At 47.2% G+C, this 288,358-nt stretch overlaps 1 protein-coding gene across 2 annotated transcripts; it reads right to left on the reverse strand.

Annotated features, from left to right (window-relative positions):
* Positions 1–1,132: 1,132 nt before the first annotated feature.
* On the reverse strand, positions 1,133–233,259 carry LOC138569574 (myeloblastin-like). 2 transcript variants are annotated; one of them, XM_069647663.1, is made up of 6 exons: positions 233,171–233,259; positions 100,537–100,642; positions 62,516–62,669; positions 30,169–30,310; positions 14,937–15,170; positions 1,133–3,002 (listed from the first exon to the last, which is right to left on the reverse strand). In XM_069647663.1, exons 1-6 carry the CDS (start codon positions 233,201–233,203, stop codon positions 2,853–2,855), a joined length of 819 nt encoding a protein of 272 aa, XP_069503764.1. In that variant the 5' UTR covers positions 233,204–233,259; the 3' UTR covers positions 1,133–2,852. The 2 variants fall into 2 exon arrangements, with proteins under 2 accessions (XP_069503764.1, XP_069503772.1); XM_069647671.1 differs by lacking the exons at positions 100,537–100,642; positions 233,171–233,259 and adding an exon at positions 65,919–66,039.
* Positions 233,260–288,358: the final 55,099 nt, after the last annotated feature.

Here is a 288,358-nt window from a genome sequence, read left to right on the forward strand (position 1 = left end):
ACCCTGGTGTGCCATTGTTTGATTTTATAATGGCAATAACTGCACCATCTTGTATTATAGGACTTCTGATGGTTAAAATCTATCAGTGTTGTACTTATGTTGCATGAAAGAGAGGGCAGGCTTGGTTCAGGAATTTAGGAGTCAGGTTGGCAGTTTACAGCTCACACTGTGGGTCTGACTGTTCCTGGGGATGAGTGATTGAGTAAAAAAAAATGTCCATGTGTTTAAAGGTGTACTTTTGATGTATTGCTCTATATTAACTGTACCCTGTGTGATACATCACCTTGTAATGTCATGAAAACTTTGAATTATTTGTGTTAAGGGACCGAAATCATGCAGTAAAATAAAAACATAACATTGCAGGTATCGGGATGCAAAGATAAAAATCATAAAACTCATGAACCTTGCAGTGATATAAACAATGTCCCAAAGGATCGCATGTAGCCCACAGGCCGTATGGTGTACACCACTGCACTAGGGGGGCATTCAGAAGACGCTATGATGTAATATCAATTAAGTATAACGTTCGCCTACCTGGGGGCTCCTCCCATTAAGAGGGTCTCAAGACTCTATAATGCAATATCAATTAAGTATAACGCTTGCATACCTGGTACCCCCCACTAGGAGGGTATCAGGGCTTCATGATATGACATTACACATGACACTCATACACTTGGCATAACCCCACTAAAAGGCTTGTAATTTAGACCTCAAAATGCAGGATTACTCAGAAGATAGACATATTTTGCCATTTCATTAATACAGACTGTATTTACTGTCATTGCTGACATGCCCAGTGTTCCATCCATCATTCAGTTCATGTCACTCATGTCTGCATTCACTCAGGATACAGCCATTATGTGCACATGGCTTTTTCTGAAGGTTTGGTTGATGCTTTGGCTGGTAGAGCTAGGCTAGGCTCCGGTCTGGCTGGCACTCGACACTCCCACTGTCTGCAGTGACTTCCTCACCTGTAGCTGATGCCTATTGGTTACGGCCAATATCTTCTGTTACATGCCTCAGATGAAGATGGATCATAAGTTACTCATTAAAAATGGTCCCACGAATGAAGGTGATCACCCCACCTTATTAATGAGGACGCGTCGCAGAAAGAAGCAATGATACACCTTGGTATACTTCCAAGTATTTATTTTGAAGCATGGACCGTACAAAAATAAGTGAGCAGGACACAGTCCTATATATAGCAAAGCAGCATATACCAGAGCGTTGCAGGCAGAGAGGGATCTCTGCACCGCCATTTACCACCCCCCGTTTTGGGAATAAGAAACCTTGAGGTACTAATGTACCAAACTCTCGTGAATATTGACGGATTGAGCATTGCAATAGTAATGGATGTCAACGGGTGAAGGAATCGTTGCTGGCGTAAGGTACTCGAACCATAGAAATCAGTTGCTGCGGCTATCGGCCTGGATGCACAATATCAGAAATATACAAAATAAGTGCTAAGAGATTGCAAATTGAAGCAGGCATGGTGCTTGTCACTAATGTATCCAAAATGGTAGAGAGGCGGTTCCTTCTGACGTTTGGCACTTAGGGTTCAAGGTTTCATGACCAACTTCATCCAGTTCATCAAGATGGCGGCTATGGACCGAAAACTGAGGAAACGTGGATTAAAAACTAGGTCAACCACACCCTTTTTACTCTATATTTCTGTCCACAGAATTAGAATCGAAACACAGTTGTTAAATTGAAACAGAATTGTCGTGTTTAGCCTCGATGAAGCAAACTTACTGCGCGAAAAATGTGTTACCACTTTTTTCACATTCTCAAAATTAACAATAAATTAGACACCTTTGAGGTTTTTTTATCATAATTATTTGCATTTGATTAAGTGAATAATCAAACGTGGTGAGAGGACGCGCAGCTTGCCTTCTAATGTATGAGAACGCCCTGGATACCTGTGTCCAGCTCCTGGCTGCAATTCAGGACCTCACGCAATACTAGTGCAAGAGGACGCCACTGATCAGAAGGTTAAAGTAACTTGTGTGGTGACGGAACCATCAGAGTACAAATGTCCTAGGACTCGCCGACCATTACTTCCAGGACGCAGCAGGCAAGCAATCGCCATTGCATATTATTGTGAAATTGGACTAGGACCACCCAGATCATCATGTCCAGCTCCCTGTTGTGGTGATGAAAGACTTACTATAGTTATTCATTAGAACACCCTACACCGCATGCGTTTGTGTGTGGCCTACCACTATAGTAAGAAATTCGACAATGGTACTTTGCCATTATTTTGGTGTTCTTGGGGCAGAAATCCTGCTTCTGGAGGATTGGAAGCTTGATGACGAAACAATGCAGAAATAGATACATTTGCACTGGGAAAATGGGACAGGCTCTGCCCCGTTTTACGCTCACTAAAAAATCTCTTTACAAAGGCTGCTGTGTCCTAAGAGTCTAAGACTGCCATCTTGGCCCCTAAAGACCCACCTGGCCTCTACCATCTCTCCCCTAGGCTAGACTATAAAGAACTAATGCAGCCTCTACAAATGATTTTTGATTGTGATGCTCAGAAAAATACATAAAGGCAAAATCAAAATTAGAACTCTGAAGGACTGAACATTTCAGATGATTAAAATGGGAAGGCCACAGTGGTCCATTGCAATACACTGAAATGCGTGGCTTTTTCAAAATGAGCTAAGTTAGCAGCTGTGGGCTATGAGGTTATGTCGATCCCTCTGTAAGACACAGATTTTGGGCAATGTTCTTAATGCTTGGGATCATTTAACGCCACCTCGGGAGCAGGTGCTGGTCGTATCTCCCCCTCTTTCTTTTGTACTACTCAGCGGGGGTCTTGCTCTCTCCCTTCACATATAGACTCAGTTACATCAGCTGGACAGGGCAGAGTCAATGAATCTGCGGAACAGGGAAACACGGGCAAAGAAGTCTGGTGCCACGCCACTGCCACACGTGCGGATTATGAAGGACGAGATTCCTTGTATGACGCCATTGCAGACCAGCGGCCCGCCGGAATCCCCCTGCAAGAAAGAGAAAGAAGGTGAGTGTCTCCTGACCATTGCACAGTGCATCATCTATCAGTCTCTGGAATGCTAAGCCGGTGAAACCGGAACTGGGATCCGTACAGCGCTTGGCTAATTCCCCGCTATCCACAGCCACAGTATCTCTGCCGGGTATATCTCAATCATGACATGCAGCACCTCTGCCATTCCAGTGCTGGGACACAGCAGCTGCTGTATGCATGTCCCTCAGTCCTGGCTAGTAAAATTCATTGCTGTGCTGCTGCTGAAAACTACAACAGTTCTAACCAGTATTCCCAATTTCTATTGCAGGAGGTCCACACACAGCTCTGAGAATAGCGCTCATCCATCGACAGTATTACCCCCAACAGTTCCAGAGTGGGATCCATTTGGTAACGCAAGTCAGTTCTGATATTTAACACCTCTCACTACTTCAGTACTGGGAACCAAGGGAGTCTCTTTACTCTACCTCTAGAGCTCGCATTGTTATTCCATTAATGATAAATCACACATAGACGTCCCAATCAGAGGCGTTGCTAGGGGGGATGAGGGGACTATAGCCTTGGGTCTTTTGGTTGTAGCCCCGGATAGAAGGTCAGGGGCAAGAGCCAAAAGGCTGTCTAGCCCCAAGTCCCGACAGTCCCGACATTAGCGTAGCCCCAGATCTTTTCCAGACCTAGCAACACCTCTGGTTCTAATGCACTGTATGTCTAACATGCTCCACGGCAGCACTACATAAAGCTGTAATGCCCTGCACAACCCAGCAGCAACAGCCAATCCCATTCCCGTCTCTCTTGTTTACGGTCTGGATATATATATATATATATATATATATATATATATATATATATATATATATATATATATATATATATATATATATATATATATATATATATATATAAAATGAAAAGACTTTGTGAAAGGGACGTTATGGTTACAGGTAAAACCGAAATAACCCCGAAATTCGCCAGCTAAGCAACCATAATTCGCACCACCACCGTGCGCTGCTAGGACTCTAGCACTCACGACATGAAAGATGATGTCTCAAATGTCATTGATGACATCACTGATGACATCACATATCTGGGCCACTTGTTTTTGTTTACTGCCATCATTGGGCTTGTTTTTTGTTTTTACTGGCAATGAGAATTTCCAAAAATTAAAAGGTGCTTTATATCTCCACATTAACCTTCTTATATGTTCTTAAATTACATTCCTTAGAGTTTAATCTGGGCTCACAGTCCACATACATGGGACAATAAACACGTCTCAAACACACAATTAATTTGTGTACATGATGATTAACTCTAATGTTATTGTCATTTTTTGGTGCTGTTCTTTCTTTCTTCCTTATTTTAGTTTATGTAAGATGTAAGAATCCTGAGGGTATTCTTCCAAGTAGACCTCAATAATCCCTTCCTCAGGTGGCCACGGAAGAGCCGGCACTCTCAGATCCCAACCCTGGGGGCAGACGAGCGAGAGAGGATCACCTGGGTAGGGGAGCCCAGGGTTATGCTTGGAGGAATACCCCAGGAGAGACGCAGTATTCTATCAGGGACAAAGTCCTTGAAGCTTTCCTTGGTTATTCCACATCCACCTCCCTCCCAAACAAAGAACCTCCCTTGATAAAAATCTGACCACCCCGTTACACTCAAAAACCACAAGAATCCTTGTTTTCCCGTTACCTTCCCGAATACTCCCGGTCATTCCTTTTCAGGTCGCTCTGATTGTTCTCTCCCGAAACCCCAGTATACGACATTGACAACACACTATCATTCCCACAATCCTCCCTGTTCAGGTGACGATAAAAACTTTGGTCATTTTTATTCATTCCACAACCCCTACCACTCTCACTCTAACGAACTTACCCAAAACCCTAGTACAAGGACTTTACTCGCCTTTACAACACCTTTTCTCCATCCATCCCATAGGATACTCAAAAATCCTACCATCCTATTTTTCCAACACGAACACTCGCTTGCACGGTGACCGACAATGGGCTAATGTTAAAACTGTTTACCTGACCTGTCCGGACACAAGAGTCAGGCAATTAACCAGAATCACACACACCTGACGGCCCTTTCCTTTCCCAACATGGATAAAAGGAGGAGCACAAGAGCACACTACAAGCAAGGCAGACCGCATGACCTGAAAGCTAACTCAGCATGGTAGTTCAAGAGCAGAAGAAAGATGGCGCATACAGAGAGGGTGACAAGGAGAGAAGCAACGTTGCCCTTTCTGACCAAGGCACGTGAAACCTCTGCAGACAGAATCATAAGACTGTGAACGATAGCCAGCGTGTGTTGTGGCAGATGTCAATGGTACAAAAGACCCCCCCCCCCCGCTGATTGCCAAGCTGGGGAGAGACGCTTGTCTCTGTGGTACCAACTTTGACTCCAAAGAGAAAGCAAGCCAGGCCGTTCATCACAGCCGATGAGTCAAGGGGAGAGTCGATAAGAAACCGAACTGTGTTGAACGAAAAGTAGTATACAGCTCAATTGAACTGTCAAAAGCTTAAAGAACTATTGATAAAAAGGGGGTAAACCAGCAACAGAGAAGTCTGGCACCACGTGGGTGCTCACTCAGGAAACTGGCAATTACCCGAGTGTTGAAACTGCGATAACCAGAAGGCCTTGGAAGAAGGCGAAAAGGGGGTCAAAGTGGTCATATAGGGGTGTTGTAAAATCCTCTCTTCATTCGAAAGACTTTGACCGGCAGATGATTATGAAGCGAAGGGAAATTAATCCCCATGGGGAAATTAGCGAATGAACAGTGTGTTGCAAAGGTGGCAAGACTGAACCCGGCAGAGGGATGGTAACAAAAAGGGGCAAAGTCTAAAGTCCCAAAATACAGTAAACAGTTTTGCAAAAGGTGGCCAGAGTAAGCCCGGCAGAGGGAGGCCGACAAAGAGGGGTGAACCCTGAAGAATTAACATTAGGCTTCATCACGAGCTTGCCGGTCCGGATACAACAGTACCGGTAAGCTTGCCGGTACCATTTTATCGGGACCGGTAAAGTCTGAGTTGTGCTCGCGGGTGCCTTTCATTCCACAAGGTCTGACCTGTCGGAATGAAAGGCACCCGCAAGCACAGCATGCCTGTTATGGACTGTGCCAGTGCTACAGACATCCCCTATGGGGCTCAAATGGGAATGGGGATCTCCCGATTCCGGCACCTGCGAAATGGCATTTACTGGGTCCGGCGGGGCAGGAATAACCCGGTAATTGCCCATTCGCGTGTGCCGGACTTTCTTGCAAGTTTCCTCCAACCTTGTAATGAGGCCCCTTGTGATTCCTGAATGCAAGAAAAGCCATAGTGAACCCGAAGGAGGGAGGCTGACGTTTGAAAAGGGTCTGAGCCCGAAAGAGGGAGATCCCAGGGTGGAAAGTCATCACCCAAAGTTCATTGAGAAAGGAACTGTTTATTTGATCAGCTGCATACGTTCTGTGAGGGGTCTGCGCCTGGAAGAGGGGGACCAAGGGATGAAGCCATCATCCAAAGTATATGTGGAACACAACTTTGTGTTTGTTTGTTGAATACATCAGGCTCTCAAAGGAAGGAGACTTTTATTGAAAAGAGACTTAACCATCGAAGAACCTGATAGCTGGTACGGAACTGTCATCTCGTGCTGGGAAAGCTTGAGTGTGTGCTGTGCTCAGGAGATCCACTTTGTTTCGTGCTCAAAACGTGGGGCAGGCAGACCCCTGGAAATCACATCCTGACAATAGTTGTTTTTTAGTATAGGCCTTTTAATTTGACCAGACGCCACAAGGAAGGCCTTATTTTTTCATTTGATGGTCGAAGCTTGCTCCCTTCTTAGATTTAGATTTAGGTTTAGGTGAGGCATTTTTCCACCCTGCATTCAATTGTTACCTATATATTCCATGTTAAGCATTACTCAAAACTCTTATAAAGTAGCATTCATCATTTTACGATCGGAATTACCAGATTATAAATATTGTACTTCTATGGTGCATGCTGCAGCCATTGCCTATATGTATGTATTATTAGGGTCCTTTACTAACAAATCTAGAATATCATGGTTTGTTTACAAAAGGACATTCTTTAATACATTAAGTAGCTCATGGTAGTACTCCCAAACAGCCCTAACATCTTGTTTCCAAAACCTTGTAGGGACTGTTTATTAAAATTAATTTCATATGTGATGTCAGCAATGACATTTGTGATGTCATCTTTCATGTCCTGGATGTTAGTCTTAGCAGTGCACGGTGGTGGCATGAGTTATGGTTGCTTAGCTTACCATAACTGGGGAATTTCTGGGGGGTTTCGGTTTTACTTGTAGACATAACGTCCCTTTAGCAAAGTTTTTTCAGTGTATTTCATAGGTTTTTATTAGTGCAACTTAACCAGTTTTTTCAGTGAATTTCATGGGTTTTTACTAGTGTACGCTATTTACCTACAACTTACTAATATTATGCTTAACCCAATATAGCAACATTTCCCCACCTTATAGCATCATTTTAACACTTCTATACACGTTTAGCAACTTTGTCCAGTGTGTTTGAGTTCGTCAACGTCTGCAAACGTCTGAAGGCATAGCAGATTTTCCAGACAGTGTCATGGGACCACGCGCTAGCGTGAGGCATGATGATGTGTCTGCGAACGCGTCCGCACTTCGCGAACCGGTCCGTGCTTCGAACAGCTCGGAACTGCATTGTCTGCTAATCTAGGAATTTCTATCTCAAAATGATATAACCTTGCACTGCTCCTACACCTATTCTTACTCATTATTCATTTACAATCTAGCACAGAGCACATATTTGGAAGAATATTAGCAAAACTGCTATTTATCTTAAAAATGTCATCAGCTATTGCCATCCCTCCTCACCAAGAGCCGCCACCACCACCACCAGCTGGAGGGCCTACACAACAAAAAAAGCGCAGTACTTCCAAAGACAATGAAGAGGACCAAGAAAATGAGGTAGAGGAAGTGCCTACCTCTAGCACCCAGGGAGAATCATGGGTGTGGCAGTTCTTTACCACTTTTGGGAATGTACCAAAGGCTAAAGCTACCCAGTGAAATGCACTGAGTGCAACGGTGTACTCAGTGGCGGACTACCTGGTCAGTACTCCTATGGGACCGCCTTGATGCGCCGTCACAGCAAATCCAAGCACTGAAATGCTCTCAGAAAGGCTGTTCCTTTCTTAGCAAGTAGTAGGCTGCATTCCTCAACCTCATCTCCCTCAACCAATACTGTAACCACACAGCCTACTTCTGTGGGACACAAAATCCCACCAGCTACCTTGCAAGCGATAAAAGAGGCTGTTGCTCCATATCGTTCGAAGACAACAGTACTCTGTATATACTGCAACACACCACTCTGGAGCGGGGGGCAATTTCAAAGTGCTTTTGAAACTGTAATCAAGGAGCATGAGAAACACTGCCCCAACTGTATGTGTAACTCACATGCAATATCTTCCCATGTCCCTCCATATTAGTGGTTGGTGTCTGTTCTCTCATTTCCCTACCCACCTTACTTTCTGACCTCTTCTGCAATAAAAAATAAAAATCTTTTTTTAAAAAGGTTCTATTAGGAACCACCTCTCACAGTAAAAAAAAAAATAGAACTAAAAGAATTACTGTTATAGATTCCATCTACTTTACATTTCTCAATAAAGTAGAAAGACTCAATAAGATTCTCCAACATTATCATTAGCATTTTGTGTTATGCTAATTGAAATAATGTGGCGTTCATCCCTCATTGGAATGGGAGATAATGGCCCGGCAGCCCAAGTTATCGGTCCTCCAACATGGCGACCATTTAAAAAAATCGAATGCACCTCACATTTTTTATTGACCAATCAGCGGGCGCATCCGATGTCGGCAGACATGACATCGTCCTCTGGGCCAATCGGAGGCCCGAACGTGGATCGAACAGGGTAATTAGTCTGCGGACCGAACCCAGATATCAAAAGAAAAATTCACCTACATTTTGGTAATTTTAAAGAAAACTTCTGGACGGATTTACATCAAATTTACAAAAATATGCTTTTGGGACCAAGCCGCCACTCCTGCCGCAAATTTGGTGAAAATACATCCAGCGGGTTGGACTGTAGGTGTGAGCAAAATCTTTTTCCATTGCGCTATGGGAAAAACCATACATTTTGGGACCTCCCCATAATTTTGACCGCCGCTGCACAAAACCTCACCAAACTTCGGAAAATCAACCTAACGGGCCATATACTTTTATGCACAGTTTTGTGAGGATTTGTTCAGGGGGGTCAAAGTTATAAGCCGCCCACAAAAGTGCTCTTCCTATTGGTTGAGCAACTTAACCATAACTACAGGGCTGCTACCATAGGCCCTGAAATAAATATATATATATATATATATACACATATTCATCAACAGTGACTCTGCCAACGAACACCTTAACTCTGCCACTCGTGCTCTTGAATTCTCTTTCCGACATAGGCATTCGGCATCTTCACGTTCGTGCTTCTCCTCATGTGTCTCTAATTGTTTGTAGTCTGTCTGTGGCTCAGATAGTTCTCATCTATTACCTGGAGATCCCCGAGGCTCAGTCCGAAGCCCAATTCTCTTTTTCCAGCTGCTGCTCTGGTCTTGCCTTTATTTTTGCCTCTTATGGACTATCTTGTCACCTCTCTGTTGACAATTCCCAAAATCTTTATCTCGTACACATGCTTACTATGCCACTACTCATGGCCAAAGTCCTTCATGTCTATCTGTGGCAACTTTTGAAGGTACTCACACTCGCTTGACGGGACTTTAAAAAAGCCGAGTTCTTTATCTCTGATCTGTCCTATGCTGACCAGCATTCATCAACCATCCTGTTGCCTCCGTGTCCTGCACTCTTTCTGCAACTATACGTCTGCCTTGATCCTCCCTTCTGTTTCTACCCACATTTCATATGTACCTCTATCCGTCACTTCCACCTACACAACACAGGAATATATAAGGGGGCACTAACAGCAGTTTGTGGGTACAGAACATAACCGATCAGGCAGGAGCTCCTTTTCAGGAGCAAGATCTAGGTGGGTGAGTGGGTGTGCTTGTTTCTGTGTGGTGTGGGGCACATTATGTTTAGGAGTACATTCTTGAGGACCCATAATGCAGCACAGTAAAAATGAATGGAAACCTTTCTAATCCAGTTCTAAAAAGTAAGCAAAATTAAGTAATTTGCACAGTTTCTGCATAGGTTAAACAAAATAACGATAGGAAATGATAAGATGCATATTTATAGGCAACCCGAATAGCCAAAAAAGGTGTCCTACAACATGGGTATATTTGTATAGCACGAGTTGCCTTGTAGTCCAATGTTGCACCAGGAATTAGTCTATATTAATCTTAGCAGGCTCCTGTAAAACACAAGCAGGAGCAGGTATCTTCCAGCCCTACTAAACCTTGTGTCATTACCCTTATTCTTTCCCACCTTGATAATTGTGTCTCTGTTGTAGCTGTAGTGTCCAGATCTGCCTTTGCACCCTCCTGCTTTATCTTCAATAGTGTAATCCGCCTGCTTTCCAAATGTCCTTTTGCCGCTCCACTCACTGCAGGTCCTATGTACATGTGTTTACTGCCTCTCCCTGAGTGCCTTGCCTTTATTGTAGCCAGGGCCTTGGCTCCTCCCTCTCTCTCTAACTTTGTTTGTTTCTCTTTTTTCATGTATTAATCCCATGGTACCAGACAGGAGACCCTGTATCTGGGTGCAGATGTTAAAAACACTGAAACTAGACGGAACGACCCAGTCAATTAACAAAAAAGAAACGTTTTAGTTTTTTTCTGAAAAGTAGTTAGCATATCAACCATGCGTAGCTGCACGGGAAGCTTGCTCTATTGTTGAAGCCAACTACTGCAAAGCGGCTATCACCCCTGCAACGACAGCGCGTACAAGGGATAACCACGAGGTTGCTATGTGTAGATCTTAGATACCTTACTGGTTGATACAAGATCTGCAGCACGATCAGGCAAGCTTGCACTTTTAAACCCACCAGAGGATTTTAAAAATGTATCCACTGCTGAACCGGAAGCCAATGTAGTTGTTGCTGAAAAGACGTTATTGGGCATAGCTTCAGGAAGTTGAGAAATTAGGCGTACTGCCACATTTTGAATCTTTTGAAGCCTAGAAATGTTATAATTCCAAAGACCAGCATGTAAAGCGTTCCCATAATACTTTGGAGTACTGGTAAATTGGTGCTGGTTTTCTTTGTGGATAAAAGGCAAGCACTTTCCAATAGCTGAAGGCAAAAAAAAGCAGCTCTGGAAACTTTGTTTATCTGTGTTGAGAAAAATAGGTCCCACTCCCATATAAGCCCCACATTTCTCATTTTTGATACATATGAAGTGGGAAGCCCAAAGAGGAGAGAAGGATTAGGAATAGAGTGAGGGTTATTAAGCAGCAATATCGGACCCAGCAATAAGTCCTCAGTTTTATTTGGATTAAGATGTAAGCCATTGTTAGTCAGCCACTCATGGACCTAGGCTAGACCTTCTACCAAGGGTGGAAATGTGTCAGAGGAGCACCAAACATTGACAAACATCTGTGTATCGTCTGCATATGAGTGATCTTTTAATTGAAGCCTTTGCAGAATCTTCATCAAAGGTTGCAGATACATATTGAACATTATAGGTGATAGGGGTGAACCATGGGGAACACCACGACCTAGCTTAATAGGTTCCAACATATAGAAAGAAATGTGGACCATTTGTTCTTGATTTGAGAGAAAACACTTGAACAAATTAAGGGTAAAAACGTTCATCTCTGTTAAACTATGAAGCCCAGACAAAGGAATGTCATGATACGCTGTGTCTAAGGCCACACTGAGGTCCAACATGATTAACAGTGACATGTGACCATTGTCAGCCTTGGCTAATATTCCATCCCAGTCTGCAAGGAGAGCAGACCCTGTAACATGCTTGGGGAAAAAGCCACATTGAGAGAGGTCATGAATAAAAATAACTCTGTAGCTTTGCAATTGCACAGTAACAGTTTTCTACAGGACCTTTGCCCTCCATGATGAATTAGCAATTGGGCTGAAGTTGTTCAGAGTAGAGAGATCCAAGGAGGGTTTTTTCAGTAATGGTGAGATTAAAACTTTCTTCAGTGTGACAGGTACGTTGCCTTGAGAGAAGGAAAGATTGATAACATGAGAGACCATTTACGCCATTTGGTTGCCTTGGTTTTCCGCCACAATGATCAGTATGTTATCTATCTTAAACTGAGTGGGTTTTAAAAGCTGAATTAACGATAAGACAAGCTCAGTCGAGCTTAATTGTAATGCAAAGGGAGAATGACCCGGGAATGTATCGTCCATATCCCTTGCACACAGAGTTAGAATTGCATTGGTTTGGGGGAGACTATTCTTAATGTCTAGGTCTTCTACAACTGGTAAATGACTGCCACTTGTATTCAGAATAGGACCTATGATAAGTTTAACCTGAAGGGCTTCCATTTTAGAGACAAAAAATATATAAAGGTCTTCAACCAGCTTATCTGAGGGGATAAGGCCAGAGGGCAAGCAGGCAGGCTGAATAAAGTTCTTGATGGTCCTAAAATGTTCCTTTGATTTAGAACTTGCTGCCAAAGTTTGCTTCTGAGTGTAGGAGGCTTTGGCAGCAATGATCCATTTCCTGTAGGCTTAATGTGCTTTGAAAGCTATCTCCAGATAGCTAGAACTATGATAACGGCACCCATTTTTCTCAGCTTTCCTAGCTGCCTTTTTAAGGAGCAATAGATGTGGTGAATATCATTATTTAGAGGCCTTGGGAGCAGGCTGTTACAACTCTCCAACAAAAATGAGCCACAGTCAAGGTTAATGTCCGAACGAGATATTTTATCAACCAAACTTGAAGAAGGGATTTTCAATATGGCAGCTTTAGATCTGTAACTTAAAGGGGCATTTCTATGTGAAGTCTTTGTCAAATCAACCGGAGGTAAGATCACATGTGGCTTATAATGATCACTCCGACTAACTGGGAGTGTATCGAAGGATTCAAAAGTCAAATGCCTGGCAAAGATCAAAAGTAGACAATACATGCTTGCCGGTCTGGAAACAATGGTGCCGGTAAGCTTACCAGCGCCGTTGATTCCGGGCCGACAAACTATGAGTCTGCGGCCGGGTGCCGTACCAACCGCCAGGGCAGACCTAGCGGGTGGAACGGCACCCGGCTGCAGACTTTCACAGAAGAACCAGAACCGTTATTAACGGTGACGGACGGTGCTTCCGTGGACCCCATTCCCATTTAAGTCCTATGGGACTGAAATGGGAATGGTGATTTACATTTACCGGACTGCCGGGGTTGTAATGCCCCAGTGTTTCTGGCAATTCAGGTGCCAGTAAATCATTACGGGTCCGGCGGCTACCTGCCAGTTTTACCGGCACGGTTACCGCCGGACTCATAATGAGGGCATTCTGGCTAAATGAGAGAGGCAATTAGTTGCAGACAAAAGTGAATGAACAGACATGATGTCTGATAAATTCCTGAAGGCTCATTGTGAATATTAAAATCTCTTAAAATCACAAGTTGTTTGGTGTCCAGGACAGTTGAAGATAAACACTACCCTAAACTATCAAGGATCGGGCCAGGAGGTCCAGGAGGGCCATAGCACAGTATGATTTTTAACGTGTCTTTGGATGACCTCCCTATGCCCCATGTTATTCCCTCCTCACAACTTCTCCATTTCTCTGCAGTCCCAACCCCCCCACCCCGCCTGCACCTAATCAAGGCACTGTTCTTTTTCTCTAAATGCTCAGAGAGCTTGGATTACCACTCCCTGCCTCTACCCCATTCTGCTCTTTGCTTTTCCATCTTTCCAGCCATTCTCAAGACCTTCCTCCTGTCTCCTGATTTTCCTGATCACTTGGGCTTTGTAAGAATCATTGACACCGTGTTGTTGCATGTTGCACCATCTTTGTACTGTTTTGTTAATCACATGTGGCACATTGTTAAAAGTGCTAAATCAATGAGGATACATTAAAACCACACACAGCTCCTGTATGGCCAGTAAAACATCCCATCCATCCACACCTTCCTGATTCTGCAAAATTAGGACCCACAAACAACTTGGGGAAGTCACAAATCGTGTTTGTTTTATTGGGCTGAAGTGATAAGATGCGGTAGTGTTTCTAATGACTTTCAACAATGAAATGTCACCAACTTGAAATGCTTTTTTCACCCACTTTGCACAAACCACTGGGTGTTCTTCACAGTGCATCCAATATTCACAGACAGGATATCCTTTAAAATGTGCCGAAAACACCAAAAAACATTACCCTGCGACTGTGGATGCGATTTACTTGACAGGGTATGTATTTGTTAAGTGGAACAGCTGTACATCTACGCTTTCTAATTCTATCCCCCAAGCATGGATAGAAATGCTTTATTATTATTACTAGTGCACCATTTGCGCTTCTGCCCAGCGCCCCTCAAATGTGCTCCTCACCTTTGTGAATATGGTGACCTGCGCATTTCTCAAACTAACACAAATAAAAGAAATGTCATTTGGGATCGATTTTGAAAATTTGCCCCATTGCCTTTAACTAACTTTACTTCAAGGGGCACAAAGTACAGCTATTATGTTGAATTAGCAGCTCTTCATTCATTCAAGATGGAGACCGGGCACTCCGCCCAGTAGAGAACAAGAAGACGCCAAATTCACTGTAGTGAATGTGCAACCACGGTAGACATGATGGAATGGGCATCTCGGCTAAGAAACCTAGTATTCACAAGCCAGTTAAGCCATGTTGAAGCAGGGGACACCACTACCTCTTGAACGTTGATGGATCTGGGAAGCTGTTGTTCAGTTCACATTTCTACAATTTCTTCTCTGGTACCCTACAAGAGCTGTGTGTGCCGGAGAATTCAGACTCACAAGGACTTCCCCAGATGTTATGAATCTGTTTGAACGGGAGGGTTCTGGATTAGGATTCACGGCCGGGCAGATACTCACAAAACAGATGCCAGCCTGGCGCATGAACACTCCGGTGCAGATGTTGTTTGGCCGGCAGAGGTTCCTTTCAGTCACAGTCACGTTCAGTTCCTGTAGGAGGTTGGGGGCACGCCCCTCGGTCCCCAGCCTCCCCCAGCCTGCCGCCACACATTGGGTGCCCGCTGCAACATTCTCATCTTGGCTCGGGAGCCGCACCACCTGTACAGACCTATTGAGTGTGGCAGCCCGGTCCAGCTGGAGAAAAATAAGAAGCAAAGGATTTGTTATGAAGCCAACAGGAAGCAGAACAATCAGGGTTAGACTTAGATTGAGAAAATCATGATAGAAGAAGGCAGACAGCAAAAAGACTGAGGGGTTCACATTGGCCAACCTTGATCTTCTTTCTTACAACAGTGCATTATGGGAGCTGTGTATAGATTTCAGGGGCCCTCTTACCATATCATTGTTTAGCTGGGGGGGGAGCAGGACCGGCAAACTCACAGGCGGCATGCGGCCGCTTCTGTATTCATGCGCAATCAATGAGGAGGCCCATGCGGGATGACCGGTCTCAACTCCTTCCTTTATTAAACTAACTCCCCTCCCCAACTCCCCGTCACTTCCCTTACTCTGGGTCCCGCCCACACCCTAATCTGACCTTCCACAGAACTATGTGGAGGGAACTTTAACCCCACTTGTAACAATATGACAACCACTTCGTCCGAACAATGAAAATGCAGCCTCTAGGCTACGTTCTGCAAGCACCAGATTGGAATGTCCCTATTAAAACACTGAGGCATTGTTTTGTGTGTTTTGCACTAAATCAGGAGTTCATTGTCAGGTAGCCAAGGAATGGATTATAGGGACATTAGGAGATTTTCAGACAGCTGGTGTTTTTTATTTTTTTAGGTCTGGGGGAAGAATTGGTCCCCTATAAGCAATCCTGAATGACGAATAGTCAAAGAACAATACGTATATATATGTAGTTTATATTTTCCAACATTTATTAAGGCAATATATGTCACAGGTGCCATGCACTGCTGGGTGCGATGGGAGATATAAGGCATTGTACACAGTAGAAAAGGATGCACGAGAGTGGAATGTAGGTTGCAGAAACAGGCTATACATTGAGGTTCAAGGACAGACCCATCAATAGTGATGTTATGGACCCCTCCTGCTCCATTAGAAGGCTTGGTAGCAAGGAATCCTAAAAGGAATGAGGAAGGGCGCACGACAGACAAGCCATATAATCGGCATCAGTGGGCCATCTGCTATGTTTATACATGGGCGGTGCCTCTTTTTCCTCCCTCACTCTCCCTTCTTGCCTCCTCGCACCCTCGATGGTGCTCTCAATCTCTCCCATCTTCCCAAACTGCTACTCCATCTCCTAACATATCGCTCTCACTAAGTCTCAAAGGAAAAGGTTCAAGAGAAATATCCTGGTCTCCAACCCAGGTCTCTCTATCGCTCATACCCACATCTGCGCTTCCTCCAGACAGACTCTCTCCAACATCCTCTTTGTTGTTCTCTCTCCAGACCTATGTACCCCTCATACGATCACTGTTCTCTCTCCTTTCCTTTCCTCTCACATTAATGGTGGCATCCAGTGGGATGTCTGTGTGGCCCCTTCCATTCCTCCAAGACCACCATCAATGTTTATCTAAATGGTACTCTCATTGGCTCTCAGCCTAATCTCCCCTTTATTGATAGACATCTCCCTTTTCCTGCTGCTCCATCTAACAACTCTCTCCCCTCTGCCACCATCTTCCTCCTTTGTTGTCTCTCTGGCACCCACCTCCTTGTAAGCTTTGTTCTCTATGCCACCTCCATATATTTCCTCTGCCCACTCTCATGCCTGTCTACCCACTCTTCTGTGTGTACCTCACTCCTGCCCCCCACCCTGGAAGTCTTTGAAATGTGAAAACCTGCTCCACGTAGATACTCTCAACTGAGCTGTCACACATTCCTCTGACATCTCCCACCTCCTCGAAAACCTTGACCTGGATGTCCTTGCTCTCACTGAGACATGGTTCATGTCCAGCTCTGTCACAGGTTTTGACACTCTCCTCCCTGAGGGCTAAGATCCTCTTCGAGCCCAGAACCAACCGGCCAGAAGGTGGAGTGGCCCTGAACCTTCTGGAATGGGCTTCTGTAATTCCTACGCAGGCCTACTCCTCCTTTGAATGCTCCTAGGCTCTATATCTCTCCTGGCCTCTCTCTGATTGTGGCCACCATCTACAGGCCACCTGGCCAGGCCACCCTCTTCCTCTTAGAATGGGCAGACCTCTTTTCTTCCCTCCTTGCCTCAAACTCTTAACTTCTCCTCAGAGACCTTACCATCCACCTGGATGCTTCTAATCCATCCTCTGGGCTCTTCCGCAACCTATGCGACACTCTCTCTTTTCCATTCTACCCTCTGGTCTGACACACTTGGCTGGACACACCTTGGATGTTCTCATCTCCTCAGACATCCCCCTCTCTAACCCTCTCTCTGGACTGACCACTTTCTGCTCTCTTCTCAAATGAAACTTCTTACCACTTAAGCAAAGCCTACCCCGGCACTGCCACCTTCCTTCTCTGTCATTCGGGCCATGAAGCGAGTGTCAGTGGACGCCTTTGTCTCTACATTCTTAGCTTCTTCTACTCCTGTGGCTGACTCGCACTCTGACACAGCCCTCTCTAACCTGCATCTTTTTTATCTCCAACACTTTGGACATCCTTGCACCTGTCATGAGAATCCGTCTTAAGCCTACCTCCTTGCAAACGCAAGTGCAGGGTGGCTGAGAGAAAGTGCAGGGCTTCGGGCCCATCCTCTGACAAACTGGCCTGCCACCTGCTCCAAAGGCATTACAGACTCTCTGTCCTCTCCAAGAAGAAGGTCCATATCCAAACCTGTGTCTCTGCAGCCTCTAACAACACAGACAAACACTTTAGAATCGGCAAGGAGCTGGCCAATCCCACTGCCGTCTCCACCTCTCCTGTCCACTCCCAGGCCCTTTGTATGGCTCTGGGAGTGGACACCACTAAAACTCAGGACATAATTTCCTTGCTTTCCTCTTCCTCTCCCTCTACCTCTCTCATGCCCCCTTTGGCCACCTCTTCCCTTCTGCATCCTTTTTTCTCCTTTTCTCTGACAACCCCTGACAATGTCTCTAGAGAAATCTGATCTATGAAAGTGTGATCCAAACAGGTGCTCCCCTGCTCCTCCAGAATGATCAACGACCACATTGCCAACCTCACTCCAGCCTTGGCCGATTTCTGCAATAACTCTTTCACCACTGGATCTTATCCCTTTCTCCTCAAGCACTCCCTTCTGAACTTAGTCCTAAAAAAGCCTTCTGCCGATCCTTCATGTCCGGCAAACTATCACCCAATTTCTATCACTCCTTTCCTGGGCAAACTCCTGAAAAAGCTGGCCTTCTCTCAACGTACTCTCCACACTGAATATGTTGGCTGCGTCCATGACCATCAGTCTGACTTCAGAACAGAGGTATGGAAACTGCTCACCTGAACACCCGTGAAGATCTGCTCTCTAACCTTGAATCCAGCTCTCCCTCTGTCCCTATCCCGCTTGACCTTTCCTCTGCTTTCAACATGGTCAATCACGCCACCCCAATCAACAGATTGTGTGAACCTGGGCATCACGGATCAGGCACTGGCGTACTGACCTCCTTCCCACTGGACCGTCCCTCCCTGGTCCAACTTGGGTCCTTTCTCTCCACCACGTCTCTCTCCACATTTGGTGTTCCCCAGGGTGCTATCCTCTCCCCCTTACTCTTCAATATCTATCAGGCCCCTTTGGCCCACCTGATCTCCACCTTCTCTTCTAACTTTCAGTGTTAAGCAGATAACATTCAGTTCTCTTTCAGGCTTCCCTCAGCCTCCTCTCATCCCTCGCTCATTCCTGACTGTCTATCCGCGATTGGTGCACGTCCAACGATCTTTGCTGTAATGCCAGTAGGACAGAGATCCTTCTCCCACTTCCCATCTCTCACTCTGACTGCCCTCCTTCGGCCCTCTACCTTCACCTTCGTGTGAGGCAAAACACCTTATTGTCATCTTCAACTCCACTCGCTCCTTCTTTCCTCATATCACAGACCTTGCCAAATAGGCCCACTCCAGCTGCACCTCTTCAGAGGTATTCTTCCTTTTCTCACTTTCCCCAAGAAGCTCACTGTCTCCAGAGCCCTGGTTCTCTCCAAGCTGGACTACTGCAACAGCCTCTTTCGCAATCTGCCTACCTCTACTCATCCCCCATGCAGGTAATCCAGAACAGGACTGAAAGACTTATCCCTGGCCTCAAGCCCAGGGACCGTATCTCTCCAGCCTGAAATCTCTCCACTGGCTTCCGGTGGCTGCAAGGATCAAGTTCAAGACCCTCTCCATTGTCCACAAGGCTTTCTGGGGACAGGGCCCGTACTACATCATACTCTGTGTTCTAAAATACCTTCCTTCTAGAGCCCTTCGCTCAGCTACCCCCAACTCTCTGAGGGTCGGACGCTTCTCCAGGCAGAGAGTTGGGGGTAGATCTCTCTCCTATGCAGGTGCCTCCCTCTGGAACAGCCTCCCTGCCCCTCTCAGACTTGAGCCGGAACACCTGAAGGTCTAGAAGCAGCTCAAGACCCTCCTTTTCTCCTCTGCCTTCTCTCTCTCGCTCAATTGCTAACTTACCTGCACCGAATGGCAGCCTGGTTCCCTCATAGTTTCATTGGGTACCATGCTCCATCCATGACGAGTCTTCCTTTGCACTTCCTCCTGGCCTACCATGTACTTAGGAGCTGTAACTGTAACCCCTACATCTCCCCCAGCCTCTTTGCACTTACCTAGAGCTGTGCTTCCCTGGCTGCATTTACTTAGAGCCATGCTGCCCTGATTGCACTTCCCCCTTCCACTCCCTTGCAATTCCCCCTCTCCTTCCCCTTGCACTTCTATTGTTGCACTTGCATGATCCGAATGACACAAGGCCTCGTAGGATCATTTGTCTTGTCTTCATTATGTCTTTCTTCCTTTGTCTTGTGGCGCCTAGAAAAACTAGTGTACAGCCGTGTTATAAATGCCATATCATATCATATCATAACATACATTTGCAAGCAAGTGGTGGTTCTTGAGCTTCTGACCAGTCAGCCCTGTCAGTTATGAGATATACAACATGTTCATTTATGTTGCTTTGGGAGGATTCCAGGTTGAAAGCTTTGTGGAAGAGGGGAGTTTTCAAAGCTCTGCAGAATTCCAAGAAACCAGCTTCAAGGCTGAGGTAGTTTGGCAAAGCAGCTATCCACAGGGTTGAACCTTGGACCTGTAGAGTTTGGTCTCCAAAGTGTCTGTAACTTGTCAATCTGATGGCCTGAAGATTGAGGGTGGTTGAACTCAGGTGACCGGTTAGGTGGTACGGTTGGACTGCTCGGCAGAGGTTAGATGGTGCCCAGATTTCCAGGCACTTCAGTGTGTATCTAAGAACTGTACGCCATCAGGAACTGTGCTGCGTTGATTTTGCATTTTTGGTATTTGGTGAGTGCATTATGGGTTAACCCTATGTAGATGATGTCACAGTAGTATACGTATGGAGCAACATGATTCTGTGGGAAGACTGTAGTAGTGTATCACCACACATAGAAGTCAGCCTCAAAGGAACATTTTTAGGTCCCTGTATTAACTTATGATACAATGAGAGGTCATGATAAAACACCTTACGGACCTTTCATACTGGCTTGGGATAGGTTGCTAATGGGACTACTGCTAGATGCAAGAAGGTGTCATGGGTGCTATCGGGCCCATCAATAGAATATCAGCCTTTGCTCCAGCCTTAGATCCATTCAGGCAGAGCATGTGCTGATGCATCCGATCTTGCATAATCATCAGGCATTGGTACACTACCGATTAGACTGTACACTCTAATGAATGAGAATGAAGTGATGATCATTGATCATATCATTGGTTTAATAAGATCTTTGAATTTGATGTCTTAACCGGTTGAATTATATGAGCTGTTAACAACTATATAATGTGACCTTATGGGAGGGAAATGTTAAATGCTATTTGGTACCCCAGTATTGAGTGAACTAATTGCCTTGTGCAACCAGTGCATCTGATACTGACAGACTATAAACCACTGACATGGACTATACAGATAAAATATGTCTTTTTTTTTTAAAAAAACATTTTTTTATATCTCAGAAATATTAAATTCCTTCTTGACTCTTTTGTTGGCCAGCCCTAAGATTGGTAAAACCGAGCTTTCATTTTTAGTCTAGGCGGATGACGTCTCGGTTTTGGATGATACGCAAATAGGCCTACAGAGGCTAATGAAGGCACTGGGAGACTATGCATTAGCTAATGATCTGAAAATCAACCCAGATAAATCCAAAGTGATGATTTCTAAGCGCCCGTTGATGAAAACGAAGCGATTTTCTTGGAAAATCAATGGCACGGTTGTACCAGTGGTGGGGGAACTCATTTATCTTGGTTCGAAGATCACCCCATGCTCCAATAAATTAGATCTGATAAGCATAATAGACCTGAAAGCAGCAAAATTGGGTTCTCACATGATAAAGATACACCTAAAATATTGTAAATTAACACTTATCCCCTTGATAAAGTACTATGTGGGTAAGGTCATACCAATGCTGCTCTTTGGTCTTGAGTGCAATATTCAAGGTTTCTTTATTAACTGGGAATGTGTTGACGCGAAGTTATGTAAAAGAGTTCTCAGCCTCCCAAACTCTGTCCAATGGCTTTGGTTCAATATGAGTTGGGTCTCCTTTCCCTCTTATTCTCTATGGAATTAAGATGGGTTTCATTGTTTAGACTGATAAAGGATCCCCAACGTAACACTCTGTATGAGGACGTTCACTGCCAAATGATTAAGGGGGATAATACTTTTTTGGAAATGCTTAAAATAAAATGTCTTGATATCATCACTGCAGCAGATTCGGATGTCGATACCCTGAGTTCCAACCCCCTAAGATCGAAGGAATTTATTAAGAGAAGGGACTGGTCTAGGACTATTGAGGGGGTCCGGACAGCTAAACTATCTACTAACTTCTCCATATATGATAGACTTAGAGCTACCCCTCCTACTTACCTAAAACAGTTTCCGGACCCCAAGGCTAGGATGAATTATCTTCAATTTAAATTAAATATTTTACCAATGTTGGAAATACTACACATTCGTGACACGCATGTCTATCCATCTGATGTCTGGCAAGAATGTAATGGAAACGTCAAACAGACTATGAAACATTTAATCCTATCCTGTTCAGGAACAAGGGCACTGATTCAAGGGAGATTTCAGAGGTTTTTTGATAGAGGGAGATGGCCTGACCCTGATGACTTTTGGGAAAGAATAATTGCTGGCAATGAAGTTTTTTTGTCAATGGAAGTAGTGAAACTACTTAAAGTTTTAAAATTGGTTGATTATTTGATTGTATAATTTTGTAATGTAAATGTTTTATTCTCTTTTGATATACTGTGTAAAAAGCTGAAATTGTTTTTGGCTAATATGCACAATAAAATCTCTCTCTCTCTATATCTATATATATATATATATATATATATATATATATATATATATATATATATATATATATATATATATATATATATATATATATATATATATATATTTCTTAACCAGTTAAATGATATGAGCTATTGACAACAATAGAATGTGACCTAATGGGAGGGAAATGTTACATTTTATTTGGTACCCCAGTATTGAGTGACTTAACTGCCTTGTGCAACCAGTACATCTGATACTGACAGACTATAAACCACTGACATGGACTATACATATACAATATGGCAGCATTTCAGGGGGATAATGTTTGTCAACAATGGGCTGATACAGCATTGGACAAAGGTTTCAATTACTCGTACATATGGACTATGCAACATACAATGTTCCTTTCTTTGCCATTTTTAATTAGAGGGGCACATCAAACAACACTTTTTGATCACCATCACTCCAACATGTTAATATTGCATTTGAGCTTTCACCACACAAGGTGATTAATTTACTTCACTCAATGGAAATAGCAGTTTCTGCATCCTCAGTGGCACGAACCATACTCATGGCATAGACAGTTACTAGACAATTGGTTGTTTTCTTGGATATGCTATAGCAATAGAGGTCAGTTTAATTTGAGACATATTGTCACTTTAGAGGATTTCAAGGGCACTTGAGATGCATAATAGTTTTATCAAAATTTGATCAGCTACTGCACATATGTGTTTGACACAATAGATAGACGACTTGTTTACTAACATGACATCATCGCTGCCACTACGCGATGACGTCAGCAAGACATTCCAACACGCAAGTAGAAATGGCTGCCATTTTGGGGGCCATAGCTTATTGTTTTCCACACACACGGACGCAATGAGATGATCTTTAATCCTTTTGGGAGATCAGCGTGAGTAGAAGTGAATTAGGGGAATTGTTGTACTGGTCCTAACTTTAGGGCTGGACCACCATTATTAAATAATTAGCAATTTGTTTCCTTAAATAGGTGGGATAAAAATATCAACATTGAATAAACCTCAGATACCATCCACCAATACTGAGGTGAGTGGAGATTTTATTGCTTTACCAGTAGGATACTTTACACAATATTACAAGATAAAGATCCCAGCAATGTTTTAATGGTTTATGTCCATATATTTCAAAGAATAGAAGTGGATCCCTGTTTGTTTGTTTCTTGGGGGCAAATCTCTAATACATTGGTCTCTGCCATTAGTGCGCAGAGTGAGCTGCAAGAGAGGTGAGTTAATACTTTAGCTGTCAGATTTAACACTTTATATGTTTAACTCACAGAAACATGGTACGTTTATGCATTTTCTAGGAGATATCTTCTTATATGGTTATCTGCTTTCACAGGCCAGGTGACTGTCACATTGACAGGCATCACAATCATGAACACAAGGTTTCCGATTTACAAGAGACGGAGGTGAGATGTACGTACATGGTGGAGCTATCCCTACATGCTAGGCATTTTATTTCAAGATACCAATAGCTTCTATTATTTAATTTGATTTTCATTAGGAACAGCACCTTACTTTCCCCATACTGGACATTTAAGAATGGTGGCTTACTTGAATAGATGGGTACAATCAGATCCATGGAAGCTATGAGGTACATATTTCAGATTTATAACTACCATACATTGAGCGAATTATATAGTTTTGTATGAGGTCAGATAAGATGATATGAATACCCACTCATGAATCTTTCTGGATTATTTTTAGAAACTTGATTGAATCACACCCCTGATGAAGAGAGGAACTCTCGAAATGCGTTGAGTCTTTTTTTGTTATATCAAACTATTAAAATGTGCCTTTTTGTTAAACAAATATTAATTAACCATTATATAATTTATCTAATAACATGCTCTCAAAATGACTACACGCTACTTGAAAAGACAATCTATGACTATACATATGGAATTGTTTGACTTCAGCCCTAAGATAGTGTGCAGGGGACGAGAGTTGCCAACATTTGGTACTTACTTAGCTTGATATGTTTGTAATTGGCGTCCGGACAGAATTGGGAATCATCCTCATAGATGTGGAAACCAATATTGTATAATATGATGAGTGGGGCCAATACAGCCATGTAGATGTTAAAGAGCGAGGGGCAATCCTTAGGGTACTCTGCGCAAGATGTTACCGATTATTGATGTACCTCGGTCTAATTTAACTTGGTGGGTATGGTCATCTAGGAAGGATGAATACTGAGTTAGAGCTTTGTGATTGACTCGTACAACCTTGCTTAGACGGTCGGATGATCGTGGTCAACAATATCGAATGTGGCTTATAGCTTCAAAAGGATCAGTGCATAGGCATGGCCTTTATCTCGAGCTCTTTTTGGATGTTAAGTACAGTTCTTTTAGTTCAACGTCAAGACTGGAAGCCAGATTGGTGATAGTTTATTGCATGCTACTCTTTGATGTGCTCTAAATGTTCTTAGGTGACTACTGATTCCAGAGCATAAACAATACGTTGGGCAATAGATGTTGGCAGGTAAAAGAATAGATTCTCTGGGTCAGCATTTGCTTTCTTTCATAAGCAATGTGATAATGGGGTGTTTTAGTTAAGGAGGATCCATACGGGTTCAAAGAGAGTCGTTGATGAAGTCTATGATAGGGAAGTCAGTGGTGGAAAGCCTAGATCATGGAACTTTGACCTTTAGATTGCAAATATCAGATTGACCAGGTAGTTTCTTGAAGGAGGAGATCATTTTATAGATTTTGCACACTTCAACTAAGGAAAATGTGTGTTAGAGAAATATAGCGGATGAAGGAGATGGATACATTGTCAGTAGATTGACGATCTTGTGGTCCTGATATTTTCCCAATATGGGTGTTTGGAAGGGACTGGGACCAGCTGCTAGTGTGCTGTGCAGTGGTCAGTTCTCAAGTGTTCCTTTGCTTCATTGATGTAATCCTCAAAATTAGACATTTTGGTTCTGAGCAGACATGTTTATAACTCCAGTTTGGATCAAATCTTTTCTGTGATGTTCAGGGAAGTGTGTTTTGTTCCGGGTTCGCTCACAAGCTCTACCTTCGGGGGTTAGTTGACTGAGTTTATCTGTGAACCAGATGTCTGAAGGCCAGTTGGATGATTTGAGATTAGGAACTTTGAGTGGGTCAGTTATGTGCTGGGCATTAGTTACTATTTTTTCAAAATGTTATAAAATCCCATTAGGCATTGCCAAATCCCAGGGGTCTGCAAACTGAGGCTCTCCAGGAGTTTGGACATCAACTCCAATGATCCATCATCAATGACAGAGCCTCCTAGGGATGATGGTTGTTGTAGTTCAAAACATATGTACATTAAAAGTGTGCAAACCCTTGCCATACGTCTATGCTCAGGGATCTAAAGAGCTTGAGCAAAAAAGACAGGATATGGAGGGTTCTAATCTAGTATCAGGTACCCTGATCCATGAGAAAACATCAGTTTTCACAGACTGCTGGTGCTCTTTGCAAAAGCAGCGACAACACCCTTTTTATGATTAGCAAATCCCCCTCAACTCCCTTCTTTCATTTTTTCCATCCATACCTTCTTTTTTTCTGTTTCGTTTTGTAATGATTTTGATAAAGTCCCATTACTGCGGATACAAAGACATACAGCTTTGCACCGGAATCTTCATGTGGCACAAGTTAACCACTTGGATAGTACGCCGGCAAAAATGTGTAAAACAGAAGGTAGGCCTGGGAAGATGCAATTCATCCAGGCCTGCTATTGATTCAGACTGGCGACAGAGAGGAATTTAACATGACACCATCAGGGGCAGCCTGGCAACCTCCCTTCCAGACTGCGGACATCTTTTACACTTTGTAAGTTTCACCTAAGGAAACATTTTAAATGTACTTGTTTATGGATTGCATAGTTTCAAAGAACTTGAATAACCTCTATTTAAAAAAAAGGTGTTTGTCTTATGTTTTCTGTGCAAGTTAATGCTGAACTGTGGTTATTTTATATAGTGAGCAGTTATTGCTCTAGAGAACTATGTGGGATATTTCTTTCCATGCCGATGCACCCCACTGTACCCCTGTACAAATGGGGAAAGAATCAGCCAAAAATGGATGCACTAATCCCTGTTCGCACAAAAATCTGCAAAACTGTGCATGGGTCGCACTCACCAAAGGCTGCACACCCCTGCCACACAGTCAAAGTGGGGGTGACAACCGGATTCTCACTGCAGGAGAATGCCAGTGGGTGCTCCTACAGTTAACATGAAGCAAGGCCACAGAATTGGGCTAAAAACCGAAAATGCCTTTTAAAATGCAGCTTTTGCAACCTTCACAGTGCTGTTTTGGCGCTAGATCCATTCATTTTTCAGTGAATCATTGAGAGTAAAAGAATTACAGATCATCCTGCGTGGCCAGAGAAGCCGGGCCTCATTGACTGACAGCAGCTAAGGAATGTATCTCATGAAAAAGGCAGACCAGCAAAATTTCTTTCAGTTCCACAGGAAAAATGTGGCTAAAAATGGCAAAAGATGTAACAATTCAGCGGTGCAGAGAAAGCTCCAAGCAAAGGCTGGATACTTCCAGACTGCAAACAAATCTCAGCATTTAGGAGAAGAACTGGTACTGAATAAAATATTTCTGCACAGGAAACTCTGATGTAATGGATTCAGTTTAAACGTGCTGTTTCCATGAAGAAGTGCACAATCGCATGTTTAAAAGCATGTTTTTGTGAAAGCCCGAATTCTTTAAATTTCCAAATCTCTTATAAACTGTGTTCATTTTTATATGTTTTAAATGAAAGACCTTAAAGTGAATCTTAAAGTCAAAACCCAGTCTAGAGTTAACTAATTAATTCTGAGTTGACAGTGCCCAGCCTGGGAAAGATGACACTTCAGGTTGACACTCCCCTGTTAGCAGGAAGGCTTAATTGATGCTGGAGGTTCTCGCATATTTAGAACAAAGACCTCATCAGACTTTCGTCTCTGGCCCAGCCAAGGACAATGGCAGGCTGAGCACTGATCCCTGCAGAAGAGGGGCAGGAACCTTCCCTCTGGACCCCCACCCTGATTAAAGGGATTTGACAGCTGTTGCCAGTTGAAAGTTACAAAGAAAAAAACTGCTAAAAGACATTTGTTGTTTAAAATGCCTATTTGTGATTAAGTTTTGAAAACCTTTAACTTTGCAACATGAAGGAGGACAAATCTAAAAATTGGTAGTTGTAAATCTAATGTTATGCTCTTTCTGTGAAGACATGAGTGAACCCTGTACTACATAAGAAACCAAAGTTACACAAAAAGAATCATTGTGGCAGAACTATTGATGCTGCAAATATTATATTGCATACCCGTGTTCTAGGGGTAATTGCCCAGATATGTACTGAATTAGGAATTGTTAGGCCAAACCGTTATGATTAAAATTGACAAAACTCCACAGAACGACAAAGACAGCTCTCACTGAGATGGGAGTTAGGTGTCAGGATAACCCACAAAATATGTAATGTATGTGTCTGATTTTATTAGAGGGCATACTTATAGAAATGTGCATTGTAGGAAAGTTAAACTGTGGTTCAAATCAATGTGGGATTTCCCAAATCACATCATAAAAAATGACAGAGCTTTCTGACTTCCAACCAGAAAAAGGCAAGTGACTATGACCTATCACAGCCGTGGGGGGTGTGGTTTGAAATCCTGCCCCTACCATAAACTTTGTGATGTCACTTGGCATAATACATATAGGAACTTCACCACACACAGACACACTGATTCCTGACTCCATCCTGATTGCCACATGATGCCCTGTTCCAGAATTCATCATCTTGTCCTGATCCAGACTACTTTGCAAAACCCAAGTCCAGCAATTGCTGAACTCTTCTTCAGCTAGGCCCAATTCCGGAACCATCCCACTTAAGGGAAACAATTCTGTTCCAGTCTGACTGGCTACCATTCAAGCTTGCCCGCTGAAACTCGCCATCATGCTAATCTACAGTGTCCAGTGACCAGAAGAGCCAATCCAATCCAATCTGAGGTGCAGTCCAATTGACCAGAACCGCCCCAGCGGATCCAATTCCGCCAGAAGTGCCTTGCTGCCTGTAGACCAATCCGTGAAGAACAGAACTTGACGGTCCAATCTTAATTTATGATGGACTGTAAGTATCAATAGGAATCCTACTGACCCATAGTATATTTGCATTGTCCTATCCCAATCTCAACCTATCCCATCTTTAACTTCAGAACCTCTAATATTGTCAGAACCATTCGTGCAAATCTGTTGTAATCCATAGTGTAAGCGCTGATTTTTTCTCATTTGTTTCATTAAACCATAAGCCATTAATGATTTGGATTAAATAAAGTAATTCCCATACAGAAAACGTAGTATCCGCCACGTGAAGAGTTACAAGTGGCTGTGCGTAACTGTGGAGATTCCCGGGCGATATTCTATTTTTCTTAGTCATTAATATAGTTTAAATAAAACCAATCTGTCATTTTAAAACCAAATTTCTATTTTTTCAAAAACACCTCTCAATAAAACTTACATAACTTCTTCAATTTTATAGCTAGAGACCTAATTTGAACTCTCAGTTAAACCTAACACCTGTAGCTACATCCACAACCATTACAAAACAGTGTATTTGACCCATTTTTATTAAAAATCGCATAGTGAAATGTAGGCGCGAATTTGCATTTTGCTAAAGTTTTACACGTGTAAATTCCCATTCAAAGTGTTTATTAACTTCCATTCTGATTTAAAGTCGTTTCTGTTGCTCATCTTGTAGCTCATGTTTGTTAGGACCTGTTCAGTGTTGCTCTCATAAGAATTTCTATCAATTTAAGGATTTTTGCACACTTTTCATTGTTTCACAAAGCCATTTTCAACTGCCAGTTTAAAAAGTGTACATTTCCAAAAGCGTTTTTCTCTCTTGTTTGGGGAGGGAAGATTATATTAAAACACTGTAATCTGTTCTTTTATTCCTGAATACCTGCTACTTACTTACATCTGTGTAGAATTGCTCATTTTTTAATTGAGAACTTTGTTGGGGGAATCTTAACTTAAACGCTAACTTTCACCAACCAAAACTGTTTTCTTTCCTGTGTTTTATCTTCTGTATTACTATAAGTGAATTCAATTGCTTTACTTCCTTTCTGAATTGTTTTGTCACCAGATTGGTGATTGCTGCCCCATATATATATATCTATATATTAATTTGTGTTGATTTGAATCTTAAACAAATAAATAAATATTTACGTTTACCAACCAGCCTGATTCTTGGTCCACTGTGACCTGGGGGGTATTTTGAGACGGGTGTGATATGAGTGGTATATCACTCGGAATATTAAACCTATAGACATAATAAATAAGTATTTCACCTGTGCTTTACATGCTAGGCGAGACCCGGTTGTATTGCCTGATTGAAATCCTTAACAACTAATAACTGCTCTCTCTACCAAGATGTTGCATCTTTCTAATTAAATGTATATCCACAACGGTGGGTTGGTCTCTTTCTCTGGGAGACCCTGGTAGCAGCTTGAATATGATATGATAAGTAATTTATGAAGCGCCTGTACACAAGTGTTTCTAGGCGTGACAGAACAAGGAAGGGGAGACAAAGGGGGACAAAACATATGATCTTACTAGGCCTTGTGTCATTCAGATCGTGCAGGTGCAGGGGGAAGGGAGAGGAGAAGTGCCAGGGGAAGGGAGGCAGGAGAGTGCAATAGGTAAAGCTCAAGTAAATGCCACCGGGGTGGACCTGAGGAGAGATTGGACACTGTTGAAGCAGACAAACTTACCTTCAGCACCAAAATATCATTCTGCAGACTCTGAGGGTTGAACCCATTCTCGAAGACGCGGGCGATACGGAACCTCTGCTTGGTGGCCTCGTTGGCAGAGACCGAATGTGCCCCAAGCACAATTGTCACGCGCATCGGACTCCTGCAGAAGGGACAAAATAACAGGGTGTTAGATGGATGAGGTTGAGTCCTGAATCACCAGACTGATGCAGCTTACTGTAAAATTGAACATACAGCATTCTGCACAAGGGCCTCGCATGGAACCTGACTGAGCTGGGTAATATTGATACAAATGTTTCTTAGTTGGGCAGGATCATGCAGCCCTGTTTGCTGGCATGCAGGTGTGAGTTACTTGCCCATGCGCTAAGTGTGCATACTACCACAGTGCCAAACCACTAAGCCGCAGACAGAGGCAGTGTCAGGCAATAGATTGAGGCAGAAGAGAGCAGAGACATCCGTAGCCTCAGCTGTGCCAACATCAACTCATCCTCGAGTTGAAATAAATACGTCCCAAATTCACAACTCCATAATGCACTGCCTGAGCCAGTCGTCCCTCCCATTTTAATTGTTCTTTTAACACTGGGTAAGTATTCAGGGAAAACGATGGGACAAATTAATGGGGCTTCTCATGAGACCATTTTCTTCTCTGCAATTTGATTTTGTTTGTTCTCACTTCTCACGTGTTTCTCCCGGTGGTTCTCCCGACTCCCATGGCTAGTATACTACTCACAACCATGGTAAGAGTTCAGCTCATAAAGCAAGACTGTTAGGGCCTAGCAACGGCAACACCATAAGCTAACTGCTAAGCCAGCTTGGACCGGATAAGTGCATGATACTGATGCTGATGGATCATGGAAGGTGGTGGCATCAAGCAGAGCAGGGACAACATCGAAGAGAGCTAACGGGATGCAGGGAGTTCTCCCACATATGGGAATACAAAAGGATATTTGAGGAAACAGAGTGTGCATCTCGCCTTTGGATGGGATCTCCCCAGTGAGAGGACAGAGATTGAATGGGCATGAAAACAAAAAGTGTCATCTCTAGAGGAGTGTTTGCAGTAACAGGCCAGGTGCTGCATTGGTCCAATGCCCCAAATCACTCTGAGATGTCACTCTTTTAGAGAGAAAGCCAAAGTATGGATGGTCGGTTAAATTCCACCACCTCAATGCACGGCCTCCAGAAAGATACCAAGAAGAACATGGCTGGTCAATCCCCGTAGTGAACCTGTCAAATGGCCGGCTTTGAGTTAAGCGTCCCATGGCATTCCCACACGTGCATCCATTATTAATAAAGCGTGATGTTGATATTGATGATGATCCCTGACCAATTTTCCAAACTCCTCGGTCCTGGGAACAGATCTGAATACATCAAGTCTGAGGGATAGGCAGTTGTTTATTTGCTAAATCCTTTGCCCCATTCCAGTCTTTTTGTACCTATCTACGATAGGGGGTGAACGGCTTTGTGTACCTGGTCTGATCGACTTAGCTCATCCTGCACTACAGGTGAAAGGCTATACGTCCCTGTGATAAGCACTTCAGCCCACCCTGTCTTGGGGGCGGGGCTTCCTGTGACAGTCCTCTGGACCATCCAGCATGACAGATGGAAGGCTCTGTACCCATGTGCTGATTACACATTCCTATACTGTTTTGTCAGGTTCTCGGCCACTAGATTCAAAATAATGCTTTTCTATCACTTTCTTCTGGTTTCCTCATACATCCAAGCCCAGTAATAACAGGTGCTGTTATTAGCCACTGTAATCATGCTCACTGTATAGACCACAGTCAGGAGAAGAGCTCAGTTGACCTTTCCAGGCTTTGAACCTGTGCACTCTAGACTAGGAATACAAATGTCTGAGGCAAGTGCTTTACTTGTGAAGCTATATTGTAGGCTTAATCACCATGAAATCTAATTTCTGGACCAGTTTTATTTTGCCTGACTGAATCATCAGACACTCATCCTTCCTATGAGCAAAGTTTCCAGTCTCCAAAGAGGAAGCCCAGGCCCATTATATTTGTAGATTGCAGATTCTACTTCCTGGAATTAACCAATTCTTTCTAGTCTTAATAATGTCTCTATATGAATGAACCCAAAACCCCACCATTGCTACATTCGACCTGTTTTATATCCATGGGTCACTCACAAGGAAACTGACCCTACTATAGGTCACATGGTGCCTGTCCTTAGTTGAAGACACAGCTCTTCTGAGTGAGATGTTTTACATCCCTGGGTGATTGAATCCAATTATCCATTCATTTTACAGAATAGAATGTATTCTATGTATTAATCTCATTAATTAATAATTGATGCATTTTGTTTTCATTTCTTAATTGCATTATGATTGTGGGTCATTAACCCCCAGCACATCTGGCAGCAATAGGTCTTAAGGACGGCCTAGGCTACCTATGTGTAAGTTAGGGGTACTTTGTGGTGGAACTTCGCCGGTCTCTGACTATAGCTGGTTGAGTATGGCATTGTGAGAGCACAGCTTGCGTCATTAAGCTTACAGCCTCAGAGGTTGCTAATCGCTGTCTAAATTTGCAGAACCCATCCTTCCTTTAGGCGACACAATTCTCTGTCTCTGGTGAATCCCCAAATCCCATTTTTCCCATAAGTAGGTGATTATCGTGGGACACTCTACAGAAGCAATCCTTGCTATAGGTGACTGGGTGATGGCTCATCACCTCTTTGCTAATCATCAGAGCCCATTCATCTAACATAACAATAACTTGTATTTGTATAGCACTTCATAACAGGCGAGGGAAGAAAGGGTTGTAATTCTTCACTCACCACCTAAAAGAGGAGGGGAGTGAAAGCTCTGTGTCCCCGGGAGAGCGACGCCTCCCATTCTGGGCTGGGTGGGTGAGGGCAGAGGCTTGCAGGCTGCACCCCAAAGCTCCCATGCCGGGGGACCCGGCAAAGGGAAACATATTGCTGACAAAAGCAGTGCGCATTCAATGCAGCCGCGTCGTTAGGGCAACCCAACAAGCATCCCCGTAATAATACCTTTCACTTCAAAGGCTTTTTCTTTCAGCCATCACTCTTTTGCGTGCCCCTCCTCTAACACCCCCTTTCCCAGTCGTTCAATGGATGGACAGAATACACCCATGGAAACGTGTCCCTGTGGGGTCACTGCATTGATCGATGTTGGTTCTGAACACATGGCAGAGTTATGTTTTACCTACGTTTAGGTGTGCTTAAACATTTTCTCAGAGCTGTTGTAGGTAGGGGTGTAACTTCGGCTTCGAGGAAGCATTCCATTAGGTATTCTGCCAAAGCTGAATACCTAATTTTCAGCTTAATTCGGCCGAATACTTACTCGAAGCCGAATTTCGGTACACCCCTACTGCAGGCAATCATTCTATCATGCAGAGCCCTCATGAAATGGAGCCCTGTGCATGACAGAATTTGTGGTGGCATATGCTTAACAGGGGGGCAATGCCCCAAGTCCATAATGCAACAGTCACCACTGGCTAGGGTAACCAGACATCCTGGTTTTCCTGGGACCATACCAGTATTTTGCTCATGGGGTCCCAAGACTTTTTTAAGTTGTGAAACCCCGTCCTGGGATTTGAGGGATGGTTGCCTATTGCCTGGTTTTTGCAGGGTACCCTCAAATAAATCCCGAAATCGGCCTGGGCACATCTCTTCATGCTAGCGTTTCAGACCCTCCCCCTTCCTCGATGGCTTCTCTCCTCCAATGAGAGTTCTGAACTTTCAATAAACACGTAATTTGTGTGGAAAAGGCAGCCGACGTAGAAGTACGCCTACCATTTCATTGAAGTCCTATGTGTGTTTTACTCCTTCTTTTGTGTTTAACTCTGCTGAAACTGTAGTCCTACTTCTATGTCGGTGGCCCATTCTGTTTTTTTATTTTAAAACACTGGCAGAAATGGACCAGTGGACATAAAGTGAATGACGCGTTACTGCTTAGTCCCAGTTATCACCCTGGTAGTTTTCTCTTTGTATCATGCATACTAAAATCCTAGCCTTCAAAAGGTGCGATGGGTGGCACAAAACATGTGTCAGGCTAAAAAAAGACCACACATAAAATCAACTATTGAGTGCTAAACACCATCAACTGTGAAAAGAGATATTTGTTTAACTATTGTTACCAGCGTTAGCAAACACTGCTAATCCACGCAGGACAGACAACTGACTATTACATGTGAAGCTGCGCTATGCTCTGCTGCGCGAAGAAGGTTTCTGCTGCACCTCTGGGGTCACAAAACTCTTAGATTAAACTTATTTTCAAACCCCAACTTTTACTCTGAAACTAACAACATGTAATAACAGAACATGTACAATGACGATGGCATGCCACCCTATAGTACAATTGTCAAACTGAACCAGCGTCCTAAATAGTGGTAGCACAATCCATGCATTGAAAATGACACTATGCACTGTGATAAGACCATCAATGGACTGGACGTCACGCGTAAAATAGTGATTATGCAATATGTATGCTAAATCCACCCGCTCATAGAGCGATAACACATCTGCCTTCAATCTCAAACCATTGATATTTATTTATTTATTTGCATTTTTAAAGCACTCACATAACCCGCGGGCTGTTACAGGAATAATTTTTTTTTAGTTGCGTAATTGTTTTTTTTTTGTCTTAGTTACGTATTTATAAGGCACTTAAATACCCAGAGGTTTCTAAGTGTGGGCCCGGGGATCCCGGGACAGTCACATAAATTAGGTAACATATGGCCCTTAGACTATGGTACTTTAATATATACGTTACACCCAACTCTTTTTACAGTAATAGTGCAACATGCACCCGCAAAATGACATCTGCACAGTGAAATCACAACGTAAATGCTAAAACTGAAACAGTAAACAACGTTATAATCTACTCACTTGTGATTTATCTACCGATCATTTAGCCCATGTCTGTAAAAAACACCAATTAGTGTGACACTGCAACAGGCTTACTAAAACGGAACCTTTATACAGTGACACCAGAAGCAGTATCCTGGCACTGGCATCTTATATCCTGATACTGCACCCGCTATTAAGAAAATTGGGCATTCTAGGGAGATGCTGAGCAGAGGGCACCCTCGCCTTAGGAGGAGAAAGCAGAGCCCACACATTAACACTGACTCCCTGTACAATGATGCAGCGATGTGTGACCTGAAACTGACATCTTAGTTTGAGTCATGCATGTGTTTATTGGGAATGTGTTACTTTGGGGTCATATGTAAGCGCTTGCCAGCCTTGTAGGCAGTGTCAAAGTTTGACTGTTGTGATAATTAGCTGTGGTGGGTGTCTGATCAGTCAAAGGGTTATCATTTCATCCAGAGTATAACCAGCAGTGTTTCCACTGGTGGGGACCACTAGAAGCATTGCCAACTCTGGGTGATGTGGAGATGCAGGTCACCTGCGTACTCAACCTGGGTTGGCACACACACTCCGGCGGGAGTGCCAGTTAACAGGAAGGAGTAGAGTAATCACACCCAGATAAGTGATCATGGTCTCTCATTATGTAGCCCCCCTGATGTTTTGGACTACAACTTCCTCCTTCGTCACTTAGTGTACTAGCGAGGGTTAATGTGTAGCCATGAACTAGATGGACCGAAGCCATACTCAAATGGTGGAGGGTGTTGGTCTGTGGTGCCTCTGGCATCAATACCCTTCCCCTGCAGTGATGCCAGGCTGACACTTGATACAGTAACAGAATCGATGCAGTAAGCACCATGATATTACCTCTGCAGCAGACTGCCAGCCATCCTGTGATCGAGAGTTAAGCTGTGACCTCACAGGACCAATGAACATTGCTGTTTCGGGCCTGTTAACTGTCTGTTGGCTACCTATAGCCCCATTCTAGCCCAACTCAGAACTTACACCTGCTTGTCCTCAGCCAATCATCCACCTTTTCCCTTTTCGCTCACCCAGCTACCCTCTCTGGCTGCACTCTTTCTTCATTCTCTCCTCTTGTCTATTTCTTCTACCCTTTTAAACAAAAAAGGGTTGGCCCCTAAATTCTTTGTTCATGGGGGGCTTTCACTTATAAATGGGGAGAGTACATCTCTCAAAAAAGGAACAAAGTGAAAAGCAACCCCTCCCTCAGATCTCCAGTTCTAGTCTCAACTCTATTTCTGGTGCAGATATATCATTACAAATGCACCACGCCTTGGTGTTCTTTTTTGTGCCTACAAGGCACCTTTATTTCTGCTTGTTAGGCAATCTCCATAGTGAGTCATCGTATTCATTTCATATATTTCATGACAAACGAAAAAAAAACTTTGCGACATTTCTCTCATACAAAATAAACTTGACTTATTCTCCAGTGTACCTCTTATGTGGGGTTAGTAGTTCAAAGTGCTTTCATTACAATAAAAATAATTATTAGGCGTTTATATAACGCTAAGAACACTCGTGCATCTGAGTGCTGCTTATTATTACCCACGGTGTATGGTGCTCATTTATCGACCTCGGAAGGATGAAAGGTTGAGTTTGGTCCTGCCGGGATTCGAAGCTGCGTCGGAAGGCTCTGCACGGATGTCAAAGCGAGCGCTCTACTCACTGTGCTATCAAACCATGTCATTTACAATGTTTTTTCAATTTGTTTCTGGGTGACCGTTAACAACCAAAAAAAAGACATGTCTTTTTACTCACCGTCTCGTTCCCTTCGGTCCTCCTTTGCACTCTACCCACTGTCCCATGCATAGCCTTTTGCCTCTTTTCACTCCCTACTCGCTCTACTCCACTGGAACCCACTGCCCATAACAATCAAAGCCAGCCATAATGTGGATCTCTTCAGAGCTCAGCTTAAACGTCACTTACTTGCTAACGAGGACGCTCCAGCCATTCTCTCCCCCATTCTCCCTACCTGGCCTAATCATTCCCTCCAGTGATGTTTAATAGTGTTATCGTGTATATTTAAACCTGCCCCTTTATGTTGCCTTTGTAAGATAAATGTCTTCTAATAAATATTTTTTCTATTTATTTTGTACCTGTCATATGTCTCACTTTTTGCACCGTCTCATAAACTGGCTCACAATGTGCTCTCATCTTTTTTAAAACTCTTTATTGGTTTTTATAGTAACAGTATTTGTGCTATTGTACAGGCACCCTTCGTGGGAATGCCTCTTTCATCTGTAAATGTGTTACTGTATGTAATTTCTGATTGAAAGTGACATCCCTGTGCCTCAAATAAATACAGACATGTAGAGATACCCCACTATGGTCTCCAAATGCAAATAATGGTAGTGTTCGAGATTAGAGACATTGCATACTCTAAATAATGCTATATCACGTTCTAGCCACAAGAAAGCGCCATTGTATAAGAAAAACAAGGGTACGTGCAAAGAGACGAGAAGGCCAAGAACAGCTCTGCCACATGCTCGGACAACTACCAGAATTAGCAGAGATAACTGCAAAATATGACCATGCATGTCACCAAAGTGTATAAAGAAATATGCACTTTCAAGGGGAAAAAAGCTGAAAACAAAAATGATCACTGCTGAAAAGAATGACCTCCTTGGGCCTCATTACGAGGTCAGCGGTAACCCGTCGCCGCGGACCTTGTAACACCATTTCCACCGCCTGATATTCTGGTGCTACCGGGATATTACAAGTCTCGGCGGCCCGGATGTCAGGCGGCGGGAATTGTAAGTCCTCATTCCCGTGGGGTCTGATAGGCTCCAAGGGAATGGGGACAGAGAAGCATCGGAACCGTTACGTGACAACCATGCCTGCAGGGGCCGGTGCTCCCGGCAAGTCAGCCCTGCTGGGAGCACCGGACCCTGTAGGCATTCCCGTAGTCTGGCGGGCCGGAAAGGGAGCCGGTACGTTGCTACTAGCACCCTTATTTTGAACTACCAGACGTGTAATGAGGCCCCTTGGATTTATTTACCTGGGCAATATTTGTCTAACTTGCCCTGTTGATAATGTAGATTTTATTGTAAAGCCCTTCAGTACGCATGCAGTAGGACAAACCCTACTAGGATAAGAAATGTATAGCTGTCACCTGACCCGTGACTCCTTTTAAGCCGGTTCTATGTGATAATGGCGCCTGGAAAAAGTCGCCAAGTAGGTGACTTTTTTTTCCTGACCACTCAAAAACTATCCCCAAATATTCTACGAGGGGTATAATTTAATATTATAAACTCCAAGCGCAGAATATTTGGGGAAAGTGTTTGATTTTACTGAGGGTGTATTTTTTAGGAAATGTCGCCCTCTGGCGGCCTTTTCCCAGGCTACTTTATCACTGGACACCTTTAAGCCTACATGCCATGAATTGTCTGGTTGATGCCAGTCCTCCCATTGGGCCAGTTGTTGTTACAGGTGCGAAGAACTCATTAATATTAACGCTACGTGCAGCTGGCAACAACGCTGACACTGCAGAACACATAGAGCAGACGGCATGGAATACCAGCCCAGGCGAGCCACTCTCAGCTTCACTGGAAACTGCAGGCCGCAGCATCTATCACTGGCCAGCGATTCTGCTTCCATACCCCGAGCAACTCGCTCTGCCTCTGGATTTATTTTTGTTCTCAAATATTTTTTAAAAAGACAGAAATCGTGCATTACAAGTTGGAAAGAAACGTCAACAGTAACCTGTGACGTGTAGATCTCTCAAGCCGCCCCTCTCCTAATTCAGGTCTGGGTGTCCTCAAAACGCTGTAGTGTATAAGGACTGGAAATGGCCTCACAATTTCAAAGAAACTCTCTCCATAATATTGCCACTAGTTCAATCAATTATAATAAGAAAAATCCACAGTGCCAATCAGTGGCAGCGGGTGATTGTGTGAATTGGAGGTGCGAGCGTCATGGCGAGGGAGCTCAAACTAACCAAGGGGGGTTTCGGTGATGTTCTTTGAGTTAAAAGCGTGCATCTGACCTTTGATGCCCAGTAAAAATGCCATGCCACAGTGAAGGTTTGTCCAGACTGGAACCGCCAATGTAGGCCAGTACTACGCAAGAAGATTCATGATGCCTTCCCCATTGATGCCCAGTAAAGAAATGCCCAGACTGGCCCCACCACTGTTGCCCATCAACCTTAGGAAAACGTGTTATGATGCCACTACCTTTGATACCCAGTAAAAAAAAAAGGTCATGAAACTGTAAGAGCTGTTGTCCCTCCCCCATTCTGTTGCCACTCCCTACTCCCCCTAATCACAGGCATGTTCCCTTGGCCCACCAAAGACGGATCAAAATTCACATAGCATTCTTCATTTTTCATTCACTCTCACATTCACACACCTAATAGCATTTAAATGGCATTCATTCTTCATTCACTCTCACATTCACACACCTAATAGCATTTAAATGGCATTCATTCTTAATTCACTCTCACATTCACACACCTAATAGCATTTAAATGGCATTCATTCTTAATTCACTCTCACATTCACAAACACGCATCATGATTTGCGCAGTATTTATTCTTTATTCACTCACACATTCACACACGCTGTGCACCCAGAAAGCATTCACATGTGCACCAAAACAACATACCCCCTCTCATTCCAAAATGCACATTCAAACACAAACCCGTCCATACATGTGCACATAAATACATTTTTACTCTCTGGTTTCCAGTCCTCTTGGCCTCGTGTTGCCTGCTGCAATGCACAGGAGTGCCCTCTTGCACAGTCAGCCAAGCAGTACAACATAGGAACACTCCTGATGCTACCTTCACTGTTGATGCCCAGTGCAAAATACCATGCCACAGTGAAGGTTTGTCCGGACTGGAACCACCAATGTGAGGCAGCACAATGCAAAAACATTCATGATGCCTTCTCTGTTGATGCCCAGTGATGAAATGCCATGCCACAGTAAAGACATGTCCAGTCTGGACCCACCACTGTTGGCCAACATGACATAGAAACAAAGGTTACAAAGACAAATCCCGAGTCTGCCCACATTCAGTTGCACAGCTCCCGATATGAATTCGGGAAGGAACTACTTGGCGTCTGCCATTTTTCAACATTCATGAGAAAGGACATGGTATAAAGGCAAAAGGTGCGCGCTTTCCGAGCAAGGGCTTTCCGTAAGGGCTGATTGTGCTGAGGAACCCCTGTTCACCTGTGTGACACTTCGTGACTTGGATTTGGTGTTTTTCTGTCTCCTGCTACAACCACAGGAATCACGTGACTGCTGAGTCCCGCTTCCGCATCCCAGCATTCCCTATATCAGCCCGGTGCACGCGCTTTCCGCACGCGCGCTTTCCGAGCAAGGGCTTTCCGTAAGCGCTGATTGTGCTGAGGAACCCCTGTTCACCTGTGTGACACTTCGTGACTTGGATTTGGCGTTTTTCTGTCTCCTGCTACAACCACAGGAATCACGTGACTGCTGAGTCCCGCTTCCGCATCCCAGCATTCCCTATATCAGCCCGGTGCACGCGCTTTCCGCACGCGCGCTTTCCGAGCAAGGGCTTTCCGTAAGGGCTGATTGTGCTGAGGAACCCCTGTTAACCTGTGTGACACTTCGTGACTTGGATTTGGCGTTTTTCTGTCTCCTGCTACAACCACAGGAATCACGTGACTGCTGAGTCCTGCTTCCGCATCCCAGCATTCCCTATATCAGCCCGGTGCACGTGCTTTCCGCACGCGCGCTTTCCGAGCAAGGGCTTTCCGTAAGGGCTGATTGGGCTGAGGAACCCCTGTTCACCTGTGTGACGCTTCGTGACTTGGATTGGGCGTTTTTCTGTCTCCTGCTACAACCACAGGAATCACGTGACTGCTGAGTCCCGCTTCCGCATCCCAGCATTCCCTATATCTGCCCGGTGCACGCGCTTTCCGCACGCGCGCTTTCCGAGCAAGGGCTTTCCGTAAGGGCTGATTGTGCTGAGGAACCCCTGTTAACCTGTGTGACACTTCGTGACTTGGATTTGGCGTTTTTCTGTCTCCTGCTACAACCACAGGAATCACGTGACTGCTGAGTCCCGCCTCCGCATCCCAGCATTCCCTATATCAGCCCGGTGCACGCGCTTTCCGCACGCGCGCTTTCCGAGCAAGGGCTTTCCGTAAGGGCTGATTGTGCTGAGGAACCCCTGTTAACCTGTGTGACACTTCGTGACTTGGATTTGGCGTTTTTCTGTCTCCTGCTACAACCACAGGAATCACGTGACTGCTGAGTCCCGCCTCCGCATCCCAGCATTCCCTATATCTTATTTCCGCATGCACGCTTTCCGAGCAATGGCTTTCCGTAAGGGCTGATTGTGCTGATCGTGGGGAGGGTGGCGAGGGTAAGCTACAATATTGTGTGTTCAGATAAGCTACTGATTTATACGTTCGCGAAATAACACTGAAATAATTGTAAGTGTATTATTGAGAAAACAACACCCATGGTTACACTATACACCTTGCGCACCAATATGCCCTCGGTTGAACCTTTAATTGATCGACCTTATGATTTTCACACAACACCGAATCGAATCGTGCAAGGTGCTCCCCCACGCTTTCCCGCTCGTGGCAGATCATTATCGCACACTAGCGATAGTAGAAAGTTCTACTCTGATGGTCTGCCCATAACGGATCGTGAATTCACGAGGGAGAAGGAAAAACACATGGAAATAGTATGCGACGAGTTGCAAGCGCCTGCAGTGATCCCTGTTAATACCAAATCAGGCACATCTGCAGTCGATCTATGCACACCGTCTGTTTCATTATTATCCGCTTTCACCGAATCCAATCTGTTAGGTGATTATGCTTTGCCTGTAAACTCCAAATCAACAGCTCATGGTGTCGTACACTCTGAACCCACGCAACCTTCTAATGATACGGGTCCTTTAATAAGTGATGACTCAGAAAAGAACGATGCTGCTCCCCCTATAATACGTGACATTCCTCCACCGGTGAGAAGCATCATAATTGAAACTCCAAATGAATCAGCGGATACTGAACACTTGTCGCAATCGCCAGTTATGTTTCCAGAGTGCAAACAAAGGGGGGTCTGGGAATCTCTCTACCAGCACGAACACAGCCCAATGACCTGTTCTTGGGTGAATAACCCCTGGGAGAGACTCTACCAAGTCTTTAGCTCACTGTCCTTTTCACAGAGAAGAAATTTCCCCGCATATCAGCCTTTGTCCTGCCCAGGGGCAGTCCAGCGCCGAAATGCTAGGCAATTCTCCTCTGAACAAGAGTACCATCAGTAAACCCATACACGTGTTTCAGCCTTGTTGGGCATCATCAGTGAGGTGAAACTGTTGCTTCTCTAAGAACAGTGAGCAAGGGGTCCACGTCTGGATTGCCCTGTTAACTTAGGGTGAAACCCAAAGTTAATGTATGGAAACAAAGGGGGGGTCTGGGAATCTCTCTCCCAGCACGAACACAGCCCAATGACCTGTTCTTGGGTGAATAACCCCTGGGAGAGACTCTACCAAGTCTTTAGCTCACTGTCCTTTTCACAGAGAAGAAATTTCCCCGCATATCAGCCTTTGTCCTGCCCAGGGGCAGTCCAGCGCCGAAATGCTAGGCAATTCTCCTCTGAACAAGAGTACCATCAGTAAACCCATACACGTGTTTCAGTCTTGTTGGGCATCATCAGTGAGGTGAAACTGTTGCCTCTCTAAGAACAGTGAGCAAGGGGTCCACGTCTGGATTGCCCTGTTAACTTAGGGTGAAACCCAAAGTTAATGTATGCAAACAAAGGGGGGTCTGGGAATCTCTCTACCAGCACGAACACATCCCAATGACCTGTTCTTGGGTGAATAACCCCTGGGAGAGACTCTACCAAGTCTTTAGCTCACTGTCCTTTTCACAGAGAAGAAATTTCCCCGCATATCAGCCTTTGTCCTGCCCAGGGGCAGTCCAGCGCCGAAATGCTAGGCAATTCTCCTCTGAACAAGAGTACCATCAGTAACCCCATACACGTGTTTCAGCCTTGTTGGGCATCATCAGTGAGGTGAAACTGTTGCTTCTCTAAGAACAGTGAGCAAGGGGTCCACGTCTGGATTGCCCTGTTAACTTAGGGTGAAACCCAAAGTTAATGTATGCAAACAAAGGGGGGTCTGGGAATCTCTCTACCAGCACGAACACAGCCCAATGACCTGTTCTTGGGTGAATAACCCCTGGGAGAGACTCTACCAAGTCTTTAGCTCACTGTCCTTTTCACAGAGAAGAAATTTCCCCGCATATCAGCCTTTGTCCTGCCCAGGGGCAGTCCAGCGCCGAAATGCTAGGCAATTCTCCTCTGAACAAGAGTACCATCAGTAACCCCATACACGTGTTTCAGCCTTGTTGGGCATCATCAGTGAGGTGAAACTGTTTTCTCTCTAAGAACAGTGAGCAAGGGGTCCACGTCTGGATTGCCCTGTTAACTTAGGGTGAAACCCAAAGTTAATGTATGCAAACAAAGGGGGGTCTGGGAATCTCTCTACCAGCACGAACACAGCCCAGAGTGTTCGCTAGAATCATCTGTATTATCCATATCTTTTACACAGCACTCCCCAAAGACAACCGAGGCATGGTAATCTCAAACCTCTAAATTCGCAAAACATACAATCCATGATTCCTACAGATATAACGTTACAGGCCATGAATACGGCTCTATTTTCTTGATGAATGATATGAAACATTGGACGCACGTATAACAGATCAAAATTTTCTATTAAGAGAACTGTTGGAAAGCAAAACTCTATTTGCACCCATAAAAGAAAACTTGCCATCAGCAGCTTATGTGCTAATGATGTGAAGTCAGACAAATTAAAAGGAACAAAAAATGTTGACAATGACATGGCTGCTGATAGGAATGGCCAACATGAAAAAGGGGCAAAAACGCTGTGTGAGAATGAAAAGAAAGCTAATTCAGGATGTGTGATGCATGATGATGATGTAATTGAAGTAATGGAACAAGAGAGAACGGGGAAAACAGTAGAGGAACTGACAAAAGAAGAAACGAGTGCAGCTCCACTGTCTAATAACACGACATAAAAAATGTTTAGTGTTACAAACAGAGGTAAAAAATCTACTGCCGAACCCCCGTTGACGAAAAACACTAAAAACCAGAAAATCACGAAAATGCAAAAGAATAAAAACTCCAGGCAATTTGTTAAATTGCTGTCTTTACCTGATAAAAGAAGTCAAGGGAAGAGCGCAGCTATTGTATGCAAATATACTGCCATTAACAGAAATAAAACTGTCACTGCAATGGAAAAGTTGGACAACAAACGAAAACAAAATTTCACCAGACAAGAATCTTAGGTATGATCCATTAGACAACCTGGTGGAAGAAGCAGCTAAGAGTGAACAAGTTGATGCTGCCCTAAGAACATATCCTCCCCCACAGGTGGCACAGAATAGTGAGTTAGAGGGGTTTATAGAGAAAAAGACTCAAGATTTTTCTTTTTTGACTCTGGAAAATAGGCGGGAAGAAATCATGAAATCAATGGGCATTTTCTTTTCGCGACAACAACAGTGTGGTAACTCAAATGTCGCTGGTTTTTCGGAGATTAAGAGTAATCATGCAGGGAAAAATAACCCTAATACTAATCACCTGAAGACAAGTCAAAATAACAACTTTTGTGGTACTAGAAATACCCCTACAGGTAATAATTCTAATGCACAATTTAAGAAAAATGAAATGAAAATTCCCTTGAAGAATAGACATGATAAATGTAATGACTCTACACATGTGAGCTTGATTTTACAATGTCGGGGTGGAGATTTCAGCCTGTATGATTTAAATCGTTTGTCAGTGCTGAACATACTACAAAATATCCCAAACTTACAGGGTACGTAATCGGATGACATATCACAAATTGAGTTCATACACGACTATGATAGATCAGTCGTAAAGATTTGGATGATGTCGGCCTTAGTTAAATACACAATCTGGCAAGCAAAGGACGAAATATATCAACTAGGCTTTCTTCTAAATCCAGCTGTTACATCGAAGGTAGCCAACTCCTAGCCATCGAATGTAGCTAATACCTATCCAAATATATATCAAAGAAAGGTACAGGGAACTACAGGACTTAACAATCCCTTGACTGTAAAATGCTTTTCTGGCAGTGATAACCAAACAAGAATGGTAACATGCTCTTCTGAAGGAAATGTGATAGAGAGGTGTTAGCTTACTAACATTGAGAGCTTTAAGTCTATACGCATAGCTTCCTGGAATACCCGAGGCCATGCTCACCTAACTCCGACCTGAACCTCTATTCTGGCTCAGTATGACATCATCATGCTGCAAGAAGTGTGGCTTACATCTACTCCTGTATGGGAAAACCATCATGTCATACTGGAACCAGCGATTAAACAAGCGAGAGGTCGCCCTGTGGGTGGTCTGTTAATCGCTGTTAAATCATCAAGCGGTCTGAAAACTGTTACCTAATAGCTATATGCAGTTGGTGCAGGTATTTTCGAATAATAACACCATTGCTTGTCTCAATTTGTACTGGAATCATCTGAGCATCAAGGATAATAGTTTTTTTAGAGATCTAACCCTCTGTTTAAACTTGATTGACAAAGATGCTAATGTAAAATACACTGTTATAGCTGGCGATTTAAACATGAATTGTATGAATGGAAAAAGTGGGAAGTTGAAGGAGACTATGGAAAACTGGAAGTGTATAATGAGTGAGAGAGGGTTTTACATAGCAAATGGTGCAGTGTTTGGAGATGTACCAGCTCATGTAACTTGGCGTCAAGGTAATCATACTTCTATAATAGATTATGTATATGCTAACTCCGAGTTATTCAGTAATGTCGTCTCATTTAAAGTGCTGGAGCAGTCTAAGAGTGATCATAATATTCTGCATCTAACGTGGACATGGTCCAATAATGTTGAAAAAGATAACCAGCAAAAATACACGACGGGTTTGGCACTCTCCGCCAAGGGCAACCGATTTAGATGGACTCCTCATACCTTAACTGATCTTCTTGTAGCGGTATCGTACCCGAAAGACATCTTGGATCCTAATATTCAATATTTAGACGGGATTATGTGGGTATCTTACAGATATTTAAGAAACCAGGTCAATCCTCAATTAGGAAACAGGAACAACACGAACATGTGTATGATGAAGAGATTCGAAACAGAAAAGTCAAATTTAGGAAGGATGTGCGGTTCATAATGCAGCAAAACGTTCAGAATAAAGCATTTTTGATATCCAAGCATAAAAACACTTATAACAATTGGATAAAACGACAAAAAGCAACTATGATGCTAAAAGATGCTCAAACTATGCAACACACTCCAGCCTCGAAGAACTCTGCGTTAGTATGGGGCTTAATAAAGACTATATATGGAGGGAAACAATCGATAAAACAAATTAATGCAGTAACAGAAGAAGTATGGATTCAGTATTATAATTAATTGTATGCTGAAATCCATATACCGACCCTTATGTGAATACAAAACACAAAGAACACGATCAGCTAGTTCGATGAATTGGACATTACAATCTTTATTAAAAAACTAAGCAAATCGAGAACTCCGGGACCAGATGGCTTATGCAACATCATGCTGAGAAATAATCCTGATGAATCAATAAAGGGAGCAACGCAACCCTAATCTTCACTATCTCTACCTATAGGGGATATAAAGGTATATTTAAACAAAGAGATAGGACAAACGAATAATAAACTCAAAGTGTAATACTAAGACCCTACACGTATTCCTAGCTCAAAGACGTGTACTCATATCTTGAAAAAATAAAGTACAAAAAAATGCAAAAATACGTCAATTTATTGTACAAAAATATATATATAATTCATAATAGAAACATTAAGATCAGACCCACAATATAGCACAACAACTGATTATATGGAATACAATACAATTATCTAATTCACATAAAAACCATTATACACAAAACATTCATACCACATTACAAAAACATAGTCATAGCAGCAAATCACAAAGTCCCAAAACAAATGTGTTACAAACAATGCATGCATTCCCATGCATATATTCCGGACACGTAACATGTTTCAGTTCTTGGTGCCCTAAATGGCTGTACTCTCTTCAGGGGAAACAAACACTTCTTTTCTGTAGTTTCAAAGTTCTTCCAGTATTGTGCGTTAGGGGTCCTAGGCACATCTACCAACAGATGTAGTTAAAACCAACTGAAAGTGATACAGCATATTTTAATATTCACAATCCAACAAGATGGTCATGTAGTAAACCAGTTCAGGTATGCACTTGCGCTAAGTAACAGCAACATAATTCACTGACACCTTGTGTCCAAATATATTGGATAATTTTCACATCGGCACCGTGAAGGCACGCTCACTTCAGACCGGCCAACACAGCTCGATCCACATACTTCCGTGTAGTCTGACAGGAAACAAAGAAGCATGGGCCGCCATACTATATGCAATATTCAACCAGGTCATTCACACTAAAAAAATACCTCATTCCTGGCAGAAGTCCATTATAGTCCCCATTTACAAGAAAGGGGACAGACTGGATCCAAGAAATTATAGGCCAATCGCGCTACTGGATGCCCCAGGGAGGATTTTTGCGCGATTGGTCCTAAAGGACTCCAATAAATGGACCAGAGAAGCTGGTATTAATGATCCCTTGCAAACGGGATTTGTAGTGGGCATAGGCACCATGGTTAATTTACAGGTCTTGCATGCGATTAAAATGCATGAGCTGCAAGTCAGACAATCGGTCTTCATGGCCTTCATCGATTTCGAAACTGCTTTCGATTCGGTATCGAGGAGACTCCTTTTTAATAAACTAGCTGAAAATTCATGCACAGAGTATTTACAACATTGGATAATTGAATTCCACTCCAAAACTCTTTACAAATACGGTTGGCAATGGACGGAACCTTGTCTAAATCCATCAATACTTATAAAGGCCTAAAACAGGGTTGTCTCCTGGCTTCCACCCTATTCAACTATTTTATAGCTGATGTGGTGAAGGATTTTAGAGCAGTAATATCGGAGGCTCTGCGTCTAGGAGCGCATGTAGTCCCTTGGTTGTTTTATGCCGATGACTTGGTGCTTTTGGCTAAAACACCTAGGGGCTTGCAAACCTTACTTGACCAGCTAGGAAAATATGTAGAAAGAAACGAATTAATCATAAATGTTTCAAAAACCAAAACTATGAAGATTGTACCCAATAATAAGCCCATGACATCGCATTATGTATGGTCTCTCATGTATCAGTCAATAGAAAATGTAACGCAGTATAAATACCTCGGACTGAATGTTAATGTATCTACTTCTGACATTCCCTATCTCAAGGAACTGAAACAAAAAATTAGAACCGCCATCTCACAAGCTTCTATACTCAATCGGAAATACGGTACCTTCTCTCTGAAACCAATAATTATGTATTATTGTCAAAAGGTAGTAGTACCTACGGTGCCCTATGGTGCCGAGTCTAGATCATGGAAAAATGAGATGTCCTGGGCCAGATTGGAAGGACAGTTTTGGAAAAATATATTACATGTCCCTAAAGCAGTACAAATGTGCCTAAAATGATAAGAGATGGGTTTATCTTCTTTATATTGCATGTACATGTGGAGATTATGCAGTCTGTATCGTAAATGTATTTTGAGTCAACAACAAAATACACTTCTGCATATCTTATCAATGTATATGAAAACAACTGATCATAAGGCCATGGTTTGGTGGCGACAAAGTGTAGTGTGTTTCCTACAAGATGCCGAGGTTTCGGAGGAATTACTACTAACAAATCCTGATAGAGCTAAGTAGAAAATATTGCTATGGGACTGGATTAACACATATGAGCAATGTCAAAAAACCAATCATGCCAAAACACATAAAATAAGGGTGAAAAAAATAAGAACTCCAGAAAGTTATGTGTTAAAATTTCCCGGCAAGAGTGCCAGAGATTCTTTCTACAGATTCAGAATGAATCTGTGGCATACGAGAAATTTCCTAGCTAAACGGAGAATCATTGCAAGGAAAGATGATTTTTGTCGTTTTTGCAAAGATTGTGCAACTCCTGAGACCATGGTTCATCTAATTGGGGAATGTTCGATGCTGTTAGACAAAAGAGTTGAATATTTCAAAACTCATTTTGAAGTTTTTACTGCATTATCGATTGAAAAGGTTTGGTACCTCGTGTATAATACACAGATAACAAAAGTAAGACTAGCAGTTGTTAATTTTCTGTCAATGCTAAATCTAAACGAAAGCCAGGGAGCGAGCCTGTAACAACTATTTTAAGTGCAGTCACTAAAAATGAGACACATTAATGTGTCTCTTCTTTTTTTCTTTTTTTTCTTTGTTTGTTTTTTCGTTTTCTCTTCTTTTTTCCTTTCTTTTTTAACTCAGAATGTGATAAATATAAAATGTAACAATTTTCTTTCTAAGCCAGTAATTTGTGCTGTAATTTGATTGGATTTAATAGATTTGACTTGTCTCGATAAGAATATTAACTTTTTTTGTCTTATATCTTATAACTTTTTACCTTGTATTAATGTATTGAAAAGTTGATTTTTCAACTACATCATTAAAAAAAACACATAGGAACACTCATTATGCTTCCTTCACCCTAGCTGCACTGTACAAAAATACCATTTCACAGTAAGGGAACATGTCTGGTCTAGGCCCACCAAGGTTAGGAACACTTTTTATGCTGCGCCCACCCTTCATACCCTGTATAAAATGTCATGCCACAGAGAGATGTCGTCCCTGCCCCAATCCTGCTGCCACCCTTACTCCCCCCCAATTACAGGCTTGCTCCCAGGGCCCAGCAAATAGAACATTCACACAGCATCATTCATTCTTCGTTCACTCTCACAATCACAATCACGCATCGGTATTCGCACAGCATTTGTTCTTTATTCACTCTCACATTCACCCGTGCTGTGCACCCATACAGCATTCATATGCGCCTTCAAACACCATGCACTCTCTAATTACCACATGCACGTACAAACACAACCCCTTCCATACATGTGCACACAAATACTTTTTTTTCTTCTTAGCTTCAGTCCTGCTCTGGTTTCCAGTCCTCGTGATGCCTGCTACAATCAACGCCCGTTGGCCCTCAAACTGCACACTACAGGTACTAGGAAGCAGAGTGTGCTACCTGGCTACTGCACATGCGCAGTGGGGCAGGTGTGCCTCCATCACACCGCCCTTTGTGCCCTGGATGTTCAGGGATGCACAGGAGTGCCCCTTTTCACAAGCAGGCCAGCAATACCTCTGCCTCATCCCCAATCACCCATGCAAGACTGGGGAAGCAAAACGCCTCCAGCCTTGCATGGCTCATTGGGCATGCGCACTGGGCTACTACTGAACTGTCAAAGAGAAACCAAGTTTCCCTTTGAGAGTTTAAGCCAATCCAGGAGTGCTTAAGCAGATGCAAAAATCAGCTGAGATAGAGCTCCGTGTTTACAATGGCGTGGCTCGCCTCCTCCATAGTGAGCGAGGGTACTGGGCTGGCAGGTCGGTGCCCCCTTGCCCATTATGGACGACCCACCTCTAGTGATAATATCTGTAGCCTTAGTCACTTCCCATGGTAACAGTATCTACTGGCACTCAACCTTTGAGAGTTGGAATCAGGGACATCAGCCACGGGAATGCTTCTCCGAGAGGTGCCTTGATGGGAGCATCCTTGTGAAAGTCATTCATTGGCTTGGATGAATATTTAGGTCAGACGCAGCGGGTCACATCATCCATTGACTAAATGTGTAAATCAAATGTAGGTCGGAAGCGGAGACTCAAATTGAGTGTCACTTTAGAGTTATGAAGACAGCCTGTATGTTGTGGGCTCTACAAGGGTTGGAAATGGGCACTACTCTTCCTAGTGCCAGACTACACGGGCACTGGAGGTGGACAGTCAGAAGGTAATAAAATGAACCATAAGTTGGCATCACTCAGATATTAGTGGGTGAGGCGTCAATGCATCTTCATTCAAGGAGTGGGGTACTCTGCAAAGAATCAAAGAATTGTGATAAGCAACCTTTTTGGGGGTGACATGGCATGATGGTCAAGGGTGGATGGGTGCACAAGGCTTCCAGGAAGAGACGCCTCGAACCACTTGTAAAAACTCAATCTGTGTCTCTAATAACCCAACCTAATGATCTTGGGAGGATAGCTCAGCGGCAACGTGCTCGCCTTGGAAAGAAGATGACATGGAGCAACACTGGTTCTATCCCTGGGTCCGCGCTTAGAAACCTCTGGGTATTAAGCGCGTTATATATAACATATCATATCATGATGTCCTTAAAACGCTATCTTGGGTTATGATAAACTGCCCTTTTGATGTATGTGCGACCCCACCTGAGTCTATATGAGTGAGCCCTCATCATGTGTATGAGAACCCATTTGAGACTACAACACCCCACCCTCATTACGTACATAAGACTATCTTGTGTTGTAACACACTGCACTACTGATGTACACGAGATCCCATCTGAGTTTGCGTGAACCCTCATGATTTAAATGAACCTCTATCTGAACCATCATAATATAATGATATACATGTCTTGAATCTACACCTGTACCGTAACACAAGATGTCCCCAGCCTCTTATAAATGTGGCAGGGAGCCACTGATATTTCTTTTACCAACCATGGAGGAATGAAGACCTTAGGCAGAGTGGATGATACCTAAATAGTGAGTCCCTTGTAGGGGTCAACAGTACATGCCACACTACAACACCGTACTCTCATGATATTCATGAGGCTCCAATACCAAACCCTCATGATGTAAATGAGGTTTCATCAACCAACCCCCATGAAGTAGCAACGACTCCAACACCCAACCCTCATGATGGAGATGAGACTCCAATGCCCAACCCTCAAGATGTGAACGAGGCTCCATTAACCAACCCACATGATGTAGCAAAGACTTCAACACCCAACCTCATGATGTAAATATGGCTCCATCAACTAACCCCCATGATGTAGCAAAGACTTCTACACCCAACCTCATGATGTAAACAAGGCTCCATCAACTAACCCCCATGATGTAGCAAAGACTTCAACACCCAACCTCATGATGTAAATAAGGCTCCATCAACTAACCCCCATGATGTAGCAAATACTTCAACACCCAACCTCATGATGTAAATAAGGCTCTATCAACTAACTCCCCTGATTTAGCAAATATTTCAACACCCAACCTCATGAGGTAAATAAGGCTCCATCAGCCAACTCCCATGATGTAGCTAAGACTTCAACACCCAACCTCATGATGTAAATATGGCTCCATCAACTAACCCCCATGATGTAGCAAAGACTTCAACACCCAACCTCATGATGTAAATAAGGCTCCATCAACTAACCCCCATGATGTAGCAAATACTTCAACATCCAACCTGATGATGTAAAGGAGGCTCCATCAACCAAACCCCATGATGTACCCAAAACTCCAACACCCAACCTCATGATGTAAATGAGGTTTCATCAACCAACCCCCATGAAGTAGCAACGACTCCAACACCCAACCCTCATGATGGAGATGAGACTCCAATGCCCAACCCTCAAGATGTGAACGAGGCTCCATTAACCAACCCACATGATGTAGCAAAGACTTCAACACCCAACCTCATGATGTAAATATGGCTCCATCAACTAACCCCCATGATGTAGCAAAGACTTCTACACCCAACCTCATGATGTAAATAAGGCTCCATCAACTAACCCCCATGATGTAGCAAAGACTTCAACACCCAACCTCATGATGTAAATAAGGCTCCATCAACTAACCCCCATGATGTAGCAAATACTTCAACACCCAACCTCATGATGTAAATAAGGCTCTATCAACTAACTCCCCTGATTTAGCAAATATTTCAACACCCAACCTCATGAGGTAAATAAGGCTCCATCAGCCAACTCCCATGATGTAGCTAAGACTTCAACACCCAACCTCATGATGTAAATATGGCTCCATCAACTAACCCCCATGATGTAGCAAAGACTTCAACACCCAACCTCATGATGTAAATAAGGCTCCATCAACTAACCCCCATGATGTAGCAAATACTTCAACATCCAACCTGATGATGTAAATAAGGCTCCATCAACTAACTCCTATGATGTAGCAAATATTTCAACACCCACCCTCATGAAGTAAAGGAGGCTCCATCAACCAAACCCCATGATGTACCCAAAACTCCAACACCCAACCTCATGATGTAAATGAGACTCCATCAACCAACCGCATGATGTACCTTTGACTCCATCTGAGGCTACAATATATATATCCTTGGTGTACACGTGGCTCCTCCAGAACTACACCACTCCACCCCTGTAATGTATATGAGATCAACTTGTGGATACTGCACCCTTTTGATTGATGTGAAAGTACACGCTATGCTATAACAGTGCACGCTTATAATGTACATGATATTCCAATAGAGGGAGCAACAGTTCCCTTGAGCCCCCCGCCAAAATGAAACTGATGCCGCCTCTGAACCCAACCTCCTGAGGTATATTGGTCCCCTTTTGAGGCTACGGCTCTGCACTCTAATGATGTTAAGAGACTCCACCCTGGTTAAAACAATGTTAATGTTAATGTTAAAGGACATTTGTACCTCTCACTGTAACCACTGGAGTGGTCCCCTGGTGCTCTGGCGGCTCTGAAAGATGAAGGGAGGGGAGTTAGTGGGAGGAAGCTGGAAAAAGTGCAAGAGAGCAGTGATGTGCTGTTGGCGGCCTCAGCCCGGTGGGTCCGTTGGCTGGGCCTGGGGTGTTTGCGGACGGTAGTCTTCGTGTACTGTTGTGCGAGTCAATGTGTGTTTTAGTTTTGTTGTTGCAATGTAATGAAGTTTGTGCGGTTTGTTGGGTTGTACGTTTGTGGTTGTGTTCGGAGTTTGAGAGATGTATGCGGAGGGCGGAAATTGTTAGTGCAAATTGATTAGTTGACATTTCTATACTCGCTTGAGGCGGTGGGCTTCGGCTTCTGTAGTCTCCCCCGATGGGTTTCAGGAGCACCCGAGCGCCTCTGTCCTGATCTGGGTCCGTCTAGCCTTGAAGGTCCCTTTCAAATCTGGCCCCCTCGTTCTTGTCTCCCTCGCAGCCCTACCTGCCTTCCCTTCCCACTCATACTGCCAGTGCACCTGTCAATGTCCATAGCTCCGTTATTGTGATGTTTGATAATATCCCGACAATTTCACAACACTGTGGTACCTGGTGGGAACTAAGGGCGAGTGCAGGTGTTGGTTGGGGTTAGGTGGGTTTGTTGACTCAGTCTGCATGGGTGTCGCCTGAGTTCCCCTCTATACTCGGTGTCACTCGTCCGGGTGCCGTGGGAGCTACCCTGTCGGGTCTGGGAGTTGTTCGTGTCCACTCTAGTTTAGTCATCCCTATTCCTTTCTGCTTCGGTTTTCAGTTTGAAGAGCCAGGTTTTTAGTGATTTCCTAAATTTTAGGTGATCTTTGGTATTTCTTGCTTCTTTTGGGATGTTGTTCCAGCTTTTTGCGACTAAGTGGTAGAATGAGGTGCCTCCAAGTTTTTTCTTGAGGTATGGTTTAGGTTCCAGGCGGATGTCGTTGCTTGACCTGAGGGGTCTTGTTGGCTTGTAGATTGTTATTTTCTTTTGTAGGAATTCTGCTCCTTGTCCACTGATTGCCCTGTGAGTTATGCAATTTGTTTTGAAGGTGATGCAATGTTTTACTTGGAGCCAGTGTAGTGTTTTAGAGCAGGAGTGATGTGTTCTCTTCTTGATAGTTTAAGGAGTAGTCTGGCTGCTGCATTTTGTATCCGTTGTAGTTTCTTCAGGAGGTATTCTGGTATTCAGAGGTAGAGGCTGTTTGCATAGTCGATTCTTGACATGATGAGGGCAACGATAGTGAGTGTTTTGTGCGTGAAGGAGGGGAAAGGTAGGATTCTTCTTGCCATGTGGAGGAGGAAAAAGCATTTCTTGAATGTTGCATTTATTTGTGGTTCTAAGGTTAGGGCGTTGTCCATCATGGCTCCCAGATTTTTTACTACCTTAGATGGTGATGGTGTGGTTCCCATTTCCATTGGCCATGGGATGGCGGTTTCGTTCTCTTGGTCTTTGGATATGATCGTGATTTCTGTCTTTCCTGGGTTGATTTTTAGGTTGTTGCCAGTCATCCAGTTGAAGACTTCTTTTAGACACTCGATTAGGGTTGAATGATCAGCCTGGGTGTCTTTGATTTTGTAGATGATTTGAGTATCATCTGAGTAGTTGTAGCATTTAATGTTGTACTTTTTGAAGATTCTGATAACCGTGTCTGATAGATGTTGAAATACAGTGGTGATAGTGAGGATCCTTGTAGCACTCCAAAGTCGTTAGCTCTTGGAGTGGATTTGAAGGGTTTAATCCATACGGATTCTGTTCTGTCTGCTAGGAATGATTTAGTCCAGAGAAGTGATGTATCTGTTATGCCTATGTCTTCTAGTCTTTTGGTTAGGGTGTCATGACTAACTGTGTCAAAGGCTGCGGAGAGGACGAGTAGGATAAGGGCTGAGGTTGTGTTTGAGTCTGCGTTAGTTTTTAGGTCGTCTCAGATAGATAATAGTACTGTTTCCGTTCCTCTTGCGCGTCTGAAACGGACTTGAGCTTGGTCTAGCAGGTGGTGTTTTTCTATGTGTTGTTGGATTAGTTTGTATATGTAGGTTTCCAGGAGTTTTGCCGGGTAGGGAATGTTTGAGATCGGCCTGTAGTTGGAAAGGTCTTCTACGTCGCCACTTGTGTTTTTTAGAAGTGGTTTGATATATGCTGATTTGAAGGTCCTCGGTACAGTTCCTATTGCTAGTGATAGGTTCAGAAGGTTTCTGTAGTATTCTGTTAGCGTTCCTTGTGCGAGGATTGATTTGTAGATATCTGGGGGCAGCGGTCCATGGGTGATCCAGCTTTCTTGCTGTGTTTTACCAGCATTGCGAATGCCTCTGCTGATATTTCAGGAACGTTTTTGAGTTTGTGCTGAGGTTCTGTGATAGGTTCGCTTTGCAGTATGTTGTGGTCGGTTGGTATGTTTTGTATGGTTTGACTGATGTCATTGATTTCTTTTTAAAGTGGTCTGCCAGGTCGTTGCATAGTTTCTCTGAGGGGGCTGGGGTGTTGTCACAGCCTGGTGGGTTTCTCATCTCTTTGATTATGTTAAACATTTCTTTTTGAGTGTTGGTGGCATTGGTGATTCTGTCATCATAATGCCTTCTCTTTGCCTTTTGAATTTCGTTTTTGTATGCGCGGATTTGTCTCTGGAACACTGTTTTTTTGTCTGGGTTGTATTCTTTCCTCCATTATAGTTCCATCTTTAATTTTTCTTTCATGGTGCTTAATAGTGGGGTGAACCATTTTGGCGTTGCACTTTTTTTTGATGGGGTGAATGGTTTTTCTGGGGTGATCATGTCAATTGTGTCTGCAATCCATTTGTATAGTAGCTCTTCTTCCCCGTCTAGGTCAGTTTGCTCTAGTTCTGTAGTTGAAGGTTTGGTTACCTCCAGTTGTTCATATAGGTTGCTTTCTTTGACTTGTTTCCAGTTTCTTTTGGTGGTGGTAGTGAGTTTAGGAGGTTGGATGCAGATTTGCGTAGGCAGAGTGATCACAAATGGGAAGATGAGATGGCCGCTCCACAGTTTTTGTATTGGCGGTGCCGGTCCATGGGTGATCCAGCTTTCTTTCTTGGGTGATGAGTTCTTTCTTGGTGAAAATTGCGTTGAGGGTGTGTCCTGCTGAGTGTGTTGGCCCTTTGACTAGTTGTTGTAGTTTCATGGTAGTGAGTTGTTCAATCAGTGTGTTTTGAGAGTTGGCATGACTGTCTTCAAACCAGATGTTGAAGTCCCCCAGGATGATTAGGTGTTCATGGTTGATGGCGATGTTGGTGATGGCTTCGATTAAGTTATCGACGAAGGTTGCATCATATGTCGGTGGTCTGTACACCAAGATGAAAGTGATGTTGGTTTTTGGGCTTGCTGTTAGTTGTATTACCATGGTTTCGCAGTTGAGGATGTTAAGCGATTCATCTGTTTTTATTTTCAGGTGTTGTCTGAAAGCTATTGCGATGCCTCCTCCTTTTTTGTTTTTTTGTTTATTTGAAGGCATTTGAAGTCCGTTGGAAGGCAGCTTTGGAGTGTGATTTTGTAGTTCTTGTCCAGCCATGTTTCTGTGATGAACAGGATGTCAATGCCGTTGTCATCGAGTAGGTCGAAGATTTCTGTTGAGTGTTTTGACATGGATCTTGCGTTTATAAGATTGCAGTGGAGTTTGGAGGTGTCGTTTGGTTTGGACTGTCTTGTTGAGGTCGTCTTCTGATTGGAGTTGGGGTTTTCTTCCTGGTCGATCACTTGTTGAGGTGTAGGGTTTAAGTTGTCAGTGCCATCGAAGAGTTCTTCTCGGTTCTGCCTTGGGTTTTTGTTTTCATCTGGTTTGTCTTCCATGAGTTGTGGTTGTCGATTGGAAGTTCTTCTTGCTTTGGTGATGAAAGGTGTTATCGTATCAGTCTTGTGTTTGTTGTTTCTTGTGTTGTTCATCCTTCTTCTGCGCGTTTGTGTTGGGTAGTTTGATGTTGCTGCTTCTAGTGTTGGGTTGGTTTGCTCTGGTGAGCCGTTGTCAGTGAGGTAAGGAGTTAAGTAGAGGTATTTGTCTCTTCTCTCTGTGTTGTTTCGATTCTTGTTCCTGACTGTGCGGGTTCCTTCTGTAGTTGTGGTTCTTTGTTGCTGTTTCCGGGGTGTTTGTTCTTTCTTCTCTTTTCCTTTCCCTCGGAATGGGTTGTTTGCGTGGCATTATAAGATAGAGAATTGGTTAGTCTTTATTTATTTGCTGGCGTCCAGTTGGTTCTGCTCTGGTCTGGCTGTCTTGTGATGTAGTAATGGGTGTGGAGGCTGTCCGCTAGCAGTTAGGGTTCTGTGTGTAGGTGGTATTTCTGGCTCATATAGCCGACTCGATCAGTCGCTGTCTTGCAGGGGGTAGGGTTGGTGGTTAGGGGTTATATAGTTGGGTTTTATCGGTGGCTCTCTTTAGTATCTGTCTCCCTATACCCAGAACCCCTATTAAATTTGAGAGACTTGTACGGTGGGAGAGAGGACTATCAATACAATCTGAATATCACCCAATGGAGCCTGGAAATAGAACCCCAGTTTAAATACCACACAATACGGTATGTACCTAGAACCCCTATTAAATTTGGGAGACCTGTAAAGTCAGGGAGAGGCCTATCAGTGAAGTCTGAATCTCATACAATGCAGCCTGGAAGTACAATCCATATTAAATTTGAGAAACCTATCAATGCAATCTAAATATCACACAATGCAATATGTACCCAGAACACCTATTACATTTGAGAGACCTGTATAGTGAGAGAGAGGCCTATCAATGAAATCTGAAAGTCACACAATGCATCCTGGAATAGAACCCCTATTAAAATTGTAGAGACCTATATGGTGGGAGAGAGACCTATCAATGCAATCTGAATGTCACACAGTGCAGTCTGGAAATAGAATCCCTACCAAGTTTGAGAGACTTGTATATTGGGAGAGAGGCCTTGCAAGGCAATCTGAATAACACACAATGCAGCCTGGAAATAGAACCCCTATTAAATTTGAGAGACCTGTATAGTGGGAGAGAGGCCTATCAATGCAATCTAAATATCACACAATGTAATATGTACCCAAAACCCCTATTAAATTTGTATAGTGGGAGAGGGGCCTATCAATGCAATCTGAATGTAACACAATGCAGCCTGGAATTAAACTCTTATTAAAATTATGGAGACCTATATAGTGGGATAGAGGCCTATCAATGCAATCGAATGTCACACAATTCAGTCCGGAAATAGAACGCCTACCGAATTTGAGAGACCTCTATAGTGGGAGAGAGGCCTAGCAATGCAATCTCAATAACACACAATGCAACCTGGAAATAGAACCCCTATTAAATTTGAGAGACCTGTATAGTGGGAGAGAGGCCTATCAATGCCATCTAAATATCACACAATGTAGTATGTACCCAGAACCCCTTTTAAAATTTGAGAGACCTGTATAGTGGGAGAGAGGCTTATCAATGCAATCTAGATATCACACAATGCAATATGTACCGAGAACCCGTATTAACTTTGAGAGACTTGTATAGTGGGAGAGAGACCTATCAATGCAATCTGAATGTCACGCAATGCAGCCTGGAAACAGAACCCCTATTAGACTTAAAAGCCCTGTAGATTGTGAGAGAAGCCCATCACCGCAACCCGAATCACACAATGCAGCCTGGAAATAGAACCCCTTGTTAAATTTGAGAGACCAGTACAGTGGGAGAGAGGCCCATCAATGCAATCTGAATATCACACAATGCAACAAGTAGCCAGAACCCCTATTAAATTTAGAGACCTGTATAGTAGAGGGGGGCCTAAACACCCTGTTTAATGTTGTTTTGCTAAATGGCTAGGATTCTGGGTGGAGTTGTAGCTCTCCCCTGAGCCAGGTCACTCCTACCTTACTGGTCCTTGTAGTTGATGGTTGACGGCTGCTCACTGACTTCCCCTGTAGACACCCGCCGACACTTCCGGGAACCACCTCTGTTGGAGCGTCCCTTGGCTCCGGGGTCCCTAGCCGCAGGGCTGCCAGGCAGTGGGCTGCGTGGGAGGGTCCGCTGATATCTGGCTCGTTGGCCAAATAGCGTGGAGGGAGGCGAGCAAAAGTCCGGGTGAGCAGTAGGGGAGGCGCCTACAGCGTGGGTCTCTAGGCCCAGCTGGCGAGGTCCCAGCCAGTCAGGGCCGGTATTGTGGGCCTCAGATGGCCACTCAGGGATGCAGGGAGGCGGGCTGAGCAGGAGCGGGGAAGAGAGGGAGGGTTGGGCTACAGAGGTCAATAGATCACAGAAGTCCCGGAGGGTCTTCAGAGAGGCCTCTACTCACCTGCCTTGCACGATGGAAAGTGCAGGCAGGGGGGGCAGGGCGGCGTAGGGCCTATGATGCTCTGGAAAGCAGAGCCAATCACCGGAGGGGGAGGGCTAGGGAGACGGGAATAGGGACGGAAGCTGTGGGGAAGGGGAGCGCAGTACATGGGCCGGTACACAACCCACCTTCATCATGTCCCACCAACACTTCCAGTCCATATTCAAGGTATTATGCAGAACTTTGTAACTCCCAATAACTGGGTAAAGGGTGCTTTGTTTCATAATATACCTATCTCTTTTCAAGTTGTACAGTGCTGTAACAGTTGTTGGTAATAATAATATTGTAAATAAATGAGTGCAAACAAAGTTACACATTTAATTTGGCTTTCTTAAAATAATGTGTGAAAAATGTGGTACTGTAGTTTTAGGCTCTAGCAAGGAGCCATTATGGAGTAGAGTGAGAAAGTTCCAGTGGGCAAATTAAAATATCATACCTTTCCACAAATGAATGGACAAACTGTACGAGTGTGCTGTCTCCAGCATCAATTAAAAATGATTTCCTTTATTTGTAACACAACCAGGTTGTATGTATGCAACTATAAACATTTCTCTATCTGTTTTCCCATTGCGGTAATGGCAAAGAAAAGTGCTTGATTGATTTTGAAATCATTGGTATGTAATATTTCTGTAGATAACATCTATTGGTGAGAAAACAGAATGTGACAGCAGACTACTGAAAAATGGGAATATTTTCCAAGTCCTGATGAAGACTATTTTGGACTAGCAATGTACTGAAACATGTTGACACATTTATACCATTGGCATTTATAATTAAGTAGATGGTGAACATATTACTGTCTTATCTCTTTATTTTAAATATATCCTATTCTATTTGCCTGCCCTGTATGTAATAACTAATGTAATATATAGCGCTTCCTGAAATATTGTTGTGACTTTGCAACTCTGTAAAAATGGGTGCTATTAACTCCTTGTCTCTCCCCCTTCAGGCTGTAACTTGGGGTCAGTCCCTATATGTTTTCAAGACTAGGAACTGCAAGTTACAAACAAATCTGTGGAGCATATGCATTAACTGATGCATTAACTGACTGAGCTATTTGACAGATATTCAACTTTGTGATGGTTTTCTTTTACATGTAATGAACTATGGCTTCACTTTTTGAATCAATTTTTTGAGTGTGTGTTTGTAAACATACATCATAGACTTCTTGTGATATCAACCTGATTTCATTGTTGATTGAAAGGGGAAGTACAACATTGTTATATTTAGGGGGCGTTTACATTGCTAGCAAATATTACGTTAAGCAGCGAGAGAAGTGGATAACATATATTAATATTAGATGCTGCTGTGTTTCATGAAGAGTGGGTATTATAAGGAGACATACCTATCAGAGTTTAGGCAACTTTAAGTAGCGGTTCATTAATGCAAATAAAGGCCACATACATGGCCTCCTGTAAATGTGGTAAAATTCTATTTGAAAAGTGGATTCAATGAAGAGCAGTCTTCTTTGGGGATACAAATTGAAAGTATATTTTTGTGATCCCAGGAATTTCTCAGTGTGTGAGCAGGGGGCCTGAAGTCAGATGAGAGGCAGGAGGCCGGCTCCTACAAAGGGCTGAATATGGCTCACTAGACTCTACCTGGCACGTGACTGACTCGGACCCAGCTCTACTGTCTGCCAGGGGCAATTTGCTAGTAGGCCAGCCTGACTCTGCACCTTGCTCTTACAGGCCTGTCTGTGGACCAGACAGAAAGCTCAGGAACTAAACGACTGACTCGCTTATCATTCACTCTCCCACCCATCTCACTTTCACATACTTAAGCGCTCACTCTTTGCCTCTTATTTGCGGCACGCTGTGTACCAGCCCATCCTTCCTTTCAGGGAGTGGCCTGTTATAGGGGGGATTCCGAGACCCTGGAGCTGCTTCCAGCTCATGCTCATCAAATCTTTATTGCGATCTCACTCACTCACTCACTCACTCACTCACTCACTCACTCACTCACTCACTCACGATCACCATCTCATGCACTCTGACTCACTCACAGGCTCGGAATGGCCTATAGGGCAATAGGCCCATGGCCGAACCAAAAATGCAAAATGCTAGTGTGGGCCAGTTGTTTGGGTCAAAGTGGGCCCATTTTTTGGCCAATGTGGGCCAGTTTGATAACTTACTTCACTATGCGGCTAATAGTTTTGACCAGTGTTGCTGAATAAATATTCTTTAAAATGTACAATTTGCATCACATTTTATCGAAAACCTCCCCCTTGGGTACTATTCAAACAGCGTCACAAAAGGAATGAATCCCCATGGAATTAATCCCCATTTGCAACCGTGGGCCACTTTTTCTTTGATGCCTGAGACAATGTTAATCCCCAGTCCGACCCTGCTCACTCACGCATTATCACTCGAAATCACACTCCCACTCCGTCATTTACTCATGCACACTCAACTCGTGCGCACGCATTGTTTCCAACTCCCTCTCCTATCGTTCACTTTCTCACTCACACTACATCATTCACTAACTCAGCTTCTCGATCACACTCACCCACCTGCTCTAGTATTCTCACTCAGTCCCCGCATTAATTCACTCACTCATTCATTCAATCTGCCACTCACTTATTCCCGCTACTCACATTCCATCCAAGCAGTGAGCAGCCGTCATCAAGAACTGGGGCGCGATGAGGGAACCCCCGCAGAAGTGTTGGCCTCTGAACTGTAGGGAGGCGATGTAGGGGTGCGAGCCGGGGGCCGCCGTCTGTCCCCCCACGATCCATGACCGGGGCAACTCTGGGGAAAGAAAGAGCAGGGTTATTAGGGGGCCAATAGAAGCAGGTGGGGGGTGGACATGCCATTTATTTCATTACACTTACCTCGGTCACACTCAAATTAGAGGGGGGTAACATCTATAACAGTACTAAAAATATAATTGTAAAACTATTAATACAATGACACATCGAAAAGCACACAGTGGCAAAGGTAGGCTGGCATATTAGGAAGCTGGGAGTAGTGTTGATAGGCTGGTGCCACAGAAAGGTTTGCTTTGCCTGGCATGTGACTGACTCTACCCCAGCCACACCATCTTTGGATGCACTTTGGCCTAACAGGAAATCTTCTCATCCCCTTATCAGCCAGGCTGCTCTCTGCGGGGAAGGGAATGCCAGGCAGACGTGTGTGGGTGGGCAGCGGGAATGCTGCGGGTGGCACAAAAGAAAACCCTAAAGTGCATAAAGCCCCGAAACAATGTCCGAGGCGTGAGATTTAAAGTATGTGGTCTGTCTGAAGAGGACTACGGTCAAAGCGGACCCCGTGGGTGTGCGGCTCTCTCGCAAGAAGCGGGCGAAGTGTGCAACGCACCTGCCTCGTGCCTACCGTCATCACCCGAGTTTCTGGGCCTGGCTCCACCGGCCCCCTCCATGTTCCAGCCCGCTGGGGTCGTGCCATTGACCGTCATTACCAGAGTACCTGGGCCCTGGCTCCACCCGGCCCCCTCCATGTTCCAGCCTGCCCGGGTCATGCTGTTGGCCGTCATCACCCGAGTAACTGGGCCTGGCTCCACCCGACCCCCTCCATGTTCCAGCCCGCTGGGGTCGTGCCATTGACCGTCATCACCAGAGTACCTGGGCCCTGGCTCCACCCGGCCCCCTCCATGTTCCAGCCTGCCTGGGTCATGCTGTTGGCCGTCATCACCCGAGTATTTAGGCCTGGGTCCACCCGGCCCCCTCCATGTTCCAGCCTGCTGGGGTCGTGCCATTGACCGTCATCACCAGGGTACTTGGGCCCTGGCTCCACCCGGCCCCCTCCATGTTCCAGCCTGCCTGGGTCATGCTGTTGGCCGTCATCACCCGAGTAACTGGGCCTGGCTCCACCGGCCCCCCTCCATGTTCCAGCCTGCCCGGATCATGCCGTTGGTCGTCATCACCCGAGTAACTGGGCCTGGCTCCACCGGCCCCCCTCCATGTTCCAGCCTGCCCTGATCATGCCGTTGGTCGTCATCACCCGAGTAACTGGGCCTGACTCCACCCGGCCCCCTCAATGTTACAGCCTGCCCGGGTCGTGCCATTGACCGTCATCACCAGAGTACCTGGGCCCTGGCTCCACCCGGTCCCCTCCATGTTCCAGCCTGCCCGGGTCATGCTGTTGGCCGTCATCACCCGAGTAACTGGGCCTGGCTCCACCCGACCCCCTCCATGTTCCAGCCCGCTGGGGTCGTGCCATTGACCGTCATCACCAGAGTACCTGGGCCCTGGCTCCACCCGGCCCCCTCCATGTTCCAGCCTGCCTGGGTCATGCTGTTGGCCGTCATCACCCGAGTATTTAGGCCTGGGTCCACCCGGCCCCCTCCATGTTCCAGCCTGCCTGGGTCATGCTGTTGGCCGTCATCACCCGAGTAACTGGGCCTGGCTCCACCCGGCCCCCCTCCATGTTGCAGCCTGCCCGGGTCCTGCTATTGAAGGATGTGTGGTGTGTTGCTATACCGCACACACGGCTACCCGCTTAAATGGATCATCTTTAAAAGGGCCTGCCAAGTGGGGATGGCGTCACAAACCCCAAAAAGACCTCACCCGATTAAGTGGCATTGTGGACGTCATACTGCGAGGGATTGCTAGTGATGCAGGGGTGAATAAAGACAGCTGGGATTCTCTCCTGCAACTATGGCAACGGCAGAGCACTGACTCATTGCTGCTGTCAGTGTTGGAATGTGTCTATGCATGCGTGTAGGGGTCAGCTCCATATAGACGCCCGTCTAAAATCTATAACTACCCGAACTACAGATTACGTAAAAAGGGGGCAGCTGTGAACCCTAGGGCACCACAAACGTGGCAAGGCTGACCATTAATTAGTGAATCTTTTATTACGCGCTTAATACCGGAGACCAGACTCTGAGCGCTGGACCAGGATTCACACCTGTGCTGCTCTGTGTTGTCTTGCTTCCAAAACAAAGGTGTTTCCCCTGAGCTATCCTCACGGCCCAACATCAGCACACAGTGGTGGGGCAACTCCTGTAGGAAAATAAATCCCCACAGGGTGCGTCCAGGCCCTGAACAGGCCCATCAGGCATGATAGCAGCACAGTCCGGTTAAAAAGGTCCAGTGACCCGGGACCCATGTTTAGGAGCAGAGTCCCAGTCCACTTCCGGAACGGGTGGCGTGGAAGCTCACTCCATGGACCATTATACCAGAATGAGGGGGTGATGGATACCCAGCCCACGTTTCTTTAGGCCAGATTTCCCACCTCTTCTGGACGGGACCAACCTCTGGACCACGTCGGCCACCCTTTGCGGCCTCTGACGTGTCCTGAAGGAGCCGTCAGACGCCAGGGTTTGCGAGGCGCTTCGTTTGGTGGCATGAGCGATAAGACAGGGCGGTCCTGAGGGCGCCGAGGATCCAGTCCTTCACTGGCTGCAGCTTCTGCCCAAGCACGCCGGGTGCAGGCGTGGACTGGCCTATAGGGGAGCAGGAAAATGCCCAAGTACCGGTTCAACATGCGAGTTTGGGACAGTATTTTTAGTCAAAGTGAGGCTGCTTATTTGGCCAAAGTGGGTCAGTGTGATGACTTACTTAACTGTGCAGCTTGCAGTTTTGACCAGCGTTACAGGACACATATTACAAAAACTCCCTCTTGAGTAGTACTCAAACAGTCTGTCACAAAAGGAACACATTGCCATTTGGGACCGTGGGACACTTCCATTGGTTTCCAAGCTAACTTTATTCCCTGGGCCAACCCTGCCTGGATATAGCCCCTGTTGCCCTAAAATGGGTACTCCCCCACGCCCCCCACTTCCTCCCAGGGCGACGGTTCATGCTGTGGCCTCCTGTCCAAACACGCGATTTCCAGGGGGAAAGGGCAGGGGCTCACCCCATCCCACAGAGGCTCTGTGCGGGTGGGTTCCAGTCCAGCCCTGGTTTCTCTCTGGGTTGGGTAGGGTGTGGTACTCACTGCCTCTCAAGGGAGGATCTCCCTGTGACACGGATCCACGGATATGATCCTGGGTTCTCATGGTCTAAAGGGGCATTAGGGTGAGGGGCCGCTACTCACCTCCTTTCCAGAATGTTTTGCTGTAGGGCTGCCTACCACATGCGATGCAGCACAGTGCACAGAGCGTCCCTAGTGGCAGAAGAAGGGAGTTCATGGTGACGCCACGCCGGGAGCTGGTGACAGTAATGAGCCAGCCTGGTTCAGTGACCCTCCTTATATAACCCACAATATGTCGTTATTGTTGCCCCACAAACCACAAAGGGGCCTTTCTCAAAGTGCACTTCCTCACATTTCAACAGCCAGCCGGTTTCCAAGAACGATGCTTGCAACGAGGGCCATCCCTGCTGCAGGACGAGCTCCCCGGAGAGCTCCTGCTCCTAGACCACTCCATCACTGCAAAGCCCAAGACCATCCCTGCAGGCTCAGCTCCCAGGAGAACTCCTGCTCCTAGACCACTCCACTGCTGCTAGCACCTATGAGGCCATACTCTGAGACCACTCCACTGCTGCTAGCACCTATGAGGCCATACTCTGAGACCATTCCAGCAATGCAAAGCACAAGACCATCCCTGCAGGGTCAACTCCCAGGAGAGCTTCTGCTCCTAGACGACTCCACCGCTGCTAGCACCCATGAGGCCATAATCTGAGACCCCTACAGCACTGCAAAGCACAAGCCCATCCCTGCAGACTCAGCTCCATGGAGAGCTCCTGCTCCTAAAACCACTCCGGCACTGCAAAGTACAAGACCATCTGTGAAGGCTCAGCTCCCTGGAGAGTGCCTGCTCCTAGACCACTCCACCACTGCTAGCCCCTATGAGGCCATACTCTGAGAGCACTCCAGCACTGCAAAGCACAAGACCATCCCTGCAGGATCATCTCCCTGGGGAATTCCTGCCCAGAGACCACTCCACCACCCCCAGGACATATGAGGCCATACATACTCTGAGACCACTCCACCAGTGCTAGCACCTATGAGGCCATACTCTGAGACGACTCCAGCAATGCAAAGCACAACACCATCACTGCAGGCTCAGCTCCCAGGAGAACTCCTGCTCCTAGACCACTCCACCACTGCTAGCACCTATGAGGCCATACTCAGACCACTCCAGCACTGCGAAGCACAAGACCATCCCTGCAGGCTGAGCTCCCAGGAGAATTCCTGCTCCTAGACCACTCCACTACTGCTAGCACTTATGAGGCCATACTGTGAGACCGTTCCATCACTGCAAAGCACAAGACCATCCCTGCAGGCTCAGCTCCCAGGAGAACTCCTGCTCCTAGACCACTCCAGCACTGCTAGCACTTATGAGGCCATACTCTGAGACCACTCCAGCATTTCAAAGCACAAGACCATCCCAGCAGGCTCAGCTTCCTGGAGAGCTCCTGCTCCTAGACCACTCCACCGCTGCTAACACTTATGAGGCCATACTCTGAGACCACTCCAGCATTGCAAAGCACAAGACCATCCCAGCAGGCTCAGCTCCCTGGAGAGCTCCTGCATCTAGACCACTTCACCCCTGCTAGCACTTATGAGGCCATACTCAGAGACCACTCCATCACTGCAAAGCACAAGACCATCCCTGAAGGCTCAGCTCCCAGGAGAGCTCCTGCTCCTAGACCACTCCACCGCTGCTAGCACTTATGAGGCCATACTCTGAGACCACTCCATCACTTCAAAGCACAAGAACATCCCTGCAGGCTCAGCTCCCTGGAGAGCTCCTGCTCCTAGACCACTCCACCGCTGCTAGCACTTTTGAGGCCATACTCTGAGACCGCTCCATCACTGCGAAGCACAAGCCCATTCCTGCAGGCTCCGCTCCCTGGAGAGCTCCTGCTCCTAGACCACTCCACCGCTGCTAGCACCTATGAGGCCATACTCTGAGACCACTCCAGCACTGCGAAGCACAAGAGCATTCCTGCAGGCTCCGCTCCCTGGAGAGCTCCTGCTCCTAGACCACTCCACCGCTGCTAGCACCTATGAGGCCATACTCTGAGACCACTCCAGCACTGCGAAGCACAAGAGCATCCCTGCAGGCTCAGCTCCCTGGAGAGCTCCTGCTCCTAGAATACTTCACCGCTGCTAGCACCTATGAGGCCTTTCTCTGAGGCCACCCCAGCACTGCAACGCACAAAAGCATCCCTGCAGGCTCCGCTCCCTGGAGAGCTCCTGCTCCTAGGTCACTCCACCACTGCTAGCACCTATGAGGCCATACTCTGAGACCGCTCCATCACTGCGAAGCACAAGCCCATTCCTGCAGGCTCCGCTCCCTGGAGAGCTCCTGCTCCTAGACCACTCCACCGCTGCTAGCATCTATGAGGCCATACTCTGAGACCACTCCAGCACTGCGAAGCACAAGAGCATCCCTGCAGGCTCAGCTCCCTGGAGAGCTCCTGCTCCTAGACCACTCCACCGCTGCTAGCACCTATGAGGCCTTTCTCTGAGGCCACCCCAGCACTGCAACACACAAAAGCATCCCTGCAGGCTCAACTCCCTGGAGAGCTCCTGCTCCTAGGTCACTCCACCACTGCTATCACCTATGAGGCCATACACTGAGACCACTCCAGCACTGCGAAGCTCAAGAGCATCCCTGCAGACTCAGCTCCCTAGAGAGCTCCTGCTCCTAGAATGCTCCACAGCTGCTAATACCTATGAGGCCATACTCTGAGGCCACCCCAGCACTGCAAAGCACAAAAGCATCCCTGCAGGCTCCGCTCCCTGGAGAGCTCCTGCTCCTAGACCACTCCATTGCTGCTAGCACCTAAGAGGCCATCCTCTGATACCACTCCAGCACTGCAAAGCACAAGACCATCCCTGCAGGCTCAGATCCCTGGAGAGCTCCTGCTCCTAGGTCACTCCACCACTGCTATCACCTATGAGGCCATACACTGAGACCACTCCAGCACTGCAAAGCTCAAGACCATCCCTGCAGGCCCAGCTCCAAGGAGAACTCCTGCTCCTAGACCACTCCACCGCTGCTAGCACCTATGAGGCCATACTCTGGGACCACTCCAGCACTGTACCATCCTGGCAGGTGCCATTCCCTGGGGAACTCATGCCCCTAGAACACCCCACCACTGCTAGCATCTATGAGGCTATACTCTGAGACCACTCCAGCACTGCAAAGCACAAGACATCCCTGCAGGGCGAGCTCCCTGGAGACCTCCTGCTCGGGGAACAGCCCACCACCGCCAGCACCTATGAGGCCATACTCTGGGATCACCCCAGCACTGCAAACAAGATCATCCCTGCAGGCTCAGCTCCCTGGAAAGCTCCTGCTCTGACAACATCCCACCACCGCCAGCACCTATGAGGCCATGCTCTGGGACTACTCCAGCACTGTGAAGCCCAAGACTATCCCTGCAGGCTCAGCTCCCAGGAGAACTGCTGCTCCTAGACCACTCCACTGCTGCTAGCACCTATGAGGCCATACACTGAGACCACTCCACTGCTGCTAGCACCTATGAGGCCATACTCTGAGACTATTCCAGCAATGCAAAGCACAAGACCATCCCTGCAGGCTCAACTCCCAGGAGAGCTCCTGCTCCTAGACGACTCCACCGCTGCTAGCACCTATGAGGCGATAATCTGAGACCCCTACAGCACTGCAAAGCACAAGCCCATCCCTGCAGACTCAGCTCCCTGGAGAGCTCCTGCTCCTAAACCACTGCACCACTGCTAGCACATATGAGGCCCTACTCTAAGACCACTCCGGCACTGCAAAGCACAAGACCATCTGTGAAGGCTCAGCTCCCTGGAGAGTGCCTGCTCCTAGACCACTCCACCACTGCTAGCCCGTATGAGGCCATACTCTGAGAGCACTCCATCACTGCAAAGCACAAGACCATCCCTGCAGGCTCATCTCCCTGGGGAATTCCTGCCCAGAGACCACTCCACCACCCCCAGGGCATATGAGGCCATACATACTCTGAGACTACTCCACCAGTGCTAGCACCTATGAGGCCATACTCTGAGACCACTCCAGCAATGCAAAGCACAACACCATCACTGCAGGCTCAGCTCCCAGGAGAACTCCTGCTCCTAGACCACTCCACCACTGCTAGCACCTATGAGGCCATACTCAGACCACTCCAGCACTGCGAAGCACAAGACCATCCCTGCAGGCTGAGCTCTCAGGAGAACTCCTGCTCCTAGACCACTCCACTACTGCATGCACCTATGACGCTATACTCAGACCACTCCAGCACTGCAAAGCACAAGACCATACCTGCAGGTCCAGCTCCCTGGAGAGCTCCTGCTCCTAGACCACTCCACCGCTGCTAGCACAAGACCATCCCTGCAGACTCAGCTCCCAAGAGTTCCCCTGCTCCTAGACCACTCCAATGCTGCTAGCACTTATGAGGCCATACTCTGAGACCACTCCATCACTGCAAATCACAAGACCATCCCTGCAGGCTCGGCTCCCAGGAGAGCTCCTGCTCCTAGACCACTCCACCACTGCTAGCACTTATGAGGCCATAGTCTGAGACCACTCCAGCATTGCAAAGCACAAGACCATCCCAGCAGGTCCAGCTCCCTGGAGAGCTCCTGCATCTAGACCATTCCACCGCTGCTAGCACCTATGAGGCCATACTCTGAGATCACTCCAGCAATGCAAAGCACAAGACCATCCCTGCAGGCTCAGCTCCCAGGAGAGCTCCTGCTCCTAGACCACTCCACCGCTGCTAGCACCTATGAGGCCATTCTCTGATACCACTCCAGCACTGCAAAGCACAAGACCATCCCTGCAGGCTCAGCTCCCTGGAGAGCTCCTGCTCCTAGACCACTCCACCGCTGCTAACACTTATGAGGCCATACTCTGAGCCCACTCCAGCATTGCAAAGCACAAGACCATCCCTGCAGGCTCAGCTCCCTGGAGAGCTCCTGCTCCTAGACCACTCCACCGCTGCTAGCACTTATGAGGCCATACTCGGAGACCACTCCATCACTGCGAAGCACAAGACCATCCCTGCAGGCTCAGCTCCCTGGAGAGCTCCTGCTCCTAGACCACTCCACCGCTGCTAGCACTTATGAGGCCATACTCTGAGACCACTCATTCACTGCGAAGCACAAGCCCATCCCTGCAGGCTCAGCTCCCTGGAGAGCTCCTGCTCATAGACCACTCCACCGCTGCTAGCACCTATGAGGCCATACTCTGAGACCACTCCAGCACTGTACCATCCTTGCAGGTGCCGCTCCCTGGGGAACTCCTGCCCCTAGACCACCCCACCACTGCTAGCACCTATGAGGCCATACTCTGAGACCACTCCAGCACTTCAAAGCACAAGACATCCCTGCAGGGCGAGCTCCCTGGAGACCTCCTGCTCTGGGAACAGCCCACCACCGCCAGCACCTATGAGGCCATACTCTGAGACCACCCCAGCACCGCAAAGAAAAAGATCCCTGCAGGCTCAGCTCCCTGGAAAGCTCCTGCTCTGACAACACCCCACCACCGCCAGCACCTATGAGGCCATGCTCTGGGACTACTCCAGCACTGTGAAGCCCAAGACCATCCCTGCAGGCTCAGCTCCCAGGAGAACTCCTGCTCCTAGACCACTCCACTGCTGATGGCACCTATGAGCCCATACTCTGAGACAACGCCACTGCTGCTAGCACCTATGAGGCCATACTCTGAGACCATTCCAGCAATGCAAAGCACAAGACCATCCCTGCAGGCTCAGCTCCCTGGGGAATTCCTGCCCAGAGACCACTCCACCACCCCCAGGACATATGAGGCCATACATACTTTGAATCCATTCCACCAGTGCTAGCACCTACCAGGCCATACTCTGAGACCATTCCAGCAATGCAAAGCACAAGACCATTCCTGCAGGCCCAGCTCCCTGGAGAGCTGCTGCTCCTAGACCACTCCACCACTGCTAGCACTTATGAGGCCATACTCTGAGACCACTCCAGCACTGCAAAGCACAAGACCATCCCTGCAGGCTCAGCTCCCAGGAGTACCCCTGCTCCTAGACCACTCCACCGCTGCTAGCACTTATGAGGCCATACTCTGAGACCACTTCATCACTGCAAATCACAAGACCATCCCTGCAGGCTCAGCTCCCAGGAGAGCTCCTGCTCCTAGACCACTCCACCACTGCTAGCACTTATGAGGCCATACTCTGAGACCACTCCAGCATTGCAAAGCACAAGACCATCCCAGCAGGCCCAGCTCCCTGGAGAGCTCCTGCATCTAGACCATTCCACCGCTGCTAGCACCTATGAGGCCATACTCACACCACTCCATCACTGCAAAGCACAAGACCATCACGGCAGGCTCAGCTCCCTGGAGAGCTCCTCCTCTGACAACATCCCACCACCGCCAGCAACTGTGAGGCCATGCTCTGGGACTACTCCAGCACTGTGAAGCCCAAGACCATCCCTGCAGGCTCAGCTCCCAGGGGAACTCCTGCTCCTTGACCACTCCACTGCTGCTAGCACCTGTGAGCCCATAATCTGAGACAACTCCACTGCTGCTAGCACCTATGAGGCCATACTCAGACCACTCCAGCACTGCGAAGCACAAGACCATCCCTGCAGGCTGAGCTCCCAGGATGACTCCTGCTCCTAGACCACTCCACTACTGCTAGCACTATGACGCTATACTCAGACCACTCCAGCACTGCGAAGCACAAGACCATCCCTGCAGGCCCATCTCCCAGGAGAGCTGCTGCTCCTAGACCACTCCATCACTGCTAGCACTAATGAGGCCATACTCTGAGACCACTCCAGCACTGCAAAGCACAAGACCATCCCTGCAGGCTCAGCTCCCAGGAGTACCCCTGCTCCTAGACCACTCCACCGCTGCTAGCACTTATGAGGCCATACTCTGAGACCACTCCATCACTGCAAATCACAAGACCATCCCTGCAGGCTCAGCTCCCAGGAGAGCTCCTGCTCCTAGACCACTCCACCACTGCTAGCACTTATGAGGCCATACTCTGAGACCACCCCAGCATTGCAAAGCACAAGACCATCCCAGCAGGCCCAGCTCGTGGAGAGCTCCTGCATCTAGACCATTCCACCACTGCTAGCACCTATGAGGCCATACTCACACCACTCCATCACTGTAGAGCACGAGACCATCCCGGCAGGCTCAGCTCCCTGGAGAGCTCCTGCTCTGACAACATCCCACCACCGCCAGCACCTATGAGGCCATGCTCTGGGACTAATCCAGCACTGTGAAGCCCAAGACCATCCCTGCAGGCTTAGCTCCCAGGAGAACTCCTGCTCCTAGACCACTCCACCACTGCTAGCACTTATGAGGCCATACTCTGAGACCACTCCATCACTGCAAATCACAAGACCATCCCTGCAGGCTCAGCTCCCAGGAGAGCTCCTGCTCCTAGACCACTCCACCACTGCTAGCACTTATGAGGCCATACTCTGAGACCACTCCAGCATTGCAAAGCACAAGACCATCCCAGCAGGCCCAGCTCCCTGGAGAGCTCCTGCATCTAGACCATTCCACCGCTGCTAGCACCTATGAGGCCATACTCACACCACTCCATCACTGCAAAGCACAAGACCATCCCGGCAGGCTCAGCTCCCTGGAGAGCTCCTGCTCTGACTACATCCCACCACCGCCAGCACCTATGAGGCCATGCTCTGGGACTACTCCAGCACTGTGAAGCCCAAGACCATCCCTGCAGGCTTAGCTCCCAGGAGAACTCCTGCTCCTAGTCCACTCCACCACTGCTAGCACTTATGAGGCCATACTCTGAGACCACTCCAGAACTGCAAAGCACAAGACCATCCCTGCAGGCTCAGCTCTCAGGAGTACCCCTGTTCCTAGACCACTCCACCGCTGCTAGCACTTATGAGGCCATACTCTGAGACCACTCCATCACTGCAAATCACAAGACCATCCCTGCAGGCTCAGCTCCCAGGAGAGCTCCTGCTCCTAGACCACTCCACCACTGCTAGCACTTATGAGGCCATACTCTGAGACCACTCCAGCATTGCAAAGCACAAGACCATCCCAGCAAACCCAGCTCCCTGGAGAGCTCCTGCATCTAGACCATTCCACCGCTGCTAGCACCTATGAGGCCATACTCACACCACTCCATCACTGCAAAGCACAAGACCATCCCGGCAGGCTCAGCTCCCTGGAGAGCTCCTGCTCTGACAACATCCCACCACCGCCAGCACCTATGAGGCCATGCTCTGGGACTACTCCAGCACTGTGAAGCCCAAGACCATCCCTGCAGGCTCAGCTCCCAGGAGAGCTCCTGCTCCTAGACGACTCCACCGCTGCTAGAACCTATGAGCCCATACTCTGAGACAACTCCACTGCTGCTAGCACCTATGAGGCCATACTCTGAGACCATTCCAGCAATGCAAAGCACAAGACCATCCCTGCAGGCTCAGCTCCCAGGAGAGCTCCTGCTCCTAGACGACTCCACCGCTGCTAGCACCTATGAGGCCATAATCTGAGACCCCTACAGCACTGCAAAGCACAAGCCCATCCCTGCAGACTCAGCTCCCTGGAGAGCTCCTGCTCCTAAACCACTCCATCACTGCTAGCACCTATGATGCCATACTCTGAGAGCACTCCAGCACTGCAAAGCACAAGACCAATCCTGCAGGCTCAGCTCCCAGACCACTCCACTACTGCTATCACTTATGAGGCCATACTCTGAGACCACTCCAGCATTGCAAAGCACAAGACCATCCCAGCAGGCTCAGCTCCCTGGAGAGCTCCTGCTCCTAGACCACTCCACCGCTGCTAGCACCTATGAGGCCATACTCACACCACTCCATCACTGCAAAGCACAAGACCATCCCTGCAGGCTCAGCTACCTGGAGAGCTCCTGCTCCTAGACCACTCCACCGCTGCTAGCACTTATGAGGCCGTACTCTGAGACCACTCAAGCACTTCAAAGCACAAGACCATCCCTGCAGGCTCAGCTCCCAGGAGAGCACCTGCGCCTAGACCACTCCACCGCTGCTAGCACCCATGAGGCCATCCTCTGATACCACTCCAGCACTGCAAAGCACAAGACCATCCCTGCAGGCTCAGCTCCCTGGAGAGCTCCTGCTCCTAGACCACTCCACCGCTGCTAACACTTATGAGGCCATACTCTGAGACCACTCCATCACTGCAAAGCACAAGACCATCCCTGCAGGCACAGCTCCCTGGAGAGCTCTTGCTCCTGGACCACTCCACCGCTGCTAGCACTTATGAGGCCATACTCTGAGACCACTCAATCACTGCAAAGCACAAGACCATCCCTGCAGGCTCAGATCCCTGGAGAGCTCCTGCTCCTAGACCACTCCACCGCTGCTAGCACTTATGAGGCCATACTCTGAGACCACTCCAGCACTGCAAAGCACAAGACCATCCCAGCAGGCTCAGCTCCCTAGAGAGCTCCTGCTCCTAGACCACTCCACCGCTGCTAGCACCTATGAGGCCATACTCTGAGACCACTCATTCACTGCAAAGCACAAGACCATCCCTGCAGGCTCAGCTCCCTGGAGAGCTCCTGCTCCTAGATCACTCCACCGCTGCTAGCACCTATGAGGCCATACTTTGAGACCACTCCAGTACTGCAAAGCACAAGAGAATCCCTGCAGGCTCAGCTCCCTGGAGTACGTCTGCTCCTAGACCACTCCACCGCTGCTAGCACTTACGAGGCCATACTCTGAGACCACTCCATCACTGCAAATCACAAGACCATCCCTGCAGGCTCAGGTCCCAGGAGAGCTCCTGCTCCTAGACCACTCCACCACTGCTAGCACTTATGAGGCCATACTCTGAGACCACTCCAGCATTGAAAAGCACAAGACCATCCCAGCAGGCTCAGCTCCCTGGAGAGCTCCTGCATCTAGACCATTCCACCGCTGCTAGCCCCTATGATGCCATACTCACACCACTCCATCACTGTAAAGCACAAGACCATCCCTGCAGGCTCAGCTCCCTGGAGAGCTCCTGCATCTACACCATTCCACCGCTGCTAGCCCCTATGATGCCATACTCACACCACTCCATCACTGTAAAGCACAAGACCATCCCTGCAGGCTCAGCTCCCTGGAGAGCTCCTGCTCCTAGAACACTCCACCGCTGCTAACACTTATGAGGCCATACTCTGAGACCACTCCATCACTGCAAAGCACAAGACCATCCCTGCAGGCTCAGCTCCCTGGAGAGCTCCTGCTCCTAGACCACTCCACCGCTGCTAGCACTTATGAGGCCATACTCTGAGACCACTCCATCACTGCAAAGCACAAGACCATCCCTGCAGGCTCAGCTCCCTGGAGAGCTCCTGCTCCTAGACCACTCCACCGCTGCTAGCACTTATGAGGCCATACTCTGAGACCACTCCATCACTGCAAAGCACAAGACCATACCTGCAGGTCCAGCTCCCTGGAGAGCTCCTGCTCCTAGACCACTCCACCGCTGCTAGCACCTATGAGGCCATACTTTGAGACCACTCCAGTACTGCAAAGCACAAGACCATCCCTGCAGGCTCAGTTCCCAGGAGTACGCCTGCTCCTAGACCACTCCACCGCTGCTAGCACTTATGAGGCCAAACTCTGAGACCACTCCATCACTGCAAATCACAAGACCATCCCTGCAGGCTCAGGTCCCAGGAGAGCTCCTGCTCCTAGACCACTCCACCACTGCTAGCACTTATGAGGCCATACTCTGAGACCACTCCAGCATTGCAAAGCACAAGACCATCCCAGCAGGCTCAGCTCCCTGGAGAGCTCCTGCATCTAGACCATTCCACCGCTGCTAGCCCCTATGAGGCCATACTCACACCACTCCATCACTGTAAAGCACAAGACTATCCCTGCAGGCTCAGCTCCCTGGAGAGCTCTTGCTCCTAGAACACTCCACCGCTGCTAGCACTTATGAGGCCGTACTCTGAGACCACTCCAGCACTTCAAAGCACAAGACCATCCCTGCAGGCTCAGCTCCCAGGAGAGCTCCTGCTCCTAGACCACTCCACCGCTGCTAGCACCTATGAGGCCATCCTCTGATACCACTCCAGCACTGCAAAGCACAAGACCATCCCTGCAGGCTCAGCTCCCTGGAGAGCTCCTGCTCCTTGACCACTCCACCGCTGCTAACACTTATGAGGCCATACTCTGAGACCACTCCATCACTGCAAAGCACAAGACCATCCCTGCAGGATCAGCTCCCTGGAGAGCTCCTGCTCCTAGACCACTCCACCGCTGCTAGCACTTATGAGGCCATACTGTGAGACCGTTCCATCACTGCAAAGCACAAGACCATCCCTGCAGACTCAGCTCCCAGGAGAACTCCTGCTCCTAGACCACTCCAGCACTGCTAGCACTTATGAGGCCATACTCTGAGACCACTCCAGCATTTCAAGCACAAGACCATCCCAGCAGGCTCAGCTTCCTGGAGAGCTCCTGCTCCTAGACCACTCCACCGCTGCTAACACTTATGAGGCCATACTCTGAGACCACTCCAGCATTGCAAAGCACAAGACCATCCCAGCAGGCTCAGCTCCCTGGAGAGCTCCTGCATCTAGACCACTTCACCGCTGCTAGCACTTATGAGGCCATACTCAGAGACCACTCCATCACTGCAAAGCACAAGACCATCCCTGAAGGCTCAGCTCCCAGGAGAGCTCCTGCTCCTAGACCACTCCACCGCTGCTAGCACTTATGAGGCCATACTCTGAGACCACTCCATCACTTCAAAGCACAAGAACATCCCTGCAGGCTCAGCTCCCTGGAGAGCTCCTGCTCCTAGACCACTCCACCGCTGCTAACACTTTTGAGGCCATACTCTGAGACCGCTCCATCACTGCGAAGCACAAGCCCATTCCTGCAGGCTCCGCTCCCTGGAGAGCTCCTGCTCCTAGACCACTCCACCGCTGCTAGCACCTATGAGGCCATACTCTGAGACCACTCCAGCACTGCGAAGCACAAGAGCATCCCTGCAGGCTCAGCTCCCTGGAGAGCTCCTGCTCCTAGAATACTTCACCGCTGCTAGCACCTATGAGGCCTTTCTCTGAGGCCACCCCAGCACTGCAACGCACAAAAGCATCCCTGCAGGCTCCGCTCCCTGGAGAGCTCCTGCTCCTAGGTCACTCCACCACTGCTAGCACCTATGAGGCCATACTCTGAGACCGCTCCATCACTGCGAAGCACAAGCCCATTCCTGCAGGCTCCGCTCCCTGGAGAGCTCCTGCTCCTAGACCACTCCACCGCTGCTAGCACCTATGAGGCCATACTCTGAGACCACTCCAGCACTGCGAAGCACAAGAGCATCCCTGCAGGCTCAGCTCCCTGGAGAGCTCCTGCTCCTAGACCACTCCACCGCTGCTAGCACCTATGAGGCCTTTCTCTGAGGCCACCCCAGCACTGCAACGCACAAAAGCATCCCTGCAGGCTCAACTCCCTGGAGAGCTCCTGCTCCTAGGTCACTCCACCACTGCTATCACCTATGAGGCCATACACTGAGACCACTCCAGCACTGCGAAGCTCAAGAGCATCCCTGCAGACTCAGCTCCCTAGAGAGCTCCTGCTCCTAGAATGCTCCACAGCTGCTAATACCTATGAGGCCATACTCTGAGGCCACCCCAGCACTGCAAAGCACAAAAGCATCCCTGCAGGCTCCGCTCCCTGGAGAGCTCCTGCTCCTAGACCACTCCACTGCTGCTAGAACCTAAGAGGCCATCCTCTGATACCACTCCAGCACTGCAAAGCACAAGACCATCCCTGCAGGCTCAGATCCCTGGAGAGCTCCTGCTCCTAGGTCACTCCACCACTGCTATCACCTATGAGGCCATACACTGAGACCACTCCAGCACTGCAAAGCTCAAGACCATCCCTGCAGGCCCAGCTCCAAGGAGAACTCCTGCTCCTAGACCACTCCACCGCTGCTAGCACCTATGAGGCCATACTCTGGGACCACTCCAGCACTGTACCATCCTGGCAGGTGCCATTCCCTGGGGAACTCATGCCCCTAGAACACCCCACCACTGCTAGCATCTATGAGGCTATACTCTGAGACCACTCCAGCACTGCAAAGCACAAGACATCCCTGCAGGGCGAGCTCCCTGGAGACCTCCTGCTCGGGGAACAGCCCACCACCGCCAGCACCTATGAGGCCATACTCTGGGATCACCCCAGCACTGCAAACAAGATCATCCCTGCAGGCTCAGCTCCCTGGAAAGCTCCTGCTCTGACAACATCCCACCACCGCCAGCACCTATGAGGCCATGCTCTGGGACTACTCCAGCACTGTGAAGCCCAAGACTATCCCTGCAGGCTCAGCTCCCAGGAGAACTGCTGCTCCTAGACCACTCCACTGCTGCTAGCACCTATGAGGCCATACACTGAGACCACTCCACTGCTGCTAGCACCTATGAGGCCATACTCTGAGACTATTCCAGCAATGCAAAGCACAAGACCATCCCTGCAGGCTCAACTCCCAGGAGAGCTCCTGCTCCTAGACGACTCCACCGCTGCTAGCACCTATGAGGCGATAATCTGAGACCCCTACAGCACTGCAAAGCACAAGCCCATCCCTGCAGACTCAGCTCCCTGGAGAGCTCCTGCTCCTAAACCACTTCACCACTGCTAGCACATATGAGGCCCTACTCTAAGACCACTCCGGCACTGCAAAGCACAAGACCATCTGTGAAGGCTCAGCTCCCTGGAGAGTGCCTGCTCCTAGACCACTCCACCACTGCTAGCCCGTATGAGGCCATACTCTGAGAGCACTCCATCACTGCAAAGCACAAGACCATCCCTGCAGGCTCATCTCCCTGGGGAATTCCTGCCCAGAGACCACTCCACCACCCCCAGGGCATATGAGGCCATACATACTCTGAGACTACTCCACCAGTGCTAGCACCTATGAGGCCATACTCTGAGACCACTCCAGCAATGCAAAGCACAACACCATCACTGCAGGCTCAGCTCCCAGGAGAACTCCTGCTCCTAGACCACTCCACCACTGCTAGCACCTATGAGGCCATACTCAGACCACTCCAGCACTGCGAAGCACAAGACCATCCCTGCAGGCTGAGCTCTCAGGAGAACTCCTGCTCCTAGACCACTCCACTACTGCATGCACCTATGACGCTATACTCAGACCACTCCAGCACTGCAAAGCACAAGACCATACCTGCAGGTCCAGCTCCCTGGAGAGCTCCTGCTCCTAGACCACTCCACCACTGCTAGCACAAGACCATCCCTGCAGGCTCAGCTCCCAAGAGTTCCCCTGCTCCTAGACCACTCCAATGCTGCTAGCACTTATGAGGCCATACTCTGAGACCACTCCATCACTGCAAAGCACAAGACCATCCCTGCAGGCTCACCTCCCAGGAGAGCTCCTGCTCCTAGACCACTCCACCACTGCTAGCACTTATGAGGCCATAGTCTGAGACCACTCCAGCATTGCAAAGCACAAGACCATCCCAGCAGGTCCAGCTCCCTGGAGAGCTCCTGCATCTAGACCATTCCACCGCTGCTAGCACCTATGAGGCCATACTCTGAGATCACTCCAGCAATGCAAAGCACAAGACCATCCCTGCAGGCTCAGCTCCCAGGAGAGCTCCTGCTCCTAGACCACTCCACCACTGCTAGCACTTATGAGGCCATACTCTGAGACCACCCCAGCATTGCAAAGCACAAGACCATCCCAGCAGGCCCAGCTCGTGGAGAGCTCCTGCATCTAGACCATTCCACCACTGCTAGCACCTATGAGGCCATACTCACACCACTCCATCACTGTAGAGCACGAGACCATCCCGGCAGGCTCAGCTCCCTGGAGAGCTCCTGCTCTGACAACATCCCACCACCGCCAGCACCTATGAGGCCATGCTCTGGGACTAATCCAGCACTGTGAAGCCCAAGACCATCCCTGCAGGCTTAGCTCCCAGGAGAACTCCTGCTCCTAGACCACTCCACCACTGCTAGCACTTATGAGGCCATACTCTGAGACCACTCCATCACTGCAAATCACAAGACCATCCCTGCAGGCTCAGCTCCCAGGAGAGCTCCTGCTCCTAGACCACTCCACCACTGCTAGCACTTATGAGGCCATACTCTGAGACCACTCCAGCATTGCAAAGCACAAGACCATCCCAGCAGGCCCAGCTCCCTGGAGAGCTCCTGCATCTAGACCATTCCACCGCTGCTAGCACCTATGAGGCCATACTCACACCACTCCATCACTGCAAAGCACAAGACCATCCCGGCAGGCTCAGCTCCCTGGAGAGCTCCTGCTCTGACTACATCCCACCACCGCCAGCACCTATGAGGCCATGCTCTGGGACTACTCCAGCACTGTGAAGCCCAAGACCATCCCTGCAGGCTTAGCTCCCAGGAGAACTCCTGCTCCTAGACCACTCCACCACTGCTAGCACTTATGAGGCCATACTCTGAGACCACTCCAGAACTGCAAAGCACAAGACCATCCCTGCAGGCTCAGCTCTCAGGAGTACCCCTGTTCCTAGACCACTCCACCGCTGCTAGCACTTATGAGGCCATACTCTGAGACCACTCCATCACTGCAAATCACAAGACCATCCCTGCAGGCTCAGCTCCCAGGAGAGCTCCTGCTCCTAGACCACTCCACCACTGCTAGCACTTATGAGGCCATACTCTGAGACCACTCCAGCATTGCAAAGCACAAGACCATCCCAGCAGGCCCAGCTCCCTGGAGAGCTCCTGCATCTAGACCATTCCACCGCTGCTAGCACCTATGAGGCCATACTCACACCACTCCATCACTGCAAAGCACAAGACCATCCCGGCAGGCTCAGTTCCCTGGAGAGCTCCTGCTCTGACAACATCCCACCACCGCCAGCACCTATGAGGCCATGCTCTGGGACTACTCCAGCACTGTGAAGCCCAAGACCATCCCTGCAGGCTCAGCTCCCAGGAGAGCTCCTGCTCCTAGACGACTCCACCGCTGCTAGCACCTATGAGCCCATACTCTGAGACAACTCCACTGCTGCTAGCACCTATGAGGCCATACTCTGAGACCATTCCAGCAATGCAAAGCACAAGACCATCCCTGCAGGCTCAGCTCCCAGGAGAGCTCCTGCTCCTAGACGACTCCACCGCTGCTAGCACCTATGAGGCCATAATCTGAGACCCCTACAGCACTGCAAAGCACAAGCCCATCCCTGCAGACTCAGCTCCCTGGAGAGCTCCTGCTCCTAAACCACTCCACCACTGCTAGCACCTATGAGGCCATCCTCTGATACCACTCCAGCACTGCAAAGCACAAGACTATCCCTGCAGGCTCAGCTCCCTGGAGAGCTCCTGCTCCTAGACCACTCCACCGCTGCTAACACTTATGAGGCCATACTCTGAGACCACTCCATCACTGCAAAGCACAAGACCATCCCTGCAGGCACAGCTCCCTGGAGAGCTCTTGCTCCTGGACCACTCCACCGCTGCTAGCACTTATGAGGCCATACTCTGAGACCACTCAATCACTGCAAAGCACAAGACCATCCCTGCAGGCTCAGATCCCTGGAGAGCTCCTGCTCCTAGACCACTCCACCGCTGCTAGCACTTATGAGGCCATACTCTGAGACCACTCCAGCACTGCAAAGCACAAGACCATCCCAGCAGGCTCAGCTCCCTGGAGAGCTCCTGCTCCTAGACCACTCCACCGCTGCTAGCACCTATGAGGCCATACTCTGAGACCACTCATTCACTGCAAAGCACAAGACCATCCCTGCAGGCTCAGCTCCCTGGAGAGCTCCTGCTCCTAGATCACTCCACCGCTGCTAGCACCTATGAGGCCATACTTTGAGACCACTCCAGTACTGCAAAGCACAAGAGAATCCCTGCAGGCTCAGCTCCCAGGAGTACGTCTGCTCCTAGACCACTCCACCGCTGCTAGCACTTACGAGGCCATACTCTGAGACCACTCCATCACTGCAAATCACAAGACCATCCCTGCAGGCTCAGGTCCCAGGAGAGCTCCTGCTCCTAGACCACTCCACCACTGCTAGCACTTATGAGGCCATACTCTGAGACCACTCCAGCATTGCAAAGCACAAGACCATCCCAGCAGGCTCAGCTCCCTGGAGAACTCCTGCATCTAGACCATTCCACCGCTGCTAGCCCCTATGATGCCATACTCACACCACTCCATCACTGTAAAGCACAAGACCATCCCTGCAGGCTCAGCTCCCTGGAGAGCTCCTGCATCTAGACCATTCCACCGCTGCTAGCCCCTATGATGCCATACTCACACCACTCCATCACTGTAAAGCACAAGACCATCCCTGCAGGCTCAGCTCCCTGGAGAGCTCCTGCTCCTAGAACACTCCACCGCTGCTAACACTTATGAGGCCATACTCTGAGACCACTCCATCACTGCAAAGCACAAGACCATCCCTGCAGGCTCAGCTCCCTGGAGAGCTCCTGCTCCTAGACCACTCCACCGCTGCTAGCACTTATGAGGCCATACTCTGAGACCACTCCATCACTGCAAAGCACAAGACCATCCCTGCAGGCTCAGCTCCCTGGAGAGCTCCTGCTCCTAGACCACTCCACCGCTGCTAGCACTTATGAGGCCATACTCTGAGACCACTCCATCACTGCAAAGCACAAGACCATACCTGCAGGTCCAGCTCCCTGGAGAGCTCCTGCTCCTAGACCACTCCACCGCTGCTAGCACCTATGAGGCCATACTTTGAGACCACTCCAGTACTGCAAAGCACAAGACCATCCCTGCAGGCTCAGCTCCCAGGAGTACGCCTGCTCCTAGACCACTCCACCGCTGCTAGCACTTATGAGGCCAAACTCTGAGACCACTCCATCACTGCAAATCACAAGACCATCCCTGCAGGCTCAGGTCCCAGGAGAGCTCCTGCTCCTAGACCACTCCACCACTGCTAGCACTTATGAGGCCATACTCTGAGACCACTCCAGCATTGCAAAGCACAAGACCATCCCAGCAGGCTCAGCTCCCTGGAGAGCTCCTGCATCTAGACCATTCCACCGCTGCTAGCCCCTATGAGGCCATACTCACACCACTCCATCACTGTAAAGCACAAGACCATCCCTGCAGGCTCAGCTCCCTGGAGAGCTCTTGCTCCTAGAACACTCCACCGCTGCTAGCACTTATGAGGCCGTACTCTGAGACCACTCCAGCACTTCAAAGCACAAGACCATCCCTGCAGGCCCAGCTCCCAGGAGAGCTCCTGCTCCTAGACCACTCCACCGCTGCTAGCACCTATGAGGCCATCCTCTGATACCACTCCAGCACTGCAAAGCACAAGACCATCCCTGCAGGCTCAGCTCCCTGGAGAGCTCCTGCTCCTTGACCACTCCACCGCTGCTAACACTTATGAGGCCATACTCTGAGACCACTCCATCACTGCAAAGCACAAGACCATCCCTGCAGGATCAGCTCCCTGGAGAGCTCCTGCTCCTAGACCACTCCACCGCTGCTAGCACTTATGAGGCCATACTGTGAGACCGTTCCATCACTGCAAAGCACAAGACCATCCCTGCAGGCTCAGCTCCCAGGAGAACTCCTGCTCCTAGACCACTCCAGCACTGCTAGCACTTATGAGGCCATACTCTGAGACCACTCCAGCATTTCAAAGCACAAGACCATCCCAGCAGGCTCAGCTTCCTGGAGAGCTCCTGCTCCTAGACCACTCCACCGCTGCTAACACTTATGAGGCCATACTCTGAGACCACTCCAGCATTGCAAAGCACAAGACCATCCCAGCAGGCTCAGCTCCCTGGAGAGCTCCTGCATCTAGACCACTTCACCGCTGCTAGCACTTATGAGGCCATACTCAGAGACCACTCCATCACTGCAAAGCACAAGACCATCCCTGAAGGCTCAGCTCCCAGGAGAGCTCCTGCTCCTAGACCACTCCACCGCTGCTAGCACTTATGAGGCCATACTCTGAGACCACTCCATCACTTCAAAGCACAAGAACATCCCTGCAGGCTCAGCTCCCTGGAGAGCTCCTGCTCCTAGACCACTCCACCGCTGCTAGCACTTTTGAGGCCATACTCTGAGACCGCTCCATCACTGCGAAGCACAAGCCCATTCCTGCAGGCTCCGCTCCCTGGAGAGCTCCTGCTCCTAGACCACTCCACCGCTGCTAGCACCTATGAGGCCATACTCTGAGACCACTCCAGCACTGCGAAGCACAAGAGCATTCCTGCAGGCTCCGCTCCCTGGAGAGCTCCTGCTCCTAGACCACTCCACCGCTGCTAGCACCTATGAGGCCATACTCTGAGACCACTCCAGCACTGCGAAGCACAAGAGCATCCCTGCAGGCTCAGCTCCCTGGAGAGCTCCTGCTCCTAGAATACTTCACCGCTGCTAGCACCTATGAGGCCTTTCTCTGAGGCCACCCCAGCACTGCAACGCACAAAAGCATCCCTGCAGGCTCCGCTCCCTGGAGAGCTCCTGCTCCTAGGTCACTCCACCACTGCTAGCACCTATGAGGCCATACTCTGAGACCGCTCCATCACTGCGAAGCACAAGCCCATTCCTGCAGGCTCCGCTCCCTGGAGAGCTCCTGCTCCTAGACCACTCCACCGCTGCTAGCACCTATGAGGCCATACTCTGAGACCACTCCAGCACTGCGAAGCACAAGAGCATCCCTGCAGGCTCAGCTCCCTGGAGAGCTCCTGCTCCTAGACCACTCCACCGCTGCTAGCACCTATGAGGCCTTTCTCTGAGGCCACCCCAGCACTGCAACGCACAAAAGCATCCCTGCAGGCTCAACTCCCTGGAGAGCTCCTGCTCCTAGGTCACTCCACCACTGCTATCACCTATGAGGCCATACACTGAGACCACTCCAGCACTGCGAAGCTCAAGAGCATCCCTGCAGACTCAGCTCCCTAGAGAGCTCCTGCTCCTAGAATGCTCCACAGCTGCTAATACCTATGAGGCCATACTCTGAGGCCACCCCAGCACTGCAAAGCACAAAAGCATCCCTGCAGGCTCCGCTCCCTGGAGAGCTCCTGCTCCTAGACCACTCCACTGCTGCTAGCACCTAAGAGGCCATCCTCTGATACCACTCCAGCACTGCAAAGCACAAGACCATCCCTGCAGGCTCAGATCCCTGGAGAGCTCCTGCTCCTAGGTCACTCCACCACTGCTATCACCTATGAGGCCATACACTGAGACCACTCCAGCACTGCAAAGCTCAAGACCATCCCTGCAGGCCCAGCTCCAAGGAGAACTCCTGCTCCTAGACCACTCCACCGCTGCTAGCACCTATGAGGCCATACTCTGGGACCACTCCAGCACTGTACCATCCTGGCAGGTGCCATTCCCTGGGGAACCCATGCCCCTAGAACACCCCACCACTGCTAGCATCTATGAGGCTATACTCTGAGACCACTCCAGCACTGCAAAGCACAAGACATCCCTGCAGGGCGAGCTCCCTGGAGACCTCCTGCTCGGGGAACAGCCCACCACCGCCAGCACCTATGAGGCCATACTCTGGGATCACCCCAGCACTGCAAACAAGATCATCCCTGCAGGCTCAGCTCCCTGGAAAGCTCCTGCTCTGACAACATCCCACCACCGCCAGCACCTATGAGGCCATGCTCTGGGACTACTCCAGCACTGTGAAGCCCAAGACTATCCCTGCAGGCTCAGCTCCCAGGAGAACTGCTGCTCCTAGACCACTCCACTGCTGCTAGCACCTATGAGGCCATACACTGAGACCACTCCACTGCTGCTAGCACCTATGAGGCCATACTCTGAGACTATTCCAGCAATGCAAAGCACAAGACCATCCCTGCAGGCTCAACTCCCAGGAGAGCTCCTGCTCCTAGACGACTCCACCGCTGCTAGCACCTATGAGGCGATAATCTGAGACCCCTACAGCACTGCAAAGCACAAGCCCATCCCTGCAGACTCAGCTCCCTGGAGAGCTCCTGCTCCTAAACCACTTCACCACTGCTAGCACATATGAGGCCCTACTCTAAGACCACTCCGGCACTGCAAAGCACAAGACCATCTGTGAAGGCTCAGCTCCCTGGAGAGTGCCTGCTCCTAGACCACTCCACCACTGCTAGCCCGTATGAGGCCATACTCTGAGAGCACTCCATCACTGCAAAGCACAAGACCATCCCTGCAGGCTCATCTCCCTGGGGAATTCCTGCCCAGAGACCACTCCACCACCCCCAGGGCATATGAGGCCATACATACTCTGAGACTACTCCACCAGTGCTAGCACCTATGAGGCCATACTCTGAGACCACTCCAGCAATGCAAAGCACAACACCATCACTGCAGGCTCAGCTCCCAGGAGAACTCCTGCTCCTAGACCACTCCACCACTGCTAGCACCTATGAGGCCATACTCAGACCACTCCAGCACTGCAAAGCACAAGACCATCCCTGCAGGCTGAGCTCTCAGGAGAACTCCTGCTCCTAGACCACTCCACTACTGCATGCACCTATGACGCTATACTCAGACCACTCCAGCACTGCAAAGCACAAGACCATACCTGCAGGTCCAGCTCCCTGGAGAGCTCCTGCTCCTAGACCACTCCACCGCTGCTAGCACAAGACCATCCCTGCAGGCTCAGCTCCCAAGAGTTCCCCTGCTCCTAGACCACTCCAATGCTGCTAGCACTTATGAGGCCATACTCTGAGACCACTCCATCACTGCAAATCACAAGACCATCCCTGCAGGCTCGGCTCCCAGGAGAGCTCCTGCTCCTAGACCACTCCACCACTGCTAGCACTTATGAGGCCATAGTCTGAGACCACTCCAGCATTGCAAAGCACAAGACCATCCCAGCAGGTCCAGCTCCCTGGAGAGCTCCTGCATCTAGACCATTCCACCGCTGCTAGCACCTATGAGGCCATACTCTGAGATCACTCCAGCAATGCAAAGCACAAGACCATCCCTGCAGGCTCAGCTCCCAGGAGAGCTCCTGCTCCTAGACCACTCCACCGCTGCTAGCACCTATGAGGCCATTCTCTGATACCACTCCAGCACTGCAAAGCACAAGACCATCCCTGCAGGCTCAGCTCCCTGGAGAGCTCCTGCTCCTAGACCACTCCACCGCTGCTAACACTTATGAGGCCATACTCTGAGACCACTCCAGCACTGCAAAGCACAAGACCATCCCTGCAGGCTCAGCTCCCTGGAGAGCTCCTGCTCCTAGACCACTCCACCGCTGCTAGCACTTATGAGGCCATACTCGGAGACCACTCCATCACTGCGAAGCACAAGACCATCCCTGCAGGCTCAGCTCCCTGGAGAGCTCCTGCTCCTAGACCACTCCACCGCTGCTAGCACTTATGAGGCCATACTCTGAGACCACTCATTCACTGCGAAGCACAAGCCCATCCCTGCAGGCTCAGCTCCCTGGAGAGCTCCTGCTCATAGACCACTCCACCGCTGCTAGCACCTATGAGGCCATACTCTGAGACCACTCCAGCACTGTACCATCCTTGCAGGTGCCGCTCCCTGGGGAACTCCTGCCCCTAGACCACCCCACCACTGCTAGCACCTATGAGGCCATACTCTGAGACCACTCCAGCACTTCAAAGCACAAGACATCCCTGCAGGGCGAGCTCCCTGGAGACCTCCTGCTCTGGGAACAGCCCACCACCGCCAGCACCTATGAGGCCATACTCTGAGACCACCCCAGCACCGCAAAGAAAAAGATCCCTGCAGGCTCAGCTCCCTGGAAAGCTCCTGCTCTGACAACACCCCACCACCGCCAGCACCTATGAGGTCATGCTCTGGGACTACTCCAGCACTGTGAAGCCCAAGACCATCCCTGCAGGCTCAGCTCCCAGGAGAACTCCTGCTCCTAGACCACTCCACTGCTGATGGCACCTATGAGCCCATACTCTGAGACAACGCCACTGCTGCTAGCACCTATGAGGCCATACTCTGAGACCATTCCAGCAATGCAAAGCACAAGACCATCCCTGCAGGCTCAGCTCCCTGGGGAATTCCTGCCCAGAGACCACTCCACCACCCCCAGGACATATGAGGCCATACATACTTTGAATCCACTCCACCAGTGCTAGCACCTACCAGGCCATACTCTGAGACCATTCCAGCAATGCAAAGCACAAGACCATTCCTGCAGGCCCAGCTCCCTGGAGAGCTGCTGCTCCTAGACCACTCCACCACTGCTAGCACTTATGAGGCCATACTCTGAGACCACTCCAGCACTGCAAAGCACAAGACCATCCCTGCAGGCTCAGCTCCCAGGAGTACCCCTGCTCCTAGACCACTCCACCGCTGCTAGCACTTATGAGGCCATACTCTGAGACCACTCCATCACTGCAAATCACAAGACCATCCCTGCAGGCTCAGCTCCCAGGAGAGCTCCTGCTCCTAGACCACTCCACCACTGCTAGCACTTATGAGGCCATACTCTGAGACCACTCCAGCATTGCAAAGCACAAGACCATCCCAGCAGGCCCAGCTCCCTGGAGAGCTCCTGCATCTAGACCATTCCACCGCTGCTAGCACCTATGAGGCCATACTCACACCACTCCATCACTGCAAAGCACAAGACCATCACGGCAGGCTCAGCTCCCTGGAGAGCTCCTCCTCTGACAACATCCCACCACCGCCAGCAACTGTGAGGCCATGCTCTGGGACTACTCCAGCACTGTGAAGCCCAAGACCATCCCTGCAGGCTCAGCTCCCAGGGGAACTCCTGCTCCTTGACCACTCCACTGCTGCTAGCACCTGTGAGCCCATACTCTGAGACAACTCCACTGCTGCTAGCACCTATGAGGCCATACTCAGACCACTCCAGCACTGCGAAGCACAAGACCATCCCTGCAGGCTGAGCTCCCAGGATGACTCCTGCTCCTAGACCACTCCACTACTGCTAGCACTATGACGCTATACTCAGACCACTCCAGCACTGCGAAGCACAAGACCATCCCTGCAGGCCCATCTCCCAGGAGAGCTGCTGCTCCTAGACCACTCCATCACTGCTAGCACTAATGAGGCCATACTCTGAGACCACTCCAGCACTGCAAAGCACAAGACCATCCCTGCAGGCTCAGCTCCCAGGAGTACCCCTGCTCCTAGACCACTCCACCGCTGCTAGCACTTATGAGGCCATACTCTGAGACCACTCCATCACTGCAAATCACAAGACCATCCCTGCAGGCTCAGCTCCCAGGAAAGCTCCTGCTCCTAGACCACTCCACCACTGCTAGCACTTATGAGGCCATACTCTGAGACCACCCCAGCATTGCAAAGTACAAGACCATCCCAGCAGGCCCAGCTCGTGGAGAGCTCCTGCATCTAGACCATTCCACCACTGCTAGCACCTATGAGGCCATACTCACACCACTCCATCACTGTAGAGCACGAGACCATCCCGGCAGGCTCAGCTCCCTGGAGAGCTCCTGCTCTGAAAACATCCCACCACCGCCAGCACCTATGAGGCCATGCTCTGGGACTTATCCACCACTGTGAAGCCCAAGACCATCCCTGCAGGCTTAGCTCCCAGGAGAACTCCTGCTCCTAGACCACTCCACCACTGCTAGCACTTATGAGGCCATACTCTGAGACCACTCCATCACTGCAAATCACAAGACCATCCCTGCAGGCTCAGCTCCCAGGAGAGCTCCTGCTCCTAGACCACTCCACCACTGCTAGCACTTATGAGGCCATACTCTGAGACCACTCCAGCATTGCAAAGCACAAGACCATCCCAGCAGGCCCAGCTCCCTGGAGAGCTCCTGCATCTAGACCATTCCACCGCTGCTAGCACCTATGAGGCCATACTCAAACCACTCCATCACTGCAAAGCACAAGACCATCCCGGCAGGCTCAGCTCCCTGGAGAGCTCCTGCTCTGACTACATCCCACCACCGCCAGCACCTATGAGGCCATGCTCTGGGACTACTCCAGCACTGTGAAGCCCAAGACCATCCCTGCAGGCTTAGCTCCCAGGAGAACTCCTGCTCCTAGACCACTCCACCACTGCTAGCACTTATGAGGCCATACTCTGAGACCACTCCAGAACTGCAAAGCACAAGACCATCCCTGCAGGCTCAGCTCTCAGGAGTACCCCTGTTCCTAGACCACTCCACCGCTGCTAGCACTTATGAGGCCATACTCTGAGACCACTCCATCACTGCAAATCACAAGACCATCCCTGCAGGCTCAGCTCCCAGGAGAGCTCCTGCTCCTAGACCACTCCACCACTGCTAGCACTTATGAGGCCATACTCTGAGACCACTCCAGCATTGCAAAGCACAAGACCATCCCAGCAGGCCCAGCTCCCTGGAGAGCTCCTGCATCTAGACCATTCCACCGCTGCTAGCACCTATGAGGCCATACTCACACCACTCCATCACTGCAAAGCACAAGACCATCCCGGCAGGCTCAGCTCCCTGGAGAGCTCCTGCTCTGACAACATCCCACCACCGCCAGCACCTATGAGGCCATGCTCTGGGACTACTCCAGCACTGTGAAGCCCAAGACCATCCCTGCAGGCTCAGCTCCCAGGAGAGCTCCTGCTCCTAGACGACTCCACCGCTGCTAGCACCTATGAGCCCATACTCTGAGACAACTCCACTGCTGCTAGCACCTATGAGGCCATACTCTGAGACCATTCCAGCAATGCAAAGCACAAGACCATCCCTGCAGGCTCAGCTCCCAGGAGAGCTCCTGCTCCTAGACGACTCCACCGCTGCTAGCACCTATGAGGCCATAATCTGAGACCCCTACAGCACTGCAAAGCACAAGCCCATCCCTGCAGACTCAGCTCCCTGGAGAGCTCCTGCTCCTAAACCACTCCACCACTGCTAGCACCTATGATGCCATACTCTGAGAGCACTCCAGCACTGCAAAGCACAAGACCAATCCTGCAGGCTCAGCTCCCAGACCACTCCACTACTGCTAGCACTTATGAGGCCATACTCTGAGACCACTCCAGCATTGCAAAGTACAAGACCATCCCAGCAGGCTCAGCTCCCTGGAGAGCTCCTGCTCCTAGACCACTCCACCGCTGCTAGCACCTATGAGGCCATACTCACACCACTCCATCACTGCAAAGCACAAGACCATCCCTGCAGGCTCAGCTCCCTGGAGAGCTCCTGCGCCTAGACCACTCCACCGCTGCTAGCACCTATGAGGCCATCCTCTGATACCACTCCAGCACTGCAAAGCACAAGACCATCCCTGCAGGCTCAGCTCCCTGTAGAGCTCCTGCTCCTAGACCACTCCACCGCTGCTAACACTTATGAGGCCATACTCTGAGACCACTCCATCACTGCAAAGCACAAGACCATCCCTGCAGGCACAGCTCCCTGGAGAGCTCTTGCTCCTGGACCACTCCACCGCTGCTAGCACTTATGAGGCCATACTCTGAGACCACTCAATCACTGCAAAGCACAAGACCATCCCTGCAGGCTCAGATCCCTGGAGAGCTCCTGCTCCTAGACCACTCCACCGCTGCTAGCACTTATGAGGCCATACTCTGAGACCACTCCAGCACTGCAAAGCACAAGACCATCCCTGCAGGCTCAGCTCCCAGGAGAGCTCCTGCGCCTAGACCACTCCACCGCTGCTAGCACCTATGAGGCCATCCTCTGATACCACTCCAGCACTGCAAAGCACAAGACCATCCCTGCAGGCTCAGCTCCCTGGAGAGCTCCTGCTCCTAGACCACTCCACCGCTGCTAACACTTATGAGGCCATACTCTGAGACCACTCCATCACTGCAAAGCACAAGACCATCCCTGCAGGCACAGCTCCCTGGAGAGCTCTTGCTCCTGGACCACTCCACCGCTGCTAGCACTTATGAGGCCATACTCTGAGACCACTCAATCACTGCAAAGCACAAGACCATCCCTGCAGGCTCAGATCCCTGGAGAGCTCCTGCTCCTAGACCACTCCACCGCTGCTAGCACTTATGAGGCCATACTCTGAGACCACTCCAGCACTGCAAAGCACAAGACCATCCCAGCTGGCTCAGCTCCCTGGAGAGCTCCTGCTCCTAGACCACTCCACCGCTGCTAGCACCTATGAGGCCATACTCTGAGACCACTCATTCACTGCAAAGCACAAGACCATCCCTGCAGGCTCAGCTCCCTGGAGAGCTCCTGCTCCTAGATCACTCCACCGCTGCTAGCACCTATGCGGCCATACTTTGAGACCACTCCAGTACTGCAAAGCACAAGAGAATCCCTGCAGGCTCAGCTCCCAGGAGTACGTCTGCTCCTAGACCACTCCACCGCTGCTAGCACTTACGAGGCCATACTCTGAGACCACTCCATCACTGCAAATCACAAGACCATCCCTGCAGGCTCAGGTCCCAGGAGAGCTCCTGCTCCTAGACCACTCCACCACTGCTAGCACTTATGAGGCCATACTCTGAGACCACTCCAGCATTGCAAAGCACAAGACCATCCCAGCAGGCTCAGCTCCCTGGAGAGCTCCTGCATCTAGACCATTCCACCGCTGCTAGCCCCTATGATGCCATACTCACACCACTCCATCACTGTAAAGCACAAGACCATCCCTGCAGGCTCAGCTCCCTGGAGAGCTCCTGCATCTAGACCATTCCACCGCTGCTAGCCCCTATGATGCCATACTCACACCACTCCATCACTGTAAAGCACAAGACCATCCCTGCAGGCTCAGCTCCCTGGAGAGCTCCTGCTCCTAGAACACTCCACCGCTGCTAACACTTATGAGGCCATACTCTGAGACCACTCCATCACTGCAAAGCACAAGACCATCCCTGCAGGCTCAGCTCCCTGGAGAGCTCCTGCTCCTAGACCACTCCACCGCTGCTAGCACTTATGAGGCCATACTCTGAGACCACTCCATCACTGCAAAGCACAAGACCATCCCTGCAGGCTCAGCTCCCTGGAGAGCTCCTGCTCCTAGACCACTCCACCGCTGCTAGCACTTATGAGGCCAAACTCTGAGACCACTCCATCACTGCAAATCACAAGACCATCCCTGCAGGCTCAGGTCCCAGGAGAGCTCCTGCTCCTAGACCACTCCACCACTGCTAGCACTTATGAGGCCATACTCTGAGACCACTCCAGCATTGCAAAGCACAAGACCATCCCAGCAGGCTCAGCTACCTGGAGAGCTCCTGCATCTAGACCATTCCACCGCTGCTAGCCCCTATGAGGCCATACTCACACCACTCCATCACTGTAAAGCACAAGACCATCCCTGCAGGCTCAGCTCCCTGGAGAGCTCTTGCTCCTAGAACACTCCACCGCTGCTAGCACTTATGAGGCCGTACTCTGAGACCACTCCAGCACTTCAAAGCACAAGACCATCCCTGCAGGCTCAGCTCCCAGGAGAGCTCCTGCTCCTAGACCACTCCACCGCTGCTAGCACCTATGAGGCCATCCTCTGATACCACTCCAGCACTGCAAAGCACAAGACCATCCCTGCAGGCTCAGCTCCCTGGAGAGCTCCTGCTCCTTGACCACTCCACCGCTGCTAACACTTATGAGGCCATACTCTGAGACCACTCCATCACTGCAAAGCACAAGACCATCCCTGCAGGATCAGCTCCCTGGAGAGCTCCTGCTCCTAGACCACTCCACCGCTGCTAGCACTTATGAGGCCATACTCTGAGACCACTCCATCACTGCAAAGCACAAGACCATCCCTGCAGGCTCAGCTCCCTGGAGAGCTCCTGCTCGTAGACCACTCCACCGCTGCTAACACTTGTGAGGCCATCCTCTGATACCACTCCAGCACTGCAAAGCACAAGACCATCCCTGCAGGCTCAGCTCCCTGGAGAGCTCCTGCTCCTAGACCACTCCACCGCTGCTAACACTTATGAGGCCATACTCTGAGACCACTCCATCACTGCAAAGCACAAGACCATGCCTGCAGGCTCAGCTCCCTGGAAAGCTCCTGCTCCTAGACAACTCCACCGCTGCTAGCACTTATGAGGCCATACTCTGAGACCACTCCATCACTGCAAAGCACAAGACCAGCCCTGCAGGCTCAGCTCCCTGGAGAGCTCCTGCTCCTAGACCACTCCACCACTGCTAGCACTTATGAGGCCATACTCTGAGACCACTCCATCACTGCGAAGCTCAAGACCATCCCTGCAGGCTCAGCTCCCTGGAGAGCTCCTGCTCCTAGACCACTCCACCGCTGCTAGCACCTATGAGGCATACTCTGAGACCACTCCAGCACTGTGAAGCACAAGAGCATCCCTGCAGGCTCAGCTCCCTGGAGAGCTCCTGCTCCTAGACCACTCCACCGCTGCTAATACCTATGAGGCCATTCTCTGAAGCACCCCAGCACTGCAAAGCACAAAAGCATCCCTGCAGGCTCAGCTCCCTGGAGAGCTCCTGCTCCTAGATCACTCCACCGCTGCTAGCACTTATGAGGCCATACACTGAGACCACTCCAGCACTGCGAAGCTCAAGACCATCCCTGCAGGCCCAGCTCCAAGGAGAACTCCTGCTCCTAGACCACTCCACCGCTGCTAGCACCTATGAGGCCATACTCTGAGACCACTCCAGCACTCTACCATCCCTGCAGGTGCCGCTCCCTTGGGAACTCCTGCCCCTATACCACCCCACCACTGCTAGCACCTATGAGGCCATACTCTGAGACCACTCCAGCACTGCAAAACACAAGACATCCCTGCAAGGTGATCTCCCTGGATACCTCCTGCTCTGGGAACAGCCCACCACCGCCAGCACCTATGAGGCCATACTCTGAGACCACCCCAGCACTGCAAAGAATAAGATCATCTCTGCAGGGTCAGCTCCCTGGAAAGCTCCTGCTCTGACAACATCCCACCACCGCCAGCACCTATGAGGCCATACTCTGGGACTACTCCAGCACTGTGAAGCCCAAGACCATCCCTGCAGGCTCAGCTCCCAGGAGAACTCCTGCTCCTAGACCACTCCACTGCTGCTAGCACCTATGAGGCCATACTCTGAGACCACTCCACTGCTGCTAGCACCTATGAGGCCATACTCTGAGACCCCTTCAGCACTGCAAAGCACAAGCCCATCCCTGCAGACTCAGCTCCCTGGAGAGCTCCTGCTCCTAAACCACTCCACCACTGCCAGCACATATGAGGCCATACTCTAAGACCACTCCAGCACTGCAAAGCACAAGACCATCCGTGAAGGCTCAGCTCTCTGGAGAGCGCCTGCTCCTAGACCACTCCACCGCTGCTAGCACCTATGAGGCCATACCCTGAGAGCACTCCAGCGCTGCAAAGCACAAGACCATCCCTGCAGGCTCATCTCCCTGGGGAATTCCTGGTCCGAGACCACTCCACCACCCCCAGGACATTTGAGGCCATACATACTCTGAGACCCCTCCACCAGTGCTAGCACCTATGAGGCCATACTCTGAGACCACTCCAGCAATGCAAAGCACAACACCATCACTGCAGGCTCAGCTCCCAGGGGAACTCCTGCTCCTAGACCACTCCACTACTGCTAGCTCCTATGATGCTATACTCAGACCACTGCAGCACTGCAAAGCACAAGACCATCCCTGCAGGCCCAGCTCCCTGGAGAGCTCCTGCTCCTAGACCACTTCACCACTGCTAGCTCTTATGAGGCCATACTCTGAGACCACTCCATCACTGCAAAGCACAAGACCATACCTGCAGGTCCAGCTCCCTGGAGAACTTCTGCTCCTAGACCACTCCACCGCTGCTAGCACCTATGAGGCCAATCTTTGAGACCACTCCAGCACTTCAAAGCACAAGACCATACCTGCAGGCTCAGCTCACAGAAGAACTCCTGCTCATAGACCACCCCACGGCTGCTAGCACCTATGAGGCCATACTCTGAGACCACTCCAGCACTGCAAAGCACAAGACCATCCCTGCAGGAATAGCTCCCTGAAGAGCTCTTGCTCCTAGACCACTCTGTCACCGCTAGCACCTATGAGGCCATACTCGGAGTCCTCTCCATCACTGCAAACTACAAGAGCATCCCTGCAGGCCCTGCTCCCAGAAGAACTCCTGTTCTGAGAACTTTCTACCACCGCCAGCACCTATGAGGCCATACAATGAGTCCTCTCCATCACTGCAAAGTACAAGAGCATCCCTGTGGGCCCAGCTTCCAGGAGTACTCCTGCTCCTAGACCACTCACCGCTGGTAGCACCTATGAGGCCATACTCTGAAGCCACCCCAGCACTGCAAAGCACAAAAGCATCCCTGTAGGCTCAGCTCCCTGGAGAGCTCCTGCTCCTAGGTCACTCCACCACTGCTAGCACCTATGAGGCCATACTCTGAGACCACTCCAGCACTGCTCCACCACTGCTAGCACATATGAGGCCATACTCTGAGACCACCCCAGCACTGCAAAGCACAAGACCATCCCTGCACAATAGCATCCCTGCAGGCTCGGCTCCCTGGATAGCTCATGTGAACATCCCACCACCGTCAGCACCTATGTGGCCATACTCTGAGGCCACTCCAGCACTGTGAAGCCCAAGACCATCCCTGCAGGCCGAGCTCCCTGAAAAACTAGTGCTCTCGGAACAGACTACCACCCATGAAGCCATACTCTGAGTACACTCCACCACTGCAAATCCCCAATTCCAAGGCCATCCCTGCAGGCCCAGCTCCCTGCAGACCTCCTGCTCCTAGACCACTCTGCCTCTCTGCTCCTAGACCACTCCGCCTCCACCAGCATCTATGAGACAACACTCTGAGACCACTCCAACACTGCAAAGCCCAAGACATCCCTGCAGGCCCACCTCCCAGGAGAATTCCTGTTCCCAGAACACTCCGTCACTGCCAGAGTCTATGAGGCCATACTCTGGGACTACTCCAGCACTGCAAAGCACAAGAGTATCCCTGCAGGCCCAGCTCCCTGGAGAGCCCTTGCTCCAAAACCACTCCACCACCGCCACCACCTATGAGGCCATGCTCTGGGACTACTCCAGCACTGTAAAGCCCAAGACATCCCTGCAGGACCAGCTGCCCGAAGAGCTCCTGCTCTGAGAACATCCCACCACCGCCAGAACCTATGAAGACATACTCTGAGTCCACTCCACCACTGCAAAGCCCCCATTCAAAGACCATCCCTGCCGTCCTAGCTTCCTGGGGAACTCCTGCTCCTAGACCACTCTGCCTCCGCCAGCATCTATGAGGCCATACTCTGAGACCACTCCAACACTGCAAAGCCCAAGACCATCCCTGCAGGCCCAGCTCCCAGGAGAACTCCTGTCCCCAGACCACTCTGTCACTGGCAGAATCTATGAGGCCATACTCTGAATCCACTCCAACGCTAAAGCCCCCATGCCAAGACCATCCATGCAGCCCAGTTCCTTGGGGACCTCCTGCTCCTAGACCACCCCACCACTGACAACACCTAACAGGCATACTCTGGGACTACTCCAGCACTGTAAAGACCAAGACATCCCTGCAGGCCGAGCTCCCTGGAGAGCTCCTGCTCTGGGAACAGCCCACCACCCCCAGCCCATATGAGGCCATACTCTGGGAATACTCCAGCACTGCAAATTCCCCATTCAATGACCATCCCTAAAGAGCCAGCTCTATTTAGAGCTCCTGCTCCTAGACCACTCCGCCATTGCCAGCATCTATGAGGTCACACTTTGAGAATACTCCAGCACTGCAATGCACACGAAACCCCTGCAGCCGAGTTCCCTAGAGAACCCTTCTCCTAAACCACTCCACCACTGCCACCACTATGAAGCCATACTCCGAGTCCACTGCACCACTGCAAAGCCACCATTACAAGAGCATCCCTGCAAGCCCAGTTTTCTCAGAAGCTCCTGCTCCTATACCACTTCACCTCCAGCGCATCTATGAGGCCAGACTCTGAGAACACGCCAACACTGCAAAGCCCAGACATCCCTGCAGGCCCAGCTCCCAGGAGAAATCCTGCTCCCAGACCACTTCGTCACTGCCAGAGTCTATGAGGCCACACTCTGGGACTACTGCAGCACTGCAAAGCACAAGAGCATCCCTGCAGGCCCAGCTCCCTGGAGAGCCCTTGCTCTAAAACCACTCCACCACTGCCACCACCTATGAGGCCATACTCTGGGACTACTCCAGCCCTGTAAAGCACAAGACCATCCCTGCAGGCTCAGCTCCCTGGAGAGCTCCTGCGCCTAGACCACCCCAACAATGCCAGCACCTATGAGGCCATACTCTGGGACTACTCCAGCACTCTAAAGCCCAAGACATCCCTGCAGACCCAGCTCCCAGGATAACTCCTGCTCCTAGATCACTCCATCACTGCCAGAATCTATGAGGCCATACTATGAGTCCACTCCAACACTGAATCTTTAGTAGACATGGGTACCTCAAAAGAAAGTACTGTGATGAGGAAGAGCAGGACAAAGAGTAATGAAGATCACCAGTAAGTAATCGAAACATACCTAATGTGACTGCATGTTACAAGGATCTAAAGGCAGGGATTGGCTGTGGGCCAGATGGGGCAAAGTGCTCTTGCTGCAGGATAGTGCATCGTAACAAAGCCTATTTACCGGAAAGGTGCTGAGGCAGTCAGAGTAAGTCTTTCTGCAGGTCTTCAAATGTCAGCAATAGGTGCCAAGTCCAGAAATAAAGTGTGGGGATCATTAACATGCGCACAGGGACTGATTGTAAGTGAAATACGCACATTTAATTAAAGTGGCCTTTCCTAATATTAGAAAATTCAAAATAGAAATGAACATTGTTTTTCACAAAATGAATCATCAATACCTGGGAAAAAAACCCAGCTAGAGGAGATCTTCCCAGCACACTGCTGGCAAATATAAAAGGTGTGCATCTTTTAACCCAAAAATCAATATTGAAATATTCTATGGAATGCAAAATACCAATACAGGATGTATGCTTTGAAGAGACTTTTATGTGGTTTTGTGGGTTAGTGGGTTCAAATCCTGGTGGGCGAGAATTTGAGCAAAGAAGCTTTTTTTGCATACTGGTTTCAGAAAACACCTAAGGGTGATGGAGTCAGCACTGTGAAATAAGTATGTAATCGCAACTTGTACCCTGAAAATCAGCACAGGGCCAGGTAGAAAATCTCCAGTCCAGCAACCTCTCTTCCCTCATCCATGGACCTGGTAATTCATCACAACAAATTTCCCCCTGATCCGTTCTCCTCTTCCCCACAATGTTTCGCTTTCAACAATACTCTGTTTTGAAAATTGGACTTGAAAAATACACGCATCATAATCAAAGTACTCCATGAATGTAAGCAACCTTATAGAAATATGTTAAACAAAAAGAGTACAAATGTAGCGTTATTTTCACCCCATCTTGAAGATGACAAATACCAGAATGCAATTCCACAAAATTATTTAAAACATGCCTTGTAGGCTGTATTTGAAGACTTAATCATAAGAAAAGATAATGTGAAATGGTAACCTTTTGCATTGTTTGACAAAGGTATGCTTTATATGATGCAAACATACGAATGCTATCGAACTGTTTTTTGTCAACATATTTTAATTGTCTTCAAAGAAGACAGATTTGGGCGGCAACTCGTTTTTCTGTATGTGCTTTCAGAATAAAATGCCCTTTTCAACCCCTTAGCCAAAACAAAGTTTCTTTAAGTGGACCATTACTTTAAACAAAGAGTGGGACAAGCCCTAACAGGTCTGATGGGCTGCTGAGCGGGAGGTATTTGTCTCTAGAAGCAGTCACAGGGGGTTGGGAGCTGACAAACAGCGTCGCTAAAACAGGCATAAAGAAAAGCCCTGAGGCTGCAAGCAGCCCAGCCCTCGTTACTTCTTGTACTCACGGCAGCAGGTAGATGTGGGGTGCCGGGACGATGGGCAGGCTCCGTGATAATGTTCACATTGCTTTAATAGATCCTGCTTAGAGTCTGCAGCCTCTTGGCGCAGGTCCTGTAAAATAGAGGGATGGTTACAGTTAATGGGGGGAAAAGGGAGAAGCAGCATAAGAACATGACATGTTGCTGTGTGCAGAAGCATCCGCTCTCTGTTTGCATGTAAGAATGGAAGTGAGGTTTGTTGTTTGCTGAGGTGTATTGCCAGCAGGAGCATTCGGCTGTCGTCATCCGGCTCGATGACTCGCTAATGCTTCCATGCTGAGAGTGCAGGTGGGCCAGGGTTGTGTTCTTGAGTGGGCTGTGTTGTGGTGGGTTGGTGAGCGAAGAGTATGGTTTACTCAGTCTCAGTGTTAGATGCGTGGAGGGGTCGCTGCATGTAAAGTGTCTGAGGGTGGCGTGGCTATCTGTGAAATGTAATGTGGAGAGAGTAGTGGACAATGAGTAAGCAAGAGGGAGCTGGGTAAATGAATACCACGTCTGCGGCTGCTTGCACAGCTGGTAAGTCCTTGTTGCCATTGTCTCCCGTTGCTGGGCTGTCTAGTGTTCGTCAGTGATAAAGTCGCAGAGTAAAAGGTAGCAAGGGGTGACATTTTCCCAAATTTGTACTCCCAAGAAAATCAAGCACTTTCCCCAAATTTTCTAGGACTGGAGGTTATAATAGTAAATAATACCAGTCCTAAAACATGTTGAGGAAGGCTTTTACGAATGCAGGAAAAAAATGGCCGCCCTGGTGATTTTTTCCCAGGCGAGATTATCACACAGAACGTGTTCGAGTTAATTTATCCTGAACTAGTGACAATGCATGTTGTTCGTATGATCTTTGTGAGTTTGTGGCAGCCGTGGGCAAAGCGTGTTAGCACTGTTTCGTTTCCAGCAAATAGGACATGTTGACAGTTCTTTCTTTCTTTCTTTCTTTCTTTCTTTCTTTCTTTCCTTCTTTCTTTCTTTCTTTCTTTCTTTCTTTCTTTCTTTCTTTCTTTCTTTCTTTCTTTCTTTCTTCCTTCCTAATGGACTGATGTGCTTTTGGAAATTCCTGGAAGGTCAGGCTGCCGAGAGGCTCCTCCAGTGTTCAAAGTCACCTTGCTATAGAGATCCAGGGATTAGTGGCCAGGACTGCAATGAATAATCCAGGATACCGGGTTACAGAATAATGCTAATTGTCATTTTTATAAAGATTTCACCAAATCACTGCACAGAGAACTGCTTTCATACAACTATTATTATCCAACCAAAATGGCTACTCATTGAAAGACTTTGAAGGACAGAAATAATAATGTCTAGTCTTACATAGCACTACAAGCCTGCAGGAATCTGAGCGAAGAGTTAACAGTTGAGATTATTATCCCACAGCGTGGTACTCAATTTATTGGCCCTTGCGGGATTTGAACCTGCATCAGAAGGCTGCACACAGATGTCAGAAACAGGCACTCAGCTCATTGTGCTATCTGACCAGCTCCATGATGGAAGGCTGAGTTGGTCTTGCCAAAATTGGAACCTTTGACCTACAGATCAACCACAGATCCCAGCAGCCAGCACTTGACTTGACTCATTGAGTTGTTTTACGAGGATCTACATTCTTATCTTTGAAACGTCATCAGTAGGCTGGCTGCTGCATTTTGCATTGTTTTGTGGGTAGTTCAGGAGGTGGTCTGGTGGCTCTATGTAGACGCTGTTGGCGTATATCAATCGTTAGCTTGCCATGCAAACCTGGCCCTCAGTACAAGTTTCCTGGTATCTCGCTGGTAATTTCGGCAGGGTACCGGGAAACTGGCCTACCGTTTCCGCCACCTGATATCCTGTATTACAGAGATATTGCAAGCGACGGAAAGGGCGGTAATTCCCCATTCCAAGGAGTCCAATAGGACTCAATGGGGGGATTTCCGCAATTACTGCCACTGATAATACCAGTACTGGTAACTGCAGCATTTATTTGCAGAAGGGCCTGATTTACCCCCAGCTCTTAGCTCTTAGCCGGAGGTAAATCAGTGCCCCCACTGCCAAAGTTGTAGTTTGCCGGTGCAGGCAAAGTGCCTGAATTACCAACAATTTTACCAGCATGTTTCCCACACCGGTAAACTTGTAATGAGGGCAATATCACTTTAAAGCAAAGCTGTCCTCACCTATTGGTATAACAGATCAGATTCGGGAGACACCGTTGGAATCAGATACTGGGGGTTCTCCCACAAAACATATATATATATAAAAAAAGCTAGGGTACAAATTGGATCCACTTTGAGCATAAACAGGTCAAATTGGATTTTCGCTGTGCTGCCGTGTTATTCACATAGGGAGTTCTGAATTTGCTGCAAAATATTTTATTTCAGAATGAAAAAGAAAATAGCACAATTTAAGAATTGCTTTCTGAACTAATTGAATGCTTAAATGTAAATGTTTTTGGTCAGCTTTTATGAATACCTTTGAGTTAACTTATCTCCTAAATAACTGAGGACACTGGTACAATTTTAGGAACAGTTAATTTGTCAAAGAGATTAGAGTTAAGCTAGAAAATACTATTTAAAAAAAGCAAAAAGGCGCGCTTTAAAATCACCTTGGTTTGGCAAATGTCTAAAACCCTGCAGGAGAACCAATAAAAAAAAATATTCCATCACAACAGCTTAAGCATGAAATTGCACCAATGCATATATGTGCGTCGAATATTAATAAAACACTAACAGGACCCATTTATAGTAGGGCACATGGAAAAACTAAAGTATATTTTGCCACCCCCACTCAATACCATCCTGGCAAGGGTGAAATGCAGAGGCAACCCTGCCTGGGATTTAAATCACCAATATATACATTAGACACAAATCCCCAGATTAGGTACTCAACCCACTGGACCGTATTGGGAGCAGTCAATAGTTACTGCACGCAAAAGAACACCAAATGTCCATACTAAGCATTGCAATCCAAGAAAATGCTTAGTCTTGGGAGAGAGGTTTTTGGGCACTGGTGCCACAAACGTCCAACGAAACAGGATATTAGTCAACAATGCTTCAATGTAATCGGTATCATGAGTGACTTTGTATTATTAATAGCCCAGGACCATCAGTATCTTAGAATAATCACAAATTCAAAATTAGCAATGGCTCAGTATCATCAAGGTTATCACTGGCTCAATATCGCCCATGGCTGAGTGCACCAATAGCTTACTATCCTTTGTGGGTTACCAGTGACTTAATATCGCCCCCAGCTGGCTGTCTTTAATGGCTCAGTATCATCATGGGTTATGCTAGCTCAATATCGCCCATGGTTGATTATATCAATGCCTCAGTATCATCATGGGTTATCACTGGCTTAATATCGCCCGTGGCTCATTAGCAGCCTCTGCGGGGGAGCAAGCCAATCAGGAGGCACGGAACAAGGGCTGACACTGCTAGTGTCAGCCTGCGTTCCAAGCCCCCTGATCGACGGTTCCCCCACCTGCCCTCTTCCCCCCACCGACCAGGTATTTTTGTACACCTCCTCAAAAACTCTACTTACTTGATTGTTGCAGTGGCGGCCCCCACACACCCTGTGGGGGGTCCCCTTGGACTTCATTTAATTATACAGCGTAACAGAAATCATTTTTTTATGAAGGCAGAGTGACTACAAAAAAAACAATGTATTTTTTAAGTCCGAGGGCTCACCCCACTGACATGGAAGCCTCTAGGCTGGAGGCCTCCATGTCATGGGGTGGAGGGAGCACTATGATGTAAAAAATAAATCGTTTCTTTTTGAAGTCACTCTGACTTCCTAAAAAAAAAATCCATTATGGTTTGGTCCTTAATGGAAATAATTTCTTTATAAAGTCGGAGTGACTTAAAAAAGAAAGCATGTCTTTTTGAAGAAATAGGGCTCCCCTCAACCTCATGACGTGTGCGAGTGTATGGTGAAAGGGTGAGCACTTAAATGTATAAGTGGCTGCCCGTGTGAGTGTATGGTGAAAGGGTGCACAAATTAATGAATGGGTGGCTGGTTGTGCTTGTGCGTATGGTGAATGGTGTGTGTGCTTGCGTTCAGTGGTGCATCAAAACCTTCATTTTGGGGGGTTGGGGAGGTGCTAACTGTACGGGCGGCGGGTGAGGAGCAACCCTATTTGTGTGGGGGCATCCAACATCTTTATGCATTCTAATTTGACTATTCTAGTGCAGCTTCATTGTTACACGCAGTTAACTCTCTCCTTTAAGTCTGAAAGCAACCACTTATGGACTCCTGTGAGAATAAGCGGTCCCCTGACCCCTCTCTACCCATCCAATCACTTCCCTGGGATGCAAGTACTAAACCCACATCAAGATTTCAATTTCCTAAAGAATAATGCAGGTACTCGCAGTGAAATGCTTTACGTTAGTAATTGCCGGGCCGTTGTTATCTGCGAAACCCAGGTGCTGTTTAACATTGTGTCCTGTTCTGTCCAGCATCGGTTCTATAGGTCAGCCAGGTTGAGTCAACATAGCCCAAAATTTCAGGGGGATTTTGGGGGAGGGCTGAAGCCGAGTCAGCTCAATGGTGTTGCACCACTACTTGTGTATCGTCCCTGGGTTACTTATTGGTAATCTTCATTATTCATAGCCCTATTCTTCCTTCTCCCAGTACTTGTGTATGAGGCACTCTGCCTCATACACAAGTACTGCGACAAGGTAGAGGGACATGGAGGTAATGCCTGGCTTAGCTACCTGTAATCTTCATTATTCATAGTCACACTCTTCCTTATCCCAGTACTTAACTATGAGGCAAGGAGCCTCATATGTAAGCACTGGGACAAGGAACAGGGACGTGGAGGTAATTCTGGGCCGAGAAGCTGATTTTGGGAGTTGGGGCTGGGGGTGGGAGGGAGAGGGGATGTGCAGGATTGGGGTAGGAACTGGGTATTGTGCAATAAATAGTAATGGCCACCCATATTCAGCCTAAGAAGGTCATTTCTTAGTTTGGCTTGACTTTTTTTTAACTGGGCATCTCTAATAAAGCAGTCCTGCTAAGTGTAATTACCTGGCTAGACTTCCTACTAAGTGTAATTACCTGTCTAGACTAGCATTTGGGTGCTGCCAGTGTAGCCGTTTCTTACTGCGGCATTGTATATTTTTCTGGGCATCTGTGATAAAATAACCATGATCATTGTTATTGCTTCGACTGACATTTTGGTGCAACCAGTCTAGGTATCTCTAAATGTGGCCTGGCATGCTTTACTGTAAAATGTTACTATGTGTTTAGACTGGTCTTCATTGTGCAGCCAGTTGGTCAAGTTTTCATTATGGCATTTTTAATAGCAAAGCATTATATTAATTAAAGCATTAATGTTCCTGTGCACTGTTACTGTTGGTGACTTACATGTATTGGATTTTTTGATTGGTATTACCCTACAAAACAATTGCAAACGCTCTGGCCTTTTAGCCAATTTTTCTCAGAAAGTGTGCTGTATAATGCATTAAAACACATATTGATATGATATGGCATTTATAACGCGCCTGGTATGGTATGGTAATGTTTATTTGTGAAGTGCCTATACACAAGGCAAGTGTTTCAAGGCGCTCAAGGAGGGAGGGAACAGGGTGAAAAACCCCAATCGTTCAGAGCCCTTGAAATTCTGAAACGATACTAGTCTGTACAGGCAGAGAAAGTGCATAAAATACAATTAATAGTGGATATAGCAGCAAATAGGTCTGACAACTATTCTGCAGTTTTTCCAAGTGCATTAAGGCGCCACCATGCAGGGAGTGAAAACAAGAGGGGACATACAGATGATCTTCAGGCATGGTGAAATCGGATTGCACAAGTGCACAGTTGGTTAAAGGGGAGGGGTGGAGCAGGTGGGACCACGTCATGGGGCAGAGGTGGGGGGGTCCAAGTGCACCCAGTTGGTGGGGGCTGGGGTAAGTGCAGAGAGATGCCACTCTCTTGGAGCATTGACAAGTGCAATGATGATGACGTGAGTGCAGGGCCTGGAGGCAAGTGCCAGAGGACTGGCGGGGTGCCAGGGACCGATGAGACTCTGAGATACACCATGCGGCAAGTCAGCAAGCTGTGCCGAAGAAGGAGGGAGAGAGAGATAGAAAAGAGGGATGGGTTAGCAGGGTCGTGGAAGAGAGAAGGAAGAGGAGGAAGGTCTTGAGGATTTTCCGGAACTTAAGGAGATCAGGCTCAAGACGGAAGGTGGCAGGGAGGCTATTCCAGAGGGAGGCGCCTGCTGAGGATAAAGATCTTCCTCCAAATCTCTGCTTGGAGAACCGGCTCACTCGGAGAAGGTTGGAGGTAGATGAGCGGGGGACTCGGGAGGGACAGTATTCACGCAGGCATCATTGCAGATAGGTAGGTCCCAGGCCCCAGAAGGCCTTGTGGACACTGCAATGGGTTTTGAACTTGATCCTTGCAGCCACGGGGAGCCAGTGGAGGGATTTCAGCGCCGGAGAGATGCAGTCCCGGGGCTTGAGGCCAAGGATAAGTCTTGCAGTTCTGTACTGGATGAGTTGCAGAGGGTGCAGAGCAGAAGCAGGGAGGTTGAGAAAGAGGCTGTTGCAGTAGTCCAGCCTAGAGAGAACCAGGGATCTGGAGACAGTGAGCCACTGGGGGAAGGTGAGAAAAGGTAGAGTACCTCTGAGGAGGTGAAGCTGATAGATAGAATTTTTAGAGATGTCCAAAATGTGAGAGGAGAAAGAGAGAGTGGAGTCGAAGATGACCTCAAGGTTTTTAGCCTCACAGATGGGTGTGGGCACAGGGCCAAGGGAGGCCAGCGAGAGTGAAAGTGGGAAAGCAGGTGTAGGGGTACCAATGCAAACGATCTCAGTATTACTGGCGTTGAGGCAGAGGTAGTTTGCAGCACACCATAGCAGGCAGACAGTTAGATATGAGCGAGGAAGAAGAGGCCGCTGAGTGTATCTTGAAAGAAAGTTGAGTGTCATCCGCATAACACTGGAGGTTAGAGGTGAAAGTGGCAATCACATATGCCAAGGCAGCCATGTAGACGTTGAAGAACCAGGGGGAAAGGTTAGATCCCTGGGGAATGCCACAGGTTGAAAGAGCGATAGTAGAGAGAAAGGCTATGGGCCTCATTACGAGTATGGAGGCAGCCATGCCCTTGAGAAGGGCATGGCTGCCTCCATACCGGCTTCCAGTAGCGGGTTCCTCCAATGAGGACTTACCGGGCCATTCCAACCTTGGAGGACCCGGTAAATCCTCATTGGAAAAACCCATCCCCATTCCCATTCCCATTTGAGCCCCCATAGGGCCGTTATTAGCTTGCTGGTCCCCTCGCGGGACCCGCTAAGGACGCTTAGTTTTACCAGGCGCCCTTACCGGGTCCCGCAAGGGAACCTCGTAATAGAGTGTCCCCTAATGAAGGGTGCCCGTCCCGTACCGGCACCCTTCATTACGGGAGCATCAGCCTTGTAATGAGGCCCTATGAGTTCCACATTGGATGGACGCTCGGAAAGAAAGGAGGTTAACCAAGCCAGAAACTAACCTGTGATTTCCAGGGTGTCATGGAGACGTGCGATCAGGATGTTCCGGTTAACTGTGTCAAAGGCAAAGGAGAGGTCAAGGAGGATGAGGACAGATGGAGTGTTAGTGTCAAGATTTGAGAGCAGGTCTTCACAGGTGTTCAGAAGAGCAGTTCCTGTGCCTCTGGATGCTCTAAAGCCAGACTGATAGTCATCAAAGCAACCAACAAATTCAGTGTGGAGGGACAGCTGAGAGATAGCCAGCTTCTCCATGAGTTTGTCCAGGAAAGGAGTGGTAGAGATAGGGCGGTAGTTTGCCGGAATGGAGGGGTCGGCACAGGGTTTCTTGAGCAGAGGGTGCACAAGTGTTTCTAGGTGTGACAAGACAAGGAGGGGGAAATAAAGGGATGATAACACAACAATCTTATTTGGCCTTGTGTCAATCAGATTGTGCAAGTGCAAGGAAGGGGAGAAATGCCAGCGGGGAAGGGGAAGGGAGAAGTGCAGGTAACTCAAAAAGTGCAGTCAGCGGGTGGCTCATAAGTGCAAAGAGAAGGGCTGTAGGTTTGCAGGTACAGACCCTTAAGTGCTGGTGGAGCCCATATGCAGTGCAAGGGCAACTGGACATATAGGAGCATGGGCCCAAGTTCAGAGGGTATCTGGATAACCAGTGCGCGGAGCAGTCAGGTACATCAGCAGGGGAGAGGAAGAGAGAAAGCTGAAGTGAAAAGGAAGGTCTTGAGTTGCTTCCAGAACCGGAGGTAGTTCTGCTCAAGTTTGAGGGAGGCAGGGAGGCTGTTCCAGAGGGAGGCCCCAGCTGAGGAGAGAGATCTGCCCCCAGCTCTCTGCCAGGAGAAGTGTCTGACCCTCAGAGAGTTGGAGGTGGATGAGCTGATAGCGGGAGAAGGAGGATGTTTTGGAAGAGAAAGTTGGAGATAGAGCGGTTACAGGCCCAAGAAAGCCCTGTGGACGATGAAAATGGTCTTGAACTTGATCCTTGCAGCCAGGGGGAGTGAGTGAAGAGATTTCAGAGCTGGAGAGGTACGATCCCTGAGCTTGAGGCCAAGGACAAGTCTTGCAAGCCTGTTCTGGATAAGTTGTAAAGGTCAAAGAGTAGAGGCAGGCAGATTTAGAAAGGGGCTGTTGCAGTAGTCCAGCCTACAGAGGACCAGCGCTCTGGAGACAGTGAGCTTCTGGGGAAAGGGAGAAAAGGAAGAATACCTCTGAGGAGGTGCAGCTGATAGTTTGACTTCTAAGAGATTTCAGAGATGTGAAGAGAGAAGGAGAGGGTGGAGTTCAGTATGACACCAAGGTGCTTAGCCTCACAGGAAGGAGCAGGAAGAGTGCCCAGAGTGGGCGGCCAGAGAGAGAGAGAGGACAGGAGGGAGCAGGTGTCCCAATGAGTAGGATCTCAGTCTTACTGGCATTAAGGCAGAGATCATTGGCGGCACACCATTCCTGAATTGCAGCCAGACAGTCTGGTATGAGAGAAGGAGTAGAGGTGGCTGGCTGAGGGGAGCCTGAAAGAGAGCTTGTTGTCATCCGCATAACACTGAAAATTGGAGCAGAAAGTAGCGAGGCGGTGGGCAAGAAGTGCCAGGTAGTGTTTGAAAAGAGAAAGGAGGAGAGACAGCCTCAGATGGGCCAGGAGTGGTAGAGGAGGAGAAAGAGGAGGTAGAGGAAGAGAGGGTGGACAGGATGTCCTGAGGTTTAGTGGTGAAATGAGAAGCCAAAGCCATGCAGAGGGTCTGGGAGGAAGGAGGAGAGGTAGAGACTGCAGCAGGATTGGCCAACTTCTTGCAGATTTTGAAACGTTTGGCTGAGTTATTAGATGCCGCAGAGATATGGGCTTGGATGTAGGCTCTCTTCTTAGAGAGGACAGACAGTCTGTACTGCCTTTGGAGCAGGTGGCGACAAATTTGTCAGGAGATGCGCATGATGCCCTCTACTTCCTCTCCGCCGCCCTACACTTGTGTTTAAGGGTGGCGAGGTCAGAATCGTATCAATGGTTGCACTTGTATTTGAGCTTCAAGCAAATCCTCATGACATGACAGGCAAGGACATTGAGAGTGTTAGAGATAGAGAGATGATGGTTAGAGAGGGCTGTGTCAGGGCGTGTGTCAGCCAAAGGTGCAGCAGGAGTAGAGAACGTAGCGGCGAAAACCCGAACTGACACAAGCTTCATGGGTCAGATGAACAAGAAGGTAGATGGCATGCTGGAGTCGGCTTGACCTGAGGGGTAGAGAGAGAGAGAGAGAGAGAGGGAGGTGGGATGAAAGGAGAAAGTGATCACTCCAAGAGGGAGGAGTGGTGAGAGGGTTTGGGAAGGGGAGTTCTGGAGAGATCAGAACATCCAGGGTGTGCCCTACAGAGGAAGTCAGGCCAGAGGTAAGAATAGAGTATTTATATCTTTCTCCTAGTGCAGTATGCGGCATAACCCTGCAGCAGCACTTTCCTGCGTATTGCGCAAGCATGGTAATCTAGGCTGGCCCAGAGTGCGGCGTGACCCGTGATTTTCTGCCGATTTGGGGAGTGGGCCCCCTCAGCATGGCTCTCATGGGGGCCCCAAAGGTTTGTGTTACGCCACTGGACGGCGGGTCCCTCTGCCACAGTTCCTGCAGCTTTGGTCCCCGCTCCGTTTAGCTGCCATGGAAATGGAAGAGGGGCTTCTTATTCCAAAGCGGCCATGTTTGTATAATATTTTCTATACGTGAACAGGACACTGCGAGGCATCCAGTTCATTGAAAGAAAATACTTAACATTTAAAGAAAAACATTAGCACCCGTGTGGCGAACTACACGGGTGCTAATGACGATATGCCCTTCGTTGGCGGGCCAACAATCTAGGTATCGCCCTGCCACCCCCGTAAGTGACCCTCGACCTCGTTGCATATCGCCTCAGTATCATTATGGTTTATCAGTGGCTCAATGTCACCCATAGCTGAGTGTACCAATCACTTACTATCCTTGTGGGTTATCACTGGCCCAATATTGGTCATAGTTGAGTGTATCAATGGCTCTGTATCACCCTGTGTTATCACTGGCTCAATATCACCCATGGTCGGGTGTCATCAATGGCTCTGTATCACCTTGTGTTATCACTGGCTCAATATCACCCATGGCTGGGTGTCACCAATGGCTCTGTATCACCCTGTGTTATCACTGGCTCAATATCACCCATGGCTGGGTGTCATCAATGGCTCTGTATCACCTTCTGTTATGACTGGCTCAATATCACCCATGGCTGGGTGTCATCAATGGCTCAGTATCATCACTGGCCAGCAGCCTGCGGTCTGTGTGCCTAGAGAGACAGTCCATTAAATAATTTAAATAATGAGAGGTAGCAGCCAGTAGGGCTGGGATGACTGGGGAGAGTAGACTGGGTGTGTTGTTCACAGGAACCATTATTTTAAGGAAATAGAAGAGCTACCATTCCAGGATTTCTAAACAGTACAATCGCCCCCCAGGTAAAAATCCCAGCCCCCAGTTTCCAGAATCCTTCATTCATATTTGATTGTCATTAAAAAACAATGTGAACACGGTGAAGGCGTCGTAAAGTAACACAACAGGAAAGGACCTGGAGCAGAGTGCACCTGCAGTGGCAGGTGTTCACGGGTGTGCCCCTGCAAATACATTTTTACATTTCCCCCTTCGTTTGGCAGGTAGATATTCAAATAAGAAGAGATGCTCATAGAAAGCACGAGCATGTCTATTTTGGATATTGCAATACTGACCTGTGTCACTTCAGCACTGAGCTTCCCACTGCACCTACCATGATGCCGGCGGTGCAAGCGGGGGTCGAAATGTAAAAAGAATTGTGGAATGTTGTGCCCCCTGTCACGCCCCTTCTTATCTCCTCGACCCCCCCCCCCCCACCGACCCCATACTCACCAGACCCCAATTCAATCCCCCATACCGGGGTCCTTCCTTTCCTCCCTCCACCCCACCAACAGTACTATAAAGGCAGATGAAACACCAATTAAATAAACGAATGTAAATGACCATTCACCCCCACAGCATTCACATTTAAGAAGCCTCCCCCATCCAATCCCCATTACATGTACAAACACTGTGTGTGCAGCAACCCATGCTTAATTGCAGATGACAAACACAGATGTGGCGACTCGGCAACGGGGGTTATATCCCAAGCTGTCAATTCAAATAGCCAAAAGCATTACAGATCCAGTGAGATGCCGCAGTACGGTGGGTCACTGGAGTGCTTCCAGGAGGGCCCCGGTTCAAACGCCCCCAACCCCCCAAACACCTTGTAATACGGCAGTTAAAAGAATTTTTAAAAAAACGGTCTCTTCCCTACCTTGCTGGAACGGTGTTTGGCCTCATATAAAGTAAGGGAACGAGGGTGGCTTTCCTTGAAAAGTGGGGCCCCTTTAGTTCCCGCTCACTTCGACCTCTGGTTGCAGGGGAAAGGTTCAGATCTGCTGCAGAGGAAGCAGGTCCATTAGGCAACCAAGATGTCCATGTAACCTCGCAGATCTGCGTCTGCCCATATTTCACACTTGCTCTGATCCACGAAATGGAATCTGCTAAACGGGCTGGCGGGGCCAGATCCCCCTTTGTGGATCAGCCCGAGAGCAGAATGTAGGGGGTTTCTCCAAGAGCACGTGCGCGTAAAATGTTTTGTTTTTACTGGAAACACAAACTGTGATAACACTAAAACTCGGCAGCTGCATGAAAGCAAACGCCCTTCCGTCACAGGGCTCCACCAGAAAACCCAAAGCCTGAGTACATAGTCATGTTTTAATCGCATTCTTTTTGCTGTCCTGGCATAAATTAAAAGACACACAAAACTGCACTCGGCTGCTGTTAATGCATCCGGCATTTTGTTCAGAACGAGATGCTTGTGTCAAGCTCACAATGCTGACAAAGTCATGTTTAGGTGCTAATAAAATGTATCACTGAACCTGTGGGGCCTTCTCTGGTTTTATCCAGAGCAACCCGAAAAAAGTGAGCCTTGCTATAAACTCACAGGAATTTAGAAGATTCCAGATCCAGTGTGTGTCCATGTGCAAAGGTGCAATCTGCCCATTTCTACCAGATCCAATGACTACATCGGAGACACATGATCTCCTGCATTCCACTAGGGTCAATGTATGCCTGGGAAATGAAGAGATCTCCTCCAATCCTACAGATCTACTTCATGCATTGGGAATGGAGAGTTCTCCATTACTCCAGATCTACTGCATGCATGGGGGATGGAGAGTTCTCCTCCATTCCCCCAGTTCTTCTACACGCATGGGAGATGGAGAGTTCTCCATTCCTCCAGATCTACTGCATGCATGAGGGATGGTTAGACCTCTTCCATTTCTCCAGTTATTTTACATCCATGGGAGATGGAGAGTTCTCCATTAGTCCAGATCTACTGCATGCATGGGGGATGGAGAGACCTCCTCCATTCCTCCAGTTCTCCTACATGCATGGGAGATGGGGAGTTATCCATTCCTCCAGTTCTTCTGCATACATGGGAGATGGAGAGTTCTCCATTCCTTCAGATTTACTGCATGCATGGGGGGTGAAGAGACCTCCTCTATTCCTCCATTTCTTCTACTTGCATGAGAGATGGAGAGTTCTCCGTAACTCCAAATCTTCTGTATGCAGGCGAGATGGAAAGATTGCCTCCATTCCCCATATCTAGCGCATGTTAGATATGTTCTGCTAGATGCATGGGAGATGGAGAGTTCTCCATTCCTCCAGATCTACTGCATGCATGGGGATGGAGAGACCTCCTCCATTCCTCCAGTTCTGCTAGATGCATGGGAGATGGAGAGTTCTCCATTCCTCCAGATCTACTGCATGCATGGGGGATGGAGAGACCTCCTCCATTCCTCCAGTTCTTCTACATGCATGGGAGATGGAGAGTTCTCCATTCCTCCAGAACTGCTTTATGCATGGGGGATGGAGAGACCTCCTCCATTCCTCCATTTCTTCTACATGCATGAGAGATGGAGAGTTCTCCATAACTCCAAATCTTCTGTATGCAGGAGAGATGGAAAGATTGCCTCCATTCCCCATATCAAATGCATGTGTAGGAGATGGATCGATCTCCGCCATTCCTCCAGATTTAATACACGCATGTGTGTTGAAGAGATCTCCTACATTCCATCCACATCTTAAGCATGCATGTGAGAGCGAGCAATCCCCTCCATTCCTCCACATCTAATGCAAGCATGGAGATGGGGAGATCTCTTCCATTCCTCCAGATCTTCTACATGCAGGGTAGATGGGGAAATCTCCACCATTCCTCCGAATAATCTGCATGCATGGTAGATGGAGAGCTCTACTAAATTCCTCCAGATTCACTGCAGGCATGGGGGATGGAGAGACCTCCATTCCTCCAGTTCTGCTAGATGCATGGGAGATGGAGAGTTCTCCATTCCTCCAGATCTACTGCATGCATAGGGGATGGAGAGACCTCCTCCATTCCTACAGTTCTTCTACATGCATGAGAGATGGAGAGTTCTCCATAACTCCAAATCTTCTGTATGCAGGAGAGATTGAAAGATTGCCTCCATTCCCCATATCAAATGCATGTGTAGGAGAAGGATTGATCTCCACCATTCCTCCAGATTTAATACACGCATGTGTGTTGAAGAGATCTCCTACATTCCATTACTCCATATCTTAAGCATGCATGTGAGAGGTAGCCATCCCCTCCATTCCTCCACATCTAATGTATGCTTGGAAATGGGGAGATCTCTTCCATTCCTCCAGATCTCCTACATGCAGGGTGGATGGGGAGATCTCCACCATTCCTCCGAATCGTCTGCATGCATAGTAGATGGATAGCTCTACTAAATTCCTCCAGATTCACTGCAGGCATGGGGGATGGAGAGACCTCCTCCATTCCTCCAGTTCTGCTAGATGCATGGGAGATGGAGAGTTCTCCATTCCTCCAGATATACTGCATGCATGGGGATGGAGAGACCTTCTCCATTCCTCCAGTCCTGCTAGATGCGTGGGAGATGGAGAGTTCTCCATTCCTCCAGATCTACTGCATGCATGGGGGATGGAGAGACCTCCTCCAGTCCTCCAGTTCTTCTACATGCATGGGAGATGGAGAGTTCTCCATAACTCCAAATCTTCTGTATGCAGGAGAGATGGAAAGATTGCCTCCATTCCCCATATCTAACGCATGTGTAGGAGATGGATAGATCTCAGCCATTCCTCCAGATTCAATACACACATGTGTGCTGAAGAGATCTCCTAAATTCCATTGCTCCATATCTTAAGCATGCATGTGAGAGCGAGCAATCCCCTCCATTCCTCCACATCTAATGCATGCATGGAGATGGGGAGATCTCTTCCATTCCTCCAGATCTTCTACATGCAGGGTAGATGGGGAGATCTCCACCATTCCTCCAAATCATCTGCATGCATGGTAGATGGAGAGCTCTACTAAATTCCTCCAGATTCACTGCAGGCATGGGGGATGGAGAGACCTCCTCCATTGCTCCAGTTCTGCTAGATGCATGGGAGATGGAGAGTTCTCCATTCCTCCAGATCTACTGCATGCATGGGGATGGAGAGACCTCCTCCATTCCTCCAGTTCTGCTAGATGCATGGGAGATGGAGAGTTCTCCATTCCTCCAGATATACTGCATGCATGGGGGATGGAGAGACCTCCTCCATTCCTCCAGTTCTTCTACATGCACGGGAGATGGAGAGTTCTCCATTCCTCCAGAACTGCTTTATGCATGGGGGATGGAGAGACCTCCTCCATTCCTCCAGTTCTTCTAAATGCATGAGAGATGGAGAGTTCTGAGAGATGGAGAGTTCTCCATAACTCCAAATCTTCTGTATGCAGGAGAGATGGAAAGATTGCCTCCATTCCCCATATTAAATGCATGTGTAGGAGATGGATCAATCTACAACATTCCTCCAGATTTAATACAAGCATGTGTGTTGAAGAGATCTCCTACATTCCATTACTCCGTATCTTAAGCATGCATGTGAGAGGTAGCCATCCCCTCCATTCCTCCACATCTAATGCATGCATGGAGATGGGGAGATCTCTTCCATTCCTCCAGATCTTCTACATGCAGGGTAGATGGAGAGCTCTGCTAAATTCCTCCAGATTCAATGCAGGCATGGCAGATGTCGAGATCTCCTCCATTCCATTACTCCACGTCTAAAGCATGCAAGTAAGATGGAGGAATCTCCTCTATTCCTTCAGATCTAATGTATGCATGGGAGATATGATATGATATGACATGACATTTATAGCGCGTCTATACACAAGTGCTTCAAGGCACGATGTGACAAGGGAGGGGGAAGCAGAGGGAAGACAGAGGCAACGATGCTACTAGGCCAGGTGCCATTCAGATCGCGCAAGTGTGGGGGAAGAAGAAGAGGAAAAGTGCTGAGTGGGAGGGGGGTGGGGACAGTGCAGTACATGGGGTAAAAGAATAAATAAAACAATGAGAGAAGTAGGGCCAGCTGGTGGCGAGTGCAAGGGTAAGTGCACTTAGCCACTCTCCATTCCTCTAAATCATTTGCATGCATGGGGGATGACGAGACCTCCTCCATTCCTCCAGTTCTTCTACATGCATGGGAGATGGAGAGAATTCCATACCTCCAAATCTTCTGCATGTATGGGGGATGAAGAGATCACCCCCATTCCTCCAAATCCAATGCATGCATGGGAGATGGAGAGATATTCTCCATTCCTCCAGATCTAATGTATGCATGGGAGGTGGAGCGTTCTCCATACCTGCAAATGTTCTGCATGAATGGCGGATGGAGAGATCGCCTTCATCCCTCCAGAACTTATGCACAAATGAAAGATGGAGAGGTCTCCTTTATTCCATTCCTCCAGATCTAAAGCATGCATGCGAGATGGAGCAAACTCATCCATTCCTCCAGGTCTAATGTATACATGGAAGATGGAGAGTTCTCCATATCTCCAAATCTTCAGCATGCATGTGGATAGGGATATAGCCTCGATTCCTGCAGATTCAATGCACACATGGGAGAAGGAGAGATCGCCACCATTCGATTTCTCCACATCTAAAGTATGCATTTTAGATGGAGCAATCTCACCTATTCCTCCCGATCTAACGTATGCATGGGAGATGGAGAGTTCTCCATACCTCCAAATCTTCTGTATGCACAGTGGATGGAGAGATCACCTCCATTGTTTCAGATATAATGTATGCATATGAGATCTCCTCCATTCCTCCAAATATTCTGCATGCATGGAAGATGAAGAGCTCTACTCTATTCCTCCAGATTCAATGCATGCATGGGAAATTGAGAGATCTTCTCCATTGCATTCCTCAAGATCTAAAGTATGCATGTTAGATGGGGAAATCTCCTCCATTCCTCCAGGTCTCCTGCATGCGTGGGAGATTGGGAGATGGATTCCATTCATCTAGATCTTCTTCATGCATGGGAGATCTCCTCCGTTCCTCCGGATGTTATGCATGCATGGGCGATAGAGAGATATCTCCATTTCTTTTGATTTTAGGTATGCATGGGAGATGGGGATCTTGATTCAATTTTCTTCAGATCGTCTGCAGGCATGGGAGATCAATTTAATTCCTTCCAATCTTCTGCGTGCAGCAGAGATGGGAAGATCTATTCCATTCTTCCAGATCTTCTGCATGCATGGGAGATGGAGAGATCTTCTCCATTCCTCCAGATCTTCTTCATGCATGGGAGATCAATTTAATTCCTTCAGATCCTCTGCATGCCTGGGTGACAGAGAGATTTAACATGTTACTTAAGTTTTTTTTATTGTGTTACAACTGAAAGTCCGTTTTTTACAAATAGAAAATCAATAAAAAACATGTCCCTGCATACATTCATGAATAAAATTCAGTTATTTCACTTTAGAAAGATTCTTTCCAAGTAAACAGTACATCCTTGATAGAAATAAGATATAGCTTCGCCGAATTCCTAATATTTACAGTGAGCATTTTCAATTAAACCAGAGTATTTCAAAACCTTTATTACATTTAGAGTCAAGGCAGTTTCGTGGCCTGCTATCGGCCTATCCGAGAACATGTCTGAGCTCATTCTTACATCCCATGTGAGCTTTATTCTCACATCCCATGTTCCCACACATTCCATCAGTGTGTGTTTTATGGACTGTCTACTCAAGTCCTCACATCCAGGGCACAATATTATTGCTTCCTCTACTCGCTCCCATCTGGTCAGTACTTACCAGTGTGAACGAGATTTAAGCGAAATCTTAGGAAATGTTTACTTGTGCTCCTCTCTGGAAACGTCCTCAAATATTTCGTAACAAATCCTATTTGTTTATCATATGGTGACAATGAGGCTGTTGTGAAAGACTCTCGCGTATGATTCATCGTGTGAATCCAGTCCATACGCATTAGGGCTGGCTTAACCTTCATGGGATTACATACAAGTGTTTCTTCATCACTTTCACATTCTACCACTGCTCTTAATGCCACATTTTGCAAGTTAATCAACACTGCAGAACAAGATCTTCCCAGATGCTCCCGCAAATCTTCATACAAGGTGTTACACTGCGCAGTCATGATGTTACGATTTAATGAAATCAGCTTCCACTCAACATGCACTTTAAGTGATCTAAGACCCAGCTCATATCTGAGACTGGCCATCGATAGGCTCTGAGGAAGACCCAAGACCTTCTTCCAAATTGCTCCGTCCTATCCTTGCCTTAAAAGGTTTTTAAACTGACACATATAGTGGGAAAAGGCATCATGGAAATGTGTAGGAAAATGTTGCCAAAGGTTGTGGGTCTTCATGTGACCCACCTACAGCCGTCTGTGCTTTATGTTAACATGGCTTTTCCAGCAGTGTCCTGCTGTCCTTTGTCAGGGCCTCATTCAGCTCTTCTGGTACTTGAAGTCCTGCACTCCTAATTAGGGAAATACAAATACAAGTACCAGAATTCCCCAGAAAGACAAGAACGGGTGATCTTTTCAAATAGGGCATATGACAATTTAAGGTTGCTGTCTTCTCCACATCACGGTCCATTCTGCTAATGAAATGTTATGTATTTACATGTTTCTGATGCATCTCGAATTTGTGATGATTGAGTCCTTCTTGAGTAAGGTTTCCTGCACATGCAGGTCAAAGGTGAGTAGGTGGAATTGATGAAGACAGGGATCTAGCACCACTTTTAGTTGTGGCTATATGATAGGCTCTTTACCACCGTTACCTTTACCTCACAATTAACTTTAATGTATTGCCAGCATTTCAATGCTACAATTAGCTTTGCCACCTAGTTGGCCCTTCTGTGCCACAATTAGTTTGGCCTATACATTTGTTTTGGATCGTAGGTTGCACATTAGCGCCACCTATTGCAGCTAAATAGTTTTGTCTAACATGAGTTGCTTTAGTTTTGTCTCTTTGGGTGGTGCACCAGAGGGTACCAAGGACTTTCGTTTAGATAGAAGGGATGTGGCATTTCACAAACAGTGCATACTGAAAATCCCAAGCGAGGGGGCTGGGACTGGGGAAGCGCTTGAATTCTTCACTCCTTGCCCATGGTGTTGCTTCTTTGCCCATTGTGCTGCCTTCCTCGCGTCTCTGCCTGGGACATGGGAGACAAAGATGCAGGACGCAGGCAGCCCCTGTAGCAAAGCCAAATAGTGTTGGCCTTTCCAAAGCTTGTTATGTATCGGTTGGTGCCACTTTGGCGAGGTGCACGCAGAAGCACTTCTGAGGCTTTTACTCTATATAGGATTCAGAAAGAGCCTGGCAATTAGGGCGTGCTGGGAAGGGTTACCGATGCCATGAGCATCTATGAGAGCTTGCCTGGCAGGGGCGGTTTTCCTGAGACCTGCCCTCTGTGTCTTTGAGACTTGGCATGAGGGTGAAGGTTGACTGGGTCCTGAGCATGGTTGGGAGGCAGGCATTTTACTTGGGTCCTTTTTGCGCGTGAAGACACCAAAGTCGCTTTGCCACAAACAAGACAGTTAGTGAATCAGCCTATTTCTCAATGCAGTTGGAAGATGGTTGGGGTAGAAACTTCAATGCGTGTGTTTGTGGCCTCTGCAAAGAGGAAGAGAGAAACAGCTCAGCATTGTGAAACATTTCGTCAGCTTGGTCCCGCCACAGGCATTGTCTTGTTGTCTTTCCTGAAACACTTGCCACTCTGTCCCCAACATTCACAGGCACGACCTGTGAAGCACCTAATGGGTCACCCTTCATTTTAGTCATTTATTTTTGGCTATTAGGTGGCGCTGATGTGCCACCTCTAAGCTGAAAGTCTTGCACTTGAGTACAACTAGGTGGTGGATAGGATGGGAGGAGGGACACTGCTTGTGGATGTTCTTTGGTTTTAATCAATCATTGACTGCCCATGCCCAGGTTCATCCCTATGGCCATTTGCACTCACTACCTTGACTGCTGCCGCAACACACACCATCCTAGATCTCTTTCAGCTAGCTCCATCAAGCAGTAACATCAGGCGTCGTGCTGTTTAATCTATCTTCAGATATGTAATGGCTTAATTGCAGCTCCAAGTGTGCCTTCAGCCTTTGCATAAACAAAACATGCATTCTGACATCTGTTCCTTGCATGAAGACGTGTCTAAAACAAATATTGGCAAAAGCAGCATTTCTGCATGTGTCTAGGTATTAGGCATTTGCCAGCCGCTGCTCGTACAGCCAGGTACTCGCACCATATTTCAGCTGTTGCTATCTTATTGCCAGGTAACACCATAATGGCAGTGTCTGGCAAATGGCTATGCCATGCCTACAAAAAGTCAGAATTGTTGGCTTTTCCAATGCTTGTTGACATATTCCTGGCACTGCTGACGAGCCTCCCTGATGGCTACATTCAGGATTATTACCTGTGCACTGATGATATCCAGATTCACCGATACCTGAGCGATTATGTAGAGACATGCCTAACTCAGGTCTTCTGGCACAGAAGGATGAGGGTCTGCCTCTTGGCCATGACAACCCTTCTGTCTGGTGGATTAGCCTCTGAACATGGAGACCCCCACATGCACCCTAACATAGGACTATCGAACCTGGATTCCTGTTGGACTCTGGCATGCCCCATGAGCTGCAAATCAGGGAGAGGTGTTCGGACATGTTTCACCGACAGAAGACTCCACCCGTAGCTGCACAAATGTCTCAGGATGAACTGGTTCAATTTAGGAGAAGCCTTGGCTAAGGCAATGCCATCTTCCAAATCACTGGCCAAGAGCCAACTACATCAGAAATCCACTGCCCACACTTGGATCATGCCCCCCCCCCACATGAAATCTCCACTGGTTTCCCTAAGAAAAGAGGAGATTTCAGATCTTATATCTCCCCCACAATGCCTTGCCTTGGAAGTGGGTGGGGCTGATCATCTTAACGACTAATACTACTCTACCAGTCGACCAGATGCCCAAGAGCATCTCCTCATAAGAGGCTGACCATCCGCACAATGATGGGCCAGATGCTGGACACTCCTTCCCTGCTTAGGGCTCCACTTTCTGGAGCTCCTTCCATTTACATGGTTGTCTCAAACTGGCTTCCTTAAACCCCACACAAACCTGGACCCTCTTGTTCTAGACCCACCATGGACCTGATCTCTCCATCAAAGTTCAGTGCAAGGACAAAGTGAGATCTTACACTCCATGTCTATGGCCCCCCAGAGGCGCTGCTAGCGCAGGGATGAGGGGGCTATAGCCCTGGATCCTTTTGTTGTAGCCCCGGATAGAAACTCTGTGGCTACAACCAAAAGGCCAGCTAGACCCGAGTCTGTCAATCCTGACATTAGCGTAGCCCTGGATCTTTTCCAGACCTAGCAACACTTGTTGCCCCCTTACCTCAAGAGTGGGTTGTCACTGCTACTTGTAAGGCCAAATTGCCCATCCCTTTGCAGGTGGCACCTAACTAATCACCTGGTACTGCCTTGATCTAGAAGAGGCCCTGCCTTTACTTACCTCGTGTCTCATCTCCACTGCTCCGCAGAAGCTTTATTTCCACCGTCTCTCTTTCTTGAGGTGATCAGAAGGAGCCCTGAGGCAGATCACAGTGCCACAGAAAATCACTGAATACATGAAAGGAATCATTTTAAACAGAGTATGATCCCACAGTGGTAGACATTTTATGTTCTGTTGATTTACAGTGGTTCCTTACATGCAGATTCCGACTGCAGCCACGGTAAAAGGGGCATTATGGATAAAAGTATTCTCTAGAACTTTCCGTGACGATCTGGCGCTGCGCAGTGGCTGTACTCTAGCAATCTCCCATGGATCCTGTGTCGCCCCCTCCATCTGGGGGCTTTCTCCACAGCGCTGCTGAGGTCATGGTCATCAGAGGAGATCAGTACTGCACTTTAGCGGTCTATGCTGGACTATGATGGTTCACGGTGACTTGTGATGGTTCATGGTGATGCCTGGCGGTTCGCGGTAGGCTCCTGGCGTCGGTAGTGGTCTGCAGTGCTCCTTAGTGGTGCATACCACTCACTGCTCAGAGTGGCTTACACGCCAGCTCTGCTGTTCCAGTTACTGGTCAGCATATTATGCAGGGTTTCTGTCTTCACTTTGGCCCTTGTCACAATGGCCTTGGTGGGAGAACATTTCCGAGAAACATCCCTTGCCTGGAAATGTGTACCTGTCCCAGGTTCCATGTATTTTCTTTGTGTGGCAACGCAGCCAGGGCCAGTCGTACACCAGATTGCACCCGAGGCGGGAAGCATCGTTGGCGCCACCACCCCCAAAATGACAACATGAATTGGATGTATATCAGCACAAGACTCTCTCACTATAGTGTTTTGGGGGTGTGATTCAGGGTGGCCTATGGCTAGAAATAATAAACTAATTACGCCTGCATAACCTTCTCTGCAGAATCTTCCCACCTTACAATGCATTAATGACCAACATAAATAGGTTTGTCATTCTCTTGAACACCAGTTAGTACAAGCATTGGCAATGCCAATAGTTTTGACGTTTACTGCTGTTCTTTGCATTTTGCATTTGTAGGCACCAGGGTCCAAGGAGGAGAGTGCAAGGTTTTAAAGGAGGAAACAATAAGGGGTGCAGGTGTGGTATAGAACGAGAATAGAGCACGGGGGAGGCCATTGATAGAGGGTTTAATTGATGATGAGCAAGAGGAAATGTGAGCAAGAAAGAGTGAGAGTCTACGAAATAAAGTGAGTGTGTGAGAGGAAGAATGAGAGGGGATAGGGAGACGTGGTAAGGTGGGCGAATAGAGAGTGTAAGGTGGGCGGGGAAACAAAGAGTGTAGGATTGGTGGGGCTAGAGAGAGGAGAAAGGGTGCTAGGTGGGGGTAAATAGAGATGGGGTAGGGTTGAGTAGAGAGAGAGGGTGTAGGATGGATGGTGTTAGAGAAAGTGGGCTATGGTGGGTGGGGGTAGAGAGAGTGATGATAGGTTGGGTGGGGTGAGAGAGACTGGGGGTAGGCGGTGAGTGGGGGTAGAAAGACTGGGGTAGGGTGGTTGTGGGTAGAGAGAGTGGGGTTTGGTGGGAGTAGAGAGAGTGGGTGGATTGGGGTCAGAGAGAGGGGCTGCAGAGATTGGTCATAGGTTGGGTGGGGGTACAGAGAGTGGGGATAGGTTGGGTGGGTCAGGGTAGAGTGAGTGGGGATGGGTTGGTTGGAGTAGAGTGAGTGGGGGGTGAGCGGGTAGTGTGGGTTGGGGGAGGTACAGAGAGTGGGGAATGTAGAGAGTGTGGGGGTTGGTGGGAGTAGAGAGAGTGGGTGTAGAGTGAGTGGGTGGACAGAGAGTGGGGTCAGATGGGTGGATTGGTGTTAGAGAGAGTGGGTGTACAGAGTGTGGGGCTAGGGTGGGTAGAGGTGGAGTGGGTGAGGTGTGGGGTGGGTGGAGATAGATTTGGTGGAGGTAGAGTGAGTGGGGCTTGGGTGGTGGTAGGGTGGAGGTATTTATTTATTCATTACATATGTTACTCGCCCAAACCCAGAGGTATCACGGCTTAGGTTACATGAACAGACTTAACTGGTTACAGGTAAAATTACAGGTCATTGAGGGTTAGGATGGTTGATTAAGCCACCGGCAGTACAGTTCAAGGCATAGCATAGTTATAATACAATACAGGCAGAGCAAATAGCTGGGTAAAGGAAGATACTAATCGTTAGAACTTGGTTTTGATGAGACTCTTAAAGCGTTGATGGGAGGGCTCGTTTCTGATATGCATGGGGAGGGAGTTCCAGATTGTTGGTGCAATTACAGGAAAGCTGCACCCCTCTGCTCTAGTGCTCTTGAACCTTGAGACGAAAAGGTGTGTACTAGAGCCTGATCTGAGGGATCTAGTGGTCTTTTCTTGAGTGACACCATTGTTAAGATATGACGGGGCCACGTTGGTGATGCATTTGTGGGTGATAATGAGAGTCTTGAATAGGATTCTGGCTTTGATGGGTAGCCAATGTACTTCTCTCCTGATGTGGGGTATATGATAATTTCTTTTGAGCCCGAAAGCTGCCCTTAGGGCTTTGTTTTGTAACAGTTGCATTTTGTCAAGGTTAGTGTTTGTGGTTCCTAGTAGGAGGGTGTTACAATAGTCCATTTTCAATAGGATGAGGGCTTGAGCTAGGGTGAGGCAGTTTTGTGGGGTGAGAAATTGACAGCTGAGTGCAATAAGTTTGGCCGTGTAAGCGGTCGCGGAAGCAAGGCCACTGATTTGTTTGCTCATCGTGAGGTTGGAGTCTATGTGGACGCCATATGTTTTGACCTGGTTGAGTACTGGAGCGGGTGTGCCATCGATGGTAATGGTTGAGTAGTTGGCATGGAGGGTTTTAAGTCGGGAAGGGGGACATACAATGAGGATCTGTGTTTTTTCATCGTTGAGACATAAGCTGTTAGTGGCCATCCAATTTTGAATAATGGCATGAATCTTATTAATGGTGGCAGAGTCTTGTTCGTGGTCTCCCATGATGGGGATAAGAAACTGGGTGTTGTCTGCCAAGTTAGTGTAGATGACACCCATGGCATCCAGGGATGCAAAAAGTAATTTTGTATATGCATGATAGAGGGTAGGAGGAGGCATGATCCTTGGGGGCCCCTAGGGAGACTGGGATGGGGTCAGCAGCCTCAGTGCTAATGGAACCTCTTGAGGTTCGATCTGCTAAGAAAGACTTAACCCATAGAGTGGCTTATGTTAAAAAGTTGAAGTTCTCGGCTAGGACGTTGCATAGCTTGTTGTGATCAACCAAGTCAAATGCAGCGGATAGATCAAGTAGGAGGAGGATACACATTTTCCCAGAATCTCTTATGCTGTCCATTTCGATTTTTAAGATCTAATAGTGCTGTTTCTGGACGGAAGTCAGATTGTCTAGCTCCTAGCAGGAGGTCACTTTCAAGACATTCTTGGACTTGGATGTATGCTATCTTGTCCACTATTTTCAGTAAAAAAGGAACTATTGTGATGGGTCGGTTATTAGTTGGTATGGCGGAGCCAGTGAGGGTTTTTTAAGAAGAGGGATGACCCATGCTTCTTTAATGCTAGCGGGCACAGAATTGGTATTGAATGAGGCATTAATGAAGTTGGTAATGATGGGCACTAGAGTAGGCACACAAAGTTTGATTAGGCAGGCTGGGAAGCTGTCGCCTTTACAAATAGATGGTTTTATTGTGGAGATAGTGTTCAGCACCTGCTCTTGGGAGACATTGGTGAATCTGAATTGGGTGGCAGTTTTTAAGGCGCAGGCATCCTGCGCAAGGGAGGTTTTTTTTGCTGGCCAAGAGATTCCTTTTAGTTTGTATTTCGTTTTGAAGTGTGAGGCTTTTGGAGGCAAGTGCATTTTGGATAGTAGTGCACCATGCTTTGCTAGAGGCGATGGGGGTGGTGGCGGGGATGGAGGCTTCCAGTTCTCCAAGTATAGAGAACAACTCCTTGGTGTTGGAGGAGGCATTAATTATGCAGGAATTCAGGGAGTTTGCTTTATGTGCTTCTACTGCAGATTTATAGGATTTGTTTGCTATCAGAAGTAAGTTGGCTGAGTCGGGGGTTGGTTTTTTTGTGAGAGTGCTTCAGCCCTCTTTTGTGGCGGCGAAGAGCAATGAGCTTTACATTGAACCAGAAGTTGGTTCGTTTGGCACTACAGGGTATTTTGGAAGTGAGCGGGGCAACTACATTGATGGTGGTTTTTAGGCAGTCATGGTAGATAGCAGCAATGTTGTCAGGATTGGTGGCTGCAGTAGAAAGTGTTTTGAGGGAGTCAGACAATAGAGTGCTGAGATTGTCTATTGTGAGTTTATGAGTATTTATTACCATAACGGGGGCAAGTGTGGGTTGTGGTACATTATGAGTGGCCGGCGTCAGCATGATGAAGCTTATTAGGTAGTGGTCCGTCCATGAAATGTTGGAGAGGGACTCGATCGAGAGGTTAGCATTTAGGGTTAGAATCCAATCCAGGATTCTACCCTTGGAATGAGTAGGTGAATTAACACATCTGATGAAGTGCATTTCTAGGTGGGCTGCATGGAATGCCATGGCTCTGTGGTCAAGTTTGTCATTAAATCCTAAATGAAGGTCACCTAGAATGGTAAATTTAGTATTTGGCTTGAGGAGGGGGGTGAGGAGTAAAGGGATGTCGGTTTCAAGATGTTTGGCATTATTCAGTGATCTGTAAATGATGGGGAAGTTGGTTGTGGTTTTAGGGTCAGTTGTACGTTTGAGTAGTAGAAGTTCGTTACCGGGTATTGGGTCAAGTGCGCAGGATCTGAACTGTAGTGTGGCTTTGGCAATAATGGCCACTCCTCCTCCAGTGGTATCTTTTCGGTCAGCCCTTATAATGGTATAGTTTAGCAGCATGGCTAGGGCTAATAATGGGCCAGACGCTTGGTGAAGCCAGGTTTCCGTCACTACTAGGAAGTCTAGATGTTGGTCCAGAAGTAAGTTGTGAATGTCTATAGAATGCGCACCTAGGGATCGCACATTGAGAAGGGTGCCTTTAAGGCTGGGGTGGGCACTGGCTGGGGCGAGGAGGTATCTGTGGGTATTTCAGGGGTGGTGGGTGGGGTGAGCCCTTTAGGACATGAGGCAGTTTGGGCTTGCTGCAGTGTAGTCATTGCGGAGGCTTGTGTTTTAGGTCTCGTGGATTCCAGGAATCTCTGCAGAGTAGTAGAGTGGGTGTTGGGGTATGGTGCCGCTGTGGACCCGTGTGGGTGGTGTGGGCCAGTCCGCGAGGAGAGTCTGGAGCGCCCTACGGACCCTAAGATGGGGTAGTTGGAAGGGGGTGGTGTGGCTGGTGTTCTAGAACTATGGTACGATGTACCTAGGCATGAGGTGATGGTGGCTGGTTCAGTGGTGATGCTAGTGTGGGGGGAGTTTAAAGGGGTGCTGGCTAGGTGAATAGGGCATGTAGCCTGTCTGGGCTGGGTAGTGGATGATGTGGCACGTGTTGCTGGAGGAGGGAAGGGAGGCGCTTTAGGAAGGAATGGTGTTGGGCAGGGGAGAGGGTGGTGCCGGGGGCGCCAAAGTCGAGCTAGGCCATTCCCCGCCTGGGTGAAGGAGTCTGCTGTGCAAGGAAGAAGACCAGGCATGGAGGGATCCATGAGGGGTCGCAGTGTCGCCACCTGAGTTGGGTTCTACTGGGCGGGCTGAGTGGGACTAGGTGGGGCTGGGCTCACTATATGAATTCATGTGCTATGCGCCTGAGACTGAGTCTAGCAGTTTTTAGTAAATCATCCGCCAAGACTGTGTTAGTAGCAGTGAGCTAGAGGTGGCAGATAGGAACTCGGTGACACAAGGTCCAGAGTAGACTAGGATCACTAGGGTGAGTAGGGCCCACATGCGAAAGGTTCTTAATGGCAGGTAGGGTGGCAGCACCTAGCCCTGGGTGCAGCATGTTATGGGAACCCCAAACGGGCAGAACAAACCTGCTAAGAATTGTTATGGGTGGTTGAGTGAAGCATAAAACAAATGAATAGTGGCAGGCAGCAATATTAGGAATTTGGACTTCGCAAGGTGCTGCTGCTGAAGACAAGTACGCAGAGGCAAACAACAATGCATGAGAAAAGAATAAGCAGTAGCAGGGCAGAGTGTAGACTGAGGCCAAGCAGTGCTGGTCATTGGGCCGGCTCTCGGAGGATCCGAGATCCGACACCAGATATGGAGCCGGATCTCGGGATCCGGCCAGAGTCAGCCGCCCAAGCCCATGAACCGCACTGGAAAACGTAAAAAAAAGAAACAAGAACAAAAAAGCGTCCGCAACGGCAGCATTGCCTTTTACCGCGGGCTTTGGCACTGGTGTGTAATGCACATTTACTTTTTTTTCGTTTTTTTTTTAAAGTTTTCCAGCATTGCTGAAGGTCCCTACGATCCCCTCTAGACCACGCCCCCACCACATTTTTTTCCATTTCCACCACTGAGGCCAAGTTGGCGCGGCGATCAGCAGTGCTCCAAAATTTGGATTATCAGAAGCAGGTACAACGTGGCATGAGCCACATGTAGGCAGAATGCAATAGAAAGTTAAATATGCACTAACATTGCACAATGTAGCACGCAGTGGCGAGCCACAATGCACAGTATTAAAATTAACATTGGCAGGTCACGACATAGACTAAGACTCATTAGCAGGGCGTGCAGCAGTATTGCAAGATTTGGAATAAAAGTGGCGGGCACAGAGTGGCATGAGCCAGGTCAGACATGGTAGACATTAATGCAGTAGACCATTAAAGTTCTAAGTTTGAGCTAACAGCATTCATTATAGCACGCATCAGAGTAGTACTATCAAGTGGTACCGCAAGATTTGAAGTTAGCAGCAACAGAGGACAATACAGCCTCCATTGGTGGGAGTGGTAGATGGCGGTACAGCAGAAATGGATCTAGCGTATGCGGCACGTAGATAAGGCTAGGACAGTGGCAGTGGCTAGCCGAGAAGCGTTTGGTTGATATTGGCAGTGCGTTTGATAGTTTGCATAGTCTGTGGCTGTGGGGTATAGGTGGCTGGACCAGGGGTGCTGGGCACGTGGTGGGAAGTGAAGCGGGCAATATGCAGGAAAACAATATTCAATGTATGTCGGGCAGTGTATTTGCCATACATCGAGTATGCACAACAAAGCAGTTTTTAGAATCTAAGCAGGACAGTATCGCCCAGGACAGATCCTTACCCGACTTGGGTTGGCGGTCTACTGAAAGACGATGAGCAGGTTAACGAAGTGAGGAAAGGTGGGACGTTCACTTGATCCACCCGGCTCGGACAGGCTCGGACAGGAGCCTTAAATTATGGGCCTTCGATGTGAGGGACGGCTTTCGCCTGCTAGTCCACCTGTTGGGCTCAAATGGAATCTAGCAGGCAATGATCTCGGTACAGCAAACTCGCTTCTGGTAGAGGAGTGCAGGGAGAAATATGCAGTGGCCATCTTGGAAATCGGCATATAAACGTGTTTCCCTACACACATTGTGGAAAAAAGCAGGATTTGCAACCAACGTTGCACTGGCCACGGATGTAGGCGTCAGAACGGCGTTACAACTGAATATTAGAAGTAATTCACACGAAATGTAAGAATTTGGAGTAGCACGCTACATGGGGTGCAATAAAAGCCAGGTGGGCTTATCTCCGGCAGCAAAACAGCATAGATGGTTGATGGTGCGCTGCTGCTGCAGCGCACAGTGCGAAGGGAGCCTTTCTAGGTCGGGTGGAGGTAGAGAGAGGGAGTTAGGGTGGGTAGGTAGGAGTAGAAGAGTGGGGTAGGATGGGTGGGGAGAGAGAGTGAGGTTGGATAGCGAGAGTGGGGGTAGCGTGAGTGGTTGTAGAGAGTGTGGGAGTGTGGGTAGAGAGAATGGGGTAGAAAAGGTGGGTGAAGGTAGAGAGAGAGAGAGGGGGTAGGGTGGGTGGTGGTGCAAAAAGGTCGGTAGGGTGGTTGTAGAGAGAGTGGTAGCGGGGTGGCTGAGTGGGTAGGGTGGAGAAATTAGGGGTGGGGTGGCTGAGTTGTGGTTGTTGGTTCTGGGCAGGAAACATGAACAACAAAGCAGGTAGGACTTGTGAAATTGAGCGTAAACATCAATTGCCAAAACCAAAAATGTAAGCCCGGGCCAGAGTGTGTGATGAGCTCATGGCAGTAGTGCAGACAGTGTAGGGCCTGCGCGGGCACAGGCCACCCAACATTGGTAAATGCCCACTCAGAGTCAGTAGGAGGTGGGGAGATGGATGCGCAGTGGCTCCACTGCGCATGTGAGGAAGCAGGAAACTGGCCCTGCTTCCTGGTTCATGCTACCCCTATGGAGCGTGGGAGCTGGAGGACTGGAGAGCAACCAAGGGGGCTGTGTTGTGTTATTGAGTCCAGGGCTTCAGAGAAATATATAAGGATGAAACATGTTTATGTGTGTACGCGTGCAAGGATGTATATGTATGTAAACGAGGGAGTGTACATGCGCATATGAATGAGAGTGCACCAAGATGTCCAGAAGTGGGGTGTCTTCATAAGTGCGATACTTGTAGCTTTGGTGTTGACCAAGGTATCAGAGAGCTTGAAGGCAGCAAACACCACGAGGAAGACTTCAGGGGTGAAGGCTTTTGAAACAACAGCAGCGCTAGGAAGCAGGTGCGTGCTGTCCACGCTGAGGCAACTGCACCTGGTCATGACTAGGTGAGCTGAATACCAGCCTTGCCCAGAAATACCCCTCAAGCTCAACGCCACCATCACAGAGCCCTCATGACCCAACTTCCAGCCTCTCTCTCTGCTGGCAGATTTTCCATGCCAATAACATACACATAGCATGGAACATGCCACCAAATGCCCGGTCGGAAGGTTGCTTCTTTGTCCTGCCCTACTGAAGAAGGGTCAGTTCTGCCACCTCTGCTATGTCTTCCCCTTCTCATCTCAGGCATTGGCATTGCTGGCGCTAGACAGGTCCCAGAGGTGCGAGCACCCACACAACACAACACTACTGTGTACTTTGACATTGGGGTATGCACTTTGAGAACTGTTGGCCTGGCTGGAAGACATGCCATTAATGAGAATACACTTCAGGAAATGAGGGGTTTAGCGTGGTGGGAATTATTTGGGACACCAAATAATTGCGTAGACAATATATGTTTATGTGAACAAATTCGGACGCATGTTGTCTCTGCTTATGATGCTATATGCATTGCCATACATGCCGGGTCGCATGTTCGGCACACAGTCAACCCCCATCCCCCGCACCTCCCCCTGCTCCCCCTGGCACACTGTGCCATATTGTAATGACGTGGAACATTCAGCAGAAGAGCACACCGCATCTGGATTATATTGGGGTGCACTATTGGTCGTATGGAGGGAGCATCCCCATTTTTCCGAATCCCACAGTTCTTTTTTTTGCCACAGCTGTGGTCATGTGACTGGTTGAAGCACTGGGGACAGCAGCCATGGGGGCTGCAGGCACAGAGGGTAAACACTCTAGGCCCATGTGCATTCGTGTTACATTGGCTCGTGGCTTTCATGCCCACATGCTCTCCCCCAGCAGCATCATTTGCTCATTCTCACATGCCAGGCCTTCGCCCTCTTGCTCTTATGTAACCTTTCTGTATTGGTGATGTACTTGTATATGTGTGTTCAATCTGTGAGCGCCTTGAAGCGAACAACCTTGCAGTGGCAAACATACAAATCACAATGAATAAACGGGTGAATGCATAAGCAGTAGTACAGTGTGTTTTACTACCTGCATGTGTCTCGGAGGGCAAGCATAGTGTGGGGTAGTGCCATGTATTTATGTTACTTTGTATCCATGGTAAGGAACATGGCCCTGTTATGTATATGTGCTTCTGTTGGCGGTGTATCGTCGATCCCTAGGAGTCAATCGCTGTGTGGCTCATGGGCGAAGCCTGGCAACTGGGCAAAGATAGACTTAATGCAGATATCTGCCTCCCAAATCATCAGGATGTTAATGGTGGGCTGAGTCCTTTGGATCCTGTTGACCTGCTTTAGGTCCATTGGTTGGAGTAAGCGCTCCGTGGATGCAGTCTAGAGAATGGACAATCCCGGAATGGCATAACACGTTCCTTTCACACTGTGGATGGTGTTCCCCTGGGCCGGGGCAATGGAACTTTGGAAGGAGCCAATGGCAGAGCAATGGAGCACTGTCAGGAAGATTAGCTGGGGAGGAATGGTAGAACTCATTGGTCACCAGGTCAAGAGGTATCCCCTCAATGATGTCCTGGAGGGTTTCCATGGGGAACCTTTGGGTGGTGAACACCTGAGCTTTGTGGGCTTTATCCTGAGACTGATTAGAGCAGGTGCCACCTTCCACTGCTGGTCCCTTGTTCTGCGCTGCTTGACCCGTCTCTGTGTCTAGTAGTACTGCTGAGGGCCGTATGGGTATTTGCTAAAGGTCCTGTTCACCGACTGCTTGCAGGCTGCTGTGTGGAACAGCTTGGTAGCCCTTCCTCACTATTGTGGTGCACAGTAAGCCACTTGTGTATGGTTTTAGCAGATGTAATTTTCCTGTGGACTTTCTGTGTGTTTTTGGACTTTGCCATGCAGTCCTTTTTTGTGTACACAAGGAGTTTGCCTGGGCAGCTATGTTTACAGCAAATATGAAGTGCCCATGAGCACAATGTGTTTCTGCACACCCCCAGTTTATCCAATTTTGTGTATGGGTCTGTGGTCATTCTGCGTACCCGCTGTAGGTCATCCTGAAAATGTGGAAGAAGTTCCTACAAACAGGAGAGTGGTGAAGATTTCCTGGGATCGATATTGGGCAAGAGATTACCCCTGTTCCTGACTGAACTGAAGGTTCATGTGGCCCTGTATGTGGGAAAATACTCTTTGGGATCAGGAGAGGGCTGGCAATTTCCAGGAATTAGTATTGAGGAACCGATGCCCTTGGAATCATGAGAATGGATCAGATTCTAAAGCAAATGGAGAGCAGCGAAGATTCTTTGCGATCCGGAGAGGGCTTACAGACTCCCTTTGATCATAAGCAGTTCGCATATTCATTGGCATAATGAGCAGCCTGGGATCAGAGGAGGGGCACAGATTTCCTTGGATCGGCAACAGTGTGTGATTAGAAGCAGAGTAAAGATTCCTTGGGATCAGGAGCACGCTGGGTTCACAAGCGTGGCACACGACCCTTTGGATCAGGAGCAGCCTTGGGATCAGATGTGGTAACAGATGCCTGGGGCTCTTTAGCAGCCTTGGATCATATGTGTGGGACAGATTTCTTGGGATCAGGAACAGCCTGGGATCAGAAGGTGGGTGCAGATCCTATTGGTTAGGGTTTCAAAAACGTTGCTACCAGGACGTCTCCCTAAAATCAGTTTCCCAGTGACCCGTGGGTTCCATGCCCTTGAATAGAATGGCAGGTGCTACCTCATGCCGTAACCCTGGCACTCTATAAAAATTGACATTATAAGCAAGCCTGACCTCAAGGTGGCAGCAAGCTTGATGAATCGCGTTTATGCGGATGAGGGGTTCCTGCACACAGCTTCTGAAGGAAGCTTGGCTAGACATGGGGCTTTACTGTGAAAAAAACAAATCTCTTTTTCTTTTGTGGTAAAAGGGCCCCATGCGGGAATTGTACTCTGTGTCCCACAGTGTCTGCTGGGTAGTCAACAACCATTCCATAAAATCAAATATTGGAGCCTTTCTTTGTGGTTGACCGTTGTATATTGCAATTAGTGGTAAAGCATGTTGGTTTGTGGCGGTCTAGTGTAATAGGTGAACCATGGTGATGTGTGATCATTTCACAATGATCTGTGGTGGTCCCTGTTGGATTGTAGCGCAGTATCGGGAATGTGTCCTGAGCATGGTGGTTTATAGTTGTTTGTGTTGGTCAGTGGTGGTTGGTACTGATCAATGTTAGTTTGTGATGGTTCTCGATACCCTTTGGTGATCTGTAGTGTGCACAGCATTTCACGATAGTCTGTGATTGCCCGAGGATAGCTGGTTCCTCCCTCAAGCCCATTCCAGTATTTTTGCCTATTATGCTTTGAGCATAATTTTTCAGGATTTTCAATATCGGGCATCAATTGCCACACTCATGGAAGCTAACAATGTGCAGCTTGCCATATTTTGATACTTTCTTTAGGAAGCTATTACCTCGTAAACCCTGCTGTAGATGTTAACAATATGGCAGGTGCCCTGCTACAAGCTTCTGTAATTCCCGCCTTACCGTTGCTGGCTGAGAATAAGTTCAGTGCTGGAAGGTGACCTTGGTCATTGACTTACCTTGGATTCTACACCTACCTTGAGGTGCAATGAAACCTCTAGAAGCCTCATTTTGTAATAAACCCTCAGAAGGCCCTCTCAATAAACCTATTACAAAAGGTCTCTACAGAGAATGCCGGGTGCTTCTTATCATGCTATGAAGTCAAGTCAATTGTGGTTCTAATAATGGCGGTAACCTGGTAGCCTCCTTTGTTACACATAAGAAAGAACAATCTAAATTGACAGCTATTTTAGCTATGAGGTGCAGCCTTTACCAGAAAATGTATATGGATAATAATAATTTGTTATTTATATAGTGCTTCCGCCAAGTCCATTCAACACTTTAACCTTATTACCACCCAGCCAAAGTTGGTACTCATTTATCGACCTTGGAAGGCTGAGTTGGCCTTGCTTAGATTCGAACCACTGATCTGCAAATCACACACAGATCTCAGCATCAAGCACTTAACTCAGCAAGCTACCTTACCAGCTTGCAGGGTGCAAGGCACAGATCTGTAGCCCATGTATCTTTATTATTAAGGCTAGGCCCTTTCAGATTCCTGCTCCATGTACCTTTAGTTATTCCTGCAGACTATGGTATAATTACTGTTGCGTGTGTTTGATGGTGAGGTGTTTGGAGGTGTGAGTTTCTTTTCCCCTGCTGTTTGTTTACCTTAACTCATATGCAGGCAGAGCACCAAATCCAAAGTGGCAGCTCTCGCATACGAGTTCTTGGCAGTGAGTGGACACTGTTCTAGAGTTCATAGGCCCTCTCGCACACATTTCAATCAGTCTGTTTCAGTGTTCTGTGGTGTTTTGTACCTCCACTTGATTAGCAGCCTTGAAGAAACTACTTCATTCGCCTGAGCCCTTTATCCAAGGTTAGTGAAGTGGGAAAATGGGAAAACACCCTCCCCCCATTCTCATACAAACCATGGCCCAGGACATCAAGATCCAAGCACCCCCCGCAAGAGGAGTTCGACCCCTTTACTTCATCACCAGACAGACAGGTCCCCTGTGTCCGCGGCCCACACACCCGGGGAGCCTGCCCACTACCATGTCCGGGAACCGCCGACGTCAGCCTCATGGACCAACTCGATTAGACAACAGCCACAAACACCATCATCGTTAGAGATGCTCTGACGACATAGCCAACAGACAAAAACACACGTGCCACCATGCACACTGGTCACTCACACACCAACCCACATGAAGAACATACTCAGTCCTATGACACAGAGGACCGATACACCCACAGACACGCATCGTTGTTATTTTTCACATAGGCCTCCTACAGCACCGCAGAAACGCAAGATGCCTGAAGAGCTTGTGTATGTATGCTTGCAGATGCTTTCTTGCTACCTATCCCTGCAAAGACGTCACCCCATATATCTACTGTCGCTTGTGACGCTCTGTCACCCCTCACAACCCCCATATTGTGGATCGTGTATCGTCACCCAGACACTAGGCCAAGGTAGGCAGCAAAGCAAGAGTCTCCAGGCAGGAGCCGCTCAGATGAAAATCTTCTCAGACGAAAATGCAAAGCGCTGATCACGCAGAACGAGCCCCAACGAGAGCTCACAGCCAAGGCCGCAATGTTGCCATTCAAATGCCTCACTCCCCGCGCCAAGCTTACACCTACCAACGCTGAATGCTCCTCAGAGCCGAAATACAAATCAAATGCTCATAATTCTGCTCCAACCACGGTCTCTCCACACTTGACCATGCCGAGCGGACAAGATGCCAAGCTCGCGAGACAGAAAGTTGCCGGGATCCCACGTCTGGGACACGATTTGCAACAACGAAGTGACAAGTTGGACACCTAGAGCGATGGGAAAGACATGCACAGTAGCCACTAGCCAGACCTGTCCATTGTCCACCACTAACTCATAGTTGCACATTGTTGCCAGCACCAGGTACACTGCGAGCTGGGAACAGCGATGGTCCCAGGCTTGGGGGCTCGCGGGTGAACCAATCAGAATATGAGGGGCTCATCACTGACGCCATTCTAGCTAGCCAATCACCAAGAGTCCCCTTGTAACCAATTTGATGTAGCAACTTTTAGGGACAACCCAAGTGTACCACCTGACCTGTCCTTGTCCAATAATCCTTTCTCCTATAGGTAACTGTACTGACCCCACCACTCGAGGAGCCAACCCAAAGCGGTATTAGGTTTTGAGACAAGTTTTCCCAGGTGACGCAAGTAGTGCATCATACTACCGTAAAAAGGGCCTCTGAGCCTCACGAATGCTGAGAGAGTCTCCCCGGATGCACACGGGCTGAGAATAATCCCTGCCATTACTATAATAAACAGCAGTAACTACCTTGCTCTTGTGTGTGCCTCATACTCCTTTTGGGACACGGGAGGAGTTGGGGTTTTCCCAGCCCCAGAGGTCCACGGACGGCTCTGCCGGCCCCCGGGCAATCACCCCGACATTAGCCTGCAGAGGGATGTGGCTCTGGCAGCTCCAGACAGATGAGTACAGAACTTTCAGCCATCGCCCCATACCAAGCCAGATCCCCAAGCAGCAATGCTTTTGATCAGAATCCCATAAGAAGTTTCTGCAGAGACAGTGCCCATGAGGAGAGCTGTGTGCAATTTCATCTGGGAGAGAGAAAGACTCTACCAGAATATTACTGTAAAATAAACTGGAAAAGACAAGATGCACTGCCTCATTGTGACTTTGGCGGTATTTCAGCGGTAAATCCGCTGAAATACCGACAAACTCAGTTACCATTACCACCACTTGGTCCTGCGTATTTACTGTGGGTTTGCATGCGGTGGTAGGGCCATGTAAATCCCCATTTTTGGAGTTCATAGGTATTTTGGAGGAAATACAGCGAGCAGTAATTCTGCTGCAGTAATTCTGCTGATTTTTGGAGGGAAAGCAGAGGATTTACCTCCAGCTCCTTGCTGGAGATAAATCCTCCACTTTTCGTATTCGGTGCTGCAGTTAAAAAAACGGCGGTAATTCCGTTACAGCCAAAAAAAAGTGTCAGTAACAGAATTACCAGCACTTTTTTACCACACTGTGGTAATGGTGCCTTTCAATATTTTGAATAGATTCTGAATTATTTTCAAAAGGGACAGTTCCCAAGATGTATTCTTTCGTCAAGGTGAATCAAGGGAATAAAGGACTTGGAATTGGAATCTAGTTTTCTGGAAATGTTACACACTGTGTAGTGAGGATTACAAAAGGAAAATCCAGTGTGGGAGCAATGCATGAAAGAGTTGAAGCATCTGAAGACTCCCTCAGGTGTGTGTATTATAACAATTAGATCGTTAGGGGTAGTTAGGTAGAATTAGGAAACAGATTAAGAAAGACGAGCAGCAAAAGCCAAGGCTTCCAACTCCAAGTCTCATGCTACACCCTCAGTGGGCTAGAGGAAAACTAACCTCAAAGCTACTTATGGAGGTTGGCAAGTAAAGCTAGGAGCAGGAGAGGAATATTTCATAGTAGCCAATAAGAAAAGTGTTTGTTGTGTTTTACAGGGTCTGGAGTAGACAAGACACAGGATGCTGGCTTTTTATTATTGTATCCATTACTCTTTTCAACTGATAATAAGTGAGTTCCACAGAATACTGATCAACTGAGTGAGCATAGGGTTTTGAGGGATCCGTGTGACAGGCAGCAGCCGTAGAATTTCAAAAATAAAAGACCTTACAAATATCTTTCTACTATCAACAATCTCAAATTTCAGTAAATTGATCTATTATCGATCACTCCCACCCCCCACCACACACCGGAGGAGCAGGAGCTCCAGGCAACGTCCCTGCTGGAGCAGAGGACCCACGGAGGACTCCTACATGCCCTGCTGCATTCTACTTGCTTTTCGGTAAGCGCCGAAGTCATCCGTGCAACGATCCGAAAAGCATCACATCAGCCCCTGTTTTATTACAGGCGATACAATTCGAAATGCAAAAGGCGTTACTTGCATAATCCTCGCCTTGAAATACCAAATTTAGCCCTCGCCGCCATTAAGGTACATGAGGTACCTATCCATTTGAAGATGGCCACCCACCCGATGCCTGTTGCCCTTTCCACCTAACCAGCATCTCAGCAGCCACCTGATTGGCCTACTGGCCTATCTCTACCGCCATTGGCCGCCGGCAGGCGAAGCCGGCCCACTCCCTCCAAGGCCCACGGAGGCAAGGCTGTCTCCTGTTTCGAGCCTGTATGGAGCCGTGAGGGCCGTGTGCCAGTCCCCCTGGACCATCTCATATAAGGTACACCCTCCACCTCCCCACCCGCTGCTCTAACATAATGGGTTAATTCTACCACACTGCACGTATGTGCAGAAAGAGCTGCTAATTTTTACATAACCTGTTTGCTCGACCTTGTCTCCTGCCGGAGTACCGCCACCCCCCCTCTTTCATCTACCTTCATCACCTAAACGTGCGTGCAGAGCCTTCCCACCATCACCTCCAGGGACCAACTTGACTCTGAGCACAGTGCTGCTTTGCTACTGCTTCTCATTACACGGCCCCTGCCATTTGCTCTCATGTATGCCCTTATATCTGAAGCCATGTCTACAGCGTGAGCTACATAGGGCCTCATTACGACTCTGGCGGTAAGGGGTTTACGGCAGCGTAAACAGCGCCGACCCTTACCGCCTGATTCCAAGGTCCCTTAGCGCCATGGCGGATTTAACACCTGCTTTTAGCAGGTGTTAAAATCCATGGCGCTAAGGGACCATGTTGTTAATTACGCCACCGTAATTTACGGTGGCGTAATTAACGCCTTCCCCACTCCCATTATGCCCTATGGGGCAAAAATGGGAATGGGGAAGGGTAAATGGGGATTGGGGACTTACCGCCCCGCCGACCTCGGAATGGGGCGGTAAGTCTGCCAACCACCATGGCGTAAACGTAGTTTACGCCATGGTGGTAAAGGTACAACCCAGGCGGTAACTTACCGCCTGGGTCGTAATGAGGCCCATAGTCACTTATTGCATCTTGAAGAACTGCAGCCAACCGAACGCGCCTCCATTGACTATTGCCTGCGTAATACATTCATATTGTTCTCACATTAATTCTGTCATTGTCTATAGCACCTTAACCTAACTGAACTGCGCCGCCCACACCTTGGCGTTGCACTGCATTTTGGTCACTGTACTAAACCTCTTGCACGTGTGCTTAGCATTGTCTAGCTCAATTGTGTCCTGCCTAGTCTAGATATGCCCTGCAACTGCATTTAGCATACCTGTGATTAGCATTGACTAGTTTAAATATGCCCTGCGCACAAAACTGCATTCAGTATATCTGTGATTAGTATTGACTACCTTTGCACCCTGCTAGTGACCTATGCTTTTGTGCCTGATTGCTAAAAATCGAACTTAGGTGACCCACTGCCTATGCACCCTGCTAGTGACCTATGCTTTTGTGTCCCGGCTGCTAAAATCGAATCTAGGTGACCCATTGCCTATGCACCATGCTAGTGACCCATTGCCTTTGCACCCTGCTAGTGACCTATGCTTTTGTGCCTTGATTGCTAACAATCAAACTTAGGTGACCCACTGCCTATGCACCCTGCTAGTGACCTATGCTTTTGTGTCCCGATTGCTAAAATTGAATCTAGGTGACCCATTGCCTATGCACCATGCTAGTGACCCACTGCCTTTGCACCATGCTAGTGACCTATGCTTTTGTGCCTTGATTGCTAAAAATCGAATTTAGGTGACCCATTGCCTATGCACCATGCTAGTGACCTATGCCCTTGTGCCTTGATTGCTAAAATCGAATTTAGGTGACCCATTGCCTATGCACCCTGCCAGTGACCTATGCTCTTGTGCCTTGATTGCTAAATTCGAACCTAAGTGACCCATTAGACTAGACCTGCGCTACCGGACAACAACTACACTGTACTAGCCTATCTTGCCCAACATCACAATGTATCTCCATGCGCTTTATACAGTGTTACTGAGATCAATACTGCACATCTTGAACAGCCAACACCTAACCATGCTACACAACTCACCAGCACTTGAGCCCGCACATAACCCATACACATTTACTGAAATGAACTCCACACCTTGCCCTGTTCTCACGAGGAACCTTAGACTACGTACCAGGCTCGCAAGACTCTATGACCCTCTATCTAAACCAGCCCACAACAAGGTGACTAGGAATCCATCCCTACACCCTCTTCAACTGAACAGTAGACTCCACAGTGAGCCCATCCGTGACCAGAAAAGTAAGCACGAATCTGCGCCACCACCCCTAAACCCAGTAGATCTCGGGACCAAGGGTGCACTAATAAATGCCCGCTCCATGGTAGCCCATGCATCAGACATTGCCGACCTGCTTCACAACGAAGACCTGGACTTCTTAGCAGTCACCGAATCTTGGCTTCACCCCACGGCAGGCCCTGCAATTATGCTAGCAGTACCAGATGACTACACGCTATTAAGACTTGATCGTACCACCTCTAGAGGCGGAGGTCTTGCCATCATAGCCAAAACTAAATTCACTATCACAATTGAATCACCACCCACTAATGTTAGCTCCTGTGAATCTCTAACAGCCAAGTTAACACTATCTAGTACTCAATCCATCTCCATTCACCTTATCTACCGACCACCGGGCCCTCTAGGGTCATTCGAAGAAGACATCACAGACATCTTATCAAACAATCTTAAAAACATCTCACAACGTATCTTACTAGGAGACTTTAACATCGGATTTAGCGACCCCGCAGACGCCAATGCCAGTACAATCAATAACACCATAGAGGAACTGGGCTTCACCCAGAAGATCACTGAGCCTACCCATATCAAAGGGAGAACTCTGGACTGGCTAGCTGTGCACAACTGCCCAGTCCTGGTCTCTGCCATACTCCCGCAGCCCTGGACAGACCATTACCTGATCTCATTCACCCTAGAGGCAACCCCAGCACAAGCTAACAGCATAGCTCCAGCTGTCCAATCCCGAAATAAAAAAAACATCACCCCCGAAAATTTGATCCCGCTAATCACACCAACCTTGAATGCCATCCCGGGTCACACAGATCCATTCACGATGGTGGACATCTATAATAAAATCATGCTCTCATCCCTTGATGCCATAGCCCCTTTGAAGCTAAAAAAGAGCAAGCCCCGGAAACACATCAACTCCTGGTTTTCGCCTCATCTTAAAGCCCTGAGACAGGAAAAGCGACGCTGTGAATAAATCTGGCGAGCTTACCCCTCAGAAAATAACAAAAAAAACTTGAGTAGTCTAGCCTCTCAATATAAAAAATAAATTATACTGGCCAAACAAACGTCATATAGCACGCGAATCTCACAAGCTAAATCTAACACTAGAGAGCTTTTCACAATACTTAAAGAGGTTGAATCCCCGATCCAAGTGCCCGACTCGTGTATCAAAGATAAAAACTGGTGCACGGGCATACAAAATGCCCATGCGAATAAAATCTCCTCCCTTAAGACTAAGATAAGCATTAAAAAAGAATCTCTGCTCTCCTCTACCAAGCAGAGTACCGTCTCCCATAAAAAGGTTCACCTGACTCAATCATCCCCCCAGCGCACAACCCCTCCTTTAATTTCCACAAAGTATCCACCAAAGAGGTAGAAAATACCATTCTCACCCTCAAACCCTCAAATTGCCACTGAGACCTATTCCCCGCTCAACTGATTAAGGATGCAGCCCGTGATCTCGCACCATTTATTACCAAACTAATAAATGCGTCTTTCACATCAGGCACCGTACCTAATAATTTAAAACAGTCCTGGGTCCTCCCTCTGCTTAAAAAAACAAATTTAGACCCATCCACCCCAACTAACTACCGCCCTATTACCACAGTACCATTCCTTCTTAAAATCATCGACAAAATAGCATACCAACAGATCCAACATTACCCTGAGCACTTCCATCTCCTAGGCGTCTGACAATCGGGCTTCAGGCCACAGCACGGAACTGAAACTGCACTCATAGATCTCAAGGCACAGATAGACGAGCTGAGAGACCAGGGTAAGACAGCACTATAGCTTCTCCTTGATCTCTCTGCGGCCTTCAATCTGGTCGACCATGAGATCTTGTGCAACCACCTACAAAAAGCTGCCCACTTCTCTCAAAAAGCAACCAACTGGATCCAATCCTTCCTTAATACCCGTACGATGAGAGTCTTCTCATTGTCAGCAGCAGCCGACCCTACACCTATCACTTGCGGCGAGCCTCAAGGATCTTGCGTCACCCCTACACTTTATAACATCTTCATGAAGCCCCTTTTCGATGATCTAGACGATCTGGGTATCACCTACACTAATTACGCCGATGATACCCAGATCCTCATCCCGTTGTCGGGGGGATTATGACAAGGATTTGGCCTTCGTTAATAAAGTGTACCTCATCATCCAGGCATGGATGGCCTCACACGGTCTATGCCTGAATGATGACAAGACGGAACTCCTCATTCTAGGCTCTACACACTACCTCAACAAACTGGGCCACAAATACTCATCGTTCATAATTGACGATAACAAAATCAAGGTAGCTAAGGAGGTTAAAACCCTCGGCTTCTATCTAGATTCCACCCTTATCTTCAACAAACAAGTGAATGCAATGGCCTCTGCCACCTCCTACACTTGCAAACTCATCAGGGCAGCCAAACCCTTTCTCTCCCCCACCAACTGTACCACCTTGGCCAGGGCGCTGATCCTGTCTAAATTGGACTATTGCAACGCCTTATATGTAGGCTGCAACAAATATATCTCAAACAAAATCCAAATCCTCCAAAATAATGCCCGTAGAGCGGCCCTCAGTATCCCGAAGAAAGCCCATATCTCAGATTCCAGAAGATCTGTCAATTGGCTATCCACCAAGGACAAGATATTCCTTAAATCGGTGTCTCTGATTCATAAATGCCTCCACCAAGCAGCCCTTCAATACCTCATTGCCATATTTACTAGACCCACCCTCTCCCGCCCCTCGAGAACGGCCAATTCCAACCTTCTTCTGGTGCCCAGGTTCAAACGTACAACATCTGGAGGCAACAGCTGTCCAGTAAAAGCAGCGGAATTCTGGAACTCCCTCCCCCCTACTTGCAGGGAGGACCTACCCTACCACCAGTTCAGAGCCAGGACTATCCACTGGCTCAAATCTCTCGACTCATAACGACTTTCAGATGCCCAGATGCGCCACTACCATGTGGCTCCTCATTGAATGTAAATATGTTTATAGTATTGCCTTTAGTGTACATGTTCCACCCTTCCTATTTGGCGTGATGCGTCCGGCACTGTAACCATAGCTGGACCTCCCCCCATTGTATGTAACTAAGCTTTGCAACCCTCTTGCTGCCTTTGTGCCTGGCTACCCTTGGGATAGGTGCGCAATACAAATAAATAAATACTAAAATACCTGTCCAGCGAAGTCTCCTTACCCAAGTTCAAAAAGCTACTCAAAACTTGGCTATTTAATAAATTCCAATAACTTGTCACCAGTTCCTCAGCGGACTGGGTCACCCTCTCAGCAACCTAGACTACTCACTGCAAAGAACAATGATACCCAAGCTGTACATACCACTCTGCCTACTAAATGCTTGCAATTTTGAAAGCAGACTGTAGCTACTATATGTATGTAAAACTGGAAACATTTTGTGTGTAACCCTTACATGATCACGAAGATATATGCAACTTATGCTGTGACACCCAAGGGTTTGGGCGTGTAACCAAATGTAATAAATAAAAAATAAAAAAAACTGAAGCTCCTTCGTAAAAGTGAACGACCCATAAGAGATTTGAAATTAGGCAAAGCTCCCATTTATTTGATGACTGCTTTCATTTTATTGATTTTAGGCTAAGCTTAAGTTCATTTTTAATTGCTCTGTTAGTTTTACTACTCAAATCCGATAAGCAGCCTTTAAATATTAAAAATGGTGTGCAGCAGTGTGTTTTGTGGCTGCAAACAATCAATGTCCACAACGCGCTACAGAGTCTGTCTGACGTTATGTTTTTCATTGGAGGAGGAGCATTCAAAAACACCTGCACCTCGTGGAGCTCAGCGGTGAGCAGCTATGTGTTCTGTGGTTGGTGCACGGGCAAGGGTGAATGCCTTAATCCCGTAATGGACTTCGGTGTGACATCCGCTCAAGTAAGCTTGAGACTTTGCTGTGCCACTCGCAAAGTGACAGCACTGCTAGTTTAAACTAGCTTCCTGAATGACCTGTTTTGAATTTCTAATATTCTTATTGTCGGCAACCCGGAGGATAAAAATAATGAGGGTGTCCCTAGGATAACAACAACGACTGCCATGTTACATGCCCTGTTAGGCAGAATCATGTGCAGTGTCCTTTGGGAACACTACACACAATTAAGACTACAAGTGTAGGTACAATTTCACCTTTGGTACAAGCCCGTACTACACAGTAAAGTGGTAGCGATGGCTGAGCAGCCAGACTTATCTCAAGAGTAAAGTGAGCAGTGGAACAAGTTACATAAAGAACCAACAATCACAGTGATTCAAACAAACACTTGCTCAAGGTATCTTGGTAAAATAATATACATTTATTTACTCAGTCAGTTTGAAAATATTACACTACCAAGAGCAGCTCAATATCACATACTAATAAACCCACAATAACACAACCGATAAGTAAATGAACAAGTTTAGCTCCCCTGAAGTGGGAGTAAAATGGCACTTCAGATACTTTCAAAAGGGGTAAAAAGACAAGGTTATAAGAATTAACAGCACAAATACTTGCATAGGCAGGGCAAAGGGTTTCAGTAAACTACAACCAGCAATTCAGTTCATAGGCCTGGGCCAAAGTCAATGGTTCAGAGTCTTTGTATTGGATAGCACAGTTCTGGTAGAAAACGGTTAAGTCTTTTGCCACGGTTTTTCAAAGAATTTGGCTAGGCGAAAAGTTTGTGGAATGTTTAGGGAAGGACAAGTCCTCAAAGTTGGGAAAGTTCCACAAACTTTCACAATGGGCGAAAAGATTTCCGGACCGCGTTTGCACAGTACCTTGTAAGTAAAGAAGAGCTGTAGCTGAGGCAGTTGTCCCTGGCAGTTCGAGCAGATCTCGCTGTTCCAGAGCTTCAGTCGTGGGGACAAGAAGGAGGATGTCGGGAGGTTCCTGCACTACCCAGAGATGAGGCCAAAAGCTTAGCAAGACGTCAGTTTAAGGTGTGAGTGCCTTAAAGTCCACAAGCTGGTTTCATTCCCTCTGGCTATCCGGTTTTCAACAGCGCTCTGTAGAAAGTTCGACCAGATGGGGACGGAGTCCAGGTGGCTTGCGAGTTGGTTGTTCCCACCAAACTCCTGGGAAGAAGTTAACCTTGAAGGCTTCTCTGTCGATGGAGTTTCAGGCAATTCGGACCTGCAGCAGGGCTTCACCGGTCGTCCAGGAGTTGAAGCAGTCCTCTTCCTTCAGCTCGTCTTCGGTTCTTTCATTCCAGTGGTCGACTCTGCTTTCCAAGTCCCAGAGACCTGCTTTTAAACAGTTTTCCCCCATTCATTCTAGCCTGGGTGTCACTCACACAGCAGGGTAGCTGTCCTTGCCAGACAGCCAGCCGGCTAATCACGCCAGAGTGCATTCCGGTCTCCTAGGAGCAGTGGTCGAAGTGGGCGGGAGCGGTCGGGAGCGGTCCTCCTATACTTCTTTTAATTAAGTTTTACCGTTCCTATACTTTTATTTGAAATAGAAACCATTCAGGAACAGTTTCGTTTTAAAATAAAAGTGTAGGAAGAAGTTGAAACGTGCACTTTCAGTGCCCTGCACTGGACGTTCCCTTAAACAGCAGGTGTAGGTGTTTTGGGGTTTGTATTGTGCATGGGAGGGGGCATGGCGATGGGGTCTGTGGGGAGTGGTGCAGATCAGTAGGGAGCATAGTTCCACTGCTATTTTTTGTACACTTCGACCACTGCCTAGGAGACTAAGCAAAGGGAGTTTCGGGCACCTCCCTCACATCCTGTCCATCCAAGACACTCAGGCGCCAGAGGTGGGCTTCAGCACTGAAGCCTGCCAAAGGCCAACGAACAAAGGGACCAAACCTGGTTTGGCGCGCAGAGACAAACACAAGAAGGACCTTTCCTAAAATAAATGGTGAAGAAAGTCGACCGGAGTCTGTTTTTACAGATATTTCTGGGGCGCCATATTGAAAAACATGGCTGACCCGATTTTTAGCTACCGTTGTTAGCGGTTGGGAAAAATCGTGGTAGTTTGATCTAAACCACTGCCACCAGCCATTTAAAGTAGGAAAGGGTAACATTTGACTGTTACATGAGTGTTTTGACTTAGGGGAAGCTAGACAACCCCTCTAGCACTCTATAGTAAAAAAGTGTGTGCTGGGTCTGTAAATTTAAAGAGACTAGTAAAATCAATTTAACTTTACATGCTCTGGGAGACAGTAGTCAGTCCCAGAGAAGGTATTTAAACCTTGGGAAGTCTGAAAGATATCCCTGTGCCACTGCACTGAAGGTGCTGTGTGACACACAGAAAAAGTTGATGCCTATGGAGTTGTTTTGAAACTCCATAACCAGAGAACACAAAAGTAAAAAAACACACATCAAAATACATGGACGAGTGGGAAAAAGGCTCCCACTCTTCCCAGGTAGAAAAATCAAATCCTAGAAATCCAGCAAAGTTGCTGGGGGTCTCAAAAGGTAAAGGAAATTAGCACATTTTGAGAATTCCCCCTAACATGCCCCGTTTCAGAACATAAATACGGTAAAGAAGATACCGCTTGTCGGTACGGACAGGACAAATCACAAATATGGAGATGGAAAGGAGGCCACTATGGAAATGGCCAGGGAAAGGGCTGGTTAAGACCCAATATACTTATCTGAACCAGAGGGAGAGACATAGACAGAGCGGGAACCAGAATCGGAGCCGAACAGACAGGTGTTTGCAGTTCCAAAAACGACATCAGCTCTTACTGTATGTTTGATGAAAGAGAAGGAAGTGGACGAGTAGCAGGAGCAATGGAACGCGCAAACACGCCCTCTATAGAATTATCGGAAGTGGAATTGCTGGAAAACGAAAGCCTCCTGGAGGAGTTGTTGCAGAAACCGTGTGGCAAACAGCAACTAGCCACTTTGTCCACTCTGACCTTAAAAAGAGATGAATTATGGATCTACGCACCCCACCAGTCTCTCACCCAGCTCCCCCAATGGAAGAACAATCAACTGGAGAAACATTCAATATGCCAGCTGTGGCATCCATTAAAAAGGGAGATGCAAGGAAAAGGAGTTTACAGGAAAGGACCCATTGCTCTCCTCCATATGGGAATAAACTTAGATGGTCTAACCCAAATACTAAGAAACCGGATGGGAGCAGCAATGCAGGCGCAAGGGAAGAAACTAGTCAGAGACGCATGGGGAGAGGAACAGATGCAGTGAACCCCAGCTCGGACTCCGAATGAACAACTTCAGACTCATCTCCTTCTACAAGAAATAACACAAGGGCCAGAAGTGAGTTATAACACTAAGAACAGGAGATCGGAGCAAGACAACCGTGGAAACACACCTAATTTTCAGTTGCAATGTAATCTGACGTCAGCTCTTACTATATCCCTCTCGCCCTTCCTAAAACTGTATGAATCTATTAATGATAACTACAAGGATCAAGCCACTCTCCTGGCCATGACTCACTCAAAACTCATCCATATTGAATCATTTCTAAACAACCTACGAAACAGAATAGACAGAGAAGCCGAGGCTGAAAATACCCTCCAACTACTTCGCGAACACATGAGGGAAGTGCAAATAAAAAACTTCAGCGTGAAGCAGCAAAGGAGATTCTGAAATGAGGGAAAGAGTCATCAAAAAAGGTTCCCCCGAAGGTGGCTAAAATGTCTAAATGAACTTGTACTTAATGTGCTCCACAAAAGCCGACTGGTGTAAATGACTTGATCATCGGAATTGTGGATGAGCCACCAGCTGTGCACAACCAGGTTGCACAACTTCCATCTATGCAATCTGACGAGGTATCAGGAACGAGATATGCCCAGATGAAAATACAATACTGAAAGAAAGTGATGAGGGGCGAAAGCTGAATCAACAAAAAACGACAAATCTGACCACATTGCAGTGGACAATGATCCTGCAGGCGAAATCGAGGAGCAAGGAGATGAGACTAATTATGAAATCTTTTCCTCCCGAAAAGGAGGAAACAACCATAAAAAAATAAAGCCTTGCTGCTATCGAAACAACAACAAACAAAATCTAAAAACCTGCCAACTAAGAAACCTCTCTGATCAAATGGTGCCCGATATTTCATCTGGAATTTAAAGATACCCCTGATTGAACAGACAACTGGAAAATAAAAGGCAAACAATAATAAGCCACAGGAAAGAACGGTGACCAGAGACATTACTCTTGATGGCCTGGAAGACCGTCCACCTACTGGACCTGTCAGTCTACGACACGGACAATTATATATACGCACATCGAACCTCACCACTTGTTGATGAGGTGGATGAAAAAGTACACTGTGAAAATTCACCAGAAACCCAAATACACATTACAATATACCGGCTACCCTAAAGGATCCTCATGTAGGACAATTTCTGACTTTAGAAGGAAGAAGACGCCAATTGGTAGCCCAAGCTGAAAACCTTTTAACACCGCTAAATTTCAGCAAGGGCGAAAGGAGAAGGTGCGAGAGCGTAACTCCTCTAGAGAGAATGACGGGAACGAACATCTGAAGCCCCGACAGTCGGATCAGCGACACAAGAGAACCTATAAGAGGAAGGCCCCAGAATACCAAGTAAGATGTAGAGAGGCTGAGCATAAACCTAAAACTGACAGCAATCCTGGCACTTACATGGTCTTCCTAGATAGAATATTATCAGAGGCAGATGGGCCTAGATTAACTCGAACAAACATATTGGGCCTCATCACGACCCTGGCGCTAATGGGTTAACAGCGCTGTAAAAGGCTGCGGCACCGTTAACCCTTTAGCGCCTTACTACGAGGTCCCTTTGCGGGACCCGACCTGAACGGCTGGTCTAGACCAGCTGTTAAAGTAGGGACCCGCAAAGGGACCTTTGTGCTAAGTACGGTACTGCAATTTGCGGTACCGTACTTAGCGCCTTCTCGAGTCCCATTGAGCCCTATGGGGCAAAAATGGGAATGGGGAAGGGCCAATGTTCAATGGGGAATTACCGCCCGCCAACCTTGGAATGACGTGGTAATTCCCCATTGAACATTGGCGGACTCGTTACGATACCGGCACCAACCATGGTGCTAATAGCGCCATGATTTAGCGTCAGTATCGAAATGAGGGCCATTGAGACTCTTCCAACACATTCCTAAATTAAGAGATATAACATCAGAGGATATTATGGCAGTAGTGTTCCCAAGAATAAAAAGACTCGATCAAGCTTGCCTACATCTAAGATCTAAAATCATCTATAATCATGTACTGGACTCAGCAGAGGCCGCAGAGGCCTTGTGGCCCCTGGGCTTTGATATCAGAGACAGGAGTGACTCTATTCTACAAGGATATGAAAATCCAGTCAAGGCTGGATCAAGATCACCCACCAACGTGGCAGACAAAGAGCTCCATCACAGGAGATCACAGGACTTTATAGAACTGCAGGATAGGGTAATTGAGGACTCCCCATTCTTGAGCAAGGGTCCATTTATACACAAAATTGCCATCTAAGGATCACCTTCAATCGACAAGTAGAGGTGGGGAGGAAAATAGTAACAAAGAATGCCCTAAAGCCCAATAATTTCTCAGATGGGACGGCCAGGGATGGGTGGACTAAATTCTAATAAAACCCAGTAACGCCCATGCCCCGCAGCGGGAGCCTCGATGATACTGGGATCCTGGAATACAAGAGGATTTAATCATTTATTCAACTGCGATCAGGGAAACCTCGTAACATTTGATATATTATGTTTCCAGAAAACTTGGCTCTCGGCTCCTATGGTGGAGGGCTTTGATATTCACCTAAAGCTGGCTAAGAGGGGGATAAAGGTAGGCCATTTATGGGCCTACTAACCTTGCTAAAAATGGGTCAGGGCCTGAACATAATAAAAACTAGAAACCCCAAATCCTACATGATATAAGATATTTTTATTTATAGCGCGCCTATACACAAGTATACAAAGCGCGACGAAGCAGGGGTGGGGAACAGGGAACAAGACAACAATCTTACTAAGCCCAGTGACATTGAGATTGTTCAAGTGCAGGGGAGAGGAAAGGGGAAAAGTGCTATGGGAAGGGGAGGAGGAGCAAGTGCAGGACATAGGAGCTAAACATCAAGAACAAGAAGTGTGTCCAGCAGGTTGCAATGCAAGGTTATAGTGCAGAGTAGCCAGTGCTAGAAAGTGCAGGTAGGGGGGACTGTAGAGTTACAGATAAAGCCCCAAGTGCAGGGTTGTCAGGTGGCAGTGCAGGTGTGCAGCTGGGAGGGCAGGGACCTGTGCCTGTGGTTCAGGGGGTAGGGAGGTAATCAGTGCAGTATTAGAAAGGAGGTCAGCAGGGAAGAGTAAGAGAGAAGGTAGAAGCAAAGAGTCTTGAGCTGCTTCCGGGAGCGGATATGGTTTTGCTCCAGTTTCAGAGAGGCAAGGAGGCTGTTCCGGAGGGAGGCGCCCACCGAAGAGAGAGATCTGCCGCCAACTCTTTGCTTGGAGAAGCGCCTGACCCTCAGGGACTTGGAGGTGGAGGGGCAAGGGCTAGAGTCAGAAGATACTTCAGAAGAGAAAGCTGGAGATATTTTTTTCCCCAGGCCTCAGAAGGCCACGTAGACAATGCAAAAGGGTCTTGAATTTGATCCTTGCAGCCACTGGGAGCCAATGGAGGGATGTCAGTGCTGGAGATATACAATCCCTTGGCTTGAGACCAAGGACAAGTCTCGCAGTCCTGTTCTGCACGAGTTGCAGAGGGTGGAGAGAAGAGGCAGGCAGATTTAAAAAGAGGCTGTTGCAGTAGTCAAGCATGGAAAGAGACAGAGCTCTAGAAACAGTGAGCTTCTGGGGGAAGGAGAGGAAAGGGAGAATACCTCAGAGGAGGTGCAGTTGGTAGTTTAACTTCTTAGAGACTATGGAAATGTGAGGAGAGAAGGAGAGTGTGGAGTCGAAGATAACCCTGAGGTTCTTAGTGTCGCAGGTGGGAACAGGAGGAGCGCCAAGGTAGGCCGGCCAGAGAGTGAGGGGAAAGAGGGGTGCAGGTGTGCCAATGAGGAGGATCTCTCTCTTGCTGGCATTCAGGCAGAGATCATTGGCGGCACACCTCTCTTGAATTGCAGAGAGACAATTCGGGATGAGAGAAGGAGAAGAGGCGGCAGTGGGGAGCCTGAAAGCGAGCTGGGTGTCGTCTGCATAGCACTGGAAGTTGGAGCAGAAACCAGCAATGCGGTGGGCGAGAGGTGCCAGGTATTGGTTGAACAACCAGGGTGAAAGGTTAGACCCCTGTGGAACACTGCAGGTGGAGAGAGAGATAGAGGAGAGGAAATAACATGCAAATAACGTGGTTGGAAATAGAGTCCTAAGGCGATAGTCCTGACTGCTCTGTCTGACCCAATGGCACATTCAGAAGGACTACCCTATAGGTGTCTTTTTTGTCGGCACTGCCTCCCTCTTGTGTGATGTCGCGTCCCATTGAAAGCACCTCCAACACCCACCTCTGCTCAATATGTCAGAATGCCTTGCCTTCCCTTAGTGCTCTGGAAATTCATGAAAGGACCCACACTGAAGAAAAGCAGTTATCATACATCATGTGTGAGAGAGCCTTCTCCACGCCGGGGAATTTGAAGGTTGGTGGAGAGATTATTAATCGGCAAGTGTGAAAGGACTGTTGCTTTTTTGTCCAAGTTCTTGGGTGCCGTGGGCCACCGTTGGAAGTCACATCACCAACCTTGGTGCCTTCTTTATATTGGAAACAAACCCTGGATCTTATATACTATACACCCTGGGCCGCTCCTCAACAGAGCCTGTATTGCCTTTATTTTTGTCATAAGGCTGTATAGGAAAATAGCTTCGTATTTACCTCAGATTTGTAGCATTAGCATTTATCATTCACCAAAATGACGATTTCTGAATGTGTTCTTAGGTCTCTCATCGCTCCACCATTGATGTAATACCTCTCAAATGATATGCAGTGGAAGGCTCTTTAATCCTGACCACTTCCATGCTCTTGCTGTACAAATCGTTTCCTAAAGCTTTCCAGCATTTATGGTGTAAAACAAATCTGTTTCCCACGATAGTCTCGTAGTAGTGTTTTTATATGTAAAAAAAACCTCCTTCCAGCTATAAAATAATCTACGCTAGGTGGCGAACAGGTTAGGCCATACATAAGCTAAATAGCTCCCAGCGATTTCAAACCTTGTGCTATTTTTACCATGAGCTCTGGTTTCCCACAAAAACGCTAGTATTCCATAGGTTGGGTATTATGGACCCTACAGGTAGATAGGTCAGTATCCGGATTCAGGCTCTTACTGCATCTGAACACGTGTATGTATTTTTCATTAAACCTTCATACACTATTTTATGACACACACAATTTTAATTCATAATCTATTTAGTGCAAAATTAACACAGTCTAAAAACGATCACTGTCATACATATGTTGTGGAAAAAAATACCATAGTGTTCAAACAGGTGATAGTTAAACATTTTTACTACCACTCCTACTTTTCATTAAAACTTCTAAACTTTAATTTCAACAGTCACTCTTATACTTCATTAACTACTCTGGTTTCCGATCATATGGCATGCATTGCTACCGTATAACAGGTATTACAGTCATAAGTACAGGCACTCGGCCCTTTTCTGTGGTACTCCCGTCACATGCCCAGGTTTTCCCATGATATGGCAGCATTTGCCATTGTACACCCAGGGTATTCAAGTGTATTCATATCAGATTGCCAGGTACTCACCTCATTCGGTACATCTTGCCACCATTGGATAGGTATTGTTTCGTATGCCTGGGTATTCATACCATTTTCCTGGTATTGCATACTTTGCCAAGTACTCGCGCAAATGAAAGGTACTGCCATTAACTGCACCTCTACTCACATCATTGCTAGTTATTGCATCTAAAATATCCCGTACTCTCACCTTTGTCCTCTATTGTCATCAAAGAAACAGCATTAGCAAGTATTGTCATCAAATATCCATGTGTTCGGACCTTTTCAGGTATTGCCCTCAAAAGCACACCACTGTCAGGCATTGCCATCAAATGGGCGTGCCTGAGCAGTGTGGTGTATTCAAATGGGCCCAGTCACGTGGACAAGGGGAGACCCAAGTCACGTGACGTGGCGGGTAATAAAGTTAGCCCGGAACCACGTTAGTCCGAGGATGGAAGCCATACGAGTTGGTCGCTGTTATTTATTGTGCATGCTGTATGCTTGAGGCTTATGCAGGCCTACGAATGAATATGTGCCTTGTCCCTCATCTAGGCACACTCACGAACACAGAACGCTGGGTACGAAGGCGGTCGATCCGCGTGTGCTTCACAGAAAATATAAATATTGACGGAAAAGCAGAATATGAACGCTGCAGCAGAACACGCGACGCTGCACACATGCATTACAAAGACGGAAAGAAGACCGGAATCGACATGGTTGCAACTTGCGTCTTAACTGAGATTAGAAAACGTTCCACCCAACCTCTCTAAACACGCCGGTAAGCAATGTCTTCCCCGCAACGTTCCACATCTTGATAATTTACCACCCAATTCCAACGGCAACGCTGCAAAGATTCGAATTATTAACCATATGCTCAGCCCACCCGACCTCTCAAGACACGCCGGCAAGCACTGGGCTTTTTCCGCAACGTTGCACATCTTGATGATTTGCTGCCCAATTCCAACAGCAATGTTACAAAGATTTGAATTGTTACCTGTACGCCCAGTCCACAACGATCTCAACACTTGGCACCCCATACTGCATTAACACAGCTGCTTCAACCACATTACTAGACATTCACACCCACTGCTGTGGAGAAGGGACAGTGTTAAGCATACCCACTGCCCATCACAGCAAACCTCAAAACCACCTGAATAACATGTGGGCGCACGTGCTGTCACACACGGCAAGCACAAATCTCAGGCAATTTCATGCCACCCGTTGGCTCAAAACAGACAACTAGCACGTCAAGCCCAAATGCCAGCCCATTCAGAGCGGGAGGGAGTACTGCAGATAGGAGGAGTAAAATATTCAATCTAGACATATTCTATCTAAGTGTAGCACTTGCTAACTTCTGTCTGGTAGCAGCGCTGGCAAATGTACACAATTCTATCTCGGTGTGACCAGTGCTATTTTCCACCATTCTATCTTGTTAGGCGCAGGCTGGTGTTCACAATCCTATCTAAATGTGGTGCTTGCTAACATTCACAAATCTATCTAGATGCGACGCAAGCTAATGGTTAATGGTGTGCTACCATTGTATAGAGGTGGTAGCTGCGCCTAGATTTGAGAGCCCTATATAGTCAGAGGAGGTGTCAGTTTCCTAGTGCAGCAGGTTACGGAATATAATACAGTAGGTTTACTATTATAGCAGACACAGCAGGTTTGATATACCTATATGTGTGAGTAGATTTATAATGGGCGATTGCTATTGTTAGGTGTTCACTAAGAGAGTGATGCAGGTGAATACTAGCCTGTCAAGCTATGTTCTATGGTAAGGTAATGTAAAGTGGCAGGGCTATCTGGAATAGAGTGATTACTCTACTCCCCACCCATGTCACACTTACTTTGGAAGTTGCTGCTGGTTGACAGCTGGCTTCACTGGCTTTCCCTGCTGACACCTGCAGACACAATCTGGAGCTCCCTCTGTGGAAGCCGCCCTTTGCCTTGGGGCCCTTAGCCGCAGGGGCTGCACGGGCAGAGGGCTGCCCTGGTAAGGTCAGTTATGACCGCATGGATGTACCAATCAGGGGAGGAGTGTGGGTTAGGAGGGGGAGGGCAGGACTGGGAAATAGCCAGACACAAACAAAGGACTGCACCCAGGCACTGCACACTGCACACGCTACATAAAGGCCAGCACAGAAAAACAGGCTCAGAAGCTACAAAAACACAAGAGAAACCATTCACAATAGCACAAATTGGACATATTAATATCAGACCTAAAGAGGGTGATGGAGGTCAGCAGTGCATTACTGCCAAAAATCAATGGGGACCCCATAGGTTGGATGTTATACGCAGATGATTTAGTCGTTACGGATCAAATGCTGATCAGACTGCAGATCTATGTAAACAAGAACAGCCTGAAAATAAACGCATCAAAATCAATGATACTGGTGCTGGAAAATTTAAAAAGCCATACCTGCAATTCATTCACCTGACGACTGGGAAATGAAAGGGTGAATACAGTGAAAAACGTTAGATATCTGGGAATCCAGATAAACTCTAGCTTAGACGACTCAAATTGGAACTAAAAGCCAAGATGAAAAACCTGGCCATCCATGGGCTTATCACACACAAGAAGTTTGTCAAGTTTTCATTCCGACTGGTTTTGAAATTCTTTAAACAAAAAGTTATCCCTGTCATAGCATTTGGAGCAGACGCTACGTTAGGTCTATCATGGACAATCTGGTCAATGCTGGAAGGACTGTTTTGGAAAAGAGTACTCCAATTGCCCAGAGGGTTACCAATTGCAATAATAAGACACAAGCTTGGGCTTTGTTCAATATGCGCCATGGTAGCTTGGAAGTGCCTATTGCTATATCGAAAACTAATAATTTAGAAGACTCCCCCTCAATTTAAGGTATTGAAGTCCATAAAAGAGAAGAAGTTGGATGGAGTCTTAGAACTATGGTGAGGACATTGTATTACAATTCTGCGCAAGGCAGACATCAGTGTAGAACTGCTGAGGTCCAACCCGGAGGCAGCTAAAAAGAAAATATGGAACTGGGATTGGATCTCCACTGAAGAGCTTGAATCCAGATACAAACTTTTTGAATACCTTGGCAAGGAACCAAAGGCCTTGAATATATTGCCTAGATATTTGGTAACATTTCCCAACACAAAAATATTGTGGTACCTTTATGAGATTTAGGATGAACTTGCTACATACGCAAGAGATTCTTAAGACTCGTAATCAGTCTGAGGGTAATGCGATGGAATGTAGACTCTGGAAGACCCACAAAGAAACACTGAAACACCTGACACTTTACTTATTTTATTTTTATTTGAATTTATATAGTGCACATCTGCCCAGGGGCATCGTGGCGCTGAAAGTAGGCTTACTTAGTACATAGCATACATGTTGCAGAGTTTACAGTTACAACAGGTAGATCGTAGACCATTTTACTTATAGGTATTACATCAGATAAAGCATTTTGTGAAGTCAACTCCAAGATATGTACAGTTGTAGTATTTAGTAGTAAAGGGTGAGTATAGTGGGTTAGTTGAAGAGAGTGGTTTTGAGTAGTTTGCGGAATGCATGGTACGTTTCGCTCCTCAGTGCAGTGGGGAGTGCGTTCCAGTTTTTGGGTGCTAGGTGTTGGAAGCTGGATCCTCCGGTTTTGGTTTGCGTGTGCTAACAAATTTAGGAACATATATTTTGGGGCGTTCGTACAGGAAATAACTTCCAGATGTACATCAGACTGGTGGGATCATTTGTGTTGGGGGAAACATTTCAAATTGACTTTTGCTTTAACTAAATTTATAGATGAATTGTACATTGTTTTAGATTAATAAAACATCAAGCAGAGGGGGATTTTAAGCTGGTTTTATATGAATTGTTAAAAGGCTATATATGATGCATATTGAAATGTGAACATTATTTTTAGCTTTACGTTCAGGGTATTTTAATATGTTGAGTATGGTATTACTCGGCTTCAGATTCTTCTCTTTCCTCTTTTTTTCTTTTGTCCTTGCCTTTCCTTTTCCTTTCTTTTTCTTTTTTTGTTCTGTTTCTTGCTTACATTTACTTATACTTAATAGTTTTTCTTTTTTAAGTTTTTTTTTCTGTGTCACATATGTTTTGGTAAGGGTTTGTAATAAACTAAATGCTAAAAAAAGAAAAAAATAATGAAAATTATCAAAATATATCCCTAATTAATTTGAATTCCAAAACGTTGACTAAAATTCTTTGCAATCGTCTTGACAAATATATGCCCTATCTTGTCAATTAAGATCAAAGTGGTTTTACATAAGATTGATCTGCTTTATATTACACAAGAGTTCCTTGCAACATCCTAACTCATGCGGAAATATTTCCCAAGCCCATTATTCCTGTTAACCTTCATGCTGAAAAAGCATTCCATTGAGTGCCCTGGAAATCAATGTTTTAAGCACTACAATATTATGGTTGTTGGGACAATGTTTTTGCTTTGATCAGATTATTCCTCCTCAACCGCAGATATTTGTCTTCATAACTTTCTTTCTCTACCCAAATTTATTCTTAGAGGTGCTCGTCAGGATTGACGTCTTTCTCCTATGTTGTATGTCCTACCTCCAGAACCCCATCTTCAATCATTCTGTATGAATGAAAATATTTCTGGTATTGAAATGTGTGGATTAATGTCTAAATTGTCTGCTTGTATAGATGATGTTTTGCTTTTATTTTTCTAACTGTACCTTTTCTTTAGTGAATGTACACAAATCTCTTAATTCATTTTCCCCAGTTTCTGAATGTAAGTAAAACCATATTAAATCAGCAATTCTCCCCTATCAAACGCATGTCCCCAGTTTATTACCAGTATTCACGCAATGTTATGAAGACAGAATGTTATTAAATATTTAGTGCTTCTGCCGTTTTGCCTTAGATACCACTATACAGCTCAACATTAAATCTGTTCTTAACATAATGTCTTCCTCGATTAACAAATTGACTATTTTTTTTAATCTTGTTAGTGTCATCTTGATGTAATTAAATGATGCTGATTCCTATTGTATTTTACCTACTATCAATGTTAATAATTCCCTTTCCGCAAACCTCTTTTAAAAACTGGCAGCCGCTTAACTATGGTTCTATGAAATAATAAACATCCTGGAATCATTCTTGGTAAACTAAAACTTCAAAAACTAAAGGTGCTGTGATGTTCCCTCATTTATTTTAGCATTTTCGTAAAGTATTTATACTTCATCAACCTGCACAATGATGTACACATACATTATGAAATGTCTAGTTCAATAATGCCCTCCTGGTTCAAAATTGAATGTCTGCATATTACACCCTTTCAATTCAGTAACTTCATCCAAAAGACTTCCTAGACCCAGATTAAAATAGTCTTGTTATCTTTGGCCACTCCAATGAATTTACGTCCTTTGGGGTAGTTCCTATTTGGCATAAAAGACCAGTCTTTATTGAAAACTATCATATCTTTCACAATGCATGGTTCAATAAGGGCACCTTCTTAATCTGCCATCTTTTTAAAATGAGAATTTACCCATGTCTTTCTCATCATGAGTTTCCTCGTTCCCATTTGATAATTCTGATAAGGATTTTTTAATATCACTCAGCATAATCTCTATTTTAAAAAAAAGATTACATCCCTGCAATCTCTGCTGCTTAAACTATCCTTTATGGCTACACTTTCATATTCCCTAATCAATAACCCACCTTCAGGAGACAATACAAAAAACAATATTGAAATCAACTGGTAGGAGTATTAGGGTCTTAGTTTTGCTTTTTACTCCTGGGAGAGACTATGTTCAAAATGCTTTGATTCCACGGTCAGCCTATGCAAACTCTCTTTAATTATGCATCAAGTATATCTTCTCATAAAAAGAATCTCTAGGTTGACTACTGAGAGCCTTCTGTTGGTCTTATGCCTTGCCTAATGCAAACTTTATTCATAAAATGTGTGATTGTGAATGTGTGCTCTCCTTTTGGCATACTATTTGGCATGTGCTATATTTTCATTTAACTGATTCTTTGTTGCTTGTACATTTATTGTTTGTCCTTTGGGTGACTCTGATATTAAAAAGATTCAACGTTCAACATTATTCAATTGGTTGATTAATATTGCGATTAAAAAAGTAATCCAACTAGAAATCAACTGCTACAATAATCACATTTGCCTGGTGGAATTAAAAGCACCACCAAATCACCTGTTGACTTTCAGAAATGTTTCAAGAAGTGATACATTTTGTTGCTGTTCCTAACTTTGGTAATTCTGTATTTACATCAAATAAAATTGTCACACATCTGAATATTCTTAAACCGCCACGATAACTTACTTCTTTTGTACATTTTTTCCATAAACCTTTGTGAAGTGCCCTATATCTGCACACAGGCAACTGTTGCAGGACTCTTGCATATATCTTCAGGTATGTTTATTTGGGAACAGTGTATTTTACAAATGTTACAAACATAACATAATCAGCCACTTTGGTCACATCCCAATTGATCAAATCTCCTTTTACTGCATTTTTTGTACCTGCTTTCACTACGAATATATAGATGATGGAATGGGGTTAGGCTTATAGAAAATGGATGTAGGAGGGGTAGGTGAGGGGTGTCTGGGTTGATGTCCCTCACATTTTGCATTATAAATATGCACTGAAACAGATTTGATCAGTTGGGATAGGACCAAATCTCACAATCTGACCCTAGGCTCTTCTCTATTGTAATCTTATTTGACCTCTCTGCTGCTTTTGATATGGTCGACCATCCAACTCTTCTCTCTTCCCTACATTCCCTGGGCTTTTCTGGTACTGCTCATTGCTGGTTTAAATCCTACCTGGCCAATCAATCAATTTCTCTTTCTTGGGGTGGCTTAAAGTCTTCTACTTTCCCCCTGACGCATGGCATTCCCCACAGCTCAGTCTTGGGCCCTCTTTTCTTTTCCCTCTACACCTCCCGCTTATCTTTGATTGATTCGTCCTTTGGTCTTTCTGCACATTTCTAAGCTGATGCCTCTCAACTCTTGTCTCTTTCTCCTCTTTTTCTGACACCATTTGCTTGAATACCTCTAACTGTCTCCTGGCCACCCAATCTTGGATGAACTCCTATTTCCTACATCTGATTCCTGAAATCCTTTTCTTTCCTGCCTCACAATCCCACCTCCCCTCTCACCACCTTATATTCTCCCCTCTCCACTCTACCTTTTTCTTCTTCTGCCCAGAATCGTGGTGTCACCCTCCACGACTCCTCTCCTTTAAGCTTCACATTGCTAGCATTGCTTGTTCCTGTCATTTCCAAATCTTTCACATTTGTAAAGCATGTGCTTTTCTCACATTTCATGCCACCAAGCTCCATATTACTGGTTTAGTAAACTAAACTGGCACCTCTACATTCTGTCTTCAATTCTTCAATTCGCACTCTTTGCCAAATTTCTCCTAGTGTCTCTATTATTCCCTCCGTACACTCCCTCCATGAGCTATCCTTTGAATCTTGCCTTCTATTTCGCTTTCTCGGAATTACTTTTAAATGTTTTCATGAACTTGCTCCTCTCTATCATTGCTCTCTCCTTTCTTTGTATGTTCCTTCTTGTTCCCTTCAATCTCAATCTCTCTTTATGTTAACTGTTGCTAAGCTCCCCAGCACCCAATTTCTCTTTCGCTCATTCTCACTAGTAGCCCCCAAGCTGTGGAATTCTCTTCTTCTCCACAACAGGTCTATACCCACCTAATCCCTTTTTCGCACACAACTCAAAACCCATTCACTTTCCAATATGTCTAAGTTTATCTCTCTTTGGGTTCTTATATTAGCTATTCATTTTAATTATTCTTGTGAATTTGTACTGACTATTTGCCTTATAAATTAATAAATACAGTTACAAATACAAATCCCTTGTGCAGTGTAGTTGGTTGGGGAACATGCACCAGCCAATCCGCCCCTTGCGAGCTCTCCTCCTGCTGGACTGTTAAAATGTCACCCTGTACTCGCTCAACATTCCAGGGGAACGTTGTAAACGGACCTCACTGGCACTTCCCAGCTTTTGCACATATGCAAAACGACATGCAGACTACTACACCTCTCCCTATGTACACTAGCAAAATGGCCCAATCGATGAACAAAGAACAACGTTCCAACCAAAAGACCAAGAGGAAACACCACACCAGGCAACAAACTGCAACAATAATACCTAAACCAGGGCAGCCACTCCAACAGCAACTGTCAAGAAATGCGTTCACTGTGGTAACCATCCAGCTGCCATCAAACTCTCTCCATGAGGGGAAGCCAAAGGCAGTCGTAGAAGGAACAACAAAGGCATTTGCAATGGAGAAACCAAAAGGAAGCCTGGAGCCACATGCAGTCCACCTAATATCCACATTCATTCCCCTGCGACAGAGACCCCATCAAGACCAACACATGCTCACCATCCAGGTCTCAAGAACAGTGGACTAACATATACAGCAACCATATGTATCAGAGGAAACACAAGAGCTTGAAAGGCCACCAAACACACCACCATCAAACGATACAGAAACAGGTCACATTTCGGAACACATGATCAAAAGTAAACCAACAATAACCGAACCTGTGCTCTCAAATGGGACTGCAAACCACATCACCAGTCCGATGGCCAAAGACGCTGCACATCAAAAGAGAAACCAAAAAGAGGTATATTATGAATGTGGCCCCAAAGCAAAGCGCATCCATACAGCACTAGTCCATGTTAGCCTCATGAGCACTGTATCCCAAATGCCATAACTAACCCCTGCATCACCAACCATGCTGCATCCAACATCCTTGCACTCAAGAACATCCAGTGAAGCAACCAAACACCAAATCTGAGCACACACAACTAAATATACTGATCCATGTAGCCCCAAATCAAACCTCATCCCGAACTACATCAAACCAGCTTGTATTGCAGCGAATCTGGCACTATGGAGGAAACCACAAGCCAAAATGAAACGTACAACTATTCCATAATGTAACACCAAACTTCCAATCAGGAAAACGTTTCTGGAACCCACCCAGCCATTCCAGATGATGGACAGCATTCCCACACCTTCAACTTGCCACCCCGCAATGTACCACAAGACAAAGGCAACATTTCCACAATAAATGTAAACAATTTCTATGTTCTCTTTTTTTTCTTGTTTTAGGTTAGGTTGAGAGTCCTAACCCTCCCTCCTTCATAGTCACCATCATGCAGATTGGATCCCAACCTCCAAACTCAGGCACCAGCAGGCCTTTTTAAACCGAAACCTGAACTCAGACCGACTTCTTTTTCTTTTCTTCTTTTTTAAAGGATTAGAATGGCAATCCTGCCTCCCTCCCTCCTTATCACCATCTTGCAACTTGGAATTCCCATCCACAACATTGTCTGCAGCTCTTTGCCTTCATAATGTGATCCTGTTGCTGATTCAGAAGGGCTGAAAAGAGGACCTCCTTATTATTACCCGTTTTCAGGGGTGGACTGGCCTATAGGGAACTCTGGAGATTTCCTGTTAGGCCTCTGCACCTTGGGTCTCTTTGTGTGGTAACCTATTTTATTTCCAAATGTTCTCATGCGAAAAAGGTTTGGGCTTGCTGACAATATATAATATGGGGCCACTTTAAACATTATTCCCTGGGCCTTATTGTGTTCCCACTCCACCTCTTCCCATTTTAATATTTTACCATTTGAAGTCCATTTTCCAGGCATCCTGAGAACATGGCAGACAGATATTAGAGTAGGTGCAAATGGCTTCCTCTATATCTTTCTGTGCCCCTTCCCCCTTAGCTCCTGTTTGCCAGGAGTGACACCACAAAAATGACATAAAGTGTATAACAAACATGCAAATCAAAATGCAACACACATCTCTCCTGAAGCAACTGGTTACGTAAATATCCTCCTCAACTGCCACTCTGATCCTGCACACACACATGAAATCAATGACCTCATCACCACAAACACCACAGACAGGCTCTTTCTCACAGCGAGATGGCTCTGAAACCCCACCACACATCTATCATCCCTGAAAAGCTCCCTACACAGATCACCCAAACAAAACAGGTGGGGGCATTGCCATAATTTACGAAGATTCACTCATATGCAGAAACCCCGCCCACCACAATACACATCCGTTGTAGCCCTCTCTATCAGCTACTCCCCTCCATCACACCCTCACCCCACATTCATTGAGTTCATTAACCACCCCAACACGATACTAACTTCCATACCGAATGGTCTGAATTCACTACTAACAATTACAGCTCCTCCTGCACACACATCTGCCTGGGCGATTCCAGCCCATACACTTCACTACCAGACAGCAACCCTATATTAAACAGAATCCTCATGCCATTCAACATCACCCAACACATACCCTTTTTGTGTGTGGAGTAGGATAACACCCTGGACCTTCTGATTTCCTACACAAATGTATGTACAAAATCAAATCTGGGTACCATATTCAGACCACTTTTGCTATTATCCTCATGTGCACTCTGCCACACAACATCCCCACACCTGCCACACATATGCCACCCCACCACCAGCCAGACAAATCAAACGCATCACAAACACAGATCTTACTCCACTCCACTTAATCAAACCGCTCTTGCCCCCACACACACACACTCACATACACCCACACACACACACACAAAGCCTCACTGCTTAACAATTACAACACACGTTCATACACACACTACACCCATTAGACCTCTCAAAACATAGAAACCTTGCAACCACCGCACCAACCATCCACCAATGACTCCCTCCTCACCTTCAAACAAGAAGCCAGACACATAGAAAGAGCCTGGCAAAAGAACCAGAACACCCCTCAAAGACTGCTGCTCCAAATACAAGATAGCCTTATGCAGCTCCATAACTACCCACTAACTCCAAGCACTCCAATCAGCCCCCAGTCAAACACAAACACATGTTAACTTTATGAAGGCACCCTCCAAACCACTCCCCCATCAACCTCACTATGCAACTACCTCCTGGACTACTTAAACTCCAAAACACATACCATCAGACAAGCCTCTCCAAAACACATACCATCAGACAAGCCTCTCCTTCAGAGTCCCTCATCCACCCCCCATTCTCCAACCCTCTAACATGTGGTACATATTCCAATCCATCGACCACGACACCCATGTCTCCCTCACAGCCAAATGTAAACCATCACTCTTCATGGATGGTGCTTGCCTTCCTCAGTCCAAATCTAACTGCATCACCACCCTGGCTCCTGGGTAAACATTATCAACTGAGTCAACATCATCAACTCCTGCCTCTCACTCAGCACTATCCTCATTGCATTCAAAATAAGGCCAATCTCCCCCTCCTTAAGAAACCATCCAACAATCCCACAATCTCTGAGAACTAATGCCCCATCACTATCCTGACACACCTCACCAAAACAATGGCCAACTCCAACACAACATCACCACTAACAATCTCCTCAACCCCTTCCAATTAGGTTTCTGGCTCTGTCACACCACAAAGACTGCAACACTTTACATCCTGGATGACCTCTACAATATCACTAACAAAGAACACACAGCCCTTCTTGTCCTCCTTGATTTCCCTCCAGCTTTTTACATTATCAACCCCACTATCCTCCTGATATCTTGCTAGTCTCTGCTCTCAACAGGTTTACCTCCTTCCTCACTGACAGGACACACACTGTCTCCATGCCCCCTACCACTCAAACCCTAACCTGGTCAAATACAGGGCACTGCAAGGATCCTCCCTATCACCCTTCCTGTTCAACCTTTGTGGAATCCCTTGGGCACACGCTTGCCAACAACAATTTCCACTTTTGCCAAAACACAGATGACATGCAAATATACTTTAAAATCTCGTCCCTCTCTCAACTTCACACCATCATAAATAATCTCTCCACCATGACCACCACAATGCCACGGACAGTAAAACAGTTGGTTTATTGTGACTTTTTCGAATGCCATATTTTCAAAATACCTTTTTGTCGGCAACAAATTGCCAGAACCAAATATATATAGATTTTTTTTCGAAATGGGGGTTCCCCCCAAACCCCCTTTTTTGTATTGACACTTTTTTTACTTACGAAACACAAAGAAAAAATATAAAATAAAAAAATAATACATTAAAAAAAAATATTTCTGCAAATTGTTTTCGACCAAATAGTATTTCGAAAATATATCCGGATACCAAGACAGTCATGTATAATGTGTGAGAAATAACTGGTTGCAGGTCAATGGTTGGCGTGTGGAGAATACCAAACAAATACATCACATGTAGCAGGAATGGGTAAGCTTAGGAAAGTGTGCAGTTACTGTAAAGGGCGAGGGAGGAATATTAATGTGGGAATAAGTGGAGCTCCTGGTTAAAAGTGTTTTGCGCTTGAGTGAGGACTGAAAAGATTGGATAATAATAGAGTTTTTGATATGAGGGGTAAGAGATCTGTGGAGCAGATGCAACAGTAGGCTGAGAAACAAATTAGACAGTCTACAACCTCCCACTCTCTAGCATCAGCATGCAATTCATGAAAAGATTTGAAGACAAAAAACATCTTTGCCATGTCCTCCACCAATCCCCTCCCTCTTCACTCCCCCTTGCCGTCGCTTTGACTCATCGGCCCTCCTGCCATCCATGTGACTCGAACCACTCATTTTCACGAGCCCTTCTAGGGCAGCCTGCAAAGAGCTACTGCAAAGTTCCCTATTTGCTAATGTGCGCCCATAGACGCCTGGCAGGATTTCCAACAGCGACAGTCAAGTATGGTGGTACAGCAGAGAGCACTGCAGTTACTGTGCCCTGCTAAAACCTTGCCACTCATAGATTACTACCACCAGCCTGACACTGTCTTGATATGCACTGTGCACTTTAGTTTGCCATTGTAGTGCCATTATATTGTGCTTCATAGAATTGTGTAGGTTAGCGCATGTATCACTCTTAGTAGAATTGTGTAGGTTAGCGTGTGTATCACTCTTAGTAGAATTGTGTACGTTAGCACATGTATCACACCTATGAGTATTGTTCAGGTGATACAGTATATTGCACTTCGTAGAATTGTGTAGGTTCGCACATGTATCACACTAAGAGGTATTGTGCAGTTTATCCAGTATATTGCACTTAGTAGAATTTTGCAGGTTAGCGTATGCATCACTCTTAGAAGTATTGTGCAGCTTAGCGCATATATCACCCTTAGAAGAATTGTGTAGGTTAGTGCATTTATTACACTTAGACGTATTGTGCAGGTTATCCAGTATATTGCGCTTAGTAAAATTGTGCAGGTTTGCGCATGTATATCTCTTAGTAGAATTGTGGAGGTTAGTGCATGTACCACACTTAGAAGTATTGTGCAGGTTATCAGTATATTGCGCTTAGTAGAATTGTGTAGGTTAGAGCATGTATCACACTTAGAGGAATTGTGCAGTTTATCCAGTATATTGCACTTAGTAGAATTGTGCAGGTTAGCGCATGCATCACTCTTAGAAGTATTGTGCAGGTTAGTGCATGTATTACACTTAGACGCATTGTGCAGGTTATCCAGTATATTGCGCTTAGTAAAATTGTGCAGGTTTGCGCATGTATCACTCTTGGAAGATTTGTGTAGGTTAGTGCATGTACCACAATTAGAAGTATTGTGTAGGCTAGTGCATGTATCTCACTTAGAAGTATTGTGCAGGTTATAAGTATATTGCGCTTAGTAGAGTTGAGCAGGTTAGCGCATGTATCACTCTTAGTAGAATTGTGGAGGTTAGTGCATGTACCACACTTAGAAGTATTGTGCAGGATATACGTATATTGCGCTTAGTAGAATTGTGTAGGTTGGAGCATGTATCACACTTAGAGGAATTGTGCAGGTTATCCAGTATACTGAGCTTAGTAGAATTGTGTAGCTAAGCACCTGTGTCACATTTCGAAGAATAGTGTAGGTTAACGCATTTATCACTCTTAGAAGAATTGTGTGGATTATCCAATGTATTGCACTTAGAAGAACTGAGTAATCTGTAGCCAGTACGTTGAATTGAGGTGTAAATAGAAAGGATCTAATACTTGAATCTAGGTGTATGTAGAATGTAGCCAGTGCATTGAATCTAGACGAAGGTGGAGTGTACGCAATTAAGTGATTCTAGGTGAATGTTGAATGTAGCAAGTGCACTGAGGCATTTGTTAGAGTATAGCCAACTTATTTAAACCTGTCGTACTCCATGTTAATGGAACTTTAGCGGCAGGCACTGCCTCACTCCTGCACGCATTAGCCGCCATACACCAGACTAACCACAAAGCACAACATCTCTGCCATTATAATACAGCTACGACCTACGACAAACGTTCGGTCTAGCTGGACACATAATGAGTCACCTGCATCAAAATGCAGCTTCCACCTGACCTCCTCTCAGCACCCATCCACATGCCTGATCACCATGGGTAGCTTAATGGAGCTCGGAAAGAACACTTAACCCCTATCTCGGCCATATGCACACATGCATTCTATTCTTCCTGACCATTTTCCCATATCTAGGACTTCGGTCACCCATAGGGCGTTCCCACAACAAGCGCGTTGAGGCCATACAAATGGGATAAATGCACTACATAAATGACAAACTACTACTACCACTACTACTCCCTAAAGTGCAACAAATCCGAAATGAAATACATCCTCATCTACCCTTCGCACAAACTCGACCTCACTGGATCAAAGAGCTCACGATGGACAACTCACACATGCCCCTCTCCACACTAGTCAAGTCCCTAGGCTTCACCATCAACACCCCCTATTCTTCACACAACACATAATGTCCCTCAGCTAAACATGCGACCTACATTTACACCCCCTTTGCAAGAAGAGACACATCCTTCCCTCTGATTACTTTTGTACCACAGTCCAGACACTAGTTCTCTCGGAGCTGTACCATAGAAACATTATGCTCAATGGACTACCCAAAAACACCCTTGTCCTCAGGCTTGCCATACAGAATGCAGCCGCAAGACCTTTCGCCTCAGCTCTCTCCGGGCTCCACTTGCTGCCAATACCCCAGATAATCCATTTGCAAGGACTCTGCATAATATACCAGGCCATCCACCTCAAAGCCCAACCCTACATTCATGAGAAACTGAAACCCCTCTCTGAGGCAAACATTTGACAAGCCAACCAAAATCTCCTATATATTTCACTCAGCTAACCTGCACACATAAGTAAGCATTGACCCAATGAGCACCCCGAGCCTGGAACACCCTCCCACCCCACATCCTTGCATCAGCTTACATCATCACCTTGAACAAAAGCCACAAAACATTCATAACAAGCCAGACAAGACCACCTCCCTTGCTGTCAATTGCCTATCCTAATCTCCCTGTCCTGAAAATATCCAAACTTCTTTTTATCTTTATCCCTTTTGAACTTTGTAAGGTGCTCCAAGACCCTCTGGATAGATAAATAGATAAATAAATAAATAAATAGGAGCCCATCCATTCTGGAGGTCGAACAGCAGTCAATCTCCTGGAACCTGCCCGGATAATGCACCACCAGAAAATTGGCCTGCCTTTCCACAGACTTGAACAATCCAAACCTGCAACCTCAAAAGCACATGACAGGCCATATTGAAACGACAGGAACAAATTGTACAGGTCCCAAGGAAATTAAAATGAACCCTCACCACTCTCCTAAAGGAAAAAGTAATATCTGCCCTGTCAGACCCTGACAGATGAAGCACCTCATACAACAAACAACTTGACTAGAAGAAAATCACATGCCCCAGGTAATTTAAACCTGACTAGCCATCCCTACACTCCTTCCCCTTTCTATGACTACTGAAGAAGAGAGAACCGTACAGGGTCGAGCTCCTGCAGATTAGACAAATGAGCACCACACTCCGGCCGCAGGACTTCAACCCTGAACTCTTGTCTCTCCTGCATGAGAGAAAGGGACTGGTGGCCAGGGCGTAGTAGTCAGGCTTAGAGGTCTTGCGGCTTATGTTTGATTTCTACTCATGTTGTTTGTTATGTAACAGATGGTTTACATGTCTCTAGTTACGTTTTTTGTACAGTTCCAGGTGACATGTGAGGTCACATAGGTGGAACAACCTGACAGCTCACAGTCTAATGTCCAGGTAAAAATTCACCCAGATCTCACTCAACATTCCAGAAGAACATTCCAGACAGACCTTAGTAGCACTCCATGCATCAGCACACATGTAGACAGACAGGCAGTTTACTAGACTGTGTGCATTATCCTTCCTGCTTCTGTCCTGTCTTGCTTTGTATCTGTTAGGAACACTCAACTATAGAGTCACTGTGGGCGTGTTTCCCCTACCATAATCACATGCCCGGCCCTCCCTGCCTTGCCACACATGTGAGAAGAGTCCTAGCCGGCACTCCATGGCTTCTCCATAGTGCTGTGTTCACAGGGCCTTGCAAGATTGCTGTCTGGCATGTCACTTGCCTTCAAGATGGCGAACCGCCATGCGCTAGTCAGGCAAATCAGGAATCACGGACCAATCGGAAGCGTTGATACCACTTCCGGTTTACGGCTACAACAAGACCAAAGATATTCATTCCAGCGTCTTTGCACTGGCTGAATTACCAGGAGGTGTGTTGAGACGTTAGACACCATTCTACTTGCCACTGTCCTTATTACAGTAAGTTACTTAGTATTAGGCAATTTACGAAGGCTCTAGGTTTTCATAGTTAGGTTTCTTGTTTTTCAGTCCAGTACTATGTATAATTTGCTAATGCAAACTCAAGGGTTGGGACTCTTAAGAACCAGATACATGAGTAAGTGTAGTCACAAACTTCTGGCCAGAGACAGTGATCTGGGGGAAAGTGTAATCTTCCTAAATACACTCTATGACCCCGCCTTCTTCACTTCCAACCCTACAGTCCGGTCAGCCTCAACAAAGTTAAGACTCTCTGTGATTCCTAGAACAGACCACTCACCCTTCCCTTTATTTCCCCATCCTGGTGTCAACTCCTCCCTCCCTCCACCCATCTGTATGGTACAAAGAATACTCCGCAAGACAGGTCTGTCTAAACCATTGACCTTTCCAGTCAGCCAGGCGGGGTTCCGTCAGTGATCCCTGCTTCCCCATCTCTGCTGGAATCACTAGCGAATATCGGTAGTCTGTTCATCCTCACCAGTACTGACCCTTCAACGGAACATTCTGGATCCAGGTACTAGCAGCCCCCCCAGTTGTACAGCCACTTTAATACTTGAACACAATATACATTTTTTATGGTGTATTACGATAACTTTGACAAATATATATTCATGTTTATACATTATCACGCCTCCTTTATTATTCACAGCTAATTATTATTTGAATGTATTAGTTGCTTAGCTTCGCTATTACTGTTTGGATTCCAATTTTAACATTTCATTTACCAAATGTAGTTGATCCTACTTAAGAAACGTAGAAGTCTATAGTTGTTCAGGATAGCCCTGTTATTTGTAGTTCTCCCAGCTGGTTGTGGTGTAGATCCGTGGTGCACTCTGTTGGCGTGTGGTGGTCTGTGGTCACTTGGAAGTTGTCCATTGTAACTTGTGGTGGCCTGTGGTAGTTGGTTGAATTCGATGGTGTTCCTCCATGGTGTTCGTTGATAGTGCTCGGTTGTTTTCCATCATCGCTTGTTGTTGTCCTTGCTATGCTAGCCCAGGGTTGGGCCATTGGTCTGCAGTAGAATATAGTAGTATGTAGTGGTTCCTCGTGGTCTGTGGTGGCCTGTGGTTGCCCATGCTGCTCTGGGTGGAGTCTGTGGCCCGTTGTAGTGTATCGTGGTGTGTTTTAGTCCATGGTGGGTTATGGTTGCCTGTCATTGCCGATCCTGGGTGGTGCCAGGGGGATGCGGTAGACTGTGGCAGTAAGTAACAGTTAATGGTGGTCCACAGAGGTACATGGTATTCTGTGGTTGTCCTTAGGGTTCTGTGATGGTGGCCAGTGGTTTCAGGTTGCCTGTGGCTTCTATGGTGCCACCTGGTGGTCGCCTTGCGATGGCTAGCCACCGCGTCTTCTGGTAGCCTGTGGTGGCTCCTGTGCCTAGGCAGCGTTAGACTTTCTCATCAGAAGGCCTGTAGCTGCCAGTTACTCGAGAGCATTTCATCCAGGGTGTTATGTTTCCAGTAAATTCATTTTCTTTTGCTCTGCGGTTAGCAGTAACTTATTTCCACAGGTTTCCGGCCCCATGACACTGCCAATTACACAGAACGCTGTGGGTTTAGTGGATAACATCCCCCTCCCCCTCTCCCGTATCTAGGGTCTCTGTAAAATCTGCCCAGCTCTGCTGCAGCGTCTAACACACATCCCTATGACAATCTGGCCTGTGATTAATATGTTTTGTTCTGCCATGTTGAACGGTTCTATAGCACTTATTTTACCAAAAGTCTGCTTCGAAGTGCTATATAATGTTATAATTGTTGTTATAATTTTTCTAAGTGCGGAACCGGGATTCAAAACTGTGTTGCTGTGCCTTGCTTCCAAGACAAACGCGTTGCACTGAGCAAGTCTTCCAGCTATGGTAGGATATGAGATTTAAGGGGTCTATGAGAGAGAAGGAGGGAAGAAGAAGGAAATATTGGGGGATAGTTGATCAGAAAATAGGAGGTCATGTGGTTATGTTATCTGGGTCGCTTATTCCACTCTGGGATTGAGAAAAAGTGCTACTAGAGAGCATAACAAATGCAGGGAACAAGAAGAGGGAGGAGGTCTGAGGAGAGGGTGTATGATTTGACGTAATATTAGTTGCCTATATAGTGCTTCTGCAACCCAAAGCACTCTCCAAAGTGGTATGAGAAACAGCAAACATAGGAGGAGGGCTCAGTGGAAGGAAGAATGGGCAATAGTGCTTTGTTATGGGGCAGTTTGTATGGCGCTATTAATGAGTCCATAATGCCTCTTTTGAGGGCAAGGAACATAAGTGTGAATGATGCTTTGAGAGGACACTCAGGGGGGAAAGAGAAAACAAGAATGTGTTACCTTCGCTGCTGGTAACCATAACACTATGAACTGGATCGATTCTGGGTGGAGACCCTGAGGGCAGAGGGTTAGAATGAAAGGGAGACTGTTATGTTTCAAATGGGCTCCACCTGGAGCGCCGCACTTCAATAATGCAGGCAAGGCAATTTGGCAGAGTAATGAATCAATAAAGCGCAGAGACAGGTTGGCACGTCTGAACTCTGATTTATTATAGCTCGAACCGCCTACTGGGCGGTAACCCCCGCCCCCTGCACACGTGGGTCGCAGCCCACTAATTAACGGCAACAAACAGAGGACTCATCCTCTAAACAAAAAAACAATGGTCATAGAGGTTGGACATTACATCTCCCCTTCACTTAAACAAATACTTGGAATAGTTCACTTAGTTTTCTTCTATCCATCTGGTGGGTCTTCGTATGACTCTCTTGGATGGGCTGCGAGTTGGGAGAGTGGTTCCCTTGTGTGTTTCGTCGATGTCACTGTCATCTGCATCTCTTTCTTCCTCTTGGTACTCGGAGTCTATGTCCGACGATTCCTCTGCCACTATCCTTGTAGTGCTGCCGTTGGTGTCTTCACCTCTGAATGTTCTGAAGAAGGCCGAATTCCTAGTGACAGTTCCCTGAGGACTCGCTGCAGTTATCATCGAACCCTGAACATGGGTTACTGTCATGGGTTCCGGTTTGAACGCAGGAGTGTCCTTGGTGGATTGGTTTTGCCGCACCAAAACTAGGTCACCTATTTGTACTGAACTCGGTTTTGCTTGTCTTCTGGCATCAGCGTATTCCTTCATCCTTGCTTTGCTTTCTCTGTCTTTCTTTTGTGCGGCTTCCGCTTGGTTGGAGTTTGGAGTGGCTTGTGGATAATGTGGTAGCCTTGTTCTGATGACGCGCCCGAACATTAGGGCTGACGGGCATTCTCCTGTCGAGCTGTGTGGTGTGTTCGTGTATTCCCGCAGTAATGTGCAGATGGCCTGCATGAATGAGCCATTTGTGATGGAGCATATTTGGAGGGTGCGTTTGAGGCTTCCCATAAACCGTTCTACCATTCCATTGGCTTGGGGCCATAATGGGGGGATCTTGTGATGCTGGAATCCTAGATGCTCTGTGAACATGGCAAAATCATGGCCACTGAACGGTGGGCCGTTGTCCGATTTGACTGTAGATGGAATGCCGTAAGCAGCAAATGTTTTGTCAAGTGCTGGTATGACTTCTTGAGCGCTGGTGGATCTGATGAGGTGAACTTCCGGGAAGCATGACATTTCATCAATGATTACTAGCACATATTTACCGTTCGCTAAAGGTCCAAACATATCCACCGCCACCTCATCCGACACCTGCAGAGGCATTGTGGAGGTCCTGATGGGTTCGGGGAATGTTCGCTTGGCGACTGCCTGACATGGTAGGCTTTGTCCTAGAAGTCGTTCCACTCGCTCATCCATTGCAGGGAATCACTCCTTGGTCCTGAGTTGACGTTTGGTTGATACGATGCCTCTGTAACCTCCGTGAGCGATGTCCAATATCTGCTCTTGTAGTGTTGATGGGATAACGATTCTGTTCTCCTTAAGTAACAGGCCCTCTGGTGAGGTGGACAGGGTGTGCCGGATGAGCTTGAACGTGCGAAAGTGTTGTTCTTCTCCGTGAGGTATTTCATGGTCACTCCTTCGGCTGCTCTGCCACTGGTCTGACCTTAGGCATGCCTGGACTGTCTGAATTAGCTTGTCCTTGCATGTCTCTTCCAGCAGTTGTGCTGTGGTGATGGACTTCAGTAACGCACTGCTAACTAGGTAGTTCAGATATTGGTTCGCTTTGTCTGACTGTCGTTCATCTTGTGCTGGAAGTGGATATCTTGATAAGAAATCTGCCAGATTATTGTCCTTTCCCGGGTGATGAATGATTTTGAAAGAATATTCCTTAACCGCAGCCCCCATCGGGCAATGCCTGGTGGTATTTTGGCTGTCGGTTTGCTGTAGATAGTAGTGAGGGCTTGGTGGTCAGTGATTATGGTGAATGGTCGACCATACAGGACCATACAGGAACAGGTGGTAGTGCTCGCATGCCCATACTACCGCTGGCTGGGAGTATGCGCATTCAGTGGTGGATAAGCTGTGGCTTGCGTATGCCACGATCCTTCTCGGTGAGTCAGGGGCTGCACCCGGCTTGGATTGCGCTAAGATTGTTCCTAGACCTACTGGAATGGCATCCACCGTTAACTCCGTGTTGAGCTCAGGGTCATAGTATGCCATGCACGAGGCAGCTGCAATTCATTTTTTAATTTCTTAGAATGCCTGTTCGCATGCGTTGCACCATTGGAATTTGTGGTGCTTCCCGGTGTGTAGCCGGAGAGGTGTGCTCACTGACGCGAAGTCCTGTATGTACCTTGTGCAATAGCTCGCCATACCGAGGAATGAGCATATTGCGGATACCAACGTGGGCGTAGGAGTTTCTACTAGCGCTTGAACTTTCTCAGGGTTGGGTTTTAGACCCTCACTCGAGAAGATGTGTCCAAAGAATTTCAGGGTGGACTTGCTGATTTCGCATTTTTCGGGGTTGAGGGTTAACTGTGCGTTTTCCAGAGCCATGCATACTCTCTGAAGCGTGTCATCATGGCTATCTTGAGTGGTGCCGAATATTAAAATGTCATCAGAGTAGTTTAGGCAGTTCGGGATGTGTTTGATGATTTGGTGTATTTCGTTCTGAAAGATTTTGGCTGCCGAGGATACCCCAAAGCTGAGTCTTTTATATCTGAACAGGCCCAGATGTGTTGAAAAGGTGGTAATGTATCTCGAATCAGGATGCAACTCCAGCTGATGGTAGCCTTTGTTTAGGTCCAATTTTGAAAACACTTTAGACCCGTGTAGTAAGTGCATCATATCGGTCATTCTTGGGGCGAGATGAGGTTCTCGTTCGATGGCTACATTGTGAGCCCTCATGTCTACGCATATTCTAATGCTGTCTTTGTTATCTTTCTTGGGTACCGGTACGATAGGAGAAACCCAGGGCGTTGGTCCTGATGCCGGTTCAATTATGTCCTGTTGCAATAGTGCTTGAATTTCGTCTTCCACATGTCGTTGTATGTTTAGAGGTATGCCCCGGTAGTGTTGCGCGATTGGCGGTATCTGTGGGTTGATGTGTAGCTTTATCTGTTTGTCCTATAATTTTCCTAATCCTGTGAAAAGGGCCGGAAACAATTTCTGCACCATGTCCTTCGGGTTGGCGGTATATGCTGACATTATTTGATACATTATTTGAATGAGTCCCATTTGTATGGCCGCCTTGAAGCTTAATTTGCTGCCTCCTGGCACTTCACCTTTTATAACTTCTGACTTTTATCCTTGTATTGACAGTTCGACGTTAACATCCCTCAGCAGTTAAGGGGCTTCTTGGATCCATATGGGTATATTAGCGTATCAGCTTCCTTTAGTGGTCTTTTGTGGGTAAGTGATTCATAGATGTCATTGTTTATGACGTTCCCAATAGCTCCGGTGTCGATTAAGAATTCTCTGTTTTGTCCATTGAGCTGTAATAACAGGGTGGGGCTATACTGAGTGGCTATGCTGTTGCCAATAGCATGGACGTATCCCCATTTTCGGTCCCCGCTGGATGAGGACGAGTGTGACTCGTGTCTTCTGCAAGGGGAGTTGTCCAAGTATCTGATCTTTTGTCTGGAATGTCTTCTTTGAGATTCATGTCTGGTCCTATGATGACTGGTGTTGTCTCTTCGTTCTTCTCGCCTTCTCTCTTCCTGCGGTTTGTCCCTGGATGTGCTGTGATGCTGCCGCCTGGTGGCCGTGGGTGAATGCTGCATGCAAGATCTTGAACTTTCCCTCCTAGCGTTGCGGCTCTCGTGTCTCCACGTGTCTCTATTTGATTCAGTAGGTTGGAAGAAATTGATATTTCGGCAAACGGATTGAAAGTGATTTTCTCCGCCACATTTGTCGCAATTATGTCCGATTGCCGGGCATGGGCCGACATGAGGAAATTTGAACCCACGTCTGTAGCATTTTTTTTGTTCTGTTGAATCTTTGGTTGATCTGATGGGACAGATGGTTGTAGCTGAGGCAGATTGCGTGATCTTGATGTTGCCCAGAGATTCTGTCTGCAGCATAAGGGCATTGTCGGCTCATGCTAGTTGCAGAATTTCCTCCAGTATTCTGCTCTTTTGCAGTCATTTTTTCCTAAAATCATGTGATTCGCAACCGGCGATGGCTTGCGATTTTAATGCTTCTTCTGTTGAATACTTGTCAAAGTCACAATATTTCGCTCTTTTCCTTAGCCTTATTACGAAATTATCCATGGACTCACCACTTTCTTGCGTGGTTGTGTGAAAGATATGCCGCTCATAGTCTACGTTTCTCAACGGTGCGAATTAGGTGATTAAGGAGTCAATAATGCCTTGGAAAGTATCTGTGTTGGATTCAGGCATTTCAAATACGATGTCTCGCACCACTGGCCCTAGCGAATGTAGCAGGATGCCGCATAGGTGACGTTCCTCCCTTACCCCTGAAGCATCAATGTATATATGAAGTTCCTTGAGCCACCTGATCCATCTAGGGGCCAGACTGCTGGTGTCCGCCATGTCGAATGGCTGCATGGCTTGTAGTTGTATTGACTCACTCTGTTCTGTGGGAGCCAGGTGACGTGGAGTAGAGCTGGCTGCAGGGCTCATGATGCCACTGTCTGTGTTGGTTTCAGACATTTTGTTGTAGTTCTGGGCAGAGTATTTGAGGTTGTGCACACTGGCTGTCTGAATTCAGGCACTGTGGACTTGCTTGGCAATGAAACATATTTGTTTTATGTGAAATGCTGCTTTCACACTGACCTGCTTGTATGGGCAGTCAGGATCTTTAATGAGGCTTTGTTTATGCACCGAAACTGCTGCTCTCGTGGAGATACGGGCACGTGCGGTCGATTGCATTGCATGTTGTTTCTGATGAGACGCGTGCGGATGGCAGATAGGTTCCACGTGTCATCAAAATGATTGCAGCGTGTGCGTATTGTAACGCTGATGCCGTGTGTCATACGCAAAGTGCGTGGAGTGTGCTCCGGCTGGCTGACTGCACGGCGTTGTGTTGCAGGATTGTACAGTCCACCTTACTTGGTTTCTGCATTGTTGGGAACGCGTGGGTTGCGGGCAGCTCCGTCGCGGAGATCTGGATGCTCCACTGCGGGCCCGGACTCGAGACGGGTGATGAAGAGACTTGCTGTTGCTGGCTCCAAGGCTGCATGCAATTGTCCTCGTCGCCAATGTTATGTTTCAAATGGGCTCCGCCTGGAGCGCCGCACTTCAATAATGCAGGCAAGGCAATTTGGCAGAGTAATGAATCAATAAAGCGCAGAGACAAGTTGGCACGTCTGAACTCTGATTTATAATAGCTCGAACCGCCTACTGGGCGGTAACCCCGCCCCCTGCACACGTGGGTCGCAGCCCACTAATTAACGGTAACAGAGGACTCATCCTCTAAACAAATAAACAATGGTCATAGAGGTAGGACATTACAGAGACCAAGGGGGAGTGGTACTGTTGTGACACAGGAGGCCTCGTGTCATGGGACATCTCCCGTTACTGCAGAGGATCACGTGGGTCCACAGAAGACATCCCCAGTCCTTCCAGGATGGGTGAGTCCCGACCATAAGTCTTTGTGAGTCGCGTCATTGTGTGCGCACTGTGGGCCCTTCTTATACTTATCAGGCCACAGGTCCACGCCGAGGGTCCTACAGCACCTGGCGACGAGTGGTGGGCGCGAAGGCTGTGCACATGAGCACAAGGGGTGGAGCCAGTTGTGGAGCGCTAGTCCTGCGAGAGTGGCTCCAGCCATGCTCTCATGAGACTTTGACCGGGCACAGGCGACCTGCCGAGCGGCGGCGGCACACAGCAGAGGGAGGAGAGTGGGCTGGGAGATGCAGTTGCACCGCAGTGCCCCTCCTTCAACGTGGGTACAACCCGATAAAGATATTCAAGCTGAATCCACCAGTAACTTTAAAAAGGGACTTAAGACAGTGACATAGACAGTGCATCCAACTGTTTTCCATGTAAATACTTGCAGTGCATGTCACTGAAATCCTGTGGTTGAATCATCCTTACCAGGCCACAACACCAGCCTCAACATTTTGGGGAGGGTGGATGGCATTTATCATGCTGGCAGTGAGTGGGGCCATTAAACCTATTGTGCTGTTGACCCTGGGTGCCAACTCCTCCGCACTTGCATTCCCTTACCCCTCCCATGTCACTCCTCCTTCCATCCTCTACCCACTCTTTCTCTATCTTTACCACCTGTCACTCTTAGTCCCCTCCCTCTCTCCATCCCCCAAATGCTTAATTTTGTTTCCCTTTGCTCTGTCAATTTCTCGAATTCACACTCCCTCAGTCTCCCTCGCTCTCATTCCCTTTCTCCACACATTATGCCCTGATCCCTCCCTCATACTTTCGTCTCACCACTTCCCAAGCCCATTTACTCACGTTTCCTTCCACCACCCCTGCCCCCTCTCCCTCCTCTACTCTCCACATTTCTATCTCTTGCACACTCCCTGCCTTTCTCTCTCTGTCTCTTTCTCTCAATTTCTTTATATACCAACCTTCCTCACTCTTTTTCCTTTCTTTCCATCCTTCTCCCTATATTTTGCTCTCTTTGATTCCTCATTGCTAGTCCCATGGGCAGCTGGGCCCTATTGTTTCACATAGTGTTCCACTGCTGGTGCATTAACATGCTGAGCTATCTTACTGGAGAGTGGGCCAGTGACCTCCAGTTTCAAACAGCTTGGGATATGTGACTGGGCAGAGAGCGGGGTCTGACTCACTGTTTAAGAGAGAGAGCTAGAGAGACAGAACTAAAATCAAGGGATGGGGTGGTGGGAGGCAGATGAAAGAGGCAAAGAAAAAGGTCGGGTTGATTGATTGTTTATTTATTATGCGCTTATACACAAGTGTTTCAAAGCGCAACCATGCATGGGAGTGGAAGTCATAGGGAAGACAAGACAAACGATCTTACTAGGCATGGTACATATAGATCATGCATGTGAACAGGACATAAAGTGCGTGGGGGGAAATAGGGACCAAGTGCGCCCAGTCCCGTCAGAACATGAGTTAAGTGCAGAGATATACCACTCTCATGGGTCGTCGTAACTGAAGTGCTTCGGCAAGTGCAAGGAGGTTCAAGTGTAGGAGACTGGCGAGGAAAGCTTGGAACCTGTGAGGCTCTGAAAGTACACCAGGCAGCTAGTCAGTGAAACTGAGCAGAAGTGGAGGAGAGCGAGTGAGAGAGCACAAAGAGGTGGTTAGCAGGGGAGAGGTAGAGAGAAGGAGGAGGTGAAGAGGAAAGTCTTGAGGAGTTTTCGTAACTTAAGGAGATCCAGCTCAAGTGAAATGCAAAAGGTCAAAGCAAGACAAATGAAAAAGAAAAAAGTAAGAAATAGCAAAAGGAGCATGGCATGTCCACTGTGTTGATGATGAGGCCGCCTTCCCACTATGAAGTGAGCAGCACTTGCTTATTCTGCAAAATGCCTGCTTTCACTTCACTAAACCTGCGCACAACCGCAGAGGAGCAAGACGCACAGATGCACCCAGTGAGGGGGTAGACAGTGACAGATTGCTTGCCTTCTGAGACTGTCTTCGCTCACTCTGGATATTTTGTTATTTTTGGTTTTGGTTGCACTTGCACAGATCCCCTATGCAAAAATGGTCATAATCTCCACTGGGCAAAAGGACACTCCTGCCCCCTGCCCTCCCGTTGTTCAGGGAAAACATGGGTGGAGGAATGGAGCAAGTGCCCACTTTGCCCCCATGTACTCAGCGCCTATGCTGTTGACTAGCCCTCTCCCAACATTCTGAGCTCAAGGCTGAATAGATATTATGCCTTCCTTTGGCCGAAAGATGCAGCTTTCAACGCACCTCACTGGCTATTTAGTTAAAGCAATGCTACATTTTGGAAGAGTGGGATATCTAAAAGCTGAGCCCAACATTTGTTGTGGGGGGGTCCATTGATATTGCCGGGTAGGTCTATGTCTTCTGCCTTTGTATGTTTTCTGCTGCCGTACTCACCTTACTGACTTTCCTCACCTCAGCAAGGGTGTATTTACTTACTTTTCAAGTTTAAAAGTAAGTAGAAACACCATGCCGAGGTGAGAAATTTGACAGGCTCTTGCCGTCTGAACCCCGGGCAGGACATCACAGTAGAGTGATGCCTGCTGCCTCAAATTGTAAGGTCTTTAGCCCTTAGTCGAGGGACATATGTAATTCCGTCGGATTTTGAATGATGGGAAGTTATGAATACCAAGGGGTGCATTGCAAATGAAGCATTTAATCATTAGCAGGTGTTTTGTCTGAATTTGTGGCGGAAGGCCTGTGTGACGTCATTAAACCAAGATGGTTGTCGCTACAATTTATGAATCGGAATTTGATCCATAACTCTTTTCAGAGTGATTCTTTCAAATAGGACCTTTTTTTGTTCACCATAAAAAATGAGTAAAGACGGCCCTGAAAAGAATTTGATATCTCTTATTGTTTAGAAGTTTCTGTTTGCAGTTCATTTTTAATGATTACTAAAAAAAACTGCTTCTATTTTGTAACTGGTTCTGGTAATTGGCAAGAAAATTAGAAAATTATTTAAGAGCAGTTGAAGCATGACATTTGATTGCATCATCCAATAAAATCAATTATTTCAAAATGTCGATACCTCTAGATATTGAAAGTCTTTTCAAAATAGAACTCCCACAATCAGCCAAAGAAAAGAAAACGGATAATGGACTTTTCATTTTGTATCTTATGTCAACAAATAAAGACATCTCTCCTGGTTAATTCAAAATATTATGAAAAGATTTTAGAATGTATTGCAGAAGAGGCACAGAGTGGAACAATAACGAATACTTGAACATAGGTCTACGATCAGGCAACTTAACACCTGAAAAACAGAAAAATGAAAAAGCATCATGGAACTCAGAATGCTACAAGCAATGTACTTACTCATATTGCAAACACGTATGAAATGCAAAAGATTGTATGGAGAGAAGTTATATGAGCCAAAACCGTCTATCTCCAGCCTTAAAGAAGGCGAAGAAGTTGAACGAAGGTACACAACAAGATCAAAAATACCGGTGTAGGACAGAAATAAATGCTTCTTTTGCAATAAAGGAAAAATAATAAATCAATTATAATTGATAGCAACTGATTCCATCCGTTTGAAGAGAGAAGTAGATTTGTCTAACAATCACACATTGAAGTGATTGTACAGATCCTGGAGACCCTCATATAAGGAAAATTGTATATTTTTATTCGGATTTGTATATCACAAGCTATGTTGGAACACACATGCAGTGAATGTCTTACCACGCAAGTCTATACTAAGCGGAAAGGTGCAGCCAAATTCACTGTTGTACGAAGCAACAAATGTTGAATGTGTATCTTCAATCAGTGATTTTCTCCTCGAAGGCAGCGTAACAACAATGGGGAAATTTAATAGCTTTACAGGAAAATTGCAGCTAGCCATGGTTTAGTAGTACAAGTAGTAGTAGTAGTCGTCATTTATAAAGCGCCTTTTCCCATTTGTATGGACTGAACGCACTTGTGGCGGGAATGACCTCGGAGACCGAAGTCAAGGTATGGGAACATTCTCAGAAAAGGCTTAGAATGCCTGTGTGCATTTGGCCAAGATTAGGAAATAGGTGGTCTGGCTAGGCTCCAGAAAGCAACCCAGCATGTGGATGAGGGCTGAGAGAGGTCACGAGAGTGCACTAGTGAAAAAGACTCATTATGTGTCCAGCTAGACTGAATTTTGTCGTAGGTTGTCGCTTTATTCTAATGGCAGAGGTGTTAAGGCATGCCTGGTGTAAGGAGGCGAAGATATTAAGTGTCTAGCTAGACCGGATTTGTCATAGTCATTGCTGTATTCTAATGTGTGTGGATGGATAGCCATGCCTGCAGCGGATGTCCACTGAATTGGTGCGTTTATACGTAGCGTATGCTCAGATGGAGCTTATCTTTGAGCTTATCTTTGATCTCGCTGAGTGATCAGATCGTCTTTGTGGAAAGACAAGCTACACTCATAGGTTCTTCTAGGCACTATAGACAGGCTACCCGCAAAAACTTCTACGCGCAATAGACCGGCTATCTTAGTACATCTTCAAGGCGTGACAAACAGGATACCACAAGATCTTGGGATCGTAGGATTCTTTAAATGCAATAGACAGGCTACCCTTAATAGGCTATCATCAGGCATCTTCTAAATGCAATATCAAGGATGCTTGCATATATTATTTATGTCTTACAAAGGCTAACTTACAGATCTTCAAAATGCAATGGCTAGGTTATCATAGATCTTCAAGTGAAATAGACAAGCCAACATTATGAGGTGCAACACAAAGTGACCACTCCCAGATCCAACTAAGTGCAGCACACAGCCCACCCTCAAATCCGTCTAACCATCACAGATCGTCTATGTGAAGTACATGTCCTAACCTTCCCAATCTCTTCTAGAGCACTACATGTGCTAGCCTTCATAGTTCTTAATGTGCAATACATGTTCTAGCCTTCACGCTTCTTCATGTGCAATCCATCTGCTAGAGAGTTAGAGGATGAGCTCTGTTTTGCTGCCCTCGAGTATGTGTGCGGGGGCGGTGGGGAGGAGGGTCCTGGAGGAAGCTGGAAGCTGGTGGCTGCTGGGGCACTGAGCTACAAATGGTGCCCCGGCACGGATAACGGTGAAAAGGAGGGCCAGCAGAGAACTTACCCACGGCACCTGCAAAATATTATTTTCTCTTGTGTAATATACAAAGGCTTCTAGTTGACAGGTTTAAAGTGAGTAGTGTTTTTGTTTTGCCTTCTTAACATGTCTTGCCTAATTGACTATTCACTTCCATAACCTTCACTTGTTTAACCATAGAATTCATGGACTACCCTTACTTAAAAAAAAAAAGAATCCAGATTTTTATTTCTACTGCGCAATCTGGTGTGAATTATTAGTCTGTGGTAGATTTATTGATGTTTTTTACGCCTAACCGTTGTTATTGTCGAAGTTACAAAGCTTTTATACTGCACCAATCACCTTGACATGAGTGTTATTTGCAGAATAGTTTTATATAGGTCTGGATACATTTTCAAAACAAAGTTATTTTAACATGTTACAACACATTTCTGTTATAGTGTTCAGAGTATATAGAAATAGAAATATAATGCAGCCTCCTTGTTGGAACTTAGCTTTCAAATAATTGTGACATTTATGAAGAATTTATCACATAGTAAACCCTTCTGGGATATTTTGTAAGACTTGTTGGTTTGACCTTCAAGTCACTGTTTATTCATTTTGGCAATTACTCTTGTTATAATGAAGGTAGCATTCTTCCAGCATTAGACAGCCATTCATTTCTATTGACCACCTGTGGCAATCAGGCATGGAGGTTTGTGGCTAGGGATGTTTGCGCAGTGAAACCCATCTCTAGAATCCCCATTTTCCTCACACTAATCAGAACTTTCAGGAGATGGCCCTAACCACACAATCGTAATAAGTATGCTTTTATATGAATACTAATCTTCCCTGCTTTTGAGTTTTGAACTGGACCCCTGTTCACACTAGTTTTGAAGACCAACTTGGGGAGACATCTACAACTTCCCCAATGAAGTGGGTGTTTGTCGGCTACACTTCCTCAGGATAGTCATTCACTGTATTACTGGTTGCGCACATGACTAAGAAAGAGTGCACAAAAACATTCTAATCCTGCACACAGCCAAAAATAACTAGAGGGTACATTTCTGACATTTCAGTTATTGAATGGGTCTTTCAAAAGGTAAAGAAGGGTGACTTACAAGTCACTAGGGTCCTTTAAGGCAGACCAGAGAACAGCACCACTTCAAATACACATTATTTTTTTCTTTCTGGTCTTTCAGGCCTCAATAGCGTACAGCTAGGCTTCTGGATGCTTTTCTTCAGGCGAGCTGTCTCGAGACGGTCAAGTCATGCTGTCTGAATGGCTAGTGAGCATCAAGACTATTTTGAAACTGGCACCCAATGGATCAAGTCGCCAATCGAGATGGGTCGAGTCAATGGCTTTGAACAAGTCAAGTTGGTGGTCGAGATGATGCGTCCGCTGGGTCAAGTGTGTGTTCGAGACTGGTTGGTGAATCGACAGCTTCCAGTGGGTAAGATCTGCTTTTAAGTTGCATCAAAATGATGCTTCTATTGGATAGAGTCTGGGGTCGAGATGAAGCGAGTTAGTTGCTTCCAAGGGGTTGAGCTGGCAGTTGAGATGAGATGGTGCACTTCAATGGGTCAAGTCGGCATCAAGACAGCTTGTCAAGCAGACAAGCACATCAAAGTACTTTGAATGCCAAAGGCAGCACCCCATAGTGAGTTCGTTGGAAAAGAATCTCTAGCCAGTAAACATGCTTTGGACTGCTTTCTGGGGTTTGCAGTTGATGGATATCTGCTCTCCCAAGACAGGACAGTTTGTTTGCAGAGAGCACTGTCAGGGTTCTGTCACCTACAGTGAACAGGTCCTGGGTATCCATGTTTCAGCAGCAGTAGGCTTTGTCCAGCCAGTTTATTATCCTCAAAAGGCCCTTGGGATGGGCACAAAGAGGTGTGTTCCTCTGCCTTGCAGCCCCTGGTCTTCACGGACAGGATTTTGGGAGCCTAGCAAAATTGAGACTGAAGGGCTCTCCTGGACTACTCTAACTCCATCCCTTCCTCTGTTTGCCTACATTAAAAGGACTCCAGTAAGGAGCATCTTAATGAGAGTGGGCCACTGTAATGACAGGGCTGCCTTTGAAGTATCAACTCACAGTTGAAGCCCAAGTGAGTATTCCTGTTCTCTGGAGGATTTGACAAGCCTTCTGAGGGAGATCAAAGATGCCTGGGCGAATCCCACATGGTGTGGTGGTAGAGCCAGCCCAGAAAAACTGAACACACACCAGGCCTGGTCATGAAAGAATCACTGTCCACCAAGACGACAATTATATACAGCCACAAACAATTGATATAATTTGATTGCATTATCCCAGGCACCACCATGTCATAACTAAACATGGCTTATACTTAGTTTTACCAACCGCCAAAACATTTCTGGGGCACACTAGTAAGCACCGCCACTGTCTGCTGGAACTTTTGGGATTCAGCAGCTGCTGCGGAATGTCAGACAGTCACAGTAAGGTACATATGTGCACCAAGCACATTGGCATGGAGCATTGTGAAAGTGGGGTCTGATTAGCAGATCCAACTTTCAGAAACAGTATTACCAGCATCATTGGAAAGTTAAAAATAAAATATGTTCAGGCCCTGTCACCCTCGCAGATGGCATTTTGTCACACCACCACACATGGTCGCTAGCATAAGCAAGCCCAAAAATCAAAATAGAGGGCTGGGGACATAGGGTATGTAGTCTGCACATCGGGTTTCCCCTACATCTGCCACTCAAACTGAGCCACCACAACAAGATTTGATGTGGCCAGCCCAGGCACAGGGACTGGTCTAAACCAGTCTAACTAATATGGAGGACGCCTCTGCACTTACAAAGTGCCTACGCGTGCACAACAGCAATTTTCTGCCTGCCCCATGGTTGCACTGTTCAAAGAAAGCCCTTAAAAACATGTAAGTGGGTAACACTTAATAAAGTACATTGGTACTCTAATGGCTACCAAAATGTAACTGGGCTACCGATGCAGTAAATCTGCTTGCACCCAGGTGAATCCAAAATCAAATAGCTGCCACACGTCTAAGCCGAAAACGGATTTGGGGTGATATAATTAATCTAGGGTACAGATTGGTGCTTAAGGAGCACTGCAGGGCCTGGGAGCCTTATTGGTGATGTAGAACCACACAGACTCTGAGTCAAAAAGGGTTGCAATGGCAGGGGACCTCAGCATAAGTCTCTCCCACCACCAGAAATAGGTCACAAATTCTGAAATACAAAAAGAGGGAGTAAAAGCACACAAAAAATAATAAATACAAATAAAATCAAGGAGACCCTAAACAGGTCCTAGAGAATTCTCAAAAATTGAATGTTGTCTTACCAGATGGATACATACCAATTAGAACATTTAAATTCAATACCCTAACATTTGAAAATAATAACAGGTATCTGAACACACTAACTCACAAAAGATAGAATGGTGTGGAGCTAACTAAAGTGCCTGCAATATACAACAAGTGCTCACCAGATTGTGAATCATATTTCTTAAAGTCCACGCAACTTGGATGCTGTAGAAGGGAATGCTGAGCAGAACAATGTGAAGCATTCCTATCCCGAGGGCATAGGCCAGCCACATCTGTTGAACTGTTCATTATTCTGGTGTTGGGATTCCCTTGGCTGTGCACTACTCCTATGTTCATTATTCCACCCCTGTGTTTCAGAAGAAGGACAGATGAAAACAGTGGAGGGCCGATGCGCTGATCATTAACACCCGTATCTCCCACAGCCATCACAATTTGGGTGGGAGAAGGCAGATAATCAATATTTTCCTATGTGTATGCTTCCATGTGCACCACAATCAATCATATAGCTGGTACGGTGTGCATGCGTCAAAGGACGGTGTGCTGTGCATTGCAAATACTGAGCTCAGTCACTAAGGTGCACAGAACTTTGTAAGCGTGGTGGCTAGAAAGAGCTCTGTGATAACACTGATTTTGTAGATAATGAAAATTAACTCTGAAGTTAACCTGTAAAACCTTAATTTCTCTCTTCAAATGTAAATAGCTATTATAGTTTTAATAAATAGTATATGTAGTACTGTCAATGAGACAGTTGTACATTATTTCAAATTTTCTAATTTTGTGAGCTGACAGTCAAAGGGTTGCGATGAAGCAGCAATTATTTACATGGCTATATCTCGGAAACAGTAAAAGATATCAAAATATTCCTTATATGAAGTTTTCTATTCCTTTGATCAGGTTTAACAAAAAACCTACTTAGCAAATTTTTCATAGAGCCACCTTATAAGCAGTTACAGCTCGAAAACTAAATGAGTATCCGTAACAACGGCCATCTTGGATTAATGACATCACACAGGCCTTCTGCCACAAATTCAGACAAAACACCTGGTAGTAAATGATTGTATGCTTCATTATCAATGCATCTTCAGTAGGCATACCTTCCCTTCATTTAAAATCCCATGGACTAGGTTATTGTAACATATGCCCCTCAACTATCTCCCAAGCCCCAGCCTGGCACCACCCATGGCACGCTTCCGTTTTGGTTGAAAGTGAGGGAACCATTCGGGACAGCCCCAGCATGTGGAGCCTTTCTGTGACGTTCAGGGGCAGAGTTCAGCAGCCCCTAGTGTTTGCTCGAGCGGGACATTAGGCCCTTTTAGATGTCCAGAGCTCCGTTGCTAGTGAACAGCAGCATACCTGCAACCCCAAAAAAACCAACAATAAATGAGACACCGGCAGAATACAAGGGCACCACAAGTTTTTCTGTGTTCAAGCATGTGCACGGGTGAGTTCGGCCAACCAGTGACCACTTGGGATGATAGGCATGCTGGACTGAGCACAGAATTTAACATGGATAGGGGGTGATCAAAGGGGAAGGGGTTGGTGTTTACTCATCCTCGTCCATTTCCTCCAAAGGTGGAGATGCCACACCAAGGGCAAGGGGCCACCCCCAGAAGGCCATATCAAGCTTTTCAGCATCCCATTTCCTGAGCTTAACATCTCTGGTGCACCTGCGACTCAGGGCCCCGGGTGGAATTCATGGGTTGAGCGGCAGTACAGCTTTTTCCAAGATACCGATGGTGGCACCCAAAGACAGATGGTTTTGTTTTTGGCAGGAGGTGAAGTGCGTACAATCTTTAAAATCCTTCAAGCAGGTGTCAGATTGTAAAGGGCAGCTAAGGAGCTCAGCGCCTACTTCAACCCCCTTGTCAACAAGGACTATGAACGGTTCAGTCTATGACAAGTCAGTCAAGACGTCAGTTTGAGGCAAATAGCCATGTCCTCTGGCTGGTGGATGAGGTAGAAAAGATTCAAGCTCACGGCTACCAAAATAGCTTTTCCTCGCAGCTGCGCAGGCAAATCCTGCAAAATCCCGACATCTCGCTGCAACGGATCTTGGAAGTAAGCTGTTCCCACAACAAGCTGGCACCAACGCGTGCCTCCAGGGGGGTTTCCTAAACTAACATTTTGGGGAGGGGGGCTAACCCTTAAAAAGTTGGGAGAGGCGCTAACCTCAGAGACTATGGGGGATAGGAAAACTTGTGTTGGGGCACCTAACTTCTTTGCAAATTCTAATGAGACTATTCAAATGCAGTGCCAATGATACAAGCAGTTAAATGATAACTTTCTCCTTCAAGTCTGAAACCACACACTTAAAAACTGTGAGTATGAGGTGTCTCCTGCCCTCCCTACCCTTCCTATCACTGGCCTGACAGGCAAGTACTAACGTGACATCATCATTTCAATTGTCTAAAAATGTATGCATACGAACGCAGGTGCCAACAATGAAACGATCTACGTTAGTAACTGCCGAGTCTTTGTTAACTGTGCAGCCGCAAGAACAATGTTATCTGTGTCCTGTCCTGTCCTGGTTCTGTAGGTCAGCCAGGTCAAATCAACATAGCCCAATATGTCGGGGTGGGGGCGCTAAAGCACGATCTGCCCAATGGCTGTTGCTCCACTACGTGCATCCCACATGGAGGAAGCAATACACCCTATACAAGTTGGTGACACGCGTGCACTGAGTGCTCACCCTGCAGAACAAAAGTGGGGGAGAGGGTAGGGTGACTAGACATTCCGGTTTTGACGGGACTGTCCGGGTATTTGCACCTCTGTCCCAGGGTCCCGAGACTTTTTAAAGTTTAAAACCCCGTCTCCGGATTCAGGGATCGGGTGGATACCATCCCGGTTTTTGGCCAGATGTCATAATTTTTCCACCCGTTTGCCAAAAAACGGGATGGTATCCACCCGATCCTCAAGGCCTGGATGGGTTTTTTAAACTTAAAATAGCCTTGGGACCCCGGGTGCTGCAACATGACACGGCACAGGCCACCCACATAGAAGTAGGACTATAGTGTCACTGCTGGAGCTGTAGTCCTACTTCTATGTCAGTCGCCTGTCCCGGTTTTTTATTTTCAAAAACAGGTGATGCAGTGAATGTGAGGTGCAACTCATGCAGAGGGTCCTTGGACCACAATCACAGTTGCCCATCAGCAGGCCAAACCTGTGGAAGATGCAGCTAACTTAATCACGTTGCCAAGATCTGCAGAGCGCAAAGGCAAACTCAGAATGAAGCTGGCAACAATCTGCCGAGCAGAACAAGCATGGCCCGAGTTGCACAGTCACTAGAGAGGACCAAGTGATCAACTCGACTTAAGCTGCATGGGAAGACATTGAGGTCGTTTTCACTGTCTCCTCCATCCACCAACCACCCGACAGAGCTTAAGGCATCATGGAAAATAACCACTAAAGGAGGCTCCATAGACTGATCACATACTTAGACCCAGACGAAAGCCTCAAGTGACTCACCCACTCGTACGCACCAGACGGACCATACCCAGACCAGCAAGCGCATTTAGATAAAATTGTGAATGTTGGCACAGCCTCGCTTGGATGGAATTCTGTGGGTTGGCCTGCGTCGCATCTGGATGGGACCTTCAATGTTAGCATGCCCGCACCTACACTGAACGTGAAGACTAGCACAGGCCACACTTAGAATTGTGGACAATTGGCCTGCGTCGCATCTAGATGGGATTGATTGAAGGACACCATGCCCGCGCCTGGATGAAACTTGAATGCTGGCAGGTGCCACACTTAGAATTGTGAACACCAGCCTGAGTAGCATCCAGATTATGTATGAATGCTAGCATGCCCACACCTGGACAGATTTCTAGACACCAGCCTGCGCCGCACCTAGAAGGGTCTGTGAATGTTGGCATGCCCACATGCGAAGGCCAACAAGTGCCACACTTAGACGAAACTGTGAATGTTAGCATGCTAAAAGTCTTGTAACCCACTAACCAATATAAGCTCAAATTCTCCATACCTATCTCACACAACCATCTCTCGCACAACAAGCCGCACGCACTCCACAACACTGCAACAACACATAAGCCGGAGCAACAGCACACGCGGATGACACCGATCCAATACCCTCACCAAAGCTCAGCACCCGGTGTATACCGAGTTGAAGCTGCCAACAGAATACCACTCTTCTCACTATCCTACGCCCTCTTCACCTTATTAACCCATCCCACCTTATTGTTTGCAGATCCGCCAGAGCGCCCGGGGACCACTTCCGTTGGTGACGGTGCGCGGTACAAAAACATTCAACATTTAACATGACAGATAATGTCGCCAGCCCTGCAATTCAGTAACTGTGTTGTCTGAACAAGTACCAGCGCTTATATACCCTGGGGTATAAATCAACATAATGCCAGCAGCTCAATCCAGACTTAATCCACCGCTAAAACTGGCAACACAGCCAATCTGTATTTTTACCATGGAGAAACCTCTACTTTACCGCTGGACTGTGATTTCCATGCGTGTGTGATCCATGAAGAACTGCCAGTACTGTATACAATCTATATCACCCCAGAAGCCAATGAAAAGCTGTTAAATTGTGATAAACCTGAAGAACTGGGTTTTGTACCTTTTGCTGTAAGTGTGTATCAAGATAATATTGAGGAGATGCCTCACACCTACCAAGGCCTGTTTCAAGGAATACAATGTTTACAAGGGCAAGAGCTTTGCTTACACATAGATCCCCAGTTAAGTCTGTAGCACTGCGTCAAAGCAGTGTCCCATTCCACATGAGACGGGAAGTAGAGATGGTGACCAAAAAAATCAAAGATGTAGATTTACTTGAGTGCGTGAGTGGTCCCATGTCATATTTTTCTCTGATTGTGGTAGCCAAGAAGCTGTTCCAACTGGATGAATGAAGTATGTATCTGTGAAGATATAAGGCTGTCGAACACGTTTATCAGGTTAGAGTCACCCAACACCTATACTAGATGACATCACTTTGGGCCTGCAGGGTTCAAGCATCTTTTGCTACTTTTGACTTGAAAGCAGGATACCATAGGTTTAAGAATATAAATTGCATTTAATAACCATCTATGATCGAAAAAATGAGTGCAGAATACACAATTTTTTTACTGTTTATTTTACTGTTGTAGGTTTTTGTAAAGGTCAGTTTCTGACCAAAACAAATAAAAAAATTAGGTTTAAGAATCAAGACAAAGGGCCTCCACGAGGTGGGCGGAATGGGTTTACCCGGCACCGGTAATGGTGCCGGTAAACCCATTCGGCCCTGTTACGAGGTTCCCTTGTGGAACCCGCTCAGAACGTCTGGTCAGACCAGGCGTCCTTTGCGGGTCCCGCAAGGGGACCAGGGAGCTAATAATCGGCCTGTTATTAACGGGCTCGTTATAAGCTCCATCCCCATTGAGCCCTATGGGGGCTCAAATGGGAATGGGGATTGGTTTTTTGAATGAGGAATTACTGGGTCCTCCAAGGTTGGAATGACCCGGTAATTCCTCATTCAAGGAACCCGGACCCGGACACGATTTTGGAGACAGCCATGGCGCTAATAGCACCATGGCTACCTCCAAACTCGTAATGAGGCCCAAAATCCCCACTTTCTCCTCACACGTGGGCCTTTTCTGCTAAATGTGGCCAAGCTTTGGGATTTTGTCAGCCACTGAGGTGTTTTAAAACACCATCCAGGGTTGTTGGAGGGACACCCTCCGGTCATAAGCACCAGAGACGAATTACTTGTGTACTCCATACCCGAAAAAGAAAACATCTGCTGAGGCTATCAGCTGTTTACCAACAGGTCCTTTTTTTCAGGGTCAAGCTATCTCTGTTAACCCTAGAAAAGTAGAAGACATCAGAATTGCGGCACCAACCTCATCATCGTGCAATGTTTGCAGCTTCCTTGGCATACTAACCTACTGTGGCCGTTTAATTCCAAGCTTGGCAACGCTAACAGAGCCATTGCGGGCCCTCACAAAGCAATCTGCATTTGACAGTATAAAAAATACCCTTGTAGCAGACAAGACAATGGCGCTCTATCCAAACAGAGATTTGTAAATTGTCGTGGACATCAGTCTATTGTTAGGTATAGGGGTGATTCTCTTTCAACTTGACCACAGAACACTGAGGCACGGTGGCTGGTGGCATGTGCAAAAAAGGTCCTTATGCCAACAGAGCAGTGCTAGTCTCAAATAGAGTGGGAAGCCTTGGCAGTGCTCTGGGGCTACCGCTACTTCCACCTGTACATTTCTGGATACCCGATTACAGTCCGATCACAGTAATCACAGATCACAGTCCATTCCAGCCTGATATGGATGGCTCCGCACTATGACTGCCAAGAAGAATGGTTGCTCCATCTCCAAGGTTATGGAAACCAGCATGGGCAACCCGACAGAATAGTAATCGAGGTAGCCACCCAAACAACTCAACATTGGCATTGGGATGGATAAAGGAGCAGAAGATTATGTATGGGGTAACAATCTCATGTTCCAAGTACTAGTCAAACATAAAAAGCCCCTCACCTCCTCCATTTTACAGAGACACACAGCACACCAGTTCCTACTCACCAACAGTCAATTTAAACCATCCATTGACTAGTGGTGAGTGAACCTTTTTTGTATCCCTATGCATTTTAACAAGAGCAGCCATTCCCAAAGCCATGTCCTTCCAGGATTTTGCCAGATCCGCAGCCCACAATGAAGGCATGCAGATGGTTCTAGCTAAACTGCAGAAAGGGGAATGGAGACATTTCTTATGGAAACACTGCGACCGCAGGGTCATGACCCAAGCATTCCTACAAGGACTCTGGAGGTTGAGAGCTGGCACTGATAGGATAACACTACCAGATTTGTAATACCGCTTCATCACATGCCCCAGGTTATCCAGGTTGTCCAGTTCGCTCAAGCAGGGCACCAGGGGGCATCCCAGAAAAAAGTGGTCCTCCTTGATGACATTTCCAGGTACCCCGAGACTGGAGACCCCCACTTCCCCTAATTTCACCTATACCCTTACCCCACCCCGCATCTATATATAAAATGTACAAAACTACCTAACAAATTCGACCAAATACATTCGGTTATTTCTCATTAGGTATTTTTGTATTCCATTATTTCTGTGGACACCACAGGAATCATGGTACAGGCAAGTTGACAACAACAAAAATGAGAGGGCTATCCGTGAGCTGCAAGAACTGCCCCTCGAAGCGTCCGTGTGAGATATGCTACGCACAAGCTATTCCTCCCATGTGAAGCAATCCCATGGACAATGAATGATTGGAATGGCTCCATGATAAGGGCAGAATCAGGGGCTACCAGTGTCACAAGAAACCGTAACTGGTTTCACAAGGTCAGGCAGTTTGGCCAGGGATAGAGAGCAAGTCTCTACAGAACATGGGGACCTGGTAAAGGAGTTTGATTGTAATTGGTACTTATGGCGGGCCGGGGGATGGAACCTGCGTAGCTCTGTGTCATTTTGCTTCATAAGTCGAACATGTTGCCCCGAGCTATTCTGCCCAGCCAAGGCCCTCCACTGGCACGAGAAGAGGCCTCTGGAAATGATGAAGAATGTCCACAAGGAGCAGGGCGACCCCGACATAGGAGCTGAGGCCAGCCCCCAGACATCCCAAGGGATGTTGTGTTTCCACGTTTTGTTGTAGGTGAAGAGGGGTGCTGTGACATGGGACACCCAGCATCACGGGATATCTCCCATCACTGCAGTGGCTCACTTTAGTGCAATAAAGATATTCCCACCCATTCTGGGACCGGGTCAGTTGCGACCATAACTCTATGCGAGGGGTGCCATTGTGTGTGGGCTCTGCTTTTAATTGTCATGACTTAGCTGCCCCCTGAGGGGCCTGCAACAGATGCTATAGGAGGCGCCTGTGAGTAGACATCTGCAGACCTCTCCCTTGCCCACGTCTCAACCTCTCTCCTGTCTCTCTCATTCCCTTACTCTCTCACCCTCTCTCTCACTCTTTCATTCTCCTCCACTTACTCCTTCCCTCTCTCTTTGTCTCTCCCTCTCTTTCACTCCCTTTCCCTTTGTTCTGCCACTCATAAGTGCAATGGCAGAGGTTCCGCTGGTAAGTAACACGGGAGGAAGGTACACTCAGGTTCTAAGCTTTGCAGGTGGCAAGGGCCAAGGCACTACCTGATTCATGTTACACAAGTGCTCTGAACATAATTATAAACTGATGTGCTTTCCTTCCAGAGAGAATTCACATTTTCATCCTCTTTATAATATTGGACCTATGGACACATTTAATAAGTGAAATAAGTAAGTGGGACTTGGGTGCCGGAGACCCTTTAAACAAAGGCAAAAGGCAATGTAGAGTATGGATTTACATAGGGCAAATAATCTTAGTCTGAAAGTAATCCATTGCAACTGGCATGACTTTTTTGTAAGCATGGGATAGGCATTTGCTAGGCACTGGCATAATGGCTGTAAGATGGCAACAGCTATAAAATACAGTGCTTACCTGGTGGCAATACCTGGCAAGTGCCTATCTAATACCTCAAGTCAAAACTGTTGGCTTTGTCGTGTCTTGTTGATAGGACTTCAGTGCATGGAAGAGTGGCTGAAGGCACGCTGGATTAAGACATGTGTTTTTAGTCCACTAGCCATTTGCAGCTGTAATTAAACTGTTACCTCCCAGCAGACTGTGTAGAAATAAGTCAACCGCCCTAGAGTCAGTTCACTCACACGCTAATCCCCTTGCTAGTTCATAGGCGTCAGTGGAGGTAACAGAATCCTCTTTTTCCACCCGCCGTAGCAACTCAAAAAGTTGACAGGTATGGTATAAAAATGTCTCTCAGTGGTGAAGGGCTCACCTAGAATGGCATATGTTGGAGGTGGAGGCAGGAGCTGCGCGCTTGGTCCTCTGCTAGTTCACAGCTCCTCCGTCACGGACCAAACATATGGGTCGGGAGGTAAATCAGCACAGCGGAGGCAGCTATGGAGGGAGAGGGTGAAGTCGGTGCCCTCAAGGAGGATCAGCCTAGATTCAGGATCCGCATTTGAGGGCTAACAAGAGTTGTGTTGTAATTGGAGGCTGGGTGTGTTTTGTGTGAGATCACTGAGGTGTGATGTCCCTGACTGTAGAACGTGTGAGGATGGGGGTTCAAAAAGCTACAGTTGGGAGTTATAGCTGGCTTGATGAGACGTGCCGGTAATTGACTACGGACTATCACACTTGAACTACAATAAACACTGAAGTAATGTACTTACCTGCCCAGTGGTGATTCTTCCTGAGCCACCTTCTAAGTGCCACACTATGCCTAGTTGCAAGTGGGCACAGTTCCGCAGTGAAGGGTGGCCTGTATGAGGAGAAGCACCTACTACTCCCAGCGGGGAACAATGGGAGACCGGCATATGAGAGTGCAATGATTTTCAAGGGGCACCACTGCCAGCTCAGCTGATGGGCGAATGAAAGCCAGTGACCCGCCGCTCTCCTTAACTCTACGAGCAGGGACACTCATTGGGCTCCGGGGACACTTCGAAGTAGAAGTCGAAATGGTGGGCGGTCCCTACAGAGCTGAAAGATTTGATCATGGCCCAACCCACTCTATCTAGGCTACCTTAAGTGGAGAGTGTGTCAGTGAGAGGTTGCAAGGCCTTGAAGAGGTCTGCAAATGAGGTGGAGGAGGTGGGAAGGGTCCATGTTGGAATGGTGCAAGGTCAAGGGAGCGACCCTACTGCTGAGGTGCTAGTGGAAGCAGTCTTGCTACTGGGTGAGCAGCACAGGGGCGTAGGGACTGGGGGCGATGAGGGGGAAATATCCCTCCACATTCGTAAGAGGAGAGGGGTAAATGATAATTTATCTCCCACCCCCATATTGTATTTAAAAAAACGAATGCAGCTAACTTTTGCAATGGTACTGTTGAGAATGATTAAGAACCACACTACAGACCAGACGCACAACGTCCATTCGGCATTTGGGGCTTTATGATTGGAGGTTAGCTCTTGCTTCCGGTTTCAGGTGTGAAGGGGAGAATTATGGCTGCTTTTAACATTGAAGGTCTAGTGGAAGTCTCACAAGAATGTGTTTTAAATGAAGCACCACATTTGCTCAAGAATGCCCACAGAAATAAAGTAACAAAATAAAGCTACTTTTTAAAGATGGGTTTGTTTATATCCACGAGGACTACTAGTTTAAGATGAAAAGAAAAACAGCTTTGCACTCTAGGCCTTGCAGTCTGATGTTCAGGGTGCAGGAAATACAGTTACAAAGAAACTCAGTGCCAGGCTGTTATGCAAGTCTATGCAAAAAGGACGAGCCTACTCATCCTTAGCACTAAAGGGGTTAATATTAGGCTTTACGTATGGTAAAGTAGCTTTGGCTGATATGTGCACTCTATAATACCGTATTATTGTGGTTCTTGAAAACCCAAACAAATATTTGTGTTAACTAGAACTTGGAATTGATGTGGTAAGTTAAGCTACATATATTGTTTGGTTATCATCGTGGCTTCACTGCTTAACTGAAGTGTGTGATCCTGGGCAGATATTTGAATCAATCTCAAGAACAGCATTAGCATGCTGGCAAGTCCTTCAATCCTGTCATGTTTACGGGCAGTGTCAGTGGGCTGATGTGCACTAACCGGACTCTAGTTCCCACCAACATACTTTAGTGAAGAAAGGTCCCACACAAGTTAGTTTGGCCCTCCCCCTACAATCTCTGAAATTAGTCCTTTTCCCAACATATGATGTTACCCCCACCCCGAAGTTTTACTCTGCCTGCATCTCTGCTATAGACAGAGCGAATCAGACCTGCCTTTTGCTGCTTCCAACTGTCGAGAAAAACATACATCTATGCAACATCCTTGATTGTACAGCATGAACCAGGTTTTTTTTGCTGACACAAAACCTTCCTAGCTTTGCAAGCTCTGAGCATCCACATGTATCAAAAACATAACCACTGCACCAGTAGAGTGAGCACTGGAGCCAGCAACAGGAACCCTCCCTGTAGTTAATCCATGTTTGCTAGTCTATGCATTTTTTAACAGATAAATATCATGGTTCAATGGTTTGAGCACTTACGGCAGAGATCAGCAGACTGGCTAGTTTTTAGTGTGTGCTGGAATATACTGCACATCGATTGTGCGATTGTGGGTCTGTTTCTATGTTCAAATAAATCTCAGCAGAAATATTGCCGGGTTTGATCCTTCTACAGTCGATATAATGAGCTCCAGTTAGGTCTTAGTCGCACCTGTCATCCAAATACCAAGGAACCATTCCGTTTTATGAAAATGGACTATGTAAAATGATCGTGTGTAGTACAGAGAATCTGCTAATGCTGACAACTTGCGCTTCCACACTCTACATACATGACACTTGTGTGTGCACCAATGGTAAAAACAAGATTCTAAAGTTTCTGAAAGCTGTTTAATAGTAGTATCCAAGAAACGGAACCGTGTGTCACCACAGCCCTATATGCACTCCTATGGGAAAATCTCCCTGGTAACACTCACAGGCCTATCTACCCTGCAGCCCCTAGGAAGGAATGCAGGCGGGAGTATAGCCTTAAACTTTATAAATTTAAGAAACCAATGTTTTGTATCAGCACTTAATTTGTATAGCTCTCGAGAGGAGAGCAGGCGTGTTTACATGGTAAATTTGCAATTTTAAAGAAAAGTGGTAAGAGAGCCGATGCTCAAACGTACATACAGATTCAAATGAGGGTGTGCGTATGCATCAGATAGATTTTTTAATGATGCAGAAGAGTATAACAAGTGAAGTACAATAATGAGTTCAAGTGCTTCCCAGCACTAAATCAACAACATCAGTATAACACACTTTCTAATTTTTCTTCAAACAATAACAAAGACGATCGCTTCTTGCGAGTTTTTAAAACAGGATAAGAGGGCTTCTCAAAGAAATTCACAGTGGCTAGTGTTTACAACATTCACACTAGAACTGTTTTTAAGTAAAACCTCAAGGTCCATTAGGACTATTCCAAATAGCACACTTGAATTCAAACAGTTGCCAACGTGTTTCGGATTACTACAGAATCCATCTTCAGGGCTATAGTTGCTATTTGTTCCAGTTCTTCCAAATATATCACAATTCAGGTCTATAAAAATAACAGAGAACATGATCACTAAATGTTTACCATTTTACTACCACAAGAGATCACTAATAGTATTAAGGGGATCACCAACCTCGTAGTCCATCAATAGTAGATGTCAGGTAATCGAGTCAAACTCTCAGGGCCTCAGTGCACTACTGGGTCCAGCCCTAAAGGGTGTCGGACGTGAGGATACCCGGTACCCTATGGGAATGTAAGGATGGGGGATGTAAATTAAAAACAGGGAAACCTCATTGTCAAATAACATCAGGCCCCTAAGACCTCTCAGCGAGTCTCAAATAACCTCATGTAAAAGTGGCACACCTTACTTGGCTCAGCGCAGTGCGCAGTTCCCGACATACTGACCCGTGAGGATGGGTCATGATGATCACTGCTCAGGGGCATAGCTATTTTCCAAAAATGAGGCCATTCCATTGATACAATATGACATGGCATTTATAACGCACCTGTACACTCGTGTTTCTAGGTGCAAAACCTATTGCTGGTCTAGGCTGGGCAATGTGTGCAAGCTTTTATCCAGTCAAAAGAGGACATGAAAGGGCAAAGGTTAGGGACCTGAAAGTGGGATGATGGCACAGTCACACAGGTATCTGCTCTGGCTTTTGCGCCCCGCCTGAAATAACTCATGTCTGACTATAAGGAGATCAGCATACGTGGTTTACTGCTTCAAAAATACCCCATCTGCATCAATTTTCAGCTCGCATTTGCACCAAAAAGGGCAAGAAGAGGACGTTTCCAGTGGAGTTCATCTCTGGGAGGAAAGATGTCAATTTCTCATAGGCATGTCCTGTAAGTGGCCACGGTGTGTGTTCTGTGACTGCTGGAGGAGAGCTTTTCCCTTCAAAGGGGTGCAGATTATTGTCCAGAAATCTGCATTTTCTTTTGCCCCCAATTATTGCAGCCTGCTTGATCTGGGGGATGAAAGCCTTGATCTGGGGGATGAAAGCCGCCTCTGGCTCTCATTCTAAAGGTTCCATAACTCCTCATCTGCATATGAGAGGGTCAAGGCAACCAGAATCTCAGGCACACAAAGGCATCGTCTACTAAATAAAACCTGACGGAGTTGTCATATTGCAGGAGGATTATCTGTCTATAGGGAGAAGCTGGCAAGTGTTCTGCGTCTTTAGCCCTGACACATGCAACTCAGAGTCGGATGAGGATACTCACTCAGCGTGCTTCTTAAAAGCAAGAACAATAAAAAGGTTTCTAGAACCACACTTAAGGAGTGACTCTCCTTCTCTCAAGCCCCAAAATAAGCACTGGGTCCTGTGCACAGAAGGGTCTGAGAATCACTGGGGGGCTAGAGGGGCTGTTCACTGTCAACTCTTCACGTTAGCCTGTTTCACTACCAGCTCATCCCATATCCACTGGGATCCTTCGGAAATCTCCTCCCTTCCATCGCATAGTTGGAGGACACACAGAAGTGGAATGGTCACTGTGACAGGGCGTACTAGTATGAGCTTTTTTAAATGTTTAATACTAAATGATGCTGGTAATTCTATCTCATAATGCTCCATGCTGAAAAGTATAGTGCAAATATTTCTCACTGCTGGGGCCGTCTATGGAAACCCAGGGGCAGCCTCGTCATTTGGCAATAAGGCAGTTACAGAGTAGCATGTGCGTTCCTGCTAACAGACCGTGGGAACCCAAAGTTCCAGAAATCAGGGCCTGCCATTAACAGTGGGCAACCGTGATCCAAATTATATACGGATCGGAGCGGGAACGGATTGAGCCTGTTGACAAATTGGGGGTGTGTCAGGTACATTGCGGTTAGGACGCCAAACCATTTCAGAATTGGGTAGTCATGGGGATGCAGCTATAATCTCAGTTTCACCGCGATATATACCAGGACATAGTCGCGTAGAATGCCTTAAACACGTTCTATTGGCAGACAAAAAATGGACATAGAAAAGGGACATTAGTACAGTGAACAGTACACTTCCCTTTATATTGTGCATTTCATCATCTGGACAAGCTATGTGAACAAGCAACAGGATCTTTGTGAAATGGCCATAATGCCACCTCACCTTGTGGTTTGGAGTTTATGGTTTTAAAAAAAGAAATAGAAAGATTTTTTTAGTTATTTTGGACTCCGGAGATAATTATTTTTGATACCTGTGAGTCAACCAGGAATGCGACTAAAATCTGCCCGTGTAACTATACTGGAAAAGTCAGGTTAATAAATATAAATCATATCTGGTTTCATATGGAGGTTTATGGGAATATACAATTATACTGGGCACAACCCTAATTGTATTGTAAGGTTTCTTGTCATTCTCATTCAGTTGTCAGGGTATTCTTGTGTTATCAGCCGTCTGGGGCTGAGTTTCATCCAAAAGCAAACCGTTTAGTCCAGCCCTAGAAACTTCCCTTTGTTTTCCCTGGGAAGACTTGTTACCTTCCTAAGAGGACAGGATACACCTGCACGGGGTTAGCTGGGAACTAGTGCTTCAAAAGGCAATCCTGCCCTGACACTGGAGAGGTCACACCACAGTGGTAATTGCTGGCGTCTCTTTGATGTAGGCAGAATGGGGGGGTTGGAGGAGCACAGTAGAGTATTTGCAACCACGAAAGGGGTTCCACACTTCATGGGAGATCTTAGGTCATACATGGGAGGTCTTACGTCTATAGAGAATGCAACATATAACTCAATTGTAATGTATGCATTCTTTGCTTTTCAAGCTTGCCACTAAAGATGTCTTCAATTGATGGCTTCACTCAGGAGTATAATCATATCCTGAGATGTGTTGCTATGATATCCGCAGGTTCGCTGGGAGGAGGCAGGTCATTTGCAGAAAGCGTGTCATGGTTGTAGAACCATGCACACTACCTGCTTCACATTAAACGGCCTGGGTAGAGTGTGGCCAGTACTAAACAGAAATATAAAAGGAATCATCATAGGTCATTTTTTGACCTATGAGGCAACATTCCAACATCTTTCATTACAGATGCTTCTCCTTAGCTCTGCTTCTCTCTTCCCCGAGCTCAGTAATGAGTTAAAAAGAACATCCATCTTTAATCAGTAATGAATCTTCAGTTTGTGGCCTCGACGCCTGCCACACAAATATAGACGCATCCTCAGAGGTCTGCCCTATCAGTGCCTCTATACGTGGGCAACTGAGTGCATTCTTCCACTCACACAGACATACTCATTCATTCCTATACATCGGTGATGCAACAGCATCACCCTATGTTCTGACTGCCATTGCTTTCAGTCACAACTTGGGACCTGGCAGCCAATATGAGCATGGCTTACCTGTGACGTGCAGTATATGGAGTTGAGCTCCTATCAACACTTCTCCTTGCAATGGCCTACAGCTGCCTCTACCAGAAACTCTTAGGTAATTACGCTCTCTAGATATTCCAAGACCCTTTCCCCCCACTTTCTGAATGAACCCCCTCCCATATCCCTTCAAAGTATCTAGCCCTCCAGGGATGAGAGAGCTCCAGTTTACCAGGGTATTACAAATAAAATACCACAGGAACCTCCTACCATAAACCGATCTACAAACTCCAAGAAAAATAGTAAAGGCAATAACCGCAATACATTTAATTAATATAACTAAACATAGGAGAATCAGGAATCTAAAGGGGCCGATTCATGGAACAAACGTGTGCCGAAAATCCCAGCGCAAGCAGGCGCAAGGAGGCGCAAGCGTGAGAAAGCAAGCACACGCGCACGCATGCGATTCAAGGAAGGCGCTGTGCTACTTTCCCACTGGTTGTGCGCCAAATCCGTGCATAGCGCACGCTGGCGCACACGTCTCCAAACAGCGTGCGCTAAGCGCACAGCAAAAGCGCACATAGCGCAGCGCACACAACAAAAGTAGGCGGAACAGGGGGCGTGACACGCGGAATGGGGAATAACGTGAAAAAGAAGGCGTAACGGGGAAGTACTGCTGGGAAGTACACGGAATGCCCACACGCACGCGAACCACACGTATTCATGGAATTGAATAGGGCAAACCCGCGCACGGGCAAAGACACGCACAGGCATAAACACGTCCGCCACACGAAGGCAGGCAGTAGCGTCCCTGCGCATTACAAAAGTGTGCACAAATAAAAAGCATGCATATACTGAGTGGGGTATGTGTATTTCAGGGGTGCGCGTGAAGTTTTACACGCAATTTCAGCAGGGCACGTGTATTTCAGGGGTGCGCAGGAAGTTTCACACGCGATTTCAGCAGGGTACGTGTATTTCAGGGGTGCGCGGGAAGTTTTACACGCAATTTCAGCAGGTACGTGTATTTCAGGGGTGCGTGGGAAGTTTTACACGCGAGTGGCCTGGGTACGTGTATTTCAGGGGTGCGCGGGAAGTTTTACGCGCGATTTTGCTGTCAGAGCGGGGAACGCATATTTTGGGGGTGCGCAGGGAGTTTTACACGCGATTGGCCTGGGTACGTGTATTTCAGGGGTGCGCGGGAAGTTTCACACGCGATTTCAGCAGGGTACGTGTATTTCAGGGGTGTGCTGGAACTTTTACACGCGATTGGCCTGGGTACATGTATTTTAGGGGTGTGCGGGAAGTTGTACATGCGATTGGCCTGGGTACGTGTATTTCAGGGGTGTGCGGGAAGTTTTACATGCAATTGGCCTGGGTACGTGTATTTCAGGGGTGCGCTGGAAGTTTTACATGTGATTGGCCTGGGTACGTGTATTTCAGGGGTGCGCTGGAAGTTTTACATGCGATTGGCCTGGGTACGTGTATTTCAGGGGTACGCAGGAAGTTTCACACGCAATTTCAGCGGGGTACGTGTATTTCAGGGGTGCGCGGGAAGTTTTACACGCGATTGGCCTGGGTACGTGTATTTCAGGGGTGCGTGGGAAGTTTTACATGCAATTGGCCTGGGTACGTGTATTTCAGGGGTGCGCTGGAAGTTTTACATGTGATTGGCCTGGGTACGTGTATTTCAGGGGTGCGCTGGAAGTTTTACATGCGATTGGCCTGGGTACGTGTATTTCAGGGGTACGCAGGAAGTCTCACACGCAATTTCAGCAGGGTACGTGTATTTCAGGGGTGCGTGGGAAGTTTTACACGCGATTGGCCTGGGTACGTGTATTTCAGGGGTGCGTGGGAAGTTTTACATGCGATTGGCCTGGGTACATGTATTTCAGGGGTGTGCGGGAAGTTTTACACGCGATTGGCCTGGGTACGTGTATTTCAGGGGTGCGCAGGAAGTTTTACATGCGATTGGCCTGGGTACGTGTATATCGGGGGTGCGCGGGAAGTTTCACATGCAATTTCAGCAGGGTATGTGTATTTCAGGGGTGCGCGGGAGGTTTTACACGCGATTGGCCTGGCTACGTGTATTTCAGGGGTGCGCGGGAAGTTTTACACACGATTTCAGCAGGTACGATTATTTCAGGGGTGCGCGGGAAGTTTTACACGCGATTGGCTGGGTACGTGTATTTCAGGGGTGCACGGGAAGATTCACACGCGATTTCAGCAGGGTACGTGTATTTCAGGGGTGTGCGGGAACTTTTACACGCGATTGGCCTGGGTACGTGTATTTTAGGGGTGCGCAGGAAGTTGTACACGCGATTGGCCTGGGTACGTGTATTTCAGGGATGCGCAGGAAGTTTTAGATGCGATTGGCCTGGGTACGTGTATTTCAGGGGTGCGCAGGAAGTTTCACACGCGATTTCAGCAGGGTACGTGTATTTCAGGGGTGCGCGGGAAGTTTTACACGCGATTTCAGCAGGTACGTGTATTTCAGGGGTGCGCGGGAAGTTTTAAACGCGATTGGCCTGGGTATGTGTATTTCAGGGGTGCGTGGGAAGTTTTACACGCGATTTTGCTGTCAGAGCGGAGAATGCATATTTTGGGGGTGCGCAGGGAGTTTTACACGCGATTGGCCTGGGTACGTGTATTTCAGGGGTGCGCGGGAAGTTTCACGTGCGATTTCAGCAGGGTACGTGTATTTCAGGTGTGTGCGGGAACTTTTACACGCGATTGGCCTGGGTATGTGTATTTCAGGGGTGCGTGGGAAGGTTTACATGTGATTGGCCTGGGTACATGTATTTCAGGGGTGCGCGGGAAGTTTTACACGCGATTGACCTGAGTACGTGTATTTCAGGGGTGCGCAGGAAGTTTTACATGCGATTGGGCTGGGTACATGTATTTCGGGGGTGCGCGGGAAGTTCCACATGCAATTTCAGCAAGGTACGTGTATTTCAGGGGTGCGCAGGAAGTTTCACACGCAATTTCAGCAGGGTACGTGCATTTCAGGGGTGCGCGGGAAGTTTCACACGCGATTTCAGCAGGGTACGTGCATTTCAGGGGTGCGCGGGAAGTTTCACACGCAATTTCAGCAGGTACGTGTATTTCAGGGGTGCGTGGGAAGTTTTACATGCGATTGGCATGGGTACATGTATTTCAGGGGTGCACGGGAAGTTTTACACGCGATTGGCCTGGGTACATGTATTTCAGGGGTGTGCGGGAAGTTTTACACGCGATTGGCCTGGGTACGTGTATTTCAGGGGTGCGCAGGAAGTTTTCCATGCGATTGGCCTGGGTACGTGTATTTCGGGGGTGCGCGGGAAGTTTCACATGCAATTTCAGCAGGGTACTTGTATTTCAGGGGTGTCGGGAACTTTTACACGCGATTGGCTTGGGTACGTGTATTTTAGGGGTGCGCGGGAAGTTTTACACGCGATTGGCCTGGGTATGTGTATTTCAGGGGTGCGCAGGAAGTTTCACACGTGATTTCAACAGGGTACGTGTATTTCAGGGGTGCGCGGGAAGTTTTACACGCGATTTCAGCAGGTACGTGTATTTCAGGGGTGCGCGGGAAGTTTTACACGTGATTGGCCTGGGTACGTGTATTTCAGGGGTGCGCGGGAAGTTTTACATGCGATTTTGCTGTCAGAGCGGGGAACGCATATTTTGGGGGTGCGCAGGGAGCTTTACACGCGATTGGCCTGGGTACGTGTATTTCAGGGGTGCGCAGGAAATTTCACACGCGATTTCAGCAGGGTACGTGTATTTCAGGGGTGTGTGGGAACTTTTACACGCGATTGGCCTGGGTACATGTATTTTAGGGGTGCGCGGGAAGTTGTACACGCGATTGGCCTGGGTACGTGTATTTCAGGGGTGCGTGGGAAGTTTTACATGCGATTGGCCTGGGTACATGTATTTCAGGGGTGCGTGGGAGGTTTTACATGCGATTGGCCTTGGTACGTGTATTTCAGGTGTGCGCGGGAAGTTTTACATGCGATTGGCCTGGGTACGTGTATTTCAGGGGTGCGCAGGAAGTTTCACATGCGATTTCAGCAGGGTACGTGTATTTCAGGGGTGCGCGGGAAGTTTTACACGCGATTTCAGCAGGTACGTGTATTTCAGGGGTGCGTGGGAAGTTTTACACGCGATTGGCCTGGGTACGTGTATTTCAGGGGTGCGTGGGAAGTTTTACGCGTGATTTTGCTGTCAGAGCAGAGAACGCATATTTTGGGGGTGCGCAGGGAGTTTTACACGCGATTGGCCTGGGTACGTGTATTTCAGGGGGGCGCGGGAACTTTCACACGCGATTTCAGAAGGGTACGTGTATTTCAGGGGTGTGCGGGAACTTTTACACGCGATTGGCCTTGGTACGTGTATTTTAGGGGTGCGCGGTAAATTGTACACGCGATTGGCCTGGGTACGTGTATTTCAGGGGTGCGTGGGAAGGTTTACATGTGATTGGCCTGGGTACATGTATTTCAGGGGTGCGCGGGAAGTTTTACACGCGATTGGCCTGAGTACGTGTATTTCAGGGGTGTGCAGGAAGTTTTACATGCAATTGGCCTGGGTACGTGTATTTTGGGGGTGCGCGGGAAGTTTCACATGCAATTTCAGCAAGGTACGTGTATTTCAGGGGTGCACAAGAAGTTTTACACGCGATTGGCCTGGGTACGTGTATTTCAGGGGTGCGCGGGAAGTTTCACACGCGATTTCAGCAGGTTACTTGTATTTCAGGGGTGTGCGGGAAGTTTTACATGCGATTTCAGCAGGTACGTGTATTTCAGGAGTGTGCGGGAAGTTTTACACGCGATTGGCCTGGGTACGTGTATTTCAGGGGTGCGCGGGAAGTTTCACACGCGATTTCAGCAGGGTACATATATTTCAGGGGTGTGCGGGAACCTTTACACGCGATTGGCGTGGGTACGTGTATTTTAGGGGTGCGCGGGAAGTTGTACACGCGATTGGCCTGGGTACATGTATTTCAGGGGTGCGTGGGAAGTTTTACACGCGATTGGCCTGGGTACGTGTATTTCAGGGGTGCGCAGGAAGTTTTCCATGCGATTGGCCTGGGTACGTGTATTTCGGGGGTGCGCGGGAAGTTTCACATGCAATTTCAGCAGGGTACGTGTATTTCAGGGGTGCGCAGGAAGTTTTACACGCGATTGGCCTGGGTACGTGTATTTCAGGGGTGCGCGGGAAGTTTCACATGCGATTTCAGCAGGGTACTTGTATTTCAGGGGTGTGCGGGAACTTTTACACGCGATTGGCCTGGGTACGTGTATTTTAGGGGTGCGCGGGAAGTTGTACACGCGATTGGCCTGGGACGTGTATTTCAGGGGTGCGCGGGTAGTTTTACATGCGATTGGCCTGGGTATGTTTATTTCAGGGGTGCGCAGGAAGTTTCACACGTGATTTCAACAGGGTACGTGTATTTCAGGGGTGCGCGGGAAGTTTTACACGCGATTTCAACAGGTACGTGTATTTCAGGGGTGCGCGGGAAGTTTTACACGCGATTTTGCTGTCAGAGCGGGGAACGCATATTTTGGGGGTGCGCAGGGAGTTTTACACGCGATTTCAGCAGGGTATGTGTATTTCAGGGGTGTGCGGGAACTTTTACACGCGATTGGCCTGGGTACATGTATTTTAGGGGTGTGCGGGAAGTTGTACACGCGATTGGCCTGGGTACGTGTATTTCAGGGTATGCGTGGGAAGTTTTACATGCGATTGGCCTGGGTACGTGTATTTCAGGGGTGCGCGGGAAGTTTTACACGTGATTGGCCTAGGTACGTGTATTTCAGGGGTGCGCGGGAAGTTTTACATGCGATTTTGCTGTCAGAGCGGGGAACGCATATTTTGGGGGTGCGCAGGGAGTTTTACACGCGATTTCAGCAGGGTACGTGTATTTCAGGGGTGTGCAGGAACTTTTACACGCGATTGGCCTGGGTACATGTATTTTAGGGGTGTGCGGGAAGTTGTACACGCGATTGGCCTGGGTACGTGTATTTCAGGGGTGCGTGGGAAGTTTTACATGCGATTGGCCTCGGTACATGTATTTCAGGGGTGCGCGGGAAGTTTTACATGCGATTGGCCTGGGTACGTGTATTTCAGGGGTGCGCTGGAAGTTTTACATGCGATTGGCCTGGGTACGTGTATTTCAGGGGTACGCAGGAAGTTTCACACGCAATTTCAGCAGGGTACGTGTATTTCAGGGGTGCGCGGGAACTTTTACATGTGATTGGCCTGGGTATGTGTATTTCAGGGGTGCGCGGGAAGTTTTACATGCGATTGGCCTGGGTATGTGTATTTCAGGGGTGCGCAGGAAGTTTCACACGCGATTTCAGCAGGGTGCGTGTATTTCAGGGGTGCGCGGGAAGTTTTACTCGCAATTGGCCTGGGTATGTGTATTTCGGGGGTGCGCGAGAAGTTTTACACGCGGTTTTACTGTCAGAGCGAGAAGCAGATATTTTGGGGGTGCGTGGGGAGTTTGACACGCGATTGGCCTGGTTACGTGTATTTTAGGGGTGCACGGGAAGTTGTACATGCGATTGCCCTGGGTACGTGTATTTCAGGGGTGCGTGGGAAGTTTTACATGCAATTGGCCCGGGTACATGTATTTCAGGGGTGCGCAGGATGTTTTACATGCGATTGGCCTGGGTACGTGTATTTTGGGGGTGCGCGGGAAGTTTCACATGCAATTTCAGCAAGGTACGTGTATTTCAGGGGTGCACAGGAAGTTTTACACGCGATTGGCCTGGGTACGTGTATTTCAAGGGTGCGCGGGAAGTTTCACACGCGATTTCAGCAGGGTACTTGTATTTCAGGGGTGTGTGGGAAGTTTTACATGCGATTTCAGCAGGTACGTGTATTTCAGGGGTGTGCGGGAAGTTTTACACGCGATTGGCCGGGGTACGTGTATTTCAGGGGTGCGCGGGAAGTTTCACACGCGATTTCAGCAGGGTACGTGTATTTCAGGGGTGTGCGGGAACTTTTACACGCGATTGGCCTGGGTACGTGTATTTTAGGGGTGCGCGGGAAGTTGTACACGCAATTGGCCTGGGTACGTGTATTTCAGGGGTGCGTGGGAAGTTTTACATGCGATTGGCCTGGGTACATGTATTTCAGGGGTGCGCGGGAAGTTTTACACGCGATTGGCCTGGGTACATGTATTTCAGGGGTGTGCGGGAAGTTTTACACGCGATTGGCCTGGGTACGTGTATTTCAGGGGTGCGCAGGAAATTTTCCACGCGATTGGCCTGGGTACGTGTATTTCAGGGGTGCGCGGGAAGTTTCACATGCAATGTCAGCAGGGTACGTGTATTTCAGGGGTGCGCGAGAAGTTTTACACTCGATTGGCCTGGGTACGTGTATTTCAGGGGTGCGCGGAAAGTTTCACATGCGATTTCAGCAGGGTATGTGTATGTCAGGGGTGTGCGGGAACTTTTACATGCGATTGGCCTGGGTACTTGTATTTTAGGGATGCGCGGGAAGTTGTACACGCGATTGGCCTGGGTACGTGTATTTCAGGGGTGCGCAGGAAGTTTTACATGCGATTGGCCTGGGTACGTATATTTCAGGGGTGCGCAGGAAGTTTCACACGCGATTTCAGCAGCGTACGTGTATTTCAGGGGTGCGCGGGAAGTTTTACACACGATTGGCCTGGGTATGTGTATTTCAGGGGTGCGCGGGAAGTTTTACACGCGGTTTTACTGTCAGAGCGGGAAACGCACATTTTTGGGGGTGCGCGAGGAGTTTTACACGCGATTGGCCTGGGTACATGTATTTCAGGGGTGCGCGGGAAGTTTCACACGCGATTTCAGCAGGGTACATGTATTTAAGGGGTGTGCGGGAACTTTTACACGCGATTGGCCTGGATACGTGTATTTTAGGGGTGCACGGGAAGTTGTACACGCAATTGCCCTGGGTACGTGTGTTTCAGGGGTGCGTGGGAAGTTTTACATGCGATTGGCCCGGGTACATGTATTTCAGGGGTGCGCAGGAAGTTTTACATGCGATTGGCGTGGGTACGTGTATTTCGGGGGTGCGCGGGAAGTTTCACATGCAATTTCAGCAAGGTACGTGTATTTCAGGGGTGCACAGGAAGTTTTACACGCGATTGGCCTGGGTACGTGTATTTCAGGGGTGCGCGGGAAGTTTCACACGCTATTGGCCTGGGTACGTGTATTTTAGGGGTGCGCGGGAAGTGGTACACACGATTGGCCTGGGTACGTGTATTTCAGGGGTGCGTGGGAAGTTTTACATGCGATTGGCCTGGGTACAGGTATTTCAGGGGTGCGCGGGAAATTTTACACGCGATTGGCCTGGGTACATGTATTTCAGGGGTGTGCGGGAAGTTTTACACGCGATTGGCCTGGGTACGTGTATTTCAGGGATGCGCAGGAAGTTTCACATGCAATTTCAGAAAGGTACTTGTATTTCAGGGGTGCACAGGAAGTTTTACACGCGATTGGCCTGGGTACGTGTATTTCAGGGGTGCGCGGAAAGTTTCACATGCGATTTCAGCAGGGTATGTGTATTTCAGGGGTGTTCGGGAACTTTTACATGCGATTGGCCTGGGTACGTGTATTTCAGGGGTGCGCGGGAAGTTTCACATGCGATTTCAGCAGGGTATGTGTATTTCAGGGGTGCGCGGGAAGTTGTACACGCGATTGGCCTGGGTACGTATATTTCAGGGGTGCGCAGGAAGTTTCACACGCGATTTCAGCAGGGTACGTGTATTTCAGGGGTGCGCGGGAAGTTTTACACGCGATTGGCCTGGGTATGTGTATTTCAGGGGTGCACGGGAAGTTTAACATGCGGTTTTACTGTCAGAGCGGGAAACTCATATTTTGGGGGTGCGCTGGGAGTGTTACACGCGATTGGCCTGGGTACATGTATTTCAGGGGTGCGCAGGAAGTTTTCCATGCGATTGGCCTGGGTACGTGTATTTCAGGGGTGCGCGGGAAGTTTCACATGCGATTTCAGCAGGGTATGTGTATTTCAGGGGTGCGCGGGAAGTTGTACACGCGATTGGCCTGGGTACGTATATTTCAGGGGTGCGCAGGAAGTTTCACACGCGATTTCAGCAGGGTACGTGTATTTCAGGGGTGCGCGGGAAGTTTCACACGCGATTTCAGAAGGGTATGTGTATTTCAGGGGTGTGCGGGAACTTTTACAAGCGATTGGCCTGGTTACGTGTATTTTAGGGGTGCACGGGAAGTTGTACACGCGATTGCCCTGGGTACGTGTATTTCAGGGGTGCATGGGAAGTTTTACATGCGATTGGCCCGGGTACATGTATTTCAGGGGTGTGCAGGAAGTTTTACATGCGATTGGCCTGGGTACGTGTATTTCGGGGGTGCGCGGGAAGTTTCACATGCAATTTCAGCAAGGTACGTGTATTTCAGGGGTGCACAGGAAGTTTTACACGCGAGTGGCCTGGGTACGTGTATTTCAGGGGTGCGCGGGAAGTTTCACACGCGATTTCAGCAGGGTACTTGTATTTCAGGGGTGTGCGGGAAGTTTTACATGCGATTTCAGCAGGTACGTGTATTTCAGGGGTGTGCAGGAAGTTTTACACGCGATTGGCCTGGGTACGTGTATTTCAGGGGTGCGCGGGAAGTTTCACACGTGATTTCAGCAGGGTACGTGTATTTCAGGGGTGTGCGGGAACTTTTACACGCGATTGGCCTGGGTACGTGTATTTCAGGGGTGCGCGGGAAGTTTTACACGCGATTGGCCTGGGTACGTGTATTTCGGGGGTGCGCGGGAAGTTTTCCATGCGATTGGCCTGGGTACGTGTATTTCGGGGGTGCGCGGGAAGTTTCACATGCAATTTCAGCAGGGTACGTGTATTTCAGGGGTGCGCAGGAAGTTTTACACGCGATTGGCCTGGGTACGTGTATTTCGGGGGTGCGCGGGAAGTTTCACATGCAATTTCAGCAGGGTACGTGTATTTCAGAGGTGAGCGGGAAGTTTCACACGCGATTTCAGCAGGGTACTTGTATTTCAGGGGTGTGCGGAAACTTTTACACGCGATTGGCCTGGGTACGTGTATTTTAGGGGTGCGCGGGAAGTTGTACACACGATTGGCCTGGGTACGTGTATTTCAGGGGTGCGCGGGAAGTTTTACATGCGATTGGCCTGGGTATGTGTATTTCAGGGGTGCGCAGGAAGTTTTACACGCGATTTCAGCAGGTACGTGTATTTCAGGGGTGCGCGGGAAGTTTTACACGTGATTGGCCTGAGTACATGTATTTCAGGGGTGCGCGGGAAGTTTTACACGTGATTTTGCTGTCAGAGCGGGGAACGCATATTTTGGGGGTGCGCAGGGAGTTTTACACGCGATTGGCCTGGGTACGTGTATTTCAGGGGTGCGCAGGAAATTTCACACGCGATTTTAGCAGGGTACGTGTATTTCAGGGGTTTGCGGGAACTTTTACACGCGATTGGCCTGGGTACATGTATTTTAGGGGTGCGTGGGAAGTTGTACACGCGATTGCCCTGGGTACATGTATTTCAGGGGTGCGTGGGAAGTTTTACATGCGATTGGCCTGGGTACATGTATTTCAGGGGTGTGTGGGAGGTTTTACATGCGATTGGCCTGGGTACGTGTATTTCAGGGGTGCGCTGGACGTTTTACATGCGATTGGCCTGGGTACGTGTATTTCAGGGGTACGCAGGAAGTTTCACACGCAATTTCGGCAGGGTACGTGTATTTCAGGGGTGCGCGGGAAGTTTTACACGCGATTGGCCTGGGTACGTGTATTTCAGGGGTGCGCGGGAAGTTTCACATGCAATTTCAGCAGGGTACGTGTATTTCAGGGGTGCACGAGAAGTTTTACATGCGATTGGCCTGGGTACGTATATTTCAGGGGTGCGCAGGAAGTTTCACACGCGATTGGCCTGGGTACGTGTATTTCAGGGGTGCGCGGGAAGTTTCACACGCGATTTCAGCAGGGTACGTGTATTTCAGGGGTGTGCGGGAACTTTTACACACGATTGGCCTCGTTACTTGTATTTTAGGGGTGCACGGGAAGTTGTACACGCGATTGCCCTGGGTACGTGTATTTCAGGGGTGCGTGGGAAGTTTTACATGCGATTGGCCCGGGTACATGTATTTCAGGGGTGCGCGGGAAGTTTTACACGTGATTGGCCTAGGTACATGTATTTCAGGGGTGCACGGGAAGTTTTACATGCGATTGGCCTGGGTACGTGTATTTCAGGGGTACGCAGGAAATTTCACACGCGATTTCAGCAGGGTACGTGTATTTCAGGGGTGTGTGGGAACTTTTACACGCGATTGGCCTGGGTACGTGTATTTCAGGGGTGCGTGGGAAGTTTTACATGCGATTGGCCTGGGTACATGTATTTCAGGGGTGCGTGGGAGGTTTTACATGCGATTGGCCTGGGTACGTGTATTTCAGGTGTGCGCAGGAAGTTTTACATGCGATTGGCCTGGGTACGTGTATTTCAGGGGTGCGCAGGAAGTTTCACACGCAATTTCAGCAGGGTACGTGTATTTCAGGGGTGCGCGGGAAGTTTTACACGCGATTTCTGCAGGTACGTGTATTTCAGGGGTGCGCGGGAAGTTTTACACGCGATTGGCCTGGGTACGTGTATTTCAGGGGTGCGTGGGAAGTTTTACGCGTGATTTTGCTGTCAGAGCAGAGAACGCATATTTTGGGGGTGCGCAGGGAGTTTTACACGCGATTGGCCTGGGTACGTGTATTTCAGGGGGGCGCGGGAAGTTTCACACGCGATTTCAGAAGGGTACGTGTATTTCAGGGGTGTGCGGGAACTTTTACACGCGATTGGCCTGGGTACGTGTATTTTAGGGGTGCGCGGTAAATTGTACACGCGATTGGCCTGGGTACGTGTATTTCAGGGGTGCGTGGGAAGGGTTACATGTGATTGGCCTGGGTACATGTATTTCAGGGGTGCGCGGGAAGTTTTACACGCGATTGGCCTGAGTACGTGTATTTCAGGGGTGTGCAGGAAGTTTTACATGCAATTGGCCTGGGTACGTGTATTTTGGGGGTGCGCGGGAAGTTTCACATGCAATTTCAGCAAGGTACGTGTATTTCAGGGGTGCACAAGAAGTTTTACACGCGATTGGCCTGGGTACGTGTATTTCAAGGGTGCGCGGGAAGTTTCACACGCAGCAGGTTACTTGTATTTCAGGGGTGTGCGGGAAGTTTTACATGCGATTTCAGCAGGTATGTGTATTTCAGGGGTGTGCGGGAGGTTTTACACGCGATTTCAGCAGGGTACATATATTTCAGGGGTGTGCGGGAACCTTTACACGCGATTGGCCTGGGTACGTGTATTTTAGGGGTGCGCGGGAAGTTGTACACGCGATTGGCCTGGGTACGTGTATTTCAGGGGTGCGTGGGAAGTTTTACATGCGATTGGCCTGGGTACATGTATTTCAGGGGTGCGTGGGAAGTTTTACACGCGATTGGCCTGGGTACGTGTATTTCAGGGGTGCGCAGGAAGTTTTCCATGCGATTGGCCTGGGTACGTGTATTTCGGGGGTGCGCGGGAAGTTTCACATGCAATTTCAGCAGGGTACGTGTATTTCAGGGGTGCGCAGGAAGTTTTACACGCGATTGGCCTGGGTACGTGTATTTCAGGGGTGCGCGGGAAGTTTTACATGCAATTGGCCTGGGTACGTGTATTTTGGGGGTGCGCGGGAAGTTTTACACGCGATTGGCCTGGGTACGTGTATTTTAGGGGTGCGCGGGAAGTTGTACACGCGATTGGCCTGGGACGTGTATTTCAGGGGTGCGCGGGTAGTTTTACATGCGATTGGCCTGGGTATGTGTATTTCAGGGGTGCGCAGGAAGTTTCACACGTGATTTCAACAGGGTACGTGTATTTCAGGGGTGCGCGGGAAGTTTTACACGCAATTTCAACAGGTACGTGTATTTCAGGGGTGCGCGGGAAGTTTTACACGCGATTTTGCTGTCAGAGCGGGGAACGCATATTTTGGGGGTGCGCAGGGAGTTTTACACGCGATTTCAGCAGGGTATGTGTATTTCAGGGGTGTGCGGGAACTTTTACACGCGATTGGCCTGGGTACATGTATTTTAGGGGTGTGCGGGAAGTTGTACACGCGATTGGCCTGGGTACGTGTATTTCAGGGGTGCGTGGGAAGTTTTACATGCGATTGGCCTGGGTACGTGTATTTCAGGGGTGCGCGGGAAGTTTTACACGTGATTGGCCTAGGTACGTGTATTTCAGGGGTGCGCGGGAAGTTTTACATGCGATTTTGCTGTCAGAGCGGGGAACGCATATTTTGGGGGTGCGCAGGGAGTTTTACACGCGATTTCAGCAGGGTACGTGTATTTCAGGGGTGTGCAGGAACTTTTACACGCGATTGGCCTGGGTACATGTATTTTAGGGGTGTGCGGGAAGTTGTACACGCGATTGGCCTGGGTACGTGTATTTCAGGGGTGCGTGGGAAGTTTTACATGCGATTGGCCAGGGTACATGTATTTCAGGGGTGCGCGGGAAGTTTTACATGCGATTGGCCTGGGTACGTGTATTTCAGGGGTGCGCTGGAAGTTTTACATGCGATTGGCCTGGGTACGTGTATTTCAGGGGTACGCAGGAAGTTTCACACGCAATTTCAGCAGGGTACGTGTATTTCAGGGGTGCGCGGGAACTTTTACATGTGATTGGCCTGGGTATGTGTATTTCAGGGGTGCGCGGGAAGTTTTACATGCGATTGGCCTGGGTATGTGTATTTTAGGGGTGCGCAGGAAGTTTCACACGTGATTTCAGCAGGGTACGTGTATTTCAGGGGTGCGCGGGAAGTTTTACTCGCAATTGGCCTGGGTATGTGTATTTCGGGGGTGCGCGGGAAGTTTTACACGCGGTTTTACTGTCAGAGCGAGAAGCGGATATTTTGGGGGTGCGTGGGGAGTTTGACACGCGATTGGCCTGGTTACGTGTATTTTAGGGGTGCACGGGAAGCTGTACATGCGATTGCCCTGGGTACGTGTATTTCAGGGGTGCGTGGGAAGTTTTACATGCAATTGGCCCGGGTACATGTATTTCAGGGGTGCGCAGGAAGTTTTACATGCGATTGGCCTGGGTACGTGTATTTCGGGGGTGCGTGGGAAGTTTCACATGCAATTTCAGCAAGGTACGTGTATTTCAGGGGTGCACAGGAAGTTTTACACGCGATTGGCCTGGGTACGTGTATTTCAGGGGTGCGTGGGAAGTTTCACACGCGATTTCAGCAGGGTACTTGTATTTCAGGGGTGTGCGGGAAGTTTTACATGCGATTTCAGCAGGTACGTGTATTTCAGGGGTGTGCGGGAAGTTTTACACGCGATTGGCCTGGGTACGTGTATTTCAGGGGTGCGCGGGAAGTTTCACACGCGATTTCAGCAGGGTACGTGTATTTCAGGGATGTGTGGGAACTTTTACACGCGATTGGCCTGGGTACGTGTATTTTAGGGGTGCGCGGGAAGTTGTACACGCAATTGGCCTGGGTACGTGTATTTCAGGGGTGCGTGGGAAGTTTTACATGCGATTGGCCTGGGTACATGTATTTCAGGGGTGCGCGGGAAGTTTTACACGCGATTGGCCTGGGTACATGTATTTCAGGGGTGTGCGGGAAGTTTTACACGCGATTGGCCTGGGTACGTGTATTTCAGGGGTGCGCAGGAAGTTTTCCATGCGATTGGCCTGGGTACGTGTATTTCAGGGGTGCGCGGGAAGTTTCACATGCAATGTCAGCAGGTACGTGTATTTCAGGGGTGCGCGAGAAGTTTTACACTCGATTGGCCTGGGTACGTGTATTTCAGGGGTGCGCGGAAAGTTTCACATGCGATTTCAGCAGGGTATGTGTATGTCAGGGGTGTGCGGGAACTTTTACATGCGATTGGCCTGGGTACTTGTATTTTAGGGGTGCGCGGGAAGTTGTACACGCGATTGGCCTGGGTACGTGTATTTCAGGGGTGCGCAGGAAGTTTTACATGCGATTGGCCTGGGTACGTATATTTCAGGGGTGCGCAGGAAGTTTCACACGCGATTTCAGCAGGGTACGTGTATTTCAGGGGTGCGCGGGAAGTTTTACACGCGATTGGCCTGGGTATGTGTATTTCAGGGGTGCGCGGGAAGTTTTACACGCGGTTTTACTGTCAGAGCGGGAAACGCACATTTTTGGGGGTGCGCGAGGAGTTTTACACGCGATTGGCCTGGGTACATGTATTTCAGGGGTGCGCGGGAAGTTTCACACGCGATTTCAGCAGGGTACATGTATTTAAGGAGTGTGCGGGAACTTTTACACGCGATTGGCCTGGATACGTGTATTTTAGGGGTGCACGGGAAGTTGTACACGTAATTGCCCTGGGTACGTGTGTTTCAGGGGTGCGTGGGAAGTTTTACATGCGATTGGCCCGGGTACATGTATTTCAGGGGTGCGCAGGAAGTTTTACATGCGATTGGCGTGGGTACGTGTATTTCGGGGGAGCGCGGGAAGTTTCACATGCAATTTCAGCAAGGTACGTGTATTTCAGGGGTGCACAGGAAGTTTTACACGCGATTGGCCTGGGTACGTGTATTTCAGGGGTGCGCGGGAAGTTTCACACGCTATTGGCCTGGGTACGTGTATTTTAGGGGTGCGCGGGAAGTTGTACACACGATTGGCCTGGGTACGTGTATTTCAGGGGTGCGTGGGAAGTTTTACATGCGATTGGCCTGGGTACAGGTATTTCAGGGGTGCGCGGGAAATTTTACACGCGATTGGCCTGGGTACATGTATTTCAGGGGTGTGCGGGAAGTTTTACACGCGATTGGCCTGGGTACGTGTATTTCGGGGGTGCGCGGGAAGTTTCACATGCAATTTCAGCAAGGTACTTGTATTTCAGGGGTGCACAGGAAGTTTTACACGCGATTGGCCTGGGTATGTGTATTTCAGGGGTGCGCGGAAAGTTTCACATGCGATTTCAGCAGGGTATGTGTATTTCAGGGGTGTGCGGGAACTTTTACATGCGATTGGCCTGGGTACGTGTATTTCAGGGGTGCGCGGGAAGTTTCACACGCGATTTCAGCAGGGTACTTGTATTTCAGGGGTGCGCGGGAAGTTTTACACGCGATTGGCCTGGGTATGTGTATTTCAGGGGTGCGCGGGAAGTTTAACACGCGGTTTTACTGTCAGAGCGGGAAACTCATATTTTGGGGGTGCGCTGGGAGTGTTACACGCGATTGGCCTGGGTACATGTATTTCAGGGGTGCGCAGGAAGTTTTCCATGCGATTGGCCTGGGTACGTGTATTTCAGGGGTGCGCGGGAAGTTTCACATGCGATTTCAGCAGGGTATGTGTATTTCAGGGGTGCGCGGGAAGTTGTACACGCGATTGGCCTGGGTACGTATATTTCAGGGGTGCGCAGGAAGTTTCACACGCGATTTCAGCAGGGTACGTGTATTTCAGGGGTGCGCGGGAAGTTTCACACGCGATTTCAGCAGGGTATGTGTATTTCAGGGGTGTGCGGGAACTTTTACACGCGATTGGCCTGGTTACGTGTATTTTAGGGGTGCACGGGAAGTTGTACACGCGATTGCCCTGGGTACGTGTATTTCAGGGGTGCATGGGAAGTTTTACATGCGATTGGCCCGGGTACATGTATTTCAGGGGTGTGCAGGAAGTTTTACATGCGATTGGCCTGGGTATGTGTATTTCAGGGGTGCGCAGGAAGTTTCACACGCTATTGGCCTGGGTACGTGTATTTTAGGGGTGCGCGGGAAGTTGTACACACGATTGGCCTGGGTACGTGTATTTCAGGGGTGCGTGGGAAGTTTTACATGCGATTGGCCTGGGTACAGGTATTTCAGGGGTGCGCGGGAAATTTTACACGCGATTGGCCTGGGTACATGTATTTCAGGGGTGTGCGGGAAGTTTTACACGCGATTGGCCTGGGTACGTGTATTTCAGGGGTGCGCGGGAAGTTTCACACGTGATTTCAGCAGGGTACGTGTATTTCAGGGGTGTGCGGGAACTTTTACACGCGATTGGCCTGGGTACGTGTATTTCAGGGGTGCGCGGGAAGTTTTACACGCGATTGGCCTGGGTACGTGTATTTCAGGGGTGCGCGGGAAGTTTTCCATGCGATTGGCCTGGGTACGTGTATTTCGGGGGTGCGCAGGAAGTTTTCCATGCGATTGGCCTGGGTACATGTATTTTGGGGGTGCGCGGGAAGTTTCACATGCAATTTCAGCAGGGTACGTGTATTTCAGGGGTGCGCAGGAAGTTTTACACGCGATTGGCTTGGGTACGTGTATTTCAGAGGTGCGCAGGAAGTTTCACACGCGATTTCAGCAGGGTACTTGTATTTCAGGGGTGTGCGGAAACTTTTACACGCGATTGGCCTGGGTACGTGTATTTTAGGGGTGCGCGGGAAGTTGTACACACGATTGGCCTGGGTACATGTATTTCAGGGGTGCGCGGGAAGTTTTACATGCGATTGGCCTGGGTATGTGTATTTCAGGGGTGCGCAGGAAGTTTTACACGCGATTTCAGCAGGTACGTGTATTTCAGGGGTGCGCGGGAAGTTTTACACGTGATTGGCCTGGGTACGTGTATTTCAGGGTTGCGCGGGAAGTTTTACACGTGATTTTGCTGTCAGAGCGGGGAACGCATATTTTGGGGGTGCGCAGGGAGTTTTACACGCGATTGGCCTGGTTACGTGTATTTCAGGGGTGCGCAGGAAATTTCACACGCGATTTCAGCAGGGTACGTGTATTTCAGGGGTGTGCAGGAACTTTTACACGCGATTGGCCTGGGTAAATGTATTTTAGGGGTGCGTGGGAAGTTGTACACGCGATTGCCCTGGGTACGTGTATTTCAGGGGTGCGTGGGAAGTTTTACATGCGATTGGCCTGGGTACGTGTATTTCAGGGGTACGCAGGAAGTTTTCCATGCGATTGGCCTGGGTACGTGTATTTCAGGGGTGCGCGGGAAGTTTCACATGCAATGTCAGCAGGTACGTGTATTTCAGGGGTGCACGGGAAGTTGTACACGCGATTGCCCTGGGTACGTGTATTTCAGGGGTGCGTGGGAAGTTTTCCATGCGATTGGCCTGGGTACGTGTATTTCAGGGGTGCGCGGGAAGTTTCACATGCAATGTCAGCAGGTACTTGTATTTTAGGGGTGCACGGGAAGTTGTACACGCGATTGCCCTGGGTACGTGTATTTCAGGGGTGCGTGGGAAGTTTTACATGCGATTGGCCCGGGTACATGTATTTCAGGGGTGCGCGGGAAGTTTTACACGTGATTGGCCTAGGTACATGTATTTCAGGGGTGCACGGGAAGTTTTACATGCGATTGGCCTGGGTACGTGTATTTCAGGGGTACGCAGGAAGTTTCACACGCAATTTCAGCAGGGTACATGTATTTGAGGGGTGCGTGGGAAGTTTTACACGCGATTTTGCTGTCAGAGCGGGGAACGCATATTTCAGGGGTGCGCGGGGAGTCCTACACGTGAATTGGCAGTGTGGGTCCTCCCAGGTGTCCCCTCTACCCCCTCCACGGCCCCTGCAGGCAGCCCACACCAAAGGGGACTACCCTGCACCCCTGGTCATGTCCACCAGCACCCCCACCCCCCCAGTATTGACAGGCACCTGCCAACAGGCCCCCACTCATGTCCCCCTGCACCCCCATCCCCCCAGCATTGAGGGGCACCTGCCAACAGGCCCCCACTCATGTCCCCCTGCACCCCCACCCCCCCAGCATTGACAGGCACCTGCCAGCAGGCTCCCACTCATGTCCCCCTGCACCCCCACCCCCCAGCATTGACAGGCACCTGCCAGCAGGCCCCGACACAAGTCCCCCAGCACCACCACCCCCCAGCAGTGAGGGGCACCTGCCAGCAGGCCCCCACTCATGTCCCCCTGCACCCCCACACCCCCAACATTGACAGGCACCTGCCAGCAGGCCCCGACACATGTCCCCCAGCCAACAGGTCATCACAATCTAGATCCCTGTCTTATGGCCACCCAAATCCCACCCCACCCCACGCCACCCCAGTCCAAACACCAAACCAAGCTTTACATCCACACCAAATTGAAATCCCCATTACATGATAGATCATAAATAAGCAGTATGCGCATGAGTACAAGTCTGTCAGACCCACACAATGGCAACACATGACTGAGAAAACCCACATTGTGACATGCATGAAACGAATGAGAGAAGACCACACATTGAAGTAAGAAACAAAAATGTATGAAAGTCAAAATGAAGGGAATGAAATCAAAGCACACAATAATGCCAATAATAATAAAAATGCAGCATGTCCCAAAAAATGATAAATAAATAAAATGAGAATCCAAATGAAAATGTATCCAAAGTCACCGTCCAACAAAGCAAATCCAAAGGGAAAGAAAAGCATAATATCCATTGCTCCGCTCCATGGTGAAGAAAAAGAAAAGATGAAGGAGAAAAATCCACTTTAAAACTATGTACAAATAGCAAATCCAGGGTCCATGAGCCGAACGACATAAATGAAACCTACAATGAAACCTACCTAATTACTAACTATATACAAAAATGTGGGGCATAGTCCATGCGCCCCAAATGAAAGAAAAAAGAAATGTAATTTAACACTAATGAACTAGATACAATGGCGGCGGGCAAGTCCAATGGCTCACTTGTTGATGGCATGGGCCAGGGCATCATCGAACTCCTGTTCAATGTCGTGGAGGCGGGCCAGTTCTCTGGCCCCGAGGTCTCGCAGGGATAACCCCATGTCCACCTCCAACTCCCTGCGAATTCCCTCGAGGCACTCATCCCGCCTCAGCGCCCTGCGCATGGAGTTCTCCGCCCTGACCATTGTGAGCCGTGCCTCCTCCGCCCGCCGCGGCTCCGCACCTATCTTCTGGCCCAACCGCTGCCACACGTAAGACACTCCCATTCCAGGGTCCTCCTGTCCTCCGGCCGATGCCTGCCCCTCTGATGTAGATGGCCCGAGCCATGATGCCTCCCACGTTGAGCTTGCCGCTGCCTCCGACGCAACTGCCTCTGCCAGCACGACGGCATCCAGGCTGATGGAATCCACCGACGCAGTCGTGCACGTGCCCTGCCCAATGATGCCGGCACATCCTCCATCTGCTGGGGTGCAGTTGCTGTGGTGTCCACCCCTGCTGGGCCTCCGACTCCCGACTGTGGCAGGGATGGGATCCCCACCGAGCTGGCTGCGTTGGTCAGGGCGTGTCCACAGGGGGCCCTGGTGGCATCTGGGCCGGAAGACGGCATGGAGAACGACTGGCGCATAGTCTCCACAGAGGAGAAGAGGGCCGCCAGAGTGGCCAACACATGTACAAAACCCCTGACCATGGACACTCCCAACTGGGCCATGTTGGCACGCTGCTCTTCGTGATGACGTGCGTGCTCCCCCCGGGAAAGCACGCACGTCATCACGAATGTCACGCGTGCGCAACGCGACACCAATCAGGACCTTCTCCATACGGCCAGGGGTCCCCCTCGTCCGCAGGTAGAGGAGTGTCAGATGACATGGACATCCCCCCTACCTGCGGACGGGCCTGGGATGGGGCATCCTGCTGGTGCATGGTGGTGCAGTCACAGTGTCAGGGACAGTGACATGCACAGGCCCCTCCACAGCGACCTGTGCTGCCTCCTGCCCCTGGACTGCACCACTTGCACCAGTGGTACCACTCCCACCAGGCCCCATGTGTGGCTCAGTAGCGGCCTCCTCCTCCTCTGTGGAAACCACCAACCTGGATGGCTTCACACCGTCTTCCGCCGTTGCAAGCCCCTTCCGCTGCAGCCGTAGTGGCAGACGCAGTACCAGTCCCTCACTCCCGGACGATGGTAAATTCTGGGACGGTGACTGGGCCTTGCGTCGCCGGCCGGTGGGGGCATCCCGCCGCTTTGCTCCACAGCGCCGTCTCCGCCCTCTTCATCACTTGCCGCTGTGTAGAGGGAGACATAGAACACAAGCATCAGGGTACTGTACAATGGTCCCCTAGACAGGAAGCAATAGCAGATGAGTGGCACTGTCAAACATCACTTCCATCATGTCCCTCCACAACACATGGGTCAGTGCAGGCAAAACACATGCAGTAACAGGCATGGCGCATGCAATGAACATTAGCATACATGTCCAAGGGACTCTTGAAACCTACAATGCTGGTTTGAAACTCACATGCATCATGGGTCATGCCTATCACATGCACACACTTCACCGTAGTTTCATCCATCTGTCCTCGTACACCCCAGACCCAGTTGATACAAGGATGAGTATCCTGCATCAGTGAATCTGAACATTGTCACAGACATGTGTCATTCATCCATGGCATTTAGAAGTCACAGACACGCAAGTCAGACACACAGACATGGACACCATACATGTCCATGACCGCAGCACCCATCTCTCACACCCCATCCATGTCCAATAACAGTGACAGGCATGCATTAATGTGTGCATGCCACATGCTGCTCCGCATGTTGCATTGTAACTCAAGCACCTACCATGTGGTTCACACATTACTGGTCTCACATGCATGACCATGATGTCCCTGCACACACACACGCATACGTACATGGCCTATGTCACACATACAGGCAAGTATCAGACAACCAACACCCCGCAACATGCCCTGTCTCACACAGCAATGCTCGGCCACTTACCGCTCGACTCCAGACGGTTCTGCTTCTGAAGGATCTGGGCGTGGAGCACTGGGCCTACGCGTTCCAGGACCCTCATCTGGATGGTACTCATGCTGCCCCGGCCCCCCTCCACGAGGCGCCGGGCCTTTATGAGGGTCCTGGACCTCAAGTCCTCCCAGCGCTTCTTGACTTGCTTGATGTTGCGGGTTGCCACCCCCTCCGCGTTGATGGCAACCACAAAGTCGGCCCAGATCCTATCCCATCCTTCCTTGTTGGCGCGTGATGTTCTGAAGAGGGCATCATAATGCCCCAGGACATGCTCCACCAGGACACCAACTTCCTTCTCACTGAAGCTGGTGGCCCTCTGCCCCTCTGGCTGGGGGTCGCCAGTGGTCTCAGATGGTGTTTGCCCCGACATTGCGACCCCCGAGGCAGGCATGGGTGGGCAACTGGGTCCTGGGGCTGGGCTGTGGAGCGATGGTATCCCAGTCGGGAGTCTTCTGTTCCAGCAGGGGTGGACACAGCAACTAGACCCCTGCAGATGGCTGATGTGCAGGCACCAAATAGCAGGGCACGTGGGCAGCAGGCAGTCAGGCAGTCAGGCAGCAGCAGATGGCAGGTGGGAGCGTGCTCGGGGCTCTGGGGGGCAGGAAAATGGCCTTCAGGGCAGGAGCGTGGTCTTCCATGTGTTTTTGCGTGGCCAGCTTGATAAGGAGTGATTTGGCACGTGAAAAAATTACACATCAGCGTGTAATTCGAGGAAAGACCCTTAGCGCGTAAGCACGTCAGCACACGTACACGATTTCATTGGACCAAAGGCCCTTAGCACGTAAGCGCGTCTGTGATGTATCGCGCATGGGCGTTGCCCTTTCGCGTGTAAAACTTCCCGCGAACCCCAGGAATACACATACCCTGCTGAAATCGCGTGTGAAACTTCCCGCGCACTCCTGAAATACACGTACCCAGGCAAATCGTGTGTGAAACTTCCCGCGCACCCCTGAAATACACCTACCCAGGCCAATCGCGTGTGAAACTTCCCGCGCACCTCTGAAATACACGTACCCTGCTGAAATCGCGTGTGAAACTTCACGCGCACCCCTGAAATACACGTACCCTGCTGAAATCGCGTGTGAAACTTCCTGTGCAACCCTGAAATACACATACCCTGCTGAAATCGCGTGTGAAACTTCCCGCGCACCCCTGAAATACACGTACCCTGCTGAAATCGCGTGTAAAACTTCCTGCGAACCCCAGGAATACACGTACCCAGGCCAATTGCGTGTGAAACTTCACGCACACCCCTGAAATACACGTACCCTGCTGAAATCGCATGTAAAACTTCCTGCGAACCCCAGGAATACACGTACCCAGGCCAATTGCGTGTGAAACTTCCCGGGCACCCCTGAAATACACGTACCCTGCTGAAATCGCATGTGAAACTTCATGCGCACCCCTGAAATACACGTACCCTGCTGAAATCGCGTGTGAAACTTCCCGCGCACCCCTGAAATACACGTACCCTGCTGAAATCGCGTGTAAAACTTCCTGCGAACCCCAGGAATACACGTACCCAGGCCAATTGCGTGTGAAACTTCACGCACACCCCTGAAATACACGTACCCTGCTGAAATCGCATGTAAAACTTCCCGCGAACCCCAGGAATACACGTACCCAGGCCAATTGCGTGTGAAACTTCCCGCGCACCCCTGAAATACATGTACCCTGCTGAAATCGCATGTGAAACTTCATGCGCACCCCTGAAATACACGTACCCTGCTGAAATCGTGTGTGAAACTTCCCGCGCACCCCTGAAATACACGTACCCTGCTGAAATCGCGTGTAAAACTTCCTGCGAACCCCAGGAATACACGTACCCAGGCCAATTGCGTGTGAAACTTCACGCACACCCCTGAAATACACATACCCTGCTGAAATCGCATGTAAAACTTCCCGCGAACCCCAGGAATACACGTACCCAGGCCAATTGCGTGTGAAACTTCCCACGCACCCCTGAAATACACGTACCCTGCTGAAATCGCATGTGAAACTTCATGCGCACCCCTGAAATACACGTACCCTGCTGAAATCACGTGTAAAACTTCCCGCGCACCCCTGAAATACACGTACCCCACTCAGTATATGCATGCTTTTTATTTGTGCACACTTTTGTAATGCGCAGGGATGCTACCCCCTGCCTTCGTGTGGCAGACGTGTTTAGGCCTGTGCGTGTCTTTGCCCGTGCACGGGTTTGCCCGATTCGATTCCATGAATACATGTGGTTCGCGTGTGTGTGTGTGGGTGTTCCATGTACTTCCTAGCAGTACTTCCCCCGTTACGCCTTCTTTTTCATGTGTGATTCCCCATTCCGCGTGTTACGCCCCCTGTTCCACCTACTTTTGTTGTGTGCGCTGCGCTATGTGCGCTTTCGCTGTACGGATTTGGCGCACAACCAGTGGGAAAGTAGCGCAGCACCTTCCTTGAATCGCACGCGTGCGCGTGTACTTGCTTTCTCACGCTTGCGCCTCCTTGCGCCTGCTTGTGCTGAGATTTTCGGCGCACGTTTGTTCCATGAATCGGCCCCATGGACTTTTGAATGCACCCTCCAATGACAGCCTATCTCCAATATTTCACCCCAAATCTAAGGCTTGACTATCTTGCATTACCCAGAAACACACACAATTTTAGTACTGGCCCACACTCTAGACATTTTAATTTGGAGCAGGTGGTGTGCATGGTTTTACAACCATGACACGCTTTCTGCAAATGACCTGCCACCTTCCAGCGAACCTGCGGATATCATAGCAACACATCTCAGGATATGTTTATACACCTGCGTGGAGCCATCAATTGAAGGCATCTTTAGTGACAAGCTTAAAAAGCAAAGAATGCATACATTACAACAGAGTTATAAGTTGCATTTTTTATTTAAAAAAGGGATACAAAAGTTGTGAACATTTATTCTGATGTTCATCAAGAAAGCACTGTAAATACCTTTGATCATATTTCTTTTTTTTTTTTCTCTTTGCTTGGCCACCAGTTTGAGGGTCAATTACTGGATACCAATGCCACTGCCTTTTCAGTCAAATACTCAGTGCTTTTCCGAATGTATTAGCCAACTGGATATGGCAATTACTCATAAAGGAAATGCCATGAATATGCACAAGCATTATTGATGATTGTAGATTATTCAATGCAATAAAATTAAAAAGTGTTGTGCTCAGTTGTAAGACCTTTGTAAAAATCATAGACGCTGTATGCTGTGATCCTCTTGGTATCGGGTAAGAAACATCTCAATCGATTTGTCAGTTGTGTCCACAGACCCCACGGAATATCACATGGTCCTCAATTTCTTTACGCACAGAGGCCACTCGGATCAACTTGTAATCAATGTAATTACTTCATATCTGCCAAATCCTACCACAATTAAACAGCCCCATTTGAGAGCCTGGTGTGTTATTTGTTTTGTTGTCATGCAGTAATGCACAAGGGGCTGAGTGCCAGAGCACCCGCCAAACTCCACTTTAGATTGGCAATGCCCCACATACAGGAAATCTTCCTCCATGGCACCACCCATCCAAACAATACACTCTACTCTGCTGGATACCTGAGCTGCTGCTATTAATACACCGTTAGACGAGGACACAGTGCTGTAGAGTCCTACCAATGGCCGCTTTGTGCTTTACAAAGCAGCGTTGACATTGGCAATAACTTATTCTTGCCCAACTAATATCCTTTCACCTGATATTTAGTAGACGTTGATATGAAACTGCCTGAAGTAATGGCTTAGCTCTTCCCTGATTATACCAGGCCGCAACACAACAAGTACCAACAACACTCACCTGTGTTATAATGGGGGCGGTTAACAATTTAGGCACATTTGGGCCTCATTACAAGCACAACAGATCAGGGTAAAATGGAGGTAATTGAATAACTGCCAGCTAACCGTCAATTTAGTGCACCGCCATGCTATGGGTTTTAGAGATTTACAGATTAAAAGAAGGATTTACCTCCAGCATGCAGGTGGACTTACTGCGGCAGAATTACCACTTACAATAAATCTAAAAACTCCAGAAATAGGGGATTAACACTACCTTGCTACCACTCGTAATCGCATGGTAATTCTACAGGACTGAATGGCAGTTACAGTAACTATTTTTGCAGTATGTCCACTGATTTACCACCAGATTATCGCCAAACTCATAATGAGGCCTATTTTCTGGGGTGAATATATGGATAAGCATCACCATTCTTACATACAGGAGTGCAAATCAGCTGCTTCTATTTACGGGACCCATTTTCTCCTTTTATTTATGAACATTAACAAATGTTTGACCTTCTAATTTGCTTATATGATGTCAGTTTTTATTTAAACCTTGTTGGTAACATGGACTTTTGTGCATGGAAAGAACAAGCAAATACAGGGCTCCAGGGTTACAGACAGGAGCTCAACAATAGCAGAGGAGTGACAGCACACAAGTCTGCTACAGCCTGGAACTGGGTGAGGCTCAGAGGATAAACATTGGATCGGGCTGAGCATCAGTATAGAGAAACCCTCGGGGTGGGAAAGATGATTCATTTCCAGACTTCCACTGCCCATGTTGGTGGTGGCATCCGGATTGGCAAAACACTCCAGGATTGAGTAAAAGCATAGGAAAGAGCAAATCATTAGAATTTGGGGAAAAAAATCAGTATTGGGTAAGATGTGGGAATTGGGACAAATATCAGAATTAGGCAACACTTTACAGCTGGGAAGAGAGCACCGACAATGGGCAAACATTAGTGGTGGGTAAAATGTCATGGTTGAGAAAACTATCCAGGTCCAAAGTCAAGTACTCATGAGCACCGTGACATCCAATGGTCTGAAAACCTCCCACTGAAAGTCCAGCAAAAGAATGCCTGCAAGTCATGCACACGTTCTTCACCTGGGGGCATCGGGGGTCATTCCGAGTATGGAGGTAACTATGCCGCTATTAGCAGAATGTCTACCCCCATACCGGGGACCGGGTCCGGGTTCCTTGAATGAGGAATTACCGGGCCATTCCGACCTTGGAGGGCCCGGTAATTCCTCTTTCAAGGAACCCATCCCCATTCCCATTTGAGCCCCCATAAGGCTCAATGGGAATGGGGAGTATGCTAACAACGGGCCAGTTAATAATGGGCCTGTTGTTAGCATCCTGGTCTGCTCGCGGGACCCGCTAAGGACGCCTGGTAATACCAGGCGTCCTTAGCGAGTTTCCGCGAGCAGACTCATAATGGGGCGATAAAGGGTTGACGGCTCCGGCACCGTTAACCCCTTACCGCCAAGGTCGTAATGACCTCCATCGTCTTTTGGGTACTGAGCTCCAGGCAAGCTAAATGTGGAATTCTTTTTGTAGCCAATAAATTCAGTATTCAGGGATTCACACACAAGTATAAATGATCTTCGGAGAGCTATTTGCAGGACGCACAGTAAGGAGACGACATGGTGAGAAAACTCCCAGACAAGAGCACAAGCCTCCTCTTAGATCACAATTGCAAAATGTACTATCATACATTTTGGGAATATTCAATACAATAGACGTCTTGCAATGTGTTACCACTTTGGCTCTTACTTTTTTTATTATAATTATATTAATGCCAGACTCCTCCAGTTTCTACCGGGATCAAAACCATTTTGCCCAGCATCATCTTGTTCCCAGGGCAAGACATTGCCCCTGAGCAACATTCCCGGCCTTTCTCTATACGAAGGGAGCCAAGATTCCATAAGGAACTATTTAGTAAGTTGAGGGCCTGTCTGGAGGCTGGAGGTTTTGCAGGATCGTTCCATCAAGTTAAGATTTTACTTTGATTACACAAAGAGACCAAATCTCATTACATTTTGGACCTTCCTCAGCTGTGCCATGACCCTGCAGTGGCCCCTGAACCCAAACATTGCTAAGCACGATCCCTGCTAAATTCCCATGCACTTGTTTCTCCAGGAGAGGAGTAGCAAGTATGCACTTACAAGGATACCCACAGCTCAATTTTTACTTACCAAGTGAAGTAACTGTGAAAAGGGGTAGATTCTACAGTGCCCAGAGGAAGTGCGTGTACAAGCTAAAGAAGTAACACAGTAATGCCAAAAGGTAACTTCGAGGGTGACATGACATTTCATGCACAATGCACCTAGTGTGTCACACGTCAGGGAGAAGGATGCTGCGCAGGGAAATCAATGCACGAAAACACAACACATAGACATGTCCCAGATTTTCAGATAAGAGCACACTAATGCACGCATTTGTTATGTGAGAACCTAGGTCTTTTTGTTCTGTCTTTCATTTTATTAGCATAAGTGCAGCAGAAATGCTGCTCCTAGGTTGTATTACAAGATGTATCTCTGATTGTTTTTGACACATGGAGGTAACCACATGTGTATTATTATATGGAAGTAGCTAGAGGTAGTATTAGGAGTATGATACGTTTAACCGTTGGGTGAAGCACACAGTAGCTGAATATTTGTTGGAAAGGGAAGCGTTTCTCATGAAAAGAGAGCTCCAGCCAGATTCCAGATGCAGTCACATGATAGGTTTCAAGGGCACCATGCTGGGTACTGAGGGCATTGGCAGCAAAAGAAATAATAAAAGAGGATTAAATAGGAGAAATAGAAATTCACCAATGGTATCCTGAAAAGTTTTTACCAACTAAAGCTGGCACGATGCAATCTCCAAACACAGGGTCCAATATCTTGAAGCTATTATCTATTTGTGTGTTGAACTGTGACAGCCAATTATAGCTAAGAATGTTTCTGCTGGTCAGCTTAAGAGATGTAAATAAGGGGCAGGATATTTTAGTATCATGACATCATGAAAGGGGTGTTAGAGGGTTTTGTTCCAGAAAATGTTTTATCCAATAGAAGTGCCGCAATCTATGGGGCAATATAGGGGCCTGATAATGTTTCACCATCTTGTTCGACCTGCCCCAAAATGTACTAATGTTAATTTTATTTTAATCATGTGGGTTTTTACTATAAACGTTGCAGGTTCAGTAGGTGGAGTTGAGAAGCTCCTTCATCCAGTTGCGTCACAGGTCTGTCTGAACTTATTCTCCCAGCTGTTGGTGTTAACAAAGCTGTGTTGTTCTTGCACAGTGTGTACTTGTCTCGGGACTACTTTTTTGTACTTTATTTTGATTACTTATCAAAGAAGTCCCGCTTTACATAACTTACCAGCCCCATGTTGCTGTTTCCAGTCAGGAGGCCTAAGAGGCCCATGGACCCAGTCTACAAATACACTGTGTTCACCGGAGCAAATTTCCAATTGTGTGTGTGTGCAGCTCACTGAGGCCTTTTAATAGGACCATGCACCAGCCTGTGGACTTAGCACATGCCTTCCCACTGCTACACCAGGATCATTGCCTACTGACCAAAAGCAGCCATCATATTTACTATGACAAAGATCTGTTTCCTCAAACACCCTCTGCTCTCAGTTATTGCTACTGCAGCAGCACCTACCGGAAATGAGAAAGGATTGTGTTGTTCCAAGACTTCAAATTGCCTCACAATCCACACTATTGTTGAGGTATAGTACCACCTTGTGATACAGGTGGCTAACTTCAGGGCTTTCATAGGCAAGATAGTAACCTGTGTTATCCATGGCGTTGTGCCCAATGCAAGTGCTCGCCATTCATCCTTTCAAAAGATTCAACTCCCCAAGTAGGAAACCTATAATATCCTGAGTGGAATGGCAGGAATATTCAACAAATTACCTTAATGCAGTGGGCCATGATGACCTTACTTTAGACAAAGAGTAACCCTTGCTTATCCATGCCCTGAGCCCAGAAGAAAAATAAAAATACTATGAAATAGCTCCTTGAAGCGCGGCAGAGTTGGATAACGGTGACATGAATACTTATGGTATATCCCTCAAAGAGTTGGACAAATTGTGCCACCAGAAGACAAATGTAGACATCAACAGGTACAATTTGTAGTCAAATAAGCAAAGTCCTGATGAGAGCGTAGAGGGCTAAGTGTCAGCATTACACACACTTGCATTGGTCTTGCATTTTTCGGGCTGAAATGGCCATAGGTACGATGTGTCAAACCAAATAATCATCCAGTCAAGCAATCCTATCGTTCAGGAACATCTGTGGATTTGTGGTAATCCAACTCTAGAAGAAAACATCAACATTGCTAAAGGAGGTGGAGCACACCAAACAGTGCACAAAGGCAGTGGAGTAACTTGGCTGAAAATGTTGGGGGGGACATGACAACTGAAGGAAAGGGGTGGGGTGAAGGGAGGGCGGATGGTGGCTCTGAGGGATCGTTTCGGCCAAATTGTTAAAATAAAATTGGTTGAATGGTAGATTTGACCGAATTCAGTCACCACCATTAGTTCGAAGCCGAAGATACTGAACATGAAGAGCAGTGGTTGCAAGGGTGGCCCCCTCAGCCCATGTTCGGTATTTTTGGCTTCGGCGGTTGCAGGGGTGTCCCTCGCTTCCTCAGCATTGGTGGCAGTGAACCCAACAAAAAAAAGAAGATAAGGGATGCTGCAGCGTCAGATACGACCCGCGTTAAAGGGATGGATCTGAAGCTGCAGGTTACAAGAGAGGCAGATGGAGAAAAGGTAAGTGGGGGGGTTTATGGGTGTACTGGCGGTTTGAGGGAACATGGGTTTGTTTTTTTGTACCAAGGTAAAAACGTATTTGCAGCGAAAATGAACACGGTTAATTCCACCGTGATTTTGTACGTCGGTCAAACAACCTAAATCCCTGAGGGATAACACTAAACTACTAGACCACAAGAGTCCATTGCTGACGCTCTTTTATAACTTTCATAAGACTGGTGGTGTATCTTTAAAATTCAATTAGGCCCCCACACATCTTCAGCTGTCCTGCCATGCACTCAGTGACACAACATAACATTCACAAACTTATTTCCACTAGAACATACAAACAATGCATTATTTATCCTTCATTCAGACACAAAGGTCAACACACATATGCTTGTACACACTCTCACTCACACACAAATACACCCAGCACCTCCACTGACATACACTGTGTGCACACAACATTTATATGTACATTTACAATAACACATGAAAACAGTGGCGCAACGTCCATTGAGCAGATCAGACTTCATCACCCCCTGATACCTGAAATTTTGGGCTACGTTGACTTGCTGAACTATAAAGCCAAGGCCGAAAGGACCAGATTCACTTGAATATCAGCAATTTTCCTGATTTTTCCTTTCATTCAAAGGCAGAAACCATTGGTTAATGCTGTGCAGTTGGTGACCAAGTAGAATTGGTATAGATTTTTAAATGCCATATATCTCCACAGCACCTTATAAATCTACGTGCTGATAGAATTTTTTTCCACAAGATTCTGACTGATTAAAATTAAGGTATGTTTTCCTGTGTTGAAATGGCTCCAAGCAGTGGAGTACCAAGCGGGAGAGTCGCAATGAGGTGGTCAAGCTACCCTCCCCCCGTAGCTCTTTTAAGAGACAGACTGGGACATTTGTTATTGGGACACCTCTCCCATTCGGCACCTCAAAGAGGGCGCCCAACGGCAAAGGTGTTACTCTGGCAGGACAATGTGCGCTGAGCAATTGTCCTGGCAGCAGAACACCTTTCTCGTTCCGAATGGTAGAGGTGTCCCGCTGCCAGGACATTGTCCCAAGGAGCTCCGGGCAGCAGAGGGTCCTCATGTTGCTCTGTTTTACAAGGTCAGCCATTAGGCACTGACAGGAGGAAGGGGGGCACTATTAGCAGGGACATTTGTTGAAATGTGAATGGGTGGGAGTGATCAGAAGTGAGAAGGGTGCATAATGTTGCATGCTTTATGAAATAATGACTATGGCTTTAAAACCCAAGGAGGATTTGTTAGGCTCACATTAATCTGCATGATGCTATTGTGACTTTGCATGCAGAATGGGGAGAATGAAACTAAAGCACAACTCCCATTGCTTAACATATTTCTATGACAATGTATATAGTGTATGGCTAGTTTATTATGTAATGTGGTTTGCTTCCAATGCATTGCTATACATAATTATATGTATTACATAAATAATAAGCAAATGAAATGTAAAGCAAAGCCTTAATAAATATCTATATCAACTAAGTCTGGAAAGATGTGCATGGGCACTTAAATTGTCCAAATCCCAGTTTCACCATTTAACCAAGTGGGTGACCCTGAGCAAATCATGTAATCATATTGTGCCTTATCTGCAGCTCTGTAAGTGATTTTGATTCACTTCAAAGCTTATGTTAATGTATCATGCTATTATAATGGAAAAGCCTAATAAGTATAGAGTTGCTCCACATATAACAATAGTGCAATTGAGGTATTTTGCACCACAAAGTTATTTGTCACTTCCATGGTGTCTCTAAGTATCAAAGACTGATGATCCGCCTTGCAATGTCTTTTTTTGTGAAGTCACTTCTGTTGGTGCAATCCATATGCTAATTAGGAAGTTTGTATGTATTTTGCCTCAGAGGGCTTGGACAGAGCTCCCCAACAAACAAACATACACAAACACAATTAAAAACATGTTTTTTTTTTTTTTAAGTACCTCTGCTCTGCTTTCAAATGCCGCCCAGGCCATGTCTCACGTTACACCGGCCTAACCTCTTCGCACTCACGGGCCTCCAGACAGAAACCAGGAAGCTGAATGAGCTTCCTAGTTCCTCTCTGTGTGTTGCACAAACACGAAGCCGGAAAGCGATGCTCTGTGCCGCTGGCCCCCGGAAGTGCTACTGCTAGCGTGACAGCACAGGCGCCGGGCCCTGCAACACCCAATTCAGCACCCTGGCTGCTGACTTTGAGTCAGGCCAGCGAGGGTGAGGGACTGAGCCACACAGGGCATCCCAGCCCTGTAGGTGTTGCAGTGCGGCTGCCAGGCATCTCTGCATTATGTAATGAGACAGCGCAAGCCCTGCTGAGCATCCCAGCTGGGCTTGCGCTGTCCATTACATAATTGATGATTGGAGCCCCCCTGCCCTCCCTCCAAAAGATGGGGGGGACAAAAAGGCCTGCCACATAAGTTGGGGGGGGACAAAACCCCCTTTCCCCACCTATAATTACGCCCATGCACAAAGGCAGTCAAAATAAAGGAAAAGGAAAATAGTGAAGTCAAAGAAATATGAATTAATGTATTTATTTTATTTATTAGTACATTTGTTGGGAGTGCCCAAAGCCCATGGGCATCTAGGCGCTAGTTACAGACAGGGGAAGGTGCTTAGAGTCACTGTCAGTTGAAGACATGGGTTTTACGTTTATTCCTAAAACACTTGAAGGAAGGTTTGCCACACAGGGTGGGAGGGAGGTCATTCCAGAGCATGGGGGCATGGACTAGGAATCTATCCCCACCAACTTTCTTTCTGTTGAATATGGGTGTTATGAGTCGATGCTGGTAAGCTGATCTTACCGGTCTTGTTGCAGAGTGTTGGTTGATCTTTTCGGAATGGTAAGGGGGGGCGTGGTTGGTGATGCATCGGTGGGTGAAGAGAGAACCTTGAACTTGATTCTGTCCTTGACCGGTAACCAGTGAGCAGATTCTCTTGTCTCAGATATCGGGGCGTGTTGGCTGATGTCCAGTGCAGCATCGAGGGCTTTGTTTTGGATTGTTTGCAGTTTATGCAGGCTCTTTCCCAAACTATCACAAAGTATGGCAGTGCAGCAATCCAGTTTGGATCTTATTAGGGCACGTGCGATTTCGAGGCAGTTCTGGGAGATAGGGAATGGTAAGTTGGGTGGCATATCTTGTGGAGGAGTCAATGTGGTTGATGTGTCGCTCAATGCAAAGTGAGGAGTCCAGGTACACGCAGAGGGTTTTGACGGAAGAAGCAACAGGTGTTATGTGGCCGTCGATGGTGAAGGTTTTGTATGCCTCTTGATGTTTGGCAAGGAGGCCTGGGAGGTCAATGAGGAGGAGCTTGGTTTTCTCGTCATTGAGGCATAAGCTTTGAGCGGTTATCCAGGACTGGATGGTTTCGTAGATGGCATTGACTTGGATGGTGTCTTTAGGGTGGTCGCCTGTGAGGGGGATGAGGATCTGCTTGTCATCCATGAAGTTGGTGTACGAGATGCCCAGAGCATCCAGGAGGTCGAAAATGGGGTTTGTATTAACATTGTATAGTGTGGGCGAGATGCATGAGCCTTGTGGAACGCTGAATAGTGGTGGATGTGGAAGTGGCAGCGGCCTCCCTGGCAAAGAATCTCAAAGAACTATTGGCCAAGAAAGTTGAGATCCATTTAGAGGCATATTTGGAAAAGTGGGCAGAGGAGGAGAGAGCTTGGCAGAGGATGTTGTGATCTACAAGGTCAAAGGTGGCCAAGAAGTCGAGCAGTAGGAGGAGAGAGAGGGAGCACTGGTCATTGGAGACGTCCAGCTGATTCTTAAGGTCAAGGAGCACTGTTTCTATCCCATGTTTGGGGCGGAAGTCTGATTGAAGTGATCCAAGGATGTGCCAGTGTTCAAGGTGGGCTTGGATCTGCAGGTAGGCGACTATGTCCATGATTTTTAGAAGGAAGGGCACTGTTGTGGTGGGTCAGTAGTTTGTAGGAATTTCCTGGGTCGATAGTGTTTTTATTTAGCAGTGGGGCAATCCAGGATTATTTGAGGGAGGATGGGACCATGCAGGAGGGGACGGAGGTGTTAATGATGGTGGCTATGAGACGGAGAAGGGGTTTTGCGCAGTCTTTGACAAGTACAAGTCAATATCATCAAAAAGAAATTGAATCGCTGTTTGTGCCCTTCATGGGGCCAAATATCTTCCCACTGTGGGATAGGGGATTGTTTCACTGTGGGATGTAGGCGTACAAATTGCATTGGTCCAAGAGTATGACAGTTCATATGTGCAATAGATCATGAGTGTAAAGAAACACATCACGCACACATACACGCTAAAGGTCCTCCGCTACAAAATTCTGATTGACGGACTACCTTTTCTCGTGATGGTTGACAGCTGTTCCAAATACACTATCAATTCTGAAAACAAATGGCTAGAACCCCAGCAGAAAGATATAAAAGAGTTGTTGTTAAAGTCAGATGTCAAAAACCTGTGGGTTATGAGGGTTGGAAAATCTTGTTCCTCGGATTTTCAATGGGAGAATTTAAAGATAGGATGGTAGTGGTGAAAATATATGAAGTGGAAAAAGCTATCCGTGCTCTACAGGGTAGAGAGACCGGGCAGCTTTTAGCATGAAGCTTGATTCCAATAATGATGAACCAGTTGTGAGCATAATCCCAAGGCAGGAAGTGAACAAAGTGTTTAATGATGGGATTTAGAAAATAAAGGGGTATGTATGCACATAAAATCCTTCTTATTGGACATACGACTAGCCGTTAGAGATGATGTTGAAAGGGAGTTCCAATGCCTGTTGTTGGAAGGTATAATTGAACCCATCAAACCAGCCGAGTGGGTAAGCCCTATCATGGTGGCACGCAAGAAGAATGGCAAAGGTGTGATTAGATCTGAGGGACTTACACAACAATATAATTGTAGACACGTTTTCATTTTAACTGAAATGTTGAATTGTGTACACTAGGCCGATTTGTTCAGCACTTAAAATCTTTCTTGCGTACCACCAGATACCCGTAATAAAGGATTGTAAACACCAGACATCTTTTATAACTCACTTGGCTTTAACACTATCTCAGATTGTGCTTTAGACCAGCATCTGCGGCACCGGACTTCCAGGGGGTAAAAACACAACCTTAAGGTCATCCCATGACATTAGGGTATCGGAGTGACCTGATGGTATACTGTAAAGCTAGAAAAGAGAATGCCACCTGGTTGGAGGCAGTGTTGGAAAGGACAATCAAGAGGATGACCATTGAGGAAGCAAGTACAGTGTTTACACCTACAATGTAGAATGCCTGGGCCATCTCATCAATGGGAATGGATATAAAGCAAAGGATGCCCTATGTGGGCCATCAGGAACACTTTGATGCCAACGGACCAAGAGGAAGGGTTCTTTCCCAGGCTTTTCTATATTCTTCAGCAAATTTGATAAGAATATTCCAGAACTAAAACAGCCATTCGGTCTTTAAAAAGAACACTAGGTAATCAGTGTGAATGTGCTGTAAACAAACTAGACATGGAATCGCTCATGTCCCCAATGTATGCAGCTTTGACCTTGTCAGTGGTGCACACCACTAATGCTGTCAACAAAGGGATGGACATCTTGCAAGCACAGATATCGGATAACTATTTCCCATGCACTTTAGTCAGTCAGTGCAGCAGGCTCTAAGTAAGAGAAAGGGAACTCTTTATATTTATATGTGGTGCGAAGTCCGTTAAAAAGTATACACGGGGAGAACTGTGACCATTCGCATGGGTCACAAATCGTTAATTTAGGTTCTGACGGCCAGGATGTCTAGAGCCACATCCGGAAGTGCCTGTTTAAGTTTGAGATTGCAGGAATATGATTATCAAGTAGAACATGTTTCTGGGGCAAACAAAAAAGCAGCTAATTTTCTATCACACATGACCCTGGTGTCAGAAGACAATGACCAGCGTGAGCAGGATGATGAAGGGGTTGCTAGTATGACGATGGGGGATGCTGCTACAACTAATGAGGAGTGGCTGAGCATGAGCAGCGTTGCTAAGCAGCCGCTTCTGTGTTGATACCCTCGCTTTATTCAGCAATTCCTTGACCCCCTGATCTCGCTTATAAGATTTCATTCTCTCAACCTCTACAGAGACAAGTGCTATGAAAACTTAATGGCCCTCATTACGACCCTGGCGGAAATCGAAAAACGATGGCGGAAATGCAATACCGCCATCGAATAGCGCTCGGTGCGATTATGACCCGTCACCGTAAAGTACGATGCCATTAGCGACACCGTAGTGAACGGCAACGCTAACTGCACCAAGTACGCGCACGCGCGCCATGCAAAACCGTAATTACCACCATGGCGCAACGGTACGCGAATTCTGACCCTAGCGGACATATACCTAACGCCATCAAGCATGGCGGAAAGTACCATTCCGCCATGGTGAGAAGTACGGCATCGCGAACCAACCGTAAAAGGCCCTACTGAGTGCCTGTACACCACTCCCTGCCCACATTGCACAACTCCTCGTAGGTGCAATGAAGTCACACAATGCAACCAGTGAAATGTACAAGTCACCCATGCATGCCAACGAACAAATGAATCTAGGGGCTCCAAGTGCCTTGTGAGTGGCCATCCATATTTGCCATGGCACCATTGCCGTACTGATGCAGCACAGGCATGTGAAGGTTCAAGTCCAGCAACATGAACTGAAATATGAGACAAACAAAAACAGGCCCCCCATCGCTTGACACCAGTGTAAGGCAACATTCAAAGCAGTATCCTGAGGGAGACTGCACCAGCCCTGTACTCCTGCCAGTAAACAAACCAACCATCAGCATAAGCATGTACCACACAAGTTGGCAGAGTGACTGAGCAGCCAGGCTCATCTCAAGAGGGGCCAATGGGAGCTGCAGGGCACAGATGGCACGAATACAGAAGCCATTCCAATGGACATGACCTCAGTCTCCCTCCAAGAAACGCACGCAAACACAGGCACCTGTGACCAGCCATATTCTGATAATCACATCATTCCACCAATCCACCTGGCTGACCGGCATCTGTTACACAAAAGCTAATCCCCCGCCCCTGAGCATGACATCATTAAAACAGTCATAATGGCAGCCCCTATCCCTGACCTCACTGGGCTTCGTAGGCAAACGCGCCCAGTACAGTACCACGCAACTATACTCAGAAGCCGGAACCCAATGCAGATCTTCTCACAATACATCGCTCCACAAATAGGAATATGCTACATTACTTGCAAAGAATAACGCTACACGGTCAATATCATAATCAAAATTTAATGCACAACAAAATCACCAAGCCCATACAGCTATTAGGTCATGAACTCCAAAATATATTTCATTATTGTGGGCTGCATCCGCAATAAATGACCAGCTTCTTCTTGTGTGACGCCCTGTTCCTTCATGGTACACAGGGGCTACATTCACGTTCAAAAAGGCAACATGGAAGCGCCTAGAACCGCAGGGCCGTCCCATTAGGTAGGCACTAGTCCAGCTGAAAGGTCGATATGTTGCTCCTAGCCACTAGTACTGCGTAAGGGCATGTGGCCCATTGGCGATCGTCCCATAAGATCGTAATGGTGCTCCACTGATTAACACGAAGCAGCAGGTGTCGGGAGTAAAAGCCATCTGCAGGAGTGGCATACAGATGGCAGCGGCAAAAGGGGAGGAGATACCTGTCACCCAAATGAAATGAAAAAGAATAGTATGGGCATCAGAACTTCATTTGAATTACTCACTTCAATGATCACACTAAATCCACAGCCATATGCATGCTAGCCCACTCAAAAGGATTATTCCCACCCAAAAATCACTTGCGAATCATAACTATATAAATCGAGGTGAAAACACTATTACAAACGAGTGTTTGTGTGCATGCGTCTGTTAAAACAGAATCCATTAGATGGGATTAGTAACGTGCATAGACACAAGTGTTTGAAGGCGCGTCGAGACAGGGAGGGTTCAACAAGGGCAGATAGACGATGGTCCCACTATGGCAGCCCTGCATCACATAGCGCAGGGGAAGTGGATAGATTCCAAAAAGCCCTGTACATGGCAAACTCTCTATTAAATCATCTGTCCATGCATCCATACATCATTCCCTCATCCCGGTATGAAAACGCCTGATTATTTACTCACATAACATGTGAAATTTCCATTGAGTCTGTGCGTAATGCAGTCTGCAAAATCCACTGTGCTCCAGCCCGGAATTCCAGTGTTGTGAAGTAACATGTATTTGGGAACGTCCTGCCTTATCGTCCACTACGCTATTGCGCATCCCATACTATTCATATCAATCATTGCATTCTCGCCATGGCCCCTGTCCGAAGGACATTAAACAATAGAACTTTATATCTGCAGTCAGACCTGTGGGCGTCTCCTTGCCGCTAGCTGAAAACCGAAAGCGCTGTCCTTCGAATTCCTCATTTGCAACATCACGTCGAAAAGGCATCTGTGACCGCTTGAAATCACAAATCCATCCATGTAGTGCGACAGTGTGTGAAAATGGCAACTGGCTTCACTCGCAAATGGGACGCCCCGCCCGTCGGTGAACCTCGGTACAGTGCTGCATGAGGGTCCACCGTCAATCGAGTACTACATTCCACTGACCCTTCACAAGTTTGTTCGCGACTGCAAAGATAGTATGTGAAACAATGGGACCATAGCAGAATGAACATATGAACCAATATTTCACTGCCATCGGGATTAAATACATGATTGTAATAGCAAGATGCCATGCGTCGAATTGCAGCGTTGTGTGCGGGACGTGCTCGCCCAAAGGGGATTGCAGCTGGCACAGGTGGAATGAATCACCACAGGTGGAGGCTATACAGCCTGAAAACACATAAATTGCACACCCAACCCCCTCCCACAACCACACCCACTCCAAAATGCTACCGGCAGGACTAGCGATGTTGGCCCTGGGGGACCTGATAGCACTGCAAGTACTCCAACTTCAAGAAGAAGACGAACACCAACTACTACAACAACCGGCCGCACAGAGGAGATGCAGGAGGAGGAGGAGGGCAAGGCAGGGCCAGCAAGGCCCACCAGCACAGCCACTACCACCACGCAGGCAGCCCGCAATCCCACGCCTCCGAGCACATCCGTTCAACCTCACTGATGAGCAGATCCACACCCTCTACCGTTTGGACCGGGACACCATAACCGCCATTGTGGACATGACACACGCTGACCTTGTCAGCATGATAGATAGCCCAACCGCCATCCCACCCCTACTGAAGGTGGTGTCTGTACTCCACTTCCTGGCCACAGGCACCTACCAGCACACAGCCGGAAAGTTGCATGGCATTTCACAGCCACTGTTGTCACGGACACTATTGCAAGTGCTCGATGCCCTCCTGAAGCACGCAGACGACTACATCTCTCTACCACGCTCGGAGCAGGAAATTACGAACACAAAAGTGGGATTCCATGCACTTGCCGGCATACCGGGTTGCATTGGTGCCATCGACTGCACCCATGTGGAATTGGTTGTCCGACATGCCATGGAGGCCCAGTACCGCAACCGAAAACAATATTATTCTCTTAATGTACAAATGGTGTGTGACTCCAACAGGATCATTACACATTGTTGTGCCCGATTTCCTGGATCAACCCATGATTCTATGGTCTTGAGGAACTCTACAATACCACGCTACATGGAGCGACACGCAGGGAACAGATCCTGGCTACTCGGTGAGTCTCATTTCATGCATGATAATGTGGGGTATGTGATGCGGCAATGACCTGGCTGGAAGGGGGGGGGGGTGCGTACGTAGCAATGTCATTCCACAAACATCCTTTATTGTCCACATACAGGTGATGCCGGGTATCCACTGAAGAGATGGCTCCTTACACCACTCCGGAACCCACAAAACCAGCATGAGGAGGACTACAACCATGCCCACTCACGTACCCGTGTAGTCATAGAACAGGCATTCGGCCTACTGAAGACTCGTTTCCGCTGCCTCAGCAGGTCTGGCGGGGCACTCCTGTACCGCCATGAGAAGGTTGCAAAGATGGTCATGGCATGTGTCATGCTACACAACATGTGCGTACGTAGAAATGTGCCCATGCCCCCTGACGCAGAACTGCAAGCACCTGAAGATGGTCATGATGAGGGTGGGGATGTGGCAGCACCTCAAGGAGTCCGCGAGGCACAGGAGGGCCGTGAAATTCGTCAGATTATCATAGATTCATGCTTCTAGCACTCACGCCTGGTGGCTGATACATGGACACGGGACTTGTGGCACTGTGTGTGTCTGGAACATGCACAATATGGACTGTACGCCTATAAAGGCCTCGTACACAAAGATCAATGTCCACACATCTCATTGGATGATTGTGCAATGTTTATAGCATATGTGAAATTATGTTACACACCCCATCGACCCGCCACCCAAGTAAGCCCAACACACCCCCTCCACCCTCCTACCTCCCCCCCGAACACCAGTGTCCAAAGATGCTCATTGTCAGTGGGCAGACGCTATTGCAAGCCCCCTCTCCGGGTATCAGGGGCACCCCTGCCTGTGGAGCGCAGGTTCCTCCCAGATCTACGTTGGGGGCTGCCCTGGACGGAACTTGCAACGGATGATGTCTCTGCCTGCTCACGTCCATGCATGTCCCTAAGGGTTTGTGAGAGCTCAGTGAGCACACGGCGCACAGCGGCAAGTTCAGCACATACGTCTTTGGACGTCGCATGCAGTTCCCCCCTCAGGCTCTCGGTGCTTCTCTCCATTTGTACTCTCAGGCTCTCGGTGCTTCTCTCCATTTGTACCCTCAGGCTCTCGGTGCTTCTCTCCATTTGTGCCCTTAGTGTCTCTGTACTTCTCTCCATTTCTGCCCTAAGTGTCTCAGTAGATGTTTCTATGGCTGCCTTAGTACCCCCACATTCATCAGCATGGTCCTTGAGGAGCGTGGCCAGTTGCTGCTGTTGCACGATCACCTGGTCGAGGGACTGTTGCCTCTGCTGTGCCATGGCCATTTGCGGTGGTGTCACAGAGGGGCTGATCACCTCATGTTGCCTTGCCACAGGGCTTGTGGGGGATGGCCAGTCGTCGTCTTGTGGGTGCCCCTGCGTGGTATCCTCATGGTGTACGGGATGAAACAAACAGGGGGATTGAGACAGGTCATGGATGGATCCTACATCGACATCACCGTTTTCTGTGTCGGTGCATGCTGCCATTAATGCAGTGTCACCTATGGTGCTGCTGCCACCAGAAGCAGTGCCTTCTGTGGCATCCATTGGGGGGACCTGTGGTGGTGCTGTTGTGGGCATGCTGGCTGCTGGGGTGCCTGTTGAAGTCCCCTCCTGTGTGCTGCCACTTGATTTGTGCTGCTGCCGTGTCTTGATCCGTGCAGCTGAGGTGGAGGGTCTTTGGCCGTTGGTCTTGGCCCTCTTTGCAGGTGTGCTGGTAGGGGTGTCCTGGAGCTCGTCGTTTGAATCGGACCCTGTGGTGGAGTAAAGGAGGGCGAGCGTTATTAATGGGTCTGTGGAAATTGGAATGGCAATGTATCACATGCATTGGGGTGGTACCTGAGGGTGATTTGGGTCAGGGCCTTGGAGGTGGTTTCATTTTTGTGTGGATTGAGGATGCAGTTGTTTTGCAGCCTGCAGTTAGGGTGTGCCTGCTGCACGTGTAGAGGGTGTTTTTAGGATTTTTAATTATTTATGTATTTAATGTGACTTTTAAAGTGCGCTATCAGGCCAATGTATGTGGACGTTCTCCTGGCCATGTGTTTCTGTTGCACTATGTGGACACATGGTACTTCACATGATTGGACATTGTGGATTTAGCATTGTTTTATTTGGGCCACCTACCTGATTCTTCGGATGTCTGCACTCCTTTCTCCATCCCTCCGACTCCCTCTATACTCTCCATTCCAATGGGGGAGGCACAGATTTCTTCCCAGGGGGTCAACTTGATGGGTGATTCCGATCCTCCCCCGGTAGCTGTGGCAATGTTACGGTTGGCGGATAGTATGCTCCGTACGCGTATCCGCAAGTCGTCCCATCGCTTTCTGCATTGCTGTGGGTTGCGGGGTGCGGTCCCCACCGCACTTACCCGCTGTGCCACCAGGGCCCATATGGCCTTCTTGTTCGCAAGTGCCGTCCTGGTCATTTGCGTCGAGAAGACGACGGCAGCATTCTCCTGGAGGGTCTCTGTGAGCACGGTGAGTTCCTCACGGGAGAAGTGGACCTGCCGCTTGCGGTCGCACGCTTTCTTCGCTACTTTTCCCATTTTTATTGTTTTCACTAGGGTGGATGACGGGTTGGGATGTGTCTCAGGGTAGTATTTTTAATGGTTGTGTGGGAATTCTGATTTTATAGGTGTACGGCGTGCTGTTTCCCGTTCCGGGACCATGTTTTTACTTCCGTTTCCGTATATTTACGGTCACCGTATTTTCCGATTGCCGCTCATTACGGTGACCGCTATGATGGGTGGCGGAATTGCACCTAGGGTGCCGTACGACGGCGGTGAGGGGCGTTTTGGGGACATTTCCGCCATCGCGGACTTTGCACTTCCGCCATGGCGTAGTGCTCGTGCCCGATGGGTCGGAATTAGCCGCACTTTACTCCGTCGTGCAATGGCGGAAACGCTATTTACGCTATGGCGGTCAGGTCAGTTACTTTCCGCCAGGGTCGTAATGAGGGCCAATGTGTTATCAATACTTCTGCTACACCCAGCAAGGGACACAGCAGATTCATATTATATGAATACTTCTACTACACCCTGTGAGATAACACAACAGATGTATCAGATATCGATGCTTCTAGCACATACATCAACATACTACAACATTTTCATGTTGTATGAAGACATCTACTACATAAAGACAGATACTACAACAGAGTCATCTGATGTAAATACTTCTACTTCACCCAGTGAGATAATACAACAGATACCTCTGATATCAATACTTCTACGACACACAGCAAGATACTTCAACAGAGTCATCTGATATCAATACTTATACTATACCCAGAGAGATAGTAAAACTGAATTAACTGATATAAATATTTTTGCTACACCCAGTAAAATAATACGACAGATCCACCTCATATCAATATGTCTACTACACACAGCAAGAACCTATAAGAGATTCATATGATAGTTATACTTCTACTATACCCAGTGAGACAATACAACAGATTCATTGCATATAAATACTTCTGCTACACCTAGTGATGGAATACAGCAAGTTCATCTGATATCAATACGCCTACTACACACAGAAAGAAACTATAACAGATTCATCTTATACCAATACTTCTACTATACCCAGTGAGACAATACAACAGATTCATTGCATATAAATACTTCTGCTACACCTAGTGATGGAATACAGCAAGTTCATCTGATATCAATACGCCTACTACACACAGAAAGAAACTATAACAGATTCATCTTATACCTATACTTCTGCTACATCCAATGAGATAATACAACAGATTCACCTGATATCTGTGCACCTACTAAGCACATAATGTGTGTTGGGATAATACAACATATTCATTCGATATCAATACTTGTGCTACACGTGCACTACTGATGTATTGCCATGCTATAAATAGTACAACATTCCTTCCACGCAAAGCCTTTGTGCATGCCTACTGAGACATTTGACAGTAATAAAAGCTTCCAACAACCAATCATTGGCCTGTTCAGTGTTAGCTAAAACACAGAAAATAATACTGGGGCGATCATGACATTAAACTGAGCGTCTTCCTTTCCGCTGTGCCACTGTTGCTGTCTGCTGGAGTGCTGGAAAGTCATGGACGGACTGCAGGGCAGAGTGCTTTTAAGCTTGTCTCTGATTCCTTTGGGACAGTCAGGATGGGAACATGAAACCATCCGCATACTGAGTCTCACTCATTTTAAGCGCATTTGGCATTTTATTGTCGATATGTTCACACAACACGACTGACATCAACTCCATACTCAAAGATCTACCACACTTCCACCCAGAGCCATCTTCCAGCTTCCAACTTAGGTCAATTATGTGCAAAGGATCACTCTTCTCCACAATCTAAGCACATTAACTCCCTCGCCAGGCTTTTCTTTATCTGCAAGATATAATAGGCCTCGTCAATTTCCCACTGGCATGGGATCATCTGCTTTTCTGGCATCCTTTTTCATGCCCTGGTAGTTACTTGCGTAGTACACTGATTTTCAAAGTCTTAGCGCAGTGCATATAGAATTCTTCCGCATATTGTCTTGGCAGGATTGTGGCTTATTGTGGATATGACCTTCCCTACCTTTCCTCAGAGGCGTTGCTAGGGGGGGAGCTGAGGTGGCTATAACCGGTTCCCGGGTCTTTTGGTTGCAGCTCCAGATAGAAACTCAGGGGCTATAACCAAAAGGCTAGCTAGCGCCGAGTCCTGATAGTCCCGGCATTAGAGTAGCCCCGGATCTTTGGCAGACCTAGCAACACCCCTGCTTTTCCTTTACAATCATCAAAAGTAACAACATCCAACATGCAATATCTCCAGCTGGCAATTGAATGCTGCTAGTAAAAATGCCATCTTCCTCTGCTCCCCTGTGACCCCTTTTTCCACCATCTAGTTCCCTGCTCCCCATCCACACCTAAAGGGTGCAAGGGGATGCCACTGGTTAGCATTTTTACAGGTGGCATTCGATTGCATCGTTATCACGTAATCCGCATCCAATGGCATAGCAAGAGGATCAGCCATTTATAGGATTATAGCCCTGCAACTGTGAGGTATCTCATACGCCTCCAGCTGCTCCAGCTGAGTGCCGTCATTCTTCTGTTGCCATGGAGAAGATGACCTTCCGTCTCAATTAGAGGGAGAGAAAAACTTGCCGTGGCATTTGGGATACTGGACCAGGAGGGGGTGGGTTCTCTGCGCTCGTATGGAGCCAAATATAGTCTTCGGAAGCTTGCCAGGGTCCGCGACTTCTTAAAAAAGCCGCCATACTCTCACATTCACGTCAGGTACACATCTTAATTCTGGACTCACACTCTTTTATTGCAGTGTGATTGCGCACCACTGCAAAAATAAGGTGATTGTCACTTTTTGGATTTTGGTAGAAAAAGATACATGCAAGATGTTTATTAAGTACATTTGTATCAAGTAGAACATAATCGATTTTTGCTCATCTGTTTTCTATGTGGAAATGTCTTCTTTGCTGGGTGATCTATCAGGAATCTGTCATTCAACTGATCTGATAAAGAAGCGATATCATGTTTACTAAAAACTCCTTCCCGATAGCTACCTTCTTATTAATATATTTAATTTGAGTTGTGTGAAGCTCCTTTAGTGCCCACAGGTGTTAAACTACAGCAGCGTAAAACAGGAACCTCGAGAAGAAAGAACACAAAGGAAGTGTTAGAAGAGAGAAGTAGACTGCGCCTCATTGAACTCAGGGGTGAAGAAGAAAGTTAAAAATAAAAAGGAACGCAAAGTGAAAGAAATCCTACGGTTACAAAGATAATTAGCGATCATAACCAGTGCCACTGTCCAATTCATCTTCTCCCTTGAATTCTTTTCAGAGAAATTGAATGTGGAAGGAAGAGGTGGTGCCACCGGAAGTAGCTGGGCAAGGTGAAACGCGGGGTGCAATCTTTTCCCCTTCCAACATTTCATAAGTTGGTTCTTCCAAGCAAGACCTTCTTTTCCTCCATGCGAAATCAAGAACGCGATAGCTATCTAAACGACGTGAAAGAAGTGATCACAAACAAGGAAGGTCATTTTATTCGGTACGACGTTCTTTCATCGTCAGGCATTTCAAAGCCTGCAGTTTAAACGTGTTTGCCGGTGCATCGAATTTTGGGGTGGGCGAGGGGTTGATGGTAAAGGGTAGATAAGGGGTTGGGTAGGTAAAACTAGGTGCAGGAAGGGGAATTGGGGGGGATCCCCGGCGACGCCCCCCCCAAAAATAAGATTTGATGAACTGTCAAACGCGTTTAAATTGCAGGCTTTGAAATGCCTGAACATGAAATGACATGGAACCATTTTATTCTTGGTGTCTGGGATGAATTCGTGCCTAGGACATGAGTGTGAGGTGGGTGGAATTTTCAGCAGAAATACCACCGGTGGTAAATACCATCTCTACCCGTCCACCCTTTTCCACAGTTAACACTAGTGAGGTATATACATCTTGATTACCTCTGGAGCAATTGCAGAAAAACCACCTATGCCGATGGTGGCCTTAAAGGGTATTTTTGAAATATTTGTTCTGTCCTTTATCATCTTCAATGTGAGGGTGGAAATGGATATTGTACAGTAGTGCTCCCTAATAATGTGGTGCATTTTATTATGCAGAAAAGGATCCATACTGGCCCTTTTTTTCATTGCGTGGATAAGGTGGTGAGAGAAATGGCACCCTCTTTCCATGCTCCAAATTAAAAATAAATGTACTACTCATTTGAAGCGATGCACCTGCACTTCCCTTCTGTACAGAAAAAACGATCCGGTGTGTTTTAGTTCCGTTTTCCATTTTTTGCTAAAAATCTGCCAGAGGATCTAGCTCTGAGAGTCTTGCACCAAAATACCGCTGACGGTATTGCTCCAAACGCTGGGTCTGGTGGACAGTAAATCCAGCGGCATTTGGCACATTCTACCTCTCTTCCCACTACCACTCCCTAGTCTCAAGAGAATAGTTTCTTTTTCTCAAGTTCCTATAAGTGAGGCAAGTCAACAGAACTTGTGGTAATGACTTTTCTATTGTTCACTTAAAAAGGGCAGGGCCTTTCCGGCTCCAGTTTCAATTACTTTAAAATGTCTCCCTTGCATCACTTTATCGAATGTAGTTACAGCTAATAAGCAGCTTTCTGGTAGACCTGTGGGTATATTTAAATATGGTTGTAGATGACTGGTTCTTGAGCAGATCTCTTACAGGGGGGTGGTGAAGAGGTTTGGGAGGTCCTCATGGTTTCAGCATAGACGCTTGTTTTTGATTCCCTCTCCTTCAGAATCCTAGGCAAAGGAGTGTGTGAAACTCAGGCCTTGTTGGGTGCCCAGTACGGATTTTATGTCCAGGGAATTTAATTTGACTGTCAATGGTAAATATTAGCTGGTCAATCAATTATTAATATTGAGAAGTCCAACTCTTGGAAACACATCATGCTGGACTGTTTACTCCACTTTCTACCCATTTTCGTGTCGACTTGAAGGCAATGCCGGGTGACAAGGTAACCTCTAGAAATCTGCAAGGGAGTCAAAATATATTTCTCTAGGCAGATATTTCGTTTTTAACCACTATCTGTGGTTTGCATATCAAAATTGTGTAGATTTCATGAGTTAAGAGATTCTCACATGGCCAGAAAAAGAAATTCAAGTAGCCAATATTTGCAAAATTAAATTCAGGACTGTTGTGAAATAACAATCACCTTGCGGAATAGGTCGATGAAGATCGTTCCAAATACACGCCTTCCTCAAATATGGCTTATCTCAGAATCTTAATCAGAATTCTAGAAGAAGCAAAGTGGCATGGATAGGATTCCAGGGCAAAGCAAACGATAAAAGTCAAAACAACACAACATATCTTCCTCCCTACTCCTGAGCCAACAACCAGGCAAGAGGAACAAGGAAGAGAACAAACAGTTAACAGAATATGAGAAGGTGGATGTGGCATGATGGTCCATAAAACCATCCTCGTCTGCACACCTGGATTAAAAACCTTGGAGATCCTCAGTCCCTTACGAAATCTGGATTCTCCTTTGTGACTTTAACGGAGTGGTCAACCCCGAACCTGTCATGTCTGGCTCTTTAAGCATGTCAAATCTGGTCTTATATGCTAATTGAATCTCTGTGGAAGTGTGAAAATCAATGCCAATCGTAGTTAGGTCAGACTGGGGTCTGTGGCACTGCCTACCTAGCCACATTCCTGGGTCGCCTGCCTCTAAAGACAGTGTTTAATCTGTGCAGGAGTTGGCTGGGGCTGAGGGCTTATTTTCCAGCACCGGAACTTACTATCTCGGTTCCAGTGCTATGAACAACATCTGCATTGTGCATTTTCTTGGCAACCTTAGCTGATTCTTAATATGTGTACTGTCACTAAACTCAGCATGTGTACAGTCACTGCTGTGGCACCCGAACCTTCCTGGCTGAATGCTGACTGAATCCAAGAACCTGGTTCATTGTTATTCAAATCATGAGACGTCTGCCGCCAGTCTGCCACCACAGCATGAGTGACATTAGCCAAGCCCATCAGTTTCATGAATACATTAAAAGTGATGACTGTAATACAATACCATTTGTGAAGGTGGACTAGTATGAACTATTTTTATTTTTCATACAAAATCATGCAGGCAGATGTCTTTAGAAGATAGATCTGATGATCAGTTTCATAATATTCCATGCTGTAACGTGCAAATAAATAACTCTGCTGAGCCTGTCTTACTAACACCCACAGCCTTGTAGTTTGGCAAAATTACAGTTTCAGAGTGACGTCCCTTCCTGCCAACAGCTTGATGGAACCCGGATTTCCAACTGCCAGAGGCTACCTTTTAACCATGGGTCACTCTAATGCACAATTCTATAATTGTGTGGCAGATTAAATTCTAAAGATAAGCCAGGTAGTAGAGTTTTGACATGATAGCCCGTGCGAATATACACTTATATGGGCCAAAAACTATTTGTGTCATTTTATTTTCACCTTAATTGCTGGTTAATCCTTTGACTGACTGGACTTTATATGTATCAGTGTCTGGGACATGGGTTTCACCCAGAAACTAATTTGGGCCCTCTCTCGGAACCCTCCACCCTTTTGATGTCTCCGTGAAGGCTTGTTACCTCATTCAGAAGACACATAGGGCCTCATTACGAGTCCAGCAGTAACCCTGTCGGTGCTTCCGGCGGGTTGCCGCCTGACTCGTGACATTTACCCGCGCTTGACTTCCCGGTGCTACCAGGACATTACAAGTCTAACGGACCTATAAGTCAGGCGCTGGTAAAATGTAAGACCCCATTCCTGTGAAGTCCCATAGGTCTCCATGGGAGTGGGTACTCAGAAGCACCAGTACCGTTATTGACCGTTATTGTGTGAAGAGTCTGCCTACTGTGGCCGCTGTGACTGGCAGGGTCAGACCTGTCGGGTGCAGCGGCTCCGGCAGGCAAACTTGTAGTTTACCAGACAGGAAAAAATGATGCTGGTGAGCTTACCGGCACCCTTGTTTCTGTACTGGCAAAATCTCTATAGGAGGTTAGCAGGAAACCAAAGCTTCAAATGCAAGCTCAACCACCTCATTGGAGAGCTCACACCACCATAGTACTTACCCAGGAATCTTTGTTGCAGAGCTGTCAGGAGAAAGGGCCGTGATAATGCATTAAGAAGAGAATTAGCCCACAGAAGGCTCCCACCATCTTGCTCTTTTTTAGGGCTCCTGTGCTTTCTTTGCCCACTCCCCAGTTCCTGCAGACAAAGCATTCTAGGACTGACGTCGCCAGGCATAAAAGCTCTGAACACAGCAGCCAGGATTGGACTAGGATTGAACACAACCAGAAGTAAGGTGGGCAATGCTAGTGCGTGCCACATGGTACAGGCATCCAGGCACCCACACCTGTATAGGTGGAGGCAGCGCCACTGGGAATATGCAGCGCCTGACTGAGCCCTTTCTCTTCCTTGTTCTCCAGGATGGGTTGCACTGATATGCAGCTGCGCACCAGCTTGTAGGCTCATTCAGTCCTAAACATATCCTAGCATTTGCCTTCAGTCAGTGCCACACTGGGCAGCCCCAGCAGACAAGGATAGCAGTGGTGCTGGCTGGTGGAGCAGCACCGACCCCACCAGGCAAGCCAAGGGAAGTGATACGATTTTGATCCTGTGGAGTGTTGAGGCATTTGTTGCACTCGTGCTCCAACTGCATCCTGGCGGGAACACACTGAGGTCTGACGCTTAGAACGATTGATTTTATTCAACTAAAGTGCAAGATTTGACTTTTTGATAATATGAAATTAAGAAGTGCTGAAACTAGACAATGGTGACAGATTCCATTGACAATCTGTGAGAGTTTTCTGCCAATACACTGAAAGAGTCATGTGTAATACTTGTATTTGTATTTTGTAGTTACTGGAAGCACAGGGATAACAATAGCTGACAGAAATGAAATACAATAACACATTTACAGATGACGAAAGCATTCCCTGTAAAGGTGCCTGTAGCACAAAGATGAGAATAAGTGGTTAGCCATTTTATGATGCTGTGAATAAAGTGGGATGTAGACCAGGGTTCCGAATAGAGGACAAGTAAAGAGATATTGGGGGTCATTACGACCCAGGCGTTAACCATGGCGCTATTACCGCCATGGTTGACGCCGGTATTTTATCGATTGCGCCATGGTGGATGGTGGAATTACCGCCCCATTCCAAGGTCGGCGGGGCGGTAATTCCCCATTCACCATTGGCCCTTCCCCATTCCCATTTTTGCCCCCATAGGGCTCAATGGGAATGGGGAAGGTGGTAATTACGGTACCGCAAATTGTGGTTCCGTAATTACCTCGAAATTCCCTTTGCGGGTTCCTTCCTTAACAGCTGGTAAAACCAGCCGTTAAGGTGGGGACCTACAAAGGGACATTGTAATTAGGTGGTAAGGGTTTAACGGCGCCACCACCTTTTACGGTGCAGTTAACCCCTTACCGCCTGGGTGGTAATGAGGCCCATTGATTGATACTCAGTGCCAGAGCGTGAACGCATGACCCCCATACATCTGGGAGATCTGAAATGTCGTTACATCTCTCCAGGGTACTGGAAACATCAAACATTACACCCTAGTGGATTTCAATAGTTCAGAAAAGAGCAGGGATGATTTTAAGTCACTCAGAGCAGCCTGCAGAGTCGCTGGCACTCTGGAACTTGGGTACCACTGAGTAACCACCTGCTGCATGCATTGCTGTGACTTATCCCAAACTCTTTCATTGGAGAGAACTTGAAATGCTAGTCCTGTTCCATTACAAGAATATCAGCCTGACTCATAAGTGCTGGCATTATGTCATTAACAGCAGAGCAGTTGGATGAAGGGCTCTTACACATTAAAAATTATTCAAGCTCTGCTGAAAAGTTCCAGTCCTTCTTTATTGCTGAGTAACTGAAATGGCAAGAGTCTGATCATTAATACATGGGCCGGTCTTGTTTAGAAGCACTCACAATAATATTCCGTTTTACTATTTCAGCTGGGATTGGAGGGACCGGTGGTGGGTTGGTGGGTCTGGGAGTGGGTGGAGATGGTGCTGCCATGCTAAAAACTATTTGGAAACTAACACATTTCGTTTTTTACAAGTTAAGCATTATCTAAGGTCCTCAAACATTGAGCTTATGCTAGTGGGATGCATTCTTGTCCTGTAGGAGTGCAGCTTCTACTGGAGTGTTTCAATAATGTTACATTTGGTTCTAAACATGAAATGTACTGCTTCCTTAACTGCCCATTTGAACCTTTGAACGACCTTTGTCCTAAGCTGAATACTCTCATCCCAACAGATTTTGGCATTCTGCCATTGTCTGCTAGTGTAGTGATGGGTACCGCTGGCACATGAGAATAATTCCTTAAGCCAACTTGATTACTGTTCCATGTAAATGTCACTTGCAAATGCCCCCTCTGTCCAGGGGCTATAGTAGACAGTGAGAAATTGAGCGACATTCCTGATCATTGGCAATTTGTGGAATGGCTCTGTAATATCCAGCAACACCATATTCCAAGGACCGTTAAGAAGCTCTGAAGGGTGCAAGGGCTGGCTATGGTTGACAACAGTTTCTTGATGTTAATACATTCTTCACAACTCTTTACCCTATCCGGCAACTAGAAATTGTCTTGGACCAGACTTTTGGTGACTGTGATATTCTGATTCTGTATGTGTGAATTATAGGTTAATCTAAACCGAAGAAAAGAATGCAAAGAAAGAAAAGTGCCCTTTAAAATACAAACATGTGAGCTGCAATCTGCGCACAGCATCTGAAAAACATACGTGCAAGGAAATATGCAGCCCAACTGCAAGAGTATATGTCCAAGGTAAGTGATAAAGCCAAGACAATAAGTCCTACTAGTTACCAGACAGTACACAGCAACTTTTATTAAAATGAAGAACAATCCACTCTCAAATGAAAGCAACAGCACTCAAACACGATCACACTCAAACACAACAATCAGTATTTTGAATCTTACAGATGTTGAAAATGTGGACCTTTAATAGAAATTTGATTATAAAGAAATAGTTATAATTGTGTTCTGTTTTAAGGTGACAATTGCAAGCAACAACGTCAAAAAAAGGTATTTCCTTCCCCCGACCTATAGCAACACAGCAAGAACAGGCCTGAGGGGGTTGGTTTGCCTTCCCTTGAAAGAAATGACACTCAAGGCTTAAGATGCTGCACCATAACATTGTATGACTGTACCTGGAGTTGCTTCACGGGATTTAGGGCCTATAATAAAAACAAATGGTACCCCTTTACAACTAACATTTGTATCTGTGCATGGGCTTAAACATACATTGAAATTATTCTAAGCATCTGTCAGTTGTGGTCCCCACTCATATAATATGATATTTTGATCAGCCAGGCCTTTCCTGATGGAAGTAAATTAGCACCTTTGGGGAATGGATGTCTGCCTCAAAGGGGCAGCCAAGTCCTACAATCACCCAAGGAGGAGGGACAAAAGGCAATAAAAAGCCCTGCCAGCTTAAATACAAAGGATATTTGCAATGGTGACCAAGCAGTCAAAGGTGTTATACAAGCCCCAGCTCTGAACTAACAGGATGTGCACCAGATGTTCTGATTAACTGAAGCTGCCATGTAATAAGAAAAATAAATGCACTATTAAAAATTACAATGGATTCACTTTAGCCCGTTTAACTTTTGGACTAAAGATCATGAAGACTTAATCGGGTTTTGACCATTTTCAGCTTCACAATCTCTAACAGAAGTTTGTAAATTGGAATTGTATTTATATATGTTAATTATGTAAATTAGGCAAATGTGGATAGTGTTACGTAGAAACAGCATGCCTTAGTAACTGATATATCCCAGCGTACGTGCCTGCAAGCCTGTTATTTTCAGATGGAAAAATGATTTGTGTGTAAAAGTATCTGAGTGTAAAAGACAGAAATGTGTAGGACACACATCCCATGTCATGATGAAATCAGACTAGCGGAACCAAAAGGTGATTACTGGAACATTTTGAATCCATCATAATCACTGGTACAGCTCTGGGCAACCCTCCAGACCATTGTTTTTCAGCCTGCCAAACCATTACAAAATGGGAAAGGCCATATGCAAATCAGGCTTAATCCCACCCCAAAAGGGGGAGTCCAGCCTGAACTGTTAGGTCACACCCTTTCTGCACGAGACCACAAGCCTCCCAGACATGTTTTGGACTCATTGGGCGTCTTCAGTGAGGAGTAGCTTGGTTGTCTAGGCCCAGCAGGCTTGCAACCCACTTCTGAGCATACCGGTACCACTCGGGGTGACCTTAGCAAAACCAAAAGGTGATGGATGGAAGGTTTTGAATCAATCATAACCACTGGCACAGCTTTGGGCAATCCTCCAGACCATCATTTTTCAGTCTGCAAACCCCTTACAAAAGGGGAAAGACCACATGCAGACTAGTATCATTTAATTTGTTTGAGCGAGAGCAATCTAATGAAAACATTTGTAACATGATTGCATGTGTGGAATATGCTGTGTCAGAAAGTTAGATTGTTTAATATCAAAATCATCAAAGATGACATCACATGAAATGGGAAGGACACTGGGTTTAGAATTTATTCCCATCAGACTGCCCCCGTCATGAATATGCCCAATGACCACGGAGATCTTGGTTTAGTGTGATGTCACTATTGGAACACTGTCTGATCTCATACATATTGCACCTTTAAGGGGTATGGTTTCTGCTCTATAAAAGTTCAAGCCTATAGATTCTGGGGGAGACACTCGCTGACTGATGGAGAGGAAAAAGGAGAGAAAGGAGAATTGAATAGACTGCCTTCCATTTTAATCCCGTATTTATGGATTACAAGCAGTACAGTGTAAAATAGGCCTAACTTGAGTCAACGACCAAGGTCTTCTTCAGTGGAGGAGACAGTAGACAGGTCCCAATACAGAAAGAGGGAGACCAGGCCGTGGAGGGAAGCCGATGCCCGCTTGCTGATTAATGTTCACCTATTCCTAGAGTGGGAAAATTGAACCCGTCCTTAAGAGGGTACCCACCTGTCTGTGAGACAGCCAAAAGAAACTCAGATGGAAGTATAATGTAAAGGGGAGATAATACTAAGGGAGGCGATACTCTAAAGAGAAGTACACTAAACCCAGGCCCCTGCCATTTGTTAGTACTGAGGGACAGGAGTATGTAAATTGACAGTACATCCTGGGAAATAAGTAAATATTTCAGAAGTATATGTGCTTCTGGAATCATAGATTTGATTAAATAAATTGTATGGTTTGTGTACTAGAAGATCCCTAGACACCTTTTCTATGCAATGTACAAGCACAGAAGAGCAAAGGACATCTCACTGTGTGCACCTAGAAAAATAGTAATTCAAGTCATTTTCTCGCTACATCAGCAAGCAGAGATCTGTTACTGGTGCTGCTCCTTTCAAGAAAAAGGGGAAAGGGTTATTAAATGGCACCTATTTTCCGGCCTTTAAGTTGCCCATTGAAGATCAATTCCCTCAATGGAAAATCACCACTAAGTAACTTACCATGCTCATCAAACCACCACCGCCCACAGCAACAATCCCATCACAGTCCCACTCCAGCACCCCGTTCAGCTTCCACCCTGTCTCAGACATGGATGTCTCCAGGAACCTCAAGAGCCTCAAACCATCATGGTGTAAAGGCAGCTCCTGTCCAGCGCCAATCATCAAAGGCTGTGCCGACACACTCATACCCCTCTTCACAGCAATCATCCATGCATCCTTCTCCACCAGCACAGGGCCAACTTCCCTGAAGCAAGCTTGGGTCCTACCGCTCCTTAAAATACCCTCCCTGGACCCATCCATCCCGACAAGCTACTGCCCATTACCACGGATCCCTACCTCCTGAAGATCATGGATTGTGTTGCCTACATCCAGGTCCAACAGCATCTAGAGAAAAAACATATTCTAGGCATTCACCAATCAGGATTCTGCCCCAAACATGGAACTGAAACTGCCCTACTAGACCTGAAAATATAAATCGATGGCATCAAAGACACTGGCAAACGGCCCTCCTGGTGATGCGAGACTTCTCTGTATGATCCGATTTGGGTGAGATCCTTCTTAGCCGACAGATCCTCCCCTGTCTTCATGAACTACTTCTCAGCGAACCCATTCCTGTCACTTGTGGAGTACCCTAAGGCTCCTGTCTCTCCCCCACTCTCCACAACATTTACACTAAACCCCTCTTCGACCACTGAGACTAGACATCTCATACCCAAACTATGCTGATGATACGCAGCTCCTTATCCCTCTTTCCGGATCCTATGGCCACGATGGCCTCCCACCAACATCGTCAGCTCAATCCCCACACTGTGTAACATTGATCCAGCGTACGAAGAATTTATCATCAATGGTATCCGCATCACCACCTCCACCACTGCCAAAACTCTGGTGGTTTACCTGGATGCCAACCTCAACTTCTCACGGCATGTGAACTTGATCGCCTTAGCGGCGGCCTACTCGGCCAAACTGCTTTATGCCAGCAGGCCCTTGCTCTCCACTCCTAACCGCCTTACAATAGCAAGAGCTATCTCCGGAGCCAAGCTCGATTATTGCAAAGCCTTATTTACCGGCACATCCAAATGCAACCTTAGTAAACTCCAGGTGGTCCAGAAAAATGCCCTCTGAGTGGCCATTGGCCTCTCCAAATTGGACCATATCTCGGAAGTCAGGAGAGCTGCACACTGGCTGCCCATCCGGGAACGGATTCAATTCAAGACATTAGCCCTCGTCCACCGTTGTATCTCTAGCACTGCTCGACCTACCTGTTATGATGTGTAGAGAAATACACCCCTACCCGCCCTCTGATCTCCTGATCCAATTCTCATCTCCTGAAGACCCCAAATTTCAACCGCCTCTTAGTAGGGGCAAGAGCTTCCCGGTCATGACAGCCAAACTTGGGAACAATCTGCCATTTACTCACAAAAGAACAGGCCTACTGGACCTTCCGCAGAACCCTGAAGACGTGGCTGTTCAACTGACTGTACTCCCCGTAAGACTATTGCGTCCCCCTCTGCCTTGCCCCAACCCCCTCTTTTAACTTCCTTTTGTATTGTAAAATGTAACTTTTCATGCACCTCTTTTCACGTAATGAAACTTGTAACCTTGCTATGCAATGTAACTAATTTACTTAACTAATGCACCCTAATGTAACTAGAGGTGAGATACCCAAGGGTTTTGTGCGCTGTAACAAATGCATGAATAAATAAATAAAGAAATAAATAAAGATGACAAAGGAACACTTTGATATGGTAATGCAATAGAAACACTACTGAAGTGAGTTTAACAAACATATCCTTTCATTTTGTAAGTGATCCACATGCAGGAATGGTAAGTAGCTTGTCTTGCAATTGAGTTGTCTAGGACTCAGTTTGAATTTCTGGCAGGTTAGTTGAGTAGGGAGGGGATATTTATTCTCAATTAATAAGAAGTAGAGAGATTTACATAGGCAGACATGTTCTGATTTAATGTAATGTACTTTTCTATAATGTTATTATTTTATCCTGAGACCTCATTTACTGTTCAAAACATGAGGGATGTGCGCTCAGGATAATTCTCAATAGTGCACATGGTCATGCGTATGTTTTAAAAGTTCACTTTCATATTAATGCCATTTTGACCATTGATGTTGATATTTCATTGATGGACAATTTGTGTATACTTAAATTGATTCAATGTATTTCTATTTCATTAATACATAGAACTTCTGTGCAACCCTGTGTATTTCTTGTCCCAAAAAGTGAGAAAGGCTTTTGGGAATCGATATTATTAAATTGAGGGTCGCAAGGTCATAAAACACAAATTGTGCGTGCCTGGTTTGGGGTGGGTAGAAAAATACCCCCAAATTGAATGTCGCTAATTAAAAAATCATATATCATTTTCTGTCATACACAGCCTAAACGCTTCTGGGAGAAAGCATTTCTTGCCCCTATTGATAGAATATCCCTCGATAGAAAATTCATCAGCAATTGGTATTCCATGCCTTTTGAGGGTGTTGTTCTGGCTGTCCATGTTAACCCATTCCTCCCTCAGACTAACTGCCAGTGGTCCTAAATTCTAGACGGTACAGAGCGACATACATGGGATTCCATGGAAAAGCAAAAGGCAAGAGTAAATTAGGAACATTTTGCAACAAACTGAGTGGATCCTGGGAGCACATTGAACAAATCTGCCAGTAGCACAATGCAACAAGTCATTAAACTGGCCCAAATGCAATATTGTCCATGGTGTATTACAGTTTCTCAATGAATTCCAATGGAACTCTACAATGGGGAATAACTGAACGGTCTGCATGCCTCTGGACTCGGTCCGTTACCACATGCTTACTGCACACGTTGAGAAAAACTGCCAAACTCGTAATGAGTATCCTTGGAGCTACTCATTGGATAGTTGCAAAGATGGCATCAATAGTTCACAAACGTTCACTCATTGACTGATATAATGTGCTAGACACAGGGCCTGTGAAAGGATGTTGTCTGTCCGAGAAGTCACTGGGGAAGTGATGTTTAGCTGTCAACCCACAATTCCTAAACACGGGGCCCATACTTGCTGCTTAGAGGGACATGACATTGCTAAGTAGGGGCTCCACAATTGCGTTGATTTAGAACTGTCCCAGGCCATAAATGCAGTGTGTGTCACATGACATTGTTCTTTGAAGCGGCCTTAGGGGAAAATAAGGGTGTAAACCATTAAACAAGCATGGCAAAACCATGTTCTCTGCTCCCCTATCCTGCACCCTCCCGCCCTCTCCCATTCTACCCCCTTCCCTCTTTCCTACCTCCCATCTTTTCTCTTGCTTCCTTATTCCCTTTGCCATTATTCCTCTTTATCTCTTCTGCTCTCCCTTCTGCCTCCCTTGCTCCCACATCCTTCCCTCTTGCTCTTCTCCCTTTTTGCTCTTTCTTCTTCCTTCCCTCTCTCCTGTTCTTCCCTTGGAACAGAGGCGTTATTAGTGGGGGGAGGGATGGTGAGGGCTATAGCCCCAGTTTTTTTGGTTCTAGTCCCAGATAGAAACTCACGGGCCACAACTAAAAGGCTAGCTAGCCCCGAGTCCCTACAGTCTCGACATTCACTTAGCCCCAGATCTTTTCCAACCCTAGCAACACCCCTGCCTGGGAAGACATCTTGAATCAAGCGATAGAGATCAGGATTGCTCCACTGTTGGGACCTAGTGCCAGGCGTAAGTGCGAGTGCCAGGCGTAAGTGCGGGGTAGAGAAATAAGCTAGAGACAGATAGGGTGATACACAGCCTATATCTGATGACAGGTATCACTGTGGGAGAACACCTGTGATTTAGAGGCAGAAAGCAGCTTTGGAGCAGATGTGAGATACAGTAACTGATATCGGGTGATGGAACACCTGAGATGTTGGGGCAGTGTGTCATTATGATGGTTTGGCTGTCTGGGTGAGATCACCTCCACGGTCCAGTAGCCACCAATGAGGTGGGTTAATCTATGTGTATGGGGGTATGCCACAGTCCAAGCATAGGTGCATGTTTAGGGGGGTCCGACAGGATCACTGTCTATGTTTAACGCTCACACTTCTGTGTCCAGTCTGTGTCCAGCTCCTGCAGTCACAGCTCTGACTTTCTGTTGGACAGCCTACTAATTTTGGATGGTCAGGTAAATGCTGTTACCGACGTTCTTTATTTTTTAATAATGTTTTGCATTTATTGTTTTCACAGAAGATACATTTTCACCACATCAACTCACTCTGTTCTTCCACTTATCTTGGAGATGAGGCCTACTTTATTACTCTAACTCTACCCCACAGGCTCTGTGGGGCCCTTTAAACACTAGAACCAAGGCAGATATTCAGTGTTACATTGAAAGAATGTGATGTCATAGTTAGGGGATGAAGAGCAGCATTTACTACCATGAGTCAGGGCGGCAAATTCTGATTGCCTTTTTCTCCTTTTTTTACACTTATAAATGTTCATTGCCAATGCTCTATGTTTCTCCGATGGTACAGCCTGTTAGCCTCTTATACTTCGAGAGCTATCCTAGCTTCCGCTGTTAGCGCCATATGCCTGGACTTTGGTGACAACCATCTCCTAGAACTGTGGCATACCTGGTGCGATGCTTATGACAAATCTAAGGTGCAGCTGCTCACTGGGAGCCCAGAATCAGAATAAGGCACCGGCCCGCTCACCTTTTCCCTTTCCCTTTCTTTCACAGACCCAGGTCTGGTTAACACAGGCACGTGGCAAAGCTTCAACATTCACTTCCGCCACATATAGTGATGGAAGATGCTCTGATGGCACTTCATGCTCATTGATGTGCCTCAGGAAAGATCCAACAGTGAAGCTCTGTCTTATTCTGCCACTACTTTGTTGGCAGAGGAGGGCCGACTGGTGTCAGAGTCCGAGGCCACACAGACGCTGATTACTGGAATGAGCAGGGCCTTCCATGAATATTTCTAGCATGTAGACTCTTCTGGTGGATGGAGAGTTCCACATCCTTCCTGGATAGGTCTTGTCAAAAAAATGAAACATGGTTATGAATGGGTATAACAGAACTCCAACTTAGTTTAGGCCCATTTCAGTACCCGTAGTGCACCATGAGGTGCCATTAACAAGTCTTTTATCAGAAAACTTTCGATCTCCCAGAGCAACAGCTGGGTCTCCAGTGCAGTTCTTAGAGAAACAAGGAAGGCCAGCGCAGGACAGGTAGGTTGCCACGATGCAAGGCAACATCGCGCAAGGAGCTTTCTCTTGATGTAGCGGTACAGCATGAGGTCCTTCCTGTGCTCAGTGCGTGAGCTCGGAGCATGTGCTTCTGCCCCGGGCATGCAGTCTCTGCCCGTGAGAAGAATCAAGTCAGCAGGGATCAGTCATCTGATGGTCACTCAGACTAGCGCAGTCTTTCATTCAATCCCACATGCCTCCCATCTCTTATACCTGCATTCTCATGGCTTTCCTTGCATGCATTAAGGTAGTCATTGTTCCTCGGAAGGGTAACAGGACTCACATGCGACATAAGAGTCGGCTTCCTGACAAGCATTAGTCCATGAGTGCTTTCTCTGGGCATCGGCGGGAGTGCTCAGCGCAACCCCCCTGAAGATCCATAGCCACTAAACCTAACGCCTTCAGAACAAAGGCTGCCCAGACTCTCCTCTACTTAGACTCAGCCCTTTTTTGCTGTAATACCTGAGCTATTGGTAAAGCGCTTCACACTTAAAATCTAAGCTTGGCACTAGCTGAATAGCCAGAGAAGTTCCTACACTCTGGAACAACTTATCACAAGAACTCAGACAAGAACAAACCTACCTTAGATTGAAAATGTTTTCAAGAGGTAACTCTCTGACAGGCCTTTTTGGACAACATAAGAGAGGACCTCAATGCTGTTCCACTTCCTTGGCTGGAAATGTTCTTCTAAGCATCCCTAACCCTGCAAACCCTCTGAGCACTGGGGCTGATTTTACAGAAATATAAATGTAAATCCCTCTGAATGGCTCTTCTGTTTGTACCCTTTCTCTTTCCAGCCCGGTCTCCCCTTTGCTTGCCTCTTTGCCTGTTCAGATCACAATGATCAAACAAACATATCCATAACTCCCTAGCGCTAACACCCAAAACAAGGGTTCTGGATGTGAGAAATATCTATGCTGATAAAATAGCTCAGCGAGTTAAGGGCTCTCTACAGATAGCTATGTGCGACAAGGCAACACAGCTTTGAACCCCAACAGGACTGACCAAACCTTCCATCCTTTCAAGGTCATTGAACTGAGTACCCTTAAAATGACACAAATTACAACCTGTCATTAAAACGCATAGAAGCGGAAGGAATCTAACAATAAGTTCCACATAAACAGTGGTATTTCTATCTTTATTACAATAAAAAAGTGTGAAGTGCACATATAGGGCATAAAATGAAGTTAAGCATGTTTAATATGCGCACAAGAATCCAATTCCTGCAGAAGGTTCTTTAGAGTTTGATTGCAATGTTTCACTATGCCATTTATCTGCGGGTGATAGATGGAGGTCCAGTCTGCAGCAATGTATTTAAACCAGTTCGGGGTTTGAACATAAACATGGTAGCCTGATTGGTGTACATTTCCTTCTGGCACCCCACCCGTGTAAAGTATGTCAGTAGATGTCTCAAATATTCTGCGTGGTGCTCAGCTTCATTTGGAAAGTCTTGAGATACCAGTGGCAAAATCCATTAGGACTATGGTGTAGTGATTCCTGACCTTTTCAAGGGACTCAGATGGGCCTACCACCTCCATCTCAATTCTAGAGAAAGAAACATCAATGAAATATGAAGGGGTTGCATGACCACGTCATTCCTAGGCGTCTTTTGGCACATTTACGCTCTAGCCAACATTTCTGAATCTGTGGATTCTGGACTAAAAGAATGATTAAGGAAATGTTTCTTGGTTCTAGTCACTCCTTGCTATCCTGACAAAAGATGGGAGTGGTCCATATCAATAGCAGCTTTCCGGAAAGATGAGGGCACTAACAATTGGCATCTTTTCTGCCCACCTCCCATCACATTATTCATTACTGTGTATGGTATCCCGTGGTTTCAACGTTGGAAATTACTTTGAAGTAACTTACTTCGAAGGGATTTCTTCAAATTACTTTGAAATATACATATATATATAGTTTTTGATTGATTGCTATTTTATTTCTTTCGCGCTCATACACAAGTGTTTCAGAGCGCAACAAGGCAAGGGAAAGGGAACAGGGGAGAACAAAAACAACGATCTTACTAGGCCCAGTGACATTGAGAACGTGCAAGTGCAGGGTAGATGGAAGGGGGAGAAGTGCATGGAAGGGGAAACAAAAGGAGAGTGCTGAGCGAGAAGGAAAAAAACAAAAATAATAATAAAATAATAAATAAAAAGGCAACAAACAATGCGAGTGCAGCCAGCAGGTGGCAAGTGCAGGGTTTATGGTAGCAGACAGGGTAGGTCTGAAAGTGCAGGAAGAAAAGGGGAGGGCTGTATGGGTACAGATCCAGACCCCAGGGCAGGGGATGGCCCGGAGGCAGTGCGTGAGGGTGGCAAGATGAGCAGGTACCAGGGCCCAGAGGACAGAGGGTGGCCAGGTGCATGGTGCCGAGGGAGAGCAGAATCAACAGGGGAGAGGGGAGGAGAAGGCAGAAGCAAAGAGGAACGTTTTGAGGTGCTTCCGGAACCGGAGATGGTTCTCCTCAAGTTTTAGAGTGGCAGGGAAGCTGTTCCAGAGGGAGGCCCTAGTCGAAGACAGAGATCTACCCCAGCTCATTTCTTTGAAAAATAATGGACCCTGAGGGAGTTAGAGGTAGAGGAGCGGAGTGCTCGAGAGGGGAGGTATTTGCAGAGGGATAGCTGAAGTATTTTGGACCCAGGCCCCAGAAAGCCTTGTGGACAATGCAAAGGGTCTTGAATTTAATCCTTGCATCCACTGGGAGCCAATGGAGAGATTTCAGAGCTGGAGAGATGCGATCCCAGGGCTTGAGGCCAAGGACAAGTCTTGCAGTTCTGTTCTGGATAGTTGTGGGTTAAGGGTAGTTGTGGGTTAAGGGTAAAAAGAGGGTGGGGAGGGCTGTGGGGTAGGGGGAGTAGTGAAGGGCAAGGGTGGGCAATTTTGAAGTACCCACTTTGAAGTAAATTACCTCGAAGTAATTGTTTTACAAAAAATAACATGGACCCCTCTTTATAGGAGACCCCATTTCTTTACAAAGTAAGGTTCAGTCACTGAACTACATTCTTCTGCAGATATGGCACCATCCAAATCTGCTTGCAGATAGGGATTATTCCGCTGGGCTAACACAAATGATGGTTCTAATCGGGGGCCGGGGGGTTCTTCTGACTCCAAAGGGTCAGGTAACTGCTTCCTGAAAGGGCCTAACGGATCTTGCTCCATTCCCCCTTGAGGTATACTCTGAGTCTGATTCCTAAGGGATCTCAATGAACAGACTCAGTCCTTCTCAAAGATCCGCTTGCAGCCTCCTTCTAGTACCCCAACTCATCCAAACTCCTGCCATGGCCTTATCCAAACATCCACACCTCCCCATACAGGGATGCCCCTTTCACACTTTTGTGACTCCTCCCCTGAGGCTGGTCTGGGTGGATGATCGTCAGCTGTGCATCAGATTCGTGATTGGTTATAACGTAATACATTTTCCTCTTCAGGTGTAGATTTGTGCAGAGGCTGAACTGTTGCTTTAAAAAGCCTATCTGCCATTTTGCATTCTTTGTTTACATGAGTCTGCGCATGTGGGTCGGCATCCATAGACCTTGGCGAAGCCATATCCATGGGCATCAGTGTTGTCGGTGAGCAGTGTAAGGGCCTCAGGGTTGCTATGAAAACTTTGGGGAGAGTCAGCTCTGTGTCGTGCAGTGCCTGCCTTGGAAGTGTTTTGCAGGCTCTTGCTCAAGCTTGTGGGTCTTTCAGCTAGGGGCTTTAAGGGCCACCAGCATTGTGATCCTGCATGTGATTGTTCCATGGCCAGTGACGGGGACTGAGTGAGAGTGACAAGGAGATTCTCCCCCACATGGCCCCTTTGGTCACCCTACTAGATGTCCCCAGAATAAGGCTGGGAACTTTGCCAGTACATATCAAAGAAGAACGTCTGTTTCCAGCGAGATAGCTGAGCAAGTTAATCAGTTGCTGATGGAAAGTATGTGCAAACAGCATGCCACACTTTCAAAGCCATGCACATCTGACTGAGCCTTTTATCATTTCAAGGTAGATGAAATTAGGTAGTATGAGTTGTGTGATAGTAATATCTGTTATAGACTGAGCTATAGAGCAAAGGCATTGTGTGTGTGTAGTATATATGTCTGTGTGCACATCTTGCCATGCCTTTACACTGTGCTATTGATTTTTGCATGTGGATTAAAGTAATGAATCTGTGCATGCATCCGCGTGTGTGTATATGTGAGTATGGATATGAATGCATGTATGTTATATGTGTGTGTTCATAACATGATGGCCAGTATGTAATATATGTGTTTGTTTTGATAGACAATTATGTCATATATGTGTGTGTTTTGATGTGAATGCATGTATTTTGTATATGTGTGATCATATGATGGCCTTCATGCCATAAACCTGTATGTTTTGATATAAATGTATGGAGATCAATGTGTGTGATATGATATGATAGGTTATTTATACCGCGCTTAATACCCAGATGTTTCTAAGCATTGCAATTCATCACGTGGCCATATTTGTGTGAATTTTAGGGAATGCATTTCATTACATGTATGTCTTGATATGAAAACGTGTGTCCATATATGCACACTCTGATAGTATGTGTATGCATAGGTGTTTGTGTTAGTATTGTGTATGCATGCACGTATTTGCGTGCTGTACAGAAACATTTTAACTGTGAACATAGATGAAATGTAATTAAACGTTACTATGATGTTATTATGCAAAATGGTATACATTTGAAAGACTAGACTTGGAGTAATTTGGCAAATGGAAACCATCTTGGCTGATGTATATGTAGCATGAAGAAATGAAAGGCTATGAAAGTAAAGATGTTCTCATTTTGCTGCACCAGCACAATTATTTCAGAAAATGCTTGCACTGACAAATTGCATTAAGCACTTATACGTTACCTCCTTGCAACCACTATTGAAAACTTTTCAAGGCGTAATTGTATTCAGTGTTCTCAGCTGCATGATTACCTAGCAACGGCAGGTTTCTGATCCTGAGGAACTTCGAACCATTAAATGGATCCACTGTACCAAGTATTGTGTTTATTGGGGAGGACCACATGTTACTAATCCATTATTCTGTATTCTAAGCAATGGAGCAAGAATAGAATACGGAGGGCCTGTTTTCCAGGGCGGAAAGGTGACGGCTGCATCTTAGAAATGTGCAGGGACCTCCCTGTCTTAGTGATTTACCTTTATGGTGTCTCTTAGAGTTTTGTGTATTAAAGACTTTCACAAACCGTATCCCAAAATCGTCCTCTGCGTTTTGTTTCATTTCACCTACAGTAATCATTTTACTATAAGTGTGCATGTAGATAGGTATGTACATCGGAAGCGGAAGGTAGATACGTCGGAAGCGGAAGCTAGGTACGGAAGCGAAAGGTAGTTACATCGGAGGCGGCCATGCAGATTGCCGCTGGTGGTCGTAGAGGAGGTCCCAAGTAGAGCCCGCACTCAGCCGTCCATTTTGAAGTACCAGGAACGTTCACTCCGCAATATGTGACGTATGATGAGCAAATAAACCAGCATAGAGCCGCAGTGGGGCTCTGTCCATTACCTATCAGAAGAACAGCACCTATTGAAGTACCGATACCAAGGAAACCATGGACAGTAAGGTACCCATTGAGAAAACCATATCAACAAATGAAACAAAATCGTCTAAGTACAGTCCCTGAAGAAACCAAAAAGGTCTTAATGGAAGACAAATGGTGACGACACACGAACCCGGACTGACTCGCATGTAGAAGATATGACGAAAGGACGATGTCAAATGTAAGAAGCTTAAGTTATGAGCATGATGAAGATATTTGACCAGTTTACGCATTTACATATGCTTGGAACCACAAGAAAGCTAAGAAAATCGTGCGGCTTGCTATGCTTAGTAGAAAGATAGTGCAGCAAGCGCCACATATACACATCTACCTCAAAAGAAGCACGTTATATAAGTATACTTCCACTTTGCACAAGAAGCAGAATCAACCCAAAGGTTACTAAAAGCCACAAGAGGAGAGCTTCATATTTAGCTAAATCAAGAATAAGCGGCAGAAACGAAACTCAGCAGAGGCAAATCGTGCCAAGAAAGCCAAGGTCGTATCAGTTAAAATAGACCAACATTAGCTACAATTAATTGAAGCAAAGAACAGAATATCCTGCTCAGAAAGGTTGAGATAAGAAAACGAAGGCAGGTGGTGGGTGAAACAAAAATCAAATACACAAATGACATGAAGAAGAGGCAAATTCCCGGTGTCTGAATCGCGTGACCAGCTGAGCGAGAAGAAGTGAGACTTTCACACCTACGCATGGCAGCAGGCTAGGCAAAGATATCAGAACTTTTCCAGACAGGAGATGCAGTCTCGAGGCCAACCACAGTTAACTAATTGACACATGGCCACTAAAGTGATGATTGATTGTAACAATAATTGGAGGATGGCCGGGGTAGCTAAGGGGCACCTGCACCTGGACGACCATTCTACGTGCTGCTAGGCAAAGTGGAAAAGTATGAGTGGGGTTGGTGCCAACCCAATCGTAGTGGACTAAGTAATCTAGGGTCCTATAGTTAGTAGAACCAATGGGACGTCGTACTTTTAGTGACATCTACAGTAGCCATTTTGGAGGAAGGGCTTGGATGCCCCACCTACAGTGTTTACCCAATCCCTTTACTCCGCTACCATGTACAGATATAGTACCTATATTAAAGTTACCTTTCCTGAACCAATAGACTAGCATGCCAACTTTTAAGCGTTAAACGTCAGTGATGACAAGTTTTCAGTATCAATGTTATGATTTTCTGCACCCCCATCCATCTCACGGGTGCTGCTATCTTATCTTAAAGTGCTTCTGGGCAAACCCTGACTCTATGGGCCAGTTGAGGGTCCCGGAGTACAAGGTACAGCTTGACATGTACTTTGTTCTATGTGCACTACATTCACTATGTGACAATTCCTTACTCGCTACGGTAGCAGGAGCCAGAGTTGACGGTCTGGGTGTGTTCTAGTGACATATTTGAAACTGAACCAGTTCTGTCAGTAAAGTTGGACATATAGCCGAAGACCGATGAACTTAGAAGCTGGAAGTGGATTAGTCGAAGGAGCCTCTGTGTGGTGCAGGTGTCCCCACCCCCTTCATAGGGGAGTGCAGCGCCCAGCCTGGCATAGCCTCAGCATAGTCCTATCTCAGCATATCTATGCTTTAATTGTTTGCCTGCATTGTTGTCACTGAGTGGTAAGAAAGCACATTTTACTGCAGTTAACTGCAGGCTATCATAACTTTTACGACCTCCAATGCTTCATTGCCTAGGCATAGTTTTTTTTCAGCATTACTAGGTTTTCTTGTTCTCCTGTATTGGGTGTTACTGAGAGAGCAGCTTACTGCAGTTAACTGCAGGCTGAGGCTTCCCTCTGGAAAAGTCACCCTGCCTCCCTGAAACTTGAGGAGAACCATCTCTGGTTCCGACAGCACCTCTAAACCTTCCTCTTTGCTTCTGCTTTCTCTCCTCCTCTCCCCTGCTGAATTCCTGGCTGAAACTGAAACTGCACTGGTTACCTGGCCACCCTCTGATCTCGGGCCCAGATCCCCTCCCCTGCCAGTTGCACACCTGCACTGTCTCACTGGTAACCCTTGCACTTGGGGACTGTTTTCTGTATCCCTACAGTCCCTCACCAGCACTTTACACCTGATGTCTGCACTTACCCTTGCACTTGCCACCAGCTGGTTGTACTTTTGACTTATAGCTTTATTTATTCTATTTATCCCATGCACTGCACTGCCCCCTTCCCCTGAACGATCTGAATGACACCTGGCCTAGTAAGATCATTGGGCCTCATTCTGAGGTGGGCACAAAGGGATACAAGGCACCAGTAATGACACCGGTGCCGGTAATCCCTTTGCGCCCTATTCCGAGGTCCTTTAGCGGGTCCCTCCCTTAACGCCTGGTTTTACCCATTAAGGGATACCGTGGTCAATAACGGTACCGCAATTTGCGGTACCGTTATTGACGCCTTCCCCCTTCTCATTGAGCCCTATGGGGGCTCAAATGGGAATTGGGAACGTCTTTTACAATGGGGACTTACAGGTCCCGCCACGGTCGGACTGGACCGGTAAGTCCCCATTGAACGAGGGCGGACACGGTCCTGTTATTGGTGCTAGTCATGGCGCTAATAGCGCCATGACTAGCACCAACCTCGCAATGAGGCCCATTGTCTGTCTCCCGTCTGTTCCCCTTCCCTTGCCTCGTCATGCCTTGAAACACTTGTGTATAGGCGTGTTATAAATGCCATATCATATATCATATCATATCATTACCATTACGACCCATGCTGGAACGCTGCAGAAGGTGCAATGGTTAGGCACAGTGAGTGGTAAAGGAGCCAATTGACGCTTATGTTCTGGGTTTTATGCCAAACGCAAAGGGGTCAAGATATAATTTGAGAAGTACCCACCGAGGATACGAACATATTTTGAATTTGTCCCTTAGAGGAGTCCTGCTGGCCAGTTCCATGGAAGGAGACATCAAACATTGGGTGTGGGGGGTTGTGATGTGAATCTGCTGGTTTTGCCATCCATTTGGACAGTTTGGTAGCCCAACAATCGGATATGCCACAAGTTGAGTTTCCTAATGCTTCACTGGAAGCGGCCACTGGAAGTTGCTGACGGCGTCCTTCTTCGTTCTCTTTTGGAATCTTCTGTTCCAGTCGTTGACTGAGTTTCAGCTCCAGGACCTCTGAATTTATCCAGGAATACCAGCTCAGTACAACAATCATGACCCATGCGCCATGATCCAATGTGGACAGCCTGAACTGGTTTCAGTCATGCACCCTCAGAGACCCTTCGGCAAAGACAAAGGGATCAGAGAATCCTGTCCCACCGAGAAAGGTAGAAGAAGACATCCGAAAGGACAAGTCATCTTGTTAAGGGCTTTAAAAAGTACATCCACTATTTTGGGTAAATCGTGTCCCTTGTGGCGCCTACTGGAGCTGCGAAGACAGCCTGCAACAAAAGTCCACAAAAAGTCATGCAAAATGGTACACTGCCACCAGCATGAACAGAGAGCTTGTCGTAGTAACCAAAAGGTTACTGGAGAACCAAGAAAAAGGGAAACACTGGACCCCCCAGCACTCTCCAAAAGGTGGGGTGTGCTGATCTCGCAAAAGAAAATACAGGTAAGATGAAATGAATCCCCCTGCCTTGGTAACTGTGAGTTAACAAAGATAAAATTAAGAAATACTAAAGTGGAAGCTCTAGGAGTTCCCTGCAACACTGCACAGAAAGTTGTGTGTGCTGATTTTAGTAAAATGTAGATGACAGAAAAACTGGAGGAATGCAAGACTTCAAAATGAATTACCAAAAAGAGGTAAAAAAACAGTTCCCAAAAGCAAAGTAAAAGAATGAGTGAGTGTGGAAAAAGGTTCACACTTACTCAGTAGAACTAACCAAACATCCATCGGTCTGGCAAAAAGTGCTAAGGGACTCACAGGTGGAGAGAATTTCACTCAAAAAGGGAAATCTACTCTAACACGCTCATTCAAGCCATACAAATTCAAACCTACCCCAGTATGTTGGGACCAAAAGCATCAGGGATTAAACGCTGCAAGGAATGCAACTCTAAAATGTCCCTTATGGACTCATACACTATCTTCGTGTGGTGACTTGGTGTCATCCTTTATTTGAAACTTGTATGGCAATGAACCCAAAGACGGTGAAGGAACCATCGGCAATGCTGACGCTCGGCAGGCTGCTGTCAGAATCCCCAGTGAAGTTGCCTGCAAGGACCTCAGAGCACAATACCGGTGGGCCTTCTTCCGATAAACATCGAGAGGGACGTCGCCAGAAGAAGTCCAAAAACTTTTGCACTCGAGTAGCTAATCTACTACTCCTCATTGTCGTTGCAAACAAAGGATGCAGACACGATTTCCGATTCGTCAGCTGACAGGCGTAGGTCATACCCAGATAAGGGAGGAGTGGGATGACTTCAAGAACCAAATATTTGCCTTATCACGAGTTGGGCGGAATTCTTTAAATGCGGCAGTAACACTATTACTGCCGCATTTCAGGGTCTGCCCAATCTCAAGTTGGGCAGAAAGTTGACATTTTACCTCCAGCTTTTTGCTGGAGGTATAAATCCAGCTTTCTGTCTGTTTTCAGCCATTGTTGGTGCTATTGCTGCCGGCGCTATTACCGCCGGTGGTAATAGCACTGAAAATCCCTATATAGTCCTATGTTCTTTTTTAAAAATGGGGAATTACAGCCTTACCACTACTTGTGATAAATTGTGCCAGACTGAGTAGCGGTAATGCTATTTGCATTGGTGGTATTAGCGCTAGGATACCGCCAAGATCATGATAGAGCCCTAAGTCTTTTAAAAGGCCTCGGCTGGTACGGCTTCAGCCTTAACACTGCATGTGAATTTGGCTTTAATCATGCCCGGTCCGTCCGGCACAAAGGCAACCAATGGAGGTTGAACGCCCTTGAGCAAGATCCTAAAGGGGAAACCTCCTCCTGCCCTGATGTTAGGAAAGTTTTCTCTTGGAGCAACCTTTCCTCCATATTTTATGGACCCAAAAACATTTTCTTCTTGCACTTTGTCCTGACTTTTTGCAGTGAGGTAAAGCCTTCAGCTTCACTCCACTGGCTTTTTGCTCATATGTTATGGGAATTTGACTAGTCCTTCAGACTGTTTGTACAGGGAAACTATGTTTCACTTAGTCTTTTGACTTTATCTGTTTGGGTAACTTTTTACTATTGTGCATAGCATCTTCCAATGCAGTGCAATGGGGATACTTTGACCCTAGAGTTCACTGAACGGGATTTTTTTGTTACTTTCAGATATGCCCAAAGGCAAACTGGTGGCAGCAGTTACTTTTCCACTATTTTTACTGTATTTTATTTGACCTTTCTCACGTTTACCGCGTTTGGCTACTGACTGCGGCTAGTGTCCTAACATGGCTGTGCCACAAGGTTTTTCGTTTGTTCTTTGGCCATCTTGTCTTTTTGTCTTCTTCCAGCCTTCTCAAGTCAGGAAAATCCATTTATTGGCATGCATTTGCCTGGGAGCTGTGCTTTTCGTGGGCTAGGGCAGGGCCTCTGTATTGTAAGCCAGGAAGTAGGTTGGGACTGGCTGGTCCCAATACACAAACTGGTTTCTGTATGTCTGGAGTGTATGCACTGCCTTGCTGTCTTACATTCTCGTGTGTGTTAGCCCCTTTCCTTCAATTTCCATCTGTTCATCCCTCCTTTCCTCAACCTTGCTGTTTATAATTTTGTGTGTGTTAGCCCCTTTATCTTCTTTCCATCTCTTTTTCCTTCCTTTCCTCTGCCTTGCTGCTTTAAATGTTGGTGTGTTATCCCCTTTTCTCTAATTTCCATCTATTCATCCCTCCTTTCCTCAACCTTGCTTCTTTAAATTTCGTGTGTATTGCCCCGTTTTCTCGGATTTCCATCTCTTTTCACCTCCTTTCCTCTGACTTTCTGCCTTAAATTTCATTCTCTGTTTCAGCCTCCTTCTCATTTCCTGATCGTTTCTACCTGTTTCTCACCTTCCCTCTACCTGCATGTAGCAGGTGGAGGGCAGGTGAGCTATCCTCCCGTTCTTGGGAGGATAGCTCAGGGGCAACCTGCTCGCTTTTGAAGCAAGACGACACATTGCAACACAGACTCGATACGGGTCCGCGCTTAGAAACCTCTGGGTATTAAGTGCGTTATAAATAATCTATCATATCATATCCCGATCACAGTACTAGAGGGACCCCTCGCCCCTGCGAGACTCCCACTCTCCATTGGCCTGTGACCAGGCCACAGGACCGGAACAACTCCTCTTCACTGAGCATCTCAGTGCAGCCTTGCAGGGGAAGCCTGCGAAGGTCCATTTCCCAAGCAGTCATTGCTTACCTGTGTAGTGGGGAAACAAGAATGGCAAAAAGGTTGCCCTTCTGGGAAACGAGATGCAGAAGGAGAGGTGTATTGTTTTCAGAAACGTATCAAAGAGCACCACTGTGAATCTTGTTTTTCCTGAAGAGTTGTTTGGAGTTTTAAAGCTGCAATTTGTTGAGTATTATAAAGTGATGGTGAAACCTTTATCAAGTGAAATCAACTCCACAAGCACCTGTTGTGAAACGTGATTCATACCACTTGCAAAGCTCCCCTGAAGCTAGAGTTGCAGCAGAGCTGTTGGATCAGCTTATAACATCTGTACGGCACATTCAGCAATCCTTGGGCACCCCATCTCATTACAAGATTTTCACCTTGATGGCAAACTGTTGGAGGAGTGGGCCTGGCATGGCACTGTTGTGTAAAAGTGTGGGGAAATCCAAAGGTGGACAGGACGCGATCACACTATCTTACACCCCGTCTTTATTTGCCTCACGAGCTAGCCTAGTGGAGGCCTTGGCTCAAAGGGTGGCTGACTCATGCCACTGGCAAAGCTCCCCTCAAGCTAGAGTTGCAGAAGAGCTGTCGGATCAGCTTATAACATCTCTACGGCACAATCAGCAGTCCTTGGGCATCCCATCTCATTACAAGCTTTTCACCTAACACTGCAAACCCTTGTATGTCTCTATGATCAAATTAAAAAGAACATTAAGCAAAATTCGAGGGTCTTAGGTGAATTACTAGCCATTCAAAAATTGAAGGGTAACATACTAGGGAGGGTGTCTATGGATGAATTGAATCTTTAAGGCCCTGAGGGAATCACAGCTTTGCATGCAGAAAAAGGAATTAACAGTGAGACCTCCCTCCTTGATTATTCAGTCTACAAGGAATTTGGGGCACCAAATTCTCCCATTGTCATAAAACTAGATTCACAAAATCAGGGTAAAAATTACACAATGTCCCTGTGTGGCCTGGATCAGAGTGATTCTGGGAAGAAAAATAATACTCAAGAGGAGGAGGTGAGACCCGTAATAATGTAGCCATCACCAGGAAAGAATCAAGATCCAAGAACACAAGGGGAGTGCCAACAATAAAAAAAAGCTCCAGGAAGTTTTTGGGGGAGACAGGCGCTATAATGGTGCCACCTGGGGAAATACCAAGGACAGTTAATAAAAAAGGTCTGACAAAAGGGGAAAAAAACCTGTGCTTGGAAAGTGAAAAGTCGATATGAAGCAAAATAAGGAGAAAGCTGGAAGAGCGGGTCCATCTATATTACTCTTTCTGATCAAGGATCCGGTAAAGGGAAGGTAGTTATCCCCAATCCTGGAGATCCAAGAAACGTCATTATCCTCGTTCCCGGATTGTGCTAAAGAATGTGAATACAATGATTGACAGTTTTACCATGTCAGAGGTCGGCTTGAACAACTCCTAGGTCATGCAAATAAAAGGTTCAAACCTATCTTACCACAAGGAATGGAGGCAATGAGAAGAGTCTACAGCAAACCCAGACCATCATAACTGAACAAACATTTAAAGACTCTGGAGAGGTGACTTTAAACAGATTCATGGGATTAACATTTCTAGCAATGATTCCAACAATAAGAACTGTGGTATCGGCTGATATTAAGCTAGTTGACTTTGTGTCTTCGGTACGAACTGATGTGGTTGCTGTTAACTTTACGACGTGTATTGTTGGTAATCTAATCCTGACGGAAGCCAATTCGCTCCAAGAATTGGGTTTTGATGTGTATCCCTTTTTTGGTGAAGGGAGGGATGGGCTGCTTGAATTACCACGACAACTTCATACTCTCAAAATATTTAAGAAATCAAGGAATCCTAGCAACCTTAATATTTGTGCTGCTCCCTCTGGTGATTCAATAGAGGTGCATTGGGGGGACCTGAACCAAGGAGGGGTGCTATGATATGATATTTTATTTGTATCACGCTCATGCACACATGTTTCAGAGCGCAACGAGGTAAGGGAGGAGAACAAGGGTGGACGAAAACAACAATCTAACTAGGCCCAGTGACATTGAGAATGCGCAAGTGCAGGGGAGAGGGAAGGGGGGAAAGTGCAAGGGAGAGGGTAGAGGTGGAAAGTGCTCAGCAAGGGATAAAAACAACAACAACTGGTAGTGCAGCCAGCAAGGTGGCAAGTACAGGGTTTAGTGCGCAGACAAGTGTAGTCTGATAAGTGCAGTTAAGGGGACTGTAGGGTTACGGATACAGACCCAAGTGCAGGGGTTGTCAGGAGGCAGTGTGGGTTGTAAGTGATTTCAATCCAGCACACACCCAAGTCAAGCCCAGCGTGTAGTGCACAACTGAAACCCTTATTTATTTTTGTCTATAAGTTCAATCAGCTGAACGATATACCACTCATATCACACCCTCCTCCTGAGACCCCCCGAATCCCCTGGTCACACTGAACCAGGAATCAGGCTAGTTTGCAAAGGTAAATATTTATTTAAGCATTTAAAATTCAATCACAATATGTTTTAATAAATAAACAACAATCACCAATGGGGTGACAGAACACAGAATAATATCTTTAATACACTATGAATCAAGTAATGAGCACCAAAAACACATGCAGCACAGAAAATAATACTTTTGTGTTGGTTTGGACAGATGGCACTATGGTTAAAGGTTCCCCCTGCAACACCCCTCAACCCTCAATAGGCAATGTAAAGAGATGGGAGGAGAGAGCAGGTATTCATGAATAGCACAAATCAAACAGCATATCAGTCCCACCTTCCCCCATCAAACACAAGAGCAAAACGGAATTGACTTTTCAGCTGTCAGGATGGCTTTAAAATTGTCTTTAGAATCGACTGGGCAAAAACACCAAATATGGTCAAAAATACTTAAATTGTTGTAAATTCCTATGGGAGCCGCTTTGAACAGTTGCACACAGACACAAACAATGATTTAGTCCAAAGAAAGCATTTGAAATCTCAAAGTCCAAGTAAGAAACAATTTGAAGCTAATTCACATGTGTAAAAACCTTTCAGAATTGTAATTCATGGCAAACATTTCCTTGCGCGATATTCACCATAATGGGAAAATCGCACTTACAGTCACGTGATCAGCGTAACTCGCCTACTGTGGAAACTCTACTTCTTCAGATGCTAAAAGAGTCAGCGCAAAGATAGTTCTAACAATACTGGTTCTGAATGAAAGATAGGATGGGTTTGAGATAGGGATAAGACAGTGCAATTATACTACGGATCACAGTTCTTCCTATTAATACTCACAGGATAAGTTATTAAATTGGACCATCAGCTCTGATCATTGGATTGGGTCTGGTCTAGAAAGACAGCACATCAGGCATGGTACTGGTTCAGCTAGGCCAGTCGCCAGATTTGCCCAGGATCTGCCCTCCTAGTCTGTGGGTATTTTAATCTGCTGGATAGCGAATTCCTCAGGCAAGCTTAGTATGTGGCAAGCCAGAGAATTTCAGGATACTGGTTCAAAAGAACTTCTCACACCACACAGCGCTTCACTGGGTGGAGAGAATACATTTGAGGATTTGGGCCTTGCTGAAATCAATAGTTCTCTGTTGGTGGCAAGAGTTTTGGCCTCTGGATCTGGAAGAATATTAAAGCTGGATGTAGAATGCTGGATCAGAGTGCTTCGCCGGAATAATGAAAGTCAGTGGATCAGTGAGTCCCTATGTGTTGTCAGCTGTCCCTATTTATGCTTTAAAATGACATCACAAAGTAGGTCTATGGGCCTGCCTAACTAAGCCTGCCCCTGTGAGCTGGGATTGGAACAAAACTTCATCTCTGCCTTGCAATTTGAGTGATTGGATCAAGTCCGGATGATGTCACATTTTATGGTTGGCTTTACAGTCCTCAGAGACCTCCCTTTAGCCACTGGTCTCAAAATCGGATTTTATACTAAATGTACATTTCTACATTGGTCACCTTTATACAAATCACGCACAAAGATGTCATGTTTTATGTAGCAGCTATTCCTCAAAACCCTGCAGCGGTGGGATCTTGTTCCAACATTCTACAGAATGTTGTCCTTTTAGCTATGAACACAATTTCCAAATTGTATGCAAATTTCCACAACTGTGTGTGTTTAACATAGGGATGTGTGTGTTTACATTTTCACAACCTGAGCATTCATACAATTTGCATAAAATCACATATTGCCATTCCTGTCCAGAATATGTCACACGGTTCTACCGCCTCTTCACACGTGCAGTCAAAAATTAAATTAACAACTCTGTCCTTTTTATATTTTTCACCACTTTGAATAACAAGTTATGAGTCTTTTAAAAATTGTTCATTGTTCATTCTTAACAGTAGATGGTCGCTTGGCTCCGCCCCTTTGTCTCTCCTGGGAGTCCAGTGCATCCCCCTCCTTGGGGAAGAGACTTGCAGGAGTGATTTACGACCACCTTCACACCTCCGTTTCCTGGGCTGAAGGTCTGTCATTGTTCCTTCTCTTTCTGTAGACAAGAGTCTGTTCTAGCCCGCAATGAGCATCCCCCAGTGAGTTTCTGCTGAGAGGAAGGCCCTCCTCCTGAGAGAAACCGTCTTTTCCAGTTCTTGCAGCTCAGCCAGGCTAATTAACTTCTTAAATCCAGCCAAACCAAATGTGTTACATCAAACATAAATACCTTACTTCCTTAGCTTTAACTCTATGGGATAAAAAGCAACTGAGATCTATATTCTTTTTTTGCAAAACATCCTCTTTATGTTGACTAATCCAGCAGACTTTTTAGTTTTAGATCCCTTTAAAGGTTCATCAGTAACTCATCTAACAGCTGTCATTCAGGTAGCCCAGGGTACTGCACCCAGATTGTGACAGAGGCTGTCAGTTTTCAGACAATCCAGTTTGTCTGATGAATGTTTTGCTCTTCACATTAGGCCTTTGTATGTTCGATTACATGAATTTTAGCTACCAAGCAAGATTTTGAATGTTGAGAAGTGTTGTGTTATAGGCATTTTGGAGTTTTTAGCAACACTGCAATTGTCATTTGTAGGCACATTTTGGGGTTTCACTTGCAAAGTGCTGCTTCTCTCTCTGCACTCTGTTTGCTGGTCATGGAGCCCACTGGCACATTTTCTGCCGGGTGTGCTCTATTCCACCACACATGCACCATGGGTGGCAGGTCGTGCATCCCTCTTTTTGTGTGCTGAAGCACACGGTTTTTGTAGGTTTTTGGCACGCACAAGGGTTTTGGCGCCATTGTTGCCGTTCCTTTCACCATAACTGGCAGGGTGATGTCGCATAGCATAGCGGAGTGGGTCATTTCATCCCACAGGGTGTGTGGCTGGGTGGGCAGGCACCTGGGCCTGAAATCTGAGGCTAGCCAGGTGCACAGAGACGAAGCAAACACATTAACAGGGGCAAGGAAGAGGGAAGGCAGAAGCAAAGAGGAAGGTCTTGAGGAGCTTCCGAACCAGAGATGGTTCTCCTCAAGTTTCAGAGTGGCAGGGAAGCTGTTCCAGAGGGAGGCCCCAGCCGAGGAAAGATGGGCGAGGGGTGACTGGGGTTGGGTGGCAGACTCTTTGTCTGCCAGGTCTAAAACTTGAGTCTTTAATCCAGCCCTGATTTAATTCTTCAGTTGTAACACCCAGGGTTTCAATAGCTTCTTCACATAAAATGCCAAGTGAAGCCAAGCCTCTTCCGCAAAATATGACTGAGGTCTGGATGCCTAGTCCACTGATGTTTGACGGATTTTCAAGCTTTTAAGGCATCAAAAGGGCTCAAGAACACACCATCTGGGGGTCTTCTTATTTGGGGTTAAAATGATGTGCGGACTAACTGTTAAGGAGCATTCAACTGGTAATGATTCTCTTTTGGTAATTAGTGTCACAAAGTATGAGCTTAATCTTTTGTTAGTGAATCTCTACTGGAACCCCCTGAACATAACTGGGGAAAAGCTTTTTGAGGCCTTAAATGCTGTACTCATTGAATGGATCAAGGTCAGCTACCGTGAGGGAATTATTATTGCTGGAGACTTGAATTGTCTGTGTCCTGATTTCAGTAACGTGGGAGAGATAAACGCTTCCCACAATGTTAATAAATTAGATTCTAGGTGCGGCACAGCTTCAGCCAAGTTAATGGATAATTGCAATCTTATCCAATTGAATGGTAATGTCAAGGGGGATGTCCTGGCTCAGCCCACTTGGTGCAGGGGTAAGAGTTACTCAAACATTGACTACATTTACATATCAAGAATATGGTTCAATAGAATCACCTCCCTCTCAGTAGCAGTGGCTCCTAAAAGTGATCATGCTTGCCTTGTTATGCAAATGATGTTACAATTGGAAGCAGCTCCCCATATTGCCTCACTTTCTAAACTTGATGTCAGCTGTCAGTGTAACAGGATTTCTACCAACTACACCATGAGGGTGGTAAGGATGGAAAGGTTGCAACATATGATAATGGTAGAAGAAGGGGGTAGGTCACTGGAAGAATATTTCTATTACCAATTTTAATTATACTTTAATTTGGTTATTGAAAGCACTCCACAAACTGCCCTTGTTAACAAAGAATCATTGCTTCGATGACTATGTGGTTAGGAGAAAACACAAACTTAGGAAATTGGTACAGGAACTTAAAAAAACACAAGATCGCACTGCCAGAAGGAACTGGGAAATTATTAGGAATCTCAAAACAAAATACAAGGACTGGATGAAGAACCACAAGGTGGTTATGAACCTGAGGGATGGTGCTAAAATGTTGGCTTTAATAGGTTTGTAAAATAAGAAAACCTTCTTGGGCTATGTTTATAATCTTGACAGTAAAACTAGGACAATGCAAATCAACCCATAGGGGATAGTATTTGGGTACATTTTTATGGGAATATCTTTTGCAAAGCACCATCTACTCAGATACTTATTAGGGAAGTGCCATTTCCACCTTGGGAAGGTTCCTTTTCACAGGCGGATGTAAATGGGAAGCTTGTATGCTGCAAAGACTCAAGGGACATTGGCCCTGATTGGTTGTCTAATGCTGTGCTCAAAAAACACCCAGGATTATGGGTTTCATGGCTTCAACCAATATTTTGTCACATATTGGAGATCAATATATTGCCAGAATCTTGGTGCAAAAGTTATATTGTGCCCATCCTTAAAATGGGTGACGGTAATCTGCCTTGGAATTACTGTCCCATCGCCCTCCTGTTTTTCATGAACAAGATCTTCTCCTCCCTGATCCTGGACAAGTTGATCAGTTGGGCCAGGGAGTCGAACATCTTGCCTAGGATTCAGATCAGATTCAGAGGGGGTGGGGATTGATCTGAACGGATTGCTGTTGAAATTATTGATAGAGGAATCCCCAAAATATAAGGCCAAATACTGCATGTTACCTTTTTAGACATCCATGTCCATTTCAATGGGGTTGACCAGATTCATTTGTCAAATAAATTGTGGAGTTTGGGCATTCCTGGTGGACTGCTCAAAATCCTAATGTTGCTGCCTTCAAACAGTACCATCCAGATTAGAATTCATCTTGGAGGTTCCTTAACTGAAGAAATCACAACATCACAACAAGAGTTGGTTTGCGTCTAGGGTATGTCCAGGCTGCCTGTCTTTTCAACTTGTATTTAAGTGATTTGGGCAGGGAAATGGAATGTAACAGATCCTTTCCACCTAAAATAGGGCATCTACACATAAGATACTTAGAATTTGCAGATGATGTTGTGATCTTTGATTGAACCACAATTGACCTTCAGGGTGCACTCTACAGAATAGTGGAAATATAAAATGTAATACTATGCCCTCAATTGACGTTTTGGGTGGCTGTATGGGTATCACCAGGGGAGATAGAGTTTGACGATTATGCAGCGAGTGGGTACTGGAAGCCACGCGCCTTTTGTTAATCTATTGTTCGAGTTTGGACAAGATCAGGGGGAGTTAGCTAAGGAAATACCATAATAATGGAACAACTGTTGATGTGCAATTACTGTGGGTGCAATATTTAAATGGTAATGATTTTAATTTGATGTTTTATATTGTGCATTTTTCAGATGTGATATTTGATTTATTGAAAGAGTTTTATTGTTAGGACACACTATCCTTTTCTGTGGGTAATTGTAAATTGTAACTTTGTGAGTTGACATTGATAATTGATTGAAGTGTGTATAAGGTCTTTGTAAGATTATATGTACACATTCAAAAGAAAATTACCAAAATTTAAAGTATGTTGGAATTTTTATTAGCAAACAACCTAAAAACCAAAAAACAGCAGTTATGACCTTAGCTAACACCAGAAGGATGATGGGTGGAAAGTGGTATATAGGTGAGGTGATGAGGAAATCCAAGCATGAAAGCCCACCATCTACCTGGGAGGAGGCTCAGGGCCTGGATTTCTGCACAATGCACCACGCTTTTTGGGATGCTAGATGACCAGGTGTATGCCAGGTACTGACCCCCTATGTAATCCTAGACCTTTTCAGGTAGTGGGATCATGAGCTAGCATCACCTACCATCTGCTCCCAGGCCCTTATCCCTGTTGAGAAAGTATGAACTGTCAAGCACATGCATGAATGTGACACACTGAGCAATAGACCATGACAAATTCCAATAACAATCACGTCCACATTGCAGGGGACTGCACCTACCCGCTGTCACCATACTTGATGACGCTGTACCGCAATCCTGCTACACCATCTGAGGTAAGATACAATTTAGCACATGTAGCCACTAGTCTATAGTGGAGCATTCATTCCGGGTGCTAAAGTAACGTTTCCGCTCCTTTTCCCACTCTGGTGGGATTTTGCTATATGCCCCACCAGTAATCGGTAAAATCACAGTGGCAGCATGTGTACTCCACAATGTTGCCACACAGCGTGGCGTACCAGTGGAAATGAAGGTGGGACACTGCCCTCACTCACAGGCACCACCCCTGCCCTTGGCTGGCCACTGGGCACGTGGAGAGACTGTACGCACACAGCTGTTGCAAACCTACTTCCCCTAAAAACCTGCCACTGTAGAGCACACACGTCAAGGCCACAACCCAGGTGCCATTTAATGATGAATCGGGGCCTATCCTCCGTGCCCAAAATAACACCCTGAGAATGTGTATCTGGTATAGGCAAAACGTGTGCATCCATTCGACATAAAATAACATGCACAAACAGTACACCAGACAAGATTTGCAAGTGGTAATATTGTACCCCCAATTTTAAAAGTAGGGTGTAAAATGACTGCATAGGGAAGAAGTCCAATTCCCAATGAAAGTAATGCAAAAGCGAGTACAAACATGCCACAACTGAAAAAAGCTGCAATTTCTTGGGAAATATACATCCTTTGCACCTAGTCATATATGCACATAGAAAGATACATGTTTACATCTCCCATTCTGGCAGTTGAAATAGTAGACACCTACGCCAATACATGCACCACAGAGTCAAACAAATCCGGGGGGGTCATTACGACCTGGGCACAAAGGGATACCGGGCACCGGTAATGACACTGGTGCCGGTAATCCCTTTGTGCCCTATTCCGAGGTCTCTTTGCGGGTCCCTTCCTTAACGCCTGATTTTACCAGGCGTTATGGACGGGACCCGCAAAGGGATACCGGGGTCAATAACAGGACTGGACCAGTAATTACTCCCTTCACCAGACCGGGGTCAGACCGATTTTGGAGGCAGCCATGGCGTTGATAAGCGCCATGGCTACCTCCAAACTCGGAATGAGGCCCCATGTCATTGTGCGAGTGAAAGCAGAGGTTCAAGATTCCACATGTCTTGTTGCACAAAAATATTTTTGGGAAGTATTTACACACCCTATTATCATTTGACGTGATTATGTGTCACTTTTGTTGGAGTATAAGTGACTGACACACCACTAATCTGTAGGGCTATGCACAAATCACCAACACAGTCATAACAATTGAAAACAACATTGTCCAATTATTACAACCAAAGCGCACAACACAAACAACAAAGTCCCTGGTCAATGTCACCTGGACACTAACCACAATTCTGCACATAGACCCCTAACTTCATACACGAGAACACAAGTAGAAAGGCACAGTACAAAATGCACATTAGCCACAAACACATGTGAGGAGTGCCCCAGAACCCTGTGTGTGTTCCACAACAATATACAGGTCGAATGGCCAACACCTTCCCTGACAACAAGTATGCACACAATACACATTCACAACAAAATATACATGCAGACTTTCAGAAATGCAGCAACACTGCAATAAAGGTGCACATTATTTTTTATTTATTTATTTGTAGAGCGCCGAACTGCTCGCAAGCATCGGGGCGCTTACATGAAGACGTAGACAAATAGTGAAGACAAACAATATACAGCACATCTCACCTCACACCTTTTAACGTCTGAGCCTGCACCAGCTGCACCCTGGAATGCATGGATGTCCCACTCTGTATTCCTGCAAACCACCAAACTTTGATGATGTGTCCTGTACACAGATACTACAGCAACGTCCCCTTCAATTGCAGTAGCCCTCTACCTCCAACAGAATGCCTCTGTAAAGAAGAACAACACTAGGTCATGGCAGGCAACACATCCATGCACGCAGTTACACTGCAATATCTGCCCCCCAGAGTGCCATGCAACAAATGCAATCAATAACTCACCAGCTACCCATCACCAGGAGTCCCTGCACCAATGCAGCCCGATCTGCCCACCTAACGCCAATGCAATGAAAACAACCCATACAGTGATACCTTAACCATCCACAACACCTACACTGCCTGCCCCCCAGAGAGCCATGCAGTGCCAGACCAGGTACCACTTACCCCTTGTCATGGTGATGGGACATTGTGAACACTCACATCCGGTCACAGTCATTATGACACTGAGAGGACTCCCAAAAGGAGAACACTGACAGGTTGGAAACCCCCCAGGATATCCTTGGAAGTACTCCCAATGCCACGCAATGGAATCCCCTGATTAACGTGGCAGTCGGACAGTGCAGTAAACATTAGCAGGGTGGCTTATGATGTAAAGCCCAAGACGATGGGATGCAAACAAACCAGTAATTGCATCGAAGACAGGTTCCGGCAGAAGGCAGCTGTTCACAGAGGCAGCAGCCATACAGTAAGGTTGTGCACACAGCCAACTGGCATGAAAGGGTCAAGCAGACATGAGAAAATAATGAAAAACAGAGGCCAAGGACCACACAAAAAGGGAGCAGGCAACACGCAACAGCAAGGGAAGGCAGACTTTACAGAGACTGTATTGAATGGGGACCAATGTGCACGTAACTGAAGGGAGTATGGAGATGCACTGAGCAGCTGTCAACAGGCTGCAAAATATCTGTGTGTGTACCGTGCATGGTACATGTTCACCATGGCAAACAACACCACCTGGCCAATGGCGTCTGCGTGGTGTCTGCAGTGAACATGGCATCCCCCAAATGGCCATTAATGCGGTGCTGTCTTTGGATATATCTCGGGATAGCACACTCAGAAGGGGCAGAAGTACCAAGATTGGACTGCCTGCATGGGTAGACATGACTAGAAAAACTCAGTGAACGTGATACCATGCAGCAGACAAGACACATGTAAAACTGCAAGGAAGCACTCACCATCACTCCCATCACCATTTGCCCCAGCATACACACAGCTGGACCTGCCACCCTCATGACACCGCACCAATAAATGCCCTATAGTGACAGCTATCCTCATAACAATCACCCCGCAAACAGTGCCACCCTAATTGTCTTGATAAAACAGCATGCATAGACACACCAGCCTACCATCACCATGTGTCACATGCACCCATGAAGCTGGACCCGCTCACCTCAGTACAAGGAAAAGAAAATTAACCCCGCAGAGGGCCAGACTCCCTGCCACCAATGACAACATAAGTGCCACCCTAAGTGCCTTTGACTTACCTGTACAAGGTACCCACCGGTCTTGCATGTATTGCATCCCACCTGAAAAAACATGAGAATGCCTCAGAGGAGGTGCAGCTGAAAGTGGGCCTTTAGGCAAGATGTGAAGAGAGAAGGAGAGATGAGTCGAAGATAACATAGGTTTTTTGACTCACAAGATGGTGAAGGGAGGGGCCTGTGGAGTACGGCCAGAGTGTGGTAGGGAAAGAGGGAGCAGGAGTCCCAATGAGAAGATTCCCTGTCTCACTGGCAGTGAGGCAGAGATATTTAGCAGTACACCATACCTGCATAGCAGACATGCAGTCATGAATGAGAGGGAGAGGGGGGGAGGCAGAGGAGTGAGGATTGGATGAGACCTGTGTGTCATCCACATAACAGCATGGTCCTGCCCTTTTACTTACACCCCACCCATGCTGGTGGGGAGGATGTGTATGTGCAAATGTGGAGCCCATACAACAAATCCTGAGACACCTTTGTTGGACAAAGTGACGAAGGTCATACAAGGTCCAGGAGTAGCATGTGGGTGCAACAATCCCTACTGTAATGCCTCCGGCATTGGTGTTCCTGTTTATGATGCAGTCCCTGTCTATGAACATCATCCCACAATGATGGGTAATTGTCCATGACCAGGCATGCTCGCACTGACAACCAACACTGCCTCATAAACTAATCACGTGACACAAGGAGCAACAGAGCCTTCATGACACATGTGAGTGGGCGATGTAGCTGACATGTCTTACCTTATCAAATAGATGACAAAAGTATGGTCAAGTATGCATGTACTGAAATTACAATATGGGGTATAAGGGTCCTCTTTTTTGTTTTCGGGGGGCCTGTGCCTTGAGGGTAAACACAAAATATATATATAGATGACCCAGGCTACCCCTCCCTTTCAACACTAACAGGTATGTTGTACACCACATAAACAGATTGTCAAATTAATCTGTATTTTACAATAAGTAGATCACCACTATTTGTTTCACAAACATCAAAACATTTTTATTTATTTAACACAAATGGTTAAAATAAGCCTACTCAAGGCTGTCACATATACCACCAAATTACAGTCAATTCACTTGGTGTCCACACTGACACACTATATTGTACAATCATATAATGTTCATGTGGAATGCTGAATACCCAGTGAGAGGGTTAGTATTTATAGTGACTTATAGTGTAGCTCTCATTCCAATACACATATCAAGTCGACACATTTTGTGTTTCCAGCATGAGCGGAGTCTCTACCGTTGTTCTAGTAGCTGTGCTCATGCTTTCCTCAGGACTGGTAGAAAGGAGTAGGGGCTTTTGTTGATATCTCATTCGCTCATTTCGGAAAGCACTGTTTTGCAAGGGCTGTCTAAGGCTGCACAACACCATGCTCCATTGTTCCTGCTGTGGATTGTATTTGGTTCCAGTCTCCAGCGCGTTCCAATCTATGGGATTCACAGGAACAATTCACAGAATTTCTTCTATGTGCCTTGGCACCGCCTTGTTGCACCTCCTCCTCTACCCATAATCCCATATACTTGGTGAACCCACACTTTTGCGCACGTGCTTTTTCGGAAAGCGCTGTTTTGCAAGGGCTTTCTAAGGCTGTCTTAGGCTGGCTGGAGGTTCAGGGGGATACCCTCTTTTGCATTCTCATAGAGGTTTGAAACTTCACTATTTTTTCTTTTACTGATTGTTTAACTGTTCGTTACACATTGCTTTGGAAAACCACTGTTATTCTTTGCATTTTTAAATCAAACACAGTGAGAAACCGCTTAAGTTAGCTGATCACAGAAGTGTGACTAGCTTAAAACGAGTTAGTATTGCTTTATGAGAAGAGCAGTGATGTACACATTAAGAACTTATATGCCGGTACCTCGAAATCTCATTAAAGGCACCAAACAGATAATACCTGCGTCCTCAAGACGTGTGTCGAAAAAAGCAATCACTTAAACGCCTGTGAACTCTAAATCCTGTTGCACGGCAGACATCCGAGGGTACTGCACTAATCGCAGCCCCTCGAGACTCAATCTCCAACCGTCCACCCAGAGACGTCTTTATGGGAGGGCAAAAGGGGCACTTGCCCAGGGCCCCCACCTAGGAGGGGGCCCCCACAAGGTTGCCTGATCTAAAGTAAGATTGCATTGTTCACCAAACTTAAATAACACACGCCAGGAGATTTTATGGCATGCTGCTCAGGCGCTAAACCTATTGGGCCTCATTCCGACCCTGGCGTTAACCAAGGCGCTATTAGACCCTTGGTTGACGCCGTTATTTTTCCGACTCCGCCATGGTGAATGGCAGAATTACCGCCCCATTCCAAGGTTGACGGGGTCGGTAATTCCCTATTCACCAAGGGCCCTTCCCCATTCCCATTTTTGCCCCATAGGGCTCAATGGGAATGGGGAAGGCGCTAATTACGGCACCATAAATTACGGTGCCGTAATTAGCTCCTAGGTCCCTTTGCGGGTTGTTTTTTTAATGCCTGCAAAAAGCAGGCGTTAAGTACCAACCCGCAAAGGGAACTCGGAATAGGGCGGTAAGGGTTTAACGGCACCGGTCTTGTTAACGGTGACCGTTAACCCTTACCGCCCTACTCGGAACGACCCCCATTGTCTGTTTTGACAAGTACATTCTGCCTTGATCAATTAATCATGTAATGCTTTCTATGTTCACTGTGGAATACAAAGTTTATGTGTTTCATACGACACAACTTCTGTAGCGTTCTTTCCTTCTTGTGGTAATTATGTTGTTCATGTGCAATAGCCAAAGTTGAAATCCATATTGATAAATTGAGTACCACAATGGTTCAGACGTTAGCTCAGTGTGTTAAGCACACATTGCAGAGATGTGTGTTCATATGAAAGATTAGAAGAGCACATTCCAGCAAGGCTGGCTGAATCTTTCATATGTCTGAAGTTTATGAACCTACCTGCATATGTACTTGGTTTTGCAACATAAGAGGTGCTATTATCAGCAATGCTCCTGCAACAAATAGGGGTTGCTATAAAAACTAACATGTCATTTGTATGGTGATGGTCTAGAAATTGGTTTGTTCAGATGGGGCGTTCTAAAACCTAAGCAATCCCCTCCAGAGATAAGCATAAACTATTAGTTCAAAGGGTGTTCATGCTTGTATCCAGGCTTTGCCAGCAGACGATACAGAGATCCTGGTCAAATCATATATCTCTTGCATTACTGTGCTGTCTTCTGTGAGGTTTGACTTCTGGCATGCTGGTGGCATCGTTTAGCTCATTACTTGATCTTTCTTCTTATATAGGCCATTTGAGTGGAAGGTGTGGTAGACAGGAGAGAGAGAGAGCGGACCAGATGTTGTAGGCATTGGGAAAGCATATTTGAAGGTCTGTTCGTTTGACACAAACAACCTTTAGCTTTTTGTATAAAAGTGAAATGTTTTTCTGCACGTTTATGAATGACAATTTCACAAGCCATTGTTTTGGAAGTATTTACAGCTTAAAAGTACAAAAGACATACCTAGATTAAATCTGTTATATCACATCGATTGGTATGCTGGTACTTATATATTTCCCTTGATGATGGAGAGAATGTAGCTCGAATCATGCCCATTTTTGCGTAACATCCTTCTGTAATATTTTGGTTTTAAAAATTGTCAGGATTGGAAATGTGATTTATGTACTTTGCAAGTCAGTTTTATAAAATGAGA

Source organism: Ambystoma mexicanum, chromosome 1p (genome assembly GCF_040938575.1).
Source record: "Ambystoma mexicanum isolate Mex_15411 chromosome 1p, UKY_AmexF1_1, whole genome shotgun sequence".
Taxonomy (NCBI): Eukaryota; Metazoa; Chordata; class Amphibia; order Caudata; family Ambystomatidae; genus Ambystoma; species Ambystoma mexicanum.

Coding starts and splice junctions, on each gene's coding strand:
- LOC138569574 (XM_069647663.1), bottom strand. CDS start 233,203: ATGGCCTGGGCGGCATTTGAAAGCAGAGCAGAG. Junction 62,670..100,536: donor CCCCACATCTACCTGCTGCC/GTGAGTACAAGA, acceptor TTCTTTCCCCAG/AGTTGCCCCGGTCATGGATC. Junction 15,171..30,168: donor ATGATATTTTGGTGCTGAAG/GTAAGTTTGTCT, acceptor ATTTTTCTCCAG/CTGGACCGGGCTGCCACACT.